The 288,358-nt window shown below is 43.0% G+C and overlaps 2 protein-coding genes and 1 long non-coding RNA gene across 4 annotated transcripts; 2 read left to right on the top strand and 1 right to left on the bottom strand.

The window, feature by feature from the left end:
• Positions 1-81,705: 81,705 nt before the first annotated feature.
• On the bottom strand, positions 81,706-194,618 carry SH2D4B (SH2 domain containing 4B). Its single transcript, XM_089780062.1, has 8 exons — positions 194,237-194,618; positions 167,557-167,716; positions 166,338-166,485; positions 154,130-154,277; positions 138,932-139,142; positions 133,012-133,139; positions 85,746-85,966; positions 81,706-82,086 (listed from the first exon to the last, which is right to left on the bottom strand). Exons 1-8 carry the CDS (start codon positions 194,418-194,420, stop codon positions 81,994-81,996), a joined length of 1,293 nt encoding a protein of 430 aa, XP_089636188.1. The 5' UTR covers positions 194,421-194,618; the 3' UTR covers positions 81,706-81,993.
• Positions 194,619-210,179: 15,561 nt separating this feature from the next.
• Positions 210,180-231,441, top strand: LOC142830486 (uncharacterized). Its single transcript, XR_012905780.2, has 3 exons — positions 210,180-210,390; positions 219,276-219,454; positions 230,969-231,441. It is a non-coding gene; the product is annotated as an uncharacterized LOC142830486 (long non-coding RNA).
• Positions 231,442-253,779: 22,338 nt separating this feature from the next.
• LOC102453683 (rap1 GTPase-GDP dissociation stimulator 1-like) lies at positions 253,780-284,799 on the top strand. Of its 2 annotated transcripts, XM_075935623.2 has the most exons (12): positions 253,780-253,902; positions 254,070-254,195; positions 258,614-258,742; positions 260,445-260,570; positions 261,839-261,982; positions 264,065-264,196; positions 268,760-268,894; positions 273,807-273,932; positions 279,621-279,760; positions 280,824-280,950; positions 282,767-282,895; positions 284,192-284,799. In XM_075935623.2, exons 2-12 carry the CDS (start codon positions 254,075-254,077, stop codon positions 284,341-284,343), a joined length of 1,461 nt encoding a protein of 486 aa, XP_075791738.2. In that variant the 5' UTR covers positions 253,780-253,902; positions 254,070-254,074; the 3' UTR covers positions 284,344-284,799. The 2 variants fall into 2 exon arrangements, with proteins under 2 accessions (XP_075791738.2, XP_089636187.1); XM_089780061.1 differs by lacking the exon at positions 264,065-264,196.
• Positions 284,800-288,358: the final 3,559 nt, after the last annotated feature.

The following is a 288,358-nucleotide window of genomic DNA, read 5'->3' as shown; positions in this document are numbered from 1 at the left end:
TTCATTTGCAAGTGCGGTATGCCTACATTACCCTCCTAGTTCGAACTAGCAGGGTAGTGTAGACATACCCTCAGAGTTTCATCAGAGTCTGTAATGCTGAAATGCTGGCTGTTCCCTCTGGGTGCCGTTGTTGCCCAAAATGCTGACTGTTCCCTCTGGGCAGCCCGAGCTACATGGGGAGTGCGGGGCCCAAACGGCTGCGTTCGCCACTTGCTCCCCCGCGGCGGCCCAGCTGAGCGGCGCAGAAGTCATCCGAGTGCCAAGGCAGGAGGGGAAGGTGGCGGGGCCATGATGCATGTGGCCAGGGGGCAAGGCTTGGATGAGCGTGTATCCCCAATGGAGACAGAGGAGAGCAGGGAAAGAGTGAGAGACAGGAGAGGGAGAAGAGAAAGAGAGAGATGGAGAGAGAGGCAGGAGGTGGAGGAGAGCTGAGAGAGAGAGAGGTAGTAGGAGAGCGAAAGAGAGAGAGAGAGAGAGAGAGAGAGAGAGAGAGCGAGCGCAAGAGACCTGAAGCTCAGGAGAGAAGAGTGAGATAGAAAGGGAATAGGACATGGAGGAGAGACCCGGAAATCCCGTCTTATGACAGGCTATTGGCTAGTTTCAAAATAACTTTGCTGTGTAGGCATACCCTTAGTTGGGTGAGATCTTTTTGAAGCTCTTCACAGTCTGCTTTGGTCTTAACTATCTTGAGGAGTTTGGTATCATCTGAAAATTGTGCCATCTCACTGTTTACCCCTTTCTCCAGATTATTCATAAATAAGTTGAATAGGATTCGTCCCAGGACAGACCCTTGGGGGGGACCCCACTAGTTACTTCTCTCCACTAGGAAAACTTACCATTTATTCCTACCCTTTGATGTACCCTAAAGGAAAAAAAAAATGTCTTCACTTACAAATACTAGGGAAACACTTCTACTTTCTTCATATATTGTTAATGGAAATAGTCTTACAAACTGGCAGAGACACTAGTCAGCATCAGACATCTTGTCTCTGGTTTGCATTTAGTTTCCATGTGGATGCTTATCCAAGATGCCACAATAGTTCCTTATTCTGGATAAATTTCTATATTAATTATACAACCTGATGACCAGCCTGTAATGGACGTGTTATATACTTATTGCATTATATTAGTTGAAAACAATGAAACAAATATCAGAAAAAGTGACCACACTATAAATCAATGTTCTTCAAAGCAGCGTTATCTATAGTTATTCTGTCGAAACACTGCAGATTCTAGGAAGCGAGATTGCTTTCCCTGGGTGCCTAATCAAGTTAACAGCATTTCCAATATCAAAATAACACAGGTGAGAGTTGTAGTTATTCCGCTACTGATAGAAATAATCTCTTGTTAGCTAACAGCTGTCACCCTTAATCTGATATTGACAGGTTTTTATAAAAAGGACTGTTTGAAATTCAGTTTGCCTGATTTGAAAACAGGCTTCTGAGATGAAACCTTATCAATGGCATAACAGCACAGCTGGTAAAATATTAAATGCAAGCTGAAGTTGCAAACTTATTTCCTGCCTGTGGGTTTTCCTGAGCAATTTTGATATTGGAGGAAAATGAGGGGTAGGGTGAGGAGGGGTCTCTTGTGAAAGAGGAATGCAATTAGACAGTTGCCACTCACTCTTTGCTGAATATGTGTGTGACTAAACAGTTTATTCAAGAATGGGGTCTTCACACTAGCAAACTAGATTCTTGTGTTCAGTTCAACCGCAATGAGCCCAAGATAAAAGTAACGTGCTCAATCCTAATTAAAGTAATCGTAAGTCTGGCCTGTTCCATATTGAATTCTTAGCAGAAGGCACAATGGGAGACAGGATTTGAATTAGGATATTTTCTGCCTGTCTGTCATCTGAACAGGGCGTCTGGAGCGCAATGCCCAGCATGTTATTGAAAAAGAGAGATTTTATTTACATGTAAAAATATATTTTCCAAACCTTTAACAGCTGCACAGACAGGCTTTTCCTGAATAAATATTTCAAAAGAGGCAGGATAGCAAAATCCTCACTGTACTTTTTCCTTCTGAGACCCTGGGTTAAAAAAATCATGATTCAGTGACATCCCCAAGGCAAGTGAGTTTAGGGTTTTCATTCCGGTTCCTACTGACCATTATTCATGACACAAATCTATTCATCATACAATATGGTAGGATAAGTGGTGTTCACTCATGATTGGGATATACCACAGGTTTGAATTTTAAAAGTACCTGTCTGCACAATAAAAACAGCAAATGGTCTGGTAGCACTTTATAGACTAACAAAACATGTAGCTGGTATCATGAGCTTTCGTGGGCACAGCCCACTTCTTCAGATGACACGATGCATGCCTGAGCATTCTCAAGAACACCACCCTGCTTATGGAATGCTTTACCAGAGGATATAATGTTGATTCCTAGCATGATCTTGTTCATTTCAAACAAAAATGTCCTCTTATGTTCAAGCCTTTCATCATGAACGGAGCCCATAATTTTCCTATTTCTTATACCCAAGTTTTCTAGTTTGTACGTGTATGCATGTCCACCAGAGAACCTGGAGAAAGGTAAATACTTCCTTAGTATCTCTCTGGAAATTTAGGAAGAAAGTAGATAATCTAAAGTAGCTGGTGTCTTAAGAATGCTTAAGACAGTTCTCAGACTCATCTAATTTTGCAAATTTACTTACTCAAGATCATTTTGCCTTTACCTAATTCTGCTCCCATTTAAATCAAAGATAAGACTCCTATGAACGTCAGTAGGTATAAAAAGTAGTAAAAGAGATCACTTTTGAAAATGCCACCCTGAAAATACATGTGTACATGCGAGTATAGATTGAACCTTTCTAAAATGGGGATCTCTAGTCTGGCAACATCTGGGGCCAGCCACGCTGGCAGCAACAGAGCCAGCAGCTGGGAGCCCTGCCAAAGTCGGCAGTAGCGGGGCCGACATCAGCTTCCCCTGATCCACCAAACTCCTTCATTCAGTACAGGTCTGAGGGCACCAGACCTGGGAGGTCCAACCTATAGAAGTTTTCAAAGTACCTATCAGCACAGAATGAAACTGAAGCTGGATCCTTGCAGTCCATTTGATATGAGGACAGAGTCTAAGCTGCAGGCTGGCTTTATAGATCTTCTGTAATTAGTCTTCTCAGCTGAAAACTAATAAAGTGATCCAATAAGAATGAAGCACTCATTCATGCAAATCCAGAGTTTTATCTCCAAGATTTATTTCAAAGACCATTCTGATCTTGTAGTGCTATGTATAAAGATTGCATTCCTGGGCAGTTTCCAGGATCTATAAGTTATGGCAGTCCCTGGAAAGCAAAGAATGCTCTTGACAATGAAGAGTTGTTGATGAGGTATTTGGAAACTTATTTGACAATAGACTAAGGATGAATGAAGTTTTATCTGTTTCCCTAAAGGCTTTGCTATTAGCTGCTTTTATTCAAACTATGTTTTTCATTCTCTACATTTCAATTTGTACAACAATGAATCTAATCAGATGCAGGCTTTTTGAAAATAGACACAAGTAATTTGATTGACTGGTTACTCAACCTCTTCAATTACACCATCATTAACTTGTGCAGTAAGCAGGGAGAAAATGGAATTGGCCAGCCAATCAAATTATAGACTATTGAGAATGGCACAAGTTACAGCAGAGTTTTGCAGGACAAATATAGGGCATTACAATTTGGATGACAGGATTATGAGTACAGAGATTGGAAAGTGGATGTGAAAGAGCACAATGTGAATCCAATAGTGTCTTATAACAAGACAATAAAAAGAAATGAGAAATGGTAACAATGTGACAGTCTAACTATGATTATCTAAAGTGTAATCCTATGGTCCCTATAACCCCCATATTCTATAGTTAAGGGATTCCCTTGATCTGACATCTCCATTGTTTCTGATTATTTCATGAATAAACTGAAAATACATAAAAAAGGGGGAAGAACACTCAGAAGCAATCAGTAAAACAGAAACCAGATGACAATGTTTCTGAAAGAGGAAATTGGTTACCTAGGCATCAGATTCAAGAGAAAGTATCTAGGCATTGGCATTTCATAGGTTATTTAGCAATAACCCTTGTTCGGGTTGTCAGTCAAATGTAATTTCAGACAAGCATAATATATTTTCCCCTTCCTGGTCATGAGCTTATGGAAGATAGGTATTACTCTTCAATAGTATATCCAAAAAATTGAAAAGCCAGTAGATACTGAATCAGTATTGACACTTCACAAGTAGTCATTGAGGATGCATTATATTTACACAGAAAGGGTAAACAACAACAAAAAAAAAAGGAGAGAGGAAGGAAAAAAGACACTTGTCCTCAGCAATGCAGACAAAGTCTATAAGAAGTATATAGATCCGATAGTCAGTCCAGCAATTTATTAAATGGGTATGTGTTGTAAAGAAGCTTGCAACGTCAATAACTATTATGACTTAATCTGGAAGGAGCGGGAGAATGAGAAATTACTTATTGTACATAAATTGGCAAAATTAAATCTCTGCATTTAGCATCAAACATTATTAGGCTTATATTTTAGTTTCTGGTTTAGATTCACATAAACATAAGCAAGATTGTAATGGCAAGAGGCATGAAGGACAGGAAGAGTACTAGCCTATTCTGGGCATTTCAACCATTCAGTAACTAAATTACCTGTAAGGTAATTGCAAATGAAGCCTCGTTCCATGAGGAGTACAGGTAGTTCGGAATAGGAAGCCTAATGTCAACTACCTAGTTCGTGCCGCGTGTAGCCGCGGACACAGAGTCCGAACTAGCGGACATTTAAAAATGGCGGCACCCGGCAAGATGCAAATGAAGCCCGGGAAATTCAAATCCCGGGCTTCATTTGCAACTCCGGTTGCCTACATTAACCACCCTAGTTCGAACTAGGGTGGTAGTGTAGACATACCCCTAGAGAAGCAGGAAGTGACTTGACAGGAAGCCAGGAGAGCCAATGAAAACAGAGTGTAAATGTTTGAACTGGAAGCAGTGTCCTTCCTGTTCCAGTCTGTGTGTGACCAGAGGAGAGCTGGGAGATATGTATTAAACCAAGGCTAGCCAGTCATGGAATATTCAGCACTAGGGAGGATGTAACATTGGAACAACAGATACGTGAGTAGGACAGAATATTTAGACAGATGTGAACAGATTATTTTATTTATTTCTGGATTTGTTGGACTTCTCTGTGCTGAGCCCGTGTAAAAGTTACAGTGTACGGGGGTAGTTATAGTAAAGCTCAGAGAAGCAAGTCTCTGTGTTTTAATCTTTCTTTATTCAGTTGCTCTGTAACACCTAACAACCAAGTAATGTTTTACCAAGTATGTTTTCTTTGTTTTGTTAATTAGCACCTTTTTAAGACCATAATCTGTTTGCTGTGTCCTAGAAGGCAGGAGGTTCTGTGTGCATGGGCCTAAAATTGAAAGGTCAGCTATTAAGAAAATTACAGGGTTTTTTCCCCCCCCAATCTCTGTCCAGAGGGAAGGTTAAAGAGCTTGAGGGTACCCCACAGGAAGAAGTTCCCAAGTGTGTCTCCCTGGATTCTCAAAGGGGTTTCTGCATTTGGATTGGTATCTGTGCTACCACCCAGCACCAGCAAGTCTGTGACCTGGGGGCGTTTTTAAGCCGAAGCCTTTAATGGTGGAGTATTTTAACGTCTCTTGTGAGTCTCCACTTTATACACTTGAAGAGCCAGAATGAGCAGTAGGGGGTTCTATAGTGAATAACATTGAGGTACAAGCGACTGACCAATTGCTTCTTTTCACTGTTTTATACCTGTAAGTTTGAATTTCTGCATAAATGGCTATGCTCCTTCCAGCTTCATTATCATTTATACAGTTCTTATTAGAGGTGAGAACAGCAGTTCTCATATAAAGTGTCTGTCTTTGCAATGGTCCCAAAGCCAAAGTAAGTAACAGATGTTTTTCCACTGACTTGAACTGGCCTTGCATCAGGCCTTTATTGATTTACAACAGCAGTTTCACCTTCCAAATACATGGACAGTGGTGGCCCATCAATACAGGCGGTTGCCCAGGGGACTTTGGAGGCGGGGGCACCAATCACGCGCTGATTGCGCATTTTACCTAGGGTACCAGTTGCCTGCAGCTCATCTAGGGCCACTCCTGTACATGGACCGTTGATATGATATGGAGTGTATAGTATCTCTTTGAAGATAAGTATGCCTACTCTGACTCTTCTGTCATGTCCAAAATGTTCCCTATTCTTCTTCTCCCATTGTAAGTAGCTGCAGAACTAAGATGAACGTTAACATTTGCCTATTAACTGTCTTCTTAAATGATTGTTTCTTTCCGATAAAGTAAGAGATATGTTTTACTCTGTTTATAAAGATGCTACTAAATCTACATGAACAGTAGGGTAGCAAATGCAGCAAACATCAATACTATGAAATGTCATACGGCAAAAAAACAAGATTATTGAACATGAGACTAACGAACAATTAACCCATTCCACTCATTTGTGAGCCAGTTCAGCCAATGTTTGGTCAGATGTTTAGAAATCAAGATTAGTATTCTCTTGTCTGATATATTCTATGTCAAATCTGGTTTGCCTTTGTCATACTTAAGCAGCTAGCTGAATAAGTTAAGCAGGGTTTTGATCTAGCAGAAGATTCATGATACCTTTCCCCAGACATTTTTAGGAGAAAATTGGCAACTCACTCTTTTCCCAACCCTCTTCCCAGTAATTTTATAAAACCTAATACTAAGGCTTTGTTTTGTCTGTTCATCCCACAAAGTGGATGAGCAGCATCACTTGACTTAATAATGGTTTTTTACCCCTGACAAAATAATAATGGTTCTGGATATGAGAAGTGTTCACATGCTATCTGTGGCATAAAAAAATGCAAATGACCCTTCTTACTGTACTTGAACATGATGTAGTCAGAAAGGAAAAAGTAAGAACGCGTTCAGTCTTGCAAAGGCAGGATTTTATGTGGCCGAAGGAAATTTTAATGGTTTTTTTAAGCAATTATTTTTAATTAGAAATGAGAGGCTGAAGCATTAGATTAACCAGAGTCGTCTTTTCTCCAATTTCAAGCCCTGCTTCAGAATTCCTCTTGATGGAACTGGAGACCGCCTTTTGTCAGTCTCTTAATACAATCCAACTTGTGCTGAATATATGCCCTCTTACCCTTCTTTTTCAACCTTTGCTTGTCTTAGTATCTCCTACATTATGCTAGTCTGCACACAGCATCAGTAATTCTCCTACTAAATGATGTGCCTAGGTAACGTCAGATACAAAAGAACACCTTGGAATTAATGAGTTATGGATTCCCAAAAAAGTTATCACATCCCTCATTCGCCAGCAACTTCTTAACAATGAATTTAGGTGGCATGTAAGTTCTACTCAGCCTTTATCTTTCTATATCCAATAGGAAATGTCTGAATTTGTGCCTTCTGGCTATTTGATTTTATACTTCTTGACCCTCCCATCCTCCTGCTACAAAACTAGCCCTTTAAGAGGGTGTTTACACGGCACACTAAACTCAAAATAAGATGTGCAATTTGCTCTACGCAAATTGCATATCTTATTTTGAATCTATTTCAAAATAGCTTATTTTGAAATTTGGCAAGTCTACACAGCACCAAATTTCAAAACATGAGGGAATGAGGGTTACTAGGATGCCAAAATAGTGTGCCCGTTATTTTGAAAAGTATTTTGAAATAATGGGTGACTTGAGTAGACGCAGAGTAGTGATTTAGGGATACCTCTTGTATCCCAAAGTAACCACGCAGTGTAGATGTACCCTAAAAGTTTAGTGTTGGGGAGGGGAGAAGATACTTGCTATCAAAGGAGATTGGAGCATGTGTCACTTTAGCATTTCCAATTTCCAGGTGGCCAAATCTAAAAGTCTGATCTGAATATTTTTGAAAAGGCTCCATTCAGACTTCAATGGGCAAAGGTATTGAGCAGGGCATTGTGTGCATCCAAACTGGTTCTCTTACACCTACAGTTATTGAGAAAAAATGAAACATTCTTCCCTGCCAGGACTAGTATGCAGTGTAGTCAGTGATCCTAACCTGAGCCAGCCACAAAAGCCAAAGGTCGGGATTTTGAATTAAGTGAGATAGTAAGTAGTTGTGCAGATTTACAACATTTCAGAGTTTAATCCAATTCTTGCCTTCAAGAGGCCCACTGCTTTTCTTCCCCCCGTCCCTCTCCTATCCATCCAGCCATACCCAAACACAGCCTCTCAGATCAGTCACTTTTTAAAATCTTTCCTCAGAGTGCTACACCTCTCCTCAGCATCAAATCAATCAGCAGCATGCTCCACTACCCAGGTGTACCTCAGCAGGCACTGCACATCAGTTCACAGAGGTAGAAACTCTGACACATGCTGTGAAGAAAAGCAGCCTGCAAACCCACCAGATCTCTCCTTTTACTTAGTAAGATGCCTAACCTTCATGCGTAAAGTGACAAAGATAAACCAGACACACTACTGAATATTTAGAAGAAAATGCATACATAACAAAATATAATAGGTGGATTAAGTTCCCCATTGTTAGTGGATAGACCCCACAAATTAACCCCTCAGATTTCATTCAAAGCAACAAACTACTGCCAAGTGGCTGTGCACCAGAATAAAATCCATGGGCCAGCACAATCACAGATAGGGGATTGAAAAAAATCAATTAAACCTGGAGGGAACGTGGACAAACAAGAAAATGTAGAAAGAAGAATCCCTGAGAAGTACTTACACCTCAGATCAAGGCCCCAATCCTGAGACACGTTTCTTGTTGGAAGACCCTGACCTCTGGAAAGTAATATGGCTCTGTACAGATGCAGAGATCTATCAAGAATGAATTACAGGAGCAGGGACCAAGATGGCAACTCAGACCTAGAGATTGATAATTAAAAATAAGAAAAAAGAGCTGATTAATAATAATTTTTTTAAAAAAAAATCAGTGGTATAATTTCTGAAAGGGGGGGGGGGGGGGACAATGATGTATTTGCAGCTTTTGTATAAATTACAGAACTTTACAAGGTTTCCTAAAAGATAAAATCCAATTTTCACGGATTAAAAAAAAAAAAAAAAGTATGTCATCAAAATATATTTTGAATGCCCCTTCACCCCACAACTTTGATATTAGCATGAGGTACTATGGCAGGAGGGGCTTTAGAAATAAGATGCACAACAAACCCAGGTCAGAACTATTACAGAAGATTCATGATGCAGACAATAAAACTATATATAGGTCTCAGATTCTCCCACAAAACTCTGTCCACTTCCCCCCAACCACTCCCTGCGAAGTAGGATCTTCACATTTAGATGTATCAGGACTGCTGGCCTTCACAAGGGACAGAATTGTTGGCTTTGAATAGAAGCAGACTATCGTACAGCATTTTGAGAGGAGCCCAGGAAGTAAACTGTGACTCAGATCAGACTGCCTCCTGGTTCTCTCGTTTCACAAATCAGCTGTGGCAGCTACCCTATATTCTGGAGATCGGCCACGTGTTCTAGATCCACTACTGCAGCAGATGGCTGTGTTTCTACCAACTCCCCAGTCTCTCTCTTCCCTTTTCTGTTGGGTCCAAATGTGACATTAGAGGCGAGGATTTTCTATCCCACAAGTGTCCAGTGCTCTCATTGCCTGAATGAGCTATAGAATCAAGTCATATTTTATAGTGTGAACATAAAAAAGGAAGTTCATCTGATGGCACAAGGGGGCAGACTGCTGTGTTCTTCTGCAAGTGCAGCTGGAGCAAGCTGACGAGAGAGGGGAAAGTAGAGCAATTAAAAGTAAAAGGAAGGAGGAATGATTCTGCACACTGCTGTGTCAGGATGCAGCTCACAGGAGATCAAGAGCAGACCGTGTGCAGTTTTAAATGTTTCTAAGTAGACGAGAAGATATCCAGGGAGCCACACTATTCAATAGAAGTGAAATGGCAACTTTTGTGGGCAGTGTCGGTGAAATTTGACAAACCCCACAAATCCTGGTTGGTGTACCTCAAATGTTTGGAGACATTTGTAGCCTGCAATGCCTTTTCATTTCTACAGCTGACAACCTTATCGACAGTGATAGCTCTGAAGACACCTGGACTCCTGTGTGACCTATTGTCTCCATCTGCATCAAGAGCAGACACATATGTTGCAATTACTGCAGTCATGTGAGAACAATTTCCTCCTATCCCACTGATGACATCATATCCATAGGTGACATCAGTGACGGGGGAAGTCAATAGCACATTTTGCTGCTCCTCTAAAGAAGTTATCAGTTTGGACTATCGACTAAAGGAACAGTCTGTCTCTACGTCGCACAGTGACTAGGTCAAAAAGAAGTTATGACTGAATCAGACCTTACATTTAAAAGGACTGAAGTAGCTGTTGCAATGAAAACAACAGAGAAGTGTGCTCTGTAATTTACCAAAAACAGAGACATTTGCCTCCTGAATCAGTGAGTCAGAGGACCATCGGAATAAAGAATTTCCATGTGACCATAGTGCACAAGCTCTGAAGGCTAAGAAGTCTTGCTAGGCATGTCAGATCATTTTCATGAAGTGCAGGAAGAAGGGTCACATTGCCCTTCCTATTGCACAGTTCAGTTACCAGCTCTACAGAGTAATTGTTGATTCAAGAGGACATCTAAGAAGAGTGAACCTAAGAAATGGCAGAAGTCAGGAATTCATAATGTGGAAAAAAGACAAGAGCTCTAGGGACACTGACCTACACCTTGTACTAGAGTTACCATACAGCTCACATACTCTGGGACAGTCCCCTTTTTTAAGCACTGTCCCAGATTTTGGCAAAAGTGCTCATGTGTCCCATTTTTGGATGGCCAGTTGGCAAGAGCAAAAAGGACAAATCCCCAGTTTTGCCAAAATAGCGAGGTGTGACTTCAGAACTGGAAGGGACCCCGAGAGATCAAGTCCAGACCCCTGCACCATTGGCAGGACCACGTACTGTCTAGATGATCCATGACAAGTATTTGACAAACCTAATCTTAAAAAATCTCCAGAGAAGGAGATTCTACAACCTCACTAGGCAATTTATTCCAGTGTTTAATCACCCTGACAGTTACGAAGTTTTTCCTAGGCTATGTCTATACTGCACCCACTTTGCACAAGAAATATGCAAATGAGGCTGGGGGAATATCGCCAAGCTTCATTTGCATAATTAACAAGCTCCTGCTTTTTGCGCAAGAGGCTTTTGTGCAAAAAGGAGCCATCTGAATGGACTATGTTATTTCAGAATAACATCTGTCATTCTGCAATAACACAGTTGCGTAGACATAGCCTGAGTGTGCTACCACTTATACTAATAGAGCATCTAGGAACTTTAAAGCTAACTTTGAGTGAGTAGCACTTTACTCCAGGTATTTCATGGCTCTATTTGCAAAATATTTTACTATTCAGTCTTGGTAAGAGTGCAAAATTGTGGCCCTTTTATTTTAAAATTGTCTCCTTTTTCACACGACTCATCTACACATAATTAACAGAGGTCACCATCTTGCCTCACTTTCTAGCGTCAATGACTAATCTGAGCTCCTAAAAATGTATAAAAGGCAAGTGTGTTTGGGAAGAGGCATTAAAAAGTTTGACAATAGCACTATTTCCATATTGTATTACAAAGCAAAGAGGACAAGCTATCCTGGGATTAATTTATTATGTATAAGAGTTCTGGCCATTTAGCTTAATTGTAAATGGTACAGGGCAGGACTCTTTAGTATCTGATATATTTTGATTTCTGTGGCTAGAGGTGTTTTGACCCTTAAACAGCTACAGGATAAGAAAGAATCGTGCTGTTCTGATCTATATGAAGTTAACAGACAGTGGCCGCATGTGGGGGGAGGCAGCAGTTAGCAAGTATAAGCCAGCCTTTGGTAATGTCACTTGTTTCAAAGTAGGAGAAACTGCATAGCTTCTTTGCTTCTACTATATTGAATTACCCATAAAATTGGCAGCAGTGATAAATCAAATGAATGGTTTGACAAGCTGGGCTTCCCGCACATACTCAAGGTAGTTGATTGTTGTTATCCTGATAGTCTACAGTATCATTCAGTGAATGCGCCAAACAAACAAAAAAAACCTGCAGTCAATGGAAACAAGTAATTAATATGCAACATTGCCAACTTGACTAAATCCTCCCATAATTGCTCTAAGAGAGGAAGCTAAACATTTGGATAGCTCTTTTAAACTGCTCCAGTTACCAGCACATACAATCTACGTATTTGGAACATATTTGAACTGTATGCGCCTCACTGACTTGCTAACATTACATGACCTTAGAAAAACCATTTGCTCTTTCTGCCTCAGGTTCCTCATCTGTTAAACAGGCAACCTTGATTTCTCAGAATGCAGTAGACTTTTCCTAATGCAAGTTCTCCGAGGACCATATCTGAGAATTATTATCTAAGTTCTAAGTATTATATTTTTAGGCCAAATATGGACTTTCTGGTTGACAAGAAATAGTGTAGAAGCCCCAGACAATTGTGTGCGCCAGCTGCTAACTGGCCTGAAAAATCCCAGGATTCTCAGCCACATCCATCAGAGTGGTCATGTTGGGGGAGAGAGTTCCAGAGCTAGACGCCATCCCAAGGTCATTTACACTGCAATTTTATAGCCCCAACGCCTTAGTCAGCTGACCATAGGCATTTTATTGCAGGGTAGACATACACCCAGTATCTGAGAAACTACTTTCTTGGAGCAGCTCCTTCCATCGATAGGAGATTCCAACCTATATTTGTATGAATGTATTGCTCAGAATCATAGAATCCTATGGCTGGAAGAGACTGCAGAAGGTCGAGTCCAACCCTGCCCAAAGCAGGACCGACCCCAATGAAATCATCCCAGCCAGGACTTTGTCAATTTGGGACTTAAAAACCTCTAGGGATGGAGATTCCACCACCTCTCTAGGTAACCCATTCCAGTGCTTCCCCAGCCTCCGAGTGAAATAGTTTTTCCTAATATCTAACCTAGACCTCCCCTACTGTAACTTGAGACCATTACTCCTTGTTCTGCCATCTGTCACTATTGAGACGAACCTCTCTCCATCATCTTTGGAACCTCCCTTCAGGAAGTACAAGACAGCCATCTAATCCCCCCCCTCACTCTCCTCTTCTGCAGACTAAATAAGCCCAAATCCCTCAGACTCTCCTTCTAGGTCATGTCCATCCCCCTCATCATTTTCATTGCCCTCCGCTGGACCTTCTCCAATGTGTCCACATCCCTTCTATAGTGGGGACCCCAGAATTGGATGCAATACTCCACATGTGGCCTCACCAGTGCCAGATGAAGGGGAAATAATTACTTCTCTAGATCTGCGGGCAATGCTCCTCCTAATGCAGCCTCATATGCCATTCGGCTTCTTGGCTACAAGGGCTCACTGTTGACTCATATCAAGCTTCTCATCCACTGTAATCCCCAGGTCCTTTTCTGCCAAACGGCTGCTTAGCCACCCTGTCCCCAGCCTGTAACAGTACTTGGGATTCTTCCGTCCCAAGTGCAGAATCAGTAGGGATGCACAAGAATCTGCCCACCCAGCGCTCACTAGAGAAACAGCATTCGTCTCTGCAAGGAGTTTAACAGCACAACTTGAGACTCTTCCAGTGTTTTGGACTGCTCAGAACCTGCATATGGACCTGAATTCTGAATTTAAGCCTCATTTTGAATTACTGTTCAGACTTATTTGTTAATATGACATGTAGTGTTGTTGCACAGAAGTTGATTCTGTTGTCGTTGTAATCCCAGCACCTTATAAACCTTTGCTACATATTCCAGTAGTGGAAATAGTCCACACTACTGGCGTTACTCATCTTAATGAGCCAATTCAAAGTAATAATAGAAAATCTCAGAACATCTACAGGATTAATGACCCACAAGCAAAGATTCTGAGTAGTCTTTCACCCCAAAGTACATATCCTTTATGATTCCCTTGGAGCAGATAGAGTTTAAAATGTCCATTTTGAAAAGCCTATTAATTACTCACTGTATAGTGATGACCCTTTCAAATCATCCTCCACTATCTAGTAAATAACACCTGGATTGAATAGCCTGTAATTGTTATAAATAAGTCACACAGGCTGGGTACAAATTGTGAATGGTTAGAAAGCCATAACTGCATATTTGCACATTAGAAATAATGGTTCCAAAATGAGCTGATCGTCAACTACATCAATTCTCCCATGTCATAAAATGGACCATGTGTTCTGTTCTTTGGGGGGGGGGGGGGGGGAGGGGTTTGGTTTTTTGTGTTTCAGTTTTAATTATAGAAATTAAGCTATAAAAGCCACTGGTGTCAGCCTTGATTTAAAATTCAGAAAAGCAAGGTAGCTCAGAGTCAAGAAAAACTAAAAAAAAAAAAAAAAAAAAAAAAAGATGACTCCTTGTTCAGTTTTGGTTTTTACCAACAATGTTATAAGTTGACAAATCACCCTCTATTTCCAAACCTTGTTCTAAACTTTCCTAGCTTTGCGGATTTAAACTCAGGCCTCTCTAAACTTACACATAGGCTGGGTTATTTCTATAAAGCTGTCTCATGCTCAACCTAATCAGTAGATGAACGCTTGTCAGAATGGCATTTTAGCTACTAGTGTGAGGAACACTCCTACTGCTTTTCCTGACAGATTAATTGTGCTATCAAAATAAGAAATTTGTTGCTGTATTCAACCATAGTCAACACAGTGGCTAAATGCTGGTTTTGTATTCATTTGTCCTTTTCCCTGGTTAGTGTTTGAACAAAGGATTTTGTGCAAATTATTTGCAAACTGCCACACTTTCGGTAAATTCTTAGAGCTCTCCAAAAAAAGAAAAAAAATCCGCTTTAATTTTTTGTATTGGTACCACTGCTGCATTGTTAGTTATGCACGCAGTCTTATAAGAAAGTGTCAGACCATATATCATTGATACATATTGAATTTCTTTCATGTAAAAGAGTGTAACTTGTCACTTTGTATGAGCTGAATGTATTCTTAAGAAACCCATTAGTTCTCCATCCCATTTTCTTAAAGAAAAATGCTAAAGGTGGTTAGCCTCAAAATTGCATCTGCACCAGTCCATTTTATGTCTTCTTCTTTCTGTTCATTCAGATCAGTGCTTCACAGATTTTAAGAGTAAATGTATACAGTATACACCACTGACCATTCTTGCTTTACCTTGAGCACAAGCAGATAATAAATGCTTAAATTGCTCTTTTATCCCATCTCGCTCCTCAACTATACTTTGCCAAGCATATTAAATAATTCTGTATTGAAATGATGCACACTGGGTCCTGAAGGTATACATGCTACGCTTCCCTTTGCTCACACATTGGAAATCTCAAATCATAAATCTCCTGTCATAATCACCGGTCTACCACATACTTCAAAGTGATCCATGCATGTCCTCATAATCAGAGACATTTTTACCAAGTAGGCCCAACTACAACTTCCTCCAACACCAGTACGCTTAACACACTGATTGCAAATGGAGCGTATCCAGGTAATTCCCACTGGCTACTGCCAGCTCTAGGGGAACAAAGATAGAATGGACAAAAACGTCTCCTTTTCTTTTGTCCTTTACTAGCATTCAATAGAATCTTGGGGGTGAGAGTGAATGGGTTATCAGAGAGGAGAATAGCTTGCACATGTCAACAACTGTCAAGTGGGCAGAATAAAGGTCTGTGTGTTCATGGAGAAAAATCAGGGCATTGCTGAAAAGTGGCAAGTTAAGTTTCCATGGAAGACTTTAACTCTGCATTTCCTGGGTTTTTTATTTTAAAAAGTTTTGCTCAGCTCAATGTTCTGAGAGGGGATGACATGCTGCCAAGCAACCAGACTCTGAAGTAGGATAGTTTCTTGCCATTGGATTTCCTAGGTTTAAAAAACAGGAGTGAAGAGTCATTTCAGAAGTTGTAATTTCTATGCCCTGCAATTAGCATACTGACCCAGCTGCAACTCTTCCCCCTCTCCCTTTATTTGGCACTGGTGAGGCCACATGTGGAGTACTGTGTCCCGTTTGCTCCACACACACCCACCCCCACTATGAAAAGGATGTGGACGTATTGGAGGGGGTCCAGTGGAGGTCAACCAAAATGCTCCAGCTGCTGGAGCACATGACCCACAAAGAGAGGCTGAGGGATTTGGGTTTATTTAGTCTGCAAAAGAGAAAAGAGTGAGGGTAGATTTGATAGCAGCCTTCAACTACCTGAAGGGAAGTTCCAAAGATGATGTAAAGAGACTGTTCTCAGTGGTGATGGACGGTAGAATAAGGAGCAATGGTCTCAAGTTGCAGTGTGGGAGGTCTAGGTTGGATAGTAGGAAAAACTATTTCCCTGGGAGGGTGGGGAGCACTGGAATGGGTTACCTAGATAGGTGGTGGAATCTCCATCCTTAAAAACATCTAAGTCCCAGCTTGACGACAGCCCTGGCTGGGATGATTTAGTTGGAGGTCAGTCCTACTTCGGGCAGGAGTTGGGACTCAATGTCCTCCTGAGGTCTCTTCCAGCCCCAGGATTTTATGATTCTTTCAACACATCAGCTTCAACCCAGAAAACCTACTTGGGCATATCTTCCCTGCCATGCCCCAGACCGAGTCAACTTGACACCTTCTAACCTGGCCCCTTCCTATACTGAGCCCGGCTTCCCCACTGAAAGCAGGGAACTCATCTCCCTGGAGTCTTCATGCCGATATTTCTATTTCATTATGTCCCACTTCTACAAACAAACTCAAGTGTGGTGCCTGGAGCGAAGGAAAACTGTGACTGTGGGACAGTGCTGGGGTGAGGGAAGGTTAGTGTGCCGTCCAAAGGGAGCACTGGAGGTAAAGAACCTAGCTTGTTTCAAGACTGAACTTGATAAATTCAGAGGGAATGGTATGATGAGGTTTCCAACAGTGGCATAGGAATCTGTTGGAATTGGGTTTTACATAACCCCAACTATTTTATGCACTTAGTCACCATAAACTGCAATCAGGGACATCACGTGGCAAGAAAATCATTCCGCATTGCTTAGGCGAACAAGAACAAACTGCACAGGTGCCATGTTACAGATTCATATGAATGAAAATGGAGAGTAAACAGATGACCTTGGTCTGGCTAGCTCTGTAAGAGTTGCTTTATTGATGCATGGAAATTGTTTCCTTAGCAACAGCAAAACTTTTAGAAGTTGCTTTGAGTTCTGCCTTGTTTGGAGTTACTGATTAGAGAATGTACAGTACTTTGGGTAAGTTCATCTTTTCTACTAGCAAGATGAGAATCTCCCCAGCAGCTAGGAGGAAGGCTGGCCGCCTGAAACTTGCTGCTGCTTGACACCACTTCAGACTTTGGATAACTATATTTCGGGATGTTCTAAACTATTGTTATTCTAGATGTGTGCTTTACACTAAATAAAAGAAGGATTTGGGTGTGGGAACACTTGTGCATACTAATCATTTCAGACAGAGGTGCTGTGTCCTCCACTGATGAATTTCCTAATATCTCCTGGAAACAGATTAGTCACCATACTCTTGTGATCCGATAACCTTGGGCAACAGCACGTCTGTGACTGTTAGTAAATATCTCCAACAGGGAGAGAAAGGGAAAGCTCTGAGTTATTACAAAGAGATTTCCCAGGTGTGGGGCTGTTAGGACTTGTGCCCATGTTCAGAGTTTAGCTGAGAACCACATTTGGTGTCCGGAAGGAATTTTCCTCCAGGTCAAATTGTGGGAGATGCTGGTGTGGAGTGGGGGTGGCCTCCCTTTGCAGCCTGGGGCAGGGCACGCTTGTTGGTTTGAACCACAGTAAATGGTGGATTGTGTGGAACTTCAGGTCTTTCAAATCAAGATTTGCAGAGTTAAGTAACTCAGCCAGAAGTCATGGGTCTATTACTGGGTGGGGGACACTCTGTGGCCTGTGAGCTGCAGGAGGTGCAGATGACATGAACACGACCTTTCTGGTCTTAAACAAAAAAAAAAAGGGAATCTGAGAACAGGAGCAATGAGAGAGCTGAGGCTGCAATGGGTTGGACATACAGAGTTGAACGTATTGGCAGAGCTGGGAAGTCCCACACATTCACCTTAGCCCCCAACTTCTCATCTCGCCTACCATCCATCCCCATTTATCTCCTTCCTCTCCTTCCATTCACCCCCTCCTCTGCTCTTTCATACCTTTCCACTCATCTCTCATTCCCTTCCTCTCCCCTCGCCTGTCACCCCAAGACTTTAATTATATTTCTCTCAATAAAATTGACACACTGTCTTGAGAGGCTCGAGTGCACACATATCACCTCAGGGAGATAGCTACAAACCACAGCACAAGCCCCAAGCTAGGCACGTTTTAGAGTTAGATTTCACCATCCAAGCATCAGATGTGAAGTTCTCAGCCACAATAAGCAATGTTACCATGGAGTCAGACACAGTCCCATAGGGTTCTTGAGTCTCTTGCCACCTTGCCTTTGTGGTAGATGGCCCCTCACCCCAAGCATCACAATATTGAGATTACTTCTAGTCCAAGAATGAGACACTTATCCCAGTTCAATTGCAAGTCATCTTTTATACCAAAGACAAACATTTTTTGTAGCCAATCCTGTGCTAAACTATCTAACGATTTATTAGACAAGAAAAAGAAATGGAAGTTGTTTACTAGTGTAAAACTGTTACTTACACACACACACACACACACACACACACACACCCGAGATTCCGTTTTAAATTTCAAAATGTGGTAGAAGCTTCTATAGTAAGCAAACTCTACAGTCCCTTGAAGGCTAACCCAGGGCAATCGATGGGAATTTTTTGCTTATGTTAGTCATTCATGCCCTTCAGAATCCAAGCAGCATAAAGATAGTTTCTCCTTATTAGGGATTTTAGTCCCTTCCTCCACAGTTCAAACTGGTGGGATGAGTCCACACGAACATCTTTTTGTGGCTGGGGTAGGGAACAATCAACAAAATCTTCTGAATTTCCACAGGGGTTTGTCTGGTGCCTTAGCTTTTGTTGGGTAATGGGCAACACCTCCTATGGCAAACTAGGATGTTGTACTTGGTAGTGCTTCAGCCCCAATAGGAGATTTACAAAGAGCAAACACTTCAATATTATAACATGGGCTAAGTGAAACTAGTCAGGCCTGTACACAGGGAGGGGGGAGCAAAAGCACCCCTCAGAGTCCCCCAAGCAAGCATGCTCTGGCTGGCCAGAGGAAGGCAAGAGTGGCACACTGCCCAAGCCTCCCTCCCCCATGCTCTGGCCAACTGGGGAAGACTGTAAACTTGCCCCTTTTAGGAGTTATTTCATCAAAATATGTTATTTTGAAATAATTTCCTAGCGTAAACACGCCCCTAGATTTAGCAGGTACCATGTACCACATTTCCCCGCTTACTCTGGGGACCATGGGCTGGGGGGAGTGAAATTCACACCCTTGCGGTCCACATTTAAAAAAAAAAAGCACACCCGCTCCGAAATTCCTGCATATGGGTCTGCTAGTGCCTACTGCCACTTAAATCATTTCACAACCCTAATGCCTATTTTAGCCACCATGACACAAGTGAACCAGATGGCATTTCACCTGTGCAGTCGTCAATGTTCAGTTGAGACTTAGGGGCCTTGGCAGACGCAGGCCCCTGGCCTGCCAGCATCACAGAAATTGCCACCCACAACACAAATTGCAGAAGCCTCCAGCCACACAGTCCAAGACTTCGTCTGTTTTTAGCCAGAGTTACAGTAATGGGAAAGCAAGTTCACCGTCATCAAGCACCAACCTGAACAATGAATGCCATAGAGTTTCAGATCCCAGGCTAACCAAATTGGGCTCTTGGGGTGTGTCTAGACTACATGCCTCCATCGATGGAGGCATGTAGATTAGACAGATCGGCAGAGGGAAATGAAGCCGTGATTTAAATAATCGTGGCTTCATTTAAATGGCTGCCCCACTCTGCCGATCAAACAGCTGATCGGCAGAGCGGGTCAGTCTAGACGTTCCCCTGTCGACAGAAAATCCTTTTGTCGACCGCCCCGGTAAACCTCATCCCACGAGGCATTATGGGGCGATCGACAAAAAGGTTTTCTGTTGACTGGAGAACGTCTAGACTGACCCGCTCTGCCGACAAACAGATGATCGGCAGAGCGGGGCAGCCATTTAAATTTAAATGAAGCTGCGATTATTTAAATCGCGGCTTCATTTCCCTCTGCCGATCTGTCTAATCTACATGCCTCTGTTGACGGAGGCATGTAGTCTAGACACACCCTTGCTGTGGTACTCAAAATAGCGGTAGCTGGATCCCAGGCTTTGAAAACTGAGCCACAACTACCTATACTTTCCTAGGGTAAACTTGCCCCTAGAGATTTAGCAGGTACCATGTACCACGTTGGGTATGTTGAGACATGTAACATGAATAGGGGTCTGGGATAGAAGTAAGAAGTTCGGCCACAATAGCTATTACCCTTGAGCATACTCTTTCCCTTCATTTTTGCAGCCTAGAAAAATAAATAAGCATGCAGCTGCTCTTCTTTGTTGTGTCTTACCTATCCTCACTGGCATTGCAAACATATTTCAGATGGGCCAAATTCCGGAAAAGCCTCTTTCAGGGAAAAAAAGTAGAAAAAGATATGGAAATTGCAATATTTTTCTGACTTCTCTACAGTCTAGACATAGCCCAAAAGGGTAATATTCCGACAGACCATTTTAACCCCCATCACATCAATCGTTTGAGCTCTAGCTCAAGGCAACCAGCACCCTTTTTAAATGGCTAATTTGAGGTTCTATTTCCAGAACCCTGGGTTGGAGGCAATCCAACGTTGAGTCACTAGCCTGCTGTACACCTTCCTAGACTTACCAAGTTCCAAAGAACTCTGCGCAAGTAGAATTTAGAAGTCTTGAAAATGTCAAGTTTAAACAGATGTGACACATTTAACTTTATGTACACTGGTCACAGTATGATGGGCTTCTCAGAACACACAGATGGGCATATCACTTGCCTTGAGGGAGCTTGAGTCAAATTATAGACATGACAGCAAATTAGGTCTACAAAACAGAAGGTGGAACAATAATTAAAATCTACATTCTCCAGCTGGTTAGTTTGTATGTTGACCATATTTTTTTATTCATAATGAATTCTCATAGTACATTTGCAATTCAATAATATTAAGGTTGGTCACCATGCCCCAAAAGCAATGGTGCAGACCCAGGAAGTACTAAGAATGTCTTGTAGGATAGACCCAAAGGGATAGCTACATTCGTCTGTATCTGCAACAACCACAAGCAGTCCTGTGGCACCTTAGATACAAGTAGATTTATTAAGGCAGGATTTGTGCAGGTATTACAACTTGGGTATTGTTTTCTCTTAGAGCTGCAGTTGCGCATAGCCTTTTCTGCAGATGGCTATGGGCATGCCTGATCTTTCTTGGGTTAATTTTGTTTGCACTTGAGGGCACATACTACAATTGAGAGATCAGTAGTATCTTTCAACAGCATTAGGGGCCCAATTCTCCATTGCCTTGAACACCGTGGGACTGAATATTTTCACCTGTGCAAAACATTGCCGGTGGTGTAAGTACATGGAGAAATCTGGTCGCATGTGTGAACCATTCACTTTGCACATGTGTAAGTGGCTACACAAGGTGAAAGGCAGAGGAGAATGAGAGAGCACTCACAATTCACTTTCCAACCATGTCCAATTTAACCATTTATTGCTAGAAATTTGAAGCTGTGCTGTTTTGAGATTGCAGTGTATATGGTGCAACTGCACACCTCCAGAAAGCCTCACAGGAGACAAGGCCTCTAATTCAGCAGGATCAAAGGCTGCTTCCATAATGAAAAAGCAAACAGAGTAATTTTACTGGCTGTCAATCTTGTTAGATTATTTTATGCATTACTTGAAGCTCCACATAACTCTGTTTAGACTGACATGGCAACTTGTGATTAGATAGTAAATTTACTGTTTGAATAGGATGAGCATCAGAAAAAAAGCCATCAACAGCAGTGTTCCAAATTCCAATACAGTCTGGCATGCTCCACTGCTCATAAGCATCTCTGAAGTAAAGCACCGTAGTTAAGCTTTCACCTTGCATGCCAGTCTAGAATTCATAGGAAGAACAGGGGGGACTCATCACCAGAAACTCCAACCACTGTGTAAATTATTATAGCTTTGTCCTTGATGATACAACACACTTTAGTGATTCCTTGAATTCACTCCCCACCCCCACAAACATTTGAAGAGTGTTGAACGGACACAATTCAGGGTGCAAGTAAGTAGGTTTTGGTATCTTTAAGTGAACTTGGAGCGCATTCTAAAGCAACAGAAACACTTTAATTGCTTTAAGAGGCTCTTCTGTATGTCATAACACTCTTAGCACTCCATGGTGATTACTATAAAGCCTTAAATTAGGGAGCCAACACACTCACCGGACCCCTGGGCAAGGGAGAGAGCAGCACCACACAACTGGGAGAGGGGCAGAGCCTTGGGCAGAAGGTGCCGAGACGAGGATAGCCTCCCACTCAGGCAGCCTTAGGGTATGTCTACACTACCACCCTACTTCGAACTAGGGTAGTTAATGTAGGCAACCGAAGTTGCAAATGAAGCCCGGGATTTGAATTTCCCGGGCTTCATTTGCATCTTGTCAGGCGCCGCTATTTTTAAATCCCCACTAGTTCGGACTCTGTGCCCACGGGCACACGCGGCACGGAGTAGGTAGTTTGGATTAAGCTTCCTATTCTGAGCTACCGGTACACCTCATTCCACGAGGAGTAATAGTAGTTCAGAATAGGAAGCCTAATCCGAACTACCTACTCCGTGCTGCGTGTAGCCACGGGCACAGAGTCCGAACTAGCAGGGATTTAAAAATGGCGGCGCCCAACAAGATGCAAATGAAGCCCGGGAAATTCAAATCCAGGGCTTCATTTGCAACTTCGGTTGCCTACATTAACCACCCTAGTTCGAAGTAGGGTGGTAGTGTAGACATACCCTTAGTGCCATCTGAAGCATGCCACATGGCACTCCAGAAACAATTTAAAGGGTCCTGGGCCCCAGTGCAGTGACCTTCTCCCCTCCCCCATCAGCAGGCATGCTTTTAAGGGATATTTAGAGATGCAGGCTATGAATCTTCAAGCATCTAAAATGACAAATTTTTTCCATATTTTCAGTTCATCGAATTTAACAGTAACAGGAACCATCTGGACCCTCTCTGTGTATTATAGGCCATTAACTTTTACACAGTTTATCCCCCCACCAAGAATCATGTTTGCTTTTTTTCCCCCACAGCACCACACTGTTGACTCATTAAGTTTGTGGTCCATTGTGACCCCTAGATCCCTTTATGCAGTACTCCTTCCTAGACAGTCACTTCCTATTCTGTATGTGAGAGACTGATTGTTCCTTCCTAAGTGGAGTATTTTGCATTTGTCCTTATTAAACTTCATCCTATTTACCACAGCCAATTTCTCCAGTTTGTCCAGATCCTTTGGAATTATGACCCTATCTTCCAAAGCACTTGCAACCCCTCCCAGCTTTGTATCATCTGCAAACTTAATAAGCGTACTCTCTATGCCAATATCTAAGTTACTGATGAAGATATTGAACAGAACCGGTCCCAGAACAGACCCCTGTGGAACCCCACTTGTTATGCCCTTCCAGTAATATCTGTCACCAATGGGATACACAGAGGTAAAATCACCTCCCCACTGATACTCACAACTCCCATATTTCTGTATTCAAAGGGTCACACCCATGTTGTTTGAGCGTTTCTTTGGAAGCTTCTGTTGAGTTGCATCTAGCTCAGTAGTAGAGCATATGCTTTGTATACATGAAGTCCTGGGTGCAGTCCCTAGTGTCTCCATTTTCTTTATGGAGGTTAGGTCCATCAATGGCTGTTCGCCAGGATGGGCAGGAATTGTTGTTTGTCAAAAGATGGGATTGGGTAACAAGGGAGGGATCACTTGATGATTACCTGTTCTGTTCATTCCTTCTGGGGCACTTGGCATTGGCCAGAAGATAGGATAGTGGACTAGATGGACCTTTGGTCTGACCCAGGACGGCCAGTCTCATGTTCATATAAACCCCTAAATCTTTTTTAGAGCCAACTGCTTTCTGGGAGACAGCTCCCCAAAGATGTTAAGACTATATTCAGTTTTAGTATTCAGCCCTCACACTGCACAGTTACATAAGTTATCCAATCAGGGCAAAAAAAGCCAATGTGGCTTATACAGTTAAAAAACCAAAAAATAGTGGAAATTGTGAATTTTGCATTCAAAACTCAATATCTGATTTCAGATCTTCAAAATTGTCCATCATTTTGCACCAACAGAGGTCAGGCGCTCAATATTTGGAGGGTGAACACTGATGACTTAGATACGTGGAAGGATTGAAACATTTTCAGATTAAAAGATAATGGAAGATATTTCCAGTCTTAGCTCTGCTAAGGATGAGTGGGTGGGCAGAGGCAGGGACTAGGCAGAGCAGGACAGCAGCTATGCCATAGTGGAGATGAACACATCATGCAAAGAAGTGGCGCTAATTACTTCCTCTATGGAGCAAGATACTTTGTGATATTACATGTTGACCGTTGGCAGGGTTTGATTGGAAAGTTCCAATCCAGCCTGTAACTAGAAACTCAACCCAAATTAATGTCAGACCTAAGAATCAATGTTACAAGGATGTGTGGTTTTTCTATTGGCTCTTTATTTAAGGAGGAGACAAGAGCAGCATTTCTTGGCATATCCTGTCTTCTAGGAACTCTGTTACATTACTCCGAAAATTGGAGGGGCAAGGGGGAAAAAAAAAAAAGACACCTGTGAGCCTTCTTGTGCGCATTTTTTTTGTTCTGGGTTTTTTCTGACAATTTATAACAGTAATAAAGCCTTACGATTACTTTATGTGCCACAAACATGTCCCTCGGGACCTGGAGAGTCATCACCCCTTGCGGCTAATTATCTATTAAATAAAGGCCAGTGAATTGACCTGTTCCATAGCTATTGACCTAGGCACTGCATGGTTGTGTCAGCTCTAACAATCCACACCTTCATTGGAGCTCATTAGCTGGATAAGGATATTCTAAATGTCTGTCTAGTCCTCAGCAGTTAACTACTAAACAGTTAACAGGGAAGGAGGGAGGGGGACATATACTCAGCGCACAGTGCTCTTGAGTTGCTGTGGCAACAATGAAAAGTGACTGTAGCTCACCAAGTTAAAATGTACTTTGCATTTTCTTCTCTGTTTGCAGGAGTATTCTAAAAATAATAAAAAAAATTAAAAAAAAAAAACTTACTGGAACTTACCACTGGACTGTGTTAATGCTGACGCTGCTGCTTGTGCTAATTCCACCAACTTCCACAATTTCAGCACTTTGCAGATGGATCTGGAGAGCCAGGTTCGTGTGCCCCCCACCTCCTCCATTACATTATCTGGCCTGTTTTGCAATCATTTTGCAGCTGCTAGGTAGAGTAGAGATCATTCTTCTCCGGTATAGAGAAAGAATTACTTGCACATTTGTACTTGGCTAGTTTTTTTTTTTTTTTAAAGTTCTAAACATCCTTATAAGGACAACAAGCCCACTCAATAAGGTCTGTAATGGCAGCATCCAGGCTTTGATATTTGAAGAGTTGTTTTGTCATAAGTCACATAAAACATTCAACTTATTCACAAAGCAGGGAAGATTGGATTTGATATTTCTGATATTTGCAGGATAAAAAGCAAGCAACATACACATCAATGAGACGTTTTGTACCTCAAAAAAGGAACAAACCCCTAATTTTCTCTTTGCAGACCAGGTTAAACAGGAAGCAGAAAGTATTTTAAGGGCATACACGACAGTTTTTTTCCCAGCTGCCTGGGATTGAAAAAGAAAAACTTCTCCTAGGGGCAAGGCCACCAACAGGAACTCAGAATCACATTGTTAGTAACAAATTTCAAAGGAGTAGCTGTGTTACTTTGTATCTTCAAAAACAACAACGAGACTGGGGGCACCTTACAGGTCAGCAGATTTATTTGGGCATAAGATTTTGTGGTTAAAATCCACTTCGTCAGATGCATTGGAGTGGAAATGACAGAGGCAGGGGTAAAGATATGCACTAGCATATCAACAGAAGGGAGTTACTTCTCAAGTGTAGGACCAGTGTTAAGAAGGCCAATACAGTAGGTTTTGGGGTTTTTTTCAGAATTCATTTCAAAATTAAAACCTCTTGGTATTCACATCCTCCCTATCAGCTGCTGGGAATGGACCGCATCCACCCTGACTGAATTGGCCTTCTTAACACTGGTCACATGGTTGAGAAGTAACTCCCTCTTGTTGATTTGTTAGTGCATATCTTTATCCCTGCCTCTGTGATTTCCATTCCAATGCATCTGACGAAGTGGATTTTAATCACAAAATTTTATGCCCAAATAAATGTGGTAGCCTGGAAGGTGCCACAGAATCTTTGTTATTGATCGTAGCAACACTTTCTGCACCTGTAGGGACTGGTAGAAGGTAGTAGTTCAGAGAGATCTTCATGGCTTCTGCACCCTGTGATCTCCTAATTCCTGTAAAAATTACTTCAGGAGAACACACAGCAAAGAGACCAAGACTGTCCCAGTACCTTAGAATCTAGAACTCTCAAACTGGAAGGGACCTTGAAACATCATCAAGTCCAATCCCCTGCCATCATGGCAGGACCAAGCACTGTCGAGACAATCCCTGATAGATGTCTAACCAACCTTCTCTTGAATCTCTCAAGTGATGGAGATTCCACAACCTCTTTCAGTATTTAACCACTCTGACAGTTATGAAGTTTTTTCTAATGCCCAACCTCCTTGCAACACCCTTTTGGGTACTTGAAAATTGCTATCATGTCCCCTCTCAGTCGTCTCTTTTCTAAACTAAACTAAACAAGCCCGATTCTTCCCTCATAGATCATGTTTTCTACACCTTTAATCATTCTTGTTGCTTTTCTCTGGACCTTCTCCAATTTCTCCACATCTTTCTTGAAATGTGGTGCCCAGAACTAGACAATACTCCAATGGTATGTCTACACTAGCCCCCTAGTTCGAACTAGGGAGGCTAATGTAGGTATTCAAAGTTGCAAATGAAGCCCGGGATTTAAATATCCTGGGCTTTATTTGTATGTTCCCGTCCGGTCACCATTTTGGAATTCCACTAGTCTAAAGTAACTGCCCGCGGCTACACGCGGCAGTGAAACAGTAATTTGAACTAAGTCTTTAGTTCGAATTAACTGTTTAGGACTTAGTTCAAATTACTGTTTCACTGCTACAGGTAGCCGTGGGCAGTTACTTCGGACTAGTGGAATTTCAAAATGGCCACCAGACGGGAACATGCAAATAAAGCCCGGGATATTTAAATAGTTCGAACTAGGGGGCTAGTGTAGACATACTCCAATTGAGGCCTAATCAGCACAGAGTAGAGCAGAAGAACGACTTCCCCTGTTTTGTTCACAACACTCCTGTTAATGCTTCCCAAAAACATGGGTTTTTTTTTGTTTGTTTTTTTTTTTAAACACAGAGTCACACTGTTGACTCATTTAGCTTGTGGTCCACTATGCCCCCTAGATCCCTTTTGGCAGTACTCCTTCCTAGACAGTCACTTCACATTCTGTATGTGTGTGAAACTGATTGCTCCTTCCTAAGTGGAGTACTTTGCATTTGTCTTTATTAACCTTCATCCTATTTACCTGAGAGCATTTCTCCAGTTTATCCAGATCATTTTGAATTATGACCCTGTCCTCTAAAGCACTTGCAACTCTATGCCAATATATAAATCATTGAAGATATTGAACAGAACCAGTCCTAAAAACAGACCCCTGCAGAACTCCACTTGTTATGCCCTTCCAGCATGACTGAACCATTAATAACTACTCTCGGAGAATGGTTATCCAGACAGTTATGCACCCAACCTTATGATAGCCCCATTTAGGTTGTATTTCCATTGTTTATTAATAAGATGATCATCCGAGACCATATCGAATGCTCTATTCAAGTCTAGGTCAGTGGTCTCCAACCTTTTTAACCAGAAGATCACTTTTTCAATTTAAGCACAATGTAGGATCTCTCTCAAACCCATATACCCCTGCCCCACTTCCTTCCTGCCCCTTCTTTGAGGCCCTGCCCCTGCTCCACCCCTCTCTGAGGCCTCTCCCTGCTCACTCCATCACTCTTCCTCCCCCATTCTCACTCACTTTCACCATCCTGGGTTAGGAGGTTGGGGTGCAGGATCTTGTCTTGGGCCAAGGGTTTGGAGTGTGGTAGGGGCTCCAGACTTATCCCAGGATTGGGGACTGAGGACCAGGAGGGGTTTCAGCGTGCAATCTCTTGGAAGGTGTTTGGGTGCAGGAGCCACGTCTGGGGCAGGAGGTTGGGTGCAGGAATGGGTTCCGGGCTGCAATAGGGCTTCAGAAAACAGTCCATGGCTGGGCACCATTTAACTAAGATTGCTTCCAGGTGGTGGAATAATGGAGTTAAGTCAGAGTTACTCCTTCCCTGGCCCTGAACCACTCCTAGAAGCAGCTGGCACATACAGCAATTGCTCCATGGCACCATGTGCTGCCCCTCATCTACAGGCACGGAGCCCACAGTTTCTACTGGTTCCCCATTATTGATCAATGGGCGCTGCAGGAGTGGTGTCTGCAGGCAAGGATAGCTTGTGAAGACCCCCTGATGTGCCTCTCTCAAGAACATGCCAGCCACCTCCAGGTGCAGCAATTACCAGAGGAATAATGGCTCCAGCCATGACAGGTCAGGCATTTTAGAACTCACTGCTTAACTAGTTAAATTTAAGTGTAAGAGAAATGAAAATGATGAAATGCACAGACCAGTCAAACAAACAAACATCACACATTTTGCAAGCAGTGGAAAAAGTAACAACCCCCCACGTATGCAGTGCTGGACCAAGCCATACTTGCGTCATGGGGACCAGGTGCACGGCATATGCATGGCCCTGCCCCCGGGTATGTGGCACCCTTACCACTTCAATCAGGCACCCCCCCATAGGTTGGCACCCCGGGCAGCTGCCCAACTGGCCCCTCCCTTAATCCGGCCCTGCATGTATGTGTTGGGTCAGGGATAGTGTATGAGAGAATGACAGACACACAGACCGTGTGAGAGTGACAGATTTACATTGCCAAGCCCCTTCCATCCACCCCTTCTGTGTGGAGATGTGTACAAATATGGAGGTGATGTACCCTAACAAAACTCATGCGGCAGAGTGTGGCCAAAAGGATTGAGCATAGGAAAGGGTTCTAGCCTGGGCACAGGTCTGGAGTACCCAAGTGTGAAAGCTCAGTCTGGGGATGGAGGCTGTAGGGCAGGGCTAAAGTTGAATGACTCAAGGTTGGATCAGAGGGTTGGGGGGCAAGGGCTGGGGGGGTAGTCTCTGGAGTAGAACCAGGGATGAGTGGCTCCTGGATGGGACAGTTGGTGGTGTGTAGGTATGTGAGGGGTTAGGGCTTCAGCTGGGGGTGCTGGCGATAGGGTGGGGCTGGATGAAGAAGGGCACCCAAGGCACTATATGGAGGACTCCCCCAGCTCTTTTCATGCAGCAGCAGCAAGGCTAAGAGAGAAAGACACTTCTCCCTACTGTGGAAGTTGAGGCAGGGCCTGCAGGATAGTGGCCCTCCCCCAATTCTAGCAGGTTCCAGCTGGGGCTGAGCTGAAGTTGGGGGAGGGTCACCCAAGCCCTAGCTGCTGTTTGGGCCAGGGGAAGGTTCTAGATTCAGGTCATCCCTCCCCCAGCTGTGGCAGGCTGGGCCCAGGCTAGATTAGAGTGTGGCAACTCTACTTCCCACTCTGAGTGGGTGCCTTGAATATCTCTGTGATGCTAACTAGGCACCTGCACAGCTTACAGGAAACTTTAGTGATAAGATGTTTGAAGTCACATAGGCAAATCATATGCCCATGAAGAATTTTGTTGAGTTGCAGCAAAGACTATTTCCTACCTTGTAACAATGCTTGGGATTCTTCCATCCCAAGTGGAGGAATCTACACTTGTCCTTGTTGAACCTCATCTGATTTCTTTTGGCCCAATCCTCTAATCTGTCTAGACCCTATCTCTGCCCTCCAGCGTATCTACCTCTCCCCCTAGCTTAGTGTCATCTGAGAACTTGCTGAGGGTGCAATCCATCCCCCCATCCAGGTCATTAGTAAAGATAGTGAACAAAACCGGTCCAAGAACAGATCCTTGGTGCACTCCACTAGAAACCGATCACCAACCTGACACTGAGCCATTGATCACTATCCATTGGGCCCCACAGTCTAGCCAGCTTTCTATCCATCTTACAGTCCATTTATCCAATCCATATTCCCTTAACTTGTTGACAAGAATACTGTGGGAGACTGTATCAAAAGCTTCGCTAAAGTCAAGGTATATCACATCCACTGACTTTCCCATATTCACAGACCCCATCAGATATGTGAGTAGAACAGGGAATGTTTAGTCAGACGTGATCAGGTTATTTTCAGGTTTGTTGGACTTCTGTGCTGAGTACATGCAACTTCCCCCTTACGCTGTAAATCCCCTAGCTGAATCCCAAGGAAACAATGCTCTGTGTTCTAATCTTTTTTCCCCCAATTGCTCTGTTACACCTAGCAACCAAGTAATGTTTCACCAAGTATGTTTTGTTAATAAAATTAGCTTTTTAAAAACCATAAACCAAGTCCCAAGTCCTAGAAGGCAGGAGGTTCTGTGTGCATTTGCCTAAGATGGAAGACCAACTATTGAAAAAAAAAAAAAAAAACTATGATTTTTCTTCAAGCTCTCTCCAGAGGGAGAGTTAAAGAGTTTGAAGGTACCCCACAAAGAAATTCCCAAATGGGTCATCCTCTGTTTTCAAAAGGGGTTTTGTATTTTGGTGATGGCCGCAATACCAAGCCAAGGCCAGTGAATTTGTGACCTTGGGAGTTTTTAAAACAGAAGCCTTTAGTGGCAAGCTAGTTTAAAAGTCTCTTGTGGGCTCCCACCTGCATTTGGAGAACCTGAATGGGCAACAGCCATGCCACCTTACATAAAACACTTGGTATAAGTTTTGTTTCAATTATATAGCAGTGGCAGCAGCAATAATCTATATCACGAGTGGGGAACTTTAGGCCTGGGGGCTAGATGCAGCCCCTGAGGCTCAGGGATCCCTTCACATTGGGGAGCCCACACTGGCACTGCAGCCCCCCCTGCCACCCACCCACAGGGCTGGAGCGTACAAAATCTACTGGTTCCCCATGGCTCTGGTGTACAAGGGTGATGTGAGGAGTGTCTTTTCTCCTTTGCAGTCAGGGGCTTCTCACTTGTGTGCAGCCCTCAACTGATTTTTCTGTGGGTCAATGGCCCCAACCCAAAAGAGGTTCCCCACCCCCGATAGGAATTGACTAGTCAACTAGAAATGCGACTAGTCACTTCCCCTCCCTTGCTGCCTCTCTAATAGAGAGGCAGCAAGAGCAGGAGCCAGTTCTGGGGGGAGCCAGCTTAAAAGCTGCAGAGTGCAGGGAAGGTAGAGGCACAGTGGGAAATGGCGCAAGCAGGGACCGAAGCAGTCTCTGCTCATGCCGCTTCTGCTGCAATTCTGCTTTTGAAATGTACAAGAGCCCCACTGGACACTTCTCTCCCATTTATAACCAGCATACATGAACACAGACAAGATTCACAAGGAGTGTAGAATGAGGCTATAGCCCTACAATGGATGATCTGCTTTCTCCTGAATTTTTTCTTCTCCATTCCAGTCCCCTCTACACCCATTCAACTCCAGCACACATTCCCCCATGTCGAGAAAGGCAAAAGGACTCTCTAACCCAGCTCACCTGCATGAAACTTCAAATTTCCAGGATTTCAGTGTATGAAGTTAAGACGACACAGGACAGCCAAGGTGATTTTTCACCCCTGCCCCCACCACCCATCCAAGTCCTAGAAGAAAAGGTGATCTGCTGAGATTATGTGCCCCTGAGATTGAAGCTATATACATGCTAAAATGAAGTAGTATCCAGCCCCGGCAGATCACTTTTTCATCCATCTCATAACCTCTGTTTCTACTGGCCTCAGGCTAGTCTGTAGTGCTTCCTTTCCAGTCCTCCATGAATCTACAACTGCAGGCTACCTGCTGCACCAATAGCAACCTGATGGCTCTCTCCCGAAAGTGGGGCTAGGACTACTGCAGCCCCGTTGAACCCTGAAGTCCCGGGAGCAGCTGGACAGCCAACACAGGCTGCCCCAGGGATGGACCAGGCTCCTGCATTAGAAGGCAAGATAAGGGCCTCCCCAAAGGCAGGGGGGTTGACCCTGGAGTGGCAGGGCCACTCAACCCCTAGGGGCACCCAAGAGAAGTCTGTGGGGATACATCAACACAACAGTAATTTGACTTCGTGTAAACATAGAGTAGCTCCACTAGCAAAACAGTGCAGAGTTCGGCCTATTTCCATCTCAGTTTGCCCACACATAAAGACCAGTGAACTCCTTCACCTATGGGAGCTGTGACATAGCTAATGAGCGTACAGTGCTTTGACAGCGTCTTCTGAGATTTTTCAAAGGGAATTTGAAATTGCAGGTTATAAGTGTCAGACCACTGCTAAGTATCATTATTAGTTTTCACCTGCTCAAAAAAAGGCCTTTGGTCAAAATGGCCCCGTCAAGGCTGAATGTGGCTACTATCACAGGCTTATTGATCCTTGCTAATAGAAATCAGAACATACTCAATGATACTATTATTTCTGAAGCAGGTGCATGTGTACACACACACACACACACACACACACACACAGAGCTTAAGCATTACATTGCAAAGCAAGTAACACTTTCTAAACCACTACTATTCGGGGAGGGGGGGGGTTGACGGATAGTCTAAGGAACAAGGCAAAAAGGGAAAAATCTAAAATATGTAACATTATCACTGGCCTTTACTTGTTGGATTCAGTCCATCAGTTTACTGGCAATCCATATAAAACACTCACAATGGGCACAATATGCTCAGGATTACTCAAATCAGAGAGCAAAGGTACTGCTGAGCTCACAACTAGCTGTATAGCACTGCTGCCCTGCTGGAAGCCCTACTGAAAGGGAATCACAACACACCAAGCCTCCAGGTTATGAGGAAGATGTCTTATTGTTGCAACGTCATCACAGATTGAGAAAAAGGTATCCAGTGTGCAAATTCTGCAACTGGACATATTTGCATGCCACATGCAGCGTACAGGTCTTTCCAGAGAATGCACATTGTCAATAAGGTAACAAGAGATCTAATTTAATCCCGGACAAGTAGTGTCACAAAGGAGGCAGCCTTCTCATTTTGATGACCTCTAGTGAGGCAACAAGCAAAGAGCTTCACATATGGAAGACTTCTATTAGGAAGCCCAGTCCTCATACCTCTAGATTTATGTATTCATACTGCCACCTACTGTTTGTAACACTTCCTTGTGTCCTGTCTATCATGAGTTTGTCAGCTCATGAGGCCGGGGAACATACCTACCTCCATCTTCTAGAAAGCACCTACCTACGAGGGGCACTCTAATACCTCTGCCCAACAGCAAGACTAACGGTATGGGGCTGAGAACAAGATAGTTCAGAGGCATCCAGATGGCAATGTTACATAAGCAATTCCCCAGAGCAGAAAACATGCTCATGTGTTTTATGAAAGGACCCACAGTAGACTGCCCTGTTCAGAAATGATCATCTCTAGAGGGCTCAGAGGGGTAGCTGTTAGCCTGCATCTCTTAATCCATCTGACCAAATGATTTACTCATGAAAGTTTATACCCAAATAAATCTGATAGTCTTTAAGGTGGCACAGGACTCCTCATTGTCTTTTCTAGAGGCTTCATCTGTGTATTGAATACTATGGAAGAGAGTTTGAAGGGAGAGATATTATATGTCAATTGTCTAGGTACTGAAATGCAGTTGTCTCTCTCCCTCACAGCTTCCTTGTTGGCCTCAACTGAAGGAAGGCTCAGATCTAAAGCACGTCTGGGACTCAGACTGAAACATGACTCGTATACCATTGAGGTCTATGGGCACGTGAAAGTGAATAGCAGCCACCTGTTCAATCATTTCCCAAAAAGGAAGACATCTAAGACATGGCAGTAACAGGCAGGCAGTCCGGCATCAATAGATGGTTTCTTGAGGAGAAGGTAGTCTGTTTACAAATGCTCACCACCCATCCCAGAGTAATGCACGGGTAATACATTACAGCTGGACCATTCAGCAGCCAAGATGGGTGGAAGTAACAGATACGTGGTGCCTTTCCTCCTTCACCCACCCATGTGTAGTCCGTCACACTTGAGCCCTTACCATAGAGGCTACTTTTGCTCCAGGTTATTAGCTAGTTTAGGAGAGGACTAGAAATGAAAGACACTGGTGCATCTTGGCTAGGGCTGCAAACATTCCAGACCAAAAAGCAGTTTTGAGAGGGTGAGTATGCTTTTCCAAAGGTTTCCTTCCCTTCTCCACCCAAATTATGCTGACCTGGGACCAGGACAGGCAATGCATCAGTGACAAATAGACTAGAGTTCTTGTAACCCAACAGAATTAGAAGCAATAGGTAAGGCCCCAAGTATTTCCACAAGTATTCTTGTAGCCCTGTGTCACAAGTTCACTTTATTAGAGTCCCACACCCCGTTAGTTTACAGTGTCTAGTGTGCCCCGACCGATTCGTAACGTGCCTTACCCCTGAGCCAACTGTGAAAACCCCCAAGGGGTGAGCCTTTGCCTTCTTAAACTATGTCCAACCAAAGCGCCGGCTGGTGGCAGGGAGGGGCTCCGGGCCCACCCTCTCTCACGGACCCCGGCCCAGGGCCCTGACACTGGGAACAGAGCTCCCAATGGTAGTGAGTGGGGGCATACCCCTAAACATGCCCACTCTCAGGCTACACAACCCTACCCTGGGCCAGCACTCAACCCTGCCACCAAGCTTCCCTCTCCCCGGAGCAGCCTGTACTGCCCCTCCATCATCTTCATACCTCATACCCTCCAACCCCCCCCTCCCCCGTACCTCTTCCGTGTCCAGCTCCTCACTCCTGGGCCTCCCGTCCCATGTTTATATCCCATGCCCGTCGGGCCAGTGGCATCATCCCCAGTGCCCCGGTGACATCATCCCCTGCAGCTGGTCCCAGGTGCTGCCAAAGTGCCTCTGCTGCTTTTGACCACCACAATTGCGTGCCTGGCGGGCCCGCCCCTTCCCAGTCAGCGCCTGGTGGCGTCTGCCTCGCCGCCGCCCGGGCCGCATCCATGCGGGTTCCTGCAGCATCCCTGCCCCTTGCAGGGGATAGTGACGGGGTTGCTCCACCTCGCCATACCCCTAATAGTGCCACTGAACGCACTGGACCACTGGGATGTGTCAGAATGAAAGATTAGAGCCACACGTGTGTTTCTAAAATTTTAACCCTCCTCCTTCAAAAGTGTGTCAGACTACATGGGGGCGAGGTATGTGCACTTACAGCCCTCAGAAACCCTATTCACCATGCAGTTATGCGCTCTGCCTGCACACATGAAATAGCCTTTACATACAAAGAATTACTAATGATAGAAAACAAGCAAAATAGATTTCACTGGAAAACAGAAAAGGTCTCTCCTAGTAACAAAAAGAAATGCACTTTCAGAGCAAGTGAGGAATGTATCCTGCCTCCCTTTTAATGTCGCTGTTGCCCTCAATTTTTAAAGCAGTAAATGGCTTGAGAGATGCAGAGAATGCATCATTGTGAGATTAAGGTGGCGGGGGAGGGGGGCAGTATCCCTTGTGGTGGACCAGCTCTGCCTGGATGATTAGCTCAATGGTGCCACCTGCTGAGTGAGAGGCCAAGTCACAGAGCTAGCCACGGCAGACAGCCGCTCGCTCAATCATGCCGTGTCTCCGTTTACAGTCTGCTTTGCTCGCTGTTGTGACTCTGCTCCTAGCAATGCATAATACACCTCAGCAAGGCTCTCTTCCTTTGGCCTTAGCATCAGCGCAGGAGGAAGAACAGGAATGGTTGTGGCCTAGAAGATCTTATTGGGGACCTAAGGAAACAAGGTTCTTTTGGGCAACATGCAGCCCAGTAAAGCCATCTGCTTCTTCCTCACATGACAAGGGAGGTTCGGGTCATCTGTCATAATTGTTAACTAGCCAATTAGCCCGTCATAAGACAGGATTTTCAGGTCTTCTCTCCTAAGCTCTCACTCTGTCTCTCTCTCTCTCTCTCCCCCTACTGCCTCCCCACCCCCCCCTCTCAACTCTCCTCCCCCTCCTGCCTCTCACTCTCCCTTTCTCTTCTCCTCCTGCCTCTCTCCCTTCTGTCTCTCCCTGCCCCCCCCCTTCCCTCCCGCCGTGGCGCTTGGCTGAGTGCTGCCTGCTCAGCCAGGCTGCTGCGAGGGGGGGGAGAGGTGGGGCGGGACGGTGACGTACACAGCTGGGGCCAGAGCCGTGTACATCACTGCCCTCCCAAGCAGCCCCTTGCGCTGCTGACTCCCCCGGCGGCCCGGCTGAGGGGCGCAGCACTCAGCTGACTGCCACAGCGGGAGGGGAAGGGGAGTGGTGATGTACACGGCCCTGCCCCCTTCCCCTTCTTCCCTGGTGGCTCGGCTGAGAGTTGTGCGCTCAATCGGGCCGCCGCAGGGGAGGAGGGGTGAGGTGGTGACATACACAGCCAGGGTGCGGGGCTGTCTACGGCACTGCCTCCCCATCCCCTCTCCCGCGGCAGCCCGGCTGAGGGGCGCACTACTCAGCGCCACAGCAGGAGGAGGAAGGGGAGGCAGTGACATACACAGCCCCACTTCCTGGCTGTGTACATCACCACCCCACACCCCTCCTTTCCCACCAGGCCCACCTGAGCCGTGCTCAACTTGGCCCCGGCCTGGGAGCAAGCAACAGCAAGTGGCCCTTTGGGGTCCAGCTGTGGACAGTGGCTGCACTCCCCTGCCAGGTCTGCTTGCCGCCCCCTTCCTCCCGTCCAGCCCCACAGCCCCCGACCCCCCCAGCTCTGCTTCCCACCCCCTCTTCCTGCCGGCCAGCCCCACGGCCCTCTAGAATCCCCTCCCCACCAGCACTGTTTTCCACCCCCCTTCCGGCCAGGCCTGCCCCTTCCCCTCCCTGCGTGGTGCGCTGCGCCACTCCCAACTGAGCGGTGCTCCCGCCGGGCCCCAGCGGGGGCAGCAAGCGGCAGCAAGCAGCCCTTTGGGGCCTGGCGGCAGCACTGCTCGGCTGGAAGCAGCACAGTGCAGCACACAGAGAGGTGAAGGGGGCGGGGCTGGCCGGAAGTGGGGTGGAAAGCAGAGCTGGGGGGGAATTGGGGTCTGGGGGGAAGAAGCAGCGCTGGCAGGAGGGAAAGATGTCTGGGGGGCCGTGGGGTTGGCCGAACTGCCACAGAGAGAAGGGGAGGGGGTGGGGCGCCGACGTACATGACTGGGGGCATGGCCGTGTACGTCACTGTTACAGACACTGGGGATGGATGGATAGGGACTCCCCTCTCAGCTTATTCAGGCTTGTCATCTTGTGTTCGTACTCCAGCAGCTCCAGGAATAGTCTCTTCCCCGCTCTTCACCACAGCCAAGTGTCAGCTGAGGGAGACTGTACATACTGCAATCCTAAAGGCAGAGAGGAGAAGGGAGGCAGACACAAAGCCCAGAGTTTGTCATGCTGAGAAGATGGAAAAGACAGCCAGCCAGGCTGAATAAAAGATCGCTCTCACTAGGCCAGTGTTTCTGTTTGTCTCAAAGAAGCTCATCCCTCAAAACTCCACTCAGCATCCAGGCTCCTTTCTAGGTTTCAGGGGAGAGGAGAGTAGGGAAATCAAGGTCAGATGGGGTAAGGCTGGGAATGCTGAGCCAACTCCTGCCTTGCACAGGATGGATGCCTGGGGGTCAAGGTAGAGGAAGGACTACGGGGGGGGTGGAATTCATCTTTACAGTTACACAGAGCAGGGAAGGCATCCTTCCCACCACTGAGCACTCAGGAAGGTACCCAACTAGCACCACCTTGCACCTGCTGAGGAAACAGTGGGCTGACAAGCCAGGGCCAGGCCCCACACCGTTTCCATATCTACAGCTGTTTGCAACACATTAGCAGGGTTGCATATTGCTTTTTCATGTACGCTTCCCATGGGACAACCATGCAGTTACTGCATGGTCATCATTGCTTCTCTCCCTCCCTCCCCCAACCTGTGGCTGAGTTTCAAAGCACTACAGGGAAGTTAACCACACCTCTTCATTTAAAACAAGGGAAAGTCTGTGGCCAAATGTCCTGCATGGCTCTGAAAGTCATAGCCACCAAGAGGAAGGGCACGACCATAGGCAATGGATGAACCTAGGGCTGAGGAAGCAACCCCTCCCCTCCCCCAACCCTGCCTTCTCCACCCAAGGCACCACCCCCTGCAGAGGCAAGTCTCCATCTCCCAGCCCCACCTCTGCATGAGCCTCCCCTGCCATGGAGCACAGGCAGGCACACGGTCTTACCTTCTCCAGTCCTGGAGTATGGAGCGCTCAGGCAGGCACATGGGCCCAGCCTCGGAGCATAGGGAGACCAGGCAGGCTGTGTGTGGTCCCAGCCTCAGTGTGGCTGAAGCCCAGGGCAGTCTGAGAGCCACGCTGAAGCAGGGGTGGAGTGTGGATGGGGCCACGCTTGGCAGTTCGGGAAGGCAATGCTTTCCCCTGATTCTTGTACCCACTGCCCCAAGCAGGACTTCATTCAGTGTCATATTATTGACTTACAGTGTACCAGAGGGGAACAACCCCCATCTGAATAAGCCCTTCCATTAAACAGCCCAATTCAAGGGAACTGGAAAGGAAGCCCAAGGGCCAATGCAGCCCGGAATATTCCACAATGTCCAAACTCATTCTTGTTTGGAGATGTAATGGGTGAAGATCTTCAAGTCTCAGAATCTATGGATCAAGTCCATAAAGGGCATAAAAGTCTGACACCCTCCTCCCCATACACCACAGACCACACGTTTTCATCCAGTTACACTTCTATTGTACTCATAACTGAAGCCCAAGTAGCTTCCATGTACCCTTTTGTTCACAGATGAGTAAAGACATGGAGGGGAATTCCTGATCCAACTGGAGTCCAGGCTGCCAGGGCTAAATTCATCCCTCATGTAATTCCATTATGTCGGAGATTAGTTTAGTCCAGGGCAAGATGTTCGCCAGTGTTTAACACAACTGCCAAATTACAAGATTAATCAGTCAATATAGTAATTGCTCTGATCCATTCTACTCTGTATTATCTAGATTTCCTAGTACAAGCCACATTCTCACTGGACCCATGAAAACCTCTAAAAATCGCATTATCAGCTATTAAATGCAGTGATGTTTTGCTCTTTCGCCCGGTGGCACGATGCTGCATCTTGAAATTGTGTCACCAAAAAGGTAATTTTTCCTCATGCATTTTTAAAAGTTACATTTTTATATCTATACTTCCAGAAGTGTGTCAATAATGCAAAAAAAAAAAAACCCCAACCAGATACTTGTAAACAATGGTCATTTTGGCAGCTGCATTCCTTCAATGTGAAACATTCATAGTTAGTATGGTAGATCTGGTTACCACCCTACCCTATTAACTACTATAGGCAGAATATTCAGGATTTGTGAGATGGAGGATGTATTACTCCCTGAGCTCACACAACTGCAGATCCTATAGAATCTAGTAGTCTGACGATGTTCAGTGACTGGGAGATTGCATTTGAACATACCAATCTTTTTGTCAAAATTTCTGCAGTGGTGTAGCTCTGCTCATACGCTGAGTCAAAGGAGAGGGCATATAATGCATGTCAGGGGACTAGGGAGTTGTTGCAGATATTCTGAATTTGATGGGGATACTTACAGAATATGACTTCTTTAAAAAAAAATTCAGTTGTTTCCTGCTACTGCAAGCACATTCTTCTAATGAAGACGACTTAGGGCCCATTTTATCCTGTCTCTTCAGATCTTCTCACACAAGGAACTGTGAGGATATTTTGAAAGTAGGTATTTTGTTTGGCACGTCAACTGCAATACCAGAGACCAAAGGTGTTCCTGTGATAGGGTGTTTCAGGCCTAGTCCACCCCGCTGCAGGCTTGTGGCCTTGCTGCATCTCACCCCAGGGAAAAGAGCAGAGGACAAGTCCTCCAGACACACTCGAGTGGCTGCTTCCTCTGCAGCCAATCAGGGCCCAGCAAGCCAGTATAAACAAGCTGCTGGGCCAGGACCTTGACCGTTCTTCTTTGGAGCTCAAGCTAGGCAGGCCCAGGGACCAACAGGGAAGGCAGAAGTACCTTGGACAGCTCAGTGTGTAGGGTGGATTGCAGACCTAGCTGAAGCCCAGATCCAGTGGGTACTGCTAGGGAGCCCTGGGCTAGGACCAATTTGCAGAACCCTGGACAGGGTGCTATCAGGACTGAGAGAAAGTCCTGAGACAGAGAGAGGGCAAGGATGGAGCAGATTCTTGGGGAAGTGGCCCAGGGAGGTAGTAGCAGTGGATGGTAAAGCCTGACACTTAGGAGGGTCCCTGGCCTGGTGCCCCTCCCCCCCCCCCACCCCCAACTCCCCAGGAGCTACTCAAAGGAACAGGAAAGAAGCCAGGTCCTAGGAGGCGCAGAAGAAACGGCATCCAAGATACCCTCCACTTCCACTCCCAGAACCGGTCACCAGAGTGGGATCTTATGGACACATCCTCAGCCAGAAGGGGGCACTCAAGAGAAAGAGCCCTTTACAGCTCCCCTCCAACAACTTTCACTACAAGTTCAATTTATCATCTTCTTCCCCTGTTAATATCCAGGATGGTGGTTTTCAATTCTTCTCCATGTGACACTTCTAGTGCAAGAGGCTCAAATTTAATCCTGCTTGCACAAATGTGTACAATAGAATGTGAATTGTGCATGGATGTGACAGTTAAACATGTCAGCTCTAATCTATCTGCAGAAAAATAAGCCATTTTCTTATTCTACACTAGGGATGGTTGAAGCAGATTGGTGAATTTGATTTATGCCTTGTGCCTGTTGCTTTCTGGGTTCTCTGGCCTGGGCTCACAAGTTCAAATGCATAATTTAAGTTGGGTTGAAGAGTTTTCACACTTAAAATAAACAAACTGATCAAGTTTTATCTAAAGCTTTGAGTCAATTTTACCTCAGCTTTTACTTTTCTTTTAAAAAAAAAACAAAAACAAAAAACCGGTTGTGAGCTTGGACACATTCCAAAACTGGCTTTTATGATGTAATCAGTCTTCCCTAGTTGGTGTGTCTCCAGCTTCCAAGTATCGCACAGCTTACAGCCAGAGTACTCAAGAGCAGAGAGAAAAAGATCAAATGCCCAAAGCAATATGGAAACAGAGTGCTAATGAGCAGACTGTCATGCAAAGGAATTCCCCCATCACCATTTTTAATGCCTTTGTTTGTTATAATTGTATAGCGTATAATGTGCATGAGTTTAGTTACATCTCATTTAAGTTTCAGGCCTTAAGTAGCAAAACAACGACAGAGTGAACAATCTGAGTCTTCAGACTTTAGTTCTTGGAAGGTCAACTAACATTTTATGGGGTGAGCCTCACGCAGTTTTCCAAGATAGCATTATATAGAGGCAAAAAGGTTAACACAAGGAATAAAATACTCTTCTCCAAGGAATTTTAGCCATCCATATTGGTGAAATGAGAGCTACTTGATGAACCAAGTCATGGAAGCTTCTGAATTTAGCTGAATTTAACAGCAATCATCTAAAACCAAAGAGTAATTATCCATAGGTGATCCTCCTCCAGCACTGGTTTCCATTAAGAAGTTTCGGGGAAAAAATTAAGAAATTAATTCTTACTCCACCCTATCAGATGCTCAATATGTATTAATACTTTTCAGAGAGGGAAATCGAGGCATAAAACAAAACTGATGTGGTAGAGGAATCAATATTAAGTCTGGGATTAAAATTTGTAAGATTGCTATGAACACCTGAAAATTAGACTCAAGATCAGCACACTTTGGACACGCCTACACTAATAAATTTTGAAGTTTCCTATTTCAAAAATAAGTTCTCTCAAAATAGCATGCCCACACTACAGGGAAGCCTCAAAATTTGCCCGAGGCAAGCTCTCTCAACGTGGATGCTCTACCTCTACTTACAGCAGCAAGAAGTACTTTGGGGAGTAGTTATTTTTAAATAGCAGCTCTGGAGCATCCACACTAGTGATGTTCCAAAATAAGGGTTATTCCTTGTGGAAAGCAGGAGTTATTTTGAAATAATTCCCTGGTGTAAATCTGAACTTTGATTGGTGCTTTAGAATCTTGACAAATTATTTTATTGTTCTAGGCACTATACAAACAAGCAGTTAAATGGAACTGCACCAAAGATAAATTTGGCCCATCATCCCTGCTCTCACCTCTATACAAGTCTAAATCAGATTCAAATAATGTGACAAATTTCTGGGTGCTAATCCAATTCTGAATCAAACCTCAAACAGTTAAAAATGTATCTAACGCAATTTTCTAACCACTGGGAATACAGGGATTGTTTGGGGTATCATTTAATGCTGCTCATGATCAGACAGCAGTTCAGAATGCAATGAGCATTCCTTTGATACTCAAACAAATGACTGAAGGACGACAAGAATGTAAAGAAAAAAAAAAAAAAAAGAGAGAAGCCAAAATTATCAGAAGCCCTGAAAGCAGCAATTCAAGACTCTATTTTGTGTGAAAAGTTAGACCTGCAGTATATGCTATTCAGATGTAAAGAGTTTTGGAATATAAAAGGTAAGTTCTTTATCAGATTTAAGGAGCTATTCTCTCAGGCTGAGGAGCATGTACAGATGAAATGTACATTAATCAGCAAAGCTCAGACCAAGCAGAGAGAGGCAAACAGAGTTTGAGATAGCAAGAAATGAATATTCTTGCTCATTGACTTAAATGGGGCAAAACCCCTATAGATATTAAGAACGTATCTGTAGGACCATATTGATTCTATCCCTAATACATGGCCTTCCCCATGAGGGATTTACTCTGCATAATTATATATAGAGGACCAAAAAAATCCATCTAGTCTCAAAGTTGCTAAAGATGGATAGCTCTCTTCATAGCATCTCTCAAGCCATTGTGGATTCTGTGTTTAGGGTTAGAGTGGCGGGGGGGAAGATATATACAGTCATGTTCTAAAGCATTTCTATTTTATTTTGTTTGCTCCCTCATTGAGCATGTGTATATCTCCCCAAATGCTTGTTTGGTTTTATGGATTGACAAATCAAAATACTGTGGGCATTTTTTCAGAATCAGTAATTGATACACTTGCTAGTTGCTGGCTAGTTCATTTGTGCATTGCAAATTGCTACTTGCTGGCTAGTTCATTTGTGCATTGCAAAGAGGACATACTGCTTTTGCTGCACTGGGAAAAAAAACTGCAATGCCCAATTACCATCCAGCTTATTTTGCAGGTATACCAAAGCAGCAAAGTATAACAAAAAAATTCCTAACTTGATCAGTGAGCAAGGTGTTTCCTAGCCTACCTTCAACTCTGGTAACCTCATTTTGTCAGGTGCCAAGAGGGATTCCTGTTAGTAAGAGAAAGTTGGAGAGATTGTATGAAATACTGTAATATAGAAGGACATAGGTGCGTGGTAAGTCAGATGTAAAGGGATCCCAGCAAGTAAAAAAAAAAAAAAAAAAAAGGAGCCAACCATCATCCTGACTGTTCAACTACCAGTGGCAAGGCCAGTTGGGAGGGCATCTTGCAATGGAGCGGAAACTTTAAAAGCATTAATCAAATAGGGAAGAAGCTTTCATATTTGGGGGATGATGTCCCTGGAACAGAGATGCCTTCACAAAAGCTGCTATTGGGACCCCACAAGTCTGTAGTTCTGTGTACCTCCAAGTATGGTTAATGTATCCAGCTGGCCATACTCCAAACACCCACACAGTCCTAGAAAGGAAGCACCGAGACTATATCGGTGGTTAACTTTCAAAAATTACACTCTAGAAAAAAAAATAGGTTAAACTCCTTAAGGTCTCCTTTGAGTAGTAGATGCCTTCTTTCCAGTGCTTGAACATCAGCTGAGCCCAGCAGAATATACTCGTTTTAAATATTTTTATGGTGTATCTCCACAATTTCCCAACTCACTAACCACAAAATTAACTACAGAGCTGTTGAGTGTTATTAGGCTAGAAGTATCATTCCAAATGATTGCTCATTTGATTCACGCCGAAGCAATGTGCAGCAAGGTGTAAGAAACCGTTTGTGGAACTACAGTATGCTAAAGAACAGAACTGCCGTTTTCTAGATTATCCAGTTGTGGGGACATTATATACACACCATTTCCTTTCTGCATTAAATGCCAGTACAGGCCTCCAGGTTACACATCCCTCTCCTCCCTGCCGGGGTAATGTTATGAAGATCTCTGTTTCAGTTGGATTCACAGGTAACCTGCTCAGTCTTGTAACAGGAAAATAAACAATTAGCCAGATTGAGAGTGATAAGCATGGCTGGCTATGCCTGCATATCTCCAATTTGCACGTGTGGCTATTGTGCGTACACATACCACAGAAGGGTGAGCAGACATGCATATCCTAGTGCTGGCAACAACGCATCCACCCTTGAACCGAGTGCGGCACCAAATTGCTGGGAGTTGGGGAGAACCCTGCATTGGCCCCTTGTTGGGGGAAGCACCAAACTTTTACTAGAAAGTTGTCTGCCATAGAGCTCTGTAGAATAGATCAAAGCAGAGAAAGAGGGTTTGAATGGAAATTCTATAGAGTTTCCTTAAGTTTCTGATGAGTCCTTTTAGTTTCAATATCATTAAATAGTAGAGAATTTTTCTAGGTGTGCATACCAGACATGATTTAATAGAATTTTCCAGCTGAAGCCAATGGAGAATTTTTTTTTTTTTTTTAAGGCAATACACTGTGGCCCAAATCCTTAAAATGTACCTGAGTGCCTAAATCTTGATTTCAATCAGAGTTATGCACTTAAATACCATTGTGGATCTGGACTTGCCCCCCCACTATCGCCTGCCCCCCCCCCCCGCCATTTGTGTTTATTTTCATTTCTATCAATTTGGAGCACCAGCTTCAATAAGAGTGCAGCTCTCTGGTTACAGCCCATAGCAGAAATAATGCTTTCCACTTTATATTCAGATTCTTCTCATTGGAATTGGCTTCTACAATCACATTCTATTTGTGTTTGAAAGTAAACTGCTTCCGCATAAGAAGAGTGAAATAGAAATGCTCTTTCAGGTTAGCTAGACCTCCCAGCAGTGATATTAGTTCAATTTTTTGCAATTGATGAGCCTCTGCTATTAGCATATACAGATACATACATTTTACCAAAAATTGCTCTTTGAATGAAGTTGTCTAATTGCAATTAGACGTGACAGAATGAATTTGGTTTGATAACTTCCTTCCTCTTCAGGCTTGTGATTAACAGCTTGATTGGTCTGAATTAAGAAAGATAGGACGGACTGCACAGCACTCAACGTTGACTAACCCCTTCACAGCAGCATTCAGAGAAAAACCTTGCACTCAATGGGAGCTGAGTGCTGTGACAGGGTGAGCATACCCTTCATGGGGCTAGAGGGGGTTACCTCCACAGTTTGGGCAGAAGTCCCATCCCTCCGGCTGTACTGAGCATGCTCAAAGTGTTGGCCCAAATTAAAGGGAAAGCCTCTCTCAGTCCAGAATAGATGCCAAAGAGGGAGGATGTATGGTAGAAGCATCTGCTGAGAACTGGCAGCCTGGCCTGAGGAACCCAGAGACCCTGACACTTCTTGAACTGAGGCTGCACTAGCTACAATAGGCAACAACCCACCACTGGCTCAGTGATTTTCAGCAGGATTCCCCACTGACCCAGTTGCGGTCTGCTTGGTTGCCACCAGGGCCCTGGTTCAGGACTCTCCCTTCCTGAGTTGCCAGCCTCCTTTGGTGGAGGTCCTTGCTGACTAGCTATTCGGTCACGCTGTCCTGTAGGGAAGAGCTGCTTTGACTCTGGCTATTAGGCCACACGGTCTCAGGGCCAGTGCCCTTGCTCTGGGCCTTGGACTCAGTGACCCCTATGGGGTGACCTCTAGGCCTCTGTGATACCCATACAACCCCTCTCCATGTCACAGCATGACAGAGTACATGTGCATTGTGTCAAGAGGACTCTGTTAAATACAGTCCAGCTTTGCTGCTTTCCCACTGTGATGACGCGTCAGGGAGCCACCGACCCTGCACCCTATCTGCAGCCAGTAGAGTAGGAGATTTTATTGGTTCTCAGAGATACAGCACAAGCTTGATGTTGACATAGGAGCCAGGGCAGAGCACCCCCACTACGTCACAGCCACATAGTGCACCCAGGAACGTTTCTGCCTTGGATACACTCATGTTCCTTTACCAGTCTGGTACTGGAAATGCAGACAGTTCTCTTGGGGGGAAGCCTTAGTTCTCTTGGGGGGAAATGGATTCATAGGCCCCATACTGGACATAGTCTGCTTTTTTCATGCTTACCCCGGCCAAGACTGCCCAGCTCCCAGGCCCTACCCTCCAGCCAGGTGGCCGTGTCTGCCTTCCTTTCTTGGGGTTTGTCTACACTGCAGGGAGCCACGTAGACTGAGTCATGTAGATGAGCTTTGTAGACATAGCAAAATGAAGCGGCGATTTAAATAATCGCCGCTTCATTTACATCAAAATGGCTGCCGTGCTGTGCCGATCAGCTGTTTGTCGGCTCAACACAATAGTCTGGATGCTCCGCAGTCAACATCAAAAGCCTTTGTCGACCACCCCATTATGCCTCATGGGATGAGGCATACCCATTGTCTCTCCCTCTGGGAAGAGCCTTGTTAACTGCTCAAGCTGGTACTTGGATGTCTGGGCCAATACACATGTGGGCTACATCTACACTGGCATGATTTTCCGGAAGTGCTTAAAACGGAACAGTTTTCCGTTATAAGTATTTCCGGAAAAAGCGTGTCTACATTGGCAGGATGCTTTTCTGGAAAAGCACTTTTTCCAGAAAAGCGTCCGTGCCAATGTAGACGCGCTTTTCCGCAAAAAAAGCCCCGATCGTCATTTTCACAATCGGGGATTTTTGCGGAAAAGAAATTTGTGCTGTCTACACTGGCCCTTTTCCGGAACAGTTTTCCAGAAAAGGACTTTTGCCCAAATGGGAGCAGCATAGTTTTTCCTGGAAAAGCACTGATGATTTTACAGTAGATCGTCAGTGCTTTTCCGAAATTCAAGGGGCCAGTGTAGACAGTTGGCAAGTTATTCCGGAAAAGCAACTGATTTTCCGGAATAAGTGGCCAGTGGAGACACAGCCGTGGGGTGAGTCATTGGGCTGTGCTTAAAAACACTGTGGTACAAGCCCTGCCTATAATATTTATTGCCTCCCTTCTTAGTAAGGAACTAGTAGATAAGGCTCAGCTCTCTTCAGTTTTTCTATATCTTCCTTTTAGTACTGAAGACTAAAACGTGCTTGTTTTAAAGATGGGCACTGAGGGCAGAATCCAAAGCTCGTTGTAGTGAACGGAAAGTCTCTTGTTGGCTTTAAGCAGTGCCCTTTTTGGGTGCAAGTCATCCATAGTATGGCAGGCTTACCTGAGGCCCTTTATAACTCTCATCCTTCACACTGTTACTATGCAGTGGGTCCACATCACTGGGGTGAAATCATAGCCCTACTGGCACCAATGAGATTTTTCTGGGAGCCAGCATGTGCGCATAGGAAGGCCTCAACCCACTAGTGCACGCCTACACCAGGAAATTTTGAAATAACTAAGTTCAAAATAACTTCCAAAACAACAAAATCTAAATAGTATGTCCCCACTGTGGGGGAAACCTCAAAATTAGTCCGAGGAAGACTCCATTATTGTGCAGGTGCTTCCTCGACTTAGAGCCCCAGGGAGTAATTACTCGGAATGACTCTGGAGAGCAGTGTTTCGAAATGCTCAGCGGAGTGGCCGCACTACCGCTAACTTTGAAATAAGTATTATTCCTCGAGGAAAGCAGGAATTATTTCAAAATAACCAGCCCCTTTACAAAATAAAGTGCTTGATAGTATGAACATGCCACTTATTTCAAAGTAAGGGGGGTTATTTCGAAATAACTCCCTAATGTAGACTAGGGCCTAGGGAAGAGTAGCCTAGAAAGGTTGCTATGCTCAGGGATTTTGGGGCTATCCAGGAAGGACAGAAATAACTATGTGGCTCCAGTGTCCTTAATACCTGCATAGAGGTTACAGAGCAGCAGCAGCTATTGATCCACTGTCTAGGATATAACAAATGGATGCACTGCAGTTCCATTGCTTGGTCATGCAATAGGGAGGGGCTACACCACACACCAAACACACAGATTTACCTGTGACCAGTTAAAGTTCATTCGTGTCTACAGGAAACTTACATCAAGGTTTGACAAATATGGAGTTCTAGGCAGTTTCACAACTGAATGTGGCAAATTCTCCTTCCAACATGCATTCTGAGGTTTGCTATGCAAAGGAAATAAACCCACTCCTACCTGTAAGAATCAGAGCTCTTCCAATTTATTTACCAAACAATTTCTAAAAATGTTAGTATCACTTTAAGAAAAAGTTAAGTCAGATGAAAGACCACATGTTTGGAGAAAGGAATTGTTTTAGGGATGAGAGTTAAAAGACAGACAACAAAGCAATGTATGAAGGCATGTTCACTTCTTAGAATATCCTCTGCCCAGGACTGGAAGCAAGGATGGCGCTTTTGAAGTGCGAATCAGTTATTTATCACTAACGACCACTTATGTTGTTTCTTTTTAAATTAGATTCCTTTGGACTGACAATTCTGAAATGGAAATCATGCATCCTTTCCCAACTAACTGCGAATTACATAACTATACAATTCAACAAATGGTCTGGTAGCACTTTATAGACTAACAAAACATGTAGATGGTATCATGAACTCATGATACCATCTACATGTTTTGTTAGTCTATAAAGTGCTACCAGACCATTTGTTGTTTTTTTCTGTACAGACTAACTCAGCGACCTCTGAAGCTTCTACTCAATTCAGGTTTGCTTTCATTGTTACTTAAAATTCTTTTCTTGCAATAAACCTTTAAAAAAAATTAAAGTGTTCAGTGTCCAGAAACAGGATTCCTGCAGCTTACAATAGGCATAGCTTGCTAGGCACATTTGTGTTGGTGACCATCCACTGGAGCAGATGCTGAGCTGATGTAAAATAGTGTGACCCTGACTTCAAAGAAGTGATGACAATGCATTCCCACTTAATCTGCTTCCATGTGTTTTAAGAACCTCACCGAATACTTTGTATGGTGGGTTTGAGGCACCAGAGCACTATTTAGAACAGGCATCCAGAACTAGTTTCTAAAGAGGTTTGCCTTCATTAACTACAAAATAAATCATGCATCAGAGCTGACTCCTCCTTGCCCCTCAGAGCCTTTCATTTACAAAGAGGAGAAAAGACCGATTCCCTGATGGAGATCTCCAAAATCTGACTCTTCTGCTCTCACCCCTCTAGCCAACTTCTCCAGAGTTAGACTAACAAGTGGGTTGTGCCCATGAAAGCTCATGATACCATCTACGTGTTTTGTTAGTCTAAGGCGCTGCAAGACTATTTCTTATTTTTTAAGTTTTTCCAGCTACAGACTAACTCGGAAACCCCTCTTTATCATCCATGAGTTGATGCAAAGAAAAATACATAGATGCTTTGAGTTACATTAAAAAAATTCAGCAGCCTCACTAGAAGCTGAAGCTGCGTCACTGAGCACCAAGTTCAATGAATAAGAACTGCACGGGACAAAAAAGCTTTAGGGTTTAACTCTCGGATCTGTGTCTGCATTCCTCTGTTCTTTCCTCATGTTGGCACCATTATCGTAGCCCTGACCTCTCAGGTCAGCTATCGCAATTCCCGCATCTTCCAGCTTTTTAAGAAGCACATTGTCATACCAACTCCTGTAGTATCAATCTCAATAAAGTCTAGAAAATGCTCTGACAGTCACCATTGCAGAGACATTTTCACTAGGTTGTTACAAAATGCACCATTCAAGTCATTTGTTCCATATGGCTGATGTCAGTTGCACAGTCCAGAATTACAGAGTAATATCTTGCTGACTTCAGATCTGCCACAATCTTCCGTTTGACTTTTGTTGCCAGTAACTGTATGATCTCATTTTTAATTGTTTTTTCAAGGTAGTGGTGTGTACATTTCTTGGGTGGTGACTCTTCTTAGATGGTCCTAGAGTACAGCATCAAACTCTGCCATCAGCTCCACAATGTTAAGGAAGTTTCCATTGTTTGGCACATACAGCTGATCTGAAGTGCCAGGCAGTGCTAGGTTTTGGGTAGCAAGCACTCACAATGGCAATGAGCCTTTTCAGAACATTTGGCCAGTAAAGAGACTGATGCAATCTTCTCTTGATGCTGATCATCTATGGTGGCCTTTAACCTTAGTCTCATCTCAGGCTTCCCACCTATGGAATGCTCTCTGGTGATTTGCTGCCTTCTCATGGCATGCCAGATTTCTAGTCAGATTTTTCCAGTCCTTTGTTCCTGTAGAACCCAATGTGGCTGGAACATTAGACTGGAAGAGTTTACAACAAAATCAGTATGCAGCATTCTGGGATTTTGAGTACATAAGCCATGGCCTCTCCACTTTGTCACCATTGAGGATTTCACACCAGTAATGTGTTGGATGGAAACTTCTATTGTCATTGTCTTTGGGGAACATGAACTGTGTCACTTGCTGTGGCCCATGCAGTACAAGGAAGTCCCTCAGGCTACTGGTCAAGTGGGTCCCCAGTCCTGGATCATCTAGACTTACGGAACTAAACTCAGCAGCAGCTGTTTCTTGCGCCTCCACCACACTCTTCTCTGATCTACACTTTTCTTCAGGAATGTGCATGGTTACATCCATTTGAGATGGAGATATGGATGCTGCAGGAGCTGCCATGTCACCTGCACTCTGACTAACTGGAAGATCAGGCATCTCCTCACCACTCTCATGCTCACTGGGGCCGGAAGACTCACGGTGAACATTTGTGTCTGTGCATCTCAGGAGAGCTCCTACCTGCTTAGATAGAAAAGCTTCCTTTGCTTGCTTGCTTTTTCTGAATGCTGCCCCAGAGGGGCGTTTTCTTCTTTCACTCATGACTGCTGTTCTATACCAGTTATAGTGGCTCTCAACACTCAGTTGAAGGGGACAAATAAGCAGGCTGGTAGCAAGACCTGAGTGAGGGAACATATCAGCATCTTTAGGGTCTAACTGGCTCCTACTACTTCAGTTGACTGCCTGTTCTCAAGTGGGTTCAGGGAAGCAGCAGGAAACAGGGAGCTCCCTGAGAAGCTGGTGTTAATCACTCCGGGTTCCCCAGGGGTGCTAGAGAGGTACATAAGAGGCTCCTCCTCCTCTCTCTCTCTCTGCAGCTCCTGCTGCTTTCTGTTATTCCCTCTCACCTTTTCTCCTACCTGCTTATGTCTCGTGCCCTCCTTCCTCTAGCACAGCACTCCACCATCTCTGTGCCTTTAAAGCAGAGAGAAAACATATGCACCAGCAGCAGACAATTTTCTACACTTGGGCTATGTCTACACTCATGGCTTCTTGCGTCAGAAGTATGCAAATGAGGCTATGTGTGGAATATATCGCCAAGCCTCATTTACATACCTAATGAACTGCCATTTTTGCAGAAGAGGCTCTTGCGCCAGAAGGAGCTGTCTACACTGCCCCTTCTTGCGCAAGAAAAACCCTCTTGCACAATGCCGTTATTATGCTAATTATTTTCAGGAATAACAGCATTGTGCAAGAGGGTTTTTCTTGCACAAGAAGGGGCAGTGTAGACCACACCTTCTGGCGCAAGAGCCTCTTCTGCAAAAATAGCAGTTCATTAGGTATGCAAATGAGGCTCAGCGAGATTCCATGCTTAGCCTCATTTGCATACTTCTAACGCAAGAAGCCACGAGTGCAGACATAGCCTCTGGGTCCTAGTGGCAACCCCCCCCTCCAGTCTGGCACCTGAGGCGGCCGCCTCAGTTCGCCTCATGGTAAGGCCAGCCCTAACACTGAGTGGCAGTTGTGACCCCATTCCATGAAGGGTAATGGCTGGTGGACCCACATAGCAGAAAATCCACTGGCCTCACCCTGCGCTTCTTCAGTGCCCCCTTGCCATGTCATCTCCTTAACTTCACTGAGAGAAGACTTGGAACGAACCACCATGTACTACTCTGTGGCACAATTATGTGCACCCCAGAAATCCTGGCCAGCTAAATCACCGCAGGCTTGCTAACCTGGATTCCTCTTTGACCTAGTTGGTGGGGACAGGGTTTTACCCACAGTGCACTTGTTTGTTGCTGTTGGGAGTGGGCAGGAGAGGAATTGTATTAGGGGCAGATGAAGGAACAGACTGTCCAATGCTCCTGGTAGCACTTGTATCCCTGTATGAAGTGGAGCTATGACCACACAAGGCACTGGAGAATCAGGCCCATGTATTTTATTTAATTCAAGGCATAACCGAAATGAATTGGCTGGCACTTAAGCAGAACAAAAGATAAAGGTGATTAATAGCTGAGTGGACATGTACCAGTGTTGAGTGTGTGCTGCTAGAATAATGAATAGCATTGTATATACCAGCTGCACAGCCCTTTAAGCAACAAGAGCATATTTCCTTCCAGAGATTAGTTACCTTTCCAAGCAATGCCTCTTCATTTTCTGACATGAGTGAAGGAAAGATTATGAAAAGAAATTCCACAAAGCCATGTAAATTTAATTACATGCAGGCTAATATGATTTCAACAGTGAATTGTCAGGTAAGTTTCAAAACCTGTAATAAGATTTCCTTTTCCTATATTAAAAAATGGAAAGTGAGTAGTTCTTCAAGAGTAGTATTGTTGTTCTACAGGCTGGATCCCCTTTCACAGAGGTCAAAAGAAAAAAAGTTTTAGACTGCGTAGGCGTTTACACACATACCAGTAACACTTGTGGTAAGAATCATGATTATGCAATGAAAACATCTGATTGTATTAATTTTACCACAGTTTTGTCTGATCCAGAAAAGCCAACTCTTTGCCCCTTACAAAGAAATCTTATAAATGGAATTTCTATTCCTGTTCCATGATGCATTGGACTTAGTGGTCATAACCTACTGTGTGCTTGTTTACAAGAAACGCTTGCCATTCTCAGTGAATGCATTCCTAGCACCACCGCAAGTGTCGAAATTCTCAAATAGTGGGAGCCATGGTTCCCAGAACCCTACGGTGAGCTTCCTGCAGCTCCCAAACTCACTGCAGGGGCTGGGAACTATGGTGAGTCCCCTGTGGCTCTTGGCCCCTGCTGCACACTCTCAGGTTGAGACAGGTACCCCGGTGAATATGCAGAACCCTGGATAGAAATTCCAGGGGTCACGAAGGTCTCCTGTATTTTGTCTTATGCTGGACCACCACCACTTGGGCTTTTAGACTGTGTGCTCAGGCAGAGCGCTGTTACATAGCACTGTGTCCATTCGTCTTGTTATGCAGCGGTACGGATTATAAATAATAGTTGATCAGTTTCCACCCCAAATATCCCTGTGAAGTATCAAACCCCAAAATTAAGAGCTGCTTCTATTTTATGCTTTGCTTGTGGACTTACTTTAAAAACAATCCCATTAGCAGAGCTGTTGAGTAACAGCCTCGCTTCTATTAGACATATGAAACAAGCCGTTCAAAAGCAGTGCAATGTTTTCAGATGAATCTTGTAGAAGGCATTATAATCATTGCTGCTCAAGATTATTACACATTAAATCAACTGAGGCACAATGCAAGTTGCTGTTAGAAGCCGATGGAATCCAGGACTGACTTGGGATTCCTCCCCATTTAATTACCTGCATTATATGACACACACAGTCTAACGTCGCATTTCCATAGACCTGTCAGTGCTGCATAATTTGTCTCTAATGATATTTTGAAAAAAGTGCAATTTTCTTAATGTGTAAATGTGATTAATAAAGCAGTGCTACTCAAGCCATTATCTCTTTAAATTAGCCTTGGCAACATTACAACTTTTTCTGGGGGGGGGGGGGGGGGGGGGGAGGGGAGGAAGCCTCCTAGGATTTTGCCTTGCTTAGCAATCACATTGCTCCCTGAAGTAAATGATTAAGGCCAACAGATAGGCATCCTCAAGCACGCTCTTACCCTCCCCTGATCATTTGATGAGTCTTCTCCATTATAATGCAGGTCATAGGCACTTTCTCCCCCCCCCCCCCCCCCCCCCCCCCGTTGGTGCTGCATTGCTAATCAACCCTCCAATTACTCCCTTGATTGAGACTTAATTAGCACAATCTCTCAGAGACCTCTAGCTCAATGAGGGCTACAAGGTAAAAAAAGAAACCCGAACAAGGAGACCTGTTAGCAAGTGCATGGGGTACATTTCTTACGTTACCAGCATCACTTCAGTGGGCAGATCTTGGTGGCAGGAGCAAGTTACATTCATGAGTATTCCCAAGTGCTAGTAAATTTCCAACAGATATATCTGCCTTCAACACGGCTCTACAGAATCTTTCTATATTTCTAAATGAGCAACTGCTTGGTGCTCAGTTAATAATTGCAGTATTCCCTTTGACTAGGCATGAGTCAGTTAAAGCAGCTTTCAGAATGAAGAGTAAACCATCTCCCTAGCCTCCAAAGTGCAGCTTCCCTTAATAAGATGCATCTCAGGTACATGAATTCACCCTGTCACAGGATGCTCAACTCACCACTGGTTCGGTGCCGCCTGCTGGTTGTTCTGGGATTAGCTCTCAAAGCTGATGCCTCCTTCCAATTTCCATGCCACAATTTTGTCTTCTCTCAAGTCTGCAGCTCCTCTGTCTCCAGGCTCCATAGAATCATCTCCATGACTTAATCCTCCAGCTAGCACACTCAGCATTCCTTTTCCAGGGAACAATCAGCAGTAGTCCTAAATAGCCTGCCCATTCGTGGTCTCATTTCTATGCCACACCCTCAGCAGCCACTAAGGAAACCTGGGCCTGTCCTCCCTGCCAGGTGCCAAGCCAGGGACCTCAGTTCAGCAGTGGTGGGCTTCCTCTCTCTGCCCTCCCTACTCCTCTCCCAGACTGCATCTTAACCTCCGCTTCCCCTTCTCTTGGAGTGTACCATTTCCAAGAGCTCTCTTGCTAGAGTGACTGCTGGCTGCCTGCTTTTAGCTTTTCCCAGCAGCCCCCAAATATGCCTCCCTTCCCCCACAGGGAATGATTGGTCTTTCTCAACAGCCACCCAAGGTATGAGCTGCTCCTCAGCATTATAGGCCTTGCCTGTTCCTGCACAGGTGAGCCTGTTCCTAATCAATGTACTTCCTGGCTCCTCCAGGCCATGGAATTAATTGGCCTACCAGCCACTTTAACCCTACTCAGCTCTGTGGGGGGTTCTGAATGTTTACAAGCAGTGGCTTCAGCATAGGATCATACTGTGAGATAAAGTTCATGACCACAAACAAGCATTGGAGAGTGAGATCTCTTAGGAAGAAAATGCCTCCTTTTGTTTTTATTTCTGCTTAAAATGTACATGGTCATCCTCATGCATGAATGGTTCTCAAACACGTCCATTCTGTTCTTCAGTTCCAAGAGGCTCACCGCATACAAGCCAAGACACATGAAAATGATTAAAATGTCATACTTCAAGCTGACTAACTGCTTACTTGTCTACTTATTGGAAAGGAGATGATAGAGCAAAATCACTGGCATTTCAATACTCAGGCCTCTGTCAAGAGGTTTCTAAAATGGCCTGGAAGAAACTAATGCACATGTTAGAGACTTCAATTTGCATTCTGTAAAAATAATTTTCCTTTCTAAAGTGGAGAATTCCTAGTTCTTAGATTAGCTTCTGAGGGCTTCTTGGGAGGATTAGTTCATTATTCCTTAGAATCCGGTCACCCAGACTTTAAAATGATCCAATTAGCAAAGCAAGATTCTATGCCTGCTCAAGTTTCAGCACATCCTAAAAGGAAATGCATATTAAGTCAAATGTATCTGCCAAGCCCTGAGGTGGGTCAACTAGTGAGTGTCCAGATGCACTGAGAATGCAACCTGCTTTACACTATGTCAAAGTATTCCTTGGATATTATTTATTGTAGAGTTATGCATACTTGTCACATCTTGGAAAGACGTTGCAGTATTTTAAAGCACGGTGTTTGCTTCTACATTTTATAAAGCTGATCCAGCTATAAGGAATTCTGGGTTCTAAGATCACTAAACAAATGTCTTATTACCCCAAGGATAATTGGGGAAATGTAAACTTTCCATTTGGCTTGTACAAACTGTCCTATGGTCTATTGCACCTAGCTAATGGGCAGAACTGGTGAAAGCAGAATACCATGATTCAGGCCCTGTTCTGCAAAGCTCTTAAAATATGCTTAAACCATGCTCAGTGTTATGCAGCTATTTTGGGGTATGACTACACTACAAAGTTAATTCGAACTAACGGATGTTAGTTCGAATTAACTTTGATAGGTGCTACACTAGCGCTCCGCTAGTTCGAACTTAATTCGAACTAGCGAAGCGCTTACTTCGAACTAGGTAAACCTCATTTTACAAGGACTAAGCCTAGTTCGAACTTACTTGTTCGAATTAAGGGGTGTGTAGCCCCTTAATTCGAACTAGTGGGAGGCTAGCCCTCCCCAGGTTTCCCTGGTGGCCACTCTGGCCAACACCAGGGAAACTCTATTGCCCCCCTCCCGGCCCCAGACCCATTAAAGGGGCACGGGCTGGCTACGGTGCCCGTGCCAGGTGCAAGCCTGCCAGCACCCAGCTAGCAGACCCTGCACCAGGCACGCCTCGAGCCAGCCACCCGATGCCCCCCAGCCCTCCCCGTCTTCCCGGGACCAGGCTGGCGGCTCCTGGGAGCTTGCCCGGGACCGCAAGAGGCGGGCACCCGCCTGGTCTAGTGCAGTCATCATGGACCTCGTCCACGACCTCCGCACTAGACACAGGAAAGTGGCCGTCTAGGGCAGGAGAGCTGCCAGCCTGGCCACCCAAGAGCAGGTGTGCATGAAAATCAAGGTGGTCCACTGAGACCCCCGACCCTGAGCCCTGAGCTTACAATGGCCGTACTGGGTCAGACCAAAGGTTCATCTAGCCCAGTAGCCTGTCTGCCAACAGCGGCCAACCCTAGGGACCCTGGAGGGGATGGACCGAAGACAGTGACCAAGCCCTTTGTCTGGTGCCATCCCTCTCCAGCCTTCCACAAACTTTGGGCAGGGACACCACTCCTACCCCCTGGCTAATACCACTCCATGCACCCAACCTTCATCACTTTATCTCACTTCTCTTTAAACTCTGTTCTAGTTCTAGCCTTCACAGCCTCCTGCAGCAAGGAGTTCCACAGGTTAACTCTTTGCTTTGTGAAGAACAACTTTCTGTTACTAGTTTGAAGCCTGCTACCCATTCCTTTCCTTTGGTGTCCTCTAGTCCTTCTATTATGGGAACTAATGAAGAACTTTTCTGTATGCACCCTCTCCATCCCACTCATGCTTTTATAGACCTCTATCCTATCCCCCCTCAGTCTCCTCTTTTCTAAGCTGAGAAGTCCCAGTCTCTTTAGCCTCTCTTCATATGGGACCTGTTCCAAACCTCTGATTATTTTAGTTGCCCTCGCCTCTCCCACCCTCTCTCTTCCCCTCTCCCACCTCCTTTTCCCAGTCTCCCCCAGTTTTGTTCAATAAAGAGAGATTCTATTTTTGACCACACGTTTTCTTTATTTTGTACATCAGGAAGGGGGGGCTAGGGAAGGGTAAGTGGAAGGAGGTGAGGGAGGAATGGGGTACGAGCCCCCGATGGGGAGGACTGGGCTGGCTCTGCGGGCTTCTGGGGGTGGAAGCTCTCCTGCAGCCTCCCAATTGCCCGCTCTCCCCAGATGTCAGCCTGCGGCAAGTGCAGCCGGTCTGATGGCCGAGGGCTGTGATGTGCCGAGTGTGGGCACTCAGGGCACTCCAAGCCAGGACTGCTTTGCAAGCGGTGCACCCCTGAGAACTGTCTGTCCGGGGTGGGGGTCGGGTCCCTTTAAGCACAGCCCTCGGCTAGCCTGAGACAGCAGCTCCACGCTCTAAGTCCTCATCTGATGCCCTGCCGGCACTGCTTCCGGCCATCCTTAAGCCCTGTTCAGGGTCCACTTAATGTGGACATGCTAGTTCGAATTAGCAAAACGCTAATTCGAACTAGTTTTTTAGTCTGGATGCGTTAGTTCGAATTAACTAATTCGAACTAAGTTAGTTCGAATTAGCGCTGTAGTGTAGACATACCCTTTCTGAATAGGGATGGACTTAAACCTGAGCTTAAATACTTTGTTGGATTGTAACCTATAAAAAAACCCACAATAAGGACACGTCTACAGTGCAGGGCAAAAGTGAACTTCCCTTACTCTTTCAGCTTCCCTCACTCTTGAAATGGTGGCTGCAGGAGTGGGAATAAGAAGTCCTCCAGCTCAACATTATTTCGAAATAGCGGCTTGCTGTGTAGACACGCTCTTTGTTATTTTGGAATGATGTCAGTTATTCCGAAATAACGCTGCTGTGGAGACACACCCTAAGAGTTCTTATTACCACACTTGTCCTTGACATAAGTACAATACGTATACACAAGTGGTACTGTGCTTTGAAGGAAAAATTAAAAAGGAGATGAAGGCTACCAACAGGGGGGGAAAGGTGCAGTTGCCCCAGCACCCAGTGATTTAAAAGGGCCACGGGTTCTAGGCCAACACCACTACTACTGCAGCAGCAGTGGTGGCCTGGGCCCTTTAAAAATCAGTGCCGGAGCCTGCTTTGCGCTGTGTGGATGGCACGGAAGGCTGGTTGGAGGGAAGCGTAGTACACTCTGAGTGGCTGCCTCTGCCCTGGCTCCTTCTGTGAGGCTCTGCCCCTTCCAGGGTCCCAGACTCAAGCCCCGTAACCATGCCCAGGGCCCGGTGAAGTCTGTTGTCAGCCCTGAACACTTTCTTTTTATTTATTTATTTGTTACTGGTCGGGATTTTCTTGCTGACCCCATGTGTTCAGCAAATGAAGCCCCAAAAAAGCACATCATTATCTTAAAAATGGGGCGTTAACAATGGGTTCTTCTTTAATTTGCTTGTCTCTTTGGAGTCTTTAGGGTGCACTCAAATCATGCTTTCAAGCTTTGCTCTGCAGCCATGAAGGAAGAGTTGGTTTGTTTGTTTGATTTTAATGAAAACGGAATTTATATTCCTAATCCCTGGCATGTAGGAGCTGCAGCTTTCAGAAAAACACCAACTCTCAAGAAGGTTGTGATAAAAACTCAAGGGCTGGTAACACTGAAACTCAAACTGGGATGGAGAAAGCTTGAAAGTAGGGATGTTAAAATACATTTATTTTCGTAAATGTGAAACCGCTGAGATGTTTAGCAGTTATGTGCAGGGGAGGCAGGAGAGAGCAGTCTTAAAAAGCTGGCTCCCCGTGAGCACCGGCTCCCACCTACTTCTCCTCCTCACTGCCACCTCTGTGAAAGGCAGCAACACGGAGTGGGGAGAGGGCTCTGCACACTGGCTCCTGCCTTTCCTCCACTGCCTCTGATACAGAGGGGAGGGGAGTGACCATGAGGGTTAACCAATGAGCTCAGACTTATCAGTTAGCCAGGTACACATTGGGGCTACGTCTACAGGGCTTCCCTCTTCCTCAAAAGCCTATGCTTTTGTGTGGATTAGCATATTGCAGCATTTCATTTGCATAATTAATTAGGAGCCATTTTGCGCAAGAGGTTTTGACCGAAAGCTTCAGGTTTTGACCAACCTGCACCAAGGCCCACTGATGTGATGACAGTTTTATAGGCAGTGAAGACACACAAATCCATAAACCATCAGCCTGCTTAGCACTAAGCAGTAATTACTGCCAGTGGCAGCCAAAGGGAGAGGGGAGAAAAGGAGGTAGAAAATGGAAGTAGTGTTAGAAAACAGACTTTGGAGCCACAAGTTTGACTTTGAACAGAAATTGTAGATGAAATCCAGACTCATTGAAGTCAATGGCAAAATTCCCGTTGACTTTAATAGGGCCCGAAATTCATTCTGCAAGTTGGATCATGAACATTAGAGCAGCATAAAATTTGTAACCAAAAAGGATATGATGTTCCAGGATTTTTTTTCTTTTTTGTCATGAACTTGAAAATGGACCCAGTCTCACTTAAAAATGTAGCTAAGCAATTGCTAGTTGAGAAGCGAAAACCATTTCCAGGGAAAATGAATGTTGGCTCCATATTTTTTGGAATGAAGAGAGTTTTGAATCTGAAAACATTTGAAAGCTCTTCTATTTGCATGTTTTAGAATGACAGCCACCTTGCTGAGACTGCATACTAACTACATTGGGAGGCTGTCACAATTTCTGAATGTGAGCAAAAAGTGTATGGGTCACAGGTGTCATGAGTAAACCTTGAAAGTTTGAGGGAGCTAGAGTGTTATCAAACTCTGGGACTTAGATGGCCCATAGCACCCTAATATTTAAGCTCACAACACCTCTAGTAGGGAAGAGTTATAATCCCACTTTACAGATGGGGAATGGAGACATGGGAAAAAATGATTTGGCCAGTCACACAGGAAGTATGTGGCAGAGCAAGAACTGGACCCATTTCTCCCATGGAGTAGGCTGGGACCAGAACTACTAGGGTCTCTCCAGGACCTTGTAGCAACAAAGTCTTGGTAAGAAGTAAATGCAGCTTAACAAGGGACAGTGCCCTACAAGGTGGTTTACGCAGTGTTTGAGCTGGAAGCAGGGTGGCTGGGCCAGTGTGTTAGAAAACAGACTTTAGGTTTCTCTCTGGCATCTATCTTAGAAAACATAAAGACTACTCCAATTATTATAGTATCCAGGAGTCAAATACCCACTGGGCTCCCCTCAGGAACATACAGAACCTTGCCCCTACACACACACAAAATCCCCAGTGTTTGGGAAGATCTTGATCCCACAGACAGGTGGGCAGCACTCAAGAATAGAAGTAAAATTGTTGATGCTTTTTAATTCAGGGTCCACTGGTTAACTGACTAAATTATTATAAACCATAATTTGTGGCAAGAGATGTGATTACTCTGTAACCTCTTCTCTCACTACACATTTAATCAGGGCCTGGTTCAGGAAAACATTCCTTTCAAGACAGCCTTTAAGCATTTGTTTAACTTTAGGGATTTAGTCCAAAACTGGAGTGGAGTAAAAGTGTTCTTGAAAAAACCAAGAGTACTGTGCTGTGGCTGCAGGGTGTTACATTGAGGGTTACCTCCTTCTGTTTTAAAGTCCCTTGGAATGGAGTCTACACATCTGGACTAGTGCAGCCACTGGTCTCTGGAGGGATCGTTCATCTGAAATCAGAGCCTTTCGGATAACACCCATGAATGACATATACAGTAGACTTCCAATAATCTGGAACCTATGGGATTTAGGTGGTGCCGGATTATCAGATATGCCGGACTATCAGGAGGTACTATAAGCAGGTTATATATACTGTATATATTATATACTGTATATAAAGTGTTCCTAACCCTTTTTATTGTACATACTGTATACAGTATACTGTAATGTTTTAGTTTTTTTAAGCCTTTTTTACCCTTTTTGCTCAGTTCAGCTGCTGCCTCTTGTGGCTCATTTTTTGCCGAAGCTCACTCACTCTTGCCATATTGATGCCTGACTATCAGGAGTGCCAGACTGTTGGATGCCGGACTATTGGAGTTTTACTGTATATTGGGGGCATAAGTATATTTTAGTGGGACTTATTTTAACAGCAGGCCAGCTCTGATAAGCGAGCCCAAACAGAAAAGACTGAACTACCTCAAGATGTGTGAGGTTAAGTCAATTCTTGTCCGAAATACTTCATGACCAATTTAGGGTCAGACTCTTCCATCCACAGATTGCAGGGGGCTATTTTTTGAAGGAGACACTATGTAGCTGAGTACGGGTAATATCCACTGGCTCTTAGACGAAAAGGCCTTCAGGCGAGGGACCTCGTCTTTGTCCCTATTTCACACAGCACATTCCTGGCAGAGGAGCACAAGTGAATGGGAATACAGTTTTAACAGTTAACTAGCTGTTTGGGGAAAACAAAAATGTATTTTGGGATTGACACATTGTCAGGATAGTTGATGTTATTTGAAGTACTTATTGTCCTTACCAGTGAATGTGAGAAAGTGTGGACTCTCCTCTGGTTGCGACTAGGTTTGGCAATAGCAGGCTTTCCATCTGGCACTACCTGCTCATGGACACTCCAGTCCTGCTGTTGTCACTCTTCCTGTAATTTCATTGGTCCTCTGGCCACAGCACAATTTAGTTTGGGGTAACAAAGGCCCAAGTAGAAGTCCAAGTGTCCTCAGAAAAGGTCTTCAGATGCACCCTTCTCTCAAGGCTCTGTCTTTCTTATCCCCTTCATAGGGTCTTTGGGCCACCATGCAGTGGTTCTTATGGGAGCCCAGGCCCTCCCATGCTGGTTTTCATTCTAAGGACCCTATGACTGGCAGCCAAGGTCTGCTCTATGACTCCTTGCTGCTCCCTCCCTAGACTTCCTACTCTGGCTGCTTTTTTTTTTTTCGCTTTTGCCCTACAACCTCTCCAGCTTCACCCTCCTCTCAGGGCCAGGACTCACAGGCCTTTCCCTTAGAATCCCACACAAAATCCTAAACTAAAAAGAACAAGCTTAACTTCCATTCTCCTCAGGCTTGACCTTTCGTCCCTCTTAAACTTCTCCTGCTTTGTTCCCTGGTCGAACGCTTCCCAGGAAGTCCAACCTGTGCCTTTCTTTCAGGGCATATCACCAGAGCCTATTCTAGCACAGTAGCTAGTCTGGCTCTTTCCTGGCTACTTGCCAGCCTTCTCTACATTAACAAGGATCCCAGGCTATGTCTACACTATGAATTTTCTCGGCAAAAAAAATGCTAATGAGGGACTCATTTGCATGAGTCGCTATCTCGTTTGCATATTTTCTGCCGATCCGTTTTTGCGCTGGGTTTTTTGGGGGGCATAAGGATCTTGCAGGAAAAGTGGGTTTTGCACAAAAAGGAAACATCCAGACTGCTTGTTTTTGCACAAAAATCCCAGCGCAAAAACGGTTTGGCAGAAAATATGCAATGAGATAGCGATTCATGCAAATGAATCCCTCATTAGCATATTTTGGCCAAGAAAATTCATAGTATAGATGTATCCCTAGGGTTTAATCTCCTCCTAGACTTCTAGGCACCCTGCTCTGTAATCCCAGAGTGACTGCACTTCAGACTTTCTTCCTTTATACCAGCGGTTCCCAATCTTTTCCAGGTGGGGACCCATTTTGACAATTCAGGAAGATTTGGTGATCCAAGGCAATTCAAAAATGGGGGAGAGGGGAGAAGGGAGGCAGGTGGGCAGAGCCACATGGGGAGACACTTGGTAATCCTTTTGAAATGTAATGGCGACCCATATTTGGATCCCGACCCATAGGTTGGGAAACCCTGCTTTATACTAACCTCACCCTCTGACTTGTCTTTCATTGGGCCGAGTGTAACAAACTGTATTGATTGGACTCTGAGGCATCCATTAACCCTCTCAGAGCTTGTGTAAGAAAACACTCCCCATCGCAGCACACTTTCTTTGTAAAGAAAGTAGCGGAACTGTGTCAGGCTTCTATTCAGAGATTTGATTTCATACATCTTTCTCATTTAGACTTAGGTATTGTATGTTACTGAAATAAGGAACGTTTCTCTCCCAGCAGTATCTAGAGAAGGGGCAAGTGTCTTTCATAAGGCCATGTTCTTGGAGTTCACAGCAGTACAGATTATTATATTATTTCTTACAAGTGGTATTTTTTTAAAGGCTCTCTTGACACTTCACACATGAATGACTGGCTAGCAACTGACATCCAGATACTCACACTTGTCCTGTTAGGTCACTGGGTCAAATGCAGATCCTCTAAGTCTGAGGGCTCTTAGAAGCTATTGTGAAATGTGCTTAATATGATTCCTAGCACACAGCTATATGCTTCATAATTAATCCTAATACCCTCCTTTTACTGGGAGCCTCAGAGAGACCCAGGGCAGAGTGCTTTTACTGTCTTCTCTCCCATAGTGAGTCCTATGGATCAGGGAAGATGTGTGTTGGTGTCAATGTATGGAACATTTTTCATTGGTGCTGAAATTGAAGGTCAGCTTCTCTCACTGTCGGTCCGGCACCATCACTAAGTTCACTCTTGTCTTGTCCCTCGTGACTCTGCTCTTTCTGGAGGCATAGCACAGTCATTATATTTGCTCCACTTCCTGACCTCTGCGGTGTCACTCATCTGTGATCTAATTCCTCTACCCATGAAGTCAATGGGAATTTTACCAATGGCTTCAAGGGAAACAATACCAGGTGCTGGGAGTATAGAGTTACTGTCATGGAAATTGTAACAGTAGAGTTCTGTTGTTTTTAATTCACACAAGATGAATATCTTTAAGGGGAGCAGGTATGAATGAATGAGGTAACTTAACACAAGTCGGTGATATGATCCAAACCTTCAGCAAGATTAATTCAGTGACATTCAAGCAATAACTCTTGACTGTCCTTTTGTATTCAAAGGAAGGGAACAGTGCCATAAACATTAATGGACTTCTTTTTCATAAAATGGATAGTGGTTCAGCTTCAAAATGTTTCATTTGAACACAATTAAAATCAAATCCATTCTACAATTTGAGTTCCCAAAACTTTACATGTTTTCCAGCCATTCGAACCAAAGATCCCTTTTGTATTAGATTGGGTTTTGCTTGGTTCCAAGCAGATGCTACCGAGTAAGGGTCTGTCTACACGTCACACTTATTTCATAATAAACTATTCCTGAAGAAATACTCTGAAATAGCTTATTTTGAAATAGCATGTCTACACTACAGAGAAGCCTCAAAATTAGTCCGAGACAGGCTTCCTTAATGTGGACGTGCAACCTCTATTTAGAGCCCCAGGAGGCACTAGGGAGTAATTACTTTGAAAGGCCCTGGGGAAGAGCAATCCACACCACTGCTAGTCCAAAATAGCTATTTTGGAATAGGCGTTATTCCTTGTGGAATGAGCTTTTCAGAAGTCAGAATAAGCAATCTGTTATTTCAAATATATTTCAAAATAACAGAATTGCCATGTAGTGCTCACATTGTTATTTCAGAATAACAGCCGTTATTCCAAAATATAGCTGCTGTTTAGACAGCGGTGGATTTAGGGCAGGGCGAGTGGGGCGGCTGCCCCGGGCCCCGCACTTCCCGAGGCCCCGTGCATGCGCCTTGGCACCATGGCGCATGCTCTGTGTCAAAGGGGGGGCCCCGCGAAATTTTGCTGCCCGGGGCCCTGCGGCACTGCCCTGGGCCCCGCAGCACTCTCATCCACCCCTGTGTTTAGATGTACCTTAAAAGAGCATATGATTATATGTATTTAAAAGCGTAAGTAAGCCCTGAAATACACTAGGGAGTTATTGCAAAATAACTTCCCTTATTTTGAAATAACAAGCAGAGTATCCACACAACCAAGCCCATTTCGAAATAAGAGTCTGGTTATTTCGAAATAATAACTTCTGCTTCCCTTAGGGAATAAGCTTATTTCAAAATAAGTTATTTCAAAATAATTTCCTGGTGTAGACATGCCCTAACTGATCCATGCCATTTTATTGATCATGAGGGAGTTGCTGATCATTTACACTGGGATTTGGAAAAGAATTTGTGATCTGAAATGACTTGGCACTGTATAGCATTCATTAGGTTAAGCTACAATCCTAGGGTAAAAAAGTAGGTGTACTGCACAACATGACATTTGATAGATTTATCAAGAATTTAGCAACAAAAGCGGTGCTTCTGTCAGGGCAGATAAGAGGGTTGACATTTTTATTAGTGACTGGTCACTCTCCGAAAGTTCCAGAGCTCAGATATGAACATGACAGTTCAGATATTTATCTGAAACTTACTCAAAAATGACAGGCTCTTCGGTCTGGAGAGCTTTTGAACAAAAGCTTTCTTGTGAGATGTCTAGCACTTCACTTTTCCTGCATGAGAAAAGTCATTAGGGCACAACCCAAAGCCAATGAAGTTAACAGGAGTCTTTCCATTGACTTCAATTAACTTTGATTCAGGCCTTTTATTACAATATTTCTGTACTATCAGTGCAGGGCTTAGTGAGAAACTGAAATGTCATAAAATGGGAAGCTGGGCTAGTGGTTAACTAATAATCTTCAAAAGTCAGCAAGTTCTGGGTTGACTAACTGAACCTCCCTTTATTGGTCATCTGGTCAGGTTTCTCTTTTAAAACTGTCTTTTGAATCTGGTCACTTCTTTCCTAACTTTAACATGATAAACAATTTAAGCCATTTTGTACCAACAGAAAAAATCTTTAACGCCATTGACTGAATTAACAACCCTATGTCCCTAAAACTGGCTCCAGTAGCTGCATTTAGGCACCTAAATGCAATGTAGTCTGTTTTGGTTTGTTCAAAAGAGTTAACTTCTGTGGGCTCTGTATATGATTGGCATCTTTCAGAAACCCAGCCACTTTCCTTTGGGTGACTAGATATGGATTTAGGAGCCCAACATTAGACACATAGGTTTGACTTTTTCACTTAACCCATTGTGAGAGGAATGTATACCTCTGAGAAATAAGTGAGAACAATAATAGTTTTACATCAGAAGTTCATTGACTCTGAAAAGAATGATATCCATCAAGGAAGCAAATAGAACTTCTCTACTGGTCTTCCTGAGAGAATTCATCACTCAGATGGTAATATAAATTCATTGAGTTGAAGGATATAGATGTGTTATCTGTTATAATATTTATTCATTTTCTTCTTGTCAATAATGACCAATCATTTCCTTTGTATGCGGCAAATTTGTTCCTTATACAATTCTCAGCCCTCCAAGCATAGGTTTTCAGTTATACCAGCAGAGCTGTTGCAGAATTCATAGTCTTAATGCTTCTATAAGATATGTGACAGCAGCCATGCCAGGCTTTTTGTTTGTTTGTTTGTTTGTTTGTTTGTTTTTGTTTTTCTTTAAACCAGCAATACGATCCATATCCAAGGGTCTTTCATGGACTAAAATGAAACAGCTAACAAATCCTTTTGCACCATCCAATAATTGAAAGGAAAGGCTCTCTAACATTAATATTAAAGTAGTTTAATACTGTAGAAAGCAGAAGTCAGAAAAGTTTTCTCCTCTGGCCTTCCTGAAATTTTAGGCCTCTTTAAGCAGACCCTTTACCTATACTCCTACATTTTGAGTTCCAGCATTCTCTAGACTATGCACTGATGCTAATATCACAGTAAAGTGTTTTGAGCACAACAGCACAAACTTTGACAAATGACCAGCCCCTGGAAGAATCAGAAAATTTTACATAGGAGAGGATGACAGGCCTGCTAGTTCATTTTGACCAGTCAATTTAGTGTGGTCTCCTTCTCTCTGGCTGTCTATCAAGTGGTACTGCTATGTTGAACAGTAAAAATATGTTGTTATAAGTAGCTCTGTTGGGCTGTGTCCAGACTCCAGGGTTTTTTCGAAAAAAGTAGCCTTTTTTCGAAAAAACTTCACTTGCGTCTAGACTACAGCCGCGTTCTTTTGAAATTAAATCGAAAGAACGCGGCTTTTCTTTTGATGGCGGTAAACCTAATTTCACGAGGAAGAACACCTTTTTTTGAAAGTGCTCTTTCGAAAAAAAGGCGTTCTTGAATGCAAACAGGGCATTTTCGAAAGAGAGCATCCAGATTGCCTGCGTGCTTTCTTTCGAAAAAGCGGCTTGCTTTTTCGAAAGTACTGGTTGCAGTATAGATGCTCTTTTTCGAAAGAGGCTTTTTCGAAAGATTCTTTTGAAAAAGCCTCTTTCGAAAGAGGCTTGCAGTCTAGACAGCCTTGCAGAAATAACCAGGTGCACGTCTACACTAGGAAATTATTTAAAAAAATAATAACTCCCAAAATAACTATTTCAAAATAGTGTGTCCACACTACAGGGAAGCCTTGAAATTAGTCCGTGGCAGGATCCCTTAATGTGGACACACTACCTCAACTTAGAGCCCCAGGAAGCACTGGGAAGTAATTACTCTGAATGACTATGGGGAGTAGTTATTTCAAAATAGCAGCAGTGAAGTGTCCATGCTACCACTATTATGTCATGGAAAGCAGAAGTTATTACTTCAAAATAACCAGCCCCTTATTTTGAAATAACGGGCTTGGTGGTGTGGATGCTCCGCTTGTTATTTCGAAATAAGGGGAGTTACTTTGAAATATCTCCCTAGTGTAGACCAGGGCCAAGAATCCCAGTAAATATTAATGCTTCTCTATATTATTATTATTAGTCCTCTCAAACATACAGATCTCCCCCCACGATATATAAGTAATGAGTTATTTACTTATTCCCACAATATAAGAACTAGAGGTCACCAAATGAAATGAATAGGCAGCAGGTTTAAAACAAACAAAAGGAAGTTTTGCTTCACTCAGTGCACAGTAAACCTCTGGAACTCCTTGCCAAAGGATGTGGGGAAGGCTAGGACTTTAAGAGAGTTCAAAAAAGTTTTAGATAGATTAATGGAGGTTAGTTCCATCAATGGCTATTAGCCAAGATGGGTATGAGTGGTGTCCCTAGCCAATGTTTGTCTGGAAATGGGTGACAGGGGAGGGATCACGTGAGGATTACCTGTTGTGTTCCCTCCCTCTGGGGCATCTGGCATAGGCCACTGTCAGCAGACAGGATACTAGTCTGGATGGACCATTGGTCTGACCCAGTATGGCCATTCTTATGTACCCCATCTCCTTGGAAAATGCTGATTCATCAAAACCAAATCTATTTTCAGGAAAGGGCTGGTTTCAATCCAAGAAGCCAGAACAGACATATGCCATCTTTTGTCCTCAGTGGTTTCTTCTGTATATTTTCTGCCATAGTTTTATTTCCAATAAAGGGAAAATAAAAAGTAGAAAGTGATTTCTTATGGAAATGTTAATGTGGCTTGTCTACATTGGCAAGTTACTGTGCTGTAACTTTCTCACTCGGGTGTGAAAACACACACACACACACACACACACACAAAGCACAGCAAGTGTAAAGTGCCAGTGTAAACAGGCTCCAGCACTGTTAGCTACTCCCTTATGGAACTATTCTTCCAGCGCTGGTGCTGTAACCACACTGCCATGTTAAAACTCTCCCATGGAAACATTTTAAAGTTGGAAGCAGGCCTACCACTAGGGGGGCAACTTTTCTGGGGTCTGGCAGTTTAAAGGGTCTTGGAGCTCTGGAGGCCACTGTGGGGGTGGCTGGAGTCATGGGCCCTTTAAAATCTCTTCCAGAGTCCCAGGTGGCATGCTCCAGATGGCACTGAGGTGAGGTATAGTCCAGATAGCGCTGAGGGCAGAACCTCTTATATTTCTTGAGGGCTGGCATTTTAGCCTATTCTATGGGGCAAACCAAGAACCACTGTCCTCCTCCCATCAGATCTAAAACCACACGAGGAAAACCTCATGGAAATTTCCTTCTCCCAAGCCACTGCCTACAGAAAAATTGGGCACATTGTTGAAATGACTTTCTTCGGTGGATAACAAGACTATCTTGCCTAATGAAAGATTATCCTAAAATGATGAATACTGCAGGTCACATTGCAGGATATATCTATACATGACTAAATACCATTCAGTAGCCATTAAATCTAGTCGTCAATGAAAGACGGGGAAGGAGAATTAGACATCAATTACACTCTCAAGAGAAATTGGAAAAGTTATAGTAAAATATTAAAGATTCATGCAGGTTTCTTTTCTTATCTTTCTTTCAGAACAAGATCATGAATAGGTTTCATTTGACCTCTGAATGTCTCATCAAGGCTGGGCTAATGAATCAAAGCAAATGTTAGAGAGGTGAGCAGCAACATGTCAATCTCTCCCATTGTATTCTCCTGTCATAAATTAGAAGGAGGTTGGAACACGGTATGCAAATTTCCAGGGCTGTGTTTGTCTTGGGTCAGCAAAGTCTGGAAAGGGTTCTCAATAGCTAGAACTGCAGGGGGAAAGCAGCACTCCCTAGTCTCAAACTCAGGCTGACTCAATGACTCGTGCAGTGGTAGCTGCCTCTTGCTGTAAGAAACAATTGGATAAACTATAATTCTGTCTGTGGCTCTCCGAAAGAAATGCACAAGACCCACATTTTACTCATGTTGAAATCAATGGAAGATTTGCCATCGTGGAGGGTGTTTTCTCTTTAAATCTCAGACCACATTAGTTGTACAGATAGAGAATTAGTGTGTGGAGACTAATATTTTAACTACTATATGCTGTGTATTTAATTCTCAGCATGGGATCACATCTTTCCTTATTCAGCCAAGGGTCTAAGCCTGTGCCTAACACTAAGCAGATGTTTAAGTCCAATAGAAGTTAATGAGGGTTTTGTAGGTATTAAGGCCCTGATTCAGTTAGGGGATCTCAGATAAAACTTTGTGTGATGAAATTAATAGGAAGGTTTCCTAAAAGGAGCAGGACTGCAGGGCATTCAAGCTCTGTGTCTTCATTTAGTGCTGAAGAAAGATTACAAGCTGATAAAATGTATTCCAGTTAGGTCCTTCCCCCCCAAAAAAACACGCACCTTAATATTCAGTTAAGTGATCTTAATAAGTTAATTGCTTTTCTGGCAGCTCTTACTCTGTTCAGAGCCTGCCCAGTGAGAATTCCCTGGTGTCTACACACACGGATGTGCTCCACATGAACACACATTCATTCTTGCTTGCATAGGCAGAGCTTCTCTGGTTTGATCTTGAACACAGTCCTGTGACTCACATTTATAATCCGAGCCCTATCACAGGGAAGGCAGCAAACAGTCCTGCTAGGAATCCATTCTAGCCACGCTTCTCCTCATAGTAAACCCAGTCTAAAGTAAACGTCTCTTGGGGAAAACCCTCATGTTTTCACCTATTTAATCACCACAGAAATGATTGTCTGCTACCTTTTATTTTGTATTCCCATTTACAGTAGTGCAATGCCGGTGCAACATGCTACCTAATCAGACTGCAAAAAGTGCATCAGGCCCAGGGACCCTCCAGAGGAGGGATAGGTGAGGAATTGTGTCAACCAGGCTGTGAAACAGCACTACAGCTACTCCAAGTCAAGGGCTGCTACAGCTTTTTCTGGATCCTTCCATGCCCTGACACTCATGGCGGATCAGCGGAGCAGCCCCTACCATGCCCTGTGTGCTACCTCCACAGAGCAGTGTTCTAGGCCTTACCGGGATCTTGTCCCCCTTGCAGAATGAACCCCCCTTGTTAAGGCTTCTTCTACAGGTGGAGGGACACGATTCAAACCTTTGCTCTTGTGTTACTTCACAGTGCCTAGGCACTTACTGTTTCCAGTGAGGAATTTCTAAGTGATTTGGATTTTTTTCCTCAAAAGGTGTGTAACCCACACTCCTAGGTTATGTCTCACGGCCGTTCTTGCACAAGAATCCTCAGCGTGTCCACACTGCTGCCTGCTCTTGCGCAAGGACATTTACTGTACGGCATGGTAAGAAAGGGCTTCTTGCATAAGAGCTACACTCTTTTTTAACAGATGTACACCGTCCTGCGCAAGAGGACAGTGTGGACGCTCGGCAGGGATTTCTTGCACAAAAAAGCCCTATGGCTAAAATGGCCATCAGAGCTTTCTTGCGCAAGAGAACGTCCACACTGCCATGGGCGCTCTTGTGCAAAAGTACAGCTCGCACATGGCAGTGTGGACGTTTTCTTGCACAAGACTTCTTGCACAAGATGCCGCAAGTGTAGACATAGCCCTAGTGTGGTTACTGAGCAATGCAAGTGGTACCTAGACCATAGCAACAGTTAAGATCAAGAGACCGCTACAGCATGGGCTGGGAGCCAGCTGGCTTTTAGCTCAGAGGGTAGAGGCTCTTATACTCTGCTTCAGAGGTCCCAGGTTCAAATCTGCCAGTTACAGGGGTGGAGGGGTGAAAAAGGGAGACCTTCTGTGTGGATATCTACAGTCTAGTGAACCATTCATCCCGCTATCTGCCCCAACCCCCATTTCTTTCTTTTGTCCTGGAAAAGCCGATGCCACTGTTTGTTCAAAGAAAGTTCATTAACACAGGTAATTTTACTACAGCTGATCACAAGGATGGTCATTGTGTGGAGACAAAAGGAGATGTTTATCAAAGCAAAAAATCTGGCGACTATTACTCTTCTAGACTTTGAAAACTTCACTTGATATTGAAATAGGTAAGGAAACATTAATTCAGTCTGAAGTTAAGCACTCTGTTCCATTAAAACTTCATTGATTTGCTGCTGATATAAAATGAACCACCAAAGACATTGATAAAAAAGCTTTACAAAGGGATATAGAACTAGTCATCAATTACAGCAAAAGAATTAAGGTGTACCTGGAAAGGAGTTTTAGCACCATGGGCTGTTGACAGAATTTTCAAACAGAATTCTAGCTAGCAATCGTGTTCTCTTTGATTACAGCAAATAGATTTTGGATGAAGGATAAATGTCTCCATTTATCTGCAGACTGTGGCCCAAAAAAAGTGCATCCAAGTCTTTCCAACTCACCCCAACTGTCTTCTTGGCAGAATATTTTAAGTCCATTGGATTTAGAACAACTTCAGAAACCAAATGGGTAAGAGATTAGAACTATATGTCCAGTTCAGGAGAACAGAGTGAAAATCCAACCGCAGATTGTAAAGTCCTTAATTCCAAGATTAGTTCCATTGCCTTCAGTAAATCTACATTTGTAACTACTCACCAAAGGAAGTAAAGAAGCTGCAGTGATGTGTCAGATATTGTCTGGTTTCCTAACATGTGAATGGTCTCCTAACATGACAATATTTTTCAAACATTTTTATGCAGAATTCTTGAAATAATTTGTGCATATAATTATAGATCAGAGGTCTCATTTGCAAGCAGTTTGTTGCAAATATTTTCCATTTAATGTTTGAAAATTGAGATGTAGTAAATAAGCACCTGGGTTACATGGCATGTCTGCTCACTGACTGATGGGACCATCTTGGCTCAATCATGTTTCCATCATGATTACAAGTCTGAAATTTAGATCTTGATCCTACACATGTTAATACTGTTGCTTATCTTTCCTCATGAAAACAGTTCTATTGAAATCAGTTATTACACAGGGAGATTAAAGCCTTAATGTCAATTTCCGAGCAAATTTTGCAATATTTGCTTTAATTTAGTTATTTCTGTGAATACTTCTGCCACTAAACCTGTTTTCTACTGGAGTACTTATGCAAAGCAACAGACACTGAAAACATTCAAATCAAATTCATAACAAAATTAGAACAAATATTCATTGATTTTTTTCCAGAACTTGCCCATCTTTATAGAAGTATTTTTTTCATCAGATCATATCTAGGGAATTACTTAAATCTTCTTTTTATTTCTGTTGCCAGTCCTGATATTTAATGCTTTTGACATTTTTAATAATTATGCCACAGGAATCTAGTTTATCCCTGAAATAGCAAACGAGTGTTAAGGGAGGAGGTGTATACCTAATGAAATAATTATATTCAGAATGTCAAAACAATTGAACATCTGTACTGTCTTGAGAGTTTAGAGAAAAGGATGGTACACTTTAACAACTAGTTTCTTGTAGAGCTGATCAAAAAGTGGCAATAGTTTTTGTGGGAAATTGTTTTTAGTTTCCTAAAAAAAATAATAAAGTGGTTTTACAGTTAATACTTTTTTAGTTTTCCATTTCAGCAAAAAGTGTCCTTTTAATACAAGGCATGTTCTATTTGAAAAAAAAAATGTTGATGGAAGTTTTTTTATTAGCTCTATCTTCTTGGAGAAGGGAAAAGTGATCTATTAATCAAACTGACACAGGGTAGAAAGGGAGCATTGCTTATCTCTAAGGTGGGCAATAAAACAGTGGAGTTCACCAGGTTTAGTCCCTGGTGGGCAGCTGACACTATTTATTTGCACCTCTGCAGGTATGGGGGATCACAGGAACAGCCATCTATAGCCAACAGGAACTATGATTCCCCCTGTACCTCCGGACGTGCAGGTGAATTTGGTAGTACAGGGGCCCACCAGCTGAGGGCAGCGTGGTGAGTTCAAGTCCCACCTGCCCCAGGTTGGGTTGGGTCGGGTCGGGTCAGGATGGGAGACAGGCGGCCCTGATGGAAGGCAGGCTAAGGGACACCCTCAAGGTAAGGTGGTAGGGTGGGTTCCTGGAACACTGGATCTGGCCCGTGGGCCAGTATTTGCCCACCCCTGGCTTGTACAGACTTCCTCTGGGCCGTTCGTGGGGACAGAAGGGATGCAAAGGCATCCCCAGAGTCTCCCCAGTAAGCATGCTCTGTCCATCCAGGGGGAAGGTAGGAGTGTTGTGCTGCCCAAGCATCCCTCCCCCATGTTCGGGCAGGCTGGGGCTGATTTCCCCACTTACTTGGGAGGCCATGAGGGGGAGGGAGGTGCTTTCACACCCTTGTGGTCCACATTTACAAAAAATAAAAAGCACCCCCCACAGAAATTCCTGCATACAGGCTTGTTCCTACACTCCCAAGCTAAGGATTAATTGAGGCTGCAATAGGAGCTTTGGGAGCAGAGCATCTCAAAATCGGTCCCTAAAACAGGAAACCAATTCACACATACTCAGTGGTTCCCTCACAAAAAAGAGGAGCTATCAACTAACTGTCTGTGAGGCAGGACCAGGCAAAACTCCCCTGTAGAACAGTACATGATGTGCTTGAATTTCTAACTGCTGAATGTCATCTACACAAACATTTTATTTGTCCATTCAGCTCAGTGAGATACTTTTCTCATTTCAGGAAATCACCAGGAGAAAGGAATGTTTATGTCTGGTGAAACTACATTAGCAGATTCAATACCATCGTTTCCAGCTCATACTGTACTGATGACCTCAGTGATCTGAGAACTTATTGGCTCCTGGCTATCACAAACCACAAAGAAACAGTGGCTTGAAGTCCCAGTGAGGCATGCAATAACACCACAATGGTAATGGGGTGTCTTGTGCCCACTGATTCACCAGTGGGCGCTTTAACACAACACCATATTATTTCAGAGACGTAGTGTTCTTTATTTAGCCTGGGCTCTTATGTGACTTCCAAAAGTTAGTCGGGAAGTTTCTGAGGAAGCTTCATTGGCACATCTGCTGAAAGAGCACACGACACACCGATGACTCTCCTCTATTTATTTCTGATACCAGAGCACCAGAGCATGTTTGCATCACGTTTTATGTGGTCAGCAAGGTCATGCTATACAATCTAGTATAGAATATTGTTTTGAAGAAAAGCTTTTTCAGGGGAGTTTGTTACAGAGCAAAACGCTAGTGGAAGAATTAACCAATGAGACCACTGAAAACAATGCAAGGAGCACACTGGCTTTCCAAGAGGCCTGCTGGCTAAGGTTGCTGAGGCAAAGTCTTCATATAATTAACAGTGGGTCTCAGAAGGGGATCTGGGGCCTCCTAGGGGGCCACAAGCAGGTTTCAGGGAGCTGCCAAGCAGGGCTGACATTAGACTTGCTGAGGGCTCAGCACAGAAAGCTGAAGTCCCACTGCATGAGACTGAAGCCCCAGGCTCCAAGAGAAAGCCAGCGCAAAGTAGGTGTGTGGGGTCCCTTGTGGCCTGGGGCCCGGGCAGTTGCCCTTTGTGCTACCCCCTAATTCAGTGGTCACCAACCAGTAGATTGGGATCTGCTGGTAGATCTTGGAGCCTTTGACAGGTTTGGCTGGGAGGCTGTCAAGTGCCGGCAACTCAGCTGCCCCTCCAAGCACTGCTGTGTTACTCCTGCCCTTTGTCTTGGACTTCCCCCACCCAGTCCTGGGAGCCTCTTGCTTCCTATACAGGGCAGAGGAAGAAGAGGAGGTGCCCCTCGCTCCACCCCATCTCCATAGAGCAAAGGGGGGCAGGGTTGAAGAGAGTTTGCTGGCTGCTTTTGGGACTGGTGCAGGGCCAGAGTAGGGGTGAGCCTGCCTTAACCCCCTGCACCACCACCCAGAAGCCCCCTGTGTCCAGCTGGAACCCACATTTCAAACCCCAGCCCCAGTCCTGCGCCCCAAACCACTGCCCTAGCCCTGAGTCCCCCTGCACCCAAACTCCCTCCCAGAGCCAGCACCCTGAACCCGCTCCTGCACGTCAACTCCCTGCCCCAGCCTCAGCTCAGAGCCCCTCCCCCACCCCAAAATCAGAGTCACATCCCCCTCCCCCGCACCGCAGCCCTCTGCCCCTAGCCTGATAAACGTGAGAGAGGATGAGGGAGGCAGAGAGGGAGGATGGAGTGAGCATGGGTGGGGCCTCGGAGAAGGGGTGAGAAGGAGGTGGGACAAGGGTGTTTAGGTTTGAGGTGGATCCTGGATTGCATTTAAATTCTAAAAATGACCTCATGCTTAAAAAGGTTGGAGACCATTGCCCTAATGCCAGCCCTGGCTTTGATATGGAGAAAAACAGTTGTGGCACAAGCAGACCATGGAGTTTTTATAGCGTGGGGCAGGAGGACTCAGAAGAAAGGTTGAAAACTTTCCCCATAAACTAATCAAGAGGATCTGATCTGAGAGGAAAGAGAATCAACTGTTAGGAAGCTGTTTCTCCACCCCAGGAAAATTGCTTATAATCAAAGTACAGTGAACATAATAACATAAACCTACAATGCAAAGATGTAACTTTAACTTAAGACTGCTGGAAGAACTGCCAAGAGAGCAAAACCCACCAGCAACTAGATCCAGTCTCATAGAAAATCTGCATTGGCACAGGCCATAATGTACACAAACTGCAGGGGTAATCACTAGCACTACACAAATATTTGAAGAGGCGGTTGCAGAGTACTTGCACTGCAATAAATTAGCTACAGAAATCAATTATGCATCATTATCATCAAGCAATCTAAAATATACCCAAAAAACAAGAATCAGTCCAGGAAAACACAAAACACTGCTTAAATGCAAATACCTCATGAAATTGACAACCCTGCCAGGGGCACGTTAGAACTTCAGTTCACAAACATGAGCCTCTGGGAATCTTAAAGAAGAGACATCACAAACATAAAATGTAAATCATGAAAAAGGCTCCAGCTTGTACATGATGCAGTGTGTGTGTGTGTGTGTGTGTGTGTGTGTGTGTGTGTTGAGAGAGAGAGAGAGAGAGAAAGAGAGAGAAAATTCATGATGCAGTGTGTGTGTGTGTGTGTGTGTGTGTGTGTGTGTGTGTGTGTGTGTGTGTGTGTGTGTGTGTGTGTGTGTGTGTGTGTGTGTGTGTGTGTGTGTGTGTGTGTTGAGAGAGAAAGAGAGAGAAAATTGCTCCCAGGATAAGAGCAGTTTTCACCCTAGAGTAAATTTTTGCCGCGGTTTTATAAACATTGGAAGGCAAGAATTTATGCAGGAGACTTCAAACCACTGTGGTGAACACAGGCACCACTATATTAATAACCTTGTGTGTTTTAAAGCAAATTGTGTATTTGTGTCCTCTGAAAGACAAGGGTGATTGTTTGCAGTCATGGGGTGCATCCTGCACTAGTGTAAATCTGCATAGCTTCTCTATAGTCAATGAAGCTATTTTGGTTTACACCAGTGGAGGTTCTGACTCTCAGAGATCAGCAAAATCTGTTGAAATTAATGCAGTGTCTCGATGGGCTCTGGATTTAGCCTGGATTCTGTAAATATAAACCGCATGTATAATCCATCTGTTTTAACAGAAATCCTTAAATAGATGTCTCTCTGAGGCAGAGATAGTCTTTTACTCAGCATTCATTTAGTATGATGCAGATATGGGTTATGGGTTTTGAGGTGATACTTTAATGTAAAGATTAAGTCATTTTAAATATTCCTAAATGGTACATTAATTCCATTGCAATACTTAAAGCAGAGATAATACATTGCAAGTGAGAATCCAAATACCTTAGATGGGTTTCAAAATCTTATCCCTGTATTGGGATTTTTGTTTTCCCATACAAAAGCCAGAGATATTAAACTGGCAAAATCTGTATACATCCCTAGTATTGGGACAATAATCAAAAATTCCAGATGTTACAGGACCCCAGAAAGCAAAGATAATGAACGCACTAGGGATTCCTTTTAAAGAATATGCATAAATACTCGCAAATATACAGGAAACCCTCACCATTTGCAATGGATGCATTCCTGACACCACTGCAAATGGTGAAATTTGCAAATACTGGGAACCATGGCTCCTGGGAACTCACCCCAGGGCCAGGAGCCACAGGGAACTCCTCATGGCTCTAAGCAGCTACAGAGAACTTGCCGCAGGGGCCAGGAGCTGCTGTAAGTTCCCAACTGTTCCTGGCCCCCTGCCGTCTGCCCCAGACAGGAGACCCCCACGAACATGTGCAACAGCAAATAACAATTCCACAAATCTCAAGAGACTCCTGTAGTGCAATTTTTTTGCCATGATAGGATATAAAGGAAAGTCTGATTCTTTTAAGAATGTAAGGCTACAGCTATACTGCGCTCTCTTGTGCAAGAAAATATGCAAATGAGGCAAAGCAGTGAATATCATTGCGCCTCTTTTGCATTCTTAATGAGCTGCCATTTTTGCGCAAGGGGCTTTTGTGCAAAAAGGAGCCGTCTACACAGCTCCTTTTTGCACAAAACCCGCCTCTTGCGCAAGAGCCGTTCTGCCGCTTTTTTAAGGGGCACAAAAGCCCCTTGTGCAAAAATGGTGGCTCATTACGTATGCAAATGAGGTGTGGCCATATTCACCGCTTCACCTTATTTGCATATTTTCTTGCGCAACAGGGGGCAGTCTAGACGTATCCTATATGTTTTCCTTTTTGCTGAAGTTTGTTTCCTTATAAGAGTGCACTTATCATAGTGTCTTGCATTCAATTCCAGAGCCCATGTAGACAGGAAATATTGACAGGAAGCTGTATAACAGAATTCTGCCATGTACAGCTCCCTGGACTGGTGATCCCTCTAATTTTTTCTATCCATGTGTGGAAAAAATGTGCACTGAGGCATGTGCGGATGTGTACCACCAGTAGAAACACATACAGCTAGTTGTGGGTGCTATGCTAATCAGCTGAGTTGCATTTGAATCTCTCCTGGGTGGCTGCTCAAGTGCTCCACCTACAGGAAACACTGTCCCTGACTCAATTCTATCTACCCCAGAGAAAATAAATTCCAACCACGTTTTGAAGGTCACTGCTGTAACATCATAAGCCTGGACAACAAAACCACTTTCACCTCAAAAGTCTCTAGACAAATGGCCAGAACCAAAAAGCAGACTCAAACACCCCAGTATGCAGAGGAGACAAAGTAGGGCTTGGAAACTGAACACAAGCCCCCGCAAGATTCTGCAGCGTGGACTCTCTGTTGGGGAAAGCCAACATCTCCAGGCTCTCGGAAGCTGAAATGTTGTGGCTCAGGTGCCACTCATATTTCAAGCACTGTGATTTGGGGGACAGAGCAATCTTCAGGGTTTCCTCCAAGGACTTAAAAAATACAGTAACATTTTAAAAAACAATGAGATACATGTGTTTGTCTCATTTTTTAATTCTCTCCATTTTCAAAATTGCTTTCCTCCTTTCTATGCCTCCCACTCACTAGTTACCTTTTCACAGTCCGTTTGTTTTCTGGAAGGCAGCAGCAAGCATTTGTTTGCTCAGAAAATGTCTCTACTCTTGTATTTTCCCCACTACCCTCCTGTGTATTAGCAGCAGCTGCACATCTTTACCTAGGAAAGCGTCTGTTCTTTTTAATTTCTCTCTACTATGAGCTCCTTTTTTGTTTTCTTTGAAATTTATCTACAGTTAAGTTGCTCTGTGTTCTATTTCCAATATTTCTGGTTATATATTGTCAAGTTTTACTCTGCAGTTCTCTACGAGTTGCCTGGATGTTTTTTCATTATTTCTCCAGAGCTCTGGAAAAAAAAGCTATTCCTTTATTGGAGAATCTTGACATTTATTAACATAATAAAACTCTCAAGATGAAATTGCAGTTTTCCATACAGTAATTTCCTTTGCAGGAGAACCTACGAGGATTTTATTTTAAAACCATGTAAAACCTAAAATATGAGGCATGCATGGAATGCAGACCCGAAAGAGTAGGAAATATATCATGAATTGAAAACTAGGCAGTTGTCTCATACATGTTAATTAGTTCACAACAGGACTGGTAGACTAAAGAGCTAAACTTTGAAGTTTTCTTGTCCTGTAACCAAAAATGTAGACAGTTCCTGGGAAATGCATCATTAAGAAGGGAATAGTTATGGTGTTGCCAACATCTTATTAAGATGATTTCTTTATGCAGAACAAAGCTGCTTCAATTATGGGAATGTTTGTGTATATACAAGTGAAAACACTGCATATTATGGGTGAGGGAAAACTCAAGAATTAGAAAACAATGTGTCCTATTTTCTACAAGTATAAGAATCTTTTATCAGAGAGTATGAAAGCAGTTTACAAAGGTGGGGGGTCAGTATTGTTATTCATTTTTTCCAGGATGGTAAATTGAAGCTCAAAGACTGACTGCCTTGCAAGACATCTACCGTTGAGCCAATGGCCAAGTTCTGAAGACAACACAGATCTCTTGACTCCTAAGCTCCCTGCTGAAACTGCTAGGTCACACTGCTTCCCGAGATATCAGCTGAATAAAATACGATCCTAATTTTCCAAAGATATTTGATGAAGAAATCTTGGCTGCATTCATATCCGAGTACCCTATCTTGAGACTGGATGTTCCAGCAAGTGAACAATAAACTTGATGAGCCCTGATTAAAATATAGGCTGAATCCTAACATCTCAGGCAATCTTTTGTTATGAAGTATTACAGAAACCGGAGTCAATGACTCAATGTGGTCAATGCAAATCACACAGAAACTGTCCAGCTAAATTTTCTTCTGTAGAAATTCTCCCTCACAGGACACAAACACGGATGGATTTAATCTCACAAAAGCTAATTTTAACCAAAGGAAAATATCCTATGTGATGTTACAGTACATGTCTGACTTTTCTGATTTCAACAAGGATAGGAAGAAACAATAATGAGGAAAGCCAATGTCATTATGAGGCGCATTTATTATTTATGTAGCACTGTAAGTATACATGGCGCTTAACAAACATGTAAAGACAAGGTCTCTTCCCCTGAAGATCAGCTTACAGTCTAATTTGACAAAGACAATACACAGGATACCTGTTCAAGGGCACAAGCAAGTGGAGTCACTCTCTGAGGGCTGGAGGGATTCAACAATAAAAACATGTTTTTAAGGGAATATGGGAGAGTGGCATATATAAATTGTGAGGCTATTCCAGGCATGAGGATATAAGGTGAGGCGCAAAGTTGAAAGTAATAACTGAGGTAGGGAGGCACAAAGGGTGGAGTTCTGAATTTCATGGAGCAGACAAAGAAAATGAGATGTAGCTGGGGGCAAAGTCCCTCATTATTCAAACTGGGTCTGAAAAGGAAGGAGAAACTACCCAGTTACAGGCTCACACAGGCCATAAAGTCTCTCAGCTGAGTGACACAGATCAGATATATTCGGCTATGTATTGTAAACAAACCTTCAGTGTGGCCAGACAATTCTGAAATGATACCCCTGAGGACCAGAAGGAGAAACAAGTGCGTACCCTAGCCTAGGTGTGTCCAATTGCCAGCTCCTTGCAAAAGGAGCTGGGAGCACAGCGGTATGCTAGTGAGAGTTCTTTAAAAATCTTCTTTATACTTCAAAACTTGTCTAACCGGAATGCATGTTGGTATCCCTGTTCCCTTATCTGTTCTGATATTTATTATGGTACAGTAACAGACTCTTTAAAAGCCTCATATTTAAAAGGTGGCAAGCATGGTCTCTAATAAATTCTTTGTGCCTTACACCTCGATTTATCTAACTCTTCTGGAAGCAGAACTGGTAAGGGAGTGTTTGGAATTGTAACAAAGTGAAGTTAGGAAACTGCAAGATGCAACTCAGGCATCATTGAGAGTGGAGAAATGTCAGGGGCTGGTTAGAGTTTTGGGTGATGTTTCAAGATCATTTCATTTTTAAAAGTTTCAAGTTTCAAAACTACATTCTCAGCATAAGTGATTTGTGAAAGGGTTAAATCTTCTAGTTGTCCCCCCCTCCCCCCCAATGGTTAGCTCTACAGTACAGAAAAATTGAATCTTCTTTAGTAGAGGTGAAAGTCTTGCCAACGCAGTGGACTGCATAAAGCAGCACTACTAGGAACTGCCTTCTCCTCTTGTCAGTATTCTCCCATCTTCAGACTCTTATTGATTTAAATAATTGTCACAAATCAGGCAACAAATGGTTGCTTCTAGGACCTTTTGATGATGGTAGTTTGTTGGCCAAAGCGCTAATGACTGAAGGTTTGAGAACATGCTATTTTAACTAACCATAGGCCTAGGTTTCTAGTCCTAAAGACAGGAAACAGTCATTCAAATAACAGACTGTAGTCAGGGGGATGCTTCCTCTGTCCACAGGGTTCTAGTAGTAACTCCCCACCTGAAGATGTGATAATTTCTTCCTGAAAAGATAAAGGATATTCACATCATCATTTGAAGGTATTTCAGCCGTTTCCTACCCCCTCAAGAAACAATACCCCATAAAAAAAAAGAAGAATAAATTCCTCACCCACTCCCAGGGAGATCCAACCCCACGGTGAGATAAGAAACTACACCTTTTAAACTATGATTATTTGCAATTCTAATAAGATACGCAAATGGTAAGATGATACACTGAGATACCAGCAGCTCCTCTTCTTTCTCTCCCTGGTGTGGTGATGCCTATACAAAAACAGTTCCTTCTTCACCTCTGCTTTGGATAGGAACTGACATTCCCTCTTCCACAGGACTGGCCAGGGGACGGGATCATGCTAGTTCCACATCCTTCTTAGTGCTTTGCATACCTATGCCACCCTCTGCATATGCACAGTTGATAACTTTATGCCAATATAAAAACAATGAAATAAAAGACGAAATCATTTTCCATATTTAGTGCAGAGACCATTATTCATTATTTAAACTGTCACTTTAGAATATAATAAAAATAGTGTGAGGGAAAAACCAGCTGTATAAATCAAGGGTATTCTGTTTTATTATTAATTAAAAATGACCAACAATTTTAATGAGTCTATTAAAATGACAGAGGGTATGTCTACACTACCCCGCTAGTTCAAACTAGCGGGGTAATGTAGGCATACCGCACTTGCAAATGAATCCCGGGATTTGAATTTCCCGGGCTTCATTTGCATAAGCGGGGAGCCGCCATTTTTAAAACCTCGAGGTGTACCGGTAGTTTGGAATAGGAAGCCTAGTCCGAACTACCTAGTTCGAGCCCCGTGTAGCCGCACTGCACGGGGTTCGAATCAGCGGGGTTTTAAAAATGGCGGCTCCCCGCTTATGCAAATGAAGCCCGGGAAATTCAAATCCCGGGCTTCATTTGCAAGTGCGGTATGCCTACATTACCCTCCTAGTTCGAACTAGGAGGGTAGTGTAGACATACCCTGGGGGATTAGATATGGGGTAAAACCATAGATTTGCATACCCCAAACATAGAGTGCAGCTGAATCCAATTTTAATGACTTTATTAAAATGACTTGGGGATTAGATATCAGGCCAAACCATAGAATGGAATATCCCAAGTGCAGCTGAATCAAAAATTATATCCAAGTTATTGAGCAAAGGTGTCCAATTCCCAATGAAATTCCATGGGAATTTGAGCGCCTAATTCCTTTTACACTTCAGTGAAAATCCCAGGTCCAGGCCCAAACACTATCTTGGGTTGAAAACAGGTACAGTACCTATCCAGAATTTCCTATCCAAATGGAAACATTGTGGGAAAGTTATGAGCAAGCAGAGAGATGGGTTTAGTAGGCAAAGCCAATCTCAACTTAATTATAGTGTTTGCTGCTTTCCACACTACATTTCTATGCAAAGATAAATCCCAGTGGTTGTGAAAGCTCATATAAGCGTTAGACCGGCTAGTACCACATGGCCTTCTGTGGCTGCAGAGCTAGGTAGTTATCTAACGTGACAATCTCTCCATGGTCACTTTAACCAGTGTTGCCAAATAAAGAGCAGAATGAAGCAAAGAAGAGGGGAAAGGGTCACCCTCTGCATTACTGTAATTTCATAGCCTCCTTAGTTTCAGTGGTTGGCTCTGAATTCTTCACAGTATTTGTAGTGGTCTTTGGAATCAGAGTAAACTTTGGGTTCTGAATATAAATGGAATCCACCTACGGTGTATCTTAATCCTGCCAAGACCAAAATCCCTCCTGAGGGTATGTCTACACTACCCTCCTATTTCGAAATAGGAGGGTAATGTAGGCATACCGCAATTGCAAATGAAGCCCGGGATTTGAATTTCCCAGGCTTCATTTGCATAAGCGGGGCGCCGCCATTTTTAAATCCCTGCTGGTTCGAACCCCGTGCCGTGCGGCTACACGCGGCACGAACTAGGTAGTTCGAACTAGGCTTCCTAGTTCGAACTACCATTACTCCTCGTGGAATGCAATTGCGGTATGCCTACATTACCCCGCTAGTTCGAACTAGCGGGGTAGTGTAGACATACCTTGAGTCATCTAAAGACAGAACTGAAGCAGGATCTGGAAGAGAACCTGTTAATTTCCATTGTGCTGCTTTCACATCCTCTTGCATTGTGTAGCTGGCCATTAAAAGTCTGTGGAGGGCTTTACAGCCCACTTCAGAGATAAGGGAAAACAGAAATAATTTAGAGACAATGATATGGAACACAGGAACTTGACCCTCAGGAGCAAATTGCCCATGGTTACAAACATCAGCTAAGCTAGGCCATTAAGAGAGAACTGTGTACTCATTTTAGAGGAAGAGCAGCTTCTCAGCCTTTCATAACCACACCCATCTATTTTATTATTGAGGATCCATCTCCCCACACAGATTTGTTTTCCTTAATATCATGGCTTAATAAACATTTTGCTTCTGACAGATGGCATATCTTGTGTGACTATTGCCTATGATGGGCAAAGAGAAAACAAGAAGCATTACCCTCTGCTCTAACTGCACTATTTATTTCTTACTTGGAATGTAAATTCCTTGAGGCAGGGGCTGTCATGTTCTCTGGTGTCCTCCCTCTTGGGCCCAACATTTCATCTCCATGAAACTGGTGCAAACTTGGTGAATTATTCCAGATTTGCACCTGTGTCACAGAGCAAAATGTCCTCTCTGTTGCTCAAGTAATACTAAGTATACTAAGTAATAACAAGAGGTTTGCTGGGGATGAAAGAGAGTGTTTGTGTATATGCTGAAAGAGCCTGCAAACTGAAGTTCCTGGCACGTGAAGAAAGGCTTAGAGGAGAGGGAAGGGGAAATTGGGAGCAGAGGAGAGAGGAAATTAGGGGAAGAAAAGAAAAGTTCCTTACACGTTGTCTGAGAGGAAATAGGACATGGAAATAGTCAGAGGAGAAAAATTCCTCTGAGTGAAACAATGATGAGATAAAACAGGAGAAAAGGAAAAGTGAAGAAAATTCTGTAGAAGAAGGGAACATATGGCTGAGAAGAGAAAAGAAGAAAAATTAAAGACACAAATATACACGCACACACAGACAAAGGTGTTAAAAAATAACCTGTCCCATTAGAAATCATGGGGTATTTTTAGTCAGACTGGCCCATAGAAAGCATAACTTCTGAAGTCTCATGGTATACAATTCTGGGAAGAGGGATTTGGATAACATGAGAAATTAGCCTTAGTCCATCCCTAAAGCTGAACCCAGACTATTCTTCATTTTGTTTGACCTTCACTCTCTTAACCTTGTAATGCTTTTGCTTTTGGGGGCTCTAGAAACTTGTAATTTTCCTATATCATTTTGCAGACCAAAGAAGCTGAGAAAATATGAGCTCTGTCAGTCCCTATTAAGTGCATCTTTTGGTCCTTCAGAGCAGGCACAACATATAAATCTGTTTAGAAAGGGATATAAATGGATATTGAAGATTTTGAAAGCAGAAAAAAAAATCTCTAGTTCACTTCAGCAGAGAAACAAAGCTCCAGGTGTAGAAAGCTTAATTGCATATTCTGGCTAGATCCACCATACGCTAAGTTAGTTTTTCACTATGATTATTTACACTTTCTAGGTTGATTTCAAATTACATATTCCTCTTCATATTATTAATCTGCTAAATCAATGATTGATCTTTACAGAATAAGCGATACCTTGTGAAAATCAATAAGATCCGTGAGTGTCGCATGCCGGTTGGGATCCACGCCCAAGAAGCTGTAGAAATCCCCTGAAGCATCCACCAGAAAGTGCTTGAACCCACTCAGCTGGCGATAGGACAAGGCATAGCCCCAGATTTTCTCACTGACCCGCACCAGGAATGCTCCTTCAGACATGTTCATTAGCAGCTCTTCTGCCTCCTGGCGGCTAATAATACCTGCCAAGAAGAAAGAGGCAACAGTCATCACATAATGTGCCCTGAAGAACATAGTAATTAAAATGAAATAGTCATGCATTAAAGGGTGTAGGTGAAGCTGAAAAAAGCAAGGCCTCTCAAGTGTTCAAGCATTTAGAGTGGAATATGATTGTGCTAGGAGGTTACGGCTCAAGGGACTTAGTAATTATTACCTGTCTCTGATGGAATTCTGCATGCTTAATTTGTTACTTATGTGATTATTAATAATTATTTCCACTTGTTTTACTGCCTCCCCACAGTTCTCCTAAGGATGTTCACAAATACAACTCATGGAGAAACAAATTAAATAGAAAAGGGCATTTAATTTCTGGATTCAGTATCTACATACTAAGCCACTAAAAGAAAGAGGCTATCAGAACTGACAGAGTACTAGAATGTCATGGGGTTTCAGTTTCTGTATCTTGGGTACGCAGGGGCAATTGAGAATTACAATTTCCCTTTACATAAAGTAACATAGTACCTCTAATCTGATCATCTCAAAATGTTTTTCAGTTAATAATTAAGGCACTCTTCAGTCTAGCAGAGAAAGGTCTAACATGAACCAGTGGCTGGAAATTGAAGCTAGACAAATACAGACTGGAAATAAGGTGCAAATTTTTAACAGTGGAAGTAATTAACCATTGGAACAACATGGCCAGGATCGTGGTGGATTCTCTACCACTGACTGTTTTTAAATCAAGATGGTATGTTCTTCTAAAAGATCTGCTTTAGAAATTATTTTGGGAAAGTTCTATGTCCTTGTGGTCTATGGGGAAGGTGGGGGGGGGGGTCAGACTAGATGACTGAAAAGCAAGAGAAGGCAAAAAGCAAGCTTCACCATCAGCACTGCCACCCATACCATTTCCTGGGACCATGGACCTTCTTCATCCTAATTCTGAAAGATTTTCTAACCAGAGAAAGAGGCAGACAAATGACATTGCTGCTTCCATAAGCTCTGGCTAGATCCCAAATGTCACATGGGATGTGAGACTTTGTCTGCATGCTTCACCTCCAGGCAACCCGTTCCTTCCCCACATTATTTCTTCTTTTTCTGATCTCTTTTCTTTGTCCTGCCTTGTAAGTCTGGCTTAGCAAGTCAAAACTGCTTATTTTGCAATACTTCTTGAACCTGGGACCAGAGAGAACAACTAAATGAAATGCCCTGAACTGCCAATGGTGGTATGAATTCACCAGATTTCAGAGTGGCTAATAAGTACAAGTGCCAAGCCTGTGCTTTTTCTGGCAAGGAGGTTTCATGTAGGAGTCAACACCAGAGACAGAAGCTGCATTTTTTTTGTCTTTGCTATTCTTATTTTCCCTTTTGTGTGCATGTCTTTTTCTATCTTTTAGGAAACAGAATCGGATTTTGACAACAGCACAGCCCTTCTCCACTAACTTCTCTCTCTTTTTAAAATCAATTCTGGATAGGCACATGACAAAAAATATTAAATTAACATACATGAATAATTCAACTCTCTTCTGAGCATGTAATATTCTAAACTTGTTCAAATTAATATAGGGTAAGTCTATTAAATTATAGTCTATGACTAAGTGTGCACTCTGAGCAAAGGGTGTGATGCCAGCTCACACAGACAGACATGGGGTAGATTTCATTAGTCTAGTTTTCTAAAAAGCAGTAATGTGCTCTGGGCAGCACAGAGAATAGCAGCACAGGCCACCTCTTGTTGAGTACATGCCCATCGGCTTCAGGCAAATTTGTACTTGACAGAGCTAGCCCATGCTGCCACTTACCTCTGCTTGAGTTACCTACACTACTACTTCAGTACATTACTGTAAGGACTAAGGCATGGGCAGTTAAATCTAGTGGTCAAGGCTACAGTCAGGATTCCAGCTAAGAGTTGAAGCCTGAATCAGAAGTCAAGGGTAGGATAGAAAAGCAGGGATCTGGAGCAAAGCAGGAACCTAGAGTTGAGAATGATCTGAAATAAGAAAGATAGAAACAAGTTGGGAGGTGGGACGACAAAGCATAGGAGTTAGGAACCTAAGTGGCAGCCAAACAGGAACCAACCCAAATGCTCAAACAACTTCCTTTGCCTCTTTCTTGCAGTTGGTGAGTCCAGACATCCCTCCCAATAAGGAGCTTAGCAGGAGGCATGCTAGGTAAACTAGAACTCTTCCAGCTCTCTGGTTAGTGTGAGCTTGAAGGTGGTGGTGACAGTCTGAGCACTGTCATGGACCCAGGTTCAAGTCTAGCCCCTGACAGCTAGTAAGATGAGAGCTAACTCAAGTTTGCCTATGCAAGCTGGGAACCGCTCTGAAGATAGTGCAGATGAGTCATGTATTACATTAAAAAGGGTCTTTCCAGAGTCTATGGTTTAATAGGGATATTTGTGTGGCATTTCTTTTACAGAATCCCCCAGACACTTTGAGCACTCTATGGCATCCAATGGTTCAAATTCATACTTCTTGTGTGAATTTGTTATACTTTAGTGTATTACTAACAGTGCACCGAGGAAGAAATTTCTACTTATGGTAGGTAAGCACACGTCTTCTGAGACCAAGCAGAAGTGTTCCCTGGAAGATTCCCTAGATACACAGATCCAGAGTCAGCACTTAACGAAAGGCAGTGCATATAGGACCTTGGACTAAAAGGGACAAAAAAGGACCTTTAAAGACTGGAAGACAAATCCTACTGAGGAAAATAGTAAGGAGCACAAACCCTTGCAAGTTAAGTGTAAAAGTATAATTATGCAGACAAAAAGAAGATCAACTAGAAAGAGACACAAAAACTAATAGAATAAAAAGTACACCTGAAGCAGAAAGCCTGTTAAACAACCCGCACGACTGAGGTACTAAAAGAGCACTCAAGGTAGATGTATCTGTTTGCAAAGAAGCTAAATGAATTCTTTACATCTGTCTGGATTGCAAAGGATGTGAAGGGGTTTCCTACCAGAAACATTATCTTAAATTGACAAATATGAGGAATTGTCTCCGACTGAGGCATCATTAGAGAAGGTTTTCAAACAAAGTGATAAACTAAATAATAATAAGACACCCGCCCTACATGGTATTCACCCAAGAGTTCTGAAGGAACTCAGATGTGAACATGCAGAACTACTAACTGTGTTATGGAACCTATTGCTTAAATCATCTTCTGTAGCAAATGACTGAAGGATAGTTAATGGGACACTGATTTTTAAAAAAGGCTCGAGGGCAACTCTGGCAATTACAGGCTGGGAAACCTAACTTCAATACCAGGCAAACTAGTTGAAACTATAGTAAAGAACAGAATTACAACCACATAGATGAACTCCGGTCATCTGAAGAAGCGTGCCCACAAAAGCTCATGATACCATCTACATGTTTTGTTAGTCTATAAGGTGCTACCAGACCATTTGTTGTTTTTTAAGTTTATCCTATACAGACTAACTCAGCTACCCCGTGAAGCAATAGATGAATACAGTTTTTTCAGGTAGAGTCACTTTAGCTCATGTAAAGGGAAATCATGCCTCACCAACTTATTAAAGCTCTTTGAAGGGAGGTCAACAAACATGAAGAGCGGGGTGATCCAGTGAATAGAGTGTATTTGGACTTTCAGAAGACCTTTGAGAAGATCTCTCACCAAAGACTTTTACGCAAAGTAAGAAGTTATGGGATAAGAGGGAAAGACCTCTCATGGATCAGTAATGATTAAAAGATAGGGAACAAAGGGTAAGAATAGATGGCCAATTTTCACAGTGCAAAGAGGTATCTACAAGCATCGTATGAGGATCTCAATTATTCATATTAAAAAATGATTGGGAATAAGGTAAACAGTGAGATGGCAAAATTTTCAGATAAGCCCACTGCCAGTCAAAAAAGCTAAGTGAATGTTAGGAACCATTAGGAAAGAGATAATAAGACAGAAAATATCATAATACTACTGTATAAACCCCACAACTTAAATACTGAGATGCAGTTCTGGTTGCTCCGTCTCAGAAAGATATACAAGTGCAACCTCTCTAATCCATCACTCTCTGGTCCGGCAACATCAGCGGTCCAGCATGATTTTAGATAAGTCAGATGTCCACTTGTCGTGGCTGTGGCCAAGTTTCCCACAGTCCCATAAACTTTGTTTACAGCTGCCAGTCCTGGCTCTCAGTGTTCTGTGCTGTTATTTAGCTCCGATTTACCTCTAAATCAGAGTTTCTAAAAGTGGCTTGCAAATACTCTCTGAGAAAGCTGCCAACAGGCTGCTTTGATTTGTTTATTTACCAGCTCCATAGCCACAGAGCCTCACGGCGCCTATTGGCTCCAACTTGCTATTTGCAGCCAAGGGAAGCCTCAGGAAGCAGTGGCCCAGGCCACTTCCCAAATCCCAGGATCAAACCCTGCTAATGACACAAGTGTTTTGGAAGGGGAGGTTGTGGTTATACTCATTCTTCTTACAGTGACAGAAGTGTCCTGGGGCCCTGCTTGGGAATGACAGGAACTGGGCAATCCGACAGCTTTCTAGCAAGGGAATAAAAGAAGAGAGGGACTGCATACATAATTTGGAGAATACTGAGCTGAGGCTATTTCAGGGTCTGAACAACGATCTCTCTCAGGCATGCACCACCAAGCATTTTTAATCTCAGTTCATTTAATTCAAAATGTCTGTTCACCTGCTCCCAACTCCCACAGCTAAAACACTGCAGGTTTCCACACAACACTATCTTCCTTGCCAGAGCTTGCTTTTGTTTTCAGATATCAGTACTGGGTGATAGGTGAGAAATGCTACATTGCTTCCAGCCAAGTTCTTTTTGTTTTACTTCTCTTTCTTCCTAAAGATGGTGTAATAAATTATCAGCGAGCTGCATTCTTCACTTTCTCTCTCTTGATACTGTTAATGGCTCCTGGGAACACCATCACTTTCCCTCCCTTCTCCCCAATTTTATTTTATATTTCTACAGTTCAATTCTTCAGTGGTTGGCAATTAAAGCAATGAAAATCTCCCTCTTCCCTTTCAAAATGTTATACTATTCTCCTGGCAACAAGAAAAAGAGTGGCACCACTAGGTCCTGAGACGGCTGTAGAGAAATAAACAACATCTGTGAAAACTCTACATGAACATTTAAAATGAATGCAACTGAAGTCAAGAAACATTGGTTTCCCATGGCTCCGGTAAGAGGTGTAGAGTCACCAATGCTTTTAGTTGAGTTGATTACAATATTATTTTGAAATATTATCTGGAAAAAAAACTTCTGATGCTTTGAAAGTTAATTTTTCTCCCTCCCTCTGCTAATCTCTGTACAAAAATAGATCCTCAACAGGGGTAAATAAGGATAGTTCCATTAACAACAAACTGTTGCAAAGCTATGCTGATTTTACACCAGCTGAGTATGTAGCCTCTGATATTAAAATCAGTCATAATTTCAAATAAGCTCATCTTTTCCAAGCAATGTGATCATTTAAAATAATGATATTACTATTAAACTCATGAGTAGTTCATTATTTTAACTCTTCAGGCAACTCCGCACATAATGGTGTATTGGATATCAGGTCCCTACCAAACTCAGACTAGAGCAAACTCACTTCACCTCCTCCATACACCTTCCATCTCCTGTGTAAATTACTAAGTGTCAGTGAGTACATACTATTGCTGTCTGATGTGGTTCAGGATGCATCAAAGCTACTGGCCATGCCCTTGAGGCCTCACTCCATCAGGACTCCTACTGAAGGTTGCTAATGTGAATGCTGTCTGAAAAAGGATTATTGAATATGTAAAAACCCTGTGTAGTGTAATATGGACAAAGTCCACTTGTTAATACACAATTTTACATACTCATACATACACCTATAATATAAGTGCAAATATCTGCATGGGCACTTTAAACATTCTAGCACCTGAGTGCACAGAAGTGTTAGATATTTCTGTGGGATTCTCTGTAGGTTGTAGACTGAAAATTTGGCTAGAAAACGCGAGTTGTTTTTAATGGTAGAAAAGCTTATGATACATAGTGAATACTGAATAAGGACTGACTTTTTAAATGCAATGGTCTACATTGGTGTGATATTTTCAGTGGATATTTAATGATGCCTGTTATTTGAAAAGAAAAGAATTGTAATACAAATTGAACCTCTCTAGTCCGGCACCCTCGGGACCTGACTGGTGCCAAACCAGACTATTTGCTGAACGACAGGAGGTCAGTATTGAATAGCAGCATTACCAACACTTCCACTGCTTACTGGTCTCTTAAGAAGACACTGGAGGTAAATCAGAACTAAATAACAACACTGAACACGAGAGCCAGGATTGGCGGCTGTAAACAAACTTTATGGGACCATAGGAAACTTGGCCACACCCATGATAGGGAGATGAAGGGGTAAGTGGCTAACTAAAATTATGACATACCATTGATGTTGCTGGACCAGACAGTGCTGAACTAGAGAGATTCAACCTCTATTTAGAATGCACTGGAATCCTGTAACAACAGGAGGGTTAATAACAAATTTGGGGTACAGCTCAAAATCTTGACATGGCCACTGAGTTTGTAATGGCTCCAACTCAATGGTAATAAGAGGATTTCTTTGGAATATTAGGAACTAGGATTCCAACTGCATTCTTGGGTTTTTCCTTCCATTTTTGAATACCTATTTAAAATAGCACAGATGTAATACACAAAGACATGCTAATATACTGCTATAAAAAGGTATGAATCTAAACTAAAAAATACAAGACATTTAAATGGCAGAGCAAGAGGATAAATCAGTGAAACAAGGCTGGATGATCTGAAACAACAGTTCAGGCTTTAACTCTATGACTTCATCATTAATTTTTATCTTGATTATGTTGCTAAAATAGTATGTATCTAAAATACCGCATGAACCACAGTATAGGCACAATGGCAATACATAAAATACAGAATGAAACTTATGAATATCTTGTATTTGTAAACTCCATATTATATATACATAATGGATAGCAAGAATTAGACTAATATTAGAGGCACCCTAGCCTAGAGCACCCTATAGAAGGGAGTTCACCAGAATTGTTTAGCTTTTCAATGGTGTAATTTACAAAGAAATATTAACCTGAATTTAATGAGAGTAGGTTGAACACAGCCACAAGTATTCAGGTGCCTTCTGCAGAATAAAATCTATTGTCTTTGCTAATGTTTGCCACCTCTTTTTCATTAGCTTATTCACAAATGTACATTCTAGTGAATCAGGTTGTATTTCCTGAAAGTAATTGTATCATGAATACTAGTATGAATAAATATTATTGAGAGTATTCATGCCAGAAGTATTTTCATGACCATTATGAAAAGCTTTCTATTATTTGTGCAATTGATTTGTTGAACAATTATGAATCTTCATAGATATCAATAAACCCAACAGAGACATTTCCTGTTTATAAATCATAGACCATTTTAACTAAGGCCAATAAAACTGGATGCGTGTAAACCAATCAAATTTAGGGGCCAGGTCCAAAACATGGAAAAATTAATTAGAGTGTTTCCATGGTCTTAGTTTAGAACCTGGAAGAATAAAATAATACTCAAACCTAGCAACCATTATGGCTGTGTCCAGACTCAAGGGTTTTTTCGAAAAAAGTAGCCTTTTTTCGAAAAAACTTCACGTGCTTCTAGACCACAGCCGTGTTCTTTCGAAATTAAATCGAAAGAACGCAGCTTTTCTTTCGACGGCGGTAAACCTAATTTCACGAGGAAGAACGCCTTTTTTCGAAAGTGCTCTTTCGAAAAAAGGCATTCTTGAATGCAAACAGGGCGTTTTTGAAAGCGAGCATCCAGACTGCCTGGGTGCTTTCTTTGGAAAAAGCGGCTTGCTTTTTCGAAAGTACTGGTTGCAGTCTAGACGCTCTTTTTCGAAAGAGGCTTTTTTGAAAGATTCTTTTGAAAAAGCCTCTTTCGAAAGAGGCTTGCAGTCTAGACATAGCCTATGTGAACAATCCACAGGTTAAAATGTATTCATACAAATTGTTCTGTGAAGTATTGTGAATAATGAACAAAACATGTAAAGATTATGAGAAATTTGAGAATATATCAAAGCAACTTCCAAATTTTAACAATATCTATAAAAATATGAGAATAGTAGGTTAAGACTTTCAAAAGCAATTTAGGTAGCCAACTCCCTTTGATTGTATCTTCATTGCATTCTGTATAAAATATACTTATCTGTTCAGCCAGAGTTTTAAGCACATCTTTAGTTCTCATTTATGTCTACATTCAGTTAAAAATAGAACAAGAGTGTTCCTGAATCAAAGGCCTAATTTCAAAGTGTAAATAACATGCCAAAATATGAAGGATATTAATAAAGTAAAAATTGGCACTCTGATGAAAAAAAGACTAAAAATGCAAAACTTTGTGAGAACTGGAATTTTCAATGTTGTTAAAAAAACAAAATTATTATGAATCTTGTTTATTAGCACCCGCAGGAGGTCATTATGCTAAATGGTATACAAACAGACAGTAGTAGTCATAGAACTTACCTTACACTAATTTGGAAAGTACCTGCTTTCCCATGTCCTCAAAGAGGAGCTGCATGTTCCGATGCCTACACCATCTGATTGGTGGGAAGCATCAGTTAAATGGTAACTTCCATTGAGAAAGTATTCAGTGTTCAGAAGGTTGTGAAACACTGATAAATATATTTTTAAAAAAGATTCTGAAAATCCATTTTCCAAAGTAGACATATTTATGGCCACTTAAAGCAAATCACACAAATCAAGCCAGTATGGACTTGTGCAGATGCATTTGTAAAAATTACCCTTTATTTAGAAAGTATTCAGTTTTTTAGCTAAGGAATTAATTAGAAAGAATTGCTGCAGTTGAGTGTTGGAGAGACATCCCTTCCAGGAAGCAACACAACACAAAAGGCAAAGATAAAAGGGAGAAAGTATCCTATATTAATATTCAAAGCAGTAGCTTAATAGCCCTCTCTCTTTCATGAAATTTAAAATGATAGAATAATCAAATGCCAAAAAATATAACCAAGAGTTGGAAATATCATAAAAGTCACCAGTGTATTTTAATATGCAACAATAAAAGGGAAATACAATTCAGAACTCCAGCCTGCAGTAAGTGTTAAAAGGGAATACAAAATCATAAAGCAAACTGTGATTGTACAAAGGTAAAGCACTAAAATCCACCACCACCAGGTTAAATGAAGCAATGGAATAATGCAGTCATCATACCACAAAGCTTAAAGATTAAAAAGTCACTCAATAAAACATTTATCTGCTTCAACTCCCTCCTTTCAGTTCTTGGAAACTGACAGCATGTGAACACCACACATATTTTCATCCAACGAGGGAAACGCTCTCCACCAAAATGGCACAGGTATGGCCTGTCCCGAGGTCACCAGGAACTTCTGTTGGAATTAGGCTATCTACCCTCCCAGGTGCGAGTCTTGGGTGTTCATAGAGTTCCATAAAGCCCATGATGAGATCTCAGACTGGATGAAGTTCCCCTATCTCCCCAGTTAGAGTGGTGGAATTGCAGAACTCCATGTGAGGTCATACAGAAAACGTACCAGTAGACAATGTGCTGGAGAAGTTGAAAACCATGTAATGGAATGGGGGGGGGAATCAATTCCTGGTTAGTACAATGAATAGTAGGAGAGGGGAAATCCGAATAGATATTTTTGAAACCAGAATGAGGGACAGCACATTGTGGAATAAACCTGAAGCTGCTGAACCACAATCCCCACGTTGTGGACCTCACAGCGAGGCAAAAGGGAATGGTGAGGCAAATACTGTATCTGCCCAAAAGGTAGCATGAGCATCGCTCTCCAGTCTAGCAAATATTGGGAGGAAAGGTGGCTAGTGGCCAGCTGCCCTAACCGGAAACATAAGAAATATAAAGGGCGAGGAAAGCAAAGGTTACTGGTGTTGTCTCTCTCACGCGTCAGAGCCATACCAACTGCCACTCTATGTTCCCATAAAGAAAAGCTTTCACAATGAGTCATTGAGGCCACACCAGAAGGTGCAGTGCTCCTCAGCATCACAAAGCATGAGACTAACCCCTGATTAGCTGATCAGAACTGTGTGTACTCTGAGCAGAGCAATCTAGGAAGTGCTTGTAGGTTCATGGCCTTCAAGTCTGCCATCTTATTTTACTGGCAAGATTTTGATGTCGAACTTCTTTTTTACAGTGCACTACTTTTCTTGAATAGGTGGAAGTACACAACTAGTGAAAGAAGAGACTAAAGCTACAGCATATAAATAGACATGTCTGGGAGATAACAATAGCTCTCAGCCAGTGCAAAGCGGAAGCAATATAGAAGAGCAAGCAAATATAAATCAAAACCAACTGGATTTAATGGAAAGAAAACTGTTGGAGCAATTCACCGTCCATGGGTATTGCAGGCTGAACTCTCAAAAGACTAGATTTTCAAAGGGTGTTTATGCATCTATTTAAGCACCAAAAGAAGTGGGAAAACTCTGAAAGATGCTCAGGACTCAATGTGCTGAGCTCTTTTGAGAATCTGGCCCTAAGTGTCAAAATGGAAGCAATGGGGAGCTGAGTTCCTTTAAAAATCTGGTCCCCTCAGTTTGAGACTGCTGAGTCCTTGAAAGCCGAGTGGTGGGTGCCTTTGATAATCTAGCCCCAAGTCACTAATAAGTAGCAGTTCCATGCCAAAGACTCTCCCATTGCTGGAAGAAAGGAACAATTTCTAGCTGGTATTAGGCTGCCAAAATGAGTTACTGAGATGGAAAGGGCAACAAAGTCAAACCTCCCAGTTGTACTAAACAACAATAAGAGAAATGAGTTTCAACATAGGTATCACCGATGTAGACCTATGGGAATAGTGTGTGTCTACAGAACAATGGCCCTTTTACATTCAGCCACTCTGTCAGCAAATTCAATACTCATTAACAAAAAGGGGCCAATTCTTCAGTTTACTGAGTTTATTTTGGGCTGCAGAAGTACTGCAAAGTGGACTTATACCGGCCACACAGCCCGCTCGAATACCCCCTCCTGCTCCACCTTCATTATTCACTGCTGCTGTCATGTCTGCCAAAAGTCAGCATCAAGGCCAGAAGGAGAGCAGGGGTGGTGGAGCAAAGCTCCGTGGGTATGTCTACACTACAGCGCTAATTCGAACTAACTTAGTACGAATTAGTTAATTCAAACTAAGCTAATTCGAACTAATGCGTCTAGAACTAAAAACTAGTTCGAATTAGCGTTTTGCTAATTCGAACTAGCATGTCCACATTAAGTGGACCCTGAACCGGGCTTAAGGATGGCCAGAAGCAGAGCCGGCAGGGCATCAGAGGAGGACTTAGATCGTGGAGATGCTGTCTCAGGCTAGCCGAGGGCTGCGCTTAAAGGGACCCGATCCCCACCCCGGACAGACAGTTCTCAGGGGTGCCCCGCTTGCAAACCAGTCCTGGCTTGGAGTGCCCGGAGTACCCACACTGGGCACATCACAGCACTCGGCCATCAGCCCGGCTGCACTTGCCGCAGGCTGCCATCTGGGGAGAAGGGGTAATTGGGGGGCTGCAGGAGAGCTTCCACCCCCAGAAGCCCGCAGAGCCAGCCCACTCCTCCCCATTGGGGGCTCGTACCCCATTCCTCCCTCACCTCCTTCCACTTACCCTTCCCTAGCCCCTTTTCTTGATGTACAAAATAAAGGACAATTGTGTTCAAAAATGGAATCTGTCTTTATTGAACAAAACTGGGGGAGACTGGGAAAAGGAGGTGGGAGAGGGGAAGAGAGAGGGTGGGAGAGGGGAGGGCAACTATAATGATCAGGGGTTGGGAACAGGTCCCATATGAAGAGAGGCTAAAGAGACTGGGACTTTTCAGCTTAGAAAAGAGGAGACGGAGGGGAGACAGGATAGAGGTCTCTATAAGCAGGAGTTGGGTGGAGAGGGTGCATACAGAAAAATTATTTATTAGTTCCGATAAAGAAGGACTAGAGGACACCAAAGGAAAGGAATGGGTAGCAGGCTTCAAACTAGTAACAGAAAGTTGTTCTTCACAAAGCAAAGAGTCAACCTGTGGAACTCCTTGCTGCAGGAGGCTGTGAAGGCTACAACTAGAACAGAGTTTAAAGGGACGTGAGATCAAGTCATGGAGGTTGGGTCCATGGAGTGGTATTAGCCAGGGGGTAGAAGTGGTGTCCCTGCCCAAGGTTTGTGGAAGGCTGGAGAGGGATGGCATGAGACAAATGGCTTGGTCACTGTCTTCGGTCCATCCCCTCCAAGGTCCCTAGGGTTGGCCGCTGTCGGCAGACAGGCTACTGGGCTAGATGGACCGTTGGTCTGACACAGGACGGCCATTGTAAGCTCAGGGCTCAGGGTCGGGGGTCTCAGTGGACCCCCTTGATTCTCATGCACACCTGCTCCTGGGTGGCCAGGCTGGCAGCTCTCCTGCCCTAGACGTCCACTTTCCTGTGCCTAGTGCGGGTGTCTGCCTACTAGCCCAGGCGGGTGTCTGCCTCTTGCGGTCCCGGGCAAGCTCCTGGGAGCCGCCAGCCTGGTCCCGGGAAGACGGGGAGGGCTGGGGGGCATCGGGTGGCTGGCTCGAGCCATGCCAGGTGCAGGGTCTGCTGGCTGGGTGCTGGCAGGCTTGCATCTGGCATGGGCACCGTAGCCAGCCTGTGCCCCTTTAAGGGGTCCGGGGCCGGGAGGGGGGCAGACGAGTTTCCCTGGTGTTGGCCAGAGTGGCCACCAGGGAAATCTGGGGAGGGCTAGCCTCCCACTAGTTTGAATTAAGGGGCTAACTAGCTAGTTCGAACTAGGCTTAATCCTCGTAAAATGAGGTTTACCTAGTTCGAACTAAGCGCTCCGCTAGTTCGAATTAAGTTCAAACTAGCGGAGCGCTAGTGTAGCGCCTATGAATGTTAGTTCGAACTAACATCCGTTAGTTCGAACTAACTCTGTAGTGTAGACATACCCCAATTGTGCCCCATTCAAGGCTGAAGGAACATAAAGCTGTAAATTCCCCCCGCCTCCCGCCCCTGAAATTTTATCTTGAACCTTGGGTGGACAGCACAGAATCAGGGATTCACTGTTGGCTCCCTGGTGATTCTCACTCTGTACTGCACCTGGGTGGGCTCTGTACATCTATAGACACACACTGTGTGCCCAAAAGGAACAGTGTATGTCTAATGATGAGTATCCCTCCAGGCCAAGGCTGAAATGGGGGAGCTTTCACGGTGTATAGACACTGTACTGAGCCTTTCTAGAGGGGAAAATTTCACCCAAGATATGGAAAAGGTACAGGAAAAGTACAAGTCTGATTCTTATTTACACTAAGGCCCCTTCACACCATCCAGGAAGTGTGGAGGGACATTATTAGGAGTGAGAATCAGCCTCTGAATCAACAGACTGAAATTTCTGAAATTGTCCAAATTCCATTGGAAATTGGTAGGAGATGGGCACTTAAGTCCCATCTTTGAAAATCCCAGCCTAAATGAGTACTGCAGCTAAATAATACATTTTCTATCAGGTTAAGGAGAATTGTCCCATATTGCTAAAATGGTGCATAGTTAATTCCCTAGGCATACCACTGGAAATGTACCTTTTAACTGTCTCTTCAAAGTTCATTCTTTGCCTCGACTACCAAATACAGTAAACCTCTTTATGTTCACTGTCACAATATTTAGACTGTATTCACTAACAAGCAGTGCAGCACATAAAGGCGCTTGCATTACTTGTCTGAGCACACTGCTGGTATAATGGAGCTATACATTTGTCAGCTACAGTCTCCTCAAAGTACACTGAAGTTCCTCCCTTCTCTCCCCTCAGTTCCGCTTACAGACAGCATTATGCCAGGAGAGGAGGAAAGATCCCAAACTAGCTCTTTTATGTCTACTTTATTGCTCATTGTCTAAAAGTGAAATACAGGAGGCACAGACAAGATCTTTAGCTTTTTATGTCTTTCGATTTATCACACGTACACTTCTCTCAACTCTTCCACTGGAGATGGGATTCCTTGGTCTGAAATTCCTTCATTATATACTTGTTAATTCTTATTCATTTTTGTGTTTTCCTCTCTTATCTCAACAGTGTCTGAAAACTAATCCATTAAAGGAATTATTAAAGGAATGATTAGCTTTCCCATTTTCAGTAATTTCTCAAAGCTTTATAAAGTCACATGGATTTAGGATTGCATGTGCATTCCTTTTATTTTCAATCAGATATGAGACCTTACCAATGCCAAGCACAGAAGATTGCATGGTTGAATGCAGAATGGGTCAAGTGATTCACAACAAAATAATGTAGCCAATGAACTTTGGCCTTTTTTAAGTCTGTGGATCATTCATGAACCAATCCCAATTTCTCAATACAATAGTAAAAAATTAAATAAGTAATTAATAAATATTCCCTGAATAGTTTGTGAATACAGCTTCCAGTTTATGAGATGTTTGCAAACTGTATGTTAGCTATTTGTAGTATGTGATTGGTCATCTATGATACATGATTAGTTTGTTTTTTCTGCTCTCTCGGATGACAAATTTTATAAATAGGAGTAAAATAATGAACAGTGAATACTCTTGTTCACATACAAACACTCTTGATCCCATGCAAATACAGGTATCTGTGTGAATAACCACAATTTGCAAAAACTTATGTAGACAGAAACACATTCTGTCTAGCTAGCAACAGTATTTTTTTAAAAAGGGAACTAACGTGCTTTGAAAAAAGCAGATGTCCCATAAGCCAATATAGAGGCTGCAAACACTATTTTTGCGGGATATGACCAGTTCTCAACCTATACATAAAGAGTGAATTTTTGTTTGTATTATGGGTCAACAACGTATTCAAATATATGGAATAAATGTATACCTAATAGTATGTAACTATGGTGTGCACTCATGTGCGCGCGCGCACACACACACACACACACACACACACACACACACACACACACGTAAATCCTTATTGTGTCCCTTGTAGCACTGAAATACGCATAACAAATAAAGATTACAACTCTGAATAAAGCATTAGCACCAGAATTGGCATAACCCAATTGAAATAGACTGTGTTATACTGACAATCTGGTCCTTTACCTTTTTCCTTCCTGAGCGCCATTAAAACATAGCTGCTAAAGATGACACAGAACTGTCGTTAGGAGGTGAGGGAAAGCAAAATGTGTATCACAACAGCAACAATTAGTAACTGTGCTCCTGTACTCAGTCACAGGGTTCACACTAAGCAAACCCACACCCATGATGTCCAACCAACATGGGTAAAGTCAACTTTTATTGTCTCTTCAATGGCAAAGTCTAGCAATTTCTTCTTTCTTACCTTTCCTGTGCTGAGGTCATGATGTATTATTTCCAGTAGACAACTATTGGGCCCCGGGTTGCCAACAAGGCGAGGGGGACTGACAAAGGGGACAGCTCTCTTTGGGCCTGGCAATTTAAAAAGGCCTGGATCCCTAGGCCACCATTGGAGTGGCCGGAGACCCAGGCCCTTCAAATTGCTGCCGAAGCCCGACATGACATGGTCTAGGAAGCTCTAGGGGCTGCCTGGGGCAGGCTAGCCTAGCTCCTAGCCCTGCCCCTTCAACCTGAGGCCTACCCCTTCTGGGAACCCAGAACTGAGCTGGAACATGATGTAATTTGTTTCTTCTACTCTATTCCCTGGGTAAAATATTGTCTCTCTCCAATGCAGCTTTCGGAGTAGTTATAATAGCTCCTCTTTAATAGGGAATTGGGACAGGAGCTGCTTTTTTCCTGTCACAAACATGGGACTCCAACACCTTTAAGTCATTGCTGGGAGTGAGAATGACAATGGGGTGCAAAAATATTAACTTCCCTCAAAGTCTTGTGACAGTTCTGAAGTTTAAATAGTAAAATTTAATATAAAAAGGTTGAAAATGTGTTAATACGTAAGGGGTCCAATTTTCAGAGGGGCTGAATAGTTCCCAGGAGTTTGGGATGGTCAGCACATCTGCAAACCAGGTGCTACAGGACACACACATGTATGTCTGCTGTTTTGCAACCTGAGGTAGCTAGGAATGCTCCAGAGGATAAGGACAAATAGCTGCAGAATCAAGAACCTTTTCTAAAGACTGATACTGGTTCACTAATTGAATACAAATATACCAGTCCTTGCTCGGTGAGTTTTGGATAGTTCTTCCTGAAAATGGTCTTTCAAGTAAGAGTTTAGTGGCTTGCTTATATCTTTTTAAATTTAGTGGCCATTATCCTCAGTCCATTCTCCAGACTTTATCATTTGTGTCCTTTAGTGTGGGGTTTGCAGACATCTGAAGAAAAGAGAAGAGAAATTCTTGTGATCGCCATTCCCAACCTCTTTCTCCTAATCACCTCACTTCTTTCAATTTCTTGACTTATTACTTAGTGTTTAAGTCCTCCTAATTTTTGCTATTTTGGAAACTAGAGAGTAAAGTTGCCGGTATGTAAATGAAGTCTAAATCAAGAAGAAAGAGGAGAAATCTCTTCTCTGTGTGAGAAAGCAAAATCCCACCTGGGAACGTTATTTCCTCATAACTCCGGCCATCATAAATCCTTTTCAATCCTCCTGCATATGTTAGGCATGGCATGTGTTGTGAGAAATCTCTTGGCAGTCTGAGTTTTCACTGAACCAATTGCAAATTGTTTTCTCTCTCTTGTTTTCTATAAAAAGGAGTGGTAAGGCTCAGAATTAGTTGAAGTTAAGCTATAGGTTGCCCTCTTTACTACCCACACTAGCGCTGCATCTCATAATGCTTGGCAGAAGGTAACTCCTCTGAGCCCAAAGACAGCAATGTACAGAGCAGCTCTGAGGGCCAGGCTAGTGTTGAGACCACTGAATCTGCAGTTATGGGACTCCACTATACCTGGCATCAAACAGTGCAAGGAGCTATGCCTGCTAGACAGGGGAGCCAGCAGCCACATTAGGCCCCTGGGCAACGTCGGGGACGCAATTCTGCACTCCCAGTAGGAGCAGGACCTCAAGTGGAAGGGGCAGGGCCAGGGCCAGTCCTCAGAGCCACCCCAAGCACAGCTGGGGCTCCAGGCCCTTTATAATCACCAAGCCTCAGGGCAACTGCCCCACCCCCTGTTGGTGGGCCTGCTGCTAGACACATCCCTAGGCCGAGGTTAATGCTGAGGGATTATGGAGTGGGACTGATCTAGAGCCACTCACCACAGTCCCCCAGTCAGAGGGATACATATTCTCCTTCACCTGCTGGCCTATCATTCACATGGGGCTTCAGTCCAGTCAAGTTAAGCACATGCTTAACTTTAAGCATGTGAAGTCCTATTGATTTCAAATTAAGCAAGATTGGCACTATAGAATACAATGTTCAAAGTCCAAGGAGGTTCCGAAAAACTGTTTCAGCTCTTCATACATTAACTTTATATGAAATAAACCAAAAGTTACTGCTCGCTCAAATACAGTGTTGTAGTCAGGGCTGTCCTTACCATGAGGCAAACTGAGCTGGCCACCTCATGTGCCAGACTGTGGGGGGGGGGGGGGGGGGCGCCACTAGGACCCAGAGTTTAGAAAATTGTGTTTGCTGTTGGTGTATATGTATTCTCTCTGTAGTACCATGAGAGGAGTAGAACAGGAAGAAGGCAGAATTGAGACCTTTCAAAGTTTTGGCCCAAGCAAGAGAGAATGGGGGTGTCATTTGAGCTCCCCCCTCAGGTGCCAAAATGTTGTGGGCCAGTCCTGGTTGTAGTAGTGTAGCATGGTGAACAGCGTGTGCATGGCAGATTAATACTATAACAGTAAGTACGGAGGACTTATACCATTGAATAAAAGATCTGTTAAGCATAGATAAATTAAGACACCAAAACCATAAAGTTCTCTTATTCTTTAACCATGAGCCCACTCTTTCCGCTTTGAGTAACAAATGTGTACCACACTGAGAGCCACCAACCACAGAGAAGATCGTATTTAAAAATAAAAATCTGGTCAAGCTGGGATTCAAAATTAGAATTTATGAAAGGTACAGACACTGGGAAACCCATTAGGGTTCTCTCAAAATCTGAGAAGAAAAACTATTATTGTAATTTTTAAAACGTATTTAGGGGTTCAGATAAACAACCAGAAAATTTATAATAATTATTCTTCCAACTAGGTGAATTCTTTTTTAGTATCTAGTCTACCATTGTTTTAAAGATGTTTTCACTTTTTAAAATGATTAATGGTTCCATCTTTCCCCACTGGAAAGACTTTACATATATGAATCCTTATTTTTAAAGTTCTTTTTCCCCCTGCACCAAACTGAGACAGATTCAATCTCCAAACTTTTCATGAATTGATAATCCAAAAATTTTGGGGATTGGGTCAATTGACACATTTTGTTTCAGTATTTTCAATAGTTTTAATAATGTTCATAGTTTCAGTTTTGACATTTTTATACTAAATGAGGATTAAAATATACATTAACTAAACCAACAAAATGAATGTTATTTTGAAACAGAGAAATCCAATCTCTCAAACATTTCAAAATGGCAAAATGTGAGTGTTACACTGTTTTACACACTGGTTTTCTTCAGTTTTGACTAATCTCCCAGTTTAAAAAGGGTCTTTCTCATGAAGATTTATTTTAGATTAAGCAGCATTTTCCAATAATAACCACCAAACCAGGAAACAAAAACACATCATGTAACCTGTTAGTCAAAATTAACATAAGTCATATTTTAACTAATATCTGCAATAAACTGCAATCAGAATTACTCAAAGAAATCATACAGCAAATACATGCAAATAGGGTGAAATTATCTCCACGAAGAGGACCAGCACAAAGCCCATTCATCAAAGTCCCCCTCAAGAACTTAAATTTTTACCCGCAATGATTAATTTTACAAAATTATCTGCTCATGGAGAATTCACAAGTAGAAAAATAGGGACTCCTGCCAAATTATTCATTTTGAATTATTCACTCAACACTATCAATTATTGTTTATTTTAGGAGTAGATCTTTTTGCCTTCGCCAAGCAAGTGTTCTAATTTACTTCAATGGGACTGTAGATTATTTGAAAGTAAGCAAGACATGAAATAGCAAGTGTCAAAACTGAGATTCAAATCTGTGTGTCCCTGAGCCCTCATTTTACATCACACCTCTCAATATAGATCATAAGTAGATAGGGTTGGCAGGTGTCCATTTTTTAACCAGAAAGTCCAGTATTTGAGCTTTCTGTTTGGGAAACAAAATGAGAAAACATCAAAGAAAAAATATAAATGTCCGGTATTTTCTAAATAAGATGTAATGTAGATTGTGATGTAATGTCAAGTGTGTCCAGTATTTTTGTTGAAACCATCTGGCAATCCTATAAGTAGATGTGTGAATATGTGATGTTTTGCTTCACCAGCCAATCTGAATCATTTTGGACTAGCCTCAAATAATGTTTTTTATTATTATTTTTAGTGAACCCCATTGTTTTAAAAAATAATTTTGGATTGAACCCAACACTTATTTGACACAAAACATGTAATTTCATTTTTGATAATTTAGCTCTTTTTTTAAATAAACAAATTTGGAAACCACGAGTAACTGTGAATATAATAAGAAGCGTTTCCTTTTGAAAATGTTATAACAGAAACACACAAGTTTTTTCAGACATTTTTCCTCCCAAACAATACCATTGTGCGCAAATTCATGAATGTTTCAATTGACCCAAATCTGCATTTTCAATGGAAAAATATTCTTTGAAAATTTTGGCCCAGCTCTAATTGTAAGCTGTGTCTTAAGGATAGGGGATTCTCTTTCAGGATGTATCCACATAGCTCTCAGTATGATGCCATCCCAAACCTAATAGAGACAACTGAAAGCTGCTGCTAACTATAAAATAACAACCACTGCAGATCTAGTGGCATTATTAACTATGTTAAAGTCTTTCATCACTTTAATATAGCATTATTGCAAACAGACTGATCTTTTTAAGAGCCTGTGCCATTCATCAGTGTTTGTATGTGATACTTAATACACATCTAGGCGTTACATATTAGTAAGAGAAAATATCCTGCAATCAAGCAAAAAGGGAGAGTGAGCTCTTTGTAAAATTTTAACAAACAAATGGCTTTTGCTCATTTCTTAGCAACCTGCTTTCAGAAACTAACAGTGATAATTTTGGATGTTCTTTATTTATAGAAAATTGGCATATTGTGCATGTCAACTGACACAATCGCATTAGCATCATGCCGCACAAGTACAGACAGCATCTTATTGAGGTAAATATGGTTGGCTTATCAGCTATGAGGAAATAGACATATATAAATAATATTTATTTGCTAAATACAAAATAAACAAGAGTGGTTATCAGCCAAAATGCCACCACTTATAGCTTTGTTTCAATGCATGTATGCTGAATGTATGCTCAATGCTCACTATTTCACCTGCTGTAAAATGGAAACTGTAAGAAATAATCAACAGTCATATGCTTAGAGTTGTCCAGTTTATAATCACATAAAACCAAATGCCCTGTCCCACCACTTCCCCAAACACTGCCCCAATGCACCTCTTCTCCAAGGCCCTGCCCCATGCTCACTCCATCCCCCCATTGCTTGCTTCCCCCATCCTGACTTACTCACCCTGAGCTGAGGCAGGGATGCAGGAGATGAGGGCCCATGCTGGGGTATGCGGGCTTTAGGGATGAGTTAGAAATGATGGGTGCAGGGCAAGGGGGGGAGGGTCTAGGTCAAGGCAGGAAGGTGGGAGGGATTGAAGGGTGCAGGTTCTGGAATCAAGTTTGGATGCAGGAGGCGGGGCAGGGCAGGGGCAAGGGAGTGCACTGTGGGGTACAGATGACCACTGAGGCTTACCTCAGGCAGCTCCCAGGAAGTAGTGACACATCTCTGCAGCTTCTAGGAGGAGGTGCAGACAGGTGCCTATTGGCCGTGGTTTGGGGCCAAAGGGAGCTGTGGAGCTGGCGCGTGGGGCCAGTCAGGTGCTCCAGCCATCCCTCTACCTCAGAGCCAAAGAACCTGTTGCTGCTTCTGGGAGACATGCAGAATCAGAAAGGAAGCTTGCCAGCCCTGCCAACCGGACTTGTAATGACTTAGTCAGTGGTACTGATTGGAACTCCCATGGTCTCTTTTTGACCAGGCATTCCCATCAAAAATTGGACACTTGGCAACCCTGCATATGTAGGTTATAAGAAATATAGAACAACAAATCTGATATACATATAGGCAAGTCTAAAGGTTACAATGTGATCTATATAGTAACAGAAGAAGTAAACCAGAGCAGGAAACATACACACTAATCCTGGTTTTATTCTCTGCCTAAGGCCAAATCCTATCCTGATACCAGGAAAGACCAAAATAACTTCCCTGTCATGTTTAAATTCAACACTTTACATGCAAATTTGAATAAAGACGCTAATTATCTTACCCATTACAAAGATAGCTAATGATATTAGAGGTGATAATTGGGGAAGCTTACAGACATTTCCCCCCCCCCCCTCCATCCCCCTTCTGTTCTGAAATTTGATGTGTCCTTTTCATATGTGTTCATTTTTTTAAATTGTATCCTTTGGTATATATGGTTGTGACAATTTTCTTCCACTATTTGATCTGAGGAAGTGGGTCTGGCCCACGAAAGCTCATCACCTATTAAACCATCTTGTTAGTCTTTAAAGTGCTACACAGTCCTGTTTTTTGTTTCCCTGTCCCACTTCTCTTTATTGAAGCTTAGACTCCACGCGATGGATGCTGCTTTGTAAACTCTGGAATTACACTGGAACTTCATTGGCATTGGTCCTGACTTTTTATTAATCCACCAACTACATTTTGCTTTTCTGAGGATGTATTCCCAGGTGCCTTTGGTGCAAAGTGGCAGAGAGCAGTGAGGGATACATACAATTTTATAGTGATCATTTGGGTCCGCTATCTTCATAATAGCTCACCAAAGGGTGGAATGTCAGGTCTCTGCTGAGAGGAGATAACCAACCAGTCATTATACTCACTGCAATATGCATGTACAGACAAGCTTCAAGGAATTATGTAAACTGAAAATTATATCCTTAAAAAAATCTTGGCATTATGGCAGGTCACCAAAAGGCGACTGAGATATTCCTGTCAGGCACAGGGAAACTAGTTGTAGCTGTGTTGGTCCCAGGACATGAGATAGACAAGCTGGGTATAGTGATATAACTTTTAGAAGTCCAACTTCTGTTGATAGAAATGATAAACTTTTAAATTTCACAGAACTTTCCCCAGGTCACCATCACTACCAGGCTGCTGTCTGTCTGCTTCTTGGGTACTTACACTTTCTTCATACTCCTACTGGCTGGCGTCAAGGAATGCTGCCACTATACGTAAGAACACCTTCCTGCACACCGCTGTGACTGAGTCATTGTGCAATCAGGTGATCATTGTAAGAAAAAAAAACCCTCAAAAGTGCCTAAATGATTAAAGAGTTTAAGAACTCTTATAAGTAATGACGAAGGAACTCCTGTCCCGCTGTCTGCCAGTGACACTTCTGTGCCAATGGAAATGGGACTTGGCTCCTTTGCAGCTTCTGAAATATGTACCCACATATCCTTACTCTGGGAGGCTAGTGCAGCTCCGCAGAGTGCAATCTGTTTGCCTGTCTGGATATGTAGAACTGCTAGCACATTTTGAGTGCTACTGTACTTGTAATGATCATTTTTAGTGGTGCTCTCAGCTATTTGCTCCACTGTCAACAGAAAGGAGAATTTTGTACAACGGAAAGGTTGTCTAATTTCACTGAATTAACTAATATGCTGTTTGCAGTGAATCACAACCAGCATGACTATGCTTTCTAAAGAAATAACACCACAAAAGAAATTCATTCCTCTTTTTGTAGCTATTAACATACCATTGTCACAGGGGTGCGATAAATCACAGTACTGCAGCACAGGATAACTTTAAGACACATCACACAGTGCCAAAGTCACTAGAAGCCACTTTTTTTGTTCGGAAAGCGATGGGATGAGCAAATAATCCATAAAACATAATTAATTTAATTTAACATCTTTTTTTCTGTCTGGGAAATATTTGTGAGCAGACTGAAGTTCTTGAATGCATTCATTATGCACAATTATTCATACATTTCTTCACAATATTTTACATACCTATCCCAGTGAACTGTTTGTGAGACTAGTCACACTACTAAACTTGATTTATTTTTAGTTTGTTGGATAAGTCACTTGATATCTATAATGACATTTTAATCAGAGAACAGATATAACTGACCAATCAAGCAGTATCCATCAATGCTCCGCCTTAACTTTATGCCAGTACATTCACTTTATGTCACTTACCTCAATGGAGCTACACAGGTACAAACCCAATTGGAGAGTTGGGCTCACTTAACCTTTTACAATTAGTAAAAACTATTAACACCAAAACAGAAAAAAATTATTGCAAAACACCTGCCTACCCATGTACACAATTACATGCCGAGGGATCCTAGAGGCAGAAGGTAAGTATTTCTGAAAGGTTTTCTCTATATTTAGAGCCTACAATATTTTATCTTTCTGAAGGGTTGGAACAGATATTTGAAAACGAGCCGTCCTGCGGCACCTTAGAGACTAACAAAAATAGATAGTGTCATGAAATTTTGTGGGCAAAACTCACTTCATCAGATATTTGAAGTGAGAGACAGTTTGTAGGTATTGTAAGTACAAGTCTGAAATACATCACGAGAGTAAGACAGTCTCTGGAAAGGAGCCCGGAAGCTTCTTCTGCATATTCTGCTGGGGCAGAAACATGCTTGTGCTCACTATCCATGGGAGCAGTTTAACTGCAATCTGTTCTAGAAGCAGGAAGTATCAAGTGCCAGGATGGCAATGGAGGAGAAGATAAACAAAGGTTAGAAACATTAAACCATACAGAGCCGAGCATGAAATTTAGGGAAGAGCCTGACCATAACTAATTAAGGGAAGCGAATGCTCCACAACAGAGATTCATTTGCTGGCATATTCCGAGCACTATGTAAAACATGCCACCAATGTTGTACTTCATTTCACAGCTCTTTCTTAAGTGTGAAAACAGCTATTAACCTAAAGCATGGGTGCCCTGCCATGCACACTGTGTTATTATATGTGCCAGTAAAGATAATATCTCATTTGTGATGCTGCCTCATTACACTTTGTGCTCAGATGTCAGAGGCCTTGTTCAAATTAATTAAGCCTTATAGTGGAATGTCTGCCATTTTATTTCCAGACATTTTTATGTCTCAGTCTTCCTGAAGAGATTTCTGTCAGTTTTGGCACAAACTGATTATCAGCTTGCCATTTTTCCATTTAGTGAACCACATATATCGAAACATCAAGCCTGCCTTTGAAAAAAATCAATCCCAAAAGAAATGTTTGCAAAACAACAAGTGCTTCAGCTTGACAAGAAATACAAATATTCTGGCTAGAAGAGAAATCAGACAGTCCAAATAAAGCAGTATACTCTACTAGCCCTAAAACATGCTGGCAAGAGTTGACAAATATGTACAAATTTCATAATCACTTATTAAAGTGCTTTAAAAATAGAATACTGATGTCTCAAAATTTCTTTCATCCAATTGTTTCATTTAAGTGCCAGATTTGGCCCTTCAGTCACAGTGACTCCATTGAGGCTATCTGAGGAATAAGACACTCCTCAAGCATGAGTAAAGGGTACATCTACACTGCATGGCCTTTTCAGGATACTGGAGGTATCCCGAAATAGCTACCTGATGTCTATATAAGCCAAAGTATTCTATGAAAATATTTTTGAAATAACAGGCATGCTATTGTGCCATCCTGATAAACCTCATAGCATGAGGGATAAGGGATGGCTCAAATAGCGCATTATTTCGAAATTTGGCACTGTGTAGATGCGCCAATTTTCAAAATAAGCTATTTTGAAATAGATTTGAAATAAGATACACAATTTGCATAGCACAAATTGCATCTCTTATTTCGACTTTAGGGTGCTGTTTAGATGCACCCTAAGAGTGGCAAACCCTGCCCTTAAATCATTTTGAGACAATAAAAATGGAATACACAGAAACACATGATGTATTCATAGACTCATAGAATACTAGGACTGAAAGGGACCTCGAGAGGTCATTGTGTCCAGTCCCCTGCCCTCATAGCAGGACCCAGTACTGTCTAGACCATCCCTGCTCAGAGCCGGTATTAAGACCTGTAGAGGCCCTAAGCACTGAAAAGATTATGGTGCCCCCGCACATGTAATTAAAAAAAAAACCCAATACTATGCCGTAAAATCTCCTTTTTTTTTTTGGTGCCCCTGCTTTGCTGGTGCCCTAAGCACATGATTAGTCTGCCTATTAGGTAATCCAGCCCTGTCCCTGATCGACGTTTATCTAACCTACTCTTAAATATCTCCAGAGATGGAGATTCCACAGCATCACTGGGCAATTTATTCCAGTGTTTGACCACCCTGACAGTTAGGAACATTTTCTTAATGTCCAACCTAAACCTCCCTTGCTGCAGTTTAAGCCCTTTGCTTCTTGTTCTAACCTCAGAGGCCAAGATGAACAAGTTTTATCCCCCCACTTTGTGACACCCTTTTAGATAACTGAAAACCACTATCATGTCCCCTCTCAATCTTCTCTTTTCCAAGCTAACCAAGCCCAGTTCTTTCAGTCTTCTTTCATAGGTCATGTTCTCTAGGCCTTTAATCATTCTTATTGCTCTTCTCTGGACCTTCTCCAATTTCTCCGTATCTTTCTTGAAATGTCGTACTCAGAACTGGACACAATACTCCAAGTGAGGCCTAATCAACACAGAGTAGAACAGAAGAATGACTTCTTGTGTCTTGCTCACAACACACCTATTAATGCATCCTAGAATCATGTTTGCAATATATTTTATAGGGAGCTCCTGCTTTTATCATAGAGCATCTACAGGAACCATTCAATAAAATCAGGGGGAAAAAACAGCCCTCTCAATTATGAGTTAAATTATAGTGAAACTATTACCTTAACTTGTAAAAACTCCCAGAGAAAGAGGCCTTTTGAAGGCCTGTGAGAAATGTTTCATTGCACCTTACGATATTTGTCCCTTGGTACAGAAAGGCACTATGATTCTGTTTTGTAATCTCTGTTTCTTCATGCTGTGACATGCATTAAAGCTTAATGGTGCTGCATCCCCATTTACTTACCCAACACCATTGGGTAGGTATTAATACCACTTCATCACTTAAACATACAGATTTCCTTAAAAAAGGGGGGGGGGGCCGCTGGAGGGAAGTTGGCCTTCTGAAGGGGTCGGAGACCCACCCAACCTCTGACCGGCTCCATAAGAGAGAATAAGGATGAAGCATACTGGATAACAGCATATCTAAAAACATTTGATTGGGCTTAAATTGACCTTTATTAGGGATGCAGAACAGAAGAGGTAATACGGCACACAGCTTTGGTCTTGTCAAAATTAGGTAGAGCTGAGACAAGGTAGGTGATGCAATTGATAAAGTTTTGCATTCAAAATACCTTTCAGGCCCCAAATTCTTCATAATAAGCTCTGTAGCCAAAATATAGTATATATTAAAGAAATATATAAAATAACTAATAAATAGTCTTGCCATAAAAGGCAATAAGAATAATTTGCAGTTCTATATGAGAACACAAAAGCATTTTACAAACACTAAGGGTGTGTCTAGACTACAGAGTTTGGTCGACAAAAGACATAACGTCGACAGAACTCAGCAGTTTTGTAGACGCTGGTAAACCTCATTTTACGAGGCATAACACCTTCTGTCGACAGAGTTCTGTCGACAGAAGGCGTTATTGAATGTAAACTATCCTTGCGTCTACACTGCCATGTCAACAAAGCAGCTTGCTTTGTCGACAGAACTGAATGTAGTGTAGACGCTCTTTGTCGACAGAAGCTTTGTCGACAGTATCTGTCGACAAAACTTCTGTCGACAAAACTCTGTAGTCTAGACGTACCCTAAACCTCATCTTCCCACTGTGAAACAGAAAGGTACGGTTTTGCTCTACTTGAGAATGTGTAAGGGATTTGAATCAAGGTGTGCTTGTACATGAAGTCAGAAATAAACCTCTAAGATAAAAACTGTAATTAGTGACTGTCATACAGCTATGTCAGAAAGTTCTGTGAATTATCATTTTGTATGCATCATGCAGAATTGATTTAGTAAAAAGCAATGTAATGCAGGAAAGATTTTGCAGTTTTACTAACTGAACTAAAGTACATTCAGTGTCTTTTGTTTTCTCTTCTCCTTCCAACCCTCAGTATATTGTTTAGAATAGCTTTGTTTTCACCTCAGTATTGATTTGCCAGTCAAAACAAAGGAAGTGCTTGAGAAATATAAATTCACAGTGCAATGGTCTAAAAAGAGTAATAGTGTTGGTTCAATGTTGGACACTGAAATGTCTAAAGGTTAATTGGGTTCCATAGTAGTAGGCAAAATATTTTATTACAGTTATTGACAAGTCACTAATTTACTAGAGAGGTTGATGTTATCCATTTCATCCCCTTATTGTTTTATATTTATGTTGATTTGTTATGAAGTGTACCCAAGAAGTTTTAAAAGAAAATTACAATGACTTGGAAATAATGAAATACAAGTCCAATTTCCCAGGTACATCCAGTCAGAGGGTTCAGCAGCTAGGGGGTGTCATATAGCAGGTCCTTTTGACCATGGCCTCGCGCATATTGCCCATACTGCCACATTAAAGCCCCTCATAAGAAAAACACAGGCCGCTGAGGCGGATCCAAAGACAGAGCTTGAAGTCCCTCGGGTGCTCAGCACTGTTCTCAGTAAACGGAACTTAACTTGGCAAGCACCGGGCCGGGGCCTTCAAGCCTCAGTAAACGGAACTTAAGATAAGAGCAGGGACACAAGCTGTCCCATACACTAAGTTAATGAGCACTAAAAAACAGGACAAGATAGAAATAAGAGAAATAAACATCTGTTAACAAGCACCTGGAGCTGGGAAGCAAAAACATAGCTAGCTTTCATGTGTGCCAGTCATGTCTGCATCAGGCACTGACCACAACGCCTTGAGACAAACATCATGTCACAAGGAAGGAACCCTAATATGGTACTGAATATCAAATAACCCTAATATGGTACCGGATGTCAAAATTATAGTATAAAGCACCCTGCGCCCTAAGCTCAGAGAGGTTCCGTATCAAAAAATAGAAGGCATGTATCGTCCAGCCTGGCTGAGGGGTTGATCACCCAAGGCCGCCTCCCACCCACCGAATCACGAAAGGGTGTACGAATCCGGAGCATGCTACGTATTATTTTGTGTCTGTGCATCGTAATTGTTTCTGGCCTTGTGAGTATTGCTTACTATATTGTATTAACCATTTCATATTTAGAGGTTAAGTATATGTAGATTAATGACTAACTCCACCAGCTGTTCAAAGATAACCATAGAAGGATTGGCTACAGGAGGAGTTTTTATTATTGCTGTATTGGTTTTATTTGTTATATTCTTTTTTTGCATGCTGCGCTGTCTAAGACGAATCAGAGACAGTGATTTAATATAATCAAATTGTAGTTAATAAAGTTTGTAATTGGTTAAGTGCATTTAAGTCTCGGGCCTTCCTCCTTCGCAGCCCCAGTCCCTTGCCACAAAAAGACCACCCCTAGACAATCCTCGAACCTCTGGTTCATCGGGGGAAGAAACTAATGGTGGCTTTCTGATTTCTGTAATCATTGCTATGCCAGATTTGGCCAAAATCAGAACAGCCTGGAACTCACTTTACTCTATACCAGCTGGACTATAAGGGGAGGTCCATCTCCAGAGGGGGCAAAAGTAAATTCAACCTTCTCCCTTACATAGCAGATACCCTATGAGGAGAGGAGAGGAGAGGAGAGGAGAGGAGAGGAAAGGAAAGGAAAGGAAAGGAAAGGAAAGGAAAGGAAAGGAAAGGAAAGGAAAGGAAAGGAAAGGAAAGGAAAGGAAAGAAAAGAAAAGAAAAGAAAAGAAAAGAAAAGAGAAAAATCTCAGGCTAATAGCAGTGAAGGAATAAACTACTAGCTTAAGTCAAGTATCTGGTTGCTTCCAAATCATTCCTTTCAACTCCTATTACTATGAATTCACAGCCCAGAAATTATAGAAGGAAAGAGGCAAAATGGAGGTTTTTCCAGGGGCCTTTTATAGCTTCTGCCAAGTGGAAGAAATCCCATGGTTGTTACAGTGGGCAATTACAAGTAAAGATGGTGTATGGAATCACATGGACAACTCATATGTCCATGCACTATTTTGCTTAGTCCCAGCAAAAGCACACTCTAGTTTGAATGTTCACAGTGAAGCCCGTTGGATGCAAATGGGTGCACAGGAATTCAGGGGCAAGATTAGAAAGGCAAAGACACAGAGGCCGTGTCCACACTCAGGGGTTTTTTCGGGAAAAGTAGCCTTTTCCCGAAAAAACTTCCCCTGCGTCCAGACTCAAGCCGCGTTCTTTCGAAATTATTTCGAAAGAACGTGGCTTTTCTTTCGATGGCGGTAAACCTCATTTCACGAGGAAGAACGCCTTCTTTCGAAAGCTCCTCTTTCGAAAGAAGGCGTTCTTCAATGTAAAGAGGCCGTCTTCGAAAGAGAGCATCCAGACTCGCTGGGTGCTCTCTTTCGAAAAAGCGGATTTCTCTTTCGAAAGATCCGCCTGCAGTCTAGACGCGACCTTTCAAAAGAGGCTCTTTCGAAAGATGCTTTCGAAAGAGCCTCTTTCAAAAGAAGCCTGCAGTCTAGACATAGCCAGAATGAGCTCAAACTAGCTACGGGATTAAAGGGAAACAAGAAGCCTTTTTCTAAATACATTAGAAGCAAGAGGAAGACCAAGGAGAGGGTAGGCCCACTGGTCAGGGAGGAGGGAGAAACAGTAACAGGAAACTTGGAAATGGCAGAGATGCTCAATGACTTCTTTGTTTCGGTCTTCACCGAGAAGTCTGAAGGAATGCCTAACATGGTGAATACTAGTGGGAAGGGGGTAGGTTTAGAAGATAAAATAAAAAAAGAACAAGTTAAAAATCACCTAGGGTATGTCTACACTACAAAGTTAATTCGAACTAAAGGATGTTAGTTCAAATTAACTTTGATAGGCGCTACACAAGCACTCCGCTAGTTTGAACTTAATTCGAACTAGCAGAGCGCTTAGTTCGAACTAGGTAAACCTCATTGTACGAGGACTAAACCTAGTTCGAACTTACTAGTTCGAATTAAGGGCTGTGTAGCCCCTTAATTCGAACTAGTGGGAGGCTAGCCCTCCCCAGCTATCCCTGGTGGCCACTCTGGCCAACACCAGGGAAACTCTATTGCCCCCCTCCCGGCCCCGGACCGATTAAAGGGGCACGGGCTCGCTACGGTGCCTGTGCCAGGTGGAAGCCTGCCAACACCCAGCTAGCAGACCCTGCACCTGGCACGGCTCGAGACAGCCACCCGATGCCCCCCACCCCTCCCCCTCTTCCCGGGACCAGGCTGGCGGCTCCAGGGAGCTTGCCCGGGACCGCAAGAGGCGGGCACCCGCCTGGTCTAGTGTGGACATCGTGGACCTCATTCACGACCTCCGCACTAGGCACAGGAAAGCGGCCGTCTAGGGCAAGAGAGCTGCCAGCCTGGCCACCCAGGAGCAGGTTTGCATGAAAATCAAGGTGGTCCACTGAGACCCCCCAACCCTCAGCCCAGAGCTTACAATGGCCGTACTGGGTCAGACCAAAGGTCCATCTAGCCCAGTAGCCTGTCTGCCGACAGTGGCCAACCCTAGGGACCCTGGAGGGGATGGACCGAAGACAGTGACCACGCCATTTGTCTCGTGCCATCCCTCTCCAGCCTTCCACAAACTTTGGGCAGGGACACCACTCCTACCCCCTGGCTAATACCACTCCATGGACCCAACCTCCATGACTTGATCTCACTTCTCTTTAAACTCTGTTCTAGTTCTAGCCTTCACAGCCTCCTGCAGCAAGGAGTTCCACAGGTTGACTCTTTGCTTTGTGAAGAACAACTTTCTGTTACTAGTTTGAAGCCTGCTACCCATTCCTTTCCTTTGGTGTCCTCTAGTCCTTCTATTATGGGAACTAATGAAGAACTTTTCTTGATGCACCCTCTCCACCCCACTCAAGCTTTTATAGACCTCTATCCTGTCCCCGCTCCGTCTCCTCTTTTCTAAACTGAAAAGTCCCAGTCTCTTTAGCCTCTCTTCATATGGGACCTGTTCCAAACCTCTGATCATTTTAGTTGCCCTCCCCTCTCCCAGCTTCTCTCTTCCCCTCTCCCACCTCCTTTTCCCAGTCTCCCCCAGTTTTGTTCAATAAAGAGAGATTCTATTTTTGACCACATGTTTTCTTTATTTTGTACATCAGGAAGGGGGGGCTAGGGAAGGGTAAGTGGAAGGAGGTGAGGGAGGAATGGGGTACGAGCCCCCGATGGGGAGGACTGGGCTGGCTCTGCGGGCTTCTGGGGGTGGAAGCTCTCCTGCAGCCCACCAATTGCCCCCTCTCCCCAGATGGCAGCCTGTGGCAAGTGCAGCCTGTCTGATGGCCGAGTGTTGTGATGTGCCCAGTGTGGGCACTCAGGGCACTCCAAGCTAGGACTGCTTTGCAAGTGGGGCACCCCTGAGAATGGTCTGCCCGGGGTGGGGGTCGGGTCCCTTTAAGCACAGCCCTCGGCTAGCCTGAGGCAGAAGCTCCACGCTCTAAGTCCTCATCTGATGCCCTGCCGGCACTGCTTCCGGCCATCCTTAACCCCGGTTCAGGGTCCACTTAATGTGGACATGCTAGTTCGAATTAGCAAAACGCTAATTCGAACTAGTTTTTTAGTCTGGATCCGTTAGTTTGAATTAGCTTAGTTTGAATTAACTAAGTTAGTTCGAATTAGCGCTGTAGTGTAGACATACCCCTAGAAAAGTTAGATGCCTGCAATTCACCAGGGCCTGATTAAATGCATCCTAGAATACTCAAGGAGGTGATAGAGGAGGTATCTGAGCCACTATCTATCATCTTAGGAAAATCGTGGGAGACAGAAGAGATTCTAGAAGCCTGGAAAAGGGCAAATATAGTGCCCATTTATAAAAAGGGAAATAAGAGCAACCAGGAAACTACAGACCAGTTAGTTTAATTTCTGTGCCAGGGAAGATAATGAAGCACGTAATTAAGGAAATCATCTGTAAACACTTGGAAAGTGGCAAGGTGATAGGGAACAGCCAGCATGGATTTGTAAAGAACAAATAATGTCAAACCAATCTGATAGCTTTCTTTGATAGGATAACGAGTCTTGTGGATCAGAAAGAATCAGTGGATGTGGTATACCTAGACTTTAGTAAAGTGTTTGATACGGTCTCGCAGGATGAAGTTTTATAAAGAAAAATGCAAAGTGCTCCACTTAGGAAGGAACAATCAGATTCACACATACAGAATGGGAAGTGACTGTCTAGGAAGGAGTATGGCAGAAAGGGATCTAGGGGTTATAGCGGACAACAAGCTGAATATGAGTCAGCAGTGTGATGCTGTTGCAAAAAAAGCAAACATGATTCCGGGTTGCATTAACAGGTGTGTTGTGAGCAAGACACGAGAAGTCATTCTTCTGCTCTACTCTGTGCTAGTTAGGCCTCAGTTGGAGTATTGTGTTCAGTTCTGGGCACCACATTTCAAGAAAGATGTGGAGAAATTGGAGAGGGTCCAGAGAAGAGCAACAAGAATGATTAAAGGTCTAGAGAACATGACCTATGAGGGAAGGCTGAAAGAATTGTGTTTGTTTAGTTTAGAAAAGAGAAGATTGAGGGGGGACATGATAGCAGTTTTCAAGTATCTAAAAGGGTGTCACAAGGAGGAGGGAGAAGACTTGTTCATCTTGGCCTCTGAGGATAGAACAAGAAGCCATGGGCTTAAACTGCAGCAAGGGAGGTTTAGGTTGGACATTAGGAAAAAGTTCCTAACTGTCAGGATAGTCAAACACTGGAATAAATTGCCCACGGAGGTTGTGGAATCTCCATCTCTGGAGATATTTAAGAGTAGGTTAGATAAATGTCTATCAGAGATGGTCTAGACAGTATTTAGTCCTTTCCATGTGGGCAGGGGACTGGACTCGGTGACCTCTCGAGGTCCCTTCCAGTCCTAGTATTTTATGATTCTATGATCTTCCATGGTCCATTGTGAGTTAAATGTCCCGTAATACGCAACTTAATTTGAACATTCCCTCCAAATGATATGCAGACTAAGTACCTTAGCGGCGTCATCCCCAAAGCAAACATTTGAAATACCAGTTTAGAGTCAGTACTCATATCTTCAAATACAATAATGATATGTGCATAACGTTATCATCATTTTAACTAGGAAATCATAACCTTTTCATAGACATCTCACATGCCACATTTTATACAAGATTTGTTGCAAATATATAACAGTGGTTGCAACAATGATCTATATGGTCATATTTTAACCAGATAACATCACATCCAACATCTCTCCAGTAAAGTAATCTCTTTCTAACCACCATTTACTTCTTCTGCAGAAAGCACTTGAGTCTCAATTAAACAGAAAGCAAGGAAGATTACCACATTAGCAATTAGCCTATTCACATGAATTATTCAGTTACCTCACTCTCTCATTTCAGAGCAATATCTCCGGTGCTCTTTTATGCTTCCTCTCTCCCTGCTGCATGCCACAGCTCCTGTTACCTCACTTTGAAACTCTGCTCTCTTACAAGAGAGACCATGGATCTAAAGCATTTCTTCTGTTTTTCAAGAACTTCTGACACTTATGAACCATATTGGCACTAGTAAAATGATCCCAAAGTCTCCCAAATGATTAACAGACTAAAACAATTATTGAGAGGTAAGTGGAGTGACATACTGCCAAAAGTTCTCATTTCTGAAAGCCAATCAAAAAGACCTCTGATTTTCAGAATGAGAAGTGGAGAACTGAATCAGAATTGATGAAGTTGTCAAGTTTTCTTGTCATATGTTACCGGAGACTAACCGTGCTTGAAACATCCATCATCAGCTACTGTTAACCCACAAGGAATCCAAAGATTTAGCACATATTCACCATACTCTGTACTGTCCTTGGAAAAATAGCATCTGTATGAGCTAGTATTGCATATTTTACTTGGATGGCTGGGATTGATATTGTAATATGAGCAAAACTCCCCATGATTTCAGAGATGGGGTCATATCATTTTCATTATATTGTGAATTCATCCATGGTCTACAATTACATAACTTTGCAGGGGTATAGTGTCTCTTTTTAAGGGCATGTCTACACTAGGAAATTATTTCAAAACAACTAAATTTGAAATAATAATGCCTGAAATAACAACATTGAAAGCGCATGTCTCCACTATGGAGAGGCCTCAAAATTAGTCCGAGGCAGGCTCTGTTATTGTGGCTATGCTATCTTGACTTGAGATACCAGCTTGACCAGGAAGCCCCAGGAAGCACCGGTGAGTAATTACTTCGAATTACTCTGGGGAGTGGTTATTTCGAAACAGCAGCAGCAGAGTGTCCACACTACCGTTATTTTGAAATAACAGGCTTGGTAGTGTGGATGCTCCTCTTATTATTTTGAAATAATACTTCAAAATAACTGCCTAGCGTAGACCAGTGCCAGGATACCTCAACATAATATTCTAATGCTTGGGGACTACCATTTCAGAGGTTTGGTACTGTGACAGGGCGCCTGCCCTGCACTGGCCCTTTAAGACCAGGATTCAGGCCTGAGCCGGGGCTGGGAACAGAGAGGCCAGCTGAAGCTGTTCGGGCTAGTGAGAGCCCAGCTGGCAGCTATCAAGTGATGCGCAGTTGGCTTGAAGAGGCCAGCTGAAGCCATTAGGGCAAGTGAGGGCCCTGCCGGCAGCTATATAGAGAAGCACAGTTTGCTTAGAGGGGGAAGACAGTGAAGGGATGACTGCAGAGGAAGCAGGAGCTCCCAGGAGGGAGACAAGCTGGGGATAGCCATCTAGGGCTGGGAGAGGGCCAGCCAAGACTCCCCCTGGCTAGGGGCCGGAGGCAAGGCCCAGGGTTTGGAGGCGGATCACAATGCGGCCTAGGTAAGTGGGGCAGTAGAGATAACCCCAATGCCAATGATGAGCAACCCGTACAGACAGTAACTTGCCCTGAGAGGGGCTAGATGAGGACAGTCAGGGGGCACTGAGGCATGGTGGGGGCGTGCACCCTGACAGGTACAAAAATGTAGTGGTCCCTAGGAGCTGCCCTATCAATACCTCCAAACACTAGTTACATGGATTTCCCAGAGTAACATGACCCATTTCTGTGTACAGCAGCCCCTTGATAATACATGGAAGATCCCTACCACAGCAAGATGTACATTTGTTCCTATGCTCTGGACTCAGCAAAGATGAAAAGTTCTGGATTGTCAGTCCTGGAGACTGATGTACCCTGTTTAGCCATGGAAAAGGACAATATAAGGGTTCAAGAGGGAGCCCTTACATGGAAGGACAAGAGAGAGAGTCAGTCCCCAGACTGATTCAACCCATGGTCCACTTGCTAAGATCACCATTATAAAGGAGCCATTTACTACTAATTGCAATAATGGTTTTTCACAAATAGACAGGTCCACTTGGAAGTGAATTATGACATTGGTGTAAGTTAAACAGCCAGATTGCAACTACCATCTCCCCAAAGTTCACGGAGACCTTACCCATCAAGTCTCTGAGAAAGCCTATTGAAGACAATGGGAGTCTTTCTTCATCACATACTTCGTAACTCTACTTCTATATAAACAAGCTGAAGATCCATCCTTTTGTATTCTCAGAATAGAAGATCAAACAAGCAAAAATCAGATAAAGTAGCAGATAGAAAATAGATAATTCACATAAAAAAGTGTTGATTCTCCACTGAGGATTACTTCACCATGTATTTCATCTCATCCTAGCACATTCTGTTACTTATTGAATCTCCACCCCCCCCCCATTAGAGAACCAGAAAGTATGTGTTTTATGAACAAACAAGCACACTATATTTATTGCTGCATGAGGCCACAATCAAATCAAACAGCTAAAATACACGTGTCCCTCAAAGAACACTAATTTCAATAGAAGCTACAAGAAATCTTACTGTTGGACCCCATCCCTGTGGCAGGGTTATTCTGAAAACAAAACAAATGCTCAAAAATGTTAGACCTCCCATACTGAAGGAATCTAGACTGTCTACTTACATCTGTCAGTGTTTCTTCCCATAAACAACATGGAAGAAGAAAACAATTAGAGAAAAAAAATCTTGATCTGAAATCAGAGAAGACACCATAACATTGGTTAAGATGTCTCTTCATGGACTCTCACAACCTCAAAAAGAATCCCTTTCAAACACCTAGGCTACGTCTACACTGGCCCCTTTTCCGGAAGGGGCATGTAAATTTCACTAGTCGTCGTAGGGAAATCCGCGGGGGATTTAAATATCCCCCGTGGCATTTAAATAAAAATGTCCGCCGCTTTTTTCCGGCTTTTAAAAAAGCCGGAAAAGAGCGTCTAGACTGGCCCCGATCCTCCGGAAAAAGTGCCCTTTTCCGGAGGCTCTTATTCCTACTTCAAAGTAAGAATAAGAGCCTCCGGAAAAGGGCACTTTTTCCGGAGGATCGGGGCCAGTCTAGACGCTCTTTTCCGGCTTTTTTAAAAGCCGGAAAAAAGCGGCGGACATTTTTATTTAAATGCCGCGGGGGATATTTAAATCCCCCGCGGATTTCCCTACGACGACTAGTGAAATTTACATGCCCCTTCCGGAAAAGGGGCCAGTGTAGACGTAGCCCTAATGTATTAGTTGCAAAAGGAATTATATTCCTGGCCTATATAATATATTCTCAGCTAACTGACAACAAGTGTGATGCATCTGATAGAGTTTGGCAATATGCAGCAACAGATGGGGGAAGGCTGATAAACTTTTTCATTTTACTTTGGCATGGGTTGCACTGAGGTTTGAAAACCCCCAAATTAAAGCAAAACTCAGTCAAAACAGCCCAGTTTTACCTGTCTCCAGCTGTGACCCATGTAAAACAGCTTTCCATCTGAAGCCATAAATCCCTTTGAAGACTTACATAAAGCTCAGGATTCACCAGTCTTGGCAAAACTCAGCCTGGATTGCAAATTCATAACAAGTGCCATGCATCTCTAGTATTGTACCCAACAAGGGATCAAAATATCGTGTCCTCAGAGCCCACATGCACTGATTAGTTGGTATTTTATTAGTTGCTAATTATGACACCCATGACCTTTAATTTTCAGTGTTAACATTTCCAAATAATTTTTACAACTGCCTGAAGACTATTGTAAGCGGGGCTTTACAAATGAGAGTTAGCTCAGATTATCGCTGGAACCAAGATATGGTTGGGAAAGCCAAGAAGCTGGTTCTGGCTCTTTGACTTTAAGCAGCCCTAGCTAGCTAAAGGCCCTGAGGAATCATATGCCACTTGATAACCAGTATTTCCCAATGGAAATAAAGCTAATCTGCTTTATGTTTATCAGGAGGCAGCAGCGGATTTACAATTGGGCCAACTGTTCCCTGGCACTAGGCTGGACCTCAGAAGGATCCCGTCTCTCTCCCTTCCTCCCCACTGCGCTGTGCAGCGGGAGCCTGCAGAGCAGGACAGGGAGCACAAGGTACCCTCAGAGCTGTAGTTCCTTCACCGGCTCCCTCCCTAGAGATCTGACCCTGAAGCATTTCCCAGCATTCCTTGGGCTGCTAGCAACAGGAAAGGGCAGGGGAGAGAGTAAGGGAAGCAGTGAGCTGTGCCCAGCATGGGCTGCTGGAAGGAGGAGTTTCTGTGAGGGGGAAATATGTGTACGCAGGGAGCAGAAGGCTTTGGCCCAGATCTAAGCTTTCCCCAGACTGGATTAGGGATGCTAGTGGCCTCGGCCCATTGCCCACAAAGAAGGAATTGAGAGTACCTCTCTCTGAAGCGTAGCAAGAATATGTGGACCCCACAAGGGCTGTGTCTAGACTGCAGTGTTTTTTCGAAAAAAGTAGCCTTTTTTCGAAAAAACTTCACCAGCGTCTAGACTACAGCTGCGTTCTTTCGAAATTAAATCGAAAGAACGTGGCTTTTCTTTCAACGGCGGTACTCCTCATTTCACGAGGAAGAATGACTTTTTTTGAAAGTGCTCTTTCAAAAAAAGGCGTTCTTGAATGCAAACAGGGCTTTTTCAAAAGAGAGCATCCAGACTGCCTGGGTGCTCTCTTTCGAAAAAGCAGCTTGCTTTTTCGAAAGTAGTGCTTGCAGTCTAGATGCTCTTTTTCAAAAGTATCTTTCGAAAAAGCCTCTTTCGAAAGAGACTTGCAGTCTAGACGTAGCCCGGGAGAGGTTAATATAGGGAGGGAGGGAGAGAAGGCTCCACTGGACGGGCTGGTCAGCTTTAGGTGCTATACCAGGGACACAACCACAGGAGCAGAAATGGGCTTTTCATTTCCAGATTTATCTAATACTTAGAAATGGAATCTAGCACCTGCTTTCCAGATTTGAACAGGAGGGCTCAAGTTTAATTTGGGCTGCTGTTACATCGTTTCTCCAAAATCAAATCCAAATTACACTGTAATTTGTTGTAGAAAAAGAAGGATAAAATTGAGCAAATGCTGGCATCTTCCTAGTGCTAAATGGGACTGGAGTGGCTATTTTCAACCACCAGTACCAGATTTTTTAAAGTTTTCTTCATTTAAAAAGAAGACAGTAATATTTATTATTCCATTAGTGATTTTCCCCTAGATACAAAGAGTGGAACAAAAGAACAACAAAGACTCTTCAATTTTTCCTCATTGTGTGGAACAGTCTTACAATATGGAACCAGATATCCTCCAGTCACACAACCTGGTTTCAGTGGGCGCTAAGGTAGGGCGAGGGGCTGAGGCAGCTCTGTATAGCAGGACATAGAATCTTGCAGAGGTGTTCTGATCAAAATGAAAAATGCCTCTGAGACTCAGTGCTGGGTGTACTATAGAACTGCCACACCAGCCCCACACTTGCAAGGGGCTAATAGCGACTACATGGGGACCCACGGAAGGTTTGGTACTGGGCTCACGAAATATTAACTGGTCCCTGTCAAGGGGTAGGGAGGAGCAGGTGAATAGTGGCAATGTCCACCTTTACTAATGTCAGGCCCCGGCTTCAGTCTATTGATAACAGTGGGAGAGGTCAGTTCCTGTGATGTTCTCTGAAGGACAATATTTCTGTTTGTCTTGAAGGAGAATAATAGTGTAGAGGGGCCATGAATCCTAAACATTTCTTTAAATCTCACACACACACCAGATCTGCTCAAAATTCACCTCCCTGCCAATTTCTGTAGAAAGACAACATCTGAATTATCAAGCAAAAAATGGTTCTACATTTTTATGAGACAATTTTAACCCATACTAATGAAGAGATATCTTTTTCAAATGTTCCAAAAACCATTCTGTGCGCTAGGAGTAAGTACTGTAATTTTGGGAAAGCACAGGGTATATTCTCCAGACTTTAAAAAAAAAATAAAAAATAAAAAAAAAGCAGAATCTCTGCTTTTAGTGCAAAGCATAACACAGCCTTAACTATGGACCCAGATCTGGCATCTCCATATTAAAATAATAGTGTTGCAAGAACTTGCTGCAGCTTCTTGAATGCAAACAGGAAAGATCAATGTTACCGTAACTTAAACAATAAATTTTCCATGTGTTGCGGAGATGAGATTAATGTTATTTCTAGTCTATGAAAAAGGAAAGAGACTCTTGGAGCTGAAATTGATGTTTTCTCACAGTTACTTTTGGGAGTGAGAAAAGAAACACGCCCATTTACTCCAAGATGTTGCACTATAGTAAATTTAACTAACAACCCTTTGTTTATAGCATTTTTATATGAAGATTGTACAGAACATACCAAGTGTTAAGTGTATCTATTTTAGAGAAAGATGAAAAGTGAGAGAGAGTAACATAGGATGACTTATGTAAGGTCACCCAGCAAGCTAGGAGCTGATCTGGGAATATAATATGTGAGTGCTTAGCCCTGAGTGCTGTCCAGTAGACTATAGACTCCCCGCTACAGTATTTTATCACCTTTAGCTTCTTCCTTCAGTGCTGGAATGGCACAAAGGTGACTTAGACAGCACCAAGGATTTGCCCCAGCTTCCAAGTGAAACTAGAGAAGGAATTTTAGCTATTTCAGGCCCCATGAAAACTCACTGGAGGAATTAGAATTTGCATGTGCACTTGGCTGAGTATAATTGCAAATGGTGGAATATGTACACAGCAGCATTTGGTGGGTTGTGATTTTATTTCTATCTTGGCAAAGCCTTCATTTTCTAGTTAGCACCAATCAAAATATTATGTCTGTGTCTAGACTGCATCCCTTTTCCATAAAAGGGATGCAAATTAGACACATCGCAATTGCAAATGAAGCAGGGATTTAAATCCCCCCTGCTTCATTTGCATAAACATGGCTGCCGCTTTTTTCCGGCTCGGAGCTTTGCCAGAAAAAAGTGCCGGTCTAGACAGGGATCTTTGGGAAAATAAAGCCTTTTCCAAAAGATCCCTTATTCCTTTTTTTAAGAGGAATAAGGGATCTTTTGGAAAAGGCTTTATTTTCCGAAAGATCCCCATCTAGACTGGTGCTTTTTTCCGGCAAAGCTCCGAGCCGGAAAAAAGCGGCAGCCATGTTTATGCAAATGAAGCGGGGGGATTTAAATCCCCACTTCATTTGCAATTGTGATGTGTCTAATTTGCATCCCTTTTACAGAAAAGGGATGCAGTCTAGACACAGCCTATATGTTTACATTAAAATATAAAGATACTGACTGGACTGAAACTCTATCTTGACTAAGAGTCTGAGGACCACCTCCTTAGCTGATGTAGGTCAGCTTAGCTCCATTGGCTTGAGTGGAATTACATCATTTTATTATACTCTCTGAGGGTATATCTACACTACCACCCTAGTTCGAATTAGGGTGGTTAATGTAGTCATACGAACTTGCAAATGAAGCCCGGGATTTGAATTTCCCGGGCTTCATTTGCATGTTGCCGGGCGCTGCCATTTTTAAATGCCGGCTAGTTTGGACTCAGTGCCCGCGGCTACATGCAGCACGGACTAGGTAGTTCGGATTAGGCTTCCTATTCCGAACTACCTGTACACCTAATCTGAACTACCTAGTCCGTGCCACGTGTAGCCGCGAGCATGGAGTCCGAACTAGCCGGCATTTAAAAATGGCGGCGCCCGGCAACATGCAAATGAAGCCCGGGAAATTCAAATCCCGGGCTTCATTTGCAAGTTCGTATGACTACATTAACCACCCTAGTTCGAACTAGGGTGGTAGTGTAGACATACCCTGAGGGGCTACTTTCAGCACTGCTAACCACAGACATGACATTTCTCCCTTCTCTAACCCATTTCATCCAAGGACCTCAAAGCACTTCAGATCTTTTACCAAAGCATCAGAATACCCTTGCAAAGTATTATTCCATTTTATAGATAGAGAAAATGGGGAACAGGAAATTCAGGGACCCACTCAAGGTTGTAAAGGATCTGACCCTACAAGTCCTAGTGACCTTCAGCCATCATTACACTCATTGATCACACCGATCAGTTCTAATTCAATTAGAAGAGCCAAAATGCCATACAACAGTTATGTCCTCTAGTCTCCTGGCCTAAATACAAGACAGTATTGCTTTCCATGCCATCACCCATTTAAGCAGATGATGAACAAGTTGTTGTTCTTCTGGCTAGAGCCTTTAGCCAAATTTCAGGGCTTTGCAGGTTTGTTTCTATTTAAATGAGAATTCAGTGAGATGACAGACAAAATCCTGAACAGACTGGGAACAGACAGCAAGGAATCTCCTTGCTTGGAAATTGCACAGTACGCCTTCACAGGGAGCTTGGTGCTTAAGTAGCTCTCTCTGTGTTTTGTTTCAGAGTCACAACTCTGAAACACAACTCCTCGGGCCTTTCACCATAGTACACTACTGTTTAGCATCCACCATGCCAAGAGAACGCCATTCAACTCTTCACTCCGATCAGGTCTATTGTGCGAGCCAGCTGGACCTGTGTAAATGTTCACAACATGATCCAGGAACAGAGCACGCACTTGGTTCCCAGAGTAGTCCTGTGGCACCTTAGGGCATTTCGACACTAGGAAATAATTTTGAAATAAGTAAAATCAAAATCACAAAATCAAAATTGAAATAACACGTCCACACTACAAGGCAGCATTGAAATCAGTCAGAATTAGCATTTCCACACTGGCTGGATCCTACCTCGGACTTAGAGCCCCCGGAAGCACTCCGGGGAGGGCTCCATGAAGGTAGACACTTCCTCTGGCTCCTTGGTCAGGCAAGCTAAGACACATGCTTTCAAGGACTCCTCTCTATGGCCATGTTTCATATGCCACTCCTACACTGCCTCCCCCTTGTGGGACACCACACCAACACAGTGTGCTCTGGTTGCCCTTGCGGACACCACAGCACTGATATCATGGAGCTGGAGCTGCTGCAAAGCAGTGCCATGCTCACAGGCCTCGTGCTGCACCTCATGGCACAGTTCGTCCACACTGCCTGCATGCTGCTCCACCAGGCAAAGGACCAGCCCCAATTGGAGGACCTCTTCATCCAGGTCCTGGCACTCCTGATGCAGCAAATGATCCTCAATCCCCTGCACACCGCGGAACACCACTTCTGGCGAAGGGAGACCCATTCTGACTGGTGGGACTGCATTGCCCTGCAGCGATGGGATAACCAGCAGTGGCTCCAGAGCTTCCACATGCGAAAGGCCATCTTCCTCGAGCTCTGCAAGTGATTTTCCCGTGTCCTCAGGTGACAGGATACCCAACTGCAACCCACTATCCACCTGCAGAAGCACATCGCCATCGCACTGTGAAAATTTACCATGCTGGACAGCTACCGCACCATCGGGAACCAGTTCAACGTGGGGAAATCCACGATAGGGGCCATGTTTCCCCAGGTAGCCAAGCCCATCAACAATGTGCTGCTGCAGAGGATCATCACTCTGAGCAACATCAACACCATCATCAATGGCTTTGCCCCATGTGCTTCCCCAGCTGCAGTGGGGGGCATTGACAGCATGCGTATCCCTATCTTGGACCCCAATCACCTTGCCTCGGACTAGCAAGGGGTACTTCTCGATGGTGCTGCAGGCCTTGGTGAACAAGGACTGGTTCATGGACATCATCGGGTGGTCAGGGAACATACACAACACCCGCATCTTCCAGAACTCTAGTCTGTTCCAGAAGATGCACGCTGGCACTATTTCCCCAACTGCATCATCAGGGTCAGGGACGTGGACATGCCCATGTCTTTGCATCCTGGGCAACACAGCCTACTTCTTGCTCTGAAGCCCCATCCAGGCAACCTGGACTCCACCAAGGAGAATTTCAGTGCCAGGCTCAGCACATGCCACATGGTCATGGACTGTGTGTTCAGCCACTTGAAGGGGGAGGTTCAGGAGTCTCCTCACAAACCTGGACCTCAGCGAGCGAAATATCCCCAATATAGTGGCATTCTGCTGTGTGCTCCACAACTTTTCCTAGCACAAGCGAGAGATTTTCCTGCCAGGGTGAAGGGCAGAGGGTGAACGGTTGGCCAGGGCTTACAAGAACCTTGATTGGACACCCATGCCACATGGAGAGCTCATTGGGGAGGGCTGTACTCATCCAGGAGGCCTGGTGGGAGAGTTTCAGCCAAGGTCACCTGTGAGACTCTCCCCCGGGCCTCTCCTCAATGGGTCCCTGCATTGCCCCTGTGTGCCTTTCCTCCCCCATGCCTTCCTTCCCCCCTTTTCTCCCTCCCATGCAGAGCAAATAAAGCCTCTTTTGGGGGGGGGGGGTGTTAAACTATTATCTTTATTTGGGGGATATAAAACAGGGAAGGGTCTGGGTAAAGAACATGGAAGGGGTAGGGGAGGGAGCTCAGGAATGGGGCTGGGAGTGGTGCCTGCCCTGCTCAGCTCTGGAGGCCTTGGCTGCCCTGGAGGTCCAACAACCCCATGTTCAGAGACCCCAGTGGCTCCTAGGGGGCCAGGAGGAGAAGCTGGGTTTGAGAGTGGGGAGTGGTGGCCTGCTCCATGCACAAGGCCATGCGCTCTATCACCAAGGTGAAAGAGGAGCATGTCGCCTTTTGCTGGCTCAACAGCTGGTCCCAGGTGGCCTTCCACTGCTCCTGGTCAGCCTGGCACTCCTCCTGGTCAGCAGTCCACTCCTAGCGCTTGTTGTCAAGCCTCTGGATGAGGGACTGGAGGCAGGCCCTCAGCAGGTCACCTCCTTCAGCAAGTCCTCATGGATTCTCTTTTTCCGTGGGATCCTGTTCAGCTGGGAGGATGGTGTGGACGTCACGCTTGCAGTTGGCCATCCTGTGATGAAAAGTTACAAGGGCAGTCATCCCAGCAGACCCTGTGTACGAAGCCTACCCTAATCTCTGAGCTGACACCAATGGTCTCAGTTCAGACAATGGCAATGTGCTTTGAGCAAGGCCAACTGTTGCCTAGACACTGTGCACTTTCCTGCAAGAGCATGGACATCCCAAGGGAGCATCGCAACACCCACATCCCAGGGACAAGCAGGCATGGGAAGGTGCCAGTCCGGCCAGGAGCTTGTGGATGGGAGGGAGGACAGGGCCTCGGCTTCCTTCTGTGTCCCTCACATGTCGGGTCTGGCAGTGGCGGCATCGCCCAGAGAGAACTTCTATCCCTACCCACTGGGGGAGGAAGTTGAGGGAGGTGTGCGTGAGCAGCAGAGGCTGCTTGCCAAAGGGAGTGCTACTGAGGTACTCTCCTCTTCCTCCCCCCAGCAGTTTCCCACGCACAGAATCAGTCTCCTTTGCATCACCACACTTGATCGGGAATGGATGCTGCCCGAGTGAAGGCATGAGCCTGTGCCATGTGCAGCACAGCTGTGTGTTTCCATGACCCCGGCCTCCTTAGCGGTGGCTTGTCATGAGAAAGTGTCCCACCAGCGAATCCAGAGTAAGGCAGGTCTCTCCAGGAGCCTTGTGAGAAAGAGCAAGCCTGTGTGAGAGCGTCATGGAGCAGAGTGCTCTGGACTGGAGCTCCACGTGTACCCACGCGCACAGAGTGTTATACAACCCCCAGGCTCAGTAGGCTGAGCAAGGAGTGCACAGCCCCTCACAGCCTGCCCGCATGTGCATATAGGGGAAGATATGGAACTCTCCTGAAGTGCCTTCGCTGGGTTCATCTGACACCTGGGAGACGTACTGGGATGGGGAGATCAGCTCCAGGGTGAGGAGCAGACCCTGGCTTGCAGACATGGTCAACTAGCTGGCCTGCTCTTCCTCCTCTTCCTCCTCAACCCCACCCTCAGGGGGGCTGATGCTGGGTGTGTCCTGGCTGGACTCGATGACAATGGGGGGTGGACATAACTTGCCCCTTCCCAGGATGGCATTGAACTGTTTGTAGTAGCGGCATGTATGTAGTTCCACCCCAGAGCATCCTCTCTACTCCCTAGCCTTATTTTAGGCCTGCCAGAGTGCCTTTATTTTCATGTGAACCTGGTTGGGGGTCCATGCGTGTCCCTCCTCAGCCAGGATGATGGCCATCTAGCTATAGACATTGGCGTTGCACCGTCTGGTGTGGAGATGCTGAAGGCTGGTGTATAAAAGATATATATAATCCTAATGTTATATATATCTTGAATTCTGTTATTTCCACTCCAATTCATCTGATGGAGTGGATCTTACCCATGAAAGTTCATGATCCTATATATTTTTGTTAGTCTTTAAGCCCTGGTCTACACTAGGGAGTTCTTTTGAAATAAGAAGTGGAGCATCCACTCTATCAAGCCCATTATTTTGAAATAGTAACTCCTGCTTTCCACAAGGACTTCTAATACTCCTGTCATCTGAAGAAGTGGGCTGTGCCCATGAAAGCTCATGATACCATTTACATGTTTTGCTAGTCTCTAACTTGCAACTAGACTATTTTTTGTTTTTTTAAGTTTTTCCAAATTCAAAGTAACGGTAGTATGGACAGTCCACTGCTCCTATTTCAAAGTAACTACTCCCCAGAGTCATTCAAAGTAATTACTCACCAGTGCTTTCTGGGGCTCTAAGTTGGGGTAGCATGACCACATTAAGGGAGCCTGCCTCAGACCAATTTTGAGGCTTCCCTGTAGTGTGGACACACTATACCAAAATAGTTATTTCGGGGGTTAGTATATCAAAATAAGTTATTTCAAAATAATTTCCTAGTGTAAACATGGCCTAAGGTGCCACAGGACTACTCTGGGAACCAAGTGAGTGCTCAGATATTGGATCATTTTGTGACCATCATTGCTCATCAAAAATTTAAATGCATAATATTTACAAACTACCCACGTCTTTCCATTTGATGCACCAAGCCATTGAAAGCAGCAGCCTCTGATGTGCTCTAAAACACTTAAGTAGGAACTCACGTATAGCGAGAAGGATTTGGAACCACAGCCTGGAGCCAGACGAGAGCTGTCCATTACTGTAGGTCTCCATTTCTTGCTTGTAACAGATGATTAGTTGAGATGCGATTCTCCATATGCACATTTAACTTATTTATGCCTTGAGAAGCAGGGAGGGAGAGAGGCTCACTTCTGCCAGAGAGCTCTCAAGGAAGTGAGGGATTATCTAAAAACACAACCCAGAGCCCCATAATAAGAAATGACAATTGGGGTCAGACAAAGGTCAGGCCCATCACACTTACTGTAAAGATCTAATTCCCAAAACTCAGAGGAAAAGAGTATTGTGTGACTTGAGTCTAAAATACATTCAAGCTCATAAATAGAAGTCTTTGCATCAGCTATGTTTTTTACTAATGGCCAAAATGCTTGGCACCGACATGATTACAGTAAGTATAAACTGTGTTTGTAATGCAGTACAAAATCTAGATTTGCGTGTGTGTGCCCACACTTGCACCCACACGGACACACAATCCCCAGCTTCAAATGTGATTCCAGACATTCATTTCTGTAGTGCAGGCTCTGATGATGTTAAGAAATAGCAGGACAAATGGCAAATGTCACAAATTGGGCTACAAAACAGAGAAAAAGAAAATGGGGGTAGAGTCATCTCTGTGATAGAGAGAGTGGCAACACATTACTTGTCACCCAGCAACCCATTTTATACCAATCTGTGCACGGAAGGTGAACAGGATTACTCCTGACTAGAGATAGGACTCAGAGTACCTATTACGTTCCTTGCCAAAACCAGAGATATTCTGTTACCCACTGCTCCCACAGAGAACCTCCTTCAGGCTCAGTTATAGAAAAGAATAAAGATAATCAAATTACCATGAAACCAGGGCGCAACAGCGCTGGTGTTCCTCTCAAACCCAGCACGTCGTGGAAGCTGCTCCTCCTTGAACCAACGAACGATGATTTCTCTGGAAATGGGTCTAGAAGGACGCTCCCAAGCTTTACTACATTAAAAATACAAACAATTGGAGAGAGACCTCATGCAGGTGTAGTATAAAAAATAACTTGCACTATGATCATAAGGTAGGGAAAACGGGCTAGTCACCAGAGATCACTAGGAATTTTTCCCCTCCCACAGCAAAAAATGAATAATTTTTCACAGACAGAGATTATTATTTACAGGCAAAAAATGTTTTACCTTTTGGGTGACTCCTCTGCCAGATTCAGACACTGTGGCTGACAGAGGAAAATGCAGAGAGAAAATTTCTCTGAAGCTTCTCTCAGAGGTACATTTCTTTCTCCCTAATTCTACTACTGCTCTAGAGGTCCTATGACCTCACTTATGCATCTTGTAAGTCCTCAGTTTCTGTTTGGTTCACTGTATTTTCTCTAACTCTCACATCTTGTGCTCTGCCTACAATGGAGATGTCATTTAATGATCCATACTTGCAGGCCACATGGGTCAATACTGAAACTAATATTTTTTTTAACTACAGTTTCTTCAAAATTGGGATATCAACTGGGCAGTCAAAGAGACACTCCACAATGACCTACCAGACAATCAAGAACAAAACAAACTAGATCCTATAGTACTAAATAATGATGAGTTTGTCCTCTAGTGGAGGTCATGAAAAGGCTACAAGGTGCTCTTGGCATCAGATAGGTAACCCCTTCTGGGCCTGCGTCCTGCTTCCATTAAAGTCAGTGGGAATTTGGAAGCTGATTTCAACAGAAGCAGACTAAGGCCTCTTGTGTAAATGGCAGAACATTTAAGTTGGTCCCAAAGAGTCTCAGTTCAAGCTGCAAAACAAAGACTTAAGTCAGAATATACCAGTTGGATATATTTTAAATAAAGCTTGTTTTACTCTACAAGGTTTTACCAGTAAAACTTGCATTCTGTTGGCATATCCTTGCACTCATCTCTTCCCAGTTTTGAGTCCTGCCACAAAATCCTGAACTTCTTCCATTCAAGCTAAACCACCTCCCCAAACAGCATAAATCCTGTACCAGCACTGCTCAAACAGTACAGCACTGTGTGGATGCTGCGTTGCCCGTAACAGGACAAACTAGCCTCCAGAAAAAGAACCACAAGGCTCCAGTCCCACAGCAGTGACTAGTTTTGCTGCATATGCTGCCCATAGGAAGCTTCCCTACCTCTTAAAAATCCTCAATACATTTGGAAATTCCTCTCATCCTCCTAGCCCATCTTTAGTAAGCTAGAATACAGGTATTACTCCAGGTAAAGCGGTAGTTCAAAAATGCTCAATAAATCTCATGATGCTACCTGGTCCAGCAAAGAATTCCTGGATTTCATCGGCTTGTGAAGATAGAAGAACAATGCAAATTAAGTATGCAGGGGTGTAATCAGTAAGGACAAAGTGCAACTGAAATTGCAGCTAGCAAGGGATATGAAGTATCAGAGGGGTAGCCGTGTTAGTCTGAATCTGCAAAAGCGACGAGGAGTCCTGTGGCACCTTATAGACTAACTGAAGTGTAGGAGCATAAGCTTTCGTGGGCAAAGACCCATGCATGCATCTGACCAAGTGGGTCTTTGCCCACGAAAGCTTATGCTCCTACACTTCAGTTAGTCTATAAGGTGCACCAGGACTCCTCGTCGCTTTTTAAGGGATATGAAGGGTTTCTACAGATACGTTACAGACAAGAAGGTGGCCAGGGATAGTGTGGGATCCTGACTGAATGGGGAAGGGTTAGGATAGTAACAGATGAGGTGGAAAAAGTTGAAGTACTCAATGCTTTTCTTGCCTCGCTCTTCACAGACAAAGTCAGCTTCCAAACTGCTGCATGGGGCAGCATAGTGTGGGGAGAAGTTAAGCACCCATCAGTGGCGAAATAAGAGGTTATGGATGAGTTTAAAAAGCTGGACACATACAAGGCTGTGGGCCAGGTGCAATGCATTCAATGGTGCTGAGGGAGCTGGCTGATGTGATTACAGAGTCATTGGCCTGTATTTTTGAAAATGTGTGATTGGGGAAGGTCCCAGTCAATTGGAAAAAAGTCAAATCTAGTGCCCATCTGTTAAAAATGGAAGGAGGAAGATCTAGGAAACTACAGACCCATCAGCTGCACCTCACTCCCCAGAAAAATCATGGAGCAGATCTTCGGAGAATCCATTTTGAAATCCTTGGAAGAGAGGAAGTTTATCAGGAACAGTTAACACACATTCACCGAGAGCAAGTCATGTCTCACCAAACCAATTGCATCCTATGAGGAGATACCTGGCTCTGTGGATATGGAGAAAGCGCTGGATGTGACGTACCTTCATTTTAGCAAAGATTTTCATTCGGTCTCCCATAGTATTCTTGCCAGCAAGTTAAAGAAGTATAGCTTCAATGAGTGGACTGTAAGATGGACAGGAAGCTGGATAAATGTTGGGCTCAAAGGGTAGTGATCAATGGCTCAGTATCTAGTTGGCAGCTGATATCAAACTGAGTACCTCAAGGGTCAGTTCTGGGATTGGTTTTGTTCAACATCTTCATTAATTATCTGGATGAGGGGATAGATTCCACCCTCAGAAAATTCATGGCTGACACTAAGCTGGGGGGAGAGGTAGATACACTGGAGGGTAGGGATAGGGTCCAGAGTGACCTCGACAAACTGGAGGACTGGGAGGATTCAAGAAATCCAATGAGGTTCAACAAGGACAAATGCAGAGTCCTACACTTAGGATGGAAGCATCCATGCACTGCTACAGACTGGGGACCAACTGGCTAAGTGGAAGTTCAGCAGAAAATGACCTGGATTACAGTGGCTGAGAAGCTGGATCTGAGTCAACAGCGTGCCCTTGTAGCCAAGAAGGCTAATGGCATGTTGGACTGCATAAGTATGGGCTTTGTCAGCAGATTTTGGGAAGCGATTATCCCACTGTATTTGGCACTGGTGAAACTGCATCTGGAGTATTGTGTCCAGTTTGGGGTCCCCCAGTACATTAAGTACATGGACAATTTGGGGAGTATCCTTCAGAGGGCAGCAAAAATGATTAGGGAGCTGAGGCACATGACTTATGAGGAGAGGCTGAGGGAACTGGGCTTATTCAGTCTGCAGAAGAGAAGAGTGAGGGGAGATTCATTAACAGCCTTCAACTACCTGAAGAGGAGGCAGGTCAAAGAGGATGGACCTAGGCTGTTCTCAGTGGTGGCAGACAACTTTGAACAGGAGGTTAGACTAGATGACCTCCTATGTGGTGCAAGATGCCATACTGAGTGGTGATCCTATCACTCCCCCCCTCCCCCACACACACACAAAAGACAGTGGACTCCTCGTAACATCTGGAGGAAAGCACCACAGGTGGGCATAATGACAGTCAGATAGGGGTGGGGGGGAACAAATGGAGGTTGGAGAGCCAACAGAGGGTCACAGGCTCTTCCACACCCAACTGAACTTGACCCACCTGAACTAAGAAATGGAACCCAACGAGGAAGCAAATGAAATATACTTTTTGGTATCAGTGCATGCTTCTCAGGGCCCAGAAACTTCCCCCTCCTGGATCCCTCTCCACATGCACCCCCCTGAAAATGGCCTCTGAACATGTAAAGGCAGATATCAAAGGAATTGTCTTATAATATCTTATTTTAAGAGCATGTAACTGTCACTACTAGATGAATCTTAGTTGAAAGAATGTACTACGCAACCAGAAATTATTCCCAAATACCTACGTTCGTAAGTAGAAAAAAAATAAAATAAAAACAATGCAACCACAGAAATATATGCAAACTAACATCAGGACATTCAAATTGAGCATATGGGAAAGCTATTCTGACATTGTTATAACAGAGAGAGGTCAGTGCTATTCACAGAGAAGAAAGCAAACTACACAAAAACACAGAGTCAAAGATAGTTCCCCAAAGATTTCTGCTTTTAAAGATTTTATATGGGGGCCCTAGACAGCTTACCGACTCCTAGACAATTCTGTTTAAGAATGGAAGATAAACAGGACTGCAACAGCCTTGTGGGAACTGTTTGAGCATGAATGAAAAGGGCTGCTTTATAGCAGTTTTCTGCCTACAGCCAAATCGTGAAATTGCTCCCAGTCAATTTTTACACAAATAGAGTAGACAAAGTAAGAATAGTAGGAGCAGGAGGGGGGGGAAATACAATCACACAGATAGAGACAAATGATGATGAGTAAAAGGACAAAATGATTCATCAAATAGAGAAAATCAGCAGGGAAAAATAGGCAGGAAAGAAAGGCGAGCAGGGGAAATAAAAACTTTCCAAAGAACATAGAAAGTGAATGAAATAGGGATCACATACAAAATAGCATCATTTTATTTTGACTTTAGACATAGCTCTTGAACTGAAGAGGCAGTGAACAAATTTGCACCAGCCCATGATTAATCTCAGGAAGCAATGTGACTCAGACTTACTCCTCGAGAGATACAGTACTAACTCTCTTTCCCTTGTTCCCCGTAGTGCTATGCATGCAGATCCAAGATCTGGGTTGCCTGTACAAGGGCGTAAGGAGAGTTCTTACTCTCAATTTCCTTCAGCAAGCATGTAGTCTGAGCCCCAATTTAGTGATCCACAATGACCAAAAGACGCCTTAAAAATAAGAAAAGCCAAGAATACCAATTTTAAAACACACATATAAGTTGGAGATTGAGAAAGAGTTTGGGACAAGGTCTGGATGAGGATCCAAACCTTTTTCATGTCTTCTTTGGCCTCCTTGTGAGTATTTTGTATCAACCACCCAATTCTGTAGTAAATAAATCCACGTAGAAAGTGGAGAACCTCAGGCTAAATTATAGCCACTAGTTTTCAGAATTTACCGTCTTTATTAGTGTTTTATGACTTTATTTCAGAGAAGACTCTTTGATGTAAGTGGTTTGGAAACATGAAAATAATGAGAAGATTGTTTTGACAAATGACTCGACGGCAAATGTGGCGATCCCACAGTTCAGACAGAGCAATTTTGATTCCTCATCAAACTGGGAATTTCAACAGCTCATTTGCAGAGAGTTTCCTTGTCTCACACAACAAGGTAAAGATATTGCTTGTCAGAACAGAACACAACCCTCAAGCAGAAAGGGACTGAAATCCTTTTGGTGTGCTGGGCTGCCAGACATCAAACAGGGTGACTGGCAATTGCAAGGTTTTGAAGGAAAATAAAATTTGAATTACTCCTTTTTCCCTGAATGTGCATTTTTTTAAACTTTACCACCTTGCCCACTTCATTATCTTGTTCATCTTACCGTGCCTTATAAATAATACCAGATCAAGGAGCACTTATTGCACAGCAGTTCTTTGTAGGCTACAGGGTTACACTTTGCTTAAGTATTTGTTCCTTCGATTCATTCTCTACCCCAGCCTTGCATTCTTATCAAACCATTTACTTTTTTTTAAAAGAGCCATAGAATCATAGAGCTGGAAGGGACCTCACAAGGTAATCAAGTCCAGCCCCTGCCCAAGGCAGGACCAATCCCAACTAAATCAACCCAGCCAGGGCTTTGTCAGGCCGAGACTTAAAAACCTCTAGGGATGGAGATTCCACCACCTCCCTAGGTAACCCATTCCAGTACAGGTAACCCATTCCACTACATTGATGTGCAAAGGTCCCTTTAAAAACAAACACCATTTAATTTCCGTTATGCATTCAATGCATTTTAATATTTTAGAACCATTCCTGTTCTGGCCAGGGTCAAGAGCAACACTGTGGAGAATCTCTAAAAACAAAGGAAAACAAAAAATAAAGCAAAATAAAAAGGGCTTGTTAACATGAGGATGGGAAGCATATGAACAGATGATCTATTTCTTTGCATCAGCTACAATATAAACAAACCTGGCTGGGGCAGTGAGCATCATTACAGAGCTAGGATTGTTGCTGTTTATCTTTATCTCCATCTCTTTATTCAGGCTGGCCCCCTTGAACAGGTTACTCAAGCCAGCCACTTTTCCTTTCTCGATGGCTCGTAAGGATTGCCGTCGATATTCATCCCGGGCCATGCGTGCTTTGTGGCTTCTTTCTTCATCTGCAGCCTTTGAGCGGCGCACTGGGTGGAGAAGAAAGAGTCATTTGTGTTTCAGAAATATATATGGCTCTTTCCCCTTTCTTTTATAGAACAACTAGCACATTTACCCAGTGTTGCTCAGGTCTTTAACCCAATTAATTTTTTGTTTCTGGAAAATAAAATGAAAATGTGCATGCTTCATTGAAATCATTACTCTGGAGCGGGGCTGGAGATGAGGGGTTCAAGATGCAGGCTGCCCTGGGAAGAGAGGACCTCCCCAGCTCTCTCTCACTGCAGCAACTTAGGGCCAGATGATAAGCGCCTCTCCATGGCCACTGCAGCTCCAGTGGGAGCTCAGCTGCGGGAGGGATGGATGCATGTCTCCCAACTGGGGTAGGTCCAGGTTTCTCTGCCCTCTGCACTTCCCAGCCAGAGAGAGGAATGCAGCAAACTGTGCACTTTCCCCTCTCTCCCTGATGGAGGGGCACAGCCAGCAATATTCCTGTATGAACTGAAGAGAGCTTCACTCTCCCCAAAGGGTGCCTGGAGCGTGGGTGGTTTGGGACTAAGGCAGTCCCAGGTGGGGAGAAGGGCGTGCTCCTACCCAACCCTTTCACTTGCCTGGTGGTTGTTTCTTTTCTGTATGGTTTTATGAGATCCAATCCCATTCCAGGTACATTCCATTTTTCTGGCACAGCACAACCCTTACCTTACTTTAAGTTATTTTAAGAGGAAGCCGTATACCGAATTTGGTGGCCCTAGTTCTTGCCGTTTAGGAGGAGTTCTTGAACAGACAGACAGATAGACTCTCCCAAATATATAGTAGATTATTTACCTTCTACTATCTGATTTTAAAAATATTCAGATTCCAACACAGAAAATGCCATTAAAAGATTGAATCATGGTTTGGCTAACGTCCCTTGCAGTTGTGTAAGATAAAATAATTCTGAACTCTTATTCCAAGCCATAAATTCATCACCATCAAGGCTGGGACGGAATTAATGTTACAACTGAAGAAGTGGGCTATGCCCACGAATGCTCATGATACTATCTACATGTTTTGTTAGTCTATAAAGTGCTACCAGACCATTTGTTGTTTTTTAAGTTTATTGCATAGTATGTTAGGCATGTCATAGGGATGCATGCCTCTGAGACATCAGGTGTGGATCCAAAACTGGGGAAAACATGTGTCACGGTGTCCAAGTCTGGTAAGTGGTCCAATCTCACTGGTCAATTTTTGAGAATGGATAGAATACCGGTTAATAGCAATAAACCATTACAGGGCACGACCTCATCCCTGTTCAAGAGAAACACTTCTGCACATGAATAGCTGGATTCAGTGAGACTATTCATCTGGTTAAACACTTGCTCTGTGCTTTGCTGGATCAGAGCTCAACAGCAAACCATGTTGAGATGTAATGCTATTAGATTACAACTGCTTACATTGAAATAGTCTTTAAAATAGTACAAAAATAATTTGTGAGCTATGTGCAGGGTATCTTTCCACTATGGAGAGTAGTTCCTAGGAGAAGGATCACAGAGAATACTAGGCTAAAGTTTATGAACCTCCTTTCCCTACTGTTTCGAGTATATTTTTTTTCTTCTTTTTAAGTTCCCTGGGATATTCTGATCGCTTCACCAGGCCCAAGTGCCAGATAACCCTTTCATTGGCTATATGAGTCCCAGTTGTCAGTTACTTTCAATGCAACTGGTAATAAAAAACAAATGTGAAATAAGAAATGCTTCTAATTGTGGGGGTTTTGTTTGGTTGTCTCACTCCTACCACACACACGCCTACACACTTTTTAAAAATAGAAAATGGATTAAAAGTGAGAGAAAAGGCAGCTTATGCCTTGGTAAAGCAGTATAAAATCCGAGTCTCAATCTGAGAACCAAGCTCTGTAGCAGAGGCTAGAAAGGTATGTCTACACTGCATTGAGCACCTGGATCTGCAGCACCTGGGCTTGTAGACTTGGTGTTTCTAAGCCACACCTGAGCATGCACCCTGCATTGCAAAACTTGATTTACAGTTGCCAGATTCAGATTTCATAGCCATGTTCATGTGTACATTCTGCACTACTCAGACCTTCTAACCTGGGTCTGCAGCTTCATTTGCATCCACACTTCAAAATGATAGGGCTGGGACCAGAGTTCAGGGAGACTCTGTTCTAACCCATCCACCCATGAGCAGGGTTCTAGGACCTGGGTCCTGAGTGTTTGTTGACCTGGGTCAAACTGATTTGCACGTGGACAGATAGGGAGGTATTCCCAAACATGTGTCGTAACCTAGGTTTTGCAGTGTAGATGTACCCTGACTGAGTCCTATCCTCTGTGGATTGCCACAGAGGGGCATGTGATGATGAACAGGGTGAAAAATTGTTTTTGTGGCAATTTTGAAAAGGAAAAAAAAACACTTCAGGTTGAACAAAATGTTTCTTTTTAGCAAAATCTAAACTTTTTGCTACAATTTCTACCATTTTTAATAGGTTGCGGATTTAAAAAATAAATAAAATCTCTCAAAAAACCCTCAAATGTTTCATTAAGAACATAAGAAAATAAGAACGGCCATACTGGGTCAGACCAAAGGTCCTTCTAGCCCAGTATCCTGTCTGCCAACAGTGGCCAGCACCAGGAGCCCCAGAGAGGGTGGACCGAAGACAATGATCAAGCGATTTGTCTCCTGCCATCTCTCTCCAGCCTCTGACAAACAGAGGCCAAGGACACCATTTTATCCTCTGGCTAATAGCCTTTTATGGACCTAACCTCCATGAAATTATCTAGCTTCTCTTTAAACTCTATTATAGTCCTAGCCTTCACAGCCTCCTCTGGCAAGGAGTTCCACAGGTTGACTACATACTGTGTGAAGAAGAATTTTCTTTTATTAGTTTTAAACCTGCTACCCATTAATTTCATTTGGTGTCCTCTAGTTCTTCTATTATGGGAACTAATAAATAACTTTTCTTTATCGGCCCTCTCCACACCACTCATGATTTTATAGACCTCTATCATATCCCCCCTCAGTATCCTCTTTTCTAAACTGAAAAGTCCCAGTCACTTTAACCTCTCCTCATATGGGACCCGTTCCAAACCCCTAATCATTTTAGTTGCTCTTTTCTGAATCCTTTCCAAGGCCAAAATATCTTTTTTGAGGTGTGGAGACCACATCTGTACACAGTATTCATTTTTAAAAGTGTCTGAACATTTGGTGTCTTTCTGATGGTCTTCCTCAAAATGAAGAACTCAGCACAACCGACAAGCTCACCAAATGATTTAGTGTCACTGAATCTACAGTTTTCATGTAAAATACCATAATTTCCATCATCTGGAATGATGAGGCTGCCCTCCTTGAGTGCAGCCATCAGAGAGGACACATCTTTGATTCAGGCCTCTTGAGAACCCTTCTTCATTTGGAACTGGGCATTCCAAAGGTCAGAGTTAAGAATTTAATTCCTGTTTCATCGCCATTGGATTACTAGGATAGGCCAGTAACACAGAAACTATTATCACCATCACTAGTGTCAGATGAAATCATCTCCCCAAGAAGAGAAGGTTTCCAAAAATTACAAGAGCCTAGAAACAAAAGAGCATAAAGGGAATGATTTTGTTACCTTCATAACAGAGGCTATTAACTGTGTCCATTATAAATCTAAATAATGTTATTCTTATTACACTTTTCTTTCATAGGTTTTCTCAGTGGGCGCTAGACCTGCATGCACAATATGTTGCTCACTACCTTTGGAGAAAAAACATTCCCCATCAAAGGAAAAAAGGACAATACCCTTTCTGTCATTGCAATGCACAATATACACATACTTGTTCTAGCTCCAAGAGCCCTCTTCTAAGTCACGGTAGTCATGGCAGGATTGATAATTGCTACTGGAGGCAATAGCTTGACTCTTTAATATTTGCTTCACTGGATGTAAAGGGTTTGTTTTGTACTGGAATAATTTGCCTGCCTGAAGATATTTATGTCTTAAAAATCATCAAAATGGGGTTTGAGGCACCGGGGAAAAAAAGTGAGCTGATAAATGAATTCTTACTGTGCAGTTCTTAGTGCATACAAGATTTTTAAAAAGCAAGAAAGGCTCGAGTTGTGCAGTATATAGTTTTGTATGCAACATGTGCACTACCTCTCTCCCTCTGCCGTGGTACCTGTGACTGGCAATGCATGCATTTGAGTATTCTGCTAGACAGCCACAGTTCATGATGCTGCTTGCATGCCTCTGGTTTTGGCTCCTGAGGTAAAATAAGCATAAGCATATATTGATTTATGTGAATTATGGAAACGTTCAGTGGAGCCAGGAAATAAAAAAAGAAAGAGCAGTCCTCACAAGAAAAATCTATAAGCAAACAAGGGACCAATGAATGTCCACAAACCTGAGAGGTTTTGTAACATCAAAGCTTAAGGGGTGTGCTGGAGTGAAAGCATATTAAGAGATTGGATTTAATAAGTGATACAAGAAAAAATTATCCGGATTCAGTCTGGTGCTTTCATCTATGCACCTGGCAGATTTACAGGTGAAGTAAACACATTCGGTCTGTCTAAAGTTTCACCTTGAATTTTTACTTGGGTGGAGTACTGAACCAGGGGTGTAGCCATGGGTGGGCCTGAGTGGTAAGTGACCCACCCTTTTTTTCTCCAGGCCCACCTCCTGCCAACCCAGTTGGTGCTCCAATCAGAGAGTGGGGACTGGCCTTGCCCTTCTCTACCCTGGTCAGAGTGCCAGGGAGCAGGGCTGAGGAACTAGGACTTACCTTTCTCTGCCCTGACACTCTGGCCAGGAACTGTGGTTGGAGCTTATCCCACTCTGCCCCTGAACAGGTTGGGGCTGAACCCCCCCATCCCTCCTGTCCCACTCCCCCCATTCTTGCCTACCCACCCGAAGTCAGGGCCCACTCCAATAGGCCCTTCTGCCTCTGCCACTGTACTGAACTACTACATAGTATGGAAAATGGAGAAATAGTTTTCACTGATCACCCTACAGGTGAAGTAATTCCAATATGTAATTTGAGTGGGGGCAACAGAATAACCTAAAAAGCTTTCCTGTTTTATTTTTAAGACTATGAGGCAAAACAATTCTCAATGCTCTAAATAAGGTCATTGTCTTTGTAGCAATGAATCTTCAGAGCAATGCTGCATGGTAAGTAAATAAGGTTGGAAAATAGTCATTGTTTGTCACAATGGTATCACAGCCAGAATCATAATTCTGAGTAAAGAAACTTGAATTCCCTAGCATCGTATTCCACTGATAGAGACACACTGGATTTCCCACGATAGAACACTTTTATCTAGGAAGGGAGCATATAGGAAGAAAAAAAAAGCAAAAGCATATACATGCTCCATTTCACTCAGCAATAGCCAAACACTTCAACAGAGACTTGGGCAGATGCCTAGAGTCCTGGCTTTAGTCGACACTTGTATATCAGTAGGCACGAGTGACCTAGACCACATTTTCCTGTTCAATTAAAAGATATTGTGACATTTCTAGGGAGTTGCCTTTTGTGTGAAGAGTTGTGTTTTGAGGAAGAATGACATTGTTTGGAACAATTTAACATTAACAAGCCTTTTCCAGAGAAACCTTGGTCTGTGTGGCTATGTCTACTCTACCAGTTCATTTCAAAATAAGTTATTTCAAAATAATAACTCCCGAAATAGCTATTTCAAAATAAGCTTATTCCTCTTCACAAACAGGAAAAGAAATAACCAGTCCATTGTTTCAAAGCAATAGGCTTGGTAGTGTGGACGCTTGCCTTGTTATATCTAAATAAGAGGAGTTATTTCAAAATAACACCCCCATGTAGACATGACCTAACTGACAGCCCTTCTCACAGATATACACAGAGACACATCGGCTGAATTCTGTCTTTCTGTATTTTACAATGGTCTTCTCTTATGGACTCTACAGTGAAGTAACAGAAAAACTGAACAAAAATACACACAGGGCCGGATTAAGGGGGAGGCTATCCGGGCAGCTGCCCGGGGCACCAACCCATGGGGGGGGCGCCTGATGGCATTTGTAAGGAGTACCACACGCCCGGCCACACAGTGCCCCTTAGAGCTGCCATCAGGCGCTGTGCACCCAATTGCATCCGTCAGGTGCGCAGGGCACTGGGGGGCAGGGCCATGCATGTGCTGTGCGCCCGGGGGCAGAGCTGCACATGAGTCGCGCGCCCACTGCCCGGGGCGCAGGAATGGCTCGAGCTGGCCCTGAATACACATGGACCTGCAGGGCCACTGATCGATCTGTCAGTAAGCAAAGGGCACAGTTCTCCCCGTCTCATTTCTTAGAGTGAGAGGGGGTTTAGGATTCCAACACTCACAGATACCTACACAGCTGATGGAGGATCTATATCTTTATAATAACTGCCGGAGCTGTGCTGTCACTTTCACCTCCCCCTAGGGAAGCCACCAAGAGGGTGAGGGAACTCATAGGAGCTAATGATCCAAGGGCAGTGGCATTAAATTTATGCCTGGAATGCCCATGCTGATATGGGGAAATGAATGGACAGCGAACGTTCATCCATAGTCCTATCATCTCCATAGCTAGCTCACTCAAGCCAGGCAGCAAGACCATGCACGTCATGGGGGTTGATCTCACCCTGCTATGACCTTATTCATGGAAGAATAAAGGTGCATTTGGACCTGTAGCTGTAACACTTGTTTGTTTCCCTGTCCTTAATATAAGTCTGGGTAACTAAATCCTTATTCTCAAGTGTCCTTTTGACTCTGCCTCTTCTCCAGATTATTCGGAGGGTCAAGACGCACGCAGGTATTGTCATGCTGACTGCCTACACATGCAACAGCTACAATCTCTGCACCACTTGTTATCTTTCAGAACACACAGTCGCCTTCCATCTCCCATCCTGTCAATAGGAAGGCCGAAGGAGGTTGGCATTCTGGTATTATTCATTGTACGAATGAATTATTTTCCCCGATTGGATACAGGTTGTGTATTTTTAACACCTCACTGTCACTGGACATAAGACACCCATAGCATAAAATCATCCAAGGTCAGAATAGAGGATCTAATAGTCCTTTCTGGTCTTAAAAATCTGTGAATCACGGGCATAGGCTGTCCTCTACGGGCATGTCTACACAGCAGCATTACTTCAGAATAACAGACATTATTCCAAAATAATTTTGGGAGTGTCTACATAGCAGGACCGTTATTTCTACCCCCCCCCCCCTTAGGCTGCATGAACTCCACTGCTTCTTGGCCCCTATTCCTGAGCCCTACAGTGCTCCTCTGATGCACCTTTCTCCCAGCCGGTTTCCCCTACTGCCTCCCTGCATCCTTTAGGCAGCTTCCCTTAGGGATCTTCCTGCTATTCACGGGCCCTCTCTCAGCCCCACAGCCGAGGCCCCAACTGGATCCCTATGGGTCTCTTCCAGCCTACCTTCTCCAGGCCCTTTCCAGAGAGGGAACTCCCCTTTGCTGGTCTCCTTGTAGCCAGAGCTCTGTTTAAATAACCATCACACTCAGAGGGAGCTGTTTGACTACAGACAAGACTGGGCATGGCTTGCCTGAAAGGGCTAGCCAGCCCATGACAGACCCGCCTCACTACAGTATCTGAACCACCCTCCGTTATTAATGGACCAGAACATTTTCCCTAAGACATTGCACGGGTCCTTAAGTCAATTAATCGTTGTGGTTTGGAAAATAAAATGAAAACATACAGGCTTCATTTGAATAATTGCTCAGAGAAGGGGTTGGGGATGAGGGGTTCATGGGGAGAGAGGACTACCCCAACCATCTTTTAACCGCAGAAGCTTAGGGCCATTTTAGAAGTGCCTTTCCATGGCTGCTATAGCTCCAGTGGGCACAACTGGAGAAAGGGTGTATGTTCCCTGACTAAGGCAGGACCAGGTTTGTCTGCCCCTGTGCTCCCCAGCCAGAGTGAGGAAGGCATCCAACTATGCAATTTACCCTCACTCCTTTGTGAAGGGGAAAAACCAGCAATGCACCCCACAAATTGGGGGAGCTTCACCCCCCACTCTCCATAAGGGGCACCTGGGGGTGGGAGGGGTCGGCCTGGGGCAGTCCTGGACGAGAGGGCAGCCCCCCAGCTAGTCCTTTCACCTGCCTGGTAATATTGTCTCTTTTCTGAATAGTTTTATGAGAAGTAATCCCATTCCAGGTATATTCCATTTTCTTGGAACAATCAAATCCTGACCTTGCTTTAAGTTATAAGAGGAAGCTGCATATCAAATGTGGTGGTCTTAGCTCCTACTGTTTAGGAGGAATTCATAAGCAAAGGGGCAGACAAACTCTCTCATATAAGTAGTGGATGTTGTCCTCATGCCTTCCCTGGGGAGCAGGTATAACCTACCACCAGGAGGATTTGAACCTGGGATCTCTGAAGCAGAGTATAGGACCCTCTAAGCTAAAAGCCAGCTGGCTCCCAGCACATGCTGTAGAGGTCTCTTGGTTTTAACTGTTGCTGTGGTCTAGGTACCACTTGCATTGCTCAGTAACCACACTAGGGCTGTGTCTACATTGGCACCCTTTTCCAGAAAAGGGATGCTAATGAGACCAGTCGGAATTGCAAATGCCACGGGGGATTTAAATATCCCCCGCGGCATTTTCATGAACATGGCTGCCTCTTTTTTCCGGCTTGGGGTTTTGCCGGAGAAAAGCACCTGTCTAGACGGGATCTTTCGGAAAATAAAGCCTTTTCCAGAAGATCCCTTATTCCTACTTAAAATCAGGAATAAGGGATCTTTCGGAAAAGGCTTTATTTTCCGAAAGATCCCCTCTAGACTGGTGCTTTTCTCCGGCAAAGCCCCAAGCCGGAAAAAAGCGGCAACCATGTTCATGCAAATGCCGCGGGGGATATTTAAATCCCCCGTGGCATTTGCAATTCCGACTGGTCTCATTAGCATCCCTTTTCTGGAAAAGGGTGCCAATGTAGACATAGCCTAGGTGTGTGGGTTACATAGGGAAATACTATCCCTATTTTACAAACTGCGACCCGAGGCAAGGGTCAATTTGCTAAGGTCACACACAAAGCTGAGTCTGAGTCCAAGCCCAGCACCCTGTTCTCCTCCCTCCTATTGGGTCACAGCAATGCCAGCAGCTAGGGTGGGGACATTCTCTGTCAACCCAGGGGTAGTGAACAAGAGAAGAATTTGCATTAGGGTTACTATATGTCCAGTTCCCAAACACAGGGCACTGCTGGGGGATGGTGCGGAAAACATGGGGGAGTTGGAGTGGAGTGTACTAGGAGAGGATATTTTGGGGGAGGTATAGTAGGCAGGGGTTTTTGAGAAGTACTTCAGGGAGTACCTGAAGCATCACACTCAAGTTAGGGGGGGAGCATTGTTTTGCTCCCTGTCACAGTGGCAGGGCAGCTGGTGCTGGCTAGGGATGCAACGCCAGCCCATCAGTCAGTGCTTCTCTATGGGCCTCTCCTTCCCCTGGATAGAGAGCTGAAACCTGGTCCTGGCACCCCTCCCAGTTAGGGTCTCAATCCCTGCAGTTGGACAGGCAGACTGGCTGAGAAGTGTTTACCTGGTGAGCAAGGTGGGATGCAGGGGAGGGACCAATCAGGATATAGAGATGGGGCTTTCTGAGCTGCACAATTTGCTCCACAAAAATTCCCAACATTTCCTCTTATTTGAAAAATCCACCCAGGTGGAGGGCGGAGGATCACAGAAAGAAGTCCAGGAAAATCCATCAACCCTAATTTGCAGTTTGGGAGTGTGAAACCAACTAGCTGGAACCCTGGAACATTTGAGCTTCTGAATCAGGGCTGTGATTTGATTTGGCCTTATTTATTTCAGATCAGTTTACTGGCCCCTGCAATTTGCTAAACATACCAAAGTTCTCTTTTTACTGAAAGTAGAACACTGCCTTTTAATTTCATGTCGACTCAGGAACATCCCTCTTTGCTGTTCTGACAGGATTCTAATGCTAGATCCTTTAATACAGATGTGGATTAATTCATGCAGTGCTGGAACTGAGTCATGTTATTTGTGAAAAATTAGGAGTTCTCCATTTTTTATGGTCTATTTTGTGCTTTTGAAGTGCTATGAGTCACAGCTAGAGCACGGTGAGTTCTGAAAAAAAAGAAGTGTCATGAATATGCATCCTATTTTAAAAGATTTTGCTTCAGCTGTGCCCTTGTTAATAATTCTTAAGTCTGCATCTTGTTTTTGTGCAATTCATAAGGGCTATTTAATATTCAAATTCAACATGGATAAGTCACATGATATGTTTCTGTTCTCCTACTGGAAACGGACTTCCTAAATATTCTGCAGTATGCTTCCTGGCCCTGGACAACAAATCTGCTTATCTTAAAGCTTTAAAGCTATTCAACACGGACTCCGTGGCCCACTGAAATCAATGCGCCTCAAGCACATATTTAAAATTAAGCATGTGCTTAAATGCTTTGCTGAACAGGGGCCTATTTTCTTAAAAGTAATTCTTTCAGCAAATATTCCTGCTAGTAAATGTGTTCATTTGATTTTTTTTTTATGGAAAGCAAACACAAAGAGGCTGTGTTCACAGTCTAAGCAAATTCCTTTTAAAAAAATCAAACAAAAATGTACATTAATTTTGCAGTAGCCACTCCTCTCTCGTTAATAATAGTTTCACATTGGCAATTAACAAACCTAGTCAAACACTGTTCAATTAACATAGTACTCGGTAAATTTTACTGTTTTCCATCATATAATTTATTCCACAAATACATTTTGCAGTACTCAATCCCATTTATAGGTATTAAACATTTTTCTGTGGTATTTTACAATGTTTGCAACTGTACAAAAAATATTATAGGTCTTTCAATAGAAAGGCTTTGAGGATCCATGAGATGGATTTTCATGTGGTTAGGAAAAAAGTTGAGCAGGATCTAAACATTGCCTATCTTCCAAACTAACTCCTCTTCTTAACAAGCACACTGAAATATGGACTTCTAGATTCACTCTTTCCCACTAATCTTAGTCCCATTATTCCATTAATGATTTATTATGTTAATACACATGTATCAACCTACAGCTGCTCTCCAAGACATTCCTATCTTCTGTCCAGCATGTGGAATCTTAATGTATAATTACATTTACAACGCCAATTGTTTTTATAGTGGCAGTTACTCAAGGAATTCCACGTTAGACATTCAGTCTATTAAAAAGCACTAAAAATATGTATTTCAATTAACTATGGCAAAGTGATATTACTGCAGTTCTAAGGACTTTTATTGTTACTTGGCACAATCAAGTGAACTGAGGTGAACAACAAACTAAAATTAGCAACTCTTCGGCTGTGCCTATTGCTTTGGCAATACACAGCTGAGAAATAATGTGATGATGAGAGATGAATCCTCATTGCTTTCTAAATTCCATCTACTAAATAAATTAGTAGTGTCATCAATATCATTGCTACATTCGTCCTCCACAACAGATGTACTAGCACTGCTGGTCCTCTTCAGCTTTGACCCCTGTTGCTGCTGAATGCAGGGGGCTGACTTCAAGAAGATAAAACAGGATGGAAACTGGCCCAGCTCCTAATGGGTAATATGGCTTCAGCTGCAGGTGCAGAATGGCAAAAGATGCTAATGCTGCATCTGCCAATGCCTCCTTTGCATGGGAATGTGCTTATTTATTTATTTAGCAAGTATTTAGGATAGGGGCCAAAACACAGCTACTACAAGGCTAACAGTGCTGTAAACTTTTGCTACAATGTTGCAACAGGGAGCCTAAAGCCTGAACCAAAAGAAACACCTCCAAAGTGGAGTAAGGCATGCTAGATCACATTTTGAATGTGAATTCTCAGTGGCATTACACTCTTTAGATTGACATAGGCCTACTTTCACCTATGCATTCTAAATGCTCCTGTTGTTGATTTTCTTGCTATGTTCTCCTCTTGCACTCCTCCTCACATGACTTACGCTAATTTAAATCGGTTTAGATTCAGTGGACCTGACTTTCCTGTCGACACTACCAAGGTTAAACAGTAACCTCATCGACTTCAACAGACTTACACGCCAGCACAAAACCGGCATGAGAGGTAAATCGAGTCTCGTGGGAGAAACTGAAGTGAAGTGACAGACATGGGAGCAAGTTACTCATTGGCATATAGCCCTGATGCTAAGCAAGTAAGTTGAAGGGCGTCGAAGGAGGACTAAAGGGCATCCAAGTTCATGAATATGTAATTTCACTAGTTTTCAGTACATTCTGCTGTTTTCCATCAAATAATTTATTCCACAAATACATTTTGCAGTACTCAATCTCATCTACAGGTATTAAATATTTTTTCTGTGGTATTTTACAAGTCCATTGTTTGCAATTTCAGGATAAGAGAAGATTTGCCTGTGCTATAAAAATAAACTATTTCAATGGGTCTGAAAAAATGATGCAATCAAAGCAGTGTTGATTGACCACAATTTAAGACAAAAGTAGGAAAACATGTGTTCAGAACCATTTTGGAAACTGGCTGAAACCTGCTTCCTCTCTTACCCTGTTCATTTTCCTACTTCTCCTACAATGATCCCTATCCCGCAGAATTATTTTGGAAAATGATCCAGTTTTTGCTTTATTTTAAAAACAGAACAAATTCAACACAGTACAATGCGTAGTATTTTGTTTTGTTGCCAATTTCCATATACAAGATTATCCCGTCGACAGCAGTCTTACAAATGTCCTGCTTCTGTATCCATCATCAGAATGAGATGCTAAAATACCTCGCTCTAGGCCAGTCTATCGCAGGGTATACTCCATCAAAAAGCAACCCTGGTGGCTCAAGGTTAGCACTGACTAAGCATCTAAACATCTGATTGACCACAGCACCAGCAAGGCAATCAGGCTCCATGCCTGCCTCCACATGGCTCCCAGGAAGCAAGGGGCATGTCGCTCCTAGGTGAAAGAGAAACTGGAGGGGCTCTGAATGTTGTCCCTGTCCCCAGGTGCCCTGCCAAACACTGGCTCCACAGGTCCCATTGACTAGTTACTAAAGTCCTCTGGCCACCCCTCTATGTAGGAGCAAGAGGAACATGCTGCCACTGCCAGGGAAATGCTGAGGTCAATGCTGCCCAGAACCCACACTCCAAACAGCCTAGTGCACCCAAACTCGCTCACCAAATCTGCAGCCCAATCCCCTGCCCCAGCCCTGAGCCTCCTCCCATACTACAAACCCCTCATTCCCAGCCCCACCCTATCGTCTGCATCACCAGCCAGAGCCCTCATCCCCCTCACACTTCAATTCCACACCCCACTGCAGTGGAAATGAGCAAGGATAGAGAAGAGCATGGGAGGGAGGGAGTGGGATGGGGTGAGTGGCAAAGCCTTGGAAAATGGGTGGCTCAGGGTGTTCCGTTTTCTGCGGTTAGGAAATTGGCAACCCTAGGCTGTCAGCTGGTGTAGACTAGAACGGTCCTGTTCATTCAAAACTGAAATGTTCTCTCCCCTGCACCTCACCAGTCCCTTAGTGACCCGGAGTACAAAAGGATATCTTTTGCCATGTCAAATTCACAGAATTCTGGATTTAAATAATTCCACAGGAAATTATCTTGTCTTCATTGAAAATGTAATCTAGAAAGTAGTTATTCAAACCAAAACAGATGGCAGCCAGCTACCATATTTGCTAGTGCCAGCAGTATCGCTTACATATCAAATTAGTTTTGTACCTAATGACTTAGTCTCATGAATGTCAGGCAACAGGACTTCGGTAATCAGTCTTCAAGAACTCCTGCAATGAATGAATAAAACTACAAAAACAAAAATCCACCCTCATCGTCTATTTCGAGGTATTCCTTTTACTGCTGTTGGTTTGCCTTTACTTTTAATGTATGTAAATTAGTAATACTACGTCATACTACCTCTGTAGCTTTTCTTTCCCTACTTCATGAGTTCCCCAATTATCTCATGCAACACAGTTATCCTTGACCCAGATCATTTTAAGCATTTACTTTATTCATCTTTTTGAGCTATTTACAATTAGCTCATTATTGCTTTTCAGGTTAAAACCTTCTAAATGTTTCTTCCTCTTTTCATGTTGAATTTTCAAATCAATGTAGGTGAGCGGGTATGAAGTACAGTCTTCCCTCAAAATAACTGTGTAATTCTTATCATTAACGGTAAGGAGGACACACATTATATCTCATAGTTATCACTACATGTCAGACAGCTAGGCGTATTTTATTCCCTATAACCTGTTAAAACAACCCTTATACAAAATGACTGGTAATCTCTTATATAGCACATGCAGACATGCATGCACTGTGCCCTCTACTTGGCTATTACTGAATATAAGTGACTCTTACGTTTCTAAATTTTTGTCAGTCGCTGTAATGACACTTATACAGTATTTCAGTATGGCTAGGAATCAAGCTGAACAATGCTGCTGTGATAACAGTGTCATAAAGATCTTTTCTAGATCATGCTCAAAACTGCTATTTAGAACACTCCTTTGAAATCAATGGAAATTTGCCAGAGCAAGAACATTAGGATTTTGCCTTACCTGCTTGTAAGGAATTCTTCAGTCACATTAGAATAAATACCCAGACAATAACAATCTTTGTCTCCTCAAAGATGAATTCTCTAGCATAAGATGTTCAAATACCGATTACCAGAATTTTTTCCCCCACCAGACTATAGAAAAAGATTCCAATCATTTTCTATGGTGCTGTCTACAAGAGGCAGCTTTCACTGCAGAAAATGAATGATGATACAACCTTATCCAGAAAGAAAATATGAAATTGGCAAAATGAATGAAATTTGCAACATGAGAACAAATTGGCTGCTTGCAGCAAAACTGTGCGCAATTTTATACTGCACAAAGTAAAAAAAAAATCACTAATGCATTTTTTTTTTTTTTACTCAAGGCATTTTGAAAAGCTGGGCATAGAATTTACCTCATAAAAGACAAGTCAGTCAAAGAAAGCAATGTTTCTTTCCATGGGTGTTTAAAAAGCAGCTTCCTCAACCACATTATTGTGTCTCCATGTGTATTACGGCTCCATGTGTTACTTTGCACATGCTTGGCTAAGGCTTGTGCATATTTCATATTCATTCATTGATTACGCTTACTCACACTGTTCTTTCCACTCCTGGTCCTCGTGTTCATTGTGTTGGCTGTGCTGTTGAGCTTGCTTGAGGCTCAAGTACAACTCTTTTGCTCTAAGTTCCTCTTGCTGTCGTATCTGTTCTTCACCTCTTTGCCTCTCTTCTTCCTCTCTTTTCTTAAAAAAAAAAATCAGAGAGGAATTAGAGTCCAGTCAGTTCGATTTTCTCTTCCTTCAAACTCTTCCCGTATCACCTTTGGCAAGTCATTTAGTCTCCTTTTGCCTCAATTCCCCATCTATATAATGGGGATAACAGCATTTCCTTACCTACCAGGTTGATCAAGAAGATAAATATATGATAAAGTTGAGTACCCTCATGCTAGAGTAATGGGAAACACAAAAGTGCCTACAATAGCTAGATTTTCTGGCATTTATGCTGAACACTTGCTCTATCATCTGAGCAAGGAAAGAGATAACTTATCAATCTGAAATTAAAACCAATTCATTGTATATCTAGGCAATTTTCATCACAGCAGGACACATTACATGATCAGAACAATGCACAACCTATTTTGTCAGTTAAAACGTATTCATACATACAAGTGAAAGAAGTTACAGTTGGGACAGTAAATGGACTGGTGGTGTTTTCTAAATCTCAGCATTTCCATGGCCATATTCAGCCCATTCCCACTGCAGATACAGAGCTCCCCTGCTGGGTTGTTAGTTGAGCAACTTGGAGCTCTCCCATCCAACCCAACTTGACTTACCACGGCTTGTGTGAGAGCTCTAGCAGTGTCCCAGAACAAGTTGAACTGACTGACCTCATGCTAAGTATTCATCACTGGTCACAGTCGTCTTTCAATACCTGCGACTTAGTCTCAGTGGTTATTTTTAAATTCCTTCCCTGCCAGAAAATGTCAGCGTTTGCCGTTGTCCCTTCCTGTGCAAAAACCTGAAGGATCTGAGCCAGGGAAAACATGCTGCATGGGGTTACGTGCAAATTGTTTCATCAGGTGATGGGAAGGAAGAGGTTACTTCAGAGTACGAGTCCTACATGTTGCCAGAAGCCAGTGCTGCTACCCTTTTGTATCTCAGATCCATTTTGAGTCAGCCAGGTTGCACCACAAAAAAAGGGATGGACCTTCTTCATCATTTATTCATATTGTGGCAGCACCTGGGGGTGTTAGTATTCATTTGCTCCATTAATTTCTTCACTCAAAGCATTGTATTGAAAACAACCACTTTCTTCACAATGGAAATTCAAATACTGTCCACGGAGTCATGCATAGTGCAGTTATAAATTACTTTATATCACCAGGGGAGAACATGTTAGGACTCTTTGCATGTCTTTGCTACTTTTAACAGGCTATGTTAAGATGAAGGAAAAGGTGAAATTATTGGTTTTGCACAAAAGCATCAGAAACCAAAGCCACCCTCCAGCCCAGCCTTTCAGTGCTGAAGTCCTAGAGACCACGAATTTATTTAAAGGGATTTAGCGAGATAAACTAATAGAGCCCAACATGCAATGTGAAATGGCCTTCAGCTTATCCTATCATGGCATCAGCTAGAGGTCTCAGTCTTGTTTAGAACATGTAGAAAAAGCCCCAAATCCAGATTCTGAGCGTAGTAGTAAAATTCTGTACACACTCCATCAAAGTAAGTGAGTTTACTCTAAATGTGTATCATTTTAACTGTGGTTAGAATGTGGAATTGAGATACTGGATTTCCAGTACCGGCTCCTGAGTCCAGCACGGACTTGCTGTGTGGGCTTTGAGAAGATCCAATCCTGCAAACAGGATCACAGTTAATTTGATATAGGAGGGCAGGCCAGACGATGCTCAGTGGTATGATTCACATGGATAAATGGTAAACCAAAATGTCTGCAAAATCTGGGCTGAAACTACCTTAGGCACAGCGGTGTCACCTCTGTCACACTTTCACCATCTGATCGTTGGTTGAAAAGTGCTATACCAGTACAAAGTGGTGTTATTTATTCATGGATGCACCGTACTAAAAATACAATTGTGTTGAGTAATATCCTGAAAAAAAGAGAGCTAGTCCCATGTCTAATCTGGTTCCTAAGAAGGCTGCCTGTCCTATCTTTACTTTTCTTAGGTAGGAGAGAGTCAGGCAAACAGCCATTTCATAAGCAGTGATCTCACAACGTGGCATGGCTTGCCATCCAGAAGAGAAGCAGCAGTTGACTGGAGGGGGTTTCCTCGGGGACATATAAACAATCTTGTTTCAGGGGATAACATTGCGTTCCCACTTCAGAGCAATTTTTCTTACTTCCTTTGCCACTTTCCAGTGTTTGGGAGTAAGAGAAGTTTTGCCTCTAAGATCCGAGGAACTAATTTTTTCCCCCCAAAGGAGACTTCAAAGCAAGCAGGATTAGTGTGTCATTTGTGAACTTTAAGAGCTCAGTGAGGGTCAGAGAAAGTCACAGAGCTCAGGGCTGCTTGGCTGTTCTGAGCACACTGAAAAGGTATACTTAAGGACAAATTACACTTTTATTAGACAGAATGGAGAAACAACGGTATTAGTTTGTCAAATGTGAACAAACAAGGCCAGGTGTCTTGGGTTCCTGGGGAATGGTTTGCTTAGTGGTATTCAGCCAGCTGACACAGCTCTAAGTGTTTATGTCCATTGACATTTCAAAGCAATTGAAAAAAAAAGTAAGCAATTTACTAATTGCAAGCAATTATCTTCTTCAGGCACTTTTCCATGTGGGATGAAAACTTTTAATGGGCCAAATTCCCAGGAGGTGTAAGTCAAGGTATTGGCATTGCTATCAACAGAGCTATGCCAGCTGAAGATCTAGCCCTTTATTTATAAAGTCGTGCTGTTCATAATGAACCAAAACTGCAGTCCCCACCCCCACTGAAATAATGGCTGTAAATAATGATGTGCCTCTAAAGCACAGAAGAGTGCCAAATCACCACATATGGGAACAACAAACACTCCTACAACCCCATAGAAAGGAAAGCATTACACTACAGGTGACACTATTAATCTTAGTTATAATAGTTGTATCCCATGTAATACAGTCATATTTAAGGCTCTGTCTACACTACGCATTCATATAACGTATATCACTCAGGAGTCTGAATAATCCACACCTGTGATCTAAGTAAATTATACTGACCTAAGTATTAGCAGAGACAGCAACATAGCTACTGTCTCTCCTGGAGGCAGGAGGTATTAAGCAGGTGAGAGAGCTCTCTCTCTCTCTTCTAGGCTTTGCACTTCTTCACCAGATGCATAAATATAGTGTAAACCTAGCCTAAGTGTTGGCTTTGCAACAATAAAAGTGTTTGATAAAACTGTAAACCCACATGGTGAGAAGTTGGAAATACTAGTTGACCACACTTGGAGAATCCATTATGGAACATCAGTTGGCCAAAGTCTTTGCTGATTGTTTTTCCCATGCCCACCAAGAGGGGATGTGCCCAAGTACTTGTCCCATCATAGCTTCAATGCAGGGTGAAGGCAATAAAAATCCCTATTGAGAAAACACTTATCGCTATGCTGCTTGGAACTGGGAAAGGGTAATATTTCTATGCATAAGCAAGAGATCCTGCATCTGCTTAGATTGGGCTAGTGCTAAATGGCACAGAAAGCTTACACATTGCAGCAGTTTTTATTACACTTTGGAACCTAAGGCACTGTGGCATGTTTGCCTGTTTTAACCATGTAAAAAACTCTCATTTCTTTTTCTTAATTAATTAATCTTTAGTTAGTTTATTACAGGATTGGCTGCAAACCTGGTCTTTGGGCTATGATAGGAGGTGCAATTGGGGTAAGTGGCGGGTCCTTTGGGACAGTAAGTAACCTGACCATGGTTGTGAGTCTTGAGGTACGGGACCATTTATTACAAGGGCAAGGTTTGTCACCTGGAAGATGGGAGTATCCAAAGGGACTGTCTGAGAGTCCATGGTTAGGCTGCTATAGTGCTTATGAAGTTCACACTCATTGCTTGGTTGTTGAAATCTAAGCATAGAACTCACTGCCAATTTAGGATTTGTCCCATGTGTCTTGAGGTTGGCACTCACACTTCTGAGTTACTCCAGCCAACATGACACTACCCTTTAGGACCATTTGATACGTTAATTGGGTATGTATTCATTCTAACCCCATCCCTCTCTCTGCAGTCTCTGCAACAAGTGGTCTTTCCCTCCCACCTACTCTATCAGACACAAAGCCAGTAAATCTACTGCCAGCTTTCTACCGAAGTAAGATGTCCAGGGCATTATCCCCATTCAACGCCCCAAACAGCTCCATGTGTGAAGGACAGATAGATTCTCCCAATAGCTCTTTTGTATCACCAAGGGAGTTTTGGGAAGGGGATTTGTCTGATCTCTTTCCAAAGAATAGTGTCAACAAAGTAGTGAAGAAAACAATAGAATCCAGAGCAAAACTTTGCTGGGGGAAATTTTGGCTGGTGATAAAAGTACTTTAAAAAACCCAGACAAACCAATAAACAAAACAAACACACCCGTCAAGCACAGAAGGAGCTTTGTTTTGTTTGTCAGAGGTGGACGCTACATGCAGTTGTAATAATCCATATAGCCCATGTGTCACATCACACCCTGGCTGATGGCTGGTAAAAACAGCACCTTCTGCTATGGTCCCTTCATATTTCACAAGCTAACCAGGAAGGTGCTGAGTCAACACTTAAGTAGAACTTGGTTGCAAACAGCCAAGAAACACCCTCTGTGCTGCAACAAATTAGGCTGGTGATTAGCAGATAGCTATATTTGCACTGGCCTGGTTTCTATTGGAAAATGTGTGTGCTAAGTAAAGCTGTCAACCCAAGAGGCAAGCTCGCAACTCTGTACAAAGTATTTTGCCCTGATGATGATAGTGCTGTTGCAACCACGTCTAAATAATGTTCATTCTCAGCTCAGGTCTGTTTCTAATGTTTTTGGCTAGTGCAGATGAGAAGGACTTGCAAAATAGCTCAAGTTACTAGTATTCCTCCCACCATTGTTACTGAAGGAGCAATGTGCTTCCATGGTTAAATTAGCCCTTGGTGTGCATACGGAGGGTAAAAGAAAGCAAAGCTGGGTTGCTTAAGCAGATGTGCCAGTTACACGTGGCCTACTGTTTAAATTACATGTGGTATCAAAGCACTAGTGCAGTCTGTGCCAGATGCTTACTGATTCCCAGCTCTGCCTTCCTGTTTTTCCCTTTGATTTTCCATACCCTCTGCTCCTGGTTTCCTGCCCCCCTCCTTTTTTCCTCCCCCACTTTATTTATTTTGGGTCTGCACATCCTAAACTCAAAACTCCAGTCATCTGAAGAAGTGGGTTGTGCCCATGATACCATCTATATTTTTTGTTAGTCTATAAAGTGCTACCAGACCATTTGTTGTGTCAAGACTGGTGCTCCAGTATGGTGTTATGGTGTAATGAGGTCATACCCTAGAGATGACCGAAGTTTTATAACTCATGACTATTTTTGGTTATGAAAGATCTTGTGGCACCATTTTTTAGGAATTGACCTTGCTCTCTTAGCTAAAGCCCAATGCAGATGATCATACTTTGCCCGTCTATATTCTCTTCAAGTTTCATGGGAGACAGTGATTTGCATCATGTTCTAAATGGCGCGGTAGTGCTCCTATGCACTGTTTACAATTGCTAGAATCGTAGGGTTAGAAGGGACCACAAGAGCCAAGAGGCAGGATTGATGGAGTCTAAACTCTCCAAAAGAGATGACGATCCAACCTCCTTTGGAAGGCTTCCGACAAGAAGTTTCCACAACTTCCCTTCCATGTTATAAGATCATGAGCTTTAAATGCTCAGATTTACAGCATCTGAGAATCTAGCCTGCTGTGTTTAACTCAAGAAGGGGCTGCTTATGAATATACTGGGATCCCCTCAGCATGTAAGGGGCTAAATGAAATGTAAGTTATTCTTTTCATTAGTGCCTTGGATCTATCCTGCAAGGCCACTTATCTGTGGAAAATATCAGACCTAGATGCTATTTCTTGGCAAATAGCCTAAATAAAGATAGCCCAGTAAAAGCTGTGCTAATTGGTTAAGTGAGGAAACTACCACTTTTCTAACAATAAAATACCAACATTTGTACAGGTATAGAATAGGGATACCCTCAGTGCTATGGCACAGCAGAAATTAGGCAGCTGATTGCCATCACAGCTGACAAGGCAGTTGGATACAAAAGGTCCTCTCTTTGTGCTCAGTTATTGATCAGAACTATTCGGTAGCATTCCTAAATTAATGCAACTAAGAGAGTGCACCAAACTCATCCATGATGAAACCACTGAGTTCAACATAGTTACATCATCCTGGATAATTCCGATCCTAAACCCCAGGAAAAACTTACTTATCACATGCCTGAGTCCTGCTGTCACACTGTCTGGAGTAGCCCACAACCAATCTGCACCCCAAATTGGCTGCATACGTCATTTGCCCTGAGTGGCTCAGTGCAGATGCAGGACAAGCACTTTATCTCAATCAATGCGTCTTCTCGAGTTTGGTGAGTTCCGCAGTTAGAGAGATTTACAATGCAACCGATCGCTATAACTTCACGCCATTCGCTACAGAGGCTAAGTGAGATCAATACAAGCAGCACCCTACAGATATTTTATAAAGTCTCAACACTGAACGGACTTTTATCAATGGATACTGATGTTAGCGCACTGGTAAGCAAGATTGGCTGCCAGCTGTGCCTTTGTAAGTGTTCAGTAGGGTCTGGAGCCTTGGCATGAAAGAGCACCTGGCCTGCCAGCATCACACCTACACATGTTAATTACTGGGCACTAGGGATGTTAATTTTGACTAATCAGCTAAGCAACGTGTTGATGGAATTTCCATCCACTAGTCAATAAGGGGGAGGAGCTCTCTATCCCGCTACCCCCAGCTCTTCTACATTTCAAAGGGAGAGGAGCAGCAGTTGGGACTGGCGCAAGCGGGCCTGTTTCAATCCCCGCTCGCGCCGTTTCCCTGCTGCCCTCTGCAAAGATGATGCCTGGGGGGGAACCAGCTTTTAAGCCATCTCCCTTCAGCACCAGCTCCTGCTCCCTCTCCCTCCTTGCTGCCTCTTTCTGGTAGAGGCAGCAAGAGGGGAGGGGAAAAGTGACCAGTCAAGTTCCTACTCAACTACCCAATAAGCATTTCCTTATTGAGTAGTCGACTAGTCGCTTCCATCCCTACTGGGTATAGAGCCTAATGCTGCAAGGCACCAAGCACGCCGGTTTCATCCAACACAGTGACTAAGCACATGCTTAACTCTAAACCCATGAGAAATTCACATTACGTCACAAGGAGCCCTTCGCACGCTTCCAGGTAAGCGTGAGTTCAAGCGCTTCTCTCAACCAAGTCAGAGTGCTTAATCGCTTACAGTACTGCAGGCACAGCGATTGCACCATGAATAGTGACACACAGCTCAATGGGACTACTCATTGCTAACAGGGGCAGCCCGTGAGCCGCCGATTGCACGTTCCGCCTGGGGTGGCAGCTGCTGCAGCCCAGCGCGGGCCGCTCCTGATTTCTAAACACTGCAGGTGGTAGTATCCACAGAATCACACCCAGTGTCTGGTCCTAATTCAGGAAAGCCTTAGGCACATGCCTTACCCTAAATGCTGTCCTGAGCAAAGTCCCCTCTAATTTTTTCCAATCCATGTGCAGAATAAATTTTGTTGTGTGGACTAAGGCATGAGCAGATGTGCACCACCAGTAGAAACACATCCTTCTGGCTGTGGGTGCTCTGCTAATCAGCTGGGTGGCATTTGAATCTCTCCTGTGTGACAGCCCAAGCACTCAGTTTACAGGGAATTCTGGTCCCAAGTAGAGATACTTTCCTAAGTGGGGGCTTTAACTTTCTCTTCTTTCCTGAAGACTTTTGGTTCAAATCATGAGTTTGTCTATACAGCTAGTAAGTAGCTAAGTGGGGTGTCAATATACCTTGTACTAGTGTGCCACACACTAACTGGCCATGAAGACTCTGCTGTGACACACTAGAAACTCCCTATTGCATCCTGATCTATTCCTGTTTCAAAGTGGATTAGATCAAAGCACAATAGGGGATTTCTACTGCCCAGCCTCAGCCTTGAATGGACTTATATAGACGAACCCTGAGTTGCTCAGAAATGATACAAGTATGAAAATCTGATAGAACAAAACCTAGTTTTTCAGCGTCATATTTATCTTTCAGCATTAAAGTCCCTCCACCTGTTTTAATTCTTTTTTTCTAAAAAGCAATGGAAATATTTGTTAATATGCATTTCATTTTGCAGATATTTCATAACAAAAAACTGGCAGGCACCTCAAGTAGCCAGGCAGCTGGTTCATATCTGTTAATATTTCCTTGTGAAATGGGGAGCAGACGAAGAAGCAGCCATTAAAAGAATCATACCACTGTTACTTTTTGCACTATAGCTGAAGAATTCTGCTCTCACCTGGAGGGCCAGTCTGCTTGTTATGCAACCTTCTTCAACAAAAACAGCTGCAGCAAGTGATCACAGTAAAAAATAGTGCCCATGCTCTCATAGCATTGTGAATTAGCATAAGATTAATGCTGGTAATTGGCTCTCTTATTTGTCCATTGCAAAAGGTGCATAAAAGAGTAGCTGTCCTTAAGTTGCAAAAATAGAGAAGTCAACACTTAGACTCTGGCACCATAAATTAAATGCATCCCTGCTTAAGAAGCACTAAGAAAGGCAAGATTAGTATCGGCAAAAGGAAACAGGGATCATCATTCACTGTGATAAGTGAAAATATAATTTATCTAGTCCAGCCAACTTTACAGTCCAATGAAATGCCAAGGGGGAATAAAAGCTAACTAAAAAGGGGGAGTTGTGATGCAAGATGTTTTGAAATTAAACACATCAGCAAAACTGACCACAAGTTCAATTTCCCAAATAAAAATGCTTCACAATGATGAAACTTTAATGGCATTTGTCTTTTTATTCCCCTTTTCAGAGACTGTTTTAAACATCGTCTGGTCATCAGCACAGAAGGATGATTAATAAGGTATTAAATATTTTAAACTTGTTAAAGTGGGCTTGTTAACCAATCTGCATCTCATTCCATTCCCTGAATCATTCATGAAAGGGCCATTTCTTCAGGATTTCACAGATTACTGTCACATATGAATAGTTTATTGATTCACCCTTATCACTGCAGCCTGGTTTTTTTCCCTAATTTGTTTCTTGTAGTGAGAGGTAAATAAAGCCATATTTTTAATGCTACATGCCACTTTCCTACCTTAGCATTTTATTATTTTTAAATGGACTTAGTGTAAATATTGGATTTGGTGGTCATGAAAGGAAGAAAAGGAGTAGAAGTTACGACCTGGACGTGCCAGAGAATATAAAGGTAAGACTGACCAAGATTGCCATTTGGTGAGGCAGTATAGTCTTTATTGTTTTTAAGCAAACCTACAAAACTAGATGCAAGTGTTACCTTTTAAAAGAAAATCAGATCAGGGATTAAGAGAATTCTTTATAAACATCTAGAGCACAGATTTGTTATATTTCAGGATGCCAGTCCTGAGGTCAGATCCATACAGGCTGAGTCCTGAGCCAACACAGAGCCCTCTGAAGTTAATTTACCTGCCAATGTTAGCAAGGTTCACACCTGAGTGCAGGATCCGGCCCCCATGTTAATAGAACAATGTGTGTAACTGATTGTAGGGGATGCTATTAGCACCTCCTACAATAAGCTACTAGTGCAAAAGCATTTTCATCTTTAACCATGCATCTTCACCAGCTGAAGTATTCACCTTTGGGGCTGAACATTTTCTTTTGAAGAAGGCTTCCGGTTTAAAGAAATGTTGCTGTTTTTCAGCACAATCCCTTTGGACGTTTTTGAGTTATGAGAGAGTAAAAAAAACAAGTACACTTTTCCCCACTGTCAACTTTAATCGCATACTTTCCTGAACAGGCCTAGAAAAAAAAAACACCTCTGAAGTTTGGAATTTGAAAGTGAAAGGAGTCCGGGATGGTATCTGGCCCTAGTTAGTCCAGCATACGTCTTGAGGGGCTTCCAACCTTACAGCATGCTGCAGTATTTTTGTTATGGATTGTGGGATACTAGAGGAATTGTGGGAGCAAGGGTCAATTGCTCCACTGATTTCAGATTTGCATCAATTTATGCGAGGCCAGAATCTGGCGCCATTACTTCAGAACTCTACCAGAAGCTCCTAATAGACTAATTAATTGTCTCTAACAGCATGGAGCTATGTTGGCTGACCAGTGAAGCAGTCACGAGGCTACTTGTTACCTTGCTTGGCACGGGGCCTCTGATATAGAAGAGGGCACTAAGTTTGCAGGGCTCGTTCCAGTCTATCTGAGTGAAGTGCAACACTATTCTAGAAGCGGCCAGTGTAGTCTGAGTGGCCATTTGTGATGTGAGCAAGATCATATGGGTCTTAGTTCAAGAGGGCTTTGCTTTCCAAGACACAAAAGAAGAGATGCACAAATAATAGTTATTCTGCTTGCAGTGCATACTTGACTGCCACTCAAAAGTTAGGGTTTAATTATTATACACCAACATAAGATTAAGGGCCTAATTCTTTCCTCTTTAAAGGTAAGGGCAGGTATAAATCCAAGTTAATTGCACCAAAACTAAAGGATATGCTCATGCCATGTTCCACTTACGTATCAGCAGTGCCTCTACCCCAACAGTACACAAGTTGGCCAACTGAAATTAGTGATCTGCCTTGGCTATGAGTAGCACAGTCTTGGTACCATAGAATCATAGAACATTGGAACTAGAAGGGACCTCACGGCAGGACCAAGGACCAAGCAGCATCTAGAATATTTCTACAGGTGCCAATTCAAAGTGAAAATGAGGGTTGGGCAACTGCTGTCTACAGATCTCCTGAGCTCCAAAGAATTTCAATGTGGCACCTCACGCAGACCAGCCAGTCCTGCACCCCCACAATATGCATATCAGCCCTAACTCCAAGTGGAATGAACATGGGGAATTTATCTTCCGGCAAAAGCCGGTTATATTTTCCACCAGTCCTTCTCCACCGTTTTCTCTTATGAATGTGTCAGGAGGTAGCATTTTTTCATGAAAAATAGGAATAAAAAAAAAAAGAACAACATGAATTAAATACAAAATGACAGGAAATAAAGACTAAAAACTCGTGTATGCTTAAAAAACTTAGATTGACCTTTCTACATCACTCAGTGAAAAAAAAAATCATGCCCCAAGTACTGTAGTTAGGATAATATAATTCTCAGTGTAGATGCTAAGGATGTTAAGTATTGAGTAAATGACTAATTGGGTACTCGATACAATTTCTATCGAGTACATGATTAGTTGATAAGGGACCACTGCAGCTCTGCAGCCTAAATGTAGTAGGAACCGGGTGTGCAGGCAACCCAGCTCCTACTACATTTAAACTGCAGAGCGGCAGCAGGGGTAGGTCTGGGACCTGGCATTTTTAAGCTGGCACCCCTTCTCCCCAGCATTGGCTCCTGCTTCACCCCTCCTTTTGCTGTCTCTGATATAAAGGCAGCAAGGGGGAGGGAATATGAGTAGTCAACTCAACAACCCTATAAGTCTAGGCTTATCGGGTAATCAACTATTCGACTACTCTTTTATACCTCTACTCTTTTACATCCCTAGATGCAGCTAGGACAATGGAAGAATTCTTCTGTCAACCTTGCTACCATCTCTCGGGGAGATGATTTAGCTTGACCAAGAGAAAATCCCCTTGCACTGATTACAAAAACCACCTAGTTCGGATGAGTCTACACTTTAGCATTATAGTAGCCTAGCTGTAGTACAGCTGTGCCCCAAGTGTTAAACAGCTGATAAGAATTGACCATGTGGAAGATGTCATAGAAAAAGGCAACTAAAATTAATAAAATTAATCAAAGGGCCTTCTTCCATCAGAGTCAGTTGCACTTTTCCCTGTTTATTTAAATTGGAGTGCCTCATTATTATTAAAGAAAAAATAATGAAAGCATTTTGAAATTAACTGCATGCATTAACTACTTGCCAAATAATAGCCACTGAAAACATTTTTCAACAAATTTTGACATCTTCAAAAACAATTCTGCAAGTCTGTTTTCCCCTCCCATTATTATTCATCCATCGTCCATAGAACTGTAACCAATTCTGTGAATTTGCAACACGTTTAAAATTGTACTAATTAATACAATGTGCTATTTGTACAATCCAGGAGAAAAAAAGAGTGCTTAAAGTTGATAGGAGTTGTGAAGCTATACAGGGAAAGTGATAAAGACAATTGCATGCAAACCTTTAATTCCTCCTGAATTTTTTCCTCCATCAGTTTGGCTGCTTTTCGATCTTCTGTTTCTATTTTCCATTTTTCTGCCACTATTTTGGCTTTCTCCTTAGCCATAGCATCCCGGAATTTCTTTGTAATTTCAGCCTCTTTTTGCTTCCTTCAGAAAAGAATTTGAAAAAACAAAAAGTTGTAGAGACTGTTCTATAGGAAGTGAGAAAAAACTACTGAGTAAACAAAATGCAGATTCTTATTTTTAATCAATGCAACTAAGGTTCATTTAAGAGTCAACAAAAATGCACAGAGAAACAAAGAATTTAAAATGTATTAAATAAATGGGGTACAATAAGCCTAATTCTGAGCATGTAGTCAGATGACAGACATTTTCAGTCTTCAAAAGTGACTCAAAATAGCATCTTCTAAAATCAGAAATCTGTTCATTGGATGTCTTTGGTTCAGATCAGATCTATTTCATTTTCTCATGAAAACCAGATATTTTGTCAGCAATGCACAGCCAAAGTGGCAATGGAATAGTTATCTAAAATGTATTCTGCTTCAAACAGAACTATATGCTAAATTCCAGTGACAAAAGATTTGCTTCTTATAGTGTCACTAGTAATCGAGCACAGATTAATGTCTGAGTCCCAAGTTAAATATTCAGTATCCACATTTAAAAGTGGTATATTTTAACTTAAGAACATTTAATAGAAAGGATAAATAAGAAATTACACCATCTTGTTCCAATCCCTTTTTGGAGCATTACCTCAAAAATCGAGGTCTACATGGGACCTCATCTCTCAATGCCATTGGGCATCGACATGACTTCGGACCAATTACAAACCTGTCATAAGCCCCATTGGAAACACAGATATGGACACTTTCATTGTCAATTACTCAATGGCTCAGAGTAGAGTAAAATGCAAATAAGCTACTCAGTAAATAAGCTTTACGTGTCAAACTTCAGTCCGAAATTTGTGTCCTCACTAAGGCAGCTATTTATGATTTGTCATCCAAAAGCAGATTGCAAACTAAAAAACAAACTAACCAAACAGGTAGATGGGCAGGTCATGATCAGACCAACCCTAATTTCAACATTGTTCCCACCACAAAGGGGCATTTTCCCATTAAATAATTCTAAATTATTTTAAAAACACAGATTTTTTTTATTCCAGTTTTTCAGTTAGAGTGTCATTGTGTCACACCGGCCATCAATTCAGATTCACAGCCTCACCATAATTCTTCGGCCTCCTTCTGTGCTTGCTGCCTGGCTCGTTCTGCCATTAGCTCCTCAGAAATCAGTTCATATGGCTTGTCACCCGGGGAGTCTCCCATAATCCAGACCCACACCTCACCATCACTTCCATGCAACCATTGCACACGTTTGCAATTACCTGTAACAACCACCAAAACAAACAAGGAAAGGGCTAATTAAGCAGAATGAGGTATAGAGTTAAATTCACCAAGTAAAGGCGAGGGAAAAGGTTGAATTGAGCCCATACATGGTATGCTCTTCTTACACTGTAAGTACTATAGGGCAGGAATAGCATGCTGTATAGTGCTCAGTTTGTGCCTTTAGATGCTGACGTAATAGAAATAATCACAAAAATCGCCATGCGGTTTATTAGAGTATGCTGCAGCGTATGATGGAGGTTTTCCTGACAGAGCTGCAATGATAAATAGGGCCAGATTACATGTGTTTTACCTGGCTTTCGACAGAGCTATCCATCTCCTCAATCTGCGAGAGCACATAGAAAGTTAACCCTGTTAAAAAAAGGTTGTAAACAGGCATCATCCTGATTAGTGTCCTAACATGTAATTAGCGTGGTAGCTGAAAGAAGTCAAATCTCTCTGCTATTCCGAGACTCCTGCTGCTTATATGTGAATTTAGCAGGCTCAGAACACAACACAGACAGCTCCGCCTTTGGAGTGTTTCTTGAGGTTTCCTGCATCTATGGCCTGTTGATATATTCCATGTTAATACACAGTCATATGAACCAAAAAATCTTCATCCCTAGAGAATGTCTTTAGAAATTGCTCTCTCTTTTTCCAAAGATGTAGGTCTCTCTTCCAGCCCCACACACACCAGATATTTCACCTCTCAAACAAATCCGTATAATGTATGAGTTGGCACAACACTTAGAACGATATACACATCAATCTACCAGGCTGCAAGACTATAGCATAATCTACCCATTTGACAATTTTAAGCATCAGCAATAGTTGGACAGCCCCTCCACAGTATGTCCACTTTTCAGCTAATTCAGCTTGAGCTCCATATGTCTTTCGTTTATTTTTTCTTTAGAACAAGCAGAACAGCTTTTTTCACTTCTAGAGGTAAAATTTAGATGGTAGGTAGAAGTGCCTCCCCTGCAAATCTGCCCTCCAACCAATATCGGCAATACTCCTCACAATGTGCAATCTTATCAGAAAGTCATGTAGTTACTCTAAGAGCAGCATCCAAAAAGACAATGTGATGAGTGGGCAGCAAAAAAAATAAGTAACTCTAAGTCTGAAATGGAATTATTGCCTCACAGTATTTGCAGCTCACAAGTCAAGTGAAGAGAAGGCTCTAGTCGTTTAGATCCCAAAATAAGATCAATGCTAAGACCAAGGCAGGAAAACTCTGCCAATAGTGAGGCACTCACTCAGGACAACGTTCAATTCCTTCTTCCACCACAAACTCTCCTGTGTGACCGGGCCAAGTCATTTAAAATCTCTGTGACTGTCCCCCATCTGGTAAATAGTGAGTCAAGTTCTCTCCAGCTTCACAACACTGTTATAAGGTAAAATTACATTGGAAACTGTGGGGAAGTGCTCAGATAATATTGAGAGGCCATATAAAGCACTTATGAGTTTAACTAGCATTCTAGACGTGAAATTTCCTTCCCTGCTTTCTCTTTACAAGCTGAATTTGCCTGCTTTGGCAATCAGGAAATAGTTGCCTATAAAAGATATGGTTCTAGTTCAAAAAATTAAATGAAAAATGTGTTTAATTTTGTTTTGATATTTCCCATCGTATATGACACTTTTCCTGGAAAAAAAAAAAGGTTTCGACAAAACCCCTTTTTCAATGAGAATTTTTCGACCAGAGAAAGACCCTAACCAAAAGATCTTAAAACCTAAATAAAGAGAACAGAGAATTACTAAAATCGGAAGTATTATTACTCCCATTTTGACAAGTATCAGAGAGGTAGCTGTGTTTGTATCTGCAAGAGTCCTATGGCACCTTTCTGTTGGTCTTTAAGGTGCCGAAGGACCTTTAAGGTGCCAAAGTGCCATGTTGCAGCTTTGGATCTAAGGCAAAGAGAGTATAAATGACTAGCTCAAGTATATATAGGAATTCTGGGGCTGACTCAGGAATTCATCTCAAGTCTGAGTCCCAGTCCACTGTCTTCACCACAAAGTAAACCCACAGTTCATGTATTTCATGGATTTCAGGAAGGCGGATTTTGGTAAGCTCAGAAAGCTGATTGGTAAGGTCCCATGGGAATCGAGACTGAGGGGAAAAACAACTGAGGAGAGTTGGCAGTTTTTCAGAGGGACATTGTTAAGGGCCCAAAAGCAAGCTATTCTGATGTGTCGGAAAAATAGAAAATATGGCAAAAGACCACATTGGCTTAACCACGAGATCTTGCATGATCTAAAAATAAAAAAGGAGTCATATAAAAAATGGAAAGTAGGACAAATTACAAAGGATGAATATAGGCAAACAGCACAGGAATGCAGGGGCAAGATTAGAAAGACAAAGGCACAGAATGAGCTCAAACTAGCTACAGGAATAAAGGGAAACAAGAAGACTTTTTATAAATACATTAGAAGCAAAAGGAAGACCAAGAAGAGGGTAGGCCCACTGCTCAGTGAGGAGGGAGAAACAGTAACAGGAAACTTGGAAATGGCAGAGATGCTTAATGACTTCTTTGTTTCGGTCTTCACCGAGAAGTCTGTAGGAATGCCTAACATAGTGAATGCTAGTGGGAAGGGGGTAGTTTTAGAAGGTAAAATAAAAAAAGAACAAGTTAAAAATCACCTAGAAAAATTAGATGCCTGCAAGTCACCAAGGCCTGATGAAATGCGTCCTAGAATACTCAAGAGCTTATAGAGAAGGTATCTGAGCCTCTAGATATTATCTTTGGAAAATCATGGGAGACAGGAGAGATTCCAGAGGACTGGAAAAGGGCAAATATAGTGCCCATATATAAAAAGGGAAATAAGAACAACCCAGGAAACTACAGACCAGTTAGTTTAAATTCAGTGCCAGGGAAGATAATGGAGCAAGTAATTAAGGAAATCATCTGTAAACACTTGGAAAGTGGCAGGGTGATAGGGAACAGCCAGCATGGATTTGTAAAGAACAAATCATGTCAAACCAATCTGATAGCTTTCTTTAATAGGATAACGAGTCTTGTGCATAAGGGAGAAGCGGTGGATGTGGTATACCTAGACTTTAGTAAGGCATTTGATACGGTCTTGCATGATAGTCTTATCAATAAACTAGGTAAATACAACTTAGATGGGGCTACTATAAGGTGGGTGCATAGCTGGCTGGATAATCGTACTCAGAGAGTAGTTATTAATGGTTGACAATCCTGCTGGAAAGGCATAAAAAGTGGGGTTCCGCAGGGATCTGTTTTGGGACCTGCTCTGTTCAATATCTTCATCAACGATTTAGATATTGGTATAGAAAGTACGCTTATTAAGTTTGCAGATGATACCAAGCTGGAAGGGGTTGCACCTAATCTGGAGGATAGGGTCATAATTCAAAATGACCTGGACAAATTGGAGAAATGGTCTGAGGTAAATAGGATGAAGTTTAATAAAGACAAATGCAAAGTGATCCACTTAGGAAGGAACAATCAGTTTCACACATACAGAATGGGTAGTGACTGTCTGAGAAGGAGTATGGCAGAAAGGGATCTAGGGGTTATAGTGGACCACAAGTTGAATATGAGTCAGCAGTGTGATGCTGTTGCAAAGAAAGCAAACTTGATTCTGGGATGCATTAATAGGTGTGTTGTGCGCAAGACATGAGAAGTTATTCTTCCGCTCTACTCTGAGCTGGTTAGGCCTCAATTGGAGTATTGTGTTCAGTTCTGGGAACTGTATTTCAAGAAAGATGTGGAGAAATTGGAGAGGGTCCAGAGAAGAGCAACGAGAATGATTAAAGGTAGCTGCAGCGGCACAGGAGCCAAGCAAACAGAGTTGTAAACAGGGGAGTTTGAGTGGGAGTTTGTAAGGGGAGTTTGGATATTGGAACTTGTTTGGAGTTTGTTTTTGCTGTGGAGAGGGTGTTCTGGTTTGTTTTTGTGTTCAATGGACTAATAGGCTTTTGGTGAGAAAGTAGATAAAACACAGAGGCATTAGTGGCCATTGCCCAAGTAGTAGAGAACACAAAGAGGATGATTGGATGTGGTAGCTGCGGTATGTACATGATTCTGGAGGGGGTACCTGAAAGGAGTTTTGTTTGCATGAAGAGCCGCCTGATAGAGCCGATGGAAGAAAAGATCCGAGGACTGGAGATTCAGGTGGAAACTCTGGTCGAGTTTAGAAGGGGGTTTGAGCAGATGATGGGGAAAAGGCATGACGTGGTTGAAGGGGAAAGCTTAGATATGCAGATGGAAGCAGGATCAAGGGCCTCAGAGGGGGGGACTGCTGGGCGAAGAAAATGGACAGTGGAAGCATGTGACTCAGAGGACCAGGAAGAGGAAAAGATGGGTCAGTGAAGGAAAAATAGAGCTCAAGAACAGGTATGTGGAGCTGGAAAATGAAGAAGGGGTACAGCAGGTAGATAATGAAGATGGAAGGGTAAGGAAGAAGAGAAGAGTGGCTAGTTCAATAGATAAAGGGGAAGACTTAATGGAGACAACACCAATAATGAGCATTAGGATTACAAGGGAAAATAGGAATGGCAAGGACTTGCAGCCAGAGGAAGCTAGAGATAGACCAGAGAATTTCACTGTCACTAGGAAAAGGCAGGTCTATGTGATTGGGGACTCCTTATTGAGAAGAATAGATAGGTCTGTAACCAAAGCTGATCCAGAGAATAGAAGGGTGTGCTGTCTGCCAGGTGCTAAGATACGAGATGTGGAACTGAGGTTGAAGAGAATTATTAAGGGAGCAGGAAGGAATCCATTGATCATCCTTCATGTAGGAACAAATGATACGGCTAGATTCTCGCTGGAACGAATTAAGGGAGACTATGCTAGGCTGAGGAGGATGCTCAAGGAAATTGAGGCTCAGGTGATCTTTAGTGGGATTCTGCCTGTTCCTAGAGAAGGGCAACTAAGATGTGACAGGATTATGATGATCAATAGATGGCTTAGGCAGTGGTGCTATAAGGAGGGCTTTGGGATGTATGGTCACTGGGAGGCATTTATGGACAAAGGACTGTTCTCTAGAGATGGACTTCACCTAAGTAGGGAGGGAAATAGACTTCTAGGATGGAGGCTGGCTCAACTTATTGAGAGCTTTAAACTAGGAATTTGGGGGAGACGGTTGGGAGATGCCCAGGTAATCTACGCCAGATTTTAACACTGAGAGGGAGGAAAACGAAGTAAGAAAGGATATAGCTGGGGGTAGGAGAATGAACATGAGGAAGGGTGGGGTGGATACTAGTCTAATAGGTCATATTGGAGGTATAATGTCTGTGCCAAATTGGGTAAAGAATGTGAATGAGGCCAAACAGCAAAAATTAAGATGTTTGTACACCAATGCGAGGAGCCTAGGTAACAAAAAGGAGGAACTAGAACTATTGGTCCAGGAAGTGAAACCAGATATTATAGGAATAACAGAAACATGGTGGAATACTAGGCATGACTGGAGTACAGGTATTGAAGGGTATGTGCTGTTTAGGAGAGACAGAAATAAGGGTAAAGGTGGTGGAGTCGCATTGTATATCAAAGATGAGGTAGATTGTAAAGAAATAAAAAGTGATGGAATGGAGAAGACAGAGTCCATTTGGGCAAAAATCACATTGGGGAAGAAAACTATCAGATCCTCCCCGGGATAGTGCTTGGGGTGTGTTATAGACCACCAGGATCCAATTTGGATATGGATAGAGACCTCTTTAATGTTTTTAATGAAGTAAATACTCATGGAAACTGTGTAATCATGGGAGATTTCAACTTTCCAGATATAGACTGGAGAACAAGTGCTAGTAATAGTAATAGGGCTCAGATTTTCCTAGATGTGATAGCTGATGAATTCCTTCATCAAGTAGTTGCTGAACCAACAAGGGGGGATGCTATTTTAGATTTGGTTTTGGTGAGTAGCAAGGACCTCATAGATGAAATGGTTGTAGGAGACAACCTTGGCTCGAGTGATCATGAGCTAATTCAGTTTAAATTAAATGGAAGGATAAACAAAAATAAATCTGAGACTAGGGTTTTTGATTTCGAAAGGGCTAACTTTAGTAAATTAAGGAAATTCGTTAGGGAAGTTGAATGGACTAAAGAAATTATGGATCTTAAAGTGGAGGAGGCCTGGAATTATTTTAAGTTAAAGTTGCAGAAGCTGTCAGAAGCCTGTATCCCTAGAAAACGGAAAAAAATTATAGGGAGGTGTGTTAGACCAAGCTGGATGAGCAAGCATCTCAGAGAGGTGATTAAGAAAAAGCAGAAAGCATAGAAGGAGTGGAAAATAGGAGGGATCAGTAAAGAAAGCTACCTTATTGAGGTTAGAGCATGTTGGGATAAAGTGAGAAAGGCTAAAAGTCAGGTAGAGTTGGACCTTGCAAAGGGAATTAAAACCAATAGTAAAAGGTTTTATTGCCATATAAATAGGAAAAAAACAAAAAAAGAAGAAGTAGGACCGCTAATTACTAAGGATGGAGTGGAGGTTATGGATAATCTAGGAATGGCCCAATATTTGAACAAATACTTTGCTTCAGTCTTTAATGAGGCTAATGAAGAGCTTAGGGATAATGGTAAGTTAACAAATGGGACTAAGGATAAGGAGGTAGATATTACCATATCCGAGGTAAAAGCCAAACTTGAACAGCTTAATGGGAGTAAATCGGGGGGCCCAGATAATCTTCATCCAAGAATATTAAAGGAACTGGCACATGAACTTGCAAGTCCATTAGCAAAAAATTTTAATAAATCTCTAAACTCAGGGGTTGTACCATTTGACTGGAGAATTGCTAATATAGTTCCAATTTTTAAGAAAGGGAAAAAAAGCGACCCGGGTAACTATAGGCCTGTTAGTTTGACATCTGTAGTATGTAAGATCCTGGAAAAATTTTTGAAGGAGAAAGTAGTTAGAGACATTGAGGCTAATGGCAATTGGGACAAATTACAACATGGCTTTACAAAAGGTAGATTGTGCCAAACCAACCTGATCTCCTTTTTTGAGAAAGTAACAGATTTTTTAGATAAAGGAAATGCAGTGGATCTAATCTACCTCGACTTTAGTAAGGCATTTGATACAGTACCACATGGGGAACTATTGGTTAAATTGGAAAAGATAGGGATTAATATGAAAGTTGAGAGGTGGATAAGCAACAGGTTGAAGGGGAGACTACAGCGGGTCATACTGAAAAGTGAACTGTCAGGTTGGAGGAAGGTTACTAGCGGAGTTCCTCAGGGATCAGTTTTGGGGCCAATTTTATTTAATCTTTTTATTGCTGATCTTGGCACCAAAAGTGGAAGTGTCCTAATAAAATTTGCGGATGACACAAAGTTGGGAGCTATTGCCAATTCAGAAAAGGATCGGGATATCATACAGGAAGATCTGGATGATCTTGTAAATTGGAGTGATAGCAATAGGATGAACTTTAATAGTGAGAAGTGTAAGGTTATGCATTTAGGGATTAATAACAAGAATTTTAGTTATAAGCTAGGGACACATCAGTTGGAAGTAACGGAGGAGGAGAAGGACCTCGGAGTCCTGGTTGATTATAGAATGACTATGAGCCGCCATTGTGACATGGCCGTGAAAAAGGCTAATACGATCTTGGGATGCATTAGGCGAGGTATTTCCAGTAGGGATAAGGAGGTGTTAGTGCCATTATACAAGGCATTGGTGAGACCCCATTTGGAATACTGTGTGCAGTTCTGGTCTCCCATGTTTAAGAAGGATGAATTCAAACTGGAACAGGTACAAAGAAGGGCCACTAGGATGATCCGAGGAATGGAAACCCTGTCTTATGAAAGGAGACTCAAGGAGCTTGGCTTGTTTACTTTAACCAAAAGAAGGCTGAGGGGGGACATGATTGCACTTTTTAAATATATTAGAGGGATAAATACCAGGGAGGGAGAGGAATTATTTAAGTTTAATACCAATGTGGACACAAGAACAAATGGATATAAGCTGGCTAGTAGGAAGTTTAGACTTGAGATTAGACGAAGGTTTCTAACCATTAGAGAAGTGAAGTTCTGGAATGGCCTTCCAAGGGAAGTAGTGGGGGCAAAAGATCTATCTGGTTTCAAGATTAAACTAGATGGGTTTATGAAGGGAATGGTTTGATGAGATAACATGATCTTGGTAACTAATTGACCATTCATTATCAGTGGGAAATAGGTCAATGGAGGGATGATAGGAGTTACTATAGAGAACTTTCTGGGTGTCTGGCTGATGAGTCTTGCCCACATGCTCAGGGTTTAGCTGATCGCCATATTTGGGGTCGGGAAGGAATTTTCCTCCAGGGTAGATTGGCAGAGGCCCTGGAGGTTTTTCGCCTTCCTCTGTAGCATGGGGTACAGATCACAGCTAGAGGATTCTCTGCATCTTGGGGTCTTCAAAGTATTTGAAGGCTTCAATATCTGAGATATAGGTGAGAGGATTATTCTAGGAGGGGTGGGTGAGATTTTGTGGCCTGCACTGTTCAGGGGGTCAGACTAGATGATCATAATGGTCCCTTCTGACCTTAAAGTTTATGAGTCTATGAGTCTAAAGGTCTAGAGAACGTGACCTATGAGGGAAGGCTGAAGGAATTGGGTTTGTTTAGTTTAGAAAAGAGAAGATTGAGTGGCGACATGATAGCAGTTTTCAGATATCTAAAAGGCTGTCATAAGGAGGAGGGAGAAACTGAGGATAGAACAAGAAGCAAAGGGCTTAAACTGCAGCAACGGAGGTTTAGGTTGGACATTAGGAAAAAGTTCCTAACTTTAAGGGTAGTCAAACACTGGAATAAATTGCCCAGGGAGGTTGTGGAATCTCCATCTGTGGAGATATTTAAGAGTAGGTTAGATAAATGTCTATCAGGGATGGTCTAGACAGTATTTGGTCCTGCCATGAGGGCAGGGGACTGGACTCAATGACCTCTAGAGGTCCCTTCCTGGCCTAGTATTCTATGATTCATCTGCTTACAGTATATGAATTAGACTTGGCAGCAGAACCCTTGAAACAAATGTACAGTTAGAAAAAAGCCTGCATGAGAAAAGTGGACTGGATACCTTATTGGTCTAGTAGTCTCTCTCTGGTACTTAGACTCTATGTTTTAAATAAAATTAGTCCTCTATCAGTTGTTCTTTAAGGCAACTTCTCACATCACAGGGCCTCAATAAACTTCTGTAAAGCAAAATTATGTCTGATATACAGATTTCTCTATTCCTCCATAGGTCTGCTGCAAGTAACATTCACAGAGTTCAGCCTTCCACTTACTGCAAGATCTTTACTGCTTACAGGGCAGTGAATTTTTTTCTTAGCACCTCTTGGTGTAGCACACCTGTATCCAAAATTTGCCACACCAAAGGGTTGCCAGGAGATATAAAGCTACGCTTAATATGCATGGAAAATATGTATCTACCGATCATCACAAACATACAGAACCATGTCATTTTGAATTATAGCATTTGCTTGTACTTATACAGTAGCTTGTGTGATAGATTAAAGGAACTTGTTTCTGGCTTGAGTTCACAGCAAGGAAAACATAAACCAAGGCCTGAAAAAGCAAAGCTCTCATTTATAAATCAGTTTCTACTGATCAGACTGCCATCTTATGTATACGCACATCTACACACAATGTTCCCTCTAATTTTTATCTGCCACATGTGAGGAATACATTTTATTATGTTCACCAAAGCATGTGTGAATGTGCACCAGCAGTAGAAACACATGCTGCCAGCCATGGAACCTAATCAGTTGGGCAGCATTTCAATCTCTTCTGGATGGCTGCCCAAGCACTCATCTTATAGGGAACATTGTATGTGTGTAGAGAGAGAGAGAGAACGCCACTATGTGATTTTTAGGCTATAGTAAAGTGTACTTGACCTTCAAGCTGATATTTGGGTTATGGCTGAGCAGTGATAGAAATTCCCATATTTCCTATTAGGCTCCTTAAAGGAAAGGCATAAGCACCATTTGAACAGGGTTGGGGAGAAGGCAAACTGATTTGTATTGATATAGCGATATCTGACTTACATTTTAAACCAGCTACAACTCTGATGCTGCAAATGAGATTTAGCATGAAAAATAAGTCTTATTACACTGCCTCGATGAAGCAGGGCAGGTGTACAGAAGCATAGTTTTCTTTTTATAGGTGTTCTGGTTTTAATCTGGATTCATTTGCATGCATGCTGCTAATTAAAAGCAGTTTAAAACAGAGGCAGCAGTTGATGGAATATTGCTGGAGTCAGCTTCCTGTATGCAGGCTCATTTGTCATTGCCGTAACAATTATGGCATCCCTGACAATTCCCATTTGTTATCTATCTCCAGTTTCTGTGAGGGGCCCACGCCAAAGTCCATTCAGAGCTCAATTTGGTGTCAAGTCTCCCAGCTATGCTGTTACTCAGCCACAGGCCGCGTGCTAAGCCTAGCAAAGAAAGCAGGAGCGTGCAGGTAACCCTTCTGCCATTGTATCCCATGGAATACAACAGACTAATTAAAATTCTAGCTTTAAAGTGTTAGGGCACTGCTGATATAGAATCCCAGTCACATGAAATGAAATTTGAACTCTGTTTAATAAACTTTTAAAATAAACCCCTGTGTTGCCACAGTTAATTCCTAATTTCTTTATTGTTTGGCCTCCTACCCTGATGCCATTAATAAATGACACTTTATGATGTCCCCCCAACAGCAAATAACTCCCCCTCTTTTGCCATTGGGAAGTCTTGTGTTCATAAAGCCACTCTTTGACCCACATCTCTGTATAAAGTATTCCTTTTTGTTTTCCCTTCTCTGCTACAGTTACTGTGAGGAAACTAAATTCTCCTGAAACCTATTCTGCATTTGTAATAGGCTGTATCAGCATTCAGCTCTCTCGCATAGGACTGGCTGATCAGCCTGATTTCCCTTTGTAGTTTCAAGATATACCATCGTTTCCAGGGGATTGTTTTTGCTCCTTCTGAATTGAGATACCTGATATACTTTAAAGCACAGTCTGTGTTTTGCATAAGATTTAATCACCCGCTTTCACACACTGTTCAGAGCTAACGATTTTTACATCTTCTTCAAAGGTTTTTGCTTGGATTTCAAAAATCTGCAGGGTAAATGCTATTCCAATCCAAGTTTCACTGGCTGCAGTCCTGCCCAGCACACACATTGCATAGAATTTTAGAATAGCAATAAAGATGCAGGAAGTTGTGGGTTGGACTCTGTGACAGGTTGGATCACAGAAATCCCCTTGAAGTGGTCTCCAGTGTGCTGATCAGACCACAGACACCCACCTTCCTGCTCTCTAGGGCTCACCAAAACCCTGTCCTGGTAGGTCAGATCCACTGGTCTCCATCAGACAGGGCACAGAGTTGGGGTTACCATCCCCATGCAGAGCAACACAGACACAGAACCATTTCAGCCCTGGGAGGGCTCAGCTCTAAGAGCTCAGTGCAAGGAAACTAACCCTCAAAGGGATCAAAACCCCTAAAAAATCCATCTTACCCTGTGTAAAAGTTTTATAGAGTGAAAACTCATGAGGTCCACCCATTTTATCAGTGAAAGAGAGACGTGCACAGTGGTTGCTCCCCCCACAGGTAACAATTATTTACACTGGGCTTGATAATAAACAAAAGTGACTTTATTAAATACAAATGGCCGGATTTAAGAAGTTGCAAGTGAAAACAGTCAGATCAAAGTAAGTTGCTAAATTAAAATGAACCCAAAAAAACTGCTTAGCTACTTCTAATCCACTAAGAAACTTGTTATATGCAAATTCTTACCCTAAACAGCTGCTTTTATCTCAGGTAAAAGCTTCAAGTCAGAATTGATCTTTACTCTGGCTTGGGTCTACAGCTTTTCAGAGTTCTTCAAGTATCCTCTTAGAGTGGGCCAGGTAATTTCAAATACCAGCTGAAGACAAAGGCTGATTTCTTCCCATTGCTTAAATAGATTTTCCCCATGGGAAACCCTCCATTCCCATAGAAAAATACCAGATTCAAAGTGGATTCCAGTACCAGGTGGCATGGTCAAATGTCTCCCTAGGACAGTGTCTCTCACAGTGGTCTGCAGATCTGCTCTGAGAAAGCTGCTACCGGGCTGCTCCAGTTTGTTCATTTACCAGCTCTGCAGCCACAAAGCATTGTGGCTCTCATTGACAGTGATATCCCATGGCTCCTTTTGGCTTGAAATGGCAAACCGCAGCCAATCGGAGGCGCAAGGCTCCATGGCTGCAGAGCCAGTAAATAAACAAACTATTCACAGGTCATTTGTTTGAGTACTGAGTCATTAAGTTTCCTACATATCAGTAATGGCTCTCAGTAGCACATTTAGAACTATAAACAGATCCATACTTCATATTTTTGACTTCACATACAAGAATGATATATGCACAACAAGATATACAGATTCAGCAGATTATAATGTTAAAATATATACGTGATATGATATATTTTGCATAAAGCATCTGAGTTATGCATATTCATAAGCCAATTTTCATCAAGGATGGGGGGGCTGTGACAAAGTCGATCCAATGAATGTCCACCCCTCCAAATTTATTTCACAAGCTATTAATTGAAGTGTACTTGGGGAGGATAATAAAGATAGCCTAAGGCTATCTCTGCAACACAGCCTGGGGTATGAATGGTAGTTCCTGTAGCTATACCAACTCTAGTTATACCATAGCTTGCTAAAAATAAAGATGAGGCTGTGGCACAACAACCCCTTGGCAAAAGATTCCCTGTTCTTTGTACACAGCTCTCCTCAGACCTGACAAACTCACTGCACAAAATCCATATCTTGCAGGGTATTTATCCATGAGGGATATCACATGGGGTATCACCAGAGAGCTCATAACTTGTGCAGACTCAGTCATTGCTAGAAGTATGCACATGTATTGTTTAAGAAAGAATACAAAATATATTACAAGGATGCTTAATGGACTTAGAGTAGAAATTAATTACCAGGAAGGCATGTGCCTTGGGGTACGTCTAAACTACAGGTCTCCTTCAATGGAGCCATGTAGATTAGTTTACTTGGCAAAGGGAAATGAGGCGGCGATTTAAATAATTGCTGCTTCATTTAAATCAAAATGGCTGCCACGCTTTGCAGATCAGCTGTTTGTCGGCACAGCGCGGCACTCTAGCTGGGGATCTGCCGACCCCAGAACCCTTCGTTGGCAGATCCTGTAAGCCTCATTTCACAAGGCATAAAGGATCTGCCGATGAAGGTTTCTGGGGTCGGCAGATCCCCATCTAGACTGCCACACCGTGCCAACAAACAGCTGATCGGCACAGAGTGGCGGCCATTTTGATTTAAATGAAGCAGCGATTATTTAAATCGCCGCTTCATTTCTCTTTGTTGTCCTGCCTAATCTATATGGCACCGTTGACAGAGCCATGTCATTTAGACACACCCTTGGTGATCACCCATTCAAGAAAAGAGAGAATGGTCACTTCCTAATTATCCAGCAAGGTAATGCAAGGCTTTGTTGACTTGTCTGGGGAGGGAGCAAGGCTCCACCAAACAAACAATACCTCCTGGATTTGCAAGAGGATAACTTCAACATGGCCCCGGCCATGAATAGCAACAAAAGGTTGTTTTCAGTATAACAGAGACAGAAGACGCACTTTGGATCCATTCACTACTGGAAACTTATTGAGGGCAGAACAGTTTTCATGATCATGTGTGTCCTGGTTCTTGTGAAACCAGACAGCTCTGCAAAAGCCTGAACTTCTGGGGGAAAACTCACTTTTAGCTAGGAAAGAGAACTATTCGGAAATGCAGACCCAGGTTCATGTTTTACGCTTGGTTTTGTATTCAAGCCATTTATGTATGTCATGGGCTCTCATTTCTAGTTACATCTTTAGCCTACCTTAAATGAGCCTACCTGTGTTACACTGTAACTGTTCACAAGAGCAGCATAGATTATGGGCACAATGGTTTAAGGGAAAACTGGTCAATTGGCGCACACTGCCCCAGTATTGGGGACTTGGAGACTGGGGTGTGCCTCTGGTTAAACAGCAAGGAAGAAGGAGAGCGCGTGAGTGGCTGACATGCAGAGACCACAAAAAGATTCTCTCTTGGTGCAATTTGGGGAGGGGAGTAGCTGGAGAAAATCGATGTGACTCACAATCCAGGTTTCCCTCAGAACTATGATGGGCGCTTCATGGCATGGGCTGCATAAATGAGTATCTACCCAGGGAGGAGAGGGGACTGAAGCAGCCAGCACTGAAGCCCATCCTTACCTCTATTTACAGCTAGTGGTGAAACAGCTACATGAGCTGCCATTCACACCCCAGGCTACATGTGTCTTTTGGCAGCAATTCCACACATGCGTAGCCCCCCCAGCATGGGTATAAATAGCCATGTAGGTAGCAGGCCATGTCTTCGGCAAGTAAAGTCACGGCTGACGGGTGTGTACACCAAAGTACATACCCTCCCTGGTTGTGTCCTCCCGCAAGTCATGCCTCCCTGCCTTCACTGTTGTCTTTAGAAGGGTAGTTTCCTGTTGCTGGGACCTTTACCCCCCACTGCAGGGAAAGACTCTTGCTACAGGCAAAGTTGCCATCAGTGGAGTGTAACATAGATGTAGCCTAAAATGCTCTGTTTATTGGCACCAGGTAATGTTTGGCTTATTAGCCTAGGTATAATCTATAGGCCACAATTCGAAGTAATTATTCCAGTCAGGAAGAGAGAGGTGCTCAGCTTCTAAAAAGAACTGCGACACAGCTCCCTATAAGTATCTTTCTTAACTGGTTTTATATTCAGATGAACAGAGCCAGCAACCATCTGCCATAGCATCATCTGACAATTTCCAATAGCATTATAAACACAACAAAATATCTGTGGTTCATCCACACAGGTTGGGAGGATGTGAGAAGAACAGAGGAGTAAAGAGAATTTTCTCACTTTTAGTTTCCTTACTTTAATCTAGTAGATACAGAACGCCTATGTTTTTACAAATCTGTCCAAAAGTATTTTTGCTAGACAGGTTGTTTTTCATTCTTTTAGTCCCAGGACATACTCGACTTTATAACTATGCCTGCACAGATATACATTATTAACCAGAAAAAAGTCTATGAAAAAGGTATTCAGTGAATATTATTCACCTGCCCCTATTTGTAAGTGTTTCAAAGTGTCTTATTACAGTTATAGCTAATCATGTTTCTAATATGGGATGATAGCTCATGCATCTCAAGTAAGGTGACACACAATATGAGATATACAGTTGAAACTTTTATTACAATGCCTGTGCAAGAAGGGGCAGAGTTGAGGTTGTACATGCAACTGAATTAAATAAAATGTTAACCCATTTGGCCATCTGGTATCCCGAAATTTCACTGCAGTGTAGTTGTACCCTTAGAGTGTTTTCTCCCTGGGAAGGGCACAGTCCTCTCTTGGATCCCTGGGCCAGGGTTCTGGGAAGGTAATGTCTAGCTTTAGGACATTGGCACCAGGTTGGTTGTCTGACTCTCTGACCACTGGTTTCCACAGACTCCATGGGCTGTTCGCCTATGCTCTCACCTCCCAAACTCAAAAGCAACAAAAGGGAAACTAACCCTAGCCCCTTTGTAAATAGGTCAGGCTGTGCCATGTCACCGGTGTGAGAGACAGAGCACGCATGTACATAAGCAGTTCTAGCTTGTCAATGGGCTAGCTAACTGTCCGTATATATCACCCCATCAGAAGCCTCCCTATCGGCTTGTTTGGCAGTCTCCCTCTATTCCAGCCCAGACCAGACTTTAAGCAGGTGGGGAAGTGATGTCCAGAAGCTCTGGAGCCATTGCTGTTGTGGGTCTTTTAGGCTCCATCCAGCATCTCAAGAACTGGTGAACTCTAGAAAACATTGTTTAAAAGTGAATGTTGCTGAGTGACTGGGTGTGCGGGGGATGGGGAGAAAGAGGTGGCTGATATGGAAACACTTTTCACAGAAGCAGTTGCTGGAATTCATGTTGCAATATATACCGCCCAATTTCTCTGACTGTGATATTCTTGTGAAAAACGCCCAGCCATGTAATAAGTTATGGAGTCACTAGGATAAATTCCATTTGTCTTCCACACCTGCTCACTGATCACAACTGCCTCTCTGCCAGGATGATACTCCAAAACTTGGAGCAGCTTCAAGACACATGCTTTTTTAAAATCAGCTTAACAGGGAGGAAAAAATCTAACACCCACTCAGTGCTGTGCTGTTTTGCTTCCTTTTGAGAAGGTGGGAATTTAAATGCATTGTATTAATACATCAGTGGGGATTACTGTGTCTCAGCACTTCTGAACATCAGATCTTTAGAGTTCAGATTCTTATGTCGTGTCTTGATCATGTAACAAAATCATATTCCTTTATTTGTGAAATCACTGCCTGTTGCCATGGAAATAATTATGCTGCGGTATAGCCCTACAGGATGAGGTGGTGTTTGCTCCTTTACAGTCAAATAGGTATATAATGCACACACAAAGGCAAAAAGGAGGCAGGAAGGGCTAGTCACATACCTTTTCATGTTTTCTACACTAACAAATATGCACCCTTAAAGAAACATCAAAAAGTGTCTAGTATTTTTTAATTTGGTCTCCAATGTGACTCCAAACATTTTACTTACCTCTGGCTATGCTTCATCATCACACCATTTTCATTCTGGATATACATATACTTTCAACTGGGAGGTTATATCCAGAACTTACATAGGCATATTGATCACTTTGTAATACCTGTGCTTTAGAAAGTAAATTAGTTGCCCATCCACTATACATGGACCTGTCAGTACTAATCACTTACGAATATTTGTAAGCACAAAGGGGAATATTGTGATCCCATCTAAAAGAAGTATTTTCCACTTGAACTTTTACTTGTATCTTCTCAGAAAGGGCAAACATACTAACGTGGTTTCAGGTCTCCATCCCTGTTAGAAGGGGAGAAGAAGTTACCCCTATAGAAAATAAACCACCGAATTAGGTGGTTTGTGACTTGGAGCACCAGACAGTATCAAAGATCTTACCCATAAGATTTGATGTTGAATAATACACACTAATGCGCACAGCTTCTCTATACCTCACAACAGCTAAAAACCCGGTGTAACTACATGCGGTCCCTTTCAGGCCGTAAATAGTCAACCATTTATATAAGAAAAGGGGAAAAAATTTGGGAGAAATATTTAATTCACTTTGGTAAATACCGTTCTGTGGTTGGCTGCAGTATTGTTCTCTTTCCACATCAATTATTTCTGTGCTCAGACCGTTACAGCCTCATCTTGTTTCCAGAGGGTTAACAGCCAGAGTATTCACATTTATAAAATAGCCTGCCTGAACATTGCAATGTCCAGTTAGTCCTAGCAACGGACTGTGGCAAATTGCTATGTACCGGTGTCTCTATTTCCATAAACATAACCCTGGTATATCTAGTGCAAAACCCATTTCTGACAGCAGCCGCTGTCAGATGCTTCAGAGATAGGGATGACTGAGGATTCCCCAGATGCAGAATAATCTTTGGGTGGAATAAAGGCAGCATAGCTGGTGCTAAGTCACTCCCACTCTGTGCTGTGGAGGTGTTGGGAAGGAAGGGTCGAAACCGAGGAGCACAGCATTTTGGCTGATCTTCAGCTGCCAGACTAGCTGACACATATCTAAGTTATATTGGAGACTATAATAGATCCTGGTGAGCTCAGGATGAGAGAAGCAGAAAGATGGTTTGAAAAAAACCTCAATTTAATCTCTCCCCCAACCCACATCTGAACTGAGATCATGGCTCCAAAATACAAAAATCCATAACACAATTTGGTAAATACCAGCAGATACAACATTTATCATGCCCCATAAATGGCAGCCCCCCTTTTGGGATTAAAGGCTAAATTAAAATGTCAAATTCTTGAAATGCCTCATGTGAAATGCATGACAGATACCCAGCAATCACTGAACATCAATTACAAAAAAAAAAAAAAAAGATAATTCATTACCACTGTGAAATCTGATGGGCTTATTTCTTAAAGCAAGCATGACCTCAGCATTTTTTGGCATTGCTCAAGAAAGCTGAGTTTTATTTCTTTGTATTTATGTTGCACGTTCTGCAACAATTTGGTATCTATCTGAAGAATGATTCAGTTCAGAATACAAGTTCAGTTTAGATAAGGGTTTGAATTCAAGGATGAATAAATTCTCGGGTTCAAATCTGACTGCATCAAAATCTCTAACTAGTCTCATTATATTCCTCCCTTTATGGTGGAGATCTAAGGACTGAACCAACTCTCATTCAAGTCAATGGCAAGGTTTCCTTTGGCTTCAATGTGTGTTGGATCTGGTTCCTCTTGAGAACTCTGGTGACATTTCTTCTGCATCTGATTTGGAAATGGTAATAGTTCTTTGCTGATTTTGGTTCTGAAAGCTTTAAAGGGACTCAAGTCTGATTTTCAGCCTTACTGGCAGATCAGATGTTGTATAATTACATTTATGACTCTTTCAAAGCATCTTTAATAGTTTATACAAATCAGCCTTCAGACAAATGAAAATCAGGTTCTTCAGCTCAGAGTTTCAAAGATATTTAGGCACCAGTCTCCCACAGAAGTCAATGAAAGTTAGGTGCAAATATACAAATGAGAGTTCAATGCATAAAACCTTAGAGTATGTCTAGACTACAGGTTTTTGTCGACTGAGGCTTTGTCGACAGATCCTGTCGACAAAGCTTCTATCGACAAAGAGCGTCTAGACTACAGACAGTTCTGTCGACAAAGCAAGCTGCTTTGTTGACATGACAGTGTAGATGCAATAACACCTTCTGTCGACAGAACTCTATCAACAAAAGGCATTATTCCTTGTAGAATGAGGTTTATCGCCGTTGACAAAACTGCTGAGTTCTGTTGACATTATGTCGACAGAACTCGGTGGTAGTGTAGACGCAGGTCTAGTTTTATCGACAAAAGGCCACTTTTTGGTCAATAAAACCCTGTAGTCTAGACACACAGGTATTTTTAGTGTCCAAGGTATTTTTCTATAGCAATCCTGGGGAAATAAAAGAGGGTACACTGTATTGCTGACACTCTCACTTCTCCTCTCCCACCCACCACCCATATGTTATGATGTTGTATCCTCCAGCTACCAGCTTGAAAAAGTAGGAATTTTTGTTTACCATGACATGCCTTCATCCAGTGACTTTCTAACATTAATAGTCTTTAGATAAGGGAGTTATTTTCCAGGTCTACAGTAATAAGCTCAGCCGATCTATTCCTAGCTATGCTTGTTAAGGATAGGAGAATAGCAGTGCAGCTGTTAGAAAGTTCTTGACTTAGCCTCATGCATTGAAGCTTACAACAAATTTATGTCAAAATAAAGTAGCCGCAAAGCAGCATTCTCTCCTCTCCCACAAGCCTGTCCTTCAGCTTCTCAATTATCAAGAGTTTTAGAAATCTCATTGCTAACATTCCAGCAGGTCCATGCAACCTTGGCCCTGGATACTTCAGAGAAGTCTACATTGAAAGTGGCAGGGTCCTTTGCTTAGTCCCAATTCAGCTGAGATGGTTACAGGACTGCTGCCTAATCAAATAAATATGTTTCTTTGCAAATGGCACAGCTGTCAGTCAACCCAAGCAAATCCCAAAGGGACCTTGACGCTTCAAGGTGACTTCTTTTAGTGCTATTAGCACTCAACAAACAGACAACCTGGCACAGCAAATTCTGTAAACTTCCATGGAGGGAAATATGTCCCTGCAAGAACCCCTCAAGGAGAAGTTGGTAAGTAAATTGGCTCTAGAACATAAACTTCTCAGAAATTGGCTACATTATTATTAGGAGCCCTCTCATTAGAAGTCTGTAACCTCCACCATACACCCAACTAATTTTATACCATATGTATTTTTATTTGAAATTATTATGAACTAGCTCATGAATGTAGCACCCGCTGAAAGGAAAGGACTGTCACTGTTGGCCAAAGTCAGGCACAGATGTGACTAACACAGTGAAAGTTTCAGTTACCCCGTTAGAACATCGCAGTCCTGAACTGTAACTATTGCAGTCTTCAGACTTCCTTGGGCAAAGATGGCTAATAGGGAAGCCACCAGAGTGGTCATGTTACAGCTATGAGAGAGATGACTAATATGAATTCCTCCTGCCGTACAGAAAACATTCATTAGAAAGCACGTACAAATATTAATCCAGTCCATCAGTTTGCTTGGCAGGCTGAGCATTGTAATCCCCTTTTATTCATTCAAGGCAGGGATGGGCAATAAGCCAGAAATGGTTCATCAGGGTTAGCCCATGACAGGCCATTGACACTTTTTGCAGGTATGGCTGCTTGCAGCACCCATTGGCTGTGGATCACTCTTCCCGGCCATTGGATGCTGCAGGAAGGGGTGCAGACTGGGAGATTGCTTCCCATAGCTCCCACCAGCTGGAACAGCAATCTGTGACCAATGGGATCTGCAAGAGGCCATATCTGTGAACACACAGATAAAGCACCTGCAGCCCAGCCCACGGGTCACTTATTGCCCACCCTGATTTAAGGAAACACATGGTTGACTTTGTCCATTGTACCAAGTGGATATCAGATGGTCCAAACTACATTCACCGCCATACTAAAATTTAAAAGAAAGAAAAGAGCAGTCACTTTGATTATCTAAGAAATTAAATATATTTTGTTGTGCAAAATATATAACTTTCAGCCATTTTGCTTAAACTTGTGCTGTTCTTAAGAACTAAATCATTCCCTATTCCTTGATGTATGAATGTGTTATTCTTTTATAATTCAGTTCCCAGAAGTGGACATAGTTTCTTTCATGCTTTGACTGAGCTGCATAAAACCTAGTTTACTTAGTTGGTGATTTGGCATCATACAAGAAGATATGGACAACCTTGAAAACTGGAGCAACAGAAAGCAGAAGAAATTTAATAATGTAAGGCACAAAACCATTCGCTGGAAGCAACAGAGGAGGAGGAGAAAGACACGGGTATATTAGTCAAAGTGATGCAGCCATGAAAAAAAGCTAATGCAATCCAAGGATGGATCAGGAGAGGTATTTCCAGTGCAGATTGCAAAATGTTATTGTTATCATTATACAAAGCACTGGCAAGGTCTTATTAGGAATATTGTGTGCAATTCTGATCTATGGCTAAGAAAGATTAATTCAAACTGGAACAGGTTCAAAGAAGGGTTTCTGGAATAATCAGAGGAATAGAGAACTGACCTATCAAGAGGAGACTTTAGGCCAAGCTCCTTAGCCAAACGTAGGCTGAGGAGAGATGTGATCACTCTCTATAAATACATCAGAGGATATATTCTTGTGCCAACACTTGGATATAAAGTGGCCCTCAATAAGCTTAGACTTGAAATTACATGAAGATTTCTAACCATCAGGGGAGTGAAGCTCTGGAACAGCCTTCCAAGAGGAGCAGTAGCAGAAAAAGACCAATCTTGTTCTAAGACTCAGCTTGATACATTTATGGAAGGGCTGGTATTGTGAGGTGAGCCATTGTATTCAGCCTGCAGTCACTATTAGCAAATATCTCCAATGACTCCACAGAGAGGGCTCTGAGTTACAACAGTGAATTCTTTCCCAAGTGTCTGGCTGGCTTAGTTTAGAAAGATTCAAGCCCCCCAACACACCTCCTAGAACACTGCTTGTTACATGGGCTTATCATCCAAGCACTGGCTACTAGGCCTTAGCTTGTGTACCCTACAATCTCTTATCACATTCCCACCCAAAGAGGTAAGGTTGCTAGCTAAGGTTAGTTTATTTATCTCATCTTTCCTTCCTCTCCAATACTATTAGATTGCAATCAAGAAACTGAGGCTACATCTACACTACAAGGTTTTTGCACAAAAACCACCAGAGTTTCTACACCTCAAGCATGTTTTTGTGCAAGTAAAGTGGCAGAACAGAGGGCTTTTGCCGGTAGAGTTATTCCTCTCCCCACGAAGCATAACTCCTTTTTGCGCTACAGCTCTTGTGCAAAAAGGCAGGTGTGGATGCTCCAGAAGAGGTTTTGTGCAAGAAACCCCAAGCGGCAAAAGCATAGGTGCTTTGATGGCCATTCTGTGAATGGCCATCAGAGCTTTCCTGCACAAGAGTGTCCATGCAGTGTGGATGCTCTCTTGCACAAAGCACATCACTTTTGCAATGCGCTTTGATGTCTGGACGCACTTTTGTGCAAGAAGCTTTTGCGGAAGATCTCTTCCACAAAAGGCTTCTTGTGCAAAAAACCTGCAGTGTAGATGAAACCTGAGTTTCTAAGTAGCAATCCTAATTCCGGGGTGGAGGCGGGGCGGAATGCCAGAATAAGATACAATAGTTTATGTATAAATCTTATAGCTAAAGTTACTTACAGAAAGCATAGAAATGTAGGACTGAAAGGGATATCAATAAGTCAGCTAGTCTAGTTCCCCACACTGAAGTGGGATTAAGTACAGCCAGTCTCCGAGTTGCAAACGGTCGACTTACGACTGTTCGCAGCTACAAATGAAACGGTCATAAGTGGCAGACCCCAAGTTATGAACGCGATCCCGCGCTTACGAACAGCGCGGTCGCGTGTAACTCAATGGGGTCCGACTTATGAACAAACCGAGTTACGACCAATTGCTTGGTCCGTAACTGGTTCATAAGTCGGAGAGAGACTGAAATATCTAGACCATCCCTGAAAGTGTTTGTCTAACTTGTCTTAAAAACCTTGAACTAGCGAGATGCCACAACCTCCTGAGGAATTTATTTCAGACCATATCGCCAGTTTTCAAGATCAGTTTGAATCCTAATTTTGTCCTCCAAAGCACTTACCACCCCTCACATGTTGGTATCATCCACAAACTTTATAAAAGTACTTTCTGTGCTAAAATCATTTATGAAGATATGAACAGAATCGGATCCAGGACAGATTCCTGGAGGACCCTATTCAATATGCCCTCCTAGCTTAGGTGGTGTGCACTTACTTTAGAGTAAACTTAAATAACAAACAGTCCTGTAGCCCCTTAAAGACTAACAAAAATGTAGATGGTATCATGAGCTTTCGTGGGCACAACTCTCTTTAGAGTAAGTTTATGTAGGCTTCATTTCCCTAGTTTATGAGAGAGCCACCTGAAAGGAGTATCAAAAGCTTCACTAAAGTCAAGATGCATCACAAGGGCTCTCTTCCCCCAAGCACCAGACTTGTTACCTTGTCAAAGAAGGATGTTAGGCTAGTTTGACATGATTTGTTCTTGACAAATCTATGTTGACTTGTTTAACATCTTGTTATCTTCTAGCTGTTTACAAATAGATTGTCTGATTTATATGCTCCTTTATCTTTCCAGGTACCCAAGTTAATCTGACTAGCGTATCATTGCCTGTGTTGTCCCTATTACTCCTTTTATAGGCAAGTATTATATTTGCTTCTTTTTCAGTTCTCTATGATCTCGCTGGTCTCCTACCAGATCTCAGAGATAATCACTAATGGCTGAGATCTCTTCTGCCAGTTCCTTAAATATTCTAGGATGTATTTAGGTCAGGCTCTGCCAACTTGAAGACATGTAACTTTTCTAAGTAAGAATTAATTTGTTCTTTCCCTATTTTCACCTCAGATCCTACCTCATTTGCGCTGATGTTCACTATGTTAGTCCTTCAATCATTGCTAACCTTGTTGGTGAAAAAGTGAAATAAAAAATAAAAACACTTCATCCATTTCTGCATTTTCTGTTGTTTGTCATTCATAACTCCTCGCTGAGCTATGAATGAACCTCGTTGTTGGTCTTTCTCTTTTTTTCGAATGATTCCTTGTTCCCCTTTAGGTCCCTAGATAGTTTAATCTTATTTTGTGCTTTGACCTTTCTAATTTTGTCCTACATGCTTTTAATGTGTGTACAGTGTAAACCTTTGTAATCCTGACTCATGCAAGGCCAAAAGGCCAGAGATTCAAGACCCATTTCTTACAGCTCTTCTAGGTGTCAAACTAACTATACTGCAACAGAGGAAAGCTATGATTCTCAACTCTGTTACAATGGCTTTATATCAGGGATATATATATGGGATAGAGAATCAGACATTTGGCAAAGGAAGCAGATGAAGACATCACACCCAAAATGTTCAGTCTGAAAGGGACCTGAAGGAGGAGGTTGTGACACTTCCAAATTTCACAGGAAGGTGATCAAAGAAGGAGGAATCCCCTATATGGAGCATGTCCCATGCACTGAAAACCAATTTTTGCATTCTACTGGGAGAATGAAGAGAATTTCAAATTGCTACACAATGTGCTCCAAAGATTTCAATACATTCCAGAATGCGCATTGGCAAAGATCCTAACACTCACACATTTTAAGGCCAGAAAGGACTAGATCATCTAGTCTGAGCTTCTGCACAACACGAACTATAGAATTCTACCCAGTAATCCCTGCATCACGCCCATCATTTCTGGTTGAACTGTGAAACATTTTCCTTGCAAGGAGACAGCTTCTAGGAGAGACCAGGGACTTATTACAGATCTGCATAATAATAATACTTAGCACTTTTTATCCAAAGATCTCCAGGCACCTCTGTATCATCATCCCCTCTTACAGATGGGAAAAGTGAGGCTCAGTGAAAGTGTCCTGCCCAAGGTCAGCAAGTAGCAGAGGTAGCAATAGAACCCAAGACTTCAGAGCCCTACACACTAGGTTGTACTGCTGCCTAGTAAACCCAGCTCATGTGAGTCTGAACAGTTAACAGATGGACTAGCATATGAAAGTACTACAACATTTAGTATCCTTACCTTTGTCAGCTGCTTGAGGCAAGCAAACAAACATTTGCAAAGGAAGTTAAGGGAGTTTGGCACTTATCTACCATTCAGTCCCATTCCCCTTATTTCTTTTTGAAATTCCTGTCCAAACTCTTATCAGCTCTCTCATGTGCTAGACCTTTATTACAATACTCAAGGAACCAGCAAAACTGGTTGCCCAGCAGAATAAGTGTTGACTAAAAGTGAAAGAACATTTTCTGGAAAGCCATCAGGATATCTTACGGGAGAAAGAGTGTAAAATGGAGCAGAGCCATTGTGTAGCTTTACTGTATGAGTGCATGTGCACATCCATGCACGGACACGATCTATAGGGAGAAAAGCAACATAGGAGCCATTTTTCCCAAAATTCTTTGTAAATCAAAAAATTATAATTTAAATACGGAAATGAAGATGTCAGAGTGACAAACTGTCAAATATTTTTGCCATTAGATTTTGCTGCATCTGTCTTCCTCATAGAATGATTGTAATGCAGATTGTCTTGGTCTGTGGGTCTGAGCTACATTTCTATTTTTTCCTCCACTATGAATCAAAGTAATCAGCTTTGTGTCTGTATGGAAGAAGCAGACTAGCAGCCATCTTTTGTAGGAGAAGATCCGTTACACGGTGTGTTTAAGAACTCAGTCAGGAGGGAAGTAGGTAATTAAGTAAAATGAGGACCTGGACAAAAATCCCTTGTGCAAAAAGAAACAACAGAAAATATGCTAATGATGTCACAACTTATGCTAATGAGCCTCTCATTAGCATATTTTCTGCCAGAAGAACTCACAGTGAAGACAGTGTAGAAACAATTTTAGCCCACAGGATATTAGTGAATCTGCATTCCCCATTCTCTGTATGTCAATATCCAGTCCTTTTACACAGGGCCTGATTCTACAATAATTCCAATAGATCTTCAGGATCAGTTATGAGTAAAGCACACAGTCATGATCCAGCCTGAAAGGTGTAAAACATCCATAGTGCCATGGAAGAACAGGCTGGAAGCTACTTAAAGTACAAACCCACTCACTTAGGCCCTGAAACCTGTATCTAGTATCCAGAATCAGAACTTGTAGCCCTGTTGTGTCTTAACGTAAGCAGCACATTGCTTATCTTGGAATTCTGCAGTAGCAAAGCACAGAGACAGCTAATTAGTGACTCAAGAAAATATTTATTCTGGCTTCAGGTTTGTCCAGCTAATTGTGAGCCTTCACATATTTTCTGAATCCCTGCGATGCTGGATAAATCTTCCACACTGGCAAAGGGCTGATGGGTTGTGGAGGAAAAGACTGAGCTCAGGAAATGATCACAGCTCACACGCATTGAAAAAAAAGTCCCATGGAACCCACAACAACACTTTTACACAAAAATGACAATGCTGAATCCTTTGTCTCCACACACAAGCATGAAGTCCAGAATTCTCCAATCCTATATCATTTTCCATTTAAGGTTACATATATTTATTCTCTCAACACCCCTCAGAGTCTGGAAACCATGCACACAGTTATCATTAGTCACTTTTGAAAATTTAGGGCAGGCAGATAGAAGGCTAGGTTATGACCATAGGTACCCCCCTCGGCAGTGCTCAAACTGTCTTGCTATAGAAATAGCACTGGAAGGCATTGTACTTCAGGGAAGCATCTGAATAGAAATTTCCTCCCTTGGTTCTGCCTTTTGGATTTAATAAATTACTGCTGGTCTATAGCAGCAATAGGACTGCCCATCTTGTGGTACACTGGCCAGTGAGCAGGGGGCAGAGCATTGGAGCCAAATTTCTGCCCTTTCTACTGATATAGCCCCTTCGCAACACTACCCCAAGTGGCCTCTTCCATTTACAGAAAGCCTCACAGCCTATCCCGCTCCTCAATAGCACATAGGCTCCTCTCCACCCACATCCACAAAAGCTTACTTGGCTTGAGTCTCGCTGTCCTTTTAAGCACCGCTTCCTCCTTCGGTTCCTTTTCTTCCCTTTCCCTCCAACGCCTCACCTGCTCTTCCCTCATTTTGTAGAAGAGGATGTGCTTCTGCTCTTCATTCAATTCCGCTAGGAGCTCAGGGTCAATGTACATATCACGCAAAATTTGTTGCAGCATGGCGACTCACAACCCCCTTGCACGGCACTCACGACAGGCCTCGTCACTGGGGCAAAAAAGCCGCGTCTGCAGCACTCCACAAAGCAGCCAAATCCAGAGAACACTCTCACAGCTACCTGCCCTGGGGAGAGTTGGATTCTTCTTCTGTCCCTCTTCTCACGTGCATGCTCTGCTCCCCTTCCCTTGCTGGTGACAGAATTCCCTGGGCATCTCATGCACTGAAGACAACAACAGGTGATGAGTGAGGAATGGGGGCTAGGGGGATGAAAAGGCCAGGAGAACAATGAGAGGCCACCTGCATGAACTTAACTGAAAGTAGGTTAAAGCAGCAGGTTCCAGAATGGGCTTGCAATAATTGCTTCTTGAATAAGCAAAGAAACCTCAGTGCAAAGGGAGGCACAGGCTCCGGCACTATTTCTACTGAATAGGTTCCCCTACTGCCGCAGCGCACTCCCTGTGGTGTCGTGTTTTAGCCATGACATCGCTCTGAACCCAAAAGTTACAGTTACACCGGCACTATCTATGTCACTCCAGCTCCCATAGGGACCTGATCTCTGATAAGCGAGAAGACTAGTTTGCACTATATTTCCTAGTCTAATCTTCCTGACCCTCTTAGTAAAGAGTGCCAGCCCCCTCGTCATCATCGCTCACGTTTACAGCCAACGGACATGGCGATTCAGCACACTGATTAAAAAGGGAAAAGCAGATGCAACTGAAACCATGAGATTCTTATCACATTATAAGTAGCAAATTAATATTAACTAGACAAGAGGCAGTTCTCCACAGTTCACGTGGACTATGTAACCCTCTTGTGTTAATTCATTTGTCCACTTTGACTGGAGAGATATGTTTACTGCTCAAGCAAATTGTGACTTTTTACTATGTAATGGTATTTCCCTCTTCTCAATAATACACTAGTATTTAGTAATAGGTCCAACAGCAGTTTCATTATGTTTAAAAAAATCCAATCGAATTCCAAAGCCAATTTTCACTTGAGTGGGTTCATTTTCTTTAGGGAGCTGGTTCATTTTCAGTAGAAAAGGGGCCTTTTTGAGCAAAACCCCAAACACTGCCATTTCTGCATTTGTAGCAACATGCAAATAAACTCACGTTTTGCACAATTTTCCATCACTTTTGCATGTTTCAGAGGCCTCAATTTGAAAACAGTGTTGAATGCACAAAGGCTATCCAGTGAATGGCCATGAAGATTTGACTGTGTTCAGCACCCCCTCTGGTCATGGAGAGCACATTACTTTCCACACCCCTTTCTATTCCGGTTGAGACATACTAGGGAAGCAGAAACACAGCCTGACTAATTCAAGTGAGGGTCTAAAACTACGCTTTCTCCTGTAGTTGCATGTTTGCAGCTGAATAAGACATTTAGGCCAAACTGCAGGAATGCATGTCAGGCAAGAGACCTTATACTTGGCAGACCTGACCCTAGTCCCTGAACCTCAGCACTCGGTCCACACCCACCCACACACACACCCACACAAAATAACTGGGCTGCATTGAGAGTCCTGTTCTCTCTACCCAAACCCCATGGTGCTTCCATTTTCTGGGAGACACAGAGGGGAAGTACCTGGTGTGATGCCGCATCAGGGTTCCCCCAGATCCTGCAGCCCCGCCAGCCAGAGAACAGAGAGGGTTTATTGCTCCTCCAGGCTACAGCACAGCATAGATGTGATGTGGCTACAGGAGCCTGGGCCAGTATGCCTCAGAACTCTTGGTTTGGGGGGGGGCCATCACCCCCCTAGACCTTCAGCCCTCAGTTTAGGCTGCCTCCTTCATGTTCCCCAGCCAGCCACTGACCCTTCCCCCCAAGCCTCCTGTTGGTCTCCGCCTCTCTCCCTTTGTCTCTCCCCCTGGGAATCCCTGTTATCTTCTCAGGCTGAGCTTAGGTGTCTGGGTTAATACACATATTGGTGAGTCAGTGGGAATCACAACGCAGGGGGATCCCAGGTTACAGAGGAAACAGCACCCCCACTACGCCACATCTGGCGATAGTCCCCAATTACTGGGAGTGCCTGTTTACACACACCCCCCTCAAGAGGCTCATCCCCCATCTCTGGAATAACAGTTTTCTCCTACTGCCTGTTAGATTTGTATCCTGGACTGCTACCACTGAGCTACCATGCTCAAGGGTCAAACCAGAGCAGCTCAGTACTCTAAGCCCTACTGGCTTCCCTAGGAGCTGACTACACCCAGCCTCCTTCCAGGAAGCACTCAGCATCCTTCAGGAGTGAGTCCTGCATTATTAGGAATGAAAGGCAGCAGCTCCCCTACCCCACAAGAAACTAGTGGCAATAAGGAATGGGTGATGAAGCAGCAGCCACTGGCTAGTGAGCGCTCATGTGGCAGGAATAACATTGCGTGTTAAGACGTAACTCAGGCCAGTCAGCGGAATTTACTCTCTTACCAGGGCTCCAGTGGGTCATGGTTTTGTTATGGCTGCCACAGCCCCTTTCAGACTCTCACTTGTTTTGAATAAGAATTTGGCCCTTTCTGCTTCCTGAGGAATGAACCAGTTGCCCCTTTGCTAAGCTTTCAGCCAGGACTAGGAGATTGATTGCAGTCTGATAGTCAGTTCTGACACCTAGTCATAAGCTTTCATAGCTGGACTGTGGGAACGTTTTCCTTCCACCTCTGTATGCAAGGTCATGCAAGCTACCCCTGTCCTCGCTACCCCAGGTAGCAGTCAAATTCAGAGAAACTAATGACACTTGTCTAACCCCCAATACGCTTTCAGTCAAAATGAATGAGGAGAAGTAACTGATTTCCTCACATGGCTGAGATGTGTTCCTAACTAGACCTAATCTGTGTAGCCGCTTTCCCCAGCAGCGGCATTAGGAGAGTTTCCTTGGTTAAGCTGGGATAGGAGAACCAAGCAAATACAGCATGGCTGAGCTCACTGAGGGCATGACCTTGACAAGGTGACAGAAGTATTGCACATCTTTTAGTGAGGCTGTCAAAGTGATTCTGCAGGCAGTACATAAAGTGCTCCCCATGCTGCCGGAGACAAACCTCTGACAAGATATCAGCCTCCCCAAGATGGATTTGCCAATTCTCACAATTTCATTATCATCATGAGTCTCATGCTAGCGGATGTTTTGGTTTTCTTAGTGCCCTAGACTCTGGCCCCATGCAACTACAACAGAATCTACACTTTCCTTTTAGAAAAGAAAAACAAGTTTCTAATCCTAACGGTTGTGGAGAAAAGTTTGACAACATGACTCACAAAAGATCGAAAGCCAGAAGGCAAATAAAGTCAAAATTATAATTTTTTACTATGATTTTCAGGGCCTGATTTTATATTATTTTAATGCTTGTGTTTGCCAGTACTGGATTCCAGGCACTTCTCTGTCCTGGAGTAGGACATCTATTGAGCAGGAGAAGAATTCCCAAGAAACAAACAGGGGGCCAGGGGCAAACATTGCTCTCTTTCCTTTGCAAAGAAGAGCTCACCCACAAAGCCAAGCTTAGGAAAGGAAGAAGGGATGTTCAGCAATGACATTTAGGCTCAGGCTGGAGCCCAGTTTCTCAGACCCAGGAGCGTGAAGACCCCGGGTAATGTGGGGTTGGGGTGGCAGCTCTGCACTCCCAGAAGGGGTAGTGCCGAGGGTGGAAAGGGCGGGGCTGAGGACAGCTGACCCAGAGCACAGCCCACCCCCACCCCAGCCCATAGTCCTGCTAGGAATGCACCACTCGGCACTCCAGCAGCAATGGAAAGGACCTGAGGCTTGGGCCAGGGAAGCAGATGGACCTGAAGGCCCTTTCTGGGCCCCTTTGAATCACCAGGCCCTCAGGGCAATTACCCTCTTTGCTCTCCCCTTCCCCCACCCACCCGGGCCACCGACGGAGTGAAGGATCCCAGACCCCAAGCTCCAAATTGAGGTAGAACATCTACACTGCGGTTTTGTAGCCCTAGAGCCCAAGTCAGCGGTGCTGAGACGGTGTTTTATTGCAGTGTGAACACACTCATAGTTTCCCCTTTCAAATCCAGCCAGAGTCATGGCTGAAAGTCATTTCCACCAGATTGCTATTTCACGGCCTATGCACCACTGCTTTGCAGACAACTGTTTGCCTCCCAGAAACAGCCACCACCACTAGCCTTCTACTTGGCAGCCCCACAACTGGGGCTGGCTGGAGACTGAGGTCCCCTTTTATCCCTAAAGTTGTCCCTCGGCATGGCAGCAGGGAACGTGTCAGGCTACTTCTCTCTACGTGGCTGAACGGAGGACTTGTGACCATGGCACAGACCCATCCCAGAGAGAACTAGCCTTTGCACAAGACACGTGCTGATGAAGCAGAACATGATTGCCAGTAAGTGGTTATGACATACCCTCATAAACCTCCCTCGGCCATGCAGTTTACATGAGTGTTTAGTTACAATCACAGACAGTAAATCAAGATGACAAATCATGCTTCCCGGTGAAAGAGGGGGGCAGAAAAAGAATAACCAAGCCAACAAAAGCAGGTACTGTACTCCCAGATATTTTTCTTGCAGCAAACTTGGCAGCCTCATCCCCGGGGGGACAGGTGGGGTTTTTTTGGGGGGGAGGAGGCAGGTAATTGTCTGTATGGCATTTATGAGCCAGCAAGTCCTGCTTGTCAACATCAGAGCAAGACCAGTGGAATAGAGAATAAAATGATTGAGGGAAGGATAGTGGGCGGGAGAAGGTGATACTATTGAAGAAAAAAAAAAAGATAAAAAATTCACATTTTGTTCAAGGCCTTCTTCACAAAAAAAGTGTCATCGGGAGAAGCAAACGGATTAGAGCACTCACCAAAACAAACCATCGCTGTGTCTGATGTGCACAGACATCACTGTCAATTAGAAAAATGGAAAGAGACAGCCCTGAACATTTCCCCTCCCCCCCCTTTAATTATGGATAGACTGGTTGTTCAACCCGATTTTTACTTCCAACAGCAATAGTCAAGGCTGTGGCTCCCTCTAAGGGCTAAAGTCAGCTGTGCTTCAAAGATGCAAGAAGGCAACCAGAGGAGGAATGTTGCTTCACAGCATAGTCACCAATGCACGCAGAAATGAGGGAAAGCAAGTGAGCTGATTCCATTTATAACTTGTATTGTGAATTTTCCAGTTCAGCAATAGTTATGCAAGATGCCGATCTTGAAGGCCAAAAAAAAAGGCATATGAGGCTTTTTTGTTCCACAATCTCTAGTGCATACCCAGACGCTTGCTCTTATAATCTGGGGACAGCAAACCCATCTGTTCTCCAAAGGACATAGAAGGTATGCAGCAAAAAGGATCCCAAATTCCCATCACTACATGTGCTCGAAGAACTGACTGATTCTGCAGTTACTCTCTCCCCGCCCTGAGGGTTTTTATTTTATTAATTTGTTCCGCACTATGTACTTAATTCAATGATTTAAGATTGGAGCTTGGCAACTATAGGTCAACATTTCAGGAGAGCTTCTGTTCCTTGCATTAACGCCGCAGGAGCTCATTAGCAAAAGGCACTTAGCAAAGCATCTTTCAGTCTCCTATAGTAACTGCTTGGCTATATAGTGCATTTCAGCCCCTGCTGGGTTCAAAGACTATAAAGCATGTAGCCTAGAATGCGGAAGCAACTAAAAAGATTCTTCATCGAGAGAAGTTAAGTGACCAACTGAGAGCAGAAGTGGGATGAAGGTACATTTATTTTATTGTGGTTATATTTCTCCACGTTTTTCAGGGAGACTGCAGATGCCAACTAGATTGCCAGCACTTTGAAACACGGGTCATGACATCAGGCTCTACCGCCATGCAAAAAATAAACTAGAATTAGAGGTTTAATATAGCAAGCTCTGAAGAAAATGGGTGCTGCCTGGTCTATTTGAAAACGGCTTTTATGCTGAAGAAATAAAAAATACAATACAATACAATATCAAACAAATGAGTAAAGATGGGTGGTAGGGGCTGATTCTCTTCTCATTTACATTGCTGAAAGTCAGGAGTGATGGCCTGAGTACCAGGATTTTAAACAGTAAGGACAGTTTGCAACAAATAGAGTAGAGACAACAGAGTGACACAGGTGTAAGTGAGAAGAAAAATCTGTATTTGTATAATTAGGAGCCCTGTGAAACTTTTAGAACCCTGGTAGAGGCTTAAATCTTTGCATCACTGCAACATTCATTAGCTCTTGAGATCTAGTTTTGGGGTGAGTGTAGCTCTTGTAATTAGTCCAACATGCACATCAACAAAGCCAATGAAGAGCTTTACAATTCTCAGGCAGTTTGCTATACTTTTTCAGTATGAATACTTTACAGTTCTCTAGGTGCTTTGATAAAAGTGTTTCCAAGCACTGACATTAATGAAAAGACGGCTGATCCACCTGGGAAGCATGTATGTTTTTAGGCTCATCTACAGAGGAGCAAAAGGACACAGAGGAAGAGACTTCCCCATGTTCATGACAAGTTCATGGCAGACTTGTAAATAGACACAAGAACTAGTCAGTCAGCCACTCACATCTTATAACAACTATACCACACTTCCTCTGTTAAGAATATTGATGGATCTCTTTTTGCACTGTGGAAGACAACACCCAAAGCTTCCGTTTTTATTTTTAACCGACAAAGCAAACTTGCAGCAGAGATGCCTCCAGATGACAGATCTGGTACTTCTGGAAGTGGAAATAAATAATTCATCTGTTCTCATCCCCCAAAAATGAAATAGTCCTATAATAAGTAAGTTTAAACTAAACTATAAGGACAGTTATTCTGAATCTCAAGAAAAAAGTTGTAGGAATTACTTTGAAAAAATAATTCTGTGCAGTGTAGAATTTCAAATAAGAGAGTGATCTAATCATTCTACTAACACAAGGAAAGGTTTTAGGTGAATTCCCTGTTTTGAAACACAGTGCACCCTTAGTAAAAGTTCAGCATTAGTTTTGCCTACCAGCAGTTCCAACACACAAGATCACTTTAACGCTGTCCCTTTGTGTCCCCTGCCACAATTGTTCTCCATCTGATTACTCTGGGGCCTGTGCAAGTCTGCATAGTTCAGCAGCATTTGTCAAAGCTTTGACAAGTTGGTCAGAAAGGGCAGCACACCAATTTTTGTTCCAATTGGTAGTGGGCCTTTCAAATCCTGACCTACATTATAAAGGGACGAGTTTTAATACAAGTGAGTGAACTTTCCTACCTTTCGTTTACAGAGCTGTGGTTTCGCTCTCTCTCTCTATTTCTAACTATGGATTCAACCTGATTATTATTATTCATGCAGTGCCACTAGAACTCAGTTGAACAATAGGCCAGTGTGCCAAACACTTAACAAGTCCTGTGACTTTTTCCACACCTGGAGAAGAACCAAGAAAGAACAAAAGTAGAGTCTCTATAAAAACAGAGCACAGGGTGTGGCCCTTCAGATTACTTACAAACTTTATACAAAACAGCAGCTGACTTTGGGCAGGGGGCTGGACTCGATGACCTCCTGGGGCCTCTTCCAGCCTTGGGATTCTATGATTCTATGACTTCAGCAGAATCCTAGACATGTAAAGGCGCAGTTCTGACATTGGAAAAACGGTTGCAGGTGACTAACCCTCGCACCAGAGGTCTGTGCCATATTTTGCATTAACAAATTGGTTCACATTCATCTCTCATTTATATTCTGTAACTCTGCTGATGTCTGTGGTGTTTCTCCATATTTACATAGGAGTAGCCAAGCTTTTTTGGGACAGATCCTCTGCTAAGGAGGAAATCTGCTCCGTGCATTAAAGAATGAAATCTGTCAGGGAGATAGTTATGGCTTCCTAAGTTTCTGCATGCCTCTGGCCTTGCTTTGACATAGAGTACAACAGCCTGGGAGCTGCTCTGTCTACAAAGACACCAGAAAGCATCCTTTTGACGTAATTCAAGATAGCAACTGGCAACATCTACCATGTGGTTGGCCCAGTCCCACAGAAGAAAACAGCCCTGTAGTCAACAGGAGTCACATGCAATGCGCCTAAAGGATCATGCCCTGCCTCTTCTAAAACAGGCAGGGTTTCATTACTCAATCAAATAATGGGAAAGATTTGTTTAGATAAGCAAAATTTCACACATTGCCACACAATGTATTACATGATGGGATTGTATTACGTGACTAATCCTGGAACTTTTTTGCATAGAACTGACGAGACATTAAATCGTTAATAATATTCCTGTCGATGGCCTTCAATTGCATCATCGATTAACTTAGTTGCTACTGTGCAGGATGTAAAATGGTGTGATAACGTACTCTGCTGGCCATATTGTACCAGGGACTGTATTAAAGAGAATCAGCACCTGGACACGTTTGGTGCATTTACAGAAAGTTGGGGAGAGGAGAGTAGTCTTACTAAGCATATATTAACTTATCTATGTCCGAGAGAGGAAGCACCACTCTTTTCTTAAGGGTCGTCTTGTTCACTGAAAATGACCTTGATCCTGAAGAAATGAGCTCCAGTGGCAACCGGCTCCTGGACTGTGCAGACACAATTATAACGCTGCTAAAGGAGAGACAGTTCCCTTTCTAGAGCTGCAGAATGCTGACTTCTTTACCCTGGGGGGAGAGAGCCTGTGATTATGCTGGCAACTGGGGTCCTGGAAGTGAAAATGGAGGAATTCAGTGAGCCTACTGTCATGTGCTAGAGAGCAATCTGGGGCTAATGGCCTGCATGTGCAGCTTTCTCCATTCTAGTCAGACGGGGAGTGGGAGCAAAAAAGAGTCTTATGACTGAAACATTCTAGCAGTTGCGGTGAGGAGTCCTGTGGCACCTTATAGACTAACCGAAGTGCTGGAGCATAAACTTTTGTGAGCAAAGACCCACTTCGTCAGATGCACGTAGTGGAAATTTCCAGAGGCAGGTACAAATATGCAGGCCACAATCAGGCTGGAGATGACGAGGTGGATCCAATCAGGGAGGATGAGGCCCACTTCTAGTGGCTGGTCTGGAGGTGTGAATTCCAAGAGAGCAGAAGCTACTTTTGTAGTTAGCGAGCCATTCACAGTGTTTGTTTAATCTTGAGTTGATTGTGTCAAAGTTGAAGATGAACTGTAGCTCAGCAGTTTCTCTTTGAAGTCTGGTCTTGACTTTTTTTTGCTGCAGGATGGCTACTTTTAGATCTGCAATTGTGTGTCCAGGGAGATTGAAGTGTTCCCCTACAGGTTTTTGTATGTTGTCATTCCTAATATCTGATTTGTGTCCATTTATTCTTTTATGTAGGGACTGTCCAGTTTGGCCGATGTACAGTATATAGCAGAGGGACATTGTTGGCACATGATGGCACATATTACGTTAGTAGATGTGCAGGAGAATGAACCAGTGACAGTGTGACTGATCTGGTTAGGTCCTGTGATGGTGTTGCTGGTATATATATGTGGGCAGAGTTGGCACTGAAGTTTGTTGCATGGATTGGTTCCTGAGTTAGATTTGTTATGGTGCAGTGTATAGTTGCTGGTGAGAATATGCTTCAGGTTGGTGGGTTGTCTGTGGGCGAGGACTGGCCTGCCTCCCAAGGCCTGTGAAAGTGAGGGATCATTGTCCAGGATGGGTTGTAGATCACTAATGATGTGTTGGAGAGGTTTTAGCTGAGGACTGTAGGTAATGGCCAGTGGTGTTCTGTTGCCTTCTTTCTTGGGCTTGTCCCATAGCAGGAGGCTTCTGGGTACACGTCTGGCTCTGTTAATCTGTCTCCTTACTTCCTCATGTGGGTATTGTAGTTTACAGAATCCTCTCTTGGTATTCACACCCTCAGATCAGCTACTAGAAGTGGGCCTCGTCCTCCCTGATTGGATCCACCTCGTCATTTCTAGCCTGACTCTGCATATTTATACCTGCCTCTGGAAATTTCCACTACATGCATCTGACGAAGTGGGTCTTTGCCCACGAAAGCTTATGCTCCAACACTTTGGTTAGTCTATAAGGTGCCACAGGACTCCTCTCCACTTTTGCAGATTCAGACTAACACGGCTACCCCTCTGATCCTAGCAGTTGGACATCAGGTGGGGTGGTGGTGGAGTTCTTGTTGAGTCTGTATTAGCGTGTGGTTGCATGCAGTCACAACAGGTCATACTAGAAGCTAGAGAGACGCAGTAATCTGTGTGGCTGATACTGCAGCATCTAGTTGATTGTCTCATGAATTTTGACCCAATCCAGACTGCAGATAGTTGTGCTTTTTTTCTCTACTAGGAACTTCAGAGGAACATATTTTGGGGAAGAGCATATTTTGGGCAGGGGCACCTCAGTACCTGACCAGCATGCTCCATTTGTGGCTATGCAGTCACATAAGTTTGAAGACTTTGTGGCATACACAGCTGGCTTGTTACCAGTAGCTTAGAAAAAATATCCCTTTGCCCTTCTGGAACCACAAAGATTATGTCCTCCAAAATGTGGAATGCCTCAAATGACACAGGGGGCTTATGTAAGGAGGCCACAGTCCCCCTTCTCCCTCAAAGCCCCAAATGGTCTGCAATTTCTAAACAGAAACAGTGATTTTTAACCTTTTGATCTCTTTTCTCTGCTATTTAATCTGCTTGTGTCCAGGGAGCTTCTGGGATCTGGGAAGCATTCCTGTCACCATAGACTGAAGTTCAGTTGTGCTCTCTGTCTGCCTTCCTGCCACAAGGCTTGACCAGGGTGCCTGCAGCTTTAAGAGGGGCCAGGAGACCAGAATTATAGAGTTGTGATTAGTTTGTAAGGAGTGGCCACCAGGGCACCTGTGCTTTTTCCTGGAGGCCTCGGTGGCCTTGAATTTCCACAAGGATTTTTCCTGTCTTCATGCAGTGACCCATATGTGAATTCCTGAGACAACAATATTCCATTTTGTCTGTCTGCTTCTGTCACAGTCTCAACTGGCCATTGTACCTCAGCAGCCTGGACACGCTCCGGCGGAACCCTGGGCCTCTCAAATGTCTCAGATTGGTTGAAGAGGAAACGTTGCCAGTGGTTGGCCTTGCAAACGAGATTCATGACAAGTGGAAAGACACAGGCGCTCGAGGACAGCACTGCAGTGCAGGACAGGACCCCCTAGCATCACAGGTCCTATAACAGGAATGCCCACTGAAGGAGGAAGACAGTGCAGCAGAAAGACCCAAATGAACAGCTGCTGTCACTAGGGGTGGCTAGAGAGCAGGCACCTGCTGCACCCATTTTATGGCATGCATCTGTCCACAGTACTATGCACTTCATGCCAGGGATACCGGAGACAGTTCCATGGGTGAGCAGCCCAGGAATCAGGATTTAGCAGCAGCCTCCGGACAGAGTAAATCAACCCCCTGCAGCCTTCTACCCCTGGTCAGGCCCCCTTGGCAGATCTGCAGAATGGTGCAACAGCACCAAGCATGTGCTCAATACACAGTCAAGATGTCATGTTCCCATGCCAGATGTGATGAAGTGGGGATTTTATTCAATGTTCCATGTTGCATGTGAATACTACTGCCCTAATGTAACCCCGTGTGTGTGCCTCAGTTTCCCAGAGCACTGCAACCAATACCTAGACCACGGGTGGCCAACCCGTTACAGGCAAAGAGCCAAAATAGTTGTGCATATAGTGCAAAGTGCCAGGGGGGAAAACTTGTCAAGCAAAAAAAAAAAAAAAGAAGCCCACCAGCCACATTTGATCAAGCAAAAAAGGAAAATAAAAGGACTGCCCCTTTAAGAAATGCAGTTAAAGGCTTTTGGGCCACATCGGGCTCCTGCTAACCGCCACCATCTTGAAGATGCCATTTTGAACAGCCTCACCGGATGGCTCCCCTGCCCCAGTGAGCACAGGGAGCAGGCGGGGGCCGTTTTCAGAGGCGCAGAGGCAGCTTCCCAAGCTGCACTTTTGGGGGAGGGGGTGAGGGAAGAGCCGTATGCGGCTCACAAGCCACAGGTTGGCCACAGCTGACCTAGACGGTGATGGGAATTTCAGGTGTGACTCTCACTGAGGGAGGCTCTCCCAGCCCCAACATGGACACAGTGGCCAATACAAAGAGGCAGGGAGAGGCTGGTCCCTGAACCCCTTCACCAAGATGGCTTGTATTGACAGGTTCTGGTTACTGTGCTGATAAGTCTGTTGTAGGCTGTGTCCCTGTCAACTAACAAACCACAGTCTCCTCTCGCTATGGATGGAAGTGCAGGATCTCAGTGATACCAGGGTATGTCTACACGCCACAACTTTTAGCAACAAAAGGCAGTGACAACACTGTACTTTTACCATCAAAAACCCCTCCCCCACGAGAGGCATTTGCTGTGTCTGCAGGTGAAGGGCTCTGCTAACCAAGCGCTGTTTAACCTAGTACTTGCCTCCACAAAGCCTTTGTCATGGGGGGGGGGGCACCTTAAGCATTTGTGAGTGAGAAAAGCTTTGTCCCTCAGTGGCCAGCGCAGACAAAGCCCCAGATACTGACTAGCTCCAGTGCTTCCTGCTGAGCCATACACACACCATCTGGGCTCAGTGTCAGATCCTTTCATGCCCGACCCATATGGCTGGGGTTAGCTTAAATAAGCTCTGTTCCATGCAGGATGGGCTAGAGACTGAGCAGCCTAATTCAGTGGTGCATGCCATTAGAAAGGGGAACAAAGAACAGGCCACAGGACATGCAGAATTAGGGGATGGTTTTGATGGCACTTGTGACTGTGCGTGTGGCACACTGTTCACCGAGGCTGCTGCAGCACCGAGAAGGCTGCAGTCCTAATCAGATTCAATCACCTTGCTACTAGTAGGGATTCCTGATATTTGGTGGTAGTTGTTGGGATAGTGAGGTAATTGGCTTAGAATGGGGGGAGCAGGAAGTCAAGGGAGGGACCTCAGAAATGGAGCTGGGTGGAGAAGAAAGCTATTTGGAAGGCATCTCCTGCTATATGTGTCTGTGCTACCTTGTGTGAAAACAGAGGATTAAAGGTGCATGCAGGGGGGGAAATCAAGGGCACCAACAGCCTCTGTGGAGCTCTGGGCAAGGTGCCGGGGACTCCGTGGTCCTGGAAGTGGTGGGGCCAAAGGCAATCCCCATCCCTATCCCACCAGCCCTCAAAGCTACCCAGAGTATGTGGCACTAGTTTTTGAGTGTTGTTTGGGTGTTCTGGTAGAAGCTGGTCTAGTAATGCTCAAACATTCTTTGTAGATCTGTGTCCACAAATAAAGGCTTTTATTAATGAAGAAAGTTTGTGGCTATCAGCTGCAAGTGGTAAAGAGGAGTAGGGGGCCACTAGTCCCATGCTCCCCCTCAGCCCTGCATCTTCCGCCTCCCCTGAGCAATGTGCCTCGGGGAACTGGCCACAAGGATCCACTCTCCATCCCACACTCAGTGGGGCAGCAGAGCAAAGTGGCCCCAGCTTGCTTTATCCCTCATCACTCCTCTTCTTGCTCCCCTCATTCTAAGCCAATTACCTCACTTTCCCAACAGTGGGGCAGTTGCTGCCCTTGCTCACCTCTGCCATAGAGAGAAGGCATAGATAATCTCTGTATTGTTTTCATATCACCTTGTATTCAGTCTTTCCATACATAACTTTCATTTTCATATAACTTCGTAATAAGTCCTTTTAGATAGAAACTTTGTATTAAGTCTTGGTATAATATTATAGTCCCGAAGAATAATTAAGGTAAAGAAAATGTCTTTGTACTAGTCTAGTTTTCTCCCCTTTGACTTGATTGCCCTGTTGAAGGAATGAGGTGTGAATGCATAAGGCGAGGAAGGCAGGCACCTCAAACAACTGCAACAGCTGGAGAGGGGATTAGGAGCCAAACCCAAGGACACTAATACCTGTCAAGTGGGCTCATTGAGAAAAGATCAGACATATTGATGGCCTTGGGAGTCAGAAGCAAGCACCTTCTTTGGAAACAAATTAAAAAACCCTCTTTGAAGGAAAATATGGCAGCATTGAGGGCACCACAAATGACTAACCAGCACAGCTAGAGTGCATAGATCTGCATGACTATTAGAGTTGCACAAGAGGGAAGCTACTATAAATGTAAGGTGCCTTAGTGGACCCTGGGTTTCGTCTTGTCAACACTGGAGCATCAATCCAGATCAGCAGAAGCCCAGCTCCAGCACCTGGCCAGTGACGTTAAGGGGAGCAACTAGTTGGTAACAACAAGACGGAGCATGTTTAGGTGTATATCTATGAGTGCATGAGTGAGGTATAGCATATGCAAATGTTACAGTGTTGATTTTTATATATATATATATATATATTACCAATAAATGTGATGATTTGCCTTATCCCCCAGAAAAAGACCCTATGCAGTAGTTTATGTACAACACGGGGATAGACCCCTGTTGCAGGCCCCAGACACTCTTCTGGCAGGTGGCTGGCCCCTTTCCCCTCCCTTTCATGCCATTAGGCTCCCTCATGTCACCTTGTGCTCCCTCATGTCGCCTTTGATTGCTAACACTACATCATATCAAACAATATGTATTTCATGTCATAAGCACGTGACAAGGCGCAACAGAGCAGTTGTGTCCAAAGCCAATCTCTCAATACATCTGTGTAGAATGTACAATGGGAATGTACCACCTCTCCTCTCATCCATCAAGAAAATTCATAACGACCAAGGCCCTGCATTCACTGCATAGTGTGACAGTACACTTTCAGAGGCTGAAGCACACCCACTTTACTTTGGTCAGGTCTACACTTGGGGACAATGTCAAATTAAGGAACACAACTCCAACTATGTGAATAGCATAGCTGGAGTCGACATACCTTAGATCAAATTACTGCAGCGTCTTCACTGCAGGCTGTCAATGGGAGAAACTCTCCCGGCAACTCCCCTTACTCTTCTTGATCCTGCCAGAGTCAATGGGTGTACATGCGATCAGTGGTCAAGTTAGCAGGTCTTTGCTAGACCCACTAAATCAAGCCCTGGAAGATTAATCCCCATAGCGCTGATCTCCCAGCAAGTGTACACAAGGCCTTAGATGTGGTCCTTGACCAAATGCTGACATATAAAAGCCACCGAAGTAAGACAGCAATGAAGGTCAAGACACACAACAATCTTCTCAGCGAACCCTCAAGGAACTCAGTCCTTGTTGTCTCAAACCCAATACCCGAATACTGTGCGCCAGTATGGAGCCAATCAGCAAACACCAAATCTGTTGCTATGCAACGCAGCTCCACGGGAACTCTCTAAGCGACTCATCTTCCATGCCTTCCAGTTCTGAGCCACGTTGCTCCCCCTTCTGTCAGGAGGGAGACTGCAGCTGGCCAGCTGCTTACAAAGATATATGCCAACACAGGTTTGCCTTTGTTCAAGGACCTTTTTAGCCCATCAGTTACACATCTTTCATCACAACACCCACTGTGGTCAAAGCTGCCACTCCAAGACACAAAAGCAGAGTCCCTGTGCCAGGAAGACTGTTGCTTGACACCAATCACCAATCGCTTCCAGCTTCCCTCCTCCCCCTCCCCCCGGCTTTGACCTGCCACATTATCAGTGAGCCTTTCTTAATCAATGGAGGAGTGGGCAAGGCCACTCTGCAGACATCCAGCTCTGCTGGGGGGTGAGACACAATCCCAGCTGTGGTGCAGATCAAACCCTGATACACATCATTGAGGAATATTCGCTAACCAAACTCAGCAGCAGGCTCCGTGAGCTGAACTTGGCCACAAGAACACTATTGCTTGGCTCATTGAATATACAGCACTAAATCAAATCAATCACTACATGGAGTGTCATGACTACCTCATGTACTGGAAACATTACTATACAAAAACATTCCATAATTTTCTACTCTCCCTCTTCCATTGGTCCATGCGGGTGCCATAGCGACAGAGCACAGAACATTCCTGAGTTCTGTTGCCTGGGGCAGTTTGGGGATTCATTACCGTTGTAGCTGTATTCGGGGGCAAATGGCTCACCTTTGGCCTCACTGAGTTAATGAAGAGCACATTAAGCCACAATAATGGAGACAGTGCTGATAACACAGGAATCGAAATGTGTCCGTAAACAGTGCTAGCTGCCAAATGCACATCCAACCACCTGCTGACAGTGTAATTGAACCTTCTTCTGCCAGGCACTCTGAGATCGGGTATGGTTCCAGAAGCTGAAAACAAGCATACACAATGTCTCCCGGGATCTGACAATATAATTTGGTGGGAACAGCCGGTCCATGAATGTAGACTCTGTTTATTATTGGAAAACTTTTCCAATGCAGCCTACACTGCCCATCCTTTGAGGCTGATGTTCTTGTACTCCTTGAGGAGGGTAAACTATGGGCACATAACATCTACTTAGAAAACATTACAGGACATTGGCAGTACTAGAAGGGAGAAGCTGTAGTGCCAATGAGAAATACAGTTGGGAAAGTAATTCAAATACTTTTTTGATGGACTGTATTTTCTAACAACCTGCCCTAGATTCTTAACTACTGCAGGTCAATCTTCACTCACTGTTTTATCTGTTTTCCACACTCAACTTATTTAATTATAACTTTTCATGAGTAATATACCCAAAGAATAGGGTGCTAGTATCTAAACTGTATTATTAAATTTACTCTCCTAAATTTGTGTTACTGCTGATTGTGTATTCCATGTATCCTTGAGTTTTAAAACAAAAAATTGTATTTGTGGACAATTTTTAAGTATTATATCCAGATATGCATTCTTTTCTTAATCTGTGTATTATGCAAATTTTTAACATTAGCTTTAATAACGTTTATCGAGTGCTTCTATAGGTTGAACCTCTTTAGTATGCCATCCTCAGGACCTGACCAATATCAATCCAGATAATTTGCCGAATCACAGAAGGTCAATATTGTCTAGCAGCATTACCAACACTTTTACTGTTTGCTCTTAGAAGACATTTGGGGGGAAAATAGAGCTAAATAACAGTACAGAACACTGAGAGTCAAGACTAGTGGCTATAAACAAACATTATGGGGCCATAGGAAACTTGGCCACACCCATGATAAGTGGACTTCCAGGTAACTAAAATCATAAGACATAAGAACAGCCATACTGCGTCAGTGTCAGATGATGGTCAGGGCAGTGTGTGTGTGTGCTGAGAAAAGGTTTAACATCCATGACTTTACTGCTAGGACTGGGGTCCCGTCGCAGAGGGCGGCCAACAGGCTGACAGACGCCCCTGTTTATAGGAAGAGCTTATTACACCTCAGATTTTAGCTGCTAGGATACAGGATCCCTTCGCAGCGGGCAGTCTAGAGAAGACTGAGAGACGCCCTAACGGATCTGTCACCTGGGAGTGACACGATCCAAACACCCAAGCTCTTCCTATACCTGTCCCTTATGACCGGCTGAAGTTCTTTTAAATTGTGCTTGGTTCTGTTACAGCAACTGAAGGAGTCAGGTTAAAGCTTAAACAGTTACAGGTTTATTAAAAAGACTTATAAAAGCATATGGTTATAATGGCTATTGCTCTATTTCTTAACTGCTAGCAAATATAGATCTTAAAAATGGTTACAAAGAAAATAAAGATAGAAAATAGAAATAATGGTACCAAGTGATAGCTTAATCTTTAAAGAGCTCTAAGTCTGTGTGTACACTTAAGACAAAGGACCACATCCAGGTACAATTTTTACCCCCTGCTGTGCCTCTCGTCTCCAGCAGGTCAAGCCAGGGCTGGTCCCTCAATTCCTAGGAAAGACGAATACGAGGTGGGCGTCCCCATGGAACCTCGGGAGGTCAAATACCTAACCCTACCAGCAGATAGATGGTAGATTGACACTCAGAGTAAATGCACTGCTGGACCCATCTTTATACCCCTGGGGGCCAGTATCCTCTTTCTTATCTAAGAGGCCAAATTGTACTGGTCTGTTTTGTGGCGCCAGTTCTTACAAGCAAGTTTCAAGTTAATTTACACTTGCAAGATAGATAACTAAATTGTGAGTACTAGACTTTTTTTTTTACGGGGTGAGAGATTCCTCCCCCCTCGGACGACTGTGTGTTCGTATCAATATGGGTTTTAGTCAAGGGAACTCCTCGGCAGCCTCTTGGTCAGCAATTGGCATATCTCTGTTTACAGCCATTCATGGTCACAGCAGCCTGGGCCTTCTGTTCAAGGCTTTTAAGGCTCTGTGTGACCTATATGCTCCAGGCAAGCAAACATGTGTGTTACAGTGGGGGTTCCTGTCTGGCTACAGTCAGGCCAAAGGTCCATCTAGCCCAGTATCCTGACTTCCAACAGTGATCAGTTCCAGATGCCTCAAAGGGAGTGAACAGAACAGGTAATCATCAAGTAATCCCTCTCCTGTCAAATATTTCCAGCCTCTGACAAATAGAGGCTAGGGATACCATTCCTACCTGTCCTGGCTAATAGCCATTGATGGACCTAACCTCCATGAATTTATCTAGTTCTTTTTTGAACCCTGTTAAATTTCTGGTCTTCACAACATCCTCTGGCAATGAGTTCCACAGGTTGACTCTGTGCTGCATGAAAAAAAACTTCCTTTTGTTTGTTTTAAACCTGCTACCTATTAATTTCATTTGGAGAGCCCTAGTTCTTATGAGAACAATAACTTTTCCTTATTCACTTTTCCCACACCAAGCATGATTTTATAGACTTCTATCATAGCCCCTCTTAAATGACTCTATTCTAAGCTGAAAAGTCACAATCTTTTTAATCTTTCTTCGTATGACACCCATTCTAAACCCCAATATATATATATATATTGGGTAAACCTTTTTTGGGGCATAAGGATCTTGCGGGAAAGGGGATTTTGCGCAAAAAGAAAACATCCACACTGCTTGTTTATTCACAAAAACCCTAGTGAAAACACAGATTGGCAGAAAATATGCAAATGAGATTGTGACATGCAAATGAGTCCCTCATTAGCATTTCTTTGCGGAGAAAACTCATAGTGTAGACGTAGCCTAGGAGCGCAAGATACAGGAACCTCTGAAGGCAGGGAGGTGAGGTGGGTTCTGGAGTGGACAGTGCATTTGCCTGGCGAGCAGAGAGTGGTGGGTTCAAGCCAGGGATGGAGCTGGCTCCTACACTTGGAAAGCAGGATTTAGAGTGGAAATGAGGTGTAAAGTAACAATTTATAAAGGGTTATAGTGGATTATCCATCACCAGCAATTTTTAAACCAAGACTAGATTTTTTCTAAACTATGTGCTAGAGATTATTTTGAGAAAGTTCTATAGCCTGTGTTGTACAGGAACTTGGAATAGATGATCACAGTGGTTCTTTGTGGCCTTGGAATATGTGAATTCCACCGAAGTCAATGAGACTAACCACGTGCATAACTCTTTGTAGGTTGAAGGGGATAATTTAGCCCCCACATTTTCCTGTTGCTTACTCTCCGCCCCTATCCTTATCCTGGGATGTCACAACTATCTGCTGTGAAGACTAGAACGTGAAAAGTTATAGTTCTGTAAGTTGGTTGTGGAAAACAGACGCATCAGTGCTGTGAAGACAAAATTAAAACTGAAATGTAAGTCCCCAAATGTAATTTTTGAGGAAGAAGGGATCTTGCGCAAAAGGGGGGAGTTTTTTTTTTTTTTTATAAAAAGGCACCGTCTACACAGCGCTTTTTTGCACAAAAACCTCTTCTGCAAAAAGGATCGGAAGAGAATATGCAAACGAGCGTGTGAGATATGCAATTGAGTGCTCCATTTGCATTTCCTCTTCCAGAAAACGTTCGTAATGTCGCCATAGACTTGAAGTTGCAATAACTCCTGTAAAGCCACTTAGTTCTCTTCTATGGAAACAAGCATGATGGCGAATTTAGTACATCCAGCTTCATACGCTAGTGTTGCAAGGTAACGTGGTGACGTTTAATGGCATCCAGGCTCACCAACAGGGAAAGGGGCAAAGGGGGCAGTTGCCTAAGGGCCCAGTGATTCAAAGGAGCCACGGACCCCTTAAATTGCCACAGGGAGCACCGCATGGCACAGTCCAAGTGGCATTGAGAGCTGCAGGGGTGCTCACCTTGTCCAGGGGCCCCTGGAGACTTTCAGTGTCCCAATGGCCTCCATTGTGCTCAAGGTTTGAAGAGATGATCTCATGGTCCCTTGTGACCTTAATATCCATGGATCTGTCATATAAATTTCCCAGGGAGTGAGAGACTGTTTCCAAATGGATATGTCACAGAACAGAATGCAGAAACCAGCACTTGCATATAACTACCAGAAAACATTGGGATAATGCAATGGCCTGAATCTAGTAATTTTATTTAATCTGTACTTTGATCATATATAATAATAATGCTTATAACTATAATGACTGTTACAGAAATGAAAACCAAGCAGCTTTTCATCCCTCGCTTAGATTTATTGGATTTGCTGGCAGATTTAAAATCTTCAGTGATTTCTTTCTTTGTCAGTCCTGCTGAAAGTAGAGAAGCTCAGGTCTCAGTCCGGCAAAGATTTAGGCATGTGCTTAACTGTATGCATTCTGCATGACACAATTCAAGTCAATGGGATTACTCATGCTACCTAAAGCTAAGCATGAATTTAAGTCATTGTGAGATCAGGGCTGTACATTTTATGCTCCAGGGGGAAAAAATAGATCAATAGATAGATCCTAAGCTCCTAAACCTGAGGATTCTTCCACTACAGAGGAGGAATTCTTGAGTGACATGCAGCCAATGAGAAAGCCCTACACTGCCAGAGTAGCCCTCCCCAACACAGGAGGCCTGGATGGAGAAAATAGATTATGTCTGAAGTCTCCATTGAACTCTGGGTAGCACATCAGTGTTGGGGCCCAAAGCAGCTAGGCATGAAGTTTACAGCAACCTTGGGCTATGACTATACTACGTGTTTTGTCAGAAGAGACAATGCAAATGAAGTGCTGATTAGCATTTTTTCTCACTTCATTTGCATAATCTATTCTGATCCGTTTTTGTGAAAGAGGTTTTTGCGCAAGGACATGCGGTGTGGATGTGTCTGTTTTGCGCGAAACCCCTTTTTTATGCAAAGAAAGAAGCATAAGGATCTTGCACAAAAAGGGGGGTTTTGCACAAAACAGACCCATCCACAATGCATGTTTTTGCACAAAAATCTCCTGCACAAAAATGGATCGAAATAGATTATGCAAATGAAGCACTTCATTTGCATTGCCTCTTCGGACAAAATATATAGTGTAGAAATAGCCTTGATATTTCTCTGAGTTATGCTGGAGTCAGAACTGAACCAAGTAAACCCCAGGACTGAGAAGCCAGAAAAGAAACATTTAGGGTATGTCTAGGCTACAGGCTTACGTCGACATAAGTTTTGTCAACAGAATCTGCCATTCCTCTGCTCCTGCTTCTAGCTTGCCAACCTTTACAGGGAAAGCAAAGCTGCTGCAGTTTTCCTGGCTTTGGGTGCCTTGCTTTGTCGGACACCACAGCTGTGTATTATCTGGTTTGTCTGTTTGTATGTTTGCTTCTGTGTTTGTTTGTTTGCTTGGGTTTTGACTTTTTTGTTTTCTTGTTTGTTTGTATTTTTGTTCTTGTGTTTGTTTGTTTCTTTTGTTTGTGTGTTATTTTGGCTTTTTTGGGCATGGAGCCTGAGCTGCCCCTGGGCAGGCAATGGCCCCACACCGTGCTGCTGGAAGCTCTGCTTGGCAACAGAGCTGGATTCTGATCCCAGCTTTGAGCCCCTTGCTCAGGCTGCAACCCTGCTGCCCTTGCCCCCCAACTTTTTCCTGGAGAGGCGGGTTTGGAGGCTGGACACCAGTTCAGACTGGTGGGACCGGCTAGTGCTGCAGCAGTGGGACGATGATCAGTGGCTCAGAAACTTCCGGATGCAGAAGGCCACCTTCCGGGAGTTCTGTACCTGGCACGCCCCTGCCCTGCAACACCAGGACACCCACTTGTGGCCTGCCATCCCCCTGGAGAAGCGCATCGCCATTGTGCTCTGGAAGCTGGCCACCCCAAACAGCTACCGCTCTGTGGGGCATCAGTTTGGTGTGGGGAAGTTTACCATCGGGGCCGTCTTGATGGAGGTAAGTCACTCATTCCATTCTGCTGGTGGTGACGGCCATCAATGCGGAGCTGCTCCACAGCACCTTCCACCTCGGAGACCTGCAGACCATCCTGGCCGGATTTGCAGGGCTGGGGTTCCCAAACTGCGGTGGAGCACTGGACAGGACCCACATCCCCATCCGTGCCCCGCTCCATCGAGCAGCACAGTACATCAATAGGAAGGGCTACTTCTCTATGGTACTGCAGGCTCTGGTCGACCACGGGACAGTTCACTGATGTTTTGTGTCGGGTGGTCAGGCTGGGAACACTATGCCCGTGTGTTCAGGAACTCCTACCTGTACCGCAGGCTGCAGGCTGGGGCATTCTTCCCAGAGAGAAACCTGGCAGTCGGGGATGTGCAGATGCTCCAGTGTGCGGGGATAGTGGTCTTGTTTGGCGAACTCTTCTGCCATTCGGGCAAAGGTGTCTGCATTCCTCCTCTTTGTGGAGTGCATGGCCTGGAGGGAGTCCTCCTCAGCCCAGAGGCCCAGGAGGGCTTTTATCTCTGGCCCTGACCAGGAGGGTGCCTGGCGCTTAGTGCCCCGGGGTTCCCGGGGGGATGATTCCCTGGAAGGGCCAGAGGGGTCTTGCGGGGCTTGTCCCCATGACATGGCTCACCCAGAACTTAGCAGCACAGTCCTGGTCTGCTGTGGAGCTCACTTGCTGCTCCTGGGTGCCTGTGCCTTTTAAAGATGGCTACAGGCAGGAACAATAGAGTTGCAAGCTGTGGCAGGAGTGTCCACCAGGGGTTCTTCCTGGAGGCCTTTTATGTCAAACATAACTTTTGTTGACAGAACTGCATTGACAAAGGAGTTATTCCTCATAGAATGAGGTTTACATACGTCAACAAAACTGCTGAGTTTTGTCGATGTTATGTTATAGTTATAGTTTTACTATATAGATATAGTTTTGTCGACAAAAGTCCATTTTTGTCGACAAAATCCTGTAGTCTAGACACACCCTAAGTGACCTTTGTCTCCTTCTTCAATCACTCCAATCTTCACTAAGCCTGACTCACCTAGCTCTAGCCCTAAACGTAAATAAATCATTTTATCTTCTTTTCCCCCCTTTTTTTGTTTCTTTCCCTGTTAAGTCCACACAAATATTCATAGCACCATATTTATTTGGTTATTGTTCCACTGTTCCAAAAAGGCTACGTAACTTCCTATTTTCTGAAAAGAAAATCTATTGCACATTAAGTTGAATTATGTTTGTATTACTGAGGCGAGACACCACAGTCATACTCAATGTAGAACAGAAATTAGACAGACTATTGGCTGAGAAAATAAACAACAGGAAAATTGAGAGAATTTATAAGTAGTCCTCTTTAAAAAAAAAAACACAGTTCTGAATTTAAGAAAATGGACAAATTAGAAAAACTGGGGGAGAAATTTCAGTACTGGATTTTGTGTTTAAAAATAAAACATAAGAATCTATCCCAATTCAACAAGCACTTTGACATGCTACCAGCATGTGACTGAGACTGGGAATGCTTACAATGAAAGGGAGACTAACTACTCTTAATGCTTTACTCCCTGGGCTCCAGGGAGGCCGTGGCTGTGGGCCGAGATGCACATGAGCAGCCTCTGATCCTAGCACTGGCACTGCCTGATGAGAAGAAGGAGGGCATGCCTTCTCAGGGAAAGAGTGAGCATGCATGACTTCAGAAGATTATCTATAATTCCCTTACTGCACACACAAACTTAGATACTTAAAAGTATTTACGTACCTAAATCCCACAATTAAGTACATACATCTTTTATGCACCCAACATGGGAGTTAGGCATTTAAATACTTTTAGGGATGAGGGCCCTGGTCTCTGAGGGTATGTCTACACTACCCCCCTAGTTCGAACTAGGGGGGTAATGTATGCATACCGAACTTGCTAATGAACCCCGGGATTTGAATTTCCCGGGCTTCATTAGCATAAAGCCGGCTCCACCATTTTTAAAAGCCGGCTTGTTCGAACCCCGTGCCACGCGGCTACACGCAGCACGGGCTAGATAGTTCCGTGGAACGAGGTGTACAGATAGATCGGAATGGCTACATAGTTCGAACTATCTAGCCCGTGCCGCGTGTAGCCGCGCGACACGGGGTTCAAACAAGCCGGCTTTTAAAAATGGCGGAGCCGGCTTTATGCTAATGAAGCCCGGGAAATTCAAATTCCGGGCTTCATTAGCAAGTTCGGTATGCATACATTACCCCCCTAATTCGAACTAGGGGGGTAGTTTAGACATACCCTGAGGCTTTTGTATCTTTGTCTTAGTCTTGACTAATATTCAGGGTCATCTCTAAGGATTTATGGGGCCATACATAGTGCTATTAAATCGATGACCCAATGGCAGCCAGGGGAGATGATTATATTTTAGAGATGTAATTTTATAATCTTCAGTAACACACGAATGAAATATTTTTAAACCAAATTTTAAACTACGATCCTGTCAACTAGCACAGTAAATTCAAAAGCTGACAGTACAGACCTGGGATTGCCCAATGCCTGTTAAATGGTTTCATTACCACTTGAATAGCACTTTCATAGGTTCCATGTTTTGCTAATGGGTCTGGCTCTTTTGGACCTTTAAGTTAATTATATCCTTTTGGGAGGAAGCAGAGCCACAGACCAGGGATAGAAAGAGGTAGGTGTGGAGACATTAAGACCCAGTAGTGCCCCAAATTTTTAGGTGCCCTATGCATCTGCGTATTCTGTGTATAAATAAGGGCAGCTGTGCTAATGTAATTTGATATTTTCATCTGTCAATGCATGCCCATGACTCATTAATAATACAACAGGAGAGTACAGTTACGATTTGAGTTGAAAATCTTTAATGAGATCTGCCATTTGCTCAGTCAGCTTGGCATGAAAACTGAGTGTTCTTTACCTCAGCACATAAGACTCAAAATTAATATCTCGCTTCATCCTCTGCCACACAAACAGCCAAGGAGAAGGGGGCTCTTGAACAAACCGTGTTAAAGCATTGCTTACTAGAAAACTAATCTCTACTTGCAGGCTTCACACTGATAAAGCAAATGTGTTTGCCAAGGAACAAGGTGCAAAGATGTTAGTCCTCATTGAGTCTACAGAAATCGAAGGATGGACCCATAAGAGAGCTACTACTGAGCATTGGCAAACCTCAGAGTGACAGTGACCTGCATCTGCACTGCATCGGGGAGAGGAAGGGGAAGCAGGTAACTTTTCTACAGCATTATGGCTTTTCAAATTGAGTCCAAGGTGCATCAAATATGGTGGGAATAATAAACTTTTCTTCTGGCTATGGAACACATTGCACAGCCCTTTAGGAATCTCACAAGGAGTGTTCAACCTTGGGGCATCTAAGCTTAAGAAACTCCTTTATAGGTCAGTTTGACCCCTCACATACCATCTGTGTGGGGCCTTCTTTTATCAGGACTGCAGTCCTAACTAAGCCCTTTGCTGAGCTGCAAACTCCACCTGTTTTTCCTCTTGTGAGTGGCAGCCAGCCAGCAATTGAGTCCTAATCTAAAAGCCGCTGACATCAATGGGATTCTCAATTTATTTCAAACGGGCATTCATTACATTAGCCCCTTGGCCCTCAGTATTACCAGTCAAAGGTGAATGATGCAACATACAATAAAAACAAAGCAGGAAAGCTACTGAATTGGTAGAGGGCTGAAGAACAGGAGATGACACCAAAATGTAGGCATAGTAGCAAAAAAACGCTGCTGATCTCCATTTGAAAACAAGAATGGGACACACAAAAGAAGGAGAGGGGCAGAGACATGAGGTTTTAAAATGGAAGTAATAACTTACCTACAGACCAATCCCTCACTAAAACATTTCAAGTAGCACTGTAATAAACTGCCTGTAATGTTCCAGATTTTGTTGTGTTAGAACATGAATAAGATTTACTGCAAACAATTGAATCTGACGTTCTTCTCTAAACCTTTCCCTTGAGCACTAAGTGTACTAATTGTGAGAAGCAGAATGATCTTTTTTCTGCATAGTACACGCTGCTCTACGCAGGAGTGATATTAGAGCTGGTTGGGTCATTTTTGATTAAATTACATTTTGTCAAAGCCAGGACAGTTCATGGAGATGTACGGCCTTTGATGAGGAGTTTGTTGAGCATAGGTGGAGCCAGAGAAATACTCTATAACAGGGCTACTCATCTTTGGAAGCCCCAGGGGCCACAATGATACTCACAACACATGCCGAGAACAGCAAATATATATGCAAATATATGCAGATAGCTTCTTTCACCCTGACGGGCATGAAAACAAAGATTAAACTTTAAGCCGCAGCGCCCAACCCAAACGTGGCCAGTGTGAGCCAGTCAGCACATTTCAGGCTCTTCCCACAAGACTAAGCAGCCAGCACTTCCCACAATGCCCTGGCACTCCTGGCACCTCCTCCCTGAGGGCTAGAAAAGCCAGCCTGTCCACTTGTGTCTTCCAGTGCTCACCCCACTTGGGAGATGCCTCGCCGTTGGGTAGCATACTCCCAGTGGAGGCCATTTTCAAAGGATCCCACCCACAGGACACATGTGGAGCCCCACGTAAACCCAAACTGAACCGTGGGCTGCAAACAAATGGGTCATGGGCCATATGCAGCCCACGGGCCACATATTGAGTAGCCCTGCTCTATAGTCTGGCTGCTAGAGTACTAATGTTTTTAGAAGGGACCAATTCAAATGTCTTCACTGTTTAATTCAGAGTGATCTGTGATTTAAAAAATAAAATAAAAAGTTGCTCTAAATCAAGCATGACAATGCCCCATACACCAGGATATAGCAGAATATGTATATTTTCAATTGAAGAAGTTCAAATTTCAATACAAAAATTAACATTTTGGTTTAAATTCCGATGCAAAACAAAACACCACATTTCAAAAGCGCAAAAGTTGTTGCAAAAGAGAAATGTCCTCCTCCATTCAGCTCTGACTGTGATACCTGGCATCTGGTAAGTGAGATGTGGTGAGATTCACTTTCTCACAGCCCCCGTATGGCGATACCCAGCAGCCTGCCTCCGTTGCTCCATAACAAGCTTCCACTAGAGAGATGTTTTTCTGCAGTGTCTTGGTTCCCCAGCCAAGTCGTTGACCAATGTCTGACCACTCCAAGGAATACAAATACAAATAGAAAACAAAGTCTGACAGGGTGTCACACTGGACCAGCCCCTCCTTCCCAAAGGTCTGTCTTCTCTCCCCTAACTCAAGCATTCTTCCACCCATCCTCTGGCTCAGCTTTCACTCTTCTCAAACTCCTTTTCATCTTGGGTTGCTCTCTGCTCATTCCTGACCAGCCATCTCCAGGCCTTCCTACTCGGAGTTTTCCACACACCTTTATGTCTTGCATGCTCCTCTGACTACTCACGGCCTTGTGTTGCCCCTCTAGCCAGATCCCGATTGCTGAGTTTCCTTCCTCTTAAAATCAACATCCACCCCAGGTGCAGGGATGAGGTGGCCCCATCTCCCCACAGCACATAAAGGGGGAAACCATCCTGTTATACTGTCCTTCTACTGAATTAAGTAAATAACAAAACTATATATATAAGAGAATCTGTTCTGGGAATTTTATATCCACACCACATAGAGATCTTTACAGTAAACACCATAGACTAGTACTTTCCTTGCTTACAGGACTGGCCAATTTCCTTCAGAGTTTTTACTAACTGCAGTTATAAAATATTTCCTCCATAGCAAACTCAGTAGAAGGGAGATGGAAAACTCCCAGAAGTTTCTCTTTGGGCATTTTTGGGAAACATACACTCATGTAGCAAGAGTTTAGAGACTATTGAGGAGGTGATGTCCTTGTTGAACAACATCAGATTTATTTTCTGTGAAGCTAGGAGATAAGTTTAAAATCCTGCACATAAGATGGAAGAATCCTATGCCTTGCTACAGGCTGATGACCGACTGGCTAAGCAGCAGTTTGGCAGAAAAGGACCTAGGGATTGCAATGGATGTGAAACTGTATATGAGTCAACAGCGTGCCCTTGTAGCCAAGAAGGCCAATGGCATATTGGGGTGCATTAAAAGGAGCATTGCCAGCAGATCTAGAAAAGTGATTATTCCTGTTTATTTGGCACTGGTGAGGCTGTATCTGGAGTACTGCATCCGGTTCTGGGGCCCTCATTATAAAAAGGATGTGGACGCATTGGAGAAAGTCCAGCAGAGGGCAACAAAAATGATTAGGGAGCTGGAGCACATAAATTCATAAAGCCAGAAGGACCTCTATGATCATTCAACAAGGACAAGTGCAGAATCCTGCACTTGGGAGGGAAGAATCCCAAGCACTGTTACAGGCTGGGGACCTACCAGCTAAGTAGCAGTTTGGCAGAAAAGGACCTGGGGATTACAATGGATGTGAAACTGGATACGAGTCAACAGTGTGCCCTTGTAGCCAAGAAGGCTAATAGCATATTGGGGTGCATCAGTAGGAGCATTTCCAGCAGATCTAGGGAAGTGATTATTCCTCTCTATTTTGCACTAGTGAGGCCACATTTTGGCTACGTCTAGACTGGCATGATTTTCCGCAAATGCTTTTAACAGAAAAGTTTTCCGTTAAAAGCATTTGTGGAAAAGAGCATCTAGATTGGCATGAACGCTTTTCCACAAAAGCACTTTTTTGCGGAAATGCGTCGGTGCCAATCTAGACGCGCTTTTGCGCAAAAAAGCCCCGATCGCCATTTTCGTGATCAGAGCTTTTTTGCGCAAAACAAATCTGAACTGTCTACACTGGCCCTTTTGTGCAAAAGCTTTTGCGCAAAAGGACTTTTGCCCGAACGGAAGCAGCATAGTATTTCCACAAGAAGCACTGATTTCTTACATGAGATCATCTGTGTTCTTGCGGCAATTCAAGCGGCCAGTGTAGACAGCTGGCAAGTTTTTCTGCAAAAGCAACTGCTTTTTGCGGAAAAACTTGCCAGTCTAGACACAGCCTTTAAGTATTGCATCAGTTTTGATGCTCCCCTCTATAAAAAGGATGTGGACAAATTGGAGAGAATCCAGAAGATGGCAAGGAAAATTATTAGGGAGCTTGGTCTCAGGACTTCAGAGGCAAACTGGGCGTATGTAGTCTGAAGAAGAGAAAAAGTGAGGGAGGATTTGATAGCAGCCTTCAACTACCTGAAGGGCGGGGATCCAAAGAGGAAGGAGCGAGGCTGTTCTCAGTGGTGGCAGATGACAGAACAAGGAGCAATGGACTCAAGATGCAGAGGAGGAGGTCTAGGATGGATCTTAGGCAAAACTATTTCATTAGGAGGGCAGTGAAGCACTCCCAAGAGGTTTTTAAGTATCAGATTGACAAAACCCTGGTGGGGATGACCTAGTTGGGGTTGGTCCTTCTTGAGGATGGGGCTGGACTAATTGACCTTCTGAGTTCTCTTCCAACCCTAATCTTGTATGAGTCTATGACCAGTGGTAGAAAGGGGCCTCCCACTTGGTTTCTTAGTAATAAATAAAATACTGTAACAGCTTCAGAATCTCACAGTGATCTGTGGGCTGCAGACTATGGCATTCAAAACTTGTCAGCGGCAGTGGTGACAAAGGGCCCTACTCCTTCAAGTAAAGGAGCATCTCCAGTGGTTGCTAGCAATACCTGACATCTGACATACAAATGAGCTGCGCTTAGTCCATTCAGTAGATAGCAGGAGTGTGCAGCTGCCAATAGAATCCACAGAGTAAATATTCTTGGAATAAGCTTGAAGATGTGCAATCTTGGCTGCTTTAAGAAACAGCTAGAGAATTTATAAGATAGGACCCAGTACTGGCTCACATCACCTAAATACTTTGCAGGCTGTGTGGCCTTTGCATTTAGACCAAAAACCCTATCGAGGCCAATGGGAATTTCACCTGAGATTAATAATAGTGAATGATCCTCTCTCTACTTCAGTGATCCCTTTCTCTAGTGCCAGAATGCACCCTCGTGAGGACTAGAATTAGACCAGTCATTCTGCCTCAGCAGCACTGTTCAACAAGATTTTAAGGAAGGAAAGAATAATTGTCTAAATCCATAGCAAGGGCAATGTAGTCCAATGTATTGGCATAGGAATTTGGCCAGCATGCTGAGACTAATGATGCTTATGGCTTTCAGAAAGCTGCTTTGAGCTCCTCCAGTAACACTCCTGCGGCCCCAATCAAATGAGGCTAAGAATAATGTTTTGACAATTCTGAGATGTGTTAGCATGTGGGCCTTGTGAAAATGATTCATGCAGGAAAAGAAAAACGGTAGCATAACACAGCTACCACCTGACTACATCCTCATGTACAAGCTAAATTCAACTAGGATCATGAGCTATTATACATGTTTCTGATAGTCGCTTGTCCACCCTCCAGAAGTAACCTCTTTCTTAGCAGCATGGTGAGTCGTCTTCATCTGGGTTTTCTCAGAAAGGGAGTTTTTCATTGGCCTCAAAAACCATAGGCTTCAACTCCTCTAGGCCTCTGCTTGTCATCTTAGAACTGCAGATAAGCTCCTTATACATTTCTCTATCCGCTCATAGAAAACCATGAGGGGAGGAAAAGAGAGGATAATAGTTCATTTTTAAGTTATGGAAGTAAGATAGCAGGCTGACTGGCAGGGATACGTGCTGCTTTTCCATTGTAGCCAGGCATTTTTCTGTACTAAAGAGCATAAAAATCAGTTCGTGTGTGTGTGTGTGTGTGTGTGTGTGTGTGTGTATTTATATATATTCAAGACCCTACAGACTAAAATCACACAAAAACTAAACAGGACTAAAAATGTGTTAGTTAAAGGGCTACAGTAAGGGAAACGGAGGAAAAGACAAATCATCAGAAAACAAGGACATTTGGCAATCAATCGTTTTCCAATCTTACTAATATTACCATTGAGACTGAGGCTCAAAGGTTCTGAACAGTGTATAAAAGCTTAGCCAGAGACTCCTAATATCTTCTATTCTAAATAGACAAGAAAAAAGATCTCAGAGGAAACCAAAACAAAAGAGATGAAGTGACTTGCTTGAAGTCACACCAGAGGTCCATGACAGAGGCAGGAATAGAATTTGGTGCCAACACAGGGCCAACTAGGGGTTTGTCTACACTGCACCATTATTTCGAGATAACGAGCGTTATTTTGAAATAACAATGCGAGCATCTACACAGCCATTCTGTTATTTCGAAATAATTTTGAAATAACGAACGGCTTATTCTGAAATCTGTAAAGCTCTATGAGGAATAATGCCTATTCTGAAATAGTTATTTTGAAATAAGGTGTGTGTAGACGTTCCACTGCTACTATTTTGAAATGGTGCCTCATTGGGGCCATTCTAAGTTATTCCTTGTCAGTGCCTCCTGGGGCTCTAAATCGAGATAGCACGTCTACATTAGGGGAGGCTACCTCGGACTAATTCTGAGGCTTCCCTGCAGTGTGGATACTCTATTTCTAAATAAACTATTTTGGAATAACTATTCCAGAACAGCTTATTTCAAAATAAGCATGTAGTGTAGACGTACCATAGGTGACACTGCTCCATAGCAGCAAGCGTTTGGAACGACAAACAATGAGCCTGCCTACCTTTTTTATTATTTCTTTTTAATGTAAGAAGAAGTTTCCATGTGGGTCAGTCCTACAGAAAATATATCTTGGGAGGTGAGGAGGAAGAAGGAGGGAAGATGGCTCATTTGATGATTGCCTACTCTGTTCATTCCCTCTGGGGCACCTGGCATAGGACACTGTCAGAAGACAGGATACCAAGCCAAATGGACCTTTGGTCTGAGCCAGTATAGCTGTTCTTAAATCAGAGGGCAGAAAGGCTTTTTCCCTTGTTTCTGTAGTTGTCATGTTATTATTTTCATTTCAAATACTTCTTTGGTGAATCAATTTCCTCTCCATCAGGTTAACAAAAGGTTAAAAAGTATAAATCAGACCTTACTTTTCTCAGAAGATATCCATGAACAGAGACTTTTCAGAGCCATTTGATTACCACATGGGACATTTTGTTTGAAGATGATCTCTGAAGATGGTCTCTGAGTTATTTTGAAATAACTCCCCTTATTTCAAAATAACAAGCAGAGAGTCACCACTGCTAAGCCTGTTATTTCGAAATACTGAGCTGGTTATTTCAAAATAACTCCTGCTAGTCATGAAGAATAATGCTTATTTCAAAACAGTTATTTCAGAAGTCATTTCATTTAAAAATAATTTCCTAGTGTAAACATGCCCTAAGGTTCCAATCCAGTTTATAGTAAGTGCATGCCTTATCTCTTTCTGTGAAAGACTGAGACATTGGCAGTCATGCCCAGTGGATAGAGAGAAAGTCAGGATGCAAGGCTTAGGACCAGGCTGCCTGTAGTGTGGCAAATTGGGGGCAGGGCTAGAGAAGACTTGAACAAGGCTGGAGAAGTTCTGGGAACAAACGTAATGAGCTGGCAAAGGCACCATTCATAGCCATGGGTAAATGCTTTGACTAGCTGCTGAACTGCTATGCCTAAGTTTCTCTACTGACTCTTCCAGTCAGGTGCTGTAGCCAATCAGTCAGCATATTGCAGGCCAGAGTTGCTTGTAAGGTTGCCTAGAGACTGGCTCTGCAATATACCCTGCTTCCAGACTGGCTGTGGCGCATGACCTGATTCCTTTGACATATTGAAGTCAACGGGATTACTCACTTAAAGTTACACCAGATAGGCTCTCATGTAGACAAGCCCATAGTTTGTTCCTTATATTACTGTGGGTGCTGTTGAGTTTAGACAAATGAAAAACATCTCCAGTTTTAAGTAATAGTGATATTTTCATTTCTACAGACTGTTTCTGAAAAAGCATCTCTCTAAGCACATGGCGAACATTCATCGGGACTCTTCATCTTCTTGCTTCAGGGGAATAAACTCATTGCTATCTGCAGGCGGAAAGTCATTGATTAATACGTAAATTAGTGAATGGTCTAAAGGCTAATGCACTAGACTTGCTTTCCTGTGGAGCTCTGGGAGGCACAATCCTCATCTTTCCCAGAACTCCACATCTGTCCTATAAAATGCTCCAAGTTGAAAGTCTAGCCCTGACTCAAATCAATGGGAATTTTACCACTGTCTTCAGCAGGGTCAGAATTTCACCTCTGGTTTCTAGAGCATCCCATTTTAATTCAAATTCTCTTTTAAGTCAGTCTGTTAAAGCGTGATCCTGAACCCTGCTTCTAGCCTCTACCATTCTCACCTTCTGTTCTAATGCCTCCGCTTTCCCTTCTGTTTTACTGAGATTTATTTTAAATTCAGTTATGAAAACAGCATGCTTTGCAAGTGAGCTGATGATGGTTTCTTGTCTTAAAATACTTTAAACCCCCCAAATATTTGCATCTACTAGAGTCATGAACAAATTAGTGCATTCTTTCATTGGTATTCAAAGGAGAAGAAATCTGACATGCAGAGGAGTTACTGTATGCTAGTACCCAGTGCAGAGGAGGCCTTTGGTAACATTCTTTTTATTTCTTAGTTTTCCCTTTTCATATCAAAACAGGTATCCAATTTTGTCTGAAATCAGGCTGTTTTACTTAATAATCCTATAATAGAACACATTGCTTTTCCCCCTTTAGAAAAATCCAAATGCATGTTGACCAGTTCATGGTAGGGTGATATATCTATGAATTACATTATCAATGTATTCTTTACACCACATACATTAATGCACATTGATCACCCTATATTATATTGCATAAATCTTTCTAGCAGTCACATGGTCAGTTCACTTTACCTCTGTGCTTCTGTTTCATCTCCCAACCTTTTTCTGTCTTGGCAAGTTAGGTTGTAAGCTTTTCAAGGGCAGGGCTTGTTTCTCACGGTGTGTTTGTTCAGCTCCTAGCACTCTGAGGCCTTCAGGTGGAACTGTAATATAGTTATTTTATAGTATGTGCGATTCAGTGTGTGTCTGTAGAGCAATATTAAGAGTTGTTCTACAAATATGGTTTTCCATGCTGTCTTATTTTGCAGTAATCTTTGAAGCTGATTAGTTTGCACATAGAACCACAGTTAATTTGGCACAGGATTTCCAGACCTGGTTGCTTGAGTGCTTTCGGCAGTATTATGAATCTCCATTGGCCAATTGGTATTCATTCTATCTGCATGTGTAATACTGAAGATGAGATCAGCAGATCTGCTTTGCCTCAGCCATCTAGAATATACTTTATATTGCTGCTTCTGCTGTGTACAGCCCTTTCCAAAGAAAAATTATTCTAACTTTCTACAGATCTGTCAGGACCTGATCCAGTGCTCACAGAAATCCATGGCAAGATTTGCACTGCACATTGGATGAGGCTCCCAAGTAGGCTGGATACCATGAGCATTCTCAATGCTGCACCACCCCCACCTGTTGCTCTCTGTAGTAGATTGTGCCTCTGTGCTGTTGTTGCACTTGTATTTTGTCTCTCTTCTTTGAGCTATATGGTCTATGGTGCCTGCCTGTTAAAAGCTGGTATTTATCCTCTCACTTGCACTTCTTCCAAAATCCTACTACCTCTGCACATGTTTACAGCATGTGGTGAGTCTAGTTTGGACTTTATCAACATCCTAGATCCAATCTCCTAGGCCTTTGATGCCCAGAACCAGGCCTTTACGTACCAATTCATTATGCATGCTCCCACATTTACACAATGCAGCAGGCTCTCTGCATTTTGTGACATACTCATCTGCAGCACTGACTGTTCCCGGTCTCTTTTCACATGTCAGGCGTATCTACAATATTCTGGATGCCTGAAAACATTTTTCCAGTACATTGATGCCCGTGGAACATGCTGTTTTTCTGCCTCTGCTAGCATGACAAAGCTGATAAATATGTAAGCAGCTTTCTCCACTATTGAATGTAATGGAGCTTAGGACCTGTATTTTCCAGCACATTTACAACTTCATAAGCACCCTACAGCAACTGTAAAAATATCCAGGTACCAGTCAGCTTGCCCTCGTGGTCCATTTGGAACAGGGCACAGCCACTGACATGATTTTAAGTCTAGACTTCCTATGCCTTTGTTGGTCTCAGAGGGGGTAGTCGTGTTAGTGTGTAACACTTTAAAAATAGTAAAGGTCCTGTAGCACCTTAGAAACTAAAAGATATATATACACGTAGTATCATAAGCTTTCATGGGTGTTCGGGGCGGGGGGGAGAGGAAGGGGGAGCTTGCAGCTGCTTAGACAGCCTTTGGAATCAGCCACACCAACCACTGCAGAAGTCACAGAGGTCCCACAAAGCCACAGAATCCATGACCTCTGTGATGAACACCCAGCCTGAAGTATCAGTAACAAATTTTATTGAGCACTGTGCTACTATAACAATTGCTAACATTCAGTGCCTCCTGGGTGGCACTCTGCTTTCTGGTAGAATCTTTCGAGTGTTAACAGCCATAGACTGTGTCTACACTGCACGTATTTTGTGCAAGAAGAGGTGTTCTTGCGCAAAAACTTGCAGAGCGTCTATACTGCACACGCATTCCTGAGCAAGTAAATTTACAGTAAAGCATCAGAAAACAGAGCTTCTTGCGCAAGAGTTATTCCTCTCCCCACAAGGAATGAATCCCTCTTGCGCAAGAGCTCTTCCACAAGAAGGCAGTGTAGAAAGGCAACAGGGGTTTCTTGCACAAGAAAGCCCTATGGCTAAAATGGCTATCAGAGCTTTCTTGTGCAAGACAGCATCCACACTGCCATGGATGCTCTTACGCAAAAGCACATCTCTTCCACAAAAGCACGACAGTGTGGATGCACTCTTGTGGAAGACCTTTTGCACAAGAACTCTTGTGTAAAACATTTCTTGCGCAAGAAGCCTGCAGTGTAGACATAGCCATCGAGTTTTTCCCTTGAATGCATACAAAGCTGCAGCTCTGGGTTTATAAGTGGTTACAACTGTCCAAATTTCACTGCACTTATTCAGCTGCTACATATTTAGCTCACAAAATATGGTAGAACTGGTTAAAAATGCAGAAAAGGGTGAATTTTTAAAACTGGTGGTTGAAAAAAAACTTTTTTTTTTCTTTTAATTGCAAATGTCAGAAAATGTCCTATCAAACAAAAATATACTTTGGACAGAGCTGTTCCAGGTTTTGACAAGATGCTGAAAAAAATGTACACCTTTTTGTAGGAAGAAGAAGAAAAGTAAAGTAGGACCAACTGAGTTCAAACGCTTAGACCCAGGCTATTGAAAGAACACAGCACACAATGGCTCTAAATACAGAGGCCAGATTGTCAAGAGTGCTCAACGCCGAGTATCTTCTGGGTGACAAGCATTCTTTACAACTGCCAGAACATTAAGGTGCCAAATGGGACTTGGACTCTTTTGGAAACTTGGCCCTTATTTAGCTGAATTGTCACTCCCCTAAATGTCAATAGGGGCAGATTCAACAAAAAATATTCTCAAGTTCCTTAAAGATCCTCTTCTGGCACAGTTATTATCGTGTTTCCATTTCTGTTAATGACATCTAAGAACTGGGAACAAGCAATGGTGGGAGATTAAGTAATTAAAGAGTATTAGATGCATTTGAAGATCAGGGTCATAGAAAAAGAAGAGACACACACAGAGAGAAAGAGCAGTGGGCTGCTTGTCTGCCTGACAGCTCTAAAATATTCTTACTCACAGCTTGGTAGCTGTAAAGGACAGAGCCTCGCGCTACAGATCGGCTAACCTTTATTGTTCCCAGTTTCGAGATCTGTGGGTTTTATGGGTGAGTAAAGCTTATGTTAAATATGGATAGAAATAATATTTAATACTTGATGTTTATTTTTCTCTTTCTATGCAGGAATTGCAAAAATCTTTGGGATTTTATATAGAGAGAAGATTGTTTTAGGATCATTTAATTATGGAAGGTTGATATTCTATACATGCATTACTAAACTGACCAGAAATCTTTTGTGTTGTATATCAGGCAATTCTGAAATAAACCAGTTCAAAAAATTGAATGAAAACATAAAGGTATTTGAATATTAACAAGCTGCACGAAGGCATCAAATTCCAGTTTTATATAAACCCTCCAACTCAAACGTACTTGCAAGAACAAAACAAACCACAGCACACCAGTTTGAAGAGGGAAGTTAACTGCTTCATTACATCAAGAAAAGTAACTTGTATATGAATGGATCTATATACCCATTGTCAAATGCCACCAGTCCGTGGTAGGGGGTTCTAAATTTAAATGGTCTGGTTTTAAGTGTAGGTCAACAGGTCTCAGCAACTGGCTAGGTAAAGCCTAACTTTGAATTGTCTTGCTTTGTGAAAGGGGTCACATTTATGCTAGAGTTAAAATTTTTTTTTTTTTTTTTTTTTTTTTAAGATTTAAATTCTGTTCTTTTACTGGTCAATTAAAAAATACCAGCAAGGTCTAATCAAATAGTAAGAGCCAGATTTGGTCATCCAAATTCACATTATATTAATTTACTCTGCAGTGAGAACTAATGACATCGCTGGGACTAATCTCAGAATAAACATGAGTAAACAAGAAAGGATTATAAATGCATTATGACAACTGAGCATCTGTTTACTACAGTCAACTTAATAAATATAAAGTTAAAGGAGAACAAAGTAATTTAAAAATAAATTATAGCCCTCTCCCCTGTAGCATTCAGAGCACTATACATGTACATTAAAATACAATTAAATTATTTTTTCTTCATAAAAAGAAAAAGAGCCAGATATAATAATATCCTATGTAGGGAAAATAAATCAAACAATCATTTTTAGACTTGGTTCTAGCCTAACCGGTAAATGCTAAAGATGGTTGAACAGGAGATTTTTTTTAATGTATGCATTCCTCATAAATCAGTATCATTTTCTGTATTCAGCAAATATTTCAAAAGAATAAGTTACAAGATTTTGGGTTGCTTGCAAATTGCTCACTTCTGCTCTCTTATTATCACTAATTATGGTGTGCAATAGGTCGCATGGCATTGTTTCTGGTCCCCAGTTAGATTAATGAAACTTTGAACAGTAGAATAACTAGAAAATAACACCACACTTCTGGTATGGATTTGAGAGCCTTTCTTTTTTTTTAAATAAACACTCATTCTTTTGAAACTGTTTGATTCTCTTATTTCTCGGCAATATTGCACCTAATCTAGAGGATTAGGAATTATTTACAAATACGGTTCTCAGATTCCACAGTACCTGACAATATGCTGTTTGCTTCTTCAACAGCATTATACTAACACACTGATACCACGGGGAAATCCCCAATGGCTGCCTTTGGTTCAAGCCTTTTTCAGAGACTGAGGAGCTGGGGATGTCAGATGTGCTTAATTAATTGGAGCCAGCAAGCTTTTGGTTGCCTGAACCTGAGGGAATATCACAAAGTCAATAGTTATACTGATTTACACCAGCTGAGAATCCATTCAATTGATTTCAAACCTGCATGGTTTTGATTGACCTTGAACATCCTCAATGCCTGTTGAATGTGAGGGCAGCAGAACTTTGCAGAATTCTGGGGCAGATTAAGTCATAGGGAATGTAGGCCACTTTACTCCTGAGTGAGTGTGTTTATATGTAGGGGGTTAGTGTGCTTTAAACTGTTCTGATTGACTTAACACCTTTTAGTTGATTCACCTTAACTGTCCTAAATGTCCTCATGTGGACAAGGCCTGCGTCTTGTGTAACTTAAACTTGTCAAGGACCCAGATCCAGCAGCTACTCAATATGCGTGTCCATCAGGTGATTTATTCATCACATTCATGGATAGAACTTGAAAGACTTTCATTCAGCAGACTTTTTTCTGTGCTGATCAAAGCTGTCTTCATCTTCTTTAAATACAGTTCCTGTGGATTCCTCAGTAGTGAATGGGTATTTTTAAAACAATGTTTTAAAACACTTATGTTGCAGTAATATTCTTCTGTTTAGATAACTTAATATCCTAAACACATGTACTACATTTACCTAGACCGATTATATGTCTACATTAGAATACATTACAATCAATTCATCTACGACTTAGCTCGGGAAAATTGTAAGCATGATCCTAAGTTTAATTGTATGGGTTGTCACATTGATTTCAATACTTTGTTAGAATAGCAATCACTATTATATTTTGATTGAAAATGCATTGGGTTAAATCCTACTCACAGTTATTACTGATGTAAATCTGAAGAAACTCCATTCATTTGAACAAAGATATCATCTTCCTGATATCTGGGACCTACTCAGAAATGCAGCTATTACAATAAAATAACCTTACATCAAAAAATGGATTGAAAATTCTGTCTATAGTGGATGCCTATACATAGCTACCCTGGCATTCTATTGGTGTAAATAAGAGTAAAATTTGCCAGTGTAGTTCTCATCTAGATGGATCTCTAAATAATTTACAAACCACATATAGACAGAATCCCTTTGTCCACCATGGAAAGGAAAGTGATTATATCACAACTGTTTTTACAGAAGTCAGAAACACAACATTAAGGAAAGGGAGTCTGGTTATGATTTATAATTCAGGAAAGGGACCATGGCCCTAAGAGCCCCCTTATGCCAACTGTCAAAAGGCACATGCTACACTCTCCTGTCAGAATATTTACCCAAGGTATCATAGGCAAACGGTGATGCACATATGAGTATCCTTACATGGTTACCTGTAAGGAGACATGCTGGAAATAGATTATGGAGGTAGTTAATAAACAAGCCTGCTCCAGATAAAGGAATATGGCTTTCCTGGCTGCATTGATCAGGCTCACAGGTGGATAAGAAAAATAGTGTGGTTTCATTACAAACAAAAGAAAACAGAACTACATTAGTATCTAAGATAAATAAAGTGATCAAGCCAACCGAGAAAGCAAACTGATCTGGACATGAAGGGCTATAAAATAGGGGAATAAAAGGGACTCTTGTCCGTCACGTGGGGGACAAAAGAAACAGTCTCTCTGATTCTGCGAGTCGATCCTCCTAGCTGATAGGTCGGAGATGCTGATGGAAGTGAGAAAGGTGCTTAGGCAAAGATTTGTTACTTGCTTTCTAGAGTCTACAGCTTAACTTCAGCATGTTATTTTTGGTTTATTTATAGCCATTCCTGTCTCTCTCTCTTGCTTAGTTTCCCTTAGAACTACTTAAATTTATGTCTTTTTTAAAATAAGCTTGTGTTTAATGTTACTACTATAAACTCATAGAGCTGTATATTAAAGTAAAATGTGGGACCTCACCTAAAATGCGGCATGTGTATTTTCTCTTTGACAGCAGACGTGGCTAATTTTCTGTGAGTGTCACTGTGAGAGGGACTAGACACTGCACAGAGACCAATGCCTCTAGAGAACTTGGGAACTAGGATTCACTGAGCATTTGCTGTAGGGCAAGGGTTAGACTGGCAGAATCTTATGGAGTGTGCTGGTCAGTCAGACTGGTGTGGCACATTGTCTCAGCAACAGAGCTTTGCTGGAGCTTAAACTGACGGGATAGTGCAGGGATGGGTAATGATTTTTGAAGGGAGGGCCACTCCAAAAATTTGGTAAGTGGTCAAGGAGGAGGCATAGCATCTGGGATGAAGGTTGGGTGCAGAGGAGAGCTTGGAGTAAGGGATGGGGTCCAGGAGGGGGTGTAAGATCTGGAAGGGTGTTTGGGTGGAAGGGGGGGTTGTGACCTAGGGCAGGGGGTGTAAGGGTTTGGGTTGTGACCTTGGCAAGGGATTGGGATACAGGGTCTGGGAGGGCGTATGGATGCAAGAGTGGATTCTGACCTGGAGATGGGTTGCAGGAGGGGGTTATCACCTGGAGCAGAGGTGCAGAGTTTTGGGATGTAACTAGGCATAGGAGATTGGGGAACAGGAAGGAGCAGAGGGCTGGGGTAAGGGAGGATCTGGGATGCCAGAAACAAGCTCTGGCAGGGAAGCACTTACCTGGGTGGCTTCTGGTCAACAGCCCATCAGCTAGGCCTTCCATGCCCCTGCATGCCACTCAGAGCAGCTACGAGGGCCATGTGCTGCTCTGAACAATGCAAGCCTGGAGAGAGAGGGGTACTTTGCATGCTGCCTGTCTTGCAAACAAGCAGCTTCCATTGGCCAGAAACCAGCCAATGGAAGCTGTGAGATTATGCTGGGGGTAGGCGCAGCACATGAATTCTCTCATCCCCTCCCTCCAAGATCACGTCATTCAGAGACACACACATGGCCCCCTGTGAGAGCGAAGCAGACAGAGCCTGGCTGAGGGTCCCACTTCACCCATAGACTGGATCCAGTGGCTTGGCAGGCCAGATCTGGCCAATGGGGCATATTTTGCATGCCCCTGGGTTATTAGCTTGTGGGTCTGAGGTCCCAGAGGAGAGAGCCATAGGCACTCACAAGTAATTTAAAATGTAACACATTGCTATGAGTAAATACCCACTACATCCAGAAGATGCAGCACACATATGAGAAAGGAAGGTATTTATTTATAAAAACTGCAATTCTGGGAATGGCAGGAATATCAGTCTCTCTCCTTGTTAACCTGTTAATTGAAGTAAAAAAATACTATGCATACCAAACATATCATATTCTACCTAAACTATTTTATCATTCTCGAGTCACTTCAGTCTTACATGTGTTTATTTTATTATAAAAAAAAAAAAAAAAAAAAAAAGGACGTAGGCAGAAAATACCCACCATCCTGTGGAAAGAAAATGGCCTTTGTAATAGTGTTGTATGAACTCCAAGACAGCCCTTTTGTAGAGATTTATATTATTCTGTCTCCATCCTCAAACAGCAAGAGAAATAATAGATGAAGAAAGGCTAGTAGGTTATCCTGGTCTGCCATCAGTTTACCAAAGCAGCACTTGTTCCCAATCAGCTTTTAGAGGTGCCAAGACATACAGCAGTGGGCCTTGTCCAAATGCTCAAACAAAAGGAAAGGTGAATGGCCCCCTCCCTCAGTGCTCCGATATGGCACATATCAAAGCAGAACCTTTGCCAGCCACTCCTCGCCTCCCTCCTCCCCAATTTTCTGATCAGTTTTGTTCACGTAAAATGGAAACTGCCTTGCCCTGGAGAAAGGCATCTGTACACAGGTCATGCTGTAGTTTTCTCCCTATTTAGAGGTCTTGTAAGTTTGTAAGGGAAACAGAGGAAACCCAAAGACCTGTCCCAGCAGGCAAAACTATTTTCAGTCATTGTAACTGTTACCCCTTTTGTGTTTCTTCAATCAGAAGGGCAGGCAATTGATGCATAATGCCAGTACAAAGCACAAGTCATAAGACACTTGAGAAGGGCAATGCCAGCATTCCTTACAGATGCTTAGCTGTATCATTTATCTCAAGTACAGAAAGGTGCCAGAGTCTTAATATTCAGATATATTTTATTTGGTCTCAAAATTAAGTCCCTCAGAGTTTTGGGTACTGTTCTATCAGGAAGGTATGGATCTCAATGTTTAGATCCGGATTTGAATCTGAATTAAAAACTACCTGAAAGTTCAGCTTTGTACTCTACTATAGTCAGGTGAGTTTTTTTAGGGAGGAGGTTGGCTGGCTCACAGCTGTTCCCAATGGCTATCGAAGTGATGCAATTTTGGGGTCAAATTTTGTGATGCTACCCATCACCTTAGCAACTCTCCAAACACCCAATGGCCACACCTAATGTGAATATCAGAAGTTAATTGCTTGGATTTGTACCTTCCTTGACGGACTGTCAGAGTTTGCTTGCTGTCTGAATTCAGCAGTTAGTCAGCTTAGCGCTCCCTTAAAATTCCAGGCAGAGAGAAGAAGATACCACATTTTAGGACTGATCTCCTGGCCTCCATTCCTTAGTTTAGTGCTCTCTAGTCATCTGCTTCCTTGAAGTGGGATAGGCAATGCTGGCTGAGCCAATGGTTTGAGGATTCAGAAAGAGAACTCAATGTATGCTAGGGGGCGTCTACACTGCACCGTTATTTCGAGGTAACTACTGTTATTTTCAAATAACAATGCTAGCATCTACACAGCCATTCCATTATTTCAAAATAATTTTGAAATAACGGACAGCTTATTCCCAGATCCTCATTCTATGAGGAATAATGCCTATTCTGAAATAGCTATTTCGAAATACGGTGGCTGTGTCTACATTGGCACCCTTTTCCGGAAAAGGGATGCTAATGAGACCAGTCAGAATTGCAAATGCCACGGGGGATCCCTTATTCCTGATTTTAAGAGGAATAAGGGATCTTCCAGAAAAGGCTTTATTTTCCGAAAAATCCCGTCTAGACTGGCGCTTTTCTCCGGCAAAGCCCCGAGCCGGAAAAAAGCGGCAGCCATGTTCATGCAAATGCCGCGGGGGATATTTAAATCCCCCGTGACATTTGCAATTCCGAAGTGTCTCATTAGCATCCCTTTTCCGGAAAAGGTGCCAATGTAGACACAGCCGGTGTGTGTAGACGCTCCACTGCTGCTATTTCAAAATAGCCCCTTGCCAGAGCCATTCTAAGTTATTCCTCCCCAGTGCCTCCTGGGGTTCTAAATCGAGATAGCACATCTACATTAGGGAAGCCTGCCTCAGACGAATTTTGAGGCTTCCCTGCAGTGTAGACATGTTATTTCGGAATAACAATAGCTTATTTCGATTAGCTGTGCAGTGTAGATGTACACCCTAGTGATCCCCAGCCAACAGCCTGGTTTGTAAGGGGCTGTTTTAGTTGGAGTAAGTTACAGCCGCTCCCAGTCAGGCAGAGGATCTGGTGAAAGTAGCAAAGGCTCGTTTTTCATTCCATGCATCTGTACACAGGTTATGCTGTCATATCCAGAACCTTGCAGGGCCCACTTGGTCACAAGCTTGCAAATTATGGATCTCTGTCCCCAAGACAGCACCATCTATTGTGAATTTCTTTTCAAGGCATTTTTGGAAAGCTACCTAGCCTCCATCTTTAATTCTATGCTAACCTTTAATCCAAAAGATGCCTCCAGTAGCGAATGGGATATCAGTCATCCATTTAAATTCCTTCCATACAGAAAAACAACAGAATCTTCAGAAAAACAAATAACCTTCTCCCACATCTATCCATTACCATGGCTGATGCAAGGAGTAGCAAGAATTTGCTTGCTTGGTATAATCTTGAAAATTTACGTCTATTTTCAAATTCTTTATGGTTACAAACTAAACATGAGTAACCTACAACAATGTCCACAGAAGCTACAAAAAAGGTCTGCTGAGAAATTAACAATTGTGTCCTTGTAGACTTCTGGATACTAGTTTTAAATCCCTTCCCAAGTGTTTTTTAATCTGCTGATACTGTTTTAGAAATCTACTTACCCTTGAGTGCAACAATGACGGCACAAGACATATCATCTAACAGGGTGTAAGTGGCTTTTCACAGAGACAGAGATAATCGCTTATCTGACTTACAACAATTTTCCAGTTACAGGTTTAAAAGTCTGACGAGATGGTGAATCTGTTACCTCTTTACTGTACTTTATGTGCCAAGATAAGATACTTCTACTGTAAACAAGTCAGCCAATCCCGAGATATTGTCATGCCTTTGCAAAGGTAGAATATAATCATGCACTGAAGGCCAGTTCATAATAACATTATGCATATTATATAACATTTTATGCAACAAATAGAATCTCACTGAAGTCAATGAGGCAGATTCTGAAACTATTGATTTCAATTTGACTGTTCACAAAGTAATACATTACTTCTCATGTGCAAAGGTTGACTTACTTGGCCTCATGTTTTAGTTAGTTATTTCCATATGTGCACATACCAATCACCAGCATTTGTTCATATCTGATTTTTATCCCTCTCCATTTCCTTATCAATACCTGATCATTCTTCTAGAGGAGGAGGACTGGAGCATTACATTTCTTCCACTGAGTATGCAGGCAGCTTAGTTACGTTAGAGTGATTCATGAGAGTTGAAGAGGAAAAGTGTTATGAAAAACCAAAAGCTTATAAAAAGCTGCATGAGTTTTGAATATATAAAAAACTAAAACAAGCCTTGTCAAATTGTTTTTGACTGTGCTCATGGAAAGCCCTAAAGCTATTTTTCCAGCATTATGAACTTATGTGCTTTCTTAACCTAGAACATAAGAATGGCCATACTGGGTCAGATCAAAGGTCCATCCAGCCCAGTACCCTGTCTGCCGACAGTGGCCAATACCAGGTGTCCCAGAGGGAGGGAATTGAACAGGTAATGGTCAAGCAATCTCTCTCCTGCCATCCATCTCCACCCTCTGACAAACAGAGGCTGGGGACACCATTCCTTACCCATACTGGCTAATAGCCATTAATGGACTTAACCTCCATGAATTTATCTACTTCTCTTCTAAACCCTGTTATAGTCCTAGCCATCACAGCCTCCTCAGGCAAGGAGTTCCACAGATTGACTATGCACTGTGTGAAAAACTTCCTTTTCTTTGTTTTAAACCTGCTGCTCATTAGTTTCATTTGGTGGCCCCTAGCTCTTATATTATGGGAACAAGTAAATAACTTTTTCCTATTCACTTTCTCCACACCACTCATGATTTTATATACCTCTATCATATTCCCCCTTAGTCTCCTCTTTTCTAAGCTGAAAAGCCCCAGTCTCTTTAATCTCTCCTCATATGGGACCCATTCCAAACTTCTAATCATTTTAGCTGCCCTTCTCTGAACCTTTTCTAATGCCAGTAGATCTTTTTTGAGATGAGGAGACCACATCTGTACACAGTATTCAAGATGTGGGCGTACCATGGATTTACATAAGGGCAATAAGATATTCTCCGTCTTATTCTCTATCCCTTTTTAAATTATTCCTAACATCCAGTTTGCTTTTTTGACTGCCACTGCACACTGCGTGGACGTCTTCAGAGAACTATCCACAATGACTTCAAGATCTCTTTCCTGATTAGTTATGGCTAAATAAGCCCCCATCATATTATATGTATAGTTGGGGTTATTTTTTCCAACGTGAATTACTTTACATTTATCCACATTAAATTTCATTTGTCATTTTGTTGCCCAGTCACTTAGTTTGGTGAGATCTTTTTGAAGGTCTTCACAGTCTGCTTTGGTCTTAGCTACCTTGAGCAGTTTAGTATTGTCTGCAGACTTTGCCACCTCACTGTTTACCCCTTTTTCCAGATCATTTATGAATATATTGAATAGGATTGGTCCTAAGACTGGCCCTTGGGGAACACCACTAATTACCCCTCTCTATTCTGAAAATTTACCATTTATTCCTACCCTTTGTTTCCTGTCTTTTAACCAGTTCTCAGTCCATGAAAGGATCTTCCCTCCTATCCCATGACAACCTGAAGCTGAACTCCCGGAATTCATGAATATAGACTCCCATCCACTATACAGTGTGTTCTTTAAATTAAACAAAGAGAATTTTATATTCCCATTTTCAGAAAACCCTTCTCCAAAATTAAAGGTGAGCATAGGAAGGGTTTAGTTTGAAATTTCTGGGAGGAGTTAGTGAAGGCCAGTAAAAAAAAACACCCCAAAAACAAACAGTAGACATTAAAAGAGCTGGATCCTTGGCTGGCATATATTGGGATAGTCCATTGAAACGAATAGGGCTATTCTGATTGGCACCATTTGAGGACCTGCCACATTAAAATTAAAAAAGTCAAATAAAATCATTTCTTTCTCTGTCCATCTCCCAGCATATAAGAACTAGGGTCTGTGTTCTTCCTATTAGGATTTGTGAGATCATTGGATGGAAGCTAACGCTAGACTAATTCAGACTAGAAATTAAACATATACTTTGAAGAGGGTAATTAATCACTGGAACAACTTACTGGGAAATGTGGTGGATTCTCTCGCTACTAGAATCTTTAAATCAAGGTTCGGATGCCTTTCTCAAAGAAGCATGACAGCTCGGACAGAAGTTATGGGTTTGGTGCAGGGACCACTTTATGTAACTCTTTGTTATGCAAGAAATTAGATTCTGTATTTTTAACGCTTACATCTGACATTCATGCTTATTAACAAGGCTTGACAAACCACAGTGAAATCTACTCACCAGTCCCGCACTGCGCATGCGCAAGACCTGCATTGCGCATGCGCGCGCTGCCGGTGAACAGTGCGACCGGCTGAAATCTACTCACCACTGGCGAGTAGATTCACTGATTTGTCGAGCCCTGCTTATTAACCTACAGCCATTATTTTTTCCTGTGTTCCTTGCAGCGCGACGTCTGCTGCCACCACTCAGATGACCACGAAACACCACATAACACCCAGTCACCCAGTGTAGCTCCTTGTACCTGTTCCACTGGTTAGACCACACAGAGGTTTGAGCCTGCTGCTGTGCCTGGACTGATAGTTGTGACCCTTTGCCTTAGCCAGAGACTCATGTTCACACCCAGAGATCCCAGGTCCAGCCCCAGCAGATGTCCCACCCAGGAATGTGGTTAAGCAGCTTTCTCCCTCCCCGCCCATTTCACGCATGCCATCCCCAACTCAGTCGCCGCTGGAACTCGTTGGCATTTCTGACAGAACAGATTTCTGTTGGAAAATGCTGTGTGGACCTAAACATTCTGCAGTAATGTGCTGATTCTGTCAAACCTTTGACAGAAGCCAGGCAGGCTGCCTAATCAGCCTCCTTTCCTGTCAGCTCCCTGGTAGCCTGGCTGGCATGCAGATTGCCATATTTTGCTCCCCAAAAAAATCTTGCATGTCGACCTTTGGTTGTGATACGGAACTTTCCTTTTCCAGGCAGCTTTAATCATAACCTGTATTTGTGTCTTTGTGATCTGCTGTCAACGAAAGGGTTGGGCTCATTTTTCTACCACATGACTCCACTTCAGGATCAAACAAAAGACCAGAGCTCCATTGATTATACTCAAAGAAGGTCTAGTAAGTAGCAAAAACGTGGGAGAGAAAAGATGGAGAACAGCTTCTAAAAAGAGCATTTTTAAGACGTATTTGAAGGTTTTCTTCTGTAAGGCAACCTTTCTTGAGCATAGCTTTTATTCTGCCAGTTCTTATTCTCTTCCCTAGAGTAGTTATTTTAATTCTATAACACAATGGATTCTAACCAGATGGAATATTTTCAAGGACTGAGAGTGTCATTGTGCATACGGTGTTACTTGACTGATCTAGATCCTAGAGGAATAACAAAGCACCTGGATTTTTAATTACCACTCTACCACACTACACAAATGGCACAGGATAATGTTGATTCTATTGCATGCTATTTTTAAAACAGCCTTCTTTGTGTTTATGGTATTTTCTGCCTTTTCACTTTCAAATATTAGACACACAGTTTGGAATTTCTTAGAGTAGCGAAGATATTGTTGCTGTGAGTATATAGTATTAGAGTATTAGAGATTAAACAGATTGTCTTCTGGGTTTGGGAATCGTTAAAAAGGAAAAAATCGTACATGGTACCTGATCATTCACTCTGACTCCAATCTGCCTCATGTTTTTTTAAATTAGCATTTATAATCCTGCCTGTTAGCTATATTTTAAGAAACCGAACCTAAAAACTGCACAACTGTCAGGGTTGCTCTTATGGCATTTCTTGAAACTGCATTCTAGAATCACTTAACTCAAATAAAATCCTTTTTTTATTCCTGTTACTTTCATGTGCAGAGCTCTATAGAAAGGAAGACCAGAGCTTCATAAAGATATTACAGCAGGTCAGAAGAAATGGTTCTTCCTATGCCAGCAGTTTCTTCTTCCTATGCCAGCAGTTTCTTTGATTTCCCTATGCCAGCAGTTCTTGCTGTGTTTTCACCACTAAGCAACGCTACAAATTCACAAGTTGCTTTGCTTTGACACATCCCTGTTGGTTTTGTGTCCATTGAACAGAAAGGCTACATCTAGACTGGCATGATTTTCCGCAAATGCTTTTAACGGAAAACTTTTAACGGAAAACATGGGCTCCATGCAGCGCTTTCACCTTTGAAGTGAACTACACTTCAAAGGCAGAGGCGCCCTATCGACTAATCAAATAGTTGATGCAAAAATGCATCGACCATTCGATATGTCAATTACTCGATATTGAACATCCCTACGCCTTCCCTCCAGGACTCTCAGAGCACCACACATCTGATTTGTGCTCAGTCCCGCCCCTTCCCCTCCCCTCCAGACCTGGAATGCCGCAAACCAGCTGTTCAAGCTCTGGAAGGGAGAGAGAGGAGTGTGGATGGAGTGGAAATCCACTGATTTGTGGCACTCCAAAAGTGATGGGTGGGAGGGAGAGCAATAGGAAGTGCAGGGCTCAGTGAGGGGAGAGGGGCAGAAAGGGCTCCATAGGCCGCAGGTGGAACCCCAGTGGAGCCTGGGCTGCTATGGCCTACTGGGATGAAGGAGGGCAACTCATGCAGCCCACCCACTAATGATGATTTCCCATCGCTGCACTAGATAGATGATTATGATGGTCACTTGGGGCCTTGAAGTCTGAGCCTAATTGCTTTTCTCCCCTCCCCCCCCCCATTTCAGTAAACTTTTCCCCCATAGGCTATAATAGACTTCAGTATTGCTCTACTCCCTTTAAAACAAGAAATGGCACAAGACACCTGTTATTTTGCTGGAGAAAAAGAGCTCCTGCACAGCATGCACACCATCATTTAGAAAATCTCACTTCGTTTAATAGGCAGACCCAGAGAGAGAAAGAGAAAATAGCATGAATATCAGAAGCATCACTACAACAACAAAAATGGGAATGATGAATTATCACTAGTAGGAAAATGCAGAAAAGTTTCTGGACTGAGTCTTTGCAAGTATTTTTATGGAAAAACTCAAACCTTGTAGTGACCAGTTTTGTGCAGTAAAAAACGGATTTTACTGCAGCTCAGCTAATGCAGGCTCTGCACGCGCCAGTGTAAATTCTGTCATCTACATCCCATGAATTCAAGCCATAAATCATCCAATCCAGTATATTTTATGCTTAGTCTAGCTCCCCACCAACATCACTGGGGTGGCATACTTTCTTTCTGGGTTAGTAAACATACAGATCAAGGTCCTCACCATCACATTTTGGAATGATTTGAATGGTTTTTTTAAAAGCACAGACCCTTGTTTCAAAATCTTCACATGCTCTTCACTGTTCATCCAAAACCAAAAAATTCCCTCCCACAAAAGAGTCTAAACACTTGTGTATCCCTTTTTGTCGTCTTTGGCTATCCTTCAACGTGAGGCTGATGTCTGCTTAGGGGGTTATTGGTGAGTTTTTAAGCAGCTGAGGAGCCCAATTTTTGCCTGGGGGATGCAGGAGTCAGGTTTGGGTGTTGTGCAGAGGCTCAGTGAAGGGGTCTGGAGATTTGGGGGTGCAGAGTTGCCAACCCACAGAAACTTCAATTACGGACAAAATGGGAAAAATTTACGGACAGACATTTTTTTCCTGACATAAATTTATACTCTATTAAGACGACATAAATAGCCAAAAGTGAAAACTTTAATGGTAAACAATAGTAAATTACATAAATTGCCAATATGCTGATGCTAACTCGGCAGGATAACGTAGAGCACGTGATTCACGTTACGTCACCTCAACCATTGTTCTAAATAAACAACTAAAATGTCCAATTTCCGCTGCTCTGCAGTAAAATGGCTGAAGCAGCACAGAAGAAATTTAATTGCTATAGAATAATTGCTGTATTTTGAAATTTTATTGCACTTTTACAAAATTTATGGACACCTACATTTTTTTACAGGCTTTACAGACATGTCAAATTTTGGCTAATTTTTTTACAGACTGTCTGTAAATTTACTGATGGTTGGCAACCCTGGGGCGGGTGAGAGTCAGGGTTGGGGTAAGGAAGGGCTCAGGGAAGGGGTGCGGGTACAGGCCTCAGGGCAGGTAGTTGGGGGGGAGCAAAAGGAGGGGATGGGGTCATGCATGAATATAATTGCCCTTTCTATCACACCCTTCCCTTTCCAGTTGATATGAAACAATCACATTTCACACACATTCCATTATCCTGGCACAACCAAACCTTAACTTTGCTTTAAGTTAGCAGAAGAGGAAGCTGCATACCAAATTTGGTGGTCCTAGATCTTACCATTTCGGAAGAGTTCTTGAATAAATGGACTCTCAGACAGACAGATGCACAATTCTAAAATATATAGTAAGATGTTGTGTATCTATGCAAGACAGTATTTGCTTTCCCACCTGGCCTGGGTAAACTGTACTGCTGAGCAACTGCTAGTTGTCACCCCAGTTGATATGGAAATTCTAAAGTCAGGTAAGCTTAATTAGTGGGCTTATTTGGGGTGTCTGTAATACCTGTTGAGATTCCTTCCGATACCTTTTCCACACAACTGATCCAGCATATGTCACCAATTCTCTAGGTCCAGCAATTCAGCTCAACTCCAGCTTGTCCTTTATCCAAGTGTAACCCTTCCTGCCGGGTAGGCCTGGCAGTAACTAGGGCTAGGTTCAATATCTTGGGGCCATCACACATAGAACTGGCTCGAGCCCCCACCCAGTAATCTGGGAAATTCACACACCCCTGGGTGCCTCTGAGAGGCAATGCTTCCCCACTCGCAAGCACTGAGTCTGAGTGTAGGAAAGAAACATTTAATGAAACAGAAAGAGAAGTCATACAGCATTAACTTGGGGAAAACACCACAAACAGTTCATAACCCCAAACATGAGCCAAGCCCCTACCCCAGCCAAGAATCGCCTGAAGTCCAAAACAGTCCGACACCCCAAAAGTCTCTGTCCCTGGTCCATGCCACCCAGAGTCCCAAAGTTCACCGCAGGGTTTCACCTCCCAACCTGGGTAGAAATGCGGGTGGGGGGATAGATAGGGGGCACCTTATCCGAAACTCCACCACGCTCCACCAGCTGTCTCATTCCACACCTCTGGACACTCCACTAGGCACCTGCCATCGCTCCATGCCACGCCGCTGGTCGCCGCTCCTCGCCTGCCGCCGCTCCACGCCACGCCGCTGATGGCCGCTCCTCGCCTGCCGCCGCTCCATACCACACCACTGGTTGCCGCCACTTCACTGGCTGCAATAGGTCTAGCACTCAGCCAAACCAGTGATTTCAGCTCTCAGTGATTTCAACTTGTTAGCCGCCAGCTGGACTAGCAAATGAATCCAGCTTTCACTGGACTAGCAAAAGAAAAGACTCTTCAGGGAGTCTGCTTTAGGTCTGTCCTTAAAACAAAGGGGGAAAAGTACAGGCTGGGCCAGTCTTATAGCTCACACCTGGCAGGTGTGAAGCAGGCTGACTCAAACCTTTTAACCCTTTCCCCCAGCTCTGTTCACTCAACTCTGGAAGTGGGGAGGCTTGTTCTTCCGAGACCTCTAACTATGATGGTGGTGTCTCTCCTGCAAGCACTCATGTGGCATGTTTTACAGTTCCCACATTTAGGGGTAGCATGATTAAGTTACCCCCACAACAGTCCCCAATTATATACAATTCTCCACATTCCATTCCAACACTGACCCTCCATCAGCCCTGGCTGAATGGGATTTACATAGCCACACCTCAGATTCTCTCCTGAGCAGTATTTACATGTCAACAGTTAACAGTTAATTACTTTGCAGAGCTAAACAACTGTAGTGGGCCCACCCACCCCTCCTTTTAGCTGGCTGACAGCAAGCAGCAGTTCAGCCCCTGCTTACACAAGTAACAGCTCTATGCCCATACTTGCCAGGGCCAAACACAGGTGGTTTAGGTACAATTGATGCCACAATTCCACATCAGATCACACTACATCATTTATGTGCCTTTTTCCTAGCTACTAACATCTATACTTCCTGCACCTAATTGGTTTGGACACTGTATTGGTCCTTACATGAGCCATCACTTATGTTCTCATCTTATCTACCCTTCAGGCTTATCAGTTCAGTGTTTTCTGGCTTATCTCAGCTGTCCTGCAAAAGCTCTCTTCAGCTCACAACTTGCTACACTTTTGTTTACAATCTAACCATATATTCCAATCAAACTATAGGCAAGTTTACTAATGCCCAGCAAGACCTATGCCTACATTACCCAAAGTGCCTTTCCACCTCAGATATTTAATAGCAATTCTGTTCTCTGAGATGTGGGGCAAATTGAGATGTTTTGGGGCCACTTTGACAACATATGCTCTTTTGTGAATACATTTAGTAAGAGTTCCTAGACCATTCACAAAATGGACTCATGGAGGTGGTAATATCCTTGTTTTCTCTTTAAACAGAGTCCCTCACTCAGCATCTGGAATGTCTCAGACTCTTTGGAGATGAAACTGAAGCTGAAGGTCAGATCCTTGCAAGTCTAAATGGGATTCTTCTGGCACTTGCTGAAGACAGTTAAGTATCACTCCAAACCATTGTTGATTACCACCAGCAGCATTCCTGAAGACTTGTATCATATATGACTATTTTTATTAGATAATAGAGGTCGCTCCTAAAATCTGCCCTTCCCCACAAACCCATTTTCTGTTGCATAGGTGGGGGGGGGGTGTCTGCTGCAAACAGTATAATGGATAAATTACTTTGTCTCACTTTAAACTGGAGCGTGCTTTAAAGCAGCAATATGAAAATAATGTCAGACTCTTAGGTAGTGGTTCCATAAGTTCAGTTTTACTTGGGTAGGAAATATAAACTAGAGTTGATCAGACAGTAGAACTTCCATTCCATGGGAATTTCTGACATTTAAATATTCCACACTTCATTAGCATAAAAATGGCCACTGCTTTTTGTCGCCACGGAGCTTTGGCGACAAAAAGCAGCAGTCTAGACACGGATCTGTCGCTCACTAAAGCCTTTAACGACAGATCCCTTATGACTCGTACAACGAGGTATACAGGATCTGTCGTCAAAGGTTTTAGTGAGCGACAGATCCACGTCTAGACTGCCGCTTTTCATCACCAAAGCTCCGTGGCGACAAAAAGTGGCGGCCATTTTTATGCTAATGAAGCATGGGATATTTAAATCCCTGCTTCATTAGCAATTTTGGTATGTCTAATTTACATCCCTGCTGAGGTCTGTCAATGGAGGAAAAATCCAGCCTTCAGTAGTTAGCTTCTGAGTGGAAAATTCCTACTGCCCCTCAAAAGGTACTTGAAAGTTAAACTGAGGTTCTTTATTAAAACCTTAAGAGTAAATGAGAGCAATGGAGAGGGGAGTTAAGCAGAGGAGAAATCATTAGGATAGCCTTAAAAGAAACAACCAAATTCTTTCTAGGCAGAAATTTACATGGGAGAGGTATATCTGCTGATTCAAAACAATAGCTATTAGCTACAGTGTCATTAAGATGACATGAAAAGACTTGCATTGAAGCTTCTAGTCTGTTCGTTATTCCATTTAAATAAATAAAACATTTCAACAATGTGTGATTTCAGTTAGCTATGATCCAGAAATACAGAAGCAAAGAGAGCTCCACTTCGACTTAAAACTCTGGAGTGTCTTCAAGTCCAACTGTGAGCATACAATGAATTTAGTGATCAAAAATCTTGAAGTGACAAAGAAAATTCAGATTTAATTTCCTACATAAGAAATAAGTCTGAATCTTAAAATTGTCTTTTGGTGATTTTCCCACTAGATTGTTTTATCATGAGCTAGTTGTAATAAAGCACCGGGCTAAGTTATACATTTAAGGTATGACTACACTGCCCTCTTAGCTTGAGGCAATTTGCGTAGCTTATTTTAAGTTAATTTTGAAATAGTTTAGTTGGTAATTTGTCTGTGTCTACACAGCACCAAATTTCAAAATAAATCGCTATTCCAAAATGTCCTTTAATCCTACTGAAATAAGATTTACAGGAATGTTGAAATAGCGAGCTCATTATTTTGAAAGTTATTTCAAAATAACGGGCACACTGTCAAGATGTGGAATAGCTATTTTGTAATACTGGAACATCCCAAAATAGTGCCACATACCCTTAGACAGCAATTAAAATACAGAAATGTGTATGGCTAGAAAAAAACTAACTGCAGCCTTTAATAGTAAATATGAAAAATATTCACTCACTTGGATCTTAATTTTAATAAGTCATACACATTTTTTATTCTGAAAGCTGATACTATGTCACTATTAGTGTATTTTCTTAAGACAATTTACCTGGCTAGTGCTGCATTCAACTTTATGAAGTTGGTAGTTTTTACTAGTGTAACAAATTTCAGTTTTCAGGTTGATCACGTTGTAAACTTGCACTCTATTACACACCGTTCATTGTGGTGTGATTGGTCATTTCTGTCACAAGTTATTGTTTTTGCTCCCTGATTGGTTTAGTGAATCATTTTAAAACAGGAAAATAATGGAACAAACTTCCACTAAGAATTTTCATATGAATAAATATCTATGCTAAAATTCCTAAAATAGTTTGGATCTGTGATCATCTTCAGGAACAAACCATACTTATCCAAATAACCATACATGATGAATATTCCAGTAGAATGTCAGGGTATGTCTATACTAGCCCCCTAGTTCAAACTAGGGAGGCTAACGAGGGTGACCGAAATTGCAAATGAAACACGGGAGGTTTAACTGGTAATTCAAAGTAAGGGGTTTATTTCAGAATCGCCCTTCTCCTCCACGTGTAGACGCGAGCAGTTCTTCTGGGCTAATCAATTTCCAAAATGGTGACTGCCCGGGAACATGCTAATGAAGCGCAGGATATTTAAATCCCACGCTTCATTTGCAATTTTGGTCGCCCTCATTAGCCTCCCTAGTTTGAACTAGGGGGCTAGCGAAGTCATACCTTCAGAGATATATACATCAGAGTTATGAATTGACCAGTCAACCACAGACCTCCTTTGGAGCTGGAAGGACAAAATCAAGCAGAGGCAGAGACCAAAACAAAACAACCCACAAATACAATACAGAGTTAAATGCAAACTACTAAAAAATAAAGGGAAAGCAGAATTTTTCTCTTCTGTATAGTAAAGTGTTCATTTGCAAAGAAGAACCATCATACTCTGTTCAGCGGTATGAGTATTTCAGGGTTACGAGCAACCACCATTCCCAAGGTGTCCATAACTCTGAGGTTTTACTGTATAACCCTACAAATCAAACATGCTGCTTGCAATTTGCAAATCAAGTTATTTCTCCTTGACCGCTTCGTTAATAACCACAAATCTTCTCAGCTCACCATCTGTTCCCCCCCCCCCCCATTTTTCAGATTCCCAAAGAAAAGATGAGAACACAGTAGGCTAAAGAGTCTAGGCTGCTGCAGATTAGAAGAGGACTGTTACAAAAGTCAGTCTAATTTGAAACAGCCTTTCTACTGGATATCAGGAAAACACTGTTCTCTACTATTATCAAGGGATCAGCTCACGCATTTTCACCATGGGTTTAAATATTACAGTTGATGACAGTCGTCCGTACCATACAGGCTAGATTTCACTTTCTCTGAAGCATTGTCAACCTACTAGCTTTTTCCAGGGGCTTCTGTTTAGAAAGGTCTGGTAGCCCCAGTCTATCCCCAGAGCCCTCTGGTTCTCCCAAGTACGTTACTTGCGAAAATAAAATAAAACCACGCACCTTTGAAGAATCTGTAAATAGACCTGTCTGAGGGCTAATTTCGAATTATTTGCAGCTTCACTTATGTTTTGCTTAGGAGGTGGTGGGTTGGTTTTACCTGTCAGCATCCACTTGGCACTAGTTGCCTCTCCTTCAGAGCTAGGGTGAGTTATCTAGTTACCATGGCAACGTGGCCTGTGCTTGAGGGTTAGACAGCGTGCTTTGTACAACACACGTGCATTTGACAGCTCTTGAAAGAAACCCACTAATCATTTTCAGAACTTCCTCGTGCCTCTTCATTTCATTTATTTCAGACATAGACCCTGGAGGAATCTCAAGAATAAATGTTTCAAGTGGATTTCGGCTATACTTGTGCCATATCCCCTTCCCTCACTAACCATCCTTCTTAAACTGGCTCTAGAGAGGGTGGCATCACAGCTCTTATGCCTGCTCAGTGCTGCCCACAGATTCGTCTTTGTTGAAGTGGATCTTGCCCAGTATTACCAGCCATTTCCCTTACTTGACCACAAGTCAAAAACTAAAAGACTGGACTCAAAGCTCTTAGAAATTCACGAGAGATTTTCTAAGTGATTTTTACTGCATAACAAAGACCTGCATAATTTGTCACAGATGGGGTGCGTCTAGACTGGCAAGAGGCTGCTTTTGCACAAAAACTTGCCAGCTATCTACCCTGGCCGCTTGAATTTGTGCAAGAGCACTGACTTTGTAATGTACAAAATCAGTGCTTCTTGCGCAAATACTTTCACGCTCCCGCTCGGGAAAAAGTCCTCTTGCTCAAGAATACTTGCGCAAGAGGGCCAGTGTAGACAGGGAAAAACTGTTTTGTGCAAAAAAGCCCCAATGGCTAAAATGGCGATTGGGGCTTTCTTGATCAAAATCGCATCTAGACTGACCATGGATGCTTTTGCACAAAAGCACTTTTTGCACAAAAGCATCCGTGCCAATCTAGACGCGCTTTTGCGCTTTTAACTTTCCGTTAAAAGTATTTCCGCAAAATCATGCCAGTCTAGACGCAGCCATGGTGTTTTCTGTACACTGGGGCATAGGTATGGGAAAATGGAAGAGAGTGTATACTGAAGGATGCAGGTATATTGGAGCAGTATGACTGGGGAAGCTTGCACCTGTTAGCACAAGTATTTGCTTTAGCCCTGTGACAGGTTTGACATACCGCATGACACTTCAAGCTGGTCTTCTGGGAATTAGCTCAGCTTGCTCTGGGTCACCCTCTTCTGGCAGTGTCTTGCCCACAGCTACCTGACCTTCTCTGAGATCTCCAGCTTGTCAGGACTTAGGTCTCTCCCAGACCATGGTGCCTTCTCCTGGGTACTGCCCTCCTGGCCGCGCCCACATCCAGTTTCCTTCCCTCACGGGGAATCCCATTACCTCTAAACCCATCCCTTGCCAGAGCGACTCACTGCATTTCTTCATCTAGCCCCTTCCCTTAAGGGCAAACTGCAGTTTGAACTTGCCCCTCATCATTGGCAATGGGTATGGGCCTGCTGCCTATTCCTACCCTTGGCTGTCCCTCTGTGGTCCTAATACCCCCTTAAGGCCCTATATCAGGCCCTCAGCCTGGGAGTTGGTCAGATCAGAGCTCCCCTGGCTCCCCCACTTTCTCCTTCCCTTCTCTAGCCTTGGGAGGAGCCATTCCTGAAGGTGCTCCATGCCCTTATTTAGCATTCACACTCGAGTGTCTAGTTTCTGGCATTGTTTTCGCAGTTCCTCCTTCTCCCTCTGAACCCTCATCAGCTCTGTTTCTAAGTTCCAGTAGCTGGAGCAGGCTGCTTGCCACACACCCTTTAACAGCCAGATGCAAGCACCTTTCCCTAACATCTCTTTATCCCATTTAGGGTTGCCCTATCCTTTTCAGGCAAACCTTTTCTCTATACAGCTAAAATCCATGTCAATCGTGACTGGCTTCACAATCCTGCCGACTACGCCAATTCTGTCAGCCGATGGCCAGGGCAGTGCGTGTGTGTGTGTGTGTGTGTGTGTGTGTTATACACCCGAGTCTTCAACTGCTAGGACACGAGGTCCTGTTGCAGCGGGCAGCCTTAGGGAAGGCTGACGGCACCCCGAGAAGTTTTACGTCCATGTATTTGACCGCTAGGACCGGGGTCCCTTCACAGCGGGCAGCCAACAGGCTGACAGACGCCCCAAAGTTTGCAGGGAGGGCTTATTACACCTGTGTCTTCAGCTGCTAGGACCGAGGTCCCGTCATAGCAGGCAGCCTAGGGAAGGCTGACGGATGCCCCTACAGATCTGTCCCCTGGAGGTGACATGATCCAAATGCCCAGCTTTGCCTGCGTCTGCTCCCTATGACCGGCTGGAGTTCTTTTAAATTGTGCTTGGTTCTGTTACAGCAACTGAAGGAGTCAGGTTAAAGCTTAAACAGTTACAGGTTTATTAAAGAAGCTTATAAATCATATGGTTACAATGGCTATTGCTCTATTTCTTAACTGCTAGCAAATACAGATCTTAAAAATGGTTACAAAGAAAATAAAGATAGAAAATAGAAATAAATGGTACCAAGTGACAGCTTAATCTAAGTCTATGTGTACACTTAAGACAAAGGACCACATCCAGGTACAATTTTTACCCCCTTCTGGGCCTCTCGACTCCAGTGTATCAGGCCAGGGCCAGTCCTTCAATTCCTAGGAAACACGAATACAAGGTGGGTGTCCCCGTGGAACCTCGGGAGGCCAATCACCTAACCCGATCAGCAGATAGATGGTAGATTGACGCTCAGAGTAAGTGTGCTGCTGGACCCATCTTTATACCCATAGGGGCCCGTATCCTCTTTCTTAGCTAAGATGCCAAATTGTGTTGGTCCGTCTTTGTGACGCCAGTTCTTACAAGGGAGTTTCAACTTAACTTACACTTGCAAGAGAGATAACTAAATTGTAAGTACTGGACATTCTTTACTGGGTGGGAGATTCCTCCCCCCACGGATGGCTGTGTGTTCATATCAATATAGGTGCCAGCCAAGGCAGTTCTCGCAGCCTCGAGGTCAACAATTGGTGAATCTCTCTTTACAGCCATCCAGGGTCACTGTGAGTGAGCATATCCAGGCCTCCTGTCAAGGCTTCAAAGACTATGCTGATTTTACAGCTTTGTGTGCCCTGTATGCTTCCAGGCAAGCAAAGGTGGATGTTATAGGTGGGGGTTCCTGTCTGGCTACAGGCACTTACGTACCTTGGTGAATCAGAACCTTTGATTCTACTGAAACCATGAAGGCAAATACAGTAAATAAACCAAATTCATTGCAGCTATTAACTCTCTATCATTTCAGAGCAAAGGTCCTCCATTCTACTCACCGACAGTGGGATTTTCCAGACTTTAGTGCGAATTCTCAAAGGCAATCCAAGCTGTGCAGCGAAGGCAGCCCAGGTGATTGCAGAGATAGCAAAGAATGGTATGTACCGTAGTGGGTGAAGGGTCAATAATGCTACTCCATGATTCCTGTACACTTTCAGTCTGTGTGTCTGTTCTATGGATGCTAATTATTGGCCTAGCAATTTATGTACTAGTTACATTTCAACAAGGCCAGTTCCAAGCAGCTTCTCTCCTCTCTCTTTGCAGAGGAAATGAAGAAGCCATGTATCGAAGCAGGTTTAGTTCTAGCTTTGGTACCTCTGCTGGAGAGCACGGACCAAGAAACATTGCTTCATGCTGGGAGGGCCATTGGCCGCATCTGCTATGAAAACAGTAAGTACCCAATTTGCTGAAGGAGCACTGTATATAGTACAAGTTGAACATCTTTGGTCCAGCACTCTCTGGTCGGACAACATCCATGATCCAGCATAGGGATGTAAGTGACTCGTCAACTACCCGATAAGCGTAGTGACTTGACTAGTCACTTCCCTCCCCCCTTGCTGTCTCTATCAGAGACAGGCAGCAAGAGGAGGGAGCAGGAGCCTCCAGCCCCAGCCAGTTCCCCTCCAGGACTGTCTCCATGGGGGGACAGGGCCACAGTGGGGAAACGGCAACTGCTGCACTTCTGCCTTTGAAACGTAGCAAGAGCCCCGCGGGCACCTGCTACATTTGAAAGTCAGAAGTGCAGCGGTCAGAACATGGGGTGAACAGGGCTGCTTGAGTCCCTGCTCACCCCATGTTCCCTGCTGCTCTTCTGCCTTTTAAATGTAGTAAAAGCCGCAGGAGGCTCTTATTACATTTAAAAGGCAGAGGCGCAGCCGGGATAGCAAACGCCCCACCTCTCCCGTATTGACTAATCGAGTAGTTGATGGAAATTCCATCGACTACTCGATTAGCTAATGAATTGAAATTTAACATCCCTAGTCCAGCATGATTTTAGTTAGCCAGATGTCCACCTATCATGGGTGTGGCCAAGTTTCCCTCAATATCAAAAAGTTTTTTCAGCCAACGATCCTGACTCTCAGTGTTCTGTGCTGTTATTTAGCTCTAATTTACCCCAAATGTCTTCTAAGAACCCAACAGTGGAAGTGTTGGTGTTGCTGCTAGACAACATACCTCTCCTATGGTTCAACAAATTCTCTAGTTTGGCACCGGTCAGGTCGCGAGGGTGCCAAACTAAAGAGGTTCAACCTGTAGCAAGGTTTGGGGGTTTTTTAAACACTTGGGCTTTCTACTTAGACTGCAGCTAGAATGCTTTGTCTGTAGTGCTATGTACCCATACTCCTAGTTCAGTTTCCAATTGCTTCTACAACAGACATATACTAGTGAAAACAGCATGGTTTTGACTAAAAGGAGACTATAATTAACGGGTTAGATTCACTTTTGAATAACTTTTTTTACTCATTGTAATTACAGTAAGTTAATACCAAAGCCCAGCCAAATCATTTAAGTAGCTTTCACTTAGGAACAGCATGTTTTATTAAACTGCCTCTTGCTAAGTTGCAATTATTATTTGTATTACAATACTGCCTAAAGACCCCAGCTGAGATCAGGGCTGTCATTGTGCTAAGCACTGTACACGCATATAATCAAATACAGTTCCTGGCCCCCAAAGACCTTAGTCTACATAGATAAGACAATGGAATGGAGGGAAATAAAGTTGGACTGACTTGGTCAAGATCACACAGGAGAGAGCAGTGGCAGAGAACTCAGGCCTTTTGATTCATCTCCTGAACTGCACGGTATCATGGGAAAACATTGTTATAAAACCTGCTGTTTAATTGTGAGGGAAAAAATGCCAAAGGGAAAAATCTGGGCATATATTGTGGTATCAGTGATTTGTTTTGATGATACCTGAACCAGAATGCAACATGTTGAGAACTAAAAGGACAGTAGGTGAGAAGGCAGGTTGGATGCTTTAGAAGTGGAATAGCTACAGTTATCTGTGAGTCTGTCAGAAACCCCACAAACCAGTGGGAAAATAACCTGGTTTATTTAGAGCCAGATTCCCACCTCTTGTAGACCACGTGGCTCCCTTGACTTCAGTAGAGCTAGGCAGACATACACTAGCTGAGGATCCCTCTTCTAAAACATACTAAAGCCATACAGAGAGGTGCTAAACCCAAGTACTGTAGTATATTCAGAGTGGTTTGGCACGGGAACAGCACAGATTACCTCTCCATCCAAAAGAGGACAGTGGGTAAAGTAATATGGAAGTGAAATGCAGTCTTCCTTCTAGATAATATACTGTAATTGTACATGCTTAGAACCTTTATCTTACATAAAGGCATCTTTTCCAAAATAACCACGGCTATTCTAGAATGCAAGGAGCTAAGTTTGTGAACTAGACCGTGAATCAGAGTCACAATCAGGTTGCTTGCTCCTGTGGGTAAAGTGACCTGCACCATCTCTAAGCCTACTGCTCCAGTTCATTTGTACTGACTGATACACTCAGTGACATGCCTAAGAGTCTGCCTGTTCCCCCTCCCATACATCTGCATGAGGGACAGGCATGCATTTTTAAACAGTGCAAGTGATTAACCCTTAGAGCCATTCACCAAGTTATGACAGGGTGTGACTCACCGTGCCCATGCCTCCTGTTGGCCATTTTAGAGATTAGCTCTGCCGGTCAGTACACCCTTTCCCAGTGGTACCTTGCCTGCCATCACATCTGCTCTCTGGCCCAGAGACTCCAAAGGACTGTGACATGCTCTTCATGATACAGCTCTTCAGCCATGTCACCATCTGAGCTCTCTCCTTACAGGGGTTAATAGTGCAGTCCAACTCTCCAGCCATTTCCACTGAGCTAAGAACCGTCAGAGCCACCCATGACTTCAGGCCCCATCCCAAGGACCATGTCAATGATAGCCACATGCTGTGCCTCTAACTCCCGTATGACTGCTATGCTTCTCTGGCACTTTTCTCTCAGCACCTCACCTCAGGGCCTTCGGACACCGTTCTATCCAAGGTACTAGCACGCCATTCTCTTGCTAGGAATGCAAACATCCTTCCTTGAGCTCCAGGCAGCTACTGACCCCTGTGTTGTGTCTGCAGTTCTTCTGATATGGGCCTGCTGGGCCTGGATTGGCTGCTCCTCACAGCCTTTTTGCTATTCGCTGTGCAGCCTCCCTAGGCCTCTTAACCTCCTATATGCCAATTAGGGGGAAGATACCTCATCACACAAGGGTTGTGGTGGATTCTACTGCACTGACCATTTTAAATCCAAGTCTGGATGTTTTCCTACAAAATATACTCTAGGAATATTTTGTTGGAAGCTCTACAGGAACTCAGACAAGATGATCACACCTTCTGGCCTTGAAATCTGTGACAATAATGGTTCTGAGGAGTTTTTTCTGAATCTTGTGCTGCTACAGCCTTACCTGCCTCCACCACAATTCAGGGCTATTGTCACTATATCCACACTGAGGTTAAGCAGTCAAAGTAACGACGACATCCTTTAAAAAACTGAAAACACTCTTCTCTCTTGATCTTCTCGTGTTAGTCTGTTTTTTCATCTCTCAGACATGCTCTTTCCTACTACAATTGCCGTAATACCCGTTATAATGTCCTAACTGCTCAGCTTCCAAAAACACTTTTAGTATGAGAGTTTTAGGATGCAGTTTTTGTCTTGTAATTTCACAGCACAGATCTTGCCTCAAAATCTTCACTCTCCAGCCTCAGTCGGCACTTCTATTAGATATTACCTGAATCTGCAAGGTAAAACTCTTGTTAGTCTTGAAGATCAATGCGCTGTAAGACCACAATGGATAGACCAGCATGATCATAGTTTGATGTCCCTAAATTAATTTCTTTTAAAATAGAATATCTACTATATATTTGAGAGAGTGTCAGAGTGTGTCTGTTCAAGAACTAGCTCCTAAACAGTAACAGCTAGGACCACCAAATTCAACATACAGCTTCCTCTTATCATAACTTAAATCAAAGTAAGGGTTTGGTTCTGTCAGTAAAATGGGATGTGCCTGGAATGCGAGTGTATCTCATAAAACCATACAGAAAAGAGGCAGAATCATCAGGTAGGTAAAAGGAGGTGGCTGGGGGTGCCCCTTCCCCCAATCCAGGACTGCCCCAGCCCCAAGTCTCCCACCACCAGACATGCTTTCAGGAGAAGGGTGGGCAGGGACTGAAGCACCCCACCCAAACTCATACAGGAACATTGCTGGCTGTTCCCCTTCGTCAGGGAGCGAGGGGAATGTGCTTAGTTTGCTGCATTCCTCACACGGGGCAGATGAAACTGGAGCTGTCCCAGCTGGAGGACATGTGCCCCTCCCCTGGCTGTGCCTGTTGGAGCTGCAGCAGCCATGGAAAGGTACATCTCACTTGCCTCTTAGCCGCTGTAGTAGGAGAGAGAGGGCTGGGGTAGTTCTCTCTCCCCATGGACCCCTTATCCCTAGCCCGACCCCAGAGCCAGGATACAAATGAAGCATGTACATTTTCATTTTATTAAAAAAATATATATATTGAGTTAAGGACCCAAGCAATGCTGGGTAAATCTTTTATTTATATAGATAGATATAAAATCTTAAATGTAATATTTCCAGTGATAAATTATTCACCATAACCCAAGTTGTTGCTATGGTTAATTACCCTTGCAGTTAAAATTTACACCTTATTTCTAGTCTGAATCTTGTAGTAAAATGGTTTTAACTCCTCCATATCTGCGTTAGTATAATGATGGATTAATTCAAGGTGAAAATCCTGTTGTCTTTCATTTCTATGCTTTTGATTTCTAGGAGATCTTCAGGAGCAGCTAGTGAAGTCAGGAGTAATTGCATCATTGGTCAGGATATTAATTGACTACCCAGAGAGTGAGCCTCTAGTCCGTGTCAACTTGTTGGCCTTATCTAACCTTGCAAACTTAGGTGAGCATTTAAACACTTCCACATTTGCAACTGTATTGGCTTCATGTCTCAGAGCAAAACGGCACTCTTATACTACCATTGGCTTGTTCTTATTCAGTGTTCCCACAAGTTGGCCATAACAGACAAATGCTTTACCAGGCAAACTCACTGGAAGAAATGCAAGAGTGTCTATATATATCTTGCTACATCAAGACTTACCTTCTTACTATTTGTCCCTGTGGTCAACCTTAATAGTCCCTCTAAATGTTCACAACTAAACACCAGAATCTATAACAATAGCTGACCAGCCATACATAAATCATTAAGAGTTAATTTAGGTCCTAGCCGCTTCCCAAAGAAAATTAATGGGCCATGTCCTTACCTATTATAAACTGATGTAACTTCACTGACTTAAACTGCTGTGTATAGAATAGTACTTCATTTTATTTAAAATGTAGTGCAATTTAACTTCATTAAGTATCTTTATTTTTGTATCTCATACAGGCCAAGGGATACTAGGGGCTTATCTAGACTACACTAAAGTGTTGAACGAGGATATGCAAATTCTGCGGGAACTTGCATATCTTCTTCCAATCTCACTATCGAAAGCAGAGTTTTCAAAAGTGAAAGTAGTTTAGACGTGGCTTTTTCAGTGAACCACTCCCCTTTTGTCGAAAAGCCCCGTAAACTTCATTTTTTGAGGAAGAGCTGCTTTTCAACAAAGCGGGGGGGTGCTGAAAAAGCCACGTCTAAACTACTTAGACGTGAGATCGGAAGATATGCAATTTCCCACGGAATTTGCATATCCTCTTTTGACACTTTAATGTAGTCTAGATAAGCCCTAGGAGTATTTGATGCACCTTCATTGTTTTATAAGTCTTTAATAAAATAACTTGGTTCTCTTCTCACATATACTGGTTTAAAAATCATGTAGCTCCATTGACTTCAAAAAGTTTCTCCTGATTTGTACCAATGTTAGTGAAAAAAGAACCAAGTGTGAAGACTCTTTCATTTCTCTTCGTATTGAGGTTCTCTCAGTCATCTCAGAGTTTCCAATTTGGTTTGGGAAAAAAACCTCTCTAGCCTGCATGGTTGCTGAAAAAAAAATCTTAAAATAAAAACCCTAAAAGTTAACAGAACAGAAGACAAATACAAAAGCTCAGTAGGTTTACATTAAATTATCATGATTTAAGCCACTCATAATTTTTTCAGCAATGTCCTTTATATGTATTTTCTTAAAATTGTTAAATGCCCTTTTCCCTTTCATCATGTACTAGAGCTCATGACATAACAGCACATATGAGGGAGAGAGAGAAATATGTTAAAAGCTTTTGAAGAAAAAACAAAGTTTTTTCCCTAGCTATGAGCACCTATCCTGAACACATTGGTTAGATTCTTGCTGGGATACTTTCCTTTGCACATGTTGTCATACAAAAAGGTGAATTGATCACTGGGGTAAAGCCATTGAGTGCAATAGTTAGAGCAATGATTCATTTGACCATTAAAAGGGCATAGCCACACAAAATTACACAACTGGGTTAAGACAGCAGCATAAAAATGAGGCAGATGTTTTTTCCCCCCCCTTAAATCCACTCATATTGTCAGCTGTTACATGTATGAAACAAACTAGCAAAGCAACTAGATTCACACTCAGGAGAGATTGTTTTAACGGTATTACATTTAGGGTGTGAAAACATACAAAATCCTGTTGTTATCTACACAGACATAGCTAAGGAAGCTCTAAGCAAGACAAAGGTAGCTGAACATCTAGTGAAGCAGCTGAGAAGTGCAAAGAACCATCAGAGGCTGGAAATCATCATTGAGGTTCTACAGATGCTAGCAGAGCATGGTAAGAGGTTCTGTTATCTTGACAACCAGGCTCCTTAGTATGGAGGTTTGTTAGCATAATGGCTATGATACACACACCACAGTTTTCAGTGGAATTCTATTACCGGAGGCAGGGACACAAACCCATGGGTGAAATCCTGACAGATGTATGTCAATGGAAGTTTTCCATTGACTTTTCAGCGAGGCCAGGATTTCATGCCTCATTTTACATGAATCTTTAGGACAGTGGAGGAGGAAATGATCCTGAATAAAATATATGGTGAGGGCATGCTATGAAATTAACCATTTGATAGCTTTGTGCATGATACACACAGCCTCTTTCCTGAATAGGAATGCAGGAGATAACTGGGCTCTTAGAAAAATTACTGGGAGCTGATCCTAAAAGATACTTTAAAAATTGTAATGGGTATAAATGGAGATAAAAGCAGCCTTTTTCTTAAGGCAATCATTAGTCAGCCACTGCCTATTAAGAGACCAGTCTATTTCAGATAATCAAACGATAAATCTCATGATAATAATTTCATGACAATGGTATTTCAATGAATACTTTTAACTCCAAATATTTAACTTTGTGTATTTACTTATAAAAAAGAGATTATCCATCCAGGTTTCACTGGGACAGTCCCCTGTCTCCATATGAAGTCCAAGGAACTTCTTTGGAGATGCCGGAAATGGCCAGTTTTTCATTTCCGCCCTCACAATGTTTGCTCTATCACATAAAATTTTTTCAGGGTGTAATCAGTAACAAAGTCTAGTGGCTTGAGTGGTCAAGCAGAATTCCCCATGCTGGGGTCAGCACAGTAATGTTATTACAGCTGTTTGAACAAAACTAACTCAATATTACCACCACTGGGGAAAAAAATCCTCCACTGAGACACATATGAGCCATGGTGCTGCCAAGCTGAAAACTAGCAACAGCAACACACCTATTAGAGTACACTTTTGCCTGTTAGATTAACATTTTGTCATGTTGTGTTTGTTATATGCATGTGACAAAGAACATATGGAATGCGATTTTTAAAAGCAAAATAAAATAAAAGGCAAGATATTCCTTAATTGCCTCTCCCCACCCCTTCAAAAGTTAGTGATCTATTTAAAATGTGTATTTATTCTGATCAGGGTGTTTTCCAGTAACGTGGGTCCCACAATTTACTACACCGGGAATGATCCTGTCTTAAATTTACTAGGGATTTAGCCTGCTGGCACTCACTTTTTATGCAGTGACCCAAAAAGCATGCTTTATTATGCACGTTCTCCTGATGTCTGCAGATGCTTTGAAAGTACAGATGGTAGAGGCGGGTGTTCATGAAGCACTGTCCGAGATCCTGCTGAGGCTCCAGGGCAGCTCCCGGGCAGAAGATACGTGCACTATGAAGGCTGCATCAGATCTCATTGTATCTCTACTCCTTGGAGGTAAGAAAAGGAACCATGAGATCCAGACGCCTGCAGAAGCAGCAGAAAGTCCCATTAGCAGTAGGGATTGCCATCTGCTCCCGTCATTTTCTTTCTGCAGACACATCTGCAGCCTGTTGTTTCAAGATTCCTTAAGGGAATTCTTCTCAACAACCCAGTTTTTTTCCCAGTTACAGGATGAGTGCAATGTTCATGTTGCCATAGTCTCCTCCAAGCACAGACACATTCTACCTCAGGCATTTAATGACTCTATGCCTGCTCCTAGGCAGAGGCTAGAATTGCCATTGAAAAACAGTGCCCTGTCTCCCTTATGTTGCTTTGTGTCTCAATCCAAAATTGGCTCTTCTTCAACTTTGTGATAACTTGGCTTCTCTGGGGTAGCCAAAGAAACATACAAAAGTGAGGACCCAATTATACTTCCCAAGTTAACGATCAATTTTAAAGGAACAGATCTTCAGAGGACGTAAACCAGCAGAACTCCACCATCTGGCCCGTAATATCAAGTGAGGGACTAAAAACACTAGTGTTGTAGCACAGAGAGTGCCTACATCAGTCCCCACAGATGAAACTGTGCTGTGGATTGATGCAGAGCTTGGAAGTCTATATGAAGATTCCTTTCTCATAGAGATATTCCACAGCAAGATGCATCCTTCCAAGTAAACTGTTTTTTGACATGGCAATCTGATGGTGGGGTGGCGGTGGGGGGGGGGGGTCTCAATTTCCCCCCTCAAAAACCCCTGAACTCCCTCAGGCCATTTAAATACCTTTATACATTTGTATTCATTTGTTATTCAAAAATGGAGCGACTGTTTCAACCATCGGGATAATGAAGGAAACAAAAATTTAAAGTTACTTTGTACAACATGCTTCTACACACCAAAAAAGGGAGAACACTGCCACAGACTTTTCATTTCCTTAGTCACACTGCTTCTGTAACCAAGATATTGTGAAGGGACAGAGTCCAGGTCCAGCAGCAGCTTTTGAAAATAGAGAACATCAAATGTCATGGAGGACACCTGAGGTGCTTCTTTAGACATGTGAGACAGATGAAATCAATGATTTATCATAAGGGCATAGCAGAAAAATGTCAGCAGCTATCTCTGCTGATCCTAACTGTAATTTGGTTCAAATAGCTTTGAATGGCTGACAGCTTTGCAGCATTTGGGACTGTATGAATTAAAGAATAACTGCACAGAATCATGCATTTACATTGCATCCTTTGCCAAAATCTCAAGGCAATTTACAATTTAATTAAAAAGTTATAAAGCTGTGGCAAATATTCCTCTAAATTAAACACTATACTATATTTGGATTTTCTAGTATAAAGAACCAGTTCCAGATTAGTAATCACAAATTTATGGCTTTCATTCTTAAGATTACATTTAGCCTTTGCAGATCTCAATAAATAACATACTGACAGAACTCTTAGAAACACAGAAATGCAGTAGATAGATACACTATTCTCTCAATACCCATTTGTCAGTCCCGTGATATTTCCATGCTTGATTACACGTATATGTGTATGCATACACGCACAAACACATATTTACATGATCTAGCCTTTATCTGAGCTGGGACCATACTGCCACTTAAGATGCAATCCTGCAAGATACTGATTTCATGAGAAGATGAAGGCAGATACTTAGCACTCCGCAGGACAGATTTATACATGCACCAGTTCAGCACAGAGTGAACATCTGTTTTTCCAAATCTTCATATACAATTGCTGTTGTGTTATGCCTCTGCTTGGGAGAAACCTACTAGTGAACTACAACAAGACTGAGTAACTTCATACCTTCTGAAGAGGATGGTCCTTTCATCCAAGACTAGATCATATAGCTAAAAATACTGTGGGGTATCTTTCTTAAGGTTACTACTAATATACTGAGTATGTTGGCTTGTATAAAACATCTAAAATGATCAATTTTATAGCTTTAACAGCCTCCTGCCAATTCTGACACTCTGTTAGAGGAAACCATAGTCCACAAACTTCTGAAACCTTGACCAGTGCTATTCTATAACAGAGCTGCAAAGTAGAACTCAGTTGTACTTTTAGGTTTCTCTTCATGTATCGTACCACAGATGAATCCATGCAGAAGTTGTTTGCGAATGGATGTGGCATTATCTACCAGGAGGTTGGTACCTGGCTTGCATCCAAACACCCACAGCTGCAGCTGACAGGAGCACTGGCTGTTGCTAACTTTGCCAGGAATGGTAAGATTGCTTATTCATTACCCATCAACATGACGAAGATGGCGAGTATTGTTTGTGTCTTACTAGAGCGTGCAATATGAGATTTTATGGCTCTCTCTCTCTCACACACACACACACACACACACACACACACACACACTTTTCTGTACCACCGTGATATGTGCATCTTTATATTGTGGATTCCTGTCACTGCAAGGTCAGCTCCTCCACTGATGCAGCTCTCAGTGTTGAACCCCTATGCCCTCACAAATGACAAAGCACCTCAATCCTGCCCCACAGTTTCATTGGCTGACACATTTCAATCAATGGCAATGAACTATGCAAATGAATGGGAGAGAGAGTGAGCGATGACTGGCTGAATTATCTCTGGTGCCACAATGCACCTGAGGCAACAGCACCAAATGAACCATGTGAGGAGAACAGGTTTTTCTAGTGTTCCAGTTTTCCAATTGCCACCAAAAACAAAAAGCTTCTTCCCACTGATACATTCCTGGAAGTTTAAAAAATTAATCACAAAATACCATTGAGTGGACCAGTAAGCCTCATTTCATTCAGTCAATAGTTATTACTAGAGAGTTGAATGCTTTACTTCTTTCCATCAGCGCCATTGCACATACTAGATGCTCCTTCCAACTCTCTCCTTATCCATTTCAGGAACTCCATGCATCCCACCGACTCTCACCTTTCCTGCCAGAAGCTCTGTGTGCCTCCTATTCCCCTCAGGCCATGGGGTTTCTTCTTCCCCTTCATTCAGATAGGGTAAAACTTTCAAAATCACCTAAGTGTGTAGATCCTGTTTCCAAAAGAGATGCTCTGGAATATTTTACCCATAGTCATTTCAGAAGGAAAAACTGAGTTGCTTGAAATCATGGATGAAATTTCAAGAAAGAACATTTTGTCACACTAAGTACCCTGACCATAAAGAAAGCAACAGTGATTTCTAGAGACTATAAGTACAAGAACATAAAAAAGTGACATTGCTTATAGGAGAGGAAATGAACTGCACTTAGCTTGATATGACTGTTAAAAGGACATAGATTAGAGGCTCCTTGAAGCTGTGAATAGTTAGGCCTCAGTCAGTGTGGGCCTCAGAAGAACACCATTAACCCAGAGGGGATTTTGTAATTAGGATTGCCAGGTGTCCGGTTTTGAATCAGACAGTCCAGTATTTGAGCTTTCTGTTCAGGAAACAAATTGAGAAAATATAAATGAGAAAATATAAATATCCGGTATTTTCTAAACAAGATGTAATATAGATTGTGATGTAATGTCAAGTGTGTCCAGTATTTTTGTTCAAACTATCTGGCAACCCTATTTGTAATGCAGCTAAAATCCAAAAGAATTCCTGCATCTTGTGGGTAGTTATAATAAAATAGCTGAGTAGTTCTACTGGAAGAGCTCATGGAGATGACCAGTCATTTTAACCAATGAGATAACCTCAACTATTTTTTGGCTCTCTCTCTCTCTCTCAGACACACACACACACACACACACACACACACACACACACACACACACACACACACACTCTTGATTTTATTTTGACTAGCACTGAACACTGTAAATCATTGCTCACTGGAAACCTCCTCTATGCCCTTAAAAACTTGCTAGCATAGGTTTAATGTTGGGCTGAATTACTTTTTTTTTTAATTCCTTCTCCTGCTGTGCCGTAGTCCCCTCCCCCCCCCCCCCCCGGTTCACCCCTCCCATTAGACATGTAGAAATGACTAATCTCTGTCAGGCCCTCGGTCTGTGCTTTTGATGTATGCACAGCCTCTAATCTAAGTGAAGAAATTTTGTGGCTATCTGATTGCAGTGCTAAGGGACTTTTGATGAGGCAGTAAAAAGATGACAGCTTTTGCAGATGAGAAAATAGCTGTTCCCAGCCAGTTTTAACAGTGAGCCATGATATTGAAGGTGCACACAAGGCTGCAACCAGACAGGCAAAAATCCATAGAAAGAAAGAGCCACTTGGGAGCTTTGTGACAATCAGAAAAAGATGGCCACTACAGGAACTGTGGCTATTTGTATATTACTATGAAAGGAAGGGTATTCTCATTCTCTCTCACGCACTCTCATTTATGTATTTGTTTAAAAGAACTCTGACTTCCATTGAACTACTTTAGTACAGACTTGAGCCTATTAAAACCCTCTCATACTATATATTGTGTCTGTAAAATTCTGTCATACAAAACCTTTATCTTATTTCCAGAAAGGTTACATAACCATCCAAAGAGACTTGTGAATTTTCTCTGGTCTCTGATCTAAAAAAGCCCAGGATCTTGCAAGGGAATAGGTTTGAGAGATCACAGACAAAATGTCACCACTAAAAGCTGCATTCATGAATGGAAATTTACAGATTTTTCTTCAATAAAATTTGCAAAATGGCAAGGAATGTCAGTTTTCACACAAAGCACACATTTAAATGTCACAACCATTTGACAAGTTTCAACTGAGCTATGTAACAGAAAGGGAAAAAACAGTTTAGCTGAAATGCAGCAGTAATAATGGTGCTAGAGACACACATCAAAAAGGAACCTAGGAAAAGAACCTTGAATCCCTCAGCACAGACCAGAAAGAGCTAGACACTGCAGTTTAAAAGGTGTGGAAGCAATTAAAGGAAGTCAACCCCCTGCCCCCCAGTTGCAGGGGGATAAATATAAATTCTAAACAAAAAAAGTTAGCTGAAATAATTTTGTTGTATGATGGATTTAAACCCTTTTTTTAGAGCCAGATCCCCATCTGGTATAGCTCCATTGAAGTGAATGGAATATCACAGATTTATAATCAGCAGAACATCTGGCCTGTGCTACACAATATTCAATTCTCTTTCCCATATTTTACCCATCAGAGTTTACATTAAAAGGGAAGCATTGCTCTGACTAATGATGTACATTGATATCAGAAAAGTTTTTTTCCCCTCTGAGCCAATAATTATACTGTACAAGAGAAAAATATTTGTCGTTGGCCTCTAGAGGCACTCGACTGCACCAAAGGACATGCAACCCCACAACACTTTCTTGGAGAAGGATATCCTGGCCACACAAGAATTAAAGGAAGACAAGGATTAAGAAAATATAAACATGAAGGAACAAAAGGAGAGCGCAACTTCATGTCTATCTTCTGTGGGAGGCTGCATTAGCTGAGATAACAAAAGGGTTCTTAGAAATAAAAGGCATATGTAGTAGGATTTCAGGCCAACGGGCATAGGTGGTGGGAGAAGGCCCAGCTGGGGTAGGCAACCCTCAAATCTGCCCTTTCAACCTCAGGCTCTTTCTTCCACCAGAGCTCCCACCCCTTCAGCAACTTTCCCTTCTGTAGCCAAGCCCTGCCTAACCCCTGCCCTGAAGCCCAATCCTTCCTAGCCAGCAGAAAGCCTGAGGCTGCTGTGCTCCGGCCTCAGGCCTCCCCGGCTGTCAGGGACATAGGCAATTTTGGAAGGCCTTCCCTTGCCTACATTACCTGCCTCCCAGCCAAAGGGGCAGCCTAAATTGGGAGTTAGCCGTTGCTAAATTGTAGGGTTGGCATAGGAGACAGGAGCCTGCCCTACACCATTGGTCCCAACCCAGAAGCCTGTCCAGCCAGTGTTCCAGGTTTCAGCTTCCATAACAGCCAATGCATTCCATGGGCTGCTGTCCATCCTTGGCTTTGAATCCTTTCGTCCTTCAGGAGGAGCAGTTTCCCATTCCCTCATTCTCTGTGGGCAGCTGGCATACCCCCGTGGATCCAGCCTGTTTGGTCCCTGTAGCATACATCCATTCTCCTCCTCAGTCAGCACAGAGGGAGCTAAGCTGCTTCCTTTTATATGCTCCCTTCACCCCAAGCATGTCCAGCAAGGGCAAGAGGGCATGGCCTCCCAGGCCAAAAGTGTGTGGTTAACCCTTTCTGGGCTACCACAGATGGTATTATGGAGAAAGGGCCATACAAATCAGGGATTTCTTGGGACTGATTATTTTGCTCTGACTCTCACCACTCTTCAACAGGTAAGTCATTACGTCAATGGGGATTTCACCAGTGTATTAAATGTAAGAAGAGAATTTGGTCCCTTACACCAAGGAGGCCAAAGTAACAAGGGACCTAATTGTCCTCTCGCACCAGTAAATCAACAGGAATTCCCCTGAAGCTAGTAGAGTTGTAGCCGTATCAAATCAGTGTTAGTGAGCCTGTTAGTTATTCGGTGCCTCCACAGTAGCAGAGAATGATATTAAAGCTGCCCTAATGGGGCAGCAAAGAATTTCACCATCATGGAATTAGGGCTTGCTGGAGTGTAAACAGCAGTCAACTGGCAGAGTCCAAAGCCCGAGCCAGCTGTTTTAGCTGGCGGAAGTTAATTTGTGCTGGAAGCACGCTCAGGGCAGGTATAAAGGTAGCTGAAGGCCACCTTTGCTGAACACACTGTGCAGCTGAGGATTGCTATTGCCCTGGCTAAAAGGTGATCCCTGTTGCACCACAAAACAGCCAGGCTAATAGTTCCTGGTGTTCCCCAGTGGAACACGGGGGGGTACAATATTTATTGCTGGCTCAGCTCTCCCCCTGAATGCATGTTTTCCCCTCTTTCTTAAGACAGTAACTGCGTACGGATGGTGCAACTGGGAGTGGTACTTCAGCTGTTGGATCTCTTAGAGCAACATGTGGAAAATGGGGATGTTTCCGTTCAACATGCTGCACTCAGTGCCCTTCGAAACCTTGCTATCCCAGGTACACTGCTGGCAAACAATTTCCTATTCATACACTACTGTGTCCATGGGACCAGGGGGTGGAGGTGGGGGCGGGGGGGGAGAGCACAGTTGAACGCCAAGCATAGATCCACTGCAATCACAGATTCTGGTGCCTTTTCAGATTGACCGGCACCTGAGCTTTTTTCCCCACAAAGTAACTCATGCATGTGAATAGCTCATTGGGATTACTCATGCACAGAAAGTTAAGAAGCTTGAAATTATTTACAGGGGTCTAATTAGTCACCCCTGAAATGGCTTACCATTGTGAAACGAAGAACAGTAGATACTCTTTAAGCAGCACAGGGGACAGAAAGGAATATCACATCTCTTCAAGGGATTTTACAGAACTGCTCTTCTCCTTTGAAGCCAATGCTAATTTAGAATGAGCTAAAATTCAACTAGTATGTTGCAGTGTAAAGTTTTTGCTCTTGGCACTGTTAATAAACACATCAGGACGTTGGTTCTATGCCTCATTTCATGTTAAATGCAGCCCTGCTGTCTAGGAGTGCAAGTGAGAGCAGAAATTAATTTGTCTGAGCACTTCTAACAGTACAGTGCTACCCACAATCATATTGGAGCATTGATTTAGTACTGGCTCAGAGGAAAGCTTGCCAACTCTCATGCCACAATCTGCTGCAACACCTTTGGAGGTCTCCTCTCAGTACTAAAGTGACCAGGTTGGTTAATTGGTCTGAGCACAAAATGATGACTTTATACAATAAACATTTCCAAGTGTTTGTCAAAATAAAGCAAAATTAGTAGCAGGAAATGTATTTGTAGCCTTCTCTTCTGGTTTAATAGCTAGAGCTTTTGTTTCTTCTCCACTACCTCCTTCAATATTTAGATTTAAAGTTGGGTACTCTGGTAAACTGGAGCCTGTAATCAAACTCATGTGATAAAGTTGGCCATAATGAGTGTGTATTAAAAAAAGAAAAAACAGAGTCCTGTGGCACTTTATAGACTAACAGATTTATTGGAGCATAAGCTATCGTGGGCAAAGACCCACTTCATCAGATGCATGAGGGTCTTTGCCCACATAAGCTTATGCTCCAATAAATCTGCTAGGGTTTGTTTACACTGCAGTCCTCTTACAAGAGAGGAATGCAAATGCAGCTGAGAGAAAGTGCAAATGAAGTGCAGATTTGAATTTCCCATGCTTCATTTGCATAATTGCATTCAGGCGCTATTTCGAAATACCCCATTTTGAAAAAAGAAATGCTGTCTAGACATGTTTATTTAGAAGGAAAACCCTTCTTTCAAAATTACCCTTAAACCTCATTTTATAAGGTGTAAGGGTAATTTCGAAAGAAGGGTTTTCTTTTGAAATAACTGCATCTAGACAGCTTTTAGGGCTATATTTAACCAAATTCAGGATGTCTAAAAGTTGTCTGACAATTTTGTTCAGAAAAAAATAAAATGGAAACTTTTCAATACTGTTGAAACATTCCATTTTGACATCTTTGGAACTCCCAGTTTCAATTTGTTGTTAGAATTTTCCAAAACAGTTTATAAAAGAGAAGAAATCCAAATTAAAGATTTTGATCAAAATAATGTTTTGAAGAATTTCATTATTTGCTTTAAATCCATTTTGGAACAGATGTTTTTAAAATAATGGAATTTCCCACAGATCTATATTAACCTGTGTTTCCTTCACCTGAACAATCTGTCATTTCATGTAACATGGCTTTTACTGCAAAATAGCTTTAGTTACCAGTGCACAAGATGCCCATGCTATGCAGCTCTGTAAATCCCAGACAAGTCATATTTCTGTCTCCCTACACTGAAGCTCATGTGATGCAGGAGAAGGACGTATAGTTAAAATCAAGGAAGGTGTTTTATTAGTCATAACCAGTATTCCCTCTAATCTTTTCCATGCATGCGTAGCAGGGGTGGGTAACCACAGGCCCGGGGGCTGGATGTGGCCCCTGGCTTGTCTAGATCCGACTCCCAAGGCTCAGGGCTCCACCCCGAGCATTGGGAGCCTGCGCTGGTGCTACAGCTCCCGTCACCCCCCATGTGGCTGGAGCACACAAAATCTACTCGCCCCACCCCCCAAACTCTGGTGGGCAAGGGGAACGTTTCTTGTTTATTTGCTTCTCACTTTTGTGCAGTCCCCGACTGATTTTATTGTGGGTCAGCAGCTTCCGATCCAGAAAACGTTCCTCAGCTCTGATGTGTAGAATAATTTGTTACGTTCGTCAAGGCACATGGGAAAGTGCACCATCAGTAGAAACAAAACCCAGCTGGAGGCACTCTGCAAAGCAGCTGGGTGGCAGCTGAATTTCGCCTGAATGGCCACATAAGCACATAGTTTACATGGAAGCCTGGTCATAACCTGGAATTAACAGATGACTGAGCACTCCATCTGGTTTCTTAAGTGCTGGCTAGCACAGAAACGCTGAGAATACCCATGCCTTTATACAGAAAAAATTAATACGCTGTTCTGCCAACTCTGCCTTTGCATGTGACCTAATCTAAAGTTTCCACTCTCCAATTCCTGGAGTGCCTTAATGCTGACTTTCCACGGCCTCTCTGCTTGACTTTAACCAGGAACCTGACCCTTTTGGTGGCTCAGGCTCTTTGGATCATGTGAACAGGCCCTGGGTTGGCAGTGCCAGTACCTATCCTCCAGCTACTCTTAAAAAAGCTCTTTCCAAGGATCTTTGTGGCACCTTTCCTCTGTTCTGCATGACATACAGTAGCACAGGGTAGACTCTACAAAACAACTGAACTTGGAAAACAAATGTTACAGCTGCAGTCTCTGGGAGGAAATTGACCAGCTGTTGAAGCAGTGCAAAGCAATACTACCCAACACTTTCAGCTGGGAAGGGGAAAAACAATACTTGATCCAGCTGAAAGTGAGGGAAAGTTAGGTAGACTGGGTGTAAATACCTGCATTAGAACATAGGGTGAGCTTTTTAAATGTGCCCAAGATGCTCAACTGCCATTGATTTTATTCTTGTGCTATGGGGTCTTTACTGATCACATGTAGCAAGGATGATTAATCTCTCATTTGGAAGATCATACTGCCAGTGCTCCATTCTCTTTAGCAGCACAGTGGGATATTGGTACAAGAGAGCCCTTCCCCCTGTAGTGAATCCCAATTCCACTTTCAATAGTACAGTATCTAAGTCTTCCTTAGAGGTCCCTTCAGCAAGCAATGAATGACCCAGACCTTGCATAGTTGGTAGGGTCTATCAGGCTCACCCAAAAAGGTGCAGGCTACAAGCTGCAGTTCAAGTCCTCCTATATCTTTCCTTGCTAAGGTAAACCAAATGCCAGTCAATCTCAATGGCGTGTGCTGTTGTGCTTTAATGTGCTGAACTATGTTATCAGATATCTGTGCATTGATGTCGAGTCTAATTTAATTTTGGTAATCTTTGTTGTTCAAATATCTATTACGAGCATAGCATGCACTTTTGAAGTGTGAGGGTTTTTTTAAAATAGGAAACTAACAAGCTGTGCATCAGAACATGAAAAAGGGAAAACCATGGATGGGGGATAGATCAAGAAATCTATCAATTGCCATTGGATACATGAAAGGAACTAATGAAAGCAACTGGAGAATTTTAAAAGAAAGAAAAGCCACACATAACTTACAGAAGCAGTAATGCAGGGAGCATAGCACTTGTAAATTCTGTGAAATCCTATTCACATCCCAGGTCTTTACTAGCCATCAGTAAAGTAAATCTCAAACTGTGGAGATTATCAGCAGAGACCTCCTACTAAAGACATACTCCCCCTCAGCATTCATGCTGAACAGGTTCATCCTATGGTCTCATGATAGGCTATACCATTAAAGGGTCATATAATAAAACTGCAAGGGAAGTCAAATTGAATGCAAGGTAGAAATCAATTAGATGCCTTGTAAAACTTACGGGTGGGCACAAGAGGTTTCTTTAATTGATTCAAACTAAATAGTGCTGAAGGGGATTGTCTGGTGAATTCTACTCCACTCAAGTTACTGGGGTTTGAAGCTCGTGCTACCGGAACCTAAGGAAATTACAAAACAAGGTAATTAGTGGTGTCAGTTTCTCAGTATGCCTGCAAGATTGGTAAGAAAGAGACAGTAGGATTCTTGCCTGATACAGTTGCCCCAGGAAAGACAGAAACATGCAGAAGAGAAGGATAAAATTATTTTGGAGGAAGCCGACTTTGGCAGCTGAGTTAAGCAGCATTCGGTTAAGCAACTGAGTTAAGCTTTTTCCAGAGAAGTTTCAGACCATTAATTTCTGCACTAAAGAGTGGGGGTAGAGAAACAGGATTAAGGAGAGAAGGAGCGCACAGAAGCAAAGAAGCATCAAATACAAAGACACTTCACCCTCACTATTCCTGTGATGTGTATAGTTCAGTATGGGTACATCTAAACTGCAATGCTATTTTGGATACTGAAGTATCCCAAAATAGCTATCTCCCGTCTTCTCAGCAAGCCCATTATTTCGGGCTCACTATTCTGATGTGCCTGTAAACCTCATTCTATGAGAAGACAGACACATTTCAGAATAGCACTATATTTAGAAATTTGGCACTGTGTAGAGTAGACAGTACCAAATGACTAAATAAGCTTTTTCGAAATAGCATTAAAATAAGATGCACAATTTGCGAAGCTCAAATTGCATATCTTATTTTGAGTTACAGTGCAGTGTAGACGCACCCTATAAGACCAAAAGATTCTGATCTTTAGGGTGCTTATATCCACCCAGTTAGACCATTATAGTCTTACCCCTTGACAATGTTCAGTAACCATAGGAAAATCATCTGTTACACAGTCAGCTGAATATATCCAACTGTCCTTATCTAGGTACTTGTAGAGTCTTCATAATTTTGAGCTACAAGTTCACGTTCTCCAATCTCCAAAATGATTAAGTTCTCTCTCTGGTTCCATTTTTTAGTTGCCAACAAGGTTCAGATGCTGGAGGAAGGCGTGGCAGAGCGGATCCAGATGCTTTTGAGATCAGAGATGGCACCGGTGCAGTTTAAACTTCTTGGAACACTGCGAATGTTAATAGACGGCCAAGGTAGAGAATTGCTCAGCCAAGACTAATGTCACTTTGAACTATTTTGCAAGCTAGGAGTGAAAGGGAAAATATACTTTGGAAATGTGGGAAAATAAGCCAAATGCTTGGCAGACAATTACTCTAAACCATCAGAGTAAAAAGAGCAGAGAATTTTGCCAGTGCATCATATTCACTAGACCAAAAATCTCAAGCATCAAGACAGTAACAGATGAGCTATGGAGAGGCCTGAACAAAGAAGCTGTAAAAATCTAATGGAGAAAGCTAAGGCCTGAACAAGAGTTCTTTAATGGAGCTACACCAGCAGAAAGTTAGCATAATGATAGGAAGAATCAGGTCAAAAATGTCTAATCTCACAATTTAAAAATGAGTAGCCCTAAAAATTGGGGAATATATTTCTACTGCTCTAAAACATTTCTGTACACTCCCGCTTCTTACAGGCTTATCCTACATCCTGCAAGTCTGGCTGCAAATCTTAACAAGTCCTGAAACTTTTATGGGGCATTGCAACAGGATGATACCGTGTGCTTCAGTTGCATGTTTAGGAGCCCAAATCCTACACTTGGCTACACAGATGGGCAGGAAGTATGATAATACTCATTTTATGCATCTACCTGCCCTTTTGAGAGCCAAACTGCAGGAATGGGGGGCTCAGCGTATGTGTCAAGTTTGAAAATTGTGCTCTCCATTTACCATAGTATCTTGATTCATCCTGACAAACTAATGTCCTACCAGAGCATAATGGCATGAGAAAGCAAACCCCATGGTCTTGTGATGCAATAGCTTAGTTATTTCAGCACATGTAAGTAGCTAAGCTAGAACAATATTCCTCAGAGTTGTGTGTCAGGTTTAAGGACTAGAAGAAGGGGGAAAAAAATGCAGAAAACTGAGAGATGGATTCCCATTTTACAACTGGCATATGCACATAAGGTCATAGCTCTCATGGATCCATCAGCTCTGTACCGAAAACCAAGGGCTGATTCTCTACTGCCTTATCCTATGGAATCACATAAAACTCCATAGGTTTTGTTTGGCAGCAATTTGCATTCATTTTGTAAAAGCACACACAAGATACAAGGCGATGGAGAATCAGGCCTAGAACCAGCATGATCAGAACAAAAATCTTTAATTCAATGGAAAGTTTCTATTTGCATTTCACCATAGTAGATGGATGATACTGCATATGACAAGGCAGCGTAGCAGCTTAGCATAATAAAACAATTTTTCCTTCTAGTGCTTTGGAGAGCATTATTAAAATATTCAGCCTGTCATGATTATTTGGAGAATTTTAAAGATGACAACTTCAGAGTTGAGGAAAGGCATCAGAGAGTATTCTTCCAAAATGAGGAAACATTAGGATAAGCCAGCCTTGAATTACAAAATGCTAAGAGGCTGCTTCTACCCTTGCTCACATTGGTTGTAGGCCGATGAGATTCCAGTGACTTTGGTTACATTATTTTAGAGTTACATTGGTATAAATGAGATCCAAAATCAGCCCCCGCGAAACACCAATCTCTAACACAAGAATCTTTTTTCTGAATTTTGTAGAACATTGTAGTGTAGAGTAGGAAAAATATAACATGCTATTTAAGTTTCATACTTCCATGGCAGGAACTGCAGAAGCCACCCATCTTTAATTGCCTTCTGTTCTATATACCCATGAGCCAACATTGACCTTAATTAACTCCACATGAAACACTCTCATGAACATGTGTCTACTAACAAGTCCCTACTACATTAGTTAATTGTATTATCTAGTGTAAATTCATTACTCTGACAACGGCTGGGCATGCTGATGCCTGAAGAATGGAGAGAGGCATGTTTCTCGCTAATTATAGCAATCTAATCTAGATGCCTTTGTGCTTATTGCTTTCAACATCACACTACCTAAAAGGAGGCACTTCCCAGTAGTTTCTTGTTTCCCCAAAGTACTGCCAATGGAGCCACACTGATGGATTTATGCATCTAGCCACATGAGCTTTTTAAGCAATATTTGGAAGTGGGCACAATTCACTCAAGGCCTACATTTCATACGCTGAAGACAAAGATGTCTTTCCTTCTAAACACCATGGCTACGTCTACACTGGCATGATTTTCCGGAAATGCTTTTAACAGAAAAGTTTTCCGTTAAAAGCATTTTCGGAAAAGCGAATCTAGATTGGCAGGACACTTTTCTGCAAAAGCACTTTTTGCGGAAAAGCGTCCGTGGCCAATCTAGACGTGCTTTTCCGCAAAAAAGCCCCGATCGCCATTTTCACGATCGGGGCTTTTTTGCAGAAAACAAATCTCTGTTGTCTACACTGGCCCTTTTGCGCAAAAGTTTTTCAGAAAAAGACTTTTGCCCGAATGGGAGCAGCATAGTATTTCCGCAAAAGCACTGACAATCTTACATGAGATCGTCAGTGCTTTTGCGGAAATTCAAGCGGCCAGTGTAGGCTGCTTTTCCGGAAAAAGTGGCCAGTTTAGACACAGCCCATCTCATTAGACTTGGGCTTAGAGAGTTTTATTGCCAGCAGAGCCAACCGAAAGTCCATCTGGACAAGAAACTAAGTCCTAGCCTCTGCTTTGAGCAAGCTTCTAACCTGGCTTTGCGTGCCAATATGGCAATAAGGAAAACTGTCTGGACTCTAACTGCACTGATTTCGCTGATCGGTTGAGACAAACCGTTCTGACCTCAAAGCCACAGGCATTCTCTCATGTGAGGTGACTTGTGGTGGGAAATGAAGTCTGCCATCCTGTTGGGAGAAGAGAGCAAAGGAATGAGTAGGTGGCCTTTGGACTGCTCCTGAAGCGGAGTATCAGTTCTGCCATGCTGATGCTGCTAATCTGGCTTTGTCCTGTCCAGCTTTCCTCTGTATCCTCTGAGCTCTCTGTATTCCTGGAGAAGGTAGAGAAAGTGGAAGAAAAATATTAAATGCCCTTCCTCTTCAAGCCCCCGTAATGTTTTAAAACATGTGGATGTGGAGAACACTCTGGAGTCACCACACTCCTCTCAGACACTTTTTGAGAAGGCCTGGCAGACACTGCAGCCAAGTGCACTCTGAACAAGACATAAAAGGCACATTTCATGCACACATGAAGCAGGGAACATTGCAAGGCAAGGAGGAGCACCTCTTAATCCCTGGTTTCTTAGAGGCGTGCATTGTGACCTCATGGCAGCCAAAAAAAGTCAGCCAGCATTGCCCTCAGCCCTGAAAAGTTAAAAGAAATACATCCAGCTTTAAAATCAACTGACTCTCAAATTACAAGCTAGCGCTCAAGATTAAGACAAGTCTGTTCTAGGACCACTCTAGCTGGAGTTGGAGTGTTAGGGGAGGTTGGGTAGCTATAAACTTTAGCTACAGGGCACAGGTGATTGTGCACCCCTTCCTATTAATTACGGCCCTAAAAGCTTCAGTGGCTACATGGATGAGCTCTCTGAAGCTTAGAAGAGGTGAAGAAATTTGCATTTTATCTCTAGCTTCTATTTCCCCCCTCCTAAAAACACACACCTCCAAGTTTAACTCCGGGAGTTTATTTATGGATCCTGATCCTACAAAGCACTGAATGCCCTCGACTCCTATAGTGTGTGGTAGGGACTGAGGCAATAAACAGCTGCCAGGTGGCTCCCAGACCTCCACAGGAATGCTCCCTGGACAGCATCTTATTAAGTTAGAACAAAAAACTTTATATGCCTCAGTACCCCTTTTGTCAGCACTTTTTCTTGTGCTGAGTAGCACTTTCTAGATTCTAACCATTTTTAAATCAGTAGCAGTTTGTAACAATGTGGCTTTAATGAAGTTAAATTGCAATTACATTCCTGTGGAACTGTTTGTGTTACAACCCTTTTTATCAAAGATGTTCATCAGGATCATGCATAACCTTTCTTTTGCTGTTGTCAGAACTTAAGGGTTGTGGCAGCAATTTTCTTCAGAAGCACTAGCTTCATAATTTATTGCAGACTATTAGAGGTGCATTTTCTTATAGAGGATTGTCAAGTAAGTTGTTTCTATAGGACAGCCACAAAGATTAGAATTCCTGGCATCTTGGTATCTCATGAGAAGACTCAAATGTCATAAGGAAGGATGGGCGATCAGGTTCAGACAAAATAAGAACCTTCTGCAAACATTGTTTAAAATTTGAATTGAATTTAAAAAGAAAAAGGTCTGAGGTTTGAGGAAGATTTTCCCCTCTAAGTAATTTGGAAATTCTAGGTGTGTCTCAAGTTTTAGGTAGAACTGGTTAGGAAATTTTTGACAATTCCCTTCCACACACAATGCACTGATTTGTGAAAATCTAAAATTTTTGCAAAAACATGGATTTGATGAAATTTTGTCCAGAAGTTCTCTTAGGTCTGGAATGCATATAATTAAATAACACTCCACCCACCTCCAGAAAAGCCAAAAGCTTGGCTAATCAGCTGGGCAGCATTTGAATCGTTCCTGAAAGGCCACCCAGAGTGCTCAAGCTTACAGGAACAACTGGGTTCAAGTCCTTGCTCTTGCCTGATTTAAAGCAGGATCTTGAATCTGTGTTTTCCACATCCTCTAGGCGTGCCCTAGTCACCTGGTCTACCAGTTTTGATTGGACGTACTCCTGGAGGTTTCATCACATGATCTTTGCATTTGTACAGCACCTAGGACAAAATAATTCTGGTACACGACTGGGGCTTCTAGGCACTACTACAATGCAAACAACAATTGTGCTATAAGCTCTGGCATAAAGTGAGAAACAGTCTGTATTTGAAGACCATACAGTCAAATATAGGGCAACACTCAAGGAATGGGTGCAAGAAATCGTGAGAGGGAATAGGAGAGAGACAATAAGGGTAGTTACTTATGCCATCTATAAACAGTGACAATAATAGTAATTTTCACTTCTAGGGATCGCAAAACACTTTAATTAGCTATTGTTGCAGCTTCAGGGAGCCGATACGTATTCTATTTGTTTTGCATGTACCTCAACAGACATTGATACAGCAGGGGCAGAAACTTGGTGTACTCTCCATCCCTAGAGGTTTTTAAGTCCCAGCTTGACAAAGCCCTGGCTGAAGTGATTTTGTTGGGATTGGCCCTGCTTTTAGCAAGGTGATTGGACTCACTGAGCTCCTGAGGTCTCTTCCAAACCTATGATTCTGTGGCAATTGGGGAAGAGGGGCTACAGGTTTCTGAATCATGGCCCCAACCGAGCACTGCCCTTTCCACCACAAGACCTCACCTCCCACTCACTCCTCTCTTATGGCCTGTAGAAAGTGGAAGGGCCTTCCACCTTTAAAAGTGATGGGACCGCCACCCCTTGGGGCCCCCTATTCCAGCACCCCTGTATGGATACCTTAAGTAACTTACCCAGAGGTGCACTGTAAGTCAGTGGCTAGGTCAGAAGGTCAGCAGCCATAAATTAGTGTAGCCTCATTGATTTCAACAGAGCAACAGTTTTATACCAACTGGGATTTTGCCCAAATGCCTGAAGTCCTGACTAATTCTCCTGTCCTAACACTAAACATTTAATTTCTTGGATCTTCTTATGTCTGGACTTACACATGCACTGTAGTCACAAACAGCTTGTTCATAGCGTGGGATACCACTTAAATCAAACAGCAGTCTCCTTCAGCAGAGGCAAGTCAGGACACCCGCAAGAATTCTCTTTTAGACTGAATCTTCTGTGATTCAGGCCCAGAGTAAACAACTGGACCTACCATTCTTCTGTTTTCAGCTGACACTGCAGAGATGCTGGGACAGGACCCTTTGCTGCTCAACAGACTTGTGCAATGGTGTGAGGCCCAGGAGCACGCTGGGGTTCGTGGAGAAGCAAATCGATTGCTGGCATCACTCTTGAGACACAGTAGATCCCAAGTATGAAATTACTGGTGGTATTTTTTTTTTAAGTAGTCACAAGTGCTTACTGCCAGGCTCACCCTCCTGTTGCTGTGTGGTAGCTGACAGTACACACACAGCAACAGTACACACTTTTTCATCCCATGTTGTCAACATGTCTCCACACCAGCCTGGAGGGACCCCTTTCTAGGGTTGGACAATAGATTGCAGTCCTTAGCCCCACACAGTCCTTTTCCCTGAAATTACCAATAAGGGACTCCACGCATTTGGGGGTGATTGTTTTGTGAGATGGATACCTGTCAACTGGAATGGACTTAAGTTCACCACATTAATTTCAAACATTAGTTGGTAATAACATTCAGTCACTCAGCAAGCTGAGCGGGATTTGAACCAGCAACCTAGAGGTAAAAAAGATTCCATAACTGAATACCAGTTCCTGACTTAGCCAGCAAGCAGCCTTTCTAGGCACAACCTTCTTGCATAAACATTTTACTATATTCAGACATTAAACCAATATTTAGAGGAAAAAAACATGAAAAGCAGAAAAAAAACCCAAATCTCTTTTAGAAATGCTAATGCGTTCACTTTGGCTGCCTACTCCTTGATTCTGGGAAGGATGAATGCAGGTATTTTGATGACAAAGTGCTGTTGATATGTTATCAGACATTTTGTGTCTTATGCTAAGGCTATTCTGATTGATTATACCGAAGTCTTTCAACTGTTGCTTCATTTTGAGAGTATATAAAACGGAGATACAATTTGCATAAAGTTGGATAAAACAAAAAAAAAAAAAAAAAGGAAATACCTCTACGTATTGATATTCCAGCTAAATTAATTCAAGATGGCTTTCAAGCACAGGTGAATGACTAACGCAGACAAAATTATCTCTGGCAGTGCAGGTAAAATACAAAATGTATCCAGATTAGAGCTTCAGGCATGACAGGGGAACCATTTCCAATTGCTTTAGAAACTTTCTGGGATGAAAAGTAATTCTCTTTTGTCACCTCAATGGGGTTTGTGTCTCAGCTCTTGATTTGTGATACTTTCACCTGACCCATTTCTTTTGTTTGGCTGACAACAGGAAGTGGTCAAAGCCATCCAGCAGGCACAAGGAGTGAAGCACCTGGTTTCCATGACAACAAGTGAACACGTTATCATGCAGAATGAAGCTCTGATTGCATTGGCCATAGCATCTGCTGTTAATTTAGGTATCCTCCCTCCCCCAAACTGTTGGTCTGAGTAACCATTTAAGATGTTGCTCTTGATATTAATACAAGTGTTTTATCACCCTGTAAATTTGCACAGTGATTTACAGATTTTATGTAAGTATATTCCTAGCCTTGAAAACCTTACAGTGACTTTACAGTCAACAGTACAAAAGACACATGGTTTGGGGTTTACCAATGAGAAGCAGGAAACAAGGGATTTCTTAAAGAGGTTGGTTTTAGGAAGGATTTGAGAGTAGAGGATTGTTGGTAGATGGGGACAAGAAGTTATTTGATATTCCTTGGGAAGTGGGTTAGAATACACGAAACCAAGATAAGGACAAAAGGGAGAACCAAGAAGAATAGAAAGAAGCAAGAATGTTAATGGGGAAAGGAGTATAGAGATGTTAGTGGAGTCAAAATTATAAAGGGCTTTCCTTCTTAAAGGAGAGGCAAGATGATTCAAAGGAGAAAGTAACATCAGGGTAGTGAGGAAAAGGACTCCTGGCGCATGTTTACACAGCAGCATTATTCTGAAATAACTATGCAAGTGTCCACACAGCTAGCCCCTTATTTCAAAATGATTTTGAAATAACGGGCAGCTAATTTCAGCATTTGTAAACCTCATTCCACGAGGAATAGATGCCTCTTCTGACATAGCTATTTCAGAATAGCAGTAGTGTGGACGCCCCACTGCTGCTATTTTGAAATAGCTCCTCCCATGGCCATTCAAAGTAATTACTCCCTAGTGCTTCCTGGGGCTCTAAATTGAGGTAGTGCATCCACATTAGAGAAGCCACCTTGAACTAATTTCCAGGCTTCCCTGTAGTGTAGACGTGCTATTTTGGAGTATTTCTTCTGGAACAGCATAGTCTGAAATAATCGTGCAGCGTAGACGTAGCCTGTCAAAGGCATTTGAGAACGTAGACGTGACAAGAAAAGCTGAAGAATCCTGCAGAATTAATGAAACAAATGACAATACTGACCTTGACACAATTACAGTTAATGGGCTGGATTCCTAGTAGGGCTGAACATTCATGGCTCCCATCGAATTCATCTGGATTTGCAGTTGCACAGCTTCTTTTTAAAAAAAGGGGGCTAGATATGTATTAAGCTTCATGCTCTACATCTAGGACACTAGCCTGAAGATATTACAGTCTAATCTGAAGAACAACAACTATGAGCAGCCAATATGAGTGCTAAGTTCTATCACGGACTGAGGCGCAGAAAGCAGCAGTTTTAGACATGGATCAGTACTGGTCAAGTCAGAAAAAGGTCCATATATAGGAGATTATGTCAGCTGTTTATGACGCTGAAAACATGAGGAAAGGCTACTAAAGATTGACACGTTATGAATTAAATCATGATGTAGAACAGCGGTTCTCAAACTTTTTGGGCTCCGGAGCCTTTTACAAGCGTAAACATGTATGCGGCGCCCCAGCGGTCCACTGATTGTATGTGTTGTAACTATTGATGTTTCCAGTTTGTCAATCTCGTGGAGCCCCTGGAGATGTCTTGCGGAGCCCTGGGGCTCCGTGGAGCAGTCTGAGAAATACTGATGTCGAAAATTCACGACATACAGCTGAGCTGTTTTATGGTCTGATGCTGTGAGGTGCTGAGCACTCTGAGTTTTCAATAAATTTTATGGGAGCTGGGGGTGTTCCACACCTCACAGGATTAGGTCTTATAACTGCTCTATGGGAGGTCAGCCATTTTCTTTCTAGTTTGAGAGACTTTCACTTTGCATATGCAAGTTACACAGAAATTTTTCATTTTAAACAATGAATTATTTCCATGATACATCTTATTTTATTTTCAGAAGTCATCAAAGATTCACTTCAAGAGTTGAAGCTAGTTCAAAGCTTACATAAGCTTCTACGACATGAGAGCACAGGTCCCGAGGTGAAATATAATTCAATGGGCCTACTGTGCAGCCTTCTTAATTCAGGTAATTTCACTTTAGCACTAAAAGCCTGTCCATTTCGGTTACGCAGAAGTTATGAAAACTGTGTCACGGACGTATTTTCAACTAGTTGTGAGGATGAATCTAAAGAGCGAAGTAGCAGCAGCATGTTTTTTCCTACAGTTAGGCACAGACCAGACAGCTATTCTTTCCCGCATGGGACCCCACCGGCACACTTCCTCAGTTTTGGAGCCAGCATGTACCAGCTCCCATTCCCCAAAGCAAAATGGGTACCTCAGCCTAGCAACCAATTATCTCAAGGGTTTGTTAGAGCAGCCAGATATACTGGCTTGCTGACCCCATTCTATTTCCTGGCCATGTCCCCTACACAGAGGCTTGGGAGGGCTGTAGACGAACACCTGCCATGTTGGCACCATGTTGCTTAGGGATTCCCTCATGGGGGAAAGCTGGGGAAGACTCCCAAGCTGCCTGGTTGACACAAACCGAGGGATATATATGCACTTGATCGACACAACTGTTGTTGTTCACGGGTGCCTAAATCCCACTAAGTGCTTAAAAGCCCAGCAAGTGACAGTGTGACTGCTGGAGAGTTTGCCAACATATTTCTAATTTTTTTCCTCCACATTTTTCTAAAGCAGTTCAGGGGACAAATAGGTTCCCTCTTTTAAAATGTTGTTTGTTTTTGAAACCCCAAGAATTTCCAAATTTTAAATCTATTGCCTGGGCAGACCTTTTCCATATATTATATCCCAACACACCTCATACCACCTTATGGACCCAGACTGTTGACCCATAAACTAGGTAGATCAGATCCTCTGCTACTATAAATCAACGAAGCTCTATTGATTTCAGTGAAGCTGTGCTGGTTTACTGTAGCTGGGGGATCTGACCCATAAAGATTTTCTCAGCCGTCGATTTCATTAGCACGCTACAAACATCTTTTAACTTTGATGCTGAGGTCAAATCTTCCTGATATGAAATGCTGGAGCAAAATATAAAGCACTAAGAGAGAGCAGGAGCATGTCTTTTATAATAAATTCTGAGAAATTAATATTTTACATCTAATTCTTCTGGGAAGGATGAAGTCATTGAAGATATTTAAACAGGGCAATTAACAGTTTCAAATAAATTAAATTCTTTACAAAAATCATCATCCCAAGAGAGAATCTTCCGAACTTTGTATTTAAATAAAACATAATAGAGTTAACCTGTGGCTGCAGTACATCCTTACATTGTAGTCTGTCATCCTTACATTGTCATCTCTTGTCAAGAGTATGGACTCATGCATGACATTAAAGTCCATCTTTGCCCTCCCTTCAGGTGATTTGAAACAAGAAGTAGAAAAGGACAACATTGAAGAAACCTTGGAAAAACTTTGTAGCCATAGCAATGCAAATGTGGTCAAACAGGCGGTCATGACCCTGCAGATACTGAGAGATGAGAGTCCAAACACCAGCTTCTTTTCTCCATAGCTGAAGGTGCTGCTTTCTCTGGCAGCTGGGGTATTTCAATAAAAATGTCAGCTTTTGCCAACAGCCACCATATTGATCATGTTGATGTCCACTAAATGCTATTAAACTCAGCACAGGCTACAGCGCTCATTGACATGCAACTGCACATCCCTTTGTACCTCCAGTTTACACCCACACCAGGTTACTACAAGCTGCATGTGCCCTGACAGACAAGCCAGGGGCCTAGCTACACTACAGCAGGGGCAGGAACAAGGAGCCACCTCCTTCCTGCCTAGAAACTACAATAAAAGGTCCCTGTTCTCTCTGCTTCTCCCATCCCCACTCCCTGCCCTCAGGACTAGCAGCACTAGTGGCAAAATATGCCTTCTAGCCCTCTAGAGAGACAGGTGCCACAGTTGGGCTCCCCCCAGATCCTTACCATAGTAGCCAGAGTGCACCTGTTTGCAGTATTTTCTTCACAACATGCAGAGTCCTCTGCAGAAGCAGCGTTTGCAGGAGCTCAGAGCCATGAGTCTTGTGATGGATACTGTCTGGTGATTGATGGAGCAGTTCCTACTTTCTGAGCTACTGTGTCAAAACATCTGCTGAGTCGATACACTCAGGACATGTTTTCAATTAAATATTAAATTGACATCACGTACCTTAAAAACCTGGGGGTCCCTAAGCCTTAACCAGTACCGCTGGATTAAGGCACGGATACACTCTAGAAAATTGCACATGCAAATGGTCAGTCCTAGCCCTTTGCAAGTGAAGTTATCCTGTTTCCATGCCCAATTAAAATAACAGTGCATATTAAGCAAGCATGAAGTGTTGCATACTTTTTTTCTAGCATCCCCACTGCCACTCCCCCCAAATACTTAAGTTAGCCCAGATTTTACCTGCTATCTCTGGGAGTTTTACTCAAACAAATCTTCAAGGTATTCATCAAGTTCCTAGCTATGGCTACGCTTGGAGCAGAGGGTGTGATTCCCAGCTTGCATAAATGTAATAGCACTTGCTCTCATCCAGCTAGCGGGCTAAAAATAGTGTTGCTGAGGTACCAAGTGCAGTGTTGAGTGGCAATATGGGCTAGCTGTCTTGAGCACATACTCACAGGCAGGTTTCTGTGCAGTGTGGCTAGCCTATGTCACTGCTACTTCACAACCCTATTTTTGTCAATACCCTAGCTTGATGAGCTTTAGCGTGAATATGCCATGATTAAATAGCTATTGATTGCAATAGGATGAACTTATACAGCAGTGTTTAAGGAGCACTGGGCCAACTTAAACTGGTTAGAAAAATGAAACGAGAATAAAAACATTTTCAGGTTTGTGTCACAAAGATTATGCAACTGGTCTTTTTTTCCATTAAGAAGATTCATTATTTTTCATGCTTGGTAAATTAAAAATTGACAGCTATTTCAAAACTAACGTCTCCAAAAAGAACTTTTGACGTCAACAGCTTTTGTTTAAAAACAATGCCATTGTAACAACACTCCAGTTCTGTAATTCCCTTCCACCCCTACCGGGTGGGCAGCATACTTGGTAGCCCAAGTACAAAACCTCAAGTACAGAACTCCTACTCCTAATTTAGGCTTACCGTATTTTCCGGCGTATAAGACGACTTTTGATGTTAAAAAACATCCCCCAAAAATCGGGGGTCGTCTTATACGCCGGGTATACAGCTTTGTGGCTTTGCAAAGCCTCAGGGGAAGCCGGCGGCGGGGCAGCCCAGGCGCGCCGGGGCTGTCCCGCTGCCGGGGCGTCCTCAAGAGGCTTTGCTCCCGGTGTCCCTGGTCTGCTGGAGACGGTCCCCAGCAGGCCAGAGGCACCGGGAGCAAAGCCGAAGCCGCGGCGGGGTGTCGCGCTTCTGAGGCTTTGCCAGAGCAAAGCCTCAGAAGCGCGACACCCCGCCGCCGCTTCTGCTTTGCTCCCGGTGCCTCTGGCCTGCTGGGGACCGTCTCCAGCAGACCAGGGACACCGGGAGCAAAGCCGGGGAGGCGGAGGGGCGCTGGGGTATAAGACGAAGCCCTATCTTTTAACTAAAAAAATCACATGCATTTCTCCCCCCCCCCCCCCACCCACACACACACCTTGCTGCCTCTGATACAAAGGCAGCAGCACAGGGTAGCAGGGGGCTCCCTGGGAGTGGGGCCGGAAGCACATGGGTGCTGGGCCTGCTCCCTGGGGACTATCAAATAGTTGTGCAACTGCAAAGATTTCATGTGGTTACACAACTATTCAATTACCCTGTAACTAACATCTCTGTTCTACACTATATCATCCCTCCATCAAGCTAAGCTATGCAACTTCCGCTTTGTGACTAACACAGCTGAAGTCGACATACAGCATAGAGGTGTATGGTGAGTAAGGCTGGTGGGGGCTGCACCCCCATTGACTCCGGCTACTCTTCTCATTCTAAGGGAGTACTGGAGTTAATGGGAGCATGCTCAGAGGTCGATTTATCACGTTTAAGTAGACACAAAAAGTTGACCACCGGTGGATCGCTACAGCATTGATGCCCTTAGAGTTCCTGATTCAGAATCTATCAAGGAGAATGCTGAAGAACCAGATAGCATGACAGACCATATTTAACTAACTATATACTTAGGTTTCAAGCAAATTATTTTTCCCTGAATAACTTTTAAAACTGACAAAAGTTACTCAAACGCACCCCAACAGAAAAGCAGACCTTACGCTTAAAAGTTAGTGATTACAAAGTACTAAGCAGACCAAGTATCATGTGTGTGCATGGTCTGCTTGTTTGTTGACTGACATAACTTCTTCAGTTCACATCTTTAGTTCCAGCTGAGTTTCCAGACCTGTGTCTCTTCCAGAGCTTCTATTTAATCCTTTGCATTTGTGATTAACCTTTGTTCGTGAATACTATAGAAATGATAACACCACATTAAAGGTAGTCCATGGAAAAAAAATTACTTTAAAAGCGTAAGTCATTTTTTAGTCGAGTCATGTTTCTACTCAGCATAAAACAGATGCAACTGTGTCTCCATTAGAACAAAATGTGATAAAATGCCCTCGTTCTCACAACCTATCCCTATGCTCTTTCCCTGAAACAGTCTGTCTGAAGTTATCTTCCATTATAAAAACAGAGGAGAAGAGATTTTCAGCAATCCAAAACAGAAATAGTACTGCAGTGAAACAAAAACTAAGTATATAGTATGCCTAGGAACCCATTACTCCCACTGCTCATACAAGTCGTCTCATTAAAGCCAACAAGTCTAATCTTGCAAGTAGCTGTTTACAATCCAGCAATGCCCAAATCCCTTTTGGGGAATCTAGGCCTTGCAATAAATCTGTTGAAGGGTGGAATAGGAAATTCGGGCTCATTTAGCAAAGTCTACCCTCCCCCTCAACACTGTAGGTCTGTAACCATTAAGTCTGTCATTCTTGATGCAGTCTAAGGCCCGTTGCTGTGCTGCTCAGACATGGCATTAGCATAAACTGTGCAAGTGTTTTACAGATGGACTCCCCAGATTGCGGCCATCAAAATGAACCCATCCAACGAGTACAAAAAGTTGGGGACATTCCCATTTGAAATAGCAGTAGCTGTTGCCTGGGGTAATTTGTGAATAAGTGTTCCCGAAAATTGAGGGCCTGATTCTCATTTTAAACTACAATCCCTTTATGCTGGTCTGGTAAAGGAAAGTGGGCCTACAGCAGGAGTAAGTTGTGTTTCCATTCCTTTAAAGAGTTTGTTATAGCACCAGAGCAGCTTATGATGATCTGAGAAACCCTTTTCCCTCCTTAGTTACAGGCACTTTCCAGAGCTTGATGCATGACAATGTCTTTTTAAAGGAACACATTTCAATAAACTGCACGGATATACCAGTTTGTATTTTGTTGCAAGTCTTCCATGGATATGCGTATTGTTCCTGGGGAAGGCGCACGCGCACACACACTCACTCAACTCCTTCGCTATATTAAGCGCCCAATCCCATAAGGGACTGTGTGCTAGTTGAGAGGTGCCAAGCGTCTACAGCTCCATTAGATGCACCAAGGGACAACTGCAGCACTTT

This window comes from Pelodiscus sinensis, chromosome 8, assembly GCF_052426305.1.
Source record: "Pelodiscus sinensis isolate ZL-2025 chromosome 8, ASM5242630v1, whole genome shotgun sequence".
Taxonomy (NCBI): domain Eukaryota; kingdom Metazoa; phylum Chordata; order Testudines; family Trionychidae; genus Pelodiscus; species Pelodiscus sinensis.
Note: the sequence above shows the minus strand (reverse complement) of the source record. Positions and strands in the feature narration are given on the sequence as shown.

Excerpts from the sequence above, each read along its gene's own strand:
- SH2D4B (XM_089780062.1), bottom strand. The coding sequence starts at position 194,420 with ATGCTGCAACAAATTTTGCGTGATATGTACATTGACCCTGAGCTCCTA. Across the intron at positions 167,717-194,236 it reads GACAGCGAGACTCAAGCCAA|GTAATTGCAAACGTGTGCAA; the intron begins GTAAGCTTTTGT and ends TGGTTGTTACAG. Across the intron at positions 82,087-85,745 it reads ATCTTATTGATTTTCACAAG|GAAGAAATTATCACATCTTC; the intron begins GTATCGCTTATT and ends TTATCTTTTCAG.
- LOC102453683 (XM_075935623.2), top strand. The coding sequence starts at position 254,075 with ATGAAGAAGCCATGTATCGAAGCAGGTTTAGTTCTAGCTTTGGTACCT. Across the intron at positions 258,743-260,444 it reads ATCTAACCTTGCAAACTTAG|ACATAGCTAAGGAAGCTCTA; the intron begins GTGAGCATTTAA and ends TTATCTACACAG. Across the intron at positions 260,571-261,838 it reads ACAGATGCTAGCAGAGCATG|ATGCTTTGAAAGTACAGATG; the intron begins GTAAGAGGTTCT and ends TGATGTCTGCAG.